A 288358-nucleotide genomic window follows, 5' to 3' on the forward strand; every position below is an offset into this window, starting at 1 on the left:
TAATCCCAGCACTCAGGAGGGAGGGCAGCCTAGGCTACATAGTGCCAGGCTAGCATGAGCTAGCTACAAAGTGAAGCCTTCCCCTGACCCCTGATCCCTGACCCCCAAAGAAACCTCTTTCATAAAATGACTTTTAACAGAGTGTGATAGGGTTTGGGGGGGGGGTTTATCTGGTTTGTTTGTTTAGATTTATAATATGTGTTTTGAAAGATGAATTTAAAACCAAATGTGCTGGTGTGTGTGCCTGTAATCACAGCTGCATAAGGCTGAAACAGTAGTACCCTTCAGCCCACAAACGAGCTCACAGTGCAGCTAGGTAGAGTGCCTGCCTAGCTGGAGAGAAGTCCTGGCATCAATTCCTAGCACGGAGAACTCTGACCTGGCCTGAAAGCCCAGGCTCAGGAGGCGGAGGCTGGAGGATCAGAAGCCCAGGGGACCTCTTGGGTCACTTAGAGATTTAGAGACGGGACTGCAAGGGACCACCCTGCCTCAGGGAAAGGAGAAAAGAACCATTGTATGATCCAGCATTGCCGTTTTCTGAGTAAGTACTTGAGAGGATGGAGAGCAGGGTTTCTAAAGGCCAGCACACCTTTAGAAACACAGCAGCAGGACTCACGACACCTAGAACGTGGAAGCAGCAGGGGTTTGGTTTTTGTTTTGTTTTTTAAAGATTTATTTATTTATTGTTGTATGTAAGTACAGTGTAGCCATCTTTAGACACACCAGAAGAAGGTATCAGATCTCATTGTGGATGGTTGTGAGGCACCATGTGGTTGTGGGATTTGAACTCAGGACCTTTGGAAGAGCAGTCAGTGCTCTTAACCGCTGAGCCATCTCTCCAGCCCCGTTTTGGTTTGGTTTGGTTTTGGTTATTTTATTTTATTTTATTTTTTGAGACTAGGTTTCTCTGTGTACCCTTGGCTGTTCTTGAACTCAGAGAGATCCACCTGCCTCTGCAGTGCTGGAGTGCAGGGATCAAAGGTGTGTGCCACCACCACTGGCATAAATATTTATTGATGGACAAATGGGTTTTAAAAAATTAGGTATCAGGGGTTTTTTGATACGTTGAGTGGAGTATTGTTCGGCTCTAAAAAGGAAAGAACTCTTAACAGATGCTGTTATGTGGGCTAATCTTTACTGCATTCTACAGTATTGACTAAGCCACAGATAGACAAATATTGTGGTCACAGCTATGTGGCACTGAGGTCCCAACCATAGAGACAGGGACTAGAAGGGTGATTGCCAGGGCTGGAGGTGGAGTTTCAGATTAATAAGTGAAAAGAACTAAGTAATCAGTGCCATCATTTTGTATGGATGTAATGAATACCACTAAACTAGCCTTAGATAGTTAAAGTGACTTATTTAAAAACAAAACAGTGGGGCATGTGGACAGCTCAGAGCTGTTGGAGGTCCCAGATTGCTAACAGGTTGATAGGTGCATTGTTCAGAGGGATGTGTGCATAGTCCATGCAGGTAAGAGTCTCGGGTGCCTAGTGCAGTGTTAGAGCCCAAACCAAGCGGAGTCCCAGGTCGAGGAGCTACTTCCTATGCTTTCCTGCCTCACTGGGAGACACTCAATATATGTGGGTGTGAGGGTGGGTATAGAGAAAGGAGAGAAGTCCTGGTTTTATATCTGTATCTATGTTTATATAGTAAGTAAATTTATGTAACAGATTATATATACCTCATTAGGACTAACTATCACATCAGAGATACTGGCCCAGCCCAAAGAAAACCAGCAGTGTCCCTATGCTGTGTCTGGCTGCAAATAACTGGAAAGCAGCTGGCTTCATCCCCCTATCTGGGGCAGCTCACATGAGGGCTACCTTATGGTCTTGGGGCAGCTCACATGAGGGCTACCTTATGGTCTTGGCACAGCAAAGCCATCTACCTCCATTTCTTTCCACTGTGTAGTACATCCAAAGAGCAGTGAAGGGTTAAGATGGAAGAGTTCAGTGTATAAAAATGTCCTGTATGTGTTAGAATAGCTGTAGGGATCCGTCTAGGCCAGTAATAAGTTAGTTTCTTCCTTCCTTCCTCCCTCCCTCCCTTCCTTCCTTTCTTTTGGTTTTTTTCCAGACAGGGTTTTCTCTGTGTAGCCCTGGCTGTCCTGGAACTCACTCTGTAGACCAGGCTGGCCTCGAACTCAGAAATCCGCCTGCCTCTGCCTCCCCAGTGCTGGCCCGGCCAGTAATAAGTTTCTAAACTGTGACGTTTAAGTGCTTTCTTTATTGTAATTTGTTTTGTTGTGTTTCATCTATCAGTTATAGAGGCAGGCGTGTCTTAGTCAGGGTTTCTATTCCTCCACAAACATCATGACCAAGAAGCAGTTGGGGAGGAAAGGGTTTATTCAGCTTACACTTCCACATTGCTGTTCATCACCAAAGGAAGTCAGGACTGGAACTCAAGCAGGTCAGGAAGCTGGAGCTGATGCAGAGGCCATGGAGGGGTGTTACTTACTGGCTTGCTTCCTCTGCCTTGCTCAGCTTGCTTTCTTATAGAACCCAAGACTACCAGCCCTGGGATGTTACCACCAACAATGATCACCAATTGAGAAAATGCCTTACAGCTGCATCTCACAGAGGCATTTCCTCAAGGGAGGCTCCTTTCTCTGTGATAACTCTAGCTTGTGTCAGGTTGACACATACAAAACCAGCCAGTATAAGGCGTCAAGACCTCCCCCATGGACAGACATGGTGCACTCCTGTCGTAGTAGAGGCTTTGATTGCGAACTTACAGAGCCCTAAGACAGAAGCAGTTCTTTCAGAGACAGGATTCCAGGATCTTTGAAGCCTAGATGTTAAGTACAGTACCTACTTGGATCTATAATTTAGCTATTCAGGAGACCCTGAGCAGAAGGATCATTTGAGTCTGTGAATTCCTGACTAACGTAGACAACTTGGTTAGACCTCCCACCATGTCTCCCACCCCCAAATCTAACAGAAAGCCTTAAGTAGTTAAGACTAGAGGGAAATGACTCCTAGTCAATTGGCCTGTGTAGCTCCCCCAAGTGCCTGTGGCTGCCACTTCCATTGCCTTTCCAATAGCCTGGGAGGCTGAGCTGAGACTGGCCAAGGTTACTGTGAGGCGGGTGTGGGAAGGACTCAAGGAAACAGGTGACTAAGTGCAGCCCGGGATGAACGTTGCTGCTCGGTTACCCAGGCAGTTACGGTTGCGATAATTCTCCAGTTCCTTCCTAAACATGAGCTGGGTATATGACACCATGGCCTGTGAGCTGGAGGCCGGTGACCTCTTACCATAGGTGGCTTTAGAGCAGTTGTCCTACATGAGCTAGGCCCCAAACAGCAGGCTTCCTAGTATCCCCATTAGGAACTGGAGGGACCTCAGGAATCGCCCGTATCTGCCTGACCCTGGAGCCCTGGGCAGCTCAGGTTCAGTTTGCAGTGGACACCAGCCCAGGAGTAACTGAAGCCCCCTGTCCTCTGGGAGAGGTGGAAACTGAAGCTCTTGGGGGTGCACCTGGGTATCCATGACAGGGACACTGCCTGAAGGAAGGCTGGCTAAGGAAGCAGCAAAGGGCACACCTGGGAGGCAGTGTGCAGACCTCAGGCCTAACTTACGTGATCATAACAAAATTCTAGATAGGGGAAAGGCATGGGTGTAACCTCAGCACTCGGGAGATGGAGACAAGAGGATTGTTGTGAGTTTGAACTCATCTGGGTCTACACAAGTGACAGGCCAGCTGGGGCCACTTAGCAAGACCTGGGTCAGAAAAGCACAACAGCTCTGAGAACTGGGAAGCCTAAGATGGAGAGGCTGCATCTGCTGTCTTGATGAATCAGCACATGGTAGAAGACAGACTACAGAGGAAGAGGGGGATCAGAAGTGGAGGGGACCCTTCCTTATGTAGAGTATGAATTCATCCTGGGCTATATGCAGCCTGTCTCAAAAAACGGATGGGTGGGTGGGTGGGTTGGGTGGGCGGGCAGGCAGGTGGATAGGAGGATAGCATAAGAGACTGGGTGACTAAAAGCCTTTCCATAACCAACATTAACCAATTCCTGGCCCAACGCCTCGTTTTGTTTGTTTTGAAATAGGGTCTTTCTGTGCAGCCCAGGCTGCCCTCAAACCCAGAGATTCTCCTGATTCTGCCTCCGGAGTGCTGAGGGAATAGGTTTGTATGCATCACCACATCTGGCCCAACCACCTTTTAACAGTGTTGCCTTGGGGGTTAACATCCAAGCACACAAACTTGGGGCACCACAGCATCGGCTTCTCATTGCCTCAGGCTTTTGGAAAGGCCACTTCGATTGCCTGACATGGCTCAGCTTCGGTCCCCTCCTGTGCCTAGACATACAGTCTTCATCATAACCTCCTCTGGGAGAGCTTCCCTATGCTTCCGTTCAGAAACACCATCGCCTGAAACTACTGAAGCTCCCCTGGAGAGGACGAAGCCTGAAGTGCTTGAAATGGCTGGCTTGTGAGTATAGAAAGAGCTCAGAGGATCAAATGCCTGGTATGCATTAAGGATAGCTATAAGGACCAGGGGTCAGTGCACCCTGTGGGCCAGTATGGAAGCTTCTAAACTGGAGTCCAAGTATTTTCCTTATTGTAATTTGTTTTGTTCTCCCTCATCTATCAAGTATAGTATAGATGTGTCAGAATCTCCTGCATCACTAGATGTGGTGCACATCTGTCATATTAGGAGTTAGGGGCCTGGAATAGAAGGATCAGCAAGCTGAGTCCAGCCTGGGCTACACTGTGGGACTCTGTCTCAACAAATAATGCTCCTCTTCTATAGCAATACCCAGCTGCCCGATTTCTCCTCATTTCCTTTTCTCCATTTTAACCTACCTTAAAGGTGTATGTCCTTTGCTTTCTGTTGCTGTGATACAAGCATCTTGGGAATAATAGGTTTATTTGGCTTACAGGTGTCAGTCCATCAAGGGAACTCAAGGTAGGAACTGAAGTGGACACCATGGAGCAACACTGGCTTTCCCACAGGAGCACTTCAGCTGACATTTCTTACACAGCCCAGGCTGCTACCCAGAGAAGGCGCTGCTCACAATGGGCTGGGCCTTCCCGCATCAATTAGCAGCCAAGACAATGCTCCCAAAACATATCCAAAGGCCAGTCTGATGGAGGCAGTTCTTGACCTGGGGTTTCTGCCTCCCTGGCATGTCCAGTTGGCAACCATAGCCATGCTCCCTCCCTGAATCTTGGTCAGTGAGCTCTGGGGTTCACCGCTCACTTCCTCCTCAGTGATGGGATGGGATCCTCAGTGTGCCCAGCTTTTTGGGGGTGGATTCTTTGGCCCTTGTGTCTGTGTGGCAAGCGCATTAGCGACAACTACCTCTGCACCCCTTATTTTTGTCAGCATCTTGTGTAGCCCAGGTTAGCAAACTCCAAGTCCTCCCATCTCAGCCTTCAAGTTTACAAGCATGACAGATGTGTGCCACCATGCTCAATTCATTTATAGATTTATAAAACTGGAATCTTCAGTTGTCTTCTGCTGAGTCATTTGTTCTTAAAATCTTGCAGTGTTTTTGACTTAGTGCCCCCCTGCGCCATCATCCAGGCAGCCCTTTCCCAGTCCTTGTGCTCCTGGCTGACTTTCCCTATATTTGTTAAATATCACCTGCTAGATTTACCCACACCCCCTCCTGATTGGTCTATCTCTCTCACCTCTGGTCCACAGTGCCTGACCAACGTAGACTTAGATTGTGCCTGACAATGTAGTGCCTGTCTGTAGCATCACTCGGGTCAGTGACCGAAACCATGAGACCAGGAATTTATTCAAAACATCTGGAAGGGGCTGGAGAGATGGCTCGACAGTAAAGAGCACTGGTTGCTCTTCCAGAGGACATGAGCACCCATGTGGCAGCTTACAACTGTCTGTAACTCCAGTTCCAGAAGATCTGACACCCTTATACCAACATACATGCTCATAAAACACCAATGCACATAAAATAGACAGACTAATAATAATAATAAACAGTTGGAAACCGCTCCGTGAGATCAAGTTCTCCACCAAGACATTGAATAATTACAAGACACTAGGCATTTGATGGGCATTGGTTCTTTTGATTGTGACAACCTCCTGCCCCCATATAGATAACTTTCTATTTTAGTATATAGAAATTAGAATTTAGAGTAAACCTCGGTCAGGCTGACTACCTCACTTATAGGCAGCCCCTGAACTCTAGCCCAGGCAAGGAACTCTGGTGGCTGTCCCATATGGCCAGCCCTGCACTCTAGGAATATGCCACTAGGTGGCAGCAAAGCTAACAGACCCAGGAGAAACCTCTGGTTGAAACTGGTTTTTGTTTGTTTTATAAAAGTAGCACGGACTTTTATTGATGTGACTAAAACTAGATTATTCAACAAAATAAACATTAACCAAGCAGGCACAGTCCATGTGGTAAAAGGGCAATAAAGTAAACAGACCTTTAAACTTGGACCCTTCTACCTACATTTTGGCAATGTAATTACTCAGAGGAGACTGTCTTCTGGGGACTCACCAGGCTTGGATGATGCCCGATTGTGATACCTCAGTGTCCTACGCAGTGAAGCCTTTTGAGGGGGAGTTGAGCTTGCCTGTCCTCTAAGGAGGGCTACTGATGTGCATGTCTGTCCTCTAAGGAGGGCTTCCAGGGAGAATCCAGACTCACCACGTTCCCAGCCACCCTTTGTGTGTGTGTGTGTTGAAGAATATATGGTGAATTTTGGTTTCTTTAAAAAAAAAAAAAAAAACCAGTTATGCTATGTGCATGTTTTTGTTTTAATCTCAGGTGTGGGATAGAGGTTCCTTTAGTTTGTCCACTGCTGCTAACTGTGATTTTTTTTCGTGTTCTAGGAGGGGTGTGATCTTTGTCAGCTAAAAAATTGTTTATATTTGGAATTCTGGCAACTCTTGAGAGGGTATAAATGCGAGAGCCCTGAGCACGCGTGTGGGGGCTGCTGCTGGTTCCTCCTGTGCCCTGCTGCACTTGCTATTGCTGGATTGCTGGTTGGAGATATCCTGAAGATAGAGATTGGACTTGCCTAGGAGCCCAATGCCCCTAATCAGCAGGAAGTCGTATAAAGAGGTCTATACCTTTCCCTTCTAACCCTCTTTTTTACCTAGTGTTGCGGTGGGAGGATGGAAGGCATTAAGGTGGAATAAGGAAGTGTGGTAGGTATAAGAACCCAATTAAATAACAACAACAAAAATATCCAAAACAAAACAAGACAAAAACACAAAGACATACCATACCATCTTTCTGATCTAAAAGTGTGAAAACTTCTCATCTCTTCATTCTCCCAAGTGGAGTGTGTATTTCTCTTTTTGAAATAATTTTTGGAGGCATACGGGTATATTCCCAGCCTGGACAACATGACAAGTCCCATTCTCAGAAGGATTGGGTTGGGATGTGTGGCTCAGTGGTAGAGCACCTGTCTAGCATATATAAAATGTGAAATATTGGGTTTCTTACCACATAATGCAGCACACGCATGCGTGCACACACACACACACACACACACACACAGTACATGAAGGACTTAAAAGGTTGTTTTTCTGCTTGCCTCTGCTGACAAAGCAGTTGGCTTGGAGCCAGACCATACCCACTCAAGCCTCGAGGACAGGGTACTTGGGACTGGCACACAGACATCTCTCTTCACATGCTCAGCCTACGAGCAGCCTGGCCCCACACTCAGTGTTTTGCAGACAGAGATCTTTGAACTCACGCTGGGTTGGTCACTGGCAGGTGCTGGTCACACTGTGCTTGTCTGTCTACTCCACAGCCAGAGGAGAAGCTTCAGGCCCCGGACATCACTGTGAAGCTGGAGGCTGCTCCTCCCCGCAGCTGTCAGCACTAGTCAAATATGACCTAGTGGTCCACAAGTGCCAGTCGCTCGGCTGGCATCAGCTCTCCCCTGAGCCATGGCCACCCCTGCTCTCTTCACATCCTAGTCCAGAACCTGACAGTCTGGGGATGGTGGCCCATGCCTCTGATACCAGCCCCTGGGAAGCTGAACAAGAGAGGCTATGTGACTTTGAGGCCATCCTGAACTACAGAGTACCAGGCTAACCCAGGCAACAACATCACAAGAGCCATGCATTTTCTGTGTTCCTAGCAGGGCCTCTCATTTCCTTGAGAAAGCAACCCCATTTCCCCGGGAGTTGTGAGAAAGCTTGAGGCCAGAGAGGGAAAGTGACTTCGCTATGTTTACACACAGGTCTTCCTCATATGATAACCGGTCCCTGTTAGAATGGGAGGAAGGGTTGGGGAAGGGCAAGCCAGTGAGGTCTGTGCCTGGAACTGGGCTCGGGCTGAGCCTGCTGGTGGTGAAGGCTAGAGAAGAGAGGAGCAGAAAACTGCGTTTTCATTTTTGATGGGCGCTTCCCTCATGAGCCGTGCAATTAGGCACTCAATGAATCTGAAACCTTGCCTTTTGGAGGATTCGAAGGAAATACCCCATCCTGGCTGCTTAGAAACGCAAACCAGAACCAGGAGGCTGGGGGCTGTTGGAGTCCATTGATTTGCATCGTGAGTTGACATTAATTTGTAGATTCCCCATTTGGGGCCCTAACTAGGCATAAAATGAAATTAACTAATTAGTACAAATGTCTGCAAGTGCTCACAGAACAATTACATGAGGAGGGAGTGGGGAGAGGGAAGGGGACTTGACGATTGAGTTCTTTTCCCAGTCAATGCTGAGCTGGAAAAAGCAGAAAACTAAGCTTGGCTACAAACAGCTTGGGGCCATCGTGCAGCCCTATGCATGCAGATGGGTCCACTCCTGGGTCATCCTGCTCATCCTGACCTTGGTAAAACTTGAAGTCTACCTGCTACAAAGCCCTAGGCCCGTCTCTTTGCTTTATTCCCTGAACCCTGGAGCAGCTTAGAACATCTGGCTTCAAGGTGCTGGGTACCCATGAGCCCTGGGGGCCTGAACTCAGGCTGGAGTGTCTCAAGATCACAGGTTGGGGAGGGGCACCATCTGGAAGCCCTTCATCATAGGCCAGCTAAGAAGCGGCTAGAGAGGAGAGTTGTGTTTGAGAGGTGAGCTCGTCCTTCCATTTTGCTATGTTTTGGATCTTTTAAAAAGAATTTATTTAACTGTGCAAGGTAGCACATGCCTTTAATTCCTGCACTTGGGAGGCAGAGGCAAGTGGATCTCTGTGAGATCAAGGATAGCCTGGTCTACATAGACAATTTGGGGTCAGCCAGTGCTACATAGTGAGACCATATCTTAAAAGAATATTTATCATCATCATCATTAGTGTGTATGTGCACACACACACACACACACCACCGCACACATTCAAAGATCAAAGGACCACTGAGAGTCAGTTTTCTTCTTCTACCATGTGGAGCCCAAGACAAGGATCCAACTTAGGTTGACAAGCTTGGTGGCAAGTGTCTATCCTCTGAGCCATCTTGTTAACCTATGCTTTGGTTTTAAGTACCCCCTAAAGACCCATGTGCCGAAGACTTAGTTGCCAGCCATGGCACTCACTATCGGGAGGTGGTTGAACCTTTAAGAGGTGGAGCCTAGCAGAAGGAAGTCAGGTGATGGATGTTCATCCTTAAAGGGAATGCTGGGACTTTAGCCCCCCCCCCCCTCCTTCCTGGCTGCCCGGAGGGAAACAGCCTTCCTCTGGTTCATACTCTCCCCTGTGCGGTACTGCGTGACCAACAGGCTCAAAGGGGTGGAGCCAAACCACAATGACCTGAATCCACGTATCAAAGCAAACCTTTTCTTCTGCTAAATTGCTTTCCCCAGGCGTTTAGTCACAGCCAAGTGGGGTCAGTGAAGGTAAAATATGGCAACTGGACCGGCAAAGTCAGCCCAGCTGGGATCTAGTTAGAGCAGCAGGCCCCCAGCCCCGCCTCCACCTGTGGGTCCAGCGCAGCTGGGGTGCTCCCAGCCCTGTGCTGTTCTGAGTGCCCAGGTGACTGAAGGTGTGCAGAGCTCTACATCAAGCCACCCAGAGCTATAGAGGTAAGTCTGCCGGCTCGGCACCCATCATACCTGCACCTTACTTCTGTCTTTGCCCCTGGCCATTTAGGGTGAGGCTGGGGGACACCTAGGGCTGGGGTGGGAAGGAGGCCATCCCTAGGAGGCAGCCTCCTCGACTTTGTACACTGGCTACCTAACCTGCTCACCCTCCACCCAGTCCTGGCCTGGCTCTGGTCTGTTCCGTTCCCTCCATGGTGATCTGCAGAGACCTGGAGGTGCAGAAGCAGGCTACACACCCCCCCCAAACCCCCTCAGCACAGGAAGGTCAATAAGTGTTGCTGTTGTCTAAACACACAAGAGAGAGGCAAGGAGAGAGGACAGACACCTGAAGACCACCCAGCGCAGCCTCCCAGGCACTGCGTGAGACAGACTCTGTTATCCTCTGTTTTGCACGTGAGGAAACTGAGGTTCAGAGAGGCTGGCAAGCACTCAGTCCCGGTCCTTGGGGTTGCACAGGTGGGGATTTGTGGAACTTGGGGCATTTTATCACTCCAGGGACCGCTGTGGGCGTCCGAAAGGGAGGTCACCACCATGTCTCCTGAACATACAGCAGAGCCTTCAAGTAGAATCTGGCCAGGACTTTCTTTAAAAAAAAGGAAAAAGAAAAAAAGGAGGAGGAGAAGAAAGAGGATGGGGGAGGAAAACAGGGGGAGAAAGGGGAAGCCAGGAGAGGGTGAGGAGGAGGAGGAGCAGAAAGAAGGAAGAGGAGGAGGACTGGGTGTAAGTGTGACACAAATGTATAATCCTAGCACTTGGAAGTTAGAGGTAGAAGGATAAGAAGTTCAAGGCCAACCTGGGGTTATATGAGATTCTGTCTAAAAAAAAAAAAAAAAAAAAGAAGTAGTAGAAAAAAAATCACAGCTCTGCATGATGGACCTGCATCCTGAAAGCTGGGCAATCCTCGACTCTCGCCACAGAAACTGAAAAGGAGGGAGGGTCTTTGGGTCCCCCTCTAACTGGAAAAACTAATTTTAATGCTATCTGGTGTATCAGTGATCATAGGCAGAATTCCTGTGTACATTGAATTGGAAAATGTAATTTTAGGGACTAGCAACGTAGCTTAGCAGGTTAAAGCATTTGCTGGCAAGCCTGATGGATGTCCTAAGTTCAATCCCAGGACTCGCTCACACAGCAGAGGGAGAAAACTAACTCCCACAGCTGTCTTGTGAACTCCATACATGCCCTGTTATGAATGCACACATGCAAGTGCACACACATACACACACATACACGAATGCATACTGTACTGGCTAGTTTTGTGTCAACTTGACATAGCTGGCGTTATCACAGAGAAAGGAGCTTCAGTTGAGGAAATGCCTCCATGAGATCCAACTGTAAGGCATTTTCTCAGTTAGTGATCAAGGCGGTACGTCCCCTTGTGGGTGGTGCTATCTCTGGGCTGGTAGTCTTGGTTCTATAAGAGAGCAGGCTGAGCAAGCCAGGGGAAGCAAGCCAGTAAAGAACATCCCTCCATGGCCTCTGCATCAGCTCCTGCTTCCTGACCTGCTTGAGTTCCAGTCCTGACTTCCTTGGTGATAAATAGCAGTATGGAATTGTAAACTGAATAAACCCTTTCCTCCCCAACTTGCTTCTTGGTCATGATGTTTGTGCAGGAATAGAAACCCTGACTAAGACACATACATAATAAGTAAGTGTTGTATAAATGGAGTTTCAGCGACTGGAGAGATGGCTCAGAGGCTTGGAGCACTGGCCGCTCTTCCAGAGGTCCTGAGTTCAATTCCCAGCAACCACACGGTGGCTCATAAGCATCTATAATGAGATCTGGTGCCTTCTTCTGGCCTGCAGGCAGAGCATTATATATACATTAAAAAAATTTGGTGGGGGGGAGGCAGAGGCAGGCGGATTTCTGAGTGAGGCCAGCCTGGTCTACAAAGTGAGTTCCAGGATTAGCCAGGGCTACACAGAGTAACCCTGTCTCGAAAAACCAAAAAAAAAAAAAAAAAAAAAAAAAACCCTTCTTTTCAGTGGATTTTTAGGAGTGGGGCAATACCTCAGTGGTGGAACACCTACCTATGGATTTGAAAGGCTCGTGGGTTTGAATGCGTGGCCCCGGTTGGTGGAACTGTTTGGGAAGGATTAGGAGGTGTTGAGTGAGGTGAGTCACTGTTGGTGGCCCTTGAAGTTTCAAAAGATTTTGTCATTCCTAGTTTCTCTTTCTGTCTCCTCCCTGGGCCACAACACCTGCCCTAATTTAAGTTTGAGATGTGAGCTCTCAGCAGTTTCAGCCCCCAAACTTTTGTTCCACCATCAGGGACTTTAACCCTCTGAAACCATAAGCTTAATTAAGTGCTGGTTTTTATAAGTTGCCTAGGTTGTGGTGTTTTGCTTTTTATTAACTGATTAATTAATTAATTAATTAACTAATTAATGTGTATGGGTATTTTGCCTGCATGTAAGTCTGTGTACCATGTGTATACCTAGTGCCTGTGAAGGCCAGAGGAGGGCATCAGATCCCCTGAGACTGGAGTTACAGACAATTATGAGCTGCCAGGTGTGGGTGCTAGGAATCAGATCTGGGTCCAATGGAAGAGCAGCCAATGCTCTTAACCGCTGAGCCATCTAATAGCCCCTGCCCTGGTATTTTATCACCACAGCAACCAAAATGTAACTAAAGCGCCTAGCACCATCCAGAAAGGAAAGGGAAAGTAGAAGAGGAAGAAGAGGAAAAGGGAGAAGAGGAAGAGGAAGAAGGGGAAGAGGAGGAGGAAGAGGGAGAGGAGGAGGAGAGGAAGAGACCTCTTGGGCTCTAGAGAAACGGCTCAGTGGTTTGGAGCACACATTGTTCTTGCACCCAGCACCCACATCAAGTGGCTCACAGCTACCTGTAACTCTAGCTCCAAGGAATCTGATCTCCCCTTCTGGCCTCCAGACACACATACATATAAACAGAAATAAAATGATCTTAAAAAGTCAGTGCTAAGCCGGGCATGGTGGCGCACGCCTTTAATCCCAGCACTTGGGAGGCAGAGGCAGATGGATTTCTGAGTTCGAGGCCAGCCTGGTCTACAAAGTGAGTTCCAGGACAGCCAGGGCTATACAGAGAAACCCTGTCTCAAAAAACAAAAAAAACAAAAACAAAAACAAAACAAAACAAAAAGTCAGTTCTATTTGTCTTGAACTCTCCAAGCAGGTGGAAGAAGACTGGGTTAGAGTTGGATACATTTGCAAAGACACTTTCTTGACAGATCTGTAGCCATCCTGAGCAGCCCATCCACTCTGAATGTGTAAAGAAGAGGTGCTGTTTGCCTGCCCGACCTTGTGGAAGGGTCTCATGGGGGACCTTAGTAACTGTACCAGTTACTAGTGACAGCAGAACCACTAGCAAGTTAGTACCTTAAAACACCATCACCACAGACTCGCTCAATGTCATTCCACAGGCTGAACTCTGTGGGGACAGCTCGCCAGTGTTCCTGGGCCATCGGTTTCAAAATGGCTCACTCACGTTTTGGCTTGAAGATTGTTGGCCGAGGGCCTGGAGCCTCCTCGGCCAAGCAGTTCACATCTTTAATACTAATGATTGGGAGGCTGAGTCAGGAGGATTGCTACAAGTCTAAGGCTAGCCACATCTACATGGCAAGTTTCAGGCCAGTTAGGACTACATAGTGAGGTCTAATCTCAAAACTGTCACCCACTCAAAAAAGAAAAAAAAAAAAAAGTGACCAGGTATAGGGACACACATCTTTAATCCTGGAATTAGAGCCGGCAGAGGCAGGTTGATGGGGGCTGCATAGTGAGACCCTGTCTTCAAACAAAACCAGGTCAAGCAAATAGCAAGTTCACAATGTTGCAACAGCATTAAGTTGAACAAAAAGATTGCAAGGACCCCTACAGCCTGGGGATGGGAGTCTCTGAGCGCTGCAAAGCATCCTAACAGAAGTCACCTGCCTGTTTGTCTTGTTTTGTTTAAGACAGGTCTGTTTATGTAGCCCTGGCTCTCCTAGAACTCAGAGATAGACCAGGCTATATAAACCATGCTGGCCTTGAACTCAGAGATCCATCTGTCTCTGCCTCCCGAGTGCCAAGATTAAAGGTATGTACCACTGTGCCCAACAGAAAGTCACCTCTAATTCTCTCCCAACATGCAAAGCCATACCAAATGACAACACCCTTCTCCCAGTGTATGACAGAAACAAGGCCATAAAGTAGATGTGGAAAGGGAGGTTGGCTGGTTAATTCGAAGCCAGTCCTACTTTCTCACACAAAGCAGCACCTATCACTAGGTGCCTTGTCCTGGTCTTCATGGTTCTGAAACCTGCCTGGGGCAATGCAGGTGGTAAGGACTGACAGATCCTGAGAAACAACCATCGCTTTCCGAAAGGCTGGGGACAAGTGGGTTGTGCTCACGCTGATGGACACGACCAGGAAACTCAGCAGGATTTCACCACATAGAGTACCTTGGTTCCTCTGCTGGTTACCATTTTGTCAAATTGGCACAGCTGAAGTCATTTGGGGAGTGGGAGCCTCAATTGAGAGAATGCTCCCACCAGATTGGCCTGTGGTGTTATCTATCTATCTATCTATCTATCTATCTATCTATCTATCTATCTATCTATCTTATCTATCTTATCTATCTTATCTATCTACCTATCTACCTATCTACCTATCTATCTATCTATCTATCTATCTATCTATCTATCTATCTCTATCTATCTATCTAATCTATCTATCTATCTTATCTATCTTATCTATCATCTATCTATCTATCTAATCTATCTTATCTATCATCTATCTATCTATCTATCTATCTATCTATCTATCTATCTATCTATCTTATCTATCTATGGATGGATGATGTCGGAGGGTTCAGCTCACTGTGGGCCAGCAAGTATCTGCTTCAGTTCCTGCCTCTAGACCCTGGCTTCCCTCAGTGATGAACTCTAACCTGGAAGTGTACAATGAAATACACTCTTCTTTCTCAAAGTAGCTTTGGTCACGGTCATGGAATTGTATCACAGCAATAGAAACTCTAAGATGGTCACAAACTATGTTTGTCTGTCATAGCGTAGGCGCTTCTGCAGTCCCCAGAGCCTAAAGGCCAAATGGGAAGCAACCATTGTACTAAGCCTTGGGCAGGCTATGACCAGTACTTGCTTAGGGTCAGGTGGGTCACTAGGAAGTACAGCCAGATCCCAAAGACGAAAAGAACTTTTGTTTTATTGCCTCAGAAACAGCAGATATATACTGTTTCCAGCCCTCCAAAATCTCCTACCCTAGCCTGGAGACCCCTTCCAGTGCTGTGGGTTCCTTGTCCAATGCCTGGGAATAACCACACATTCTTTGGGCATCTGCATGCCCAGGCTAAGATCTGCCTTCTGCTGTGTTGACCGCTGGAGTAGGGTGTGACAAGCAGACCTGTGGAGCTGATAGTGAGGAAATGCCAGCTATGTTAATGAAGTAGAACCCAGCATCTCTGTCTAGTCACGAGAGCAGACTCTCTTCATGGGGAAATGGTGGCTAGGCCGGGTGGCAGCTCTGGAGCTAGAGCCTTCTCCTCTCCTCTCCCCCTCCTTATCCTCTTCCCTCCCTCCATTCATCCCTCCATTCCCCCGTCACTGCTGCTCCTTGCTGCTCTGTCTGAAGGGCGACATGGAGAGTTGAGATAAGACTACCCCAGAGAAATCAGACATGCAGTACATCAAAGTGGGAGATGAATGCAATCATGGTATAAAGTGGGGAACTGGATCCAGGGCAGAGTTTACGGGGTGCCTCTCTGGAGGTCCCTATCTCTTCAGATTTACCAGTGGTACAGGTGGCTACAGGGGTACCACCTTAGCTGCACCCACCAAGTGAGTCCAAGGCTATGACAGCAGGGTCGACATGATATTTTCAGTGCCAGGGCTCAGAAGCACAGGGCTTCCTTCGGGAAGTCTGTTTCCTAGGAGAGGGACTTCCTCCTCCTATGGGATTAGCCCAGGTATGACATCATCTCAGGGAAATCCCAGGAAGTTGGAGCAGACAGAAAGGGGGTTGAGGAGTTTATTCACAGGACCAGGTAGGAAGATGTGGTTCAGGTTAGCAAAAACCAGCAAGTAACACCATCACCGGGTCATGAATCAGCACACGCAAGCCTGCAGGGGCAGGATGGAGTCACAGTCAGAACTTGCTGAGGATCCTAGGGACAGGAGAAGGCCACCCAGCAGGTCTGTGGCCACTTAGGTGCAAGAGAGATGTCTCGGTGGGTTAAAGTGCCTGCTGACAAGCCAGAGTTCCGTCCTCAGGACCCACATGGCAGAAGGAGAGAACTGACTCCTACAAGTGTCCTCTGGCCTCTAAGCACATGCTCTGGTGACCATTCTCCACTGCCACACAAATGTGCACAAAACAAGAATGGGATGGAAAAATACTTTTAAAGTATGGGTTTGAGAGATGGCTCAGTGGTTAAGAGCACTGCCTACTCTTCTGAAAGTCCTGAGTTCAGATCCCAGCAACCACATGGTGGCTCACAACCATCCGTAATGATATCTCATGCCCTCTTCTGGTGTGTCTGAAGACAGCTACAGTGTATTTACATGTAATAAATAAATAAATCTTTTTAAAAAGGAAAAGAAAGGAAGGAAGTCAGGAAGGAAGAAAGAAAACCGTGGCTCCTGCCAACCCTTAGCCATGCAAGGGATGGGGTGAGCATTTGCCCAGCCCCCATCTCCTCTGGTCTTTTAGTGGCACTTCCCACTGGGCAGCCATGTCGTCCTAGGTATTTGTTGGGCCAAGGTGTGAGTGACTCTTTAAACATGGTATGGCAGAGTTCAAGCCGATGCTTGCTGCTCTTCAGGGACGCAGTTCGCCGCTAGCTTACTTGTCCTGATGGCTGGCTAACAGTGAGTATTGCTTAAAATAGCTACACTGTTCTGGCCCTTTGGAGGCTCTTCTGGGGAAGATGTGTGCGGCGTCAGCTGTAGGCGTTTTTTGAGACCGTTTTCATTTTCATTAGGTGCACACTTTGCACTCTCAGAGTCTTATAAAGAGGTGGCAGAGAGCGCACCCTCACCTTGAGTCTAGGGTTTGTCCAGGGACAGACACTTGTAGACAGCCCAGGTCAGCTCTGAATCCAGTCAGAGAATCTGTATAATGTTTTTCCCTTTCGAGCTGTTTGAACCAATTCCCTCTCTTTAAGTTTTAAAAATATTTATTGCCGGGCTTGGTGGCACACACCTTTAATCCTAGCACTCGGGTGGCAGAGGCAGGTGGATTTCTGAGTTTGAGGCCAGCCTGATCTACAAAGTGAGTTCCAGGACAGCCAGGGCTACACAGAGAAACCCTGTCTCGAACCCCCCCCCCGAAATAATAAAATAAAATAAAAATATTTATTTTACTTTTATGTGTATGTGTGTATACCTGGGCACCATGTACATGCAGTGTTGTTAATAGGCCAGAAGAGGGCGTCATGTCCCTGAAACTAGAGTTATAGGCAGTCCTGCGTTGCCATGTAGGTACAGGGAACCATACCTGGGTCCTCTGCAAGAGCAGCTAGTGCTCTCAATAACTGAGCCATCTCCCCAAACCCACAGTTCTCTTTTTTAATACCCAAAAGTCCTGGATAGAAAAAGGGCCCCCAAGACAGGGGCTGAGTAGACAGGCTCAGTGGTCAGCACATAGGAGTTCTTAGCGTGTTTTATGCAGCACCTGTGCCAAATGGGTACCTTCAACCCTCTCATTCAGAGCCTTGTCATTTGAGTGAGGTCAGCCCTGCCCAATGCCACCCAGACATTCTCTCCAGGGGACATCAGGTAGGTAACAGTCGGCCGGAAACACCAGGGCTTGACAGATCCTTCTTGAATAATAAATACTGGTTTGTGCCTGTGTTACCACTCTGATGTTTGTACTGTGTGGGGCAACAACAGCTTGTTCTGCTGCCTGGAAAGTAAGTCTAACTCATAAGTGCGAGAGAGAGAGAGAGAGAGAGAGAGAGAGAGAGAGAGAGAGAGAGAAGCCAAAGCCTGTAGCCTCTCCCTCTAGATGTCCAGAGAATGTACAAGGTTCTGTTCCAAGACAATAAACAATGGAAAAGAAGCAGATTGGTGCTCTAGAGTCCTGATCTAGCATCAGATTACCATGATGTGTCTGTGGAGGTGGGGGATTGGGGAAGAAGGTCCAACATTGCTTGCCAAAGGATGCTCAAATTGGGTAACTACAGCCCAACCTCAGAGCACCCATTCTGGTCTAAGTTTTAAGGAAGAAAACACATTTTTTTTTTTTTTTGCTATAAACACATTATGAAACCAACTGTAAAACTCACATGGGTCTTTAAAATATAAATTGCAAATTTTCAAAGAAATTTTTAGCTTACAGCTGGCCTTTTTTTTGGGCTACAAGCCTCTTCTCGTCCTCTTCCAACTTGGTTGCATGGGAGGGTGCTTTCGTGGTAAAACTGAGGAAGCAGGCTCTGGGGAAGAGCCTTGGAGGTGGAGGGACTCTGAGGGTGAATCATGGCGTGCATACAATGCTTCCCCACAGAAACACTCGCCTCGCTCAGGAGCCGATACCTCACATCACTCAAAGCTACCCAGGTGGTTGAGTTTAAGAAGATTTCCTTGTGACTGTTAGAGATGGTCCAAGGTTACCTCAGGGCCCTCTCAGTGACGAGCCACGTTATAAATCCCCACTTGACACTGGACCTCTGCTGCCGCTGCCTCCACGCAATGGGTTAGAATTCTTTGTCTTAATCGGACAATGAAAATAACTTACTGTGTTTCTTTCTGCTTTCTTACCAGGCAGCTTTGAGGCAAACTCTCCTGTTTTGTAATACGTTCAACCCTGCGCCAGAAAATGCACAGCCCTGCCACCATCAGGCAGTTTGTCCGCTGTACACTAGATCTGGCTCTAGGTTGTAAACTGTTGGCAGAGTGTGGGTGGAGTGGGTGGGAGGGGGCATGCTTTTAGTGTAAATCTACTTCAGTGAACTTTTAAATAGAAATAATATATATATAATAGAAATTCAGCTATCACAGACTAGGAAAGAAGTCAAGCATCAGAGAGAAGCACCTGCTTGTCCCCTACCCTGACCCCACGTAGTCCTGTCTGCCCTTGATGTGAAGCCCCCGCTGACCTTGAACTCCTGATTCCCCTGCCATTAGCTCCAAAGCACTGAGCTTACAGCCTGTTTGCTCGGTTCATGTGCTCCTGCGGATAGAAGCCAGGGCTTTGTGCATGGCGGGCCAGCAAGCTGTCAGCTGAGCTACAACACTAGTCCCTGATTTTTTATTTTTTCAAAAGGAAAACTTGGGCAAATTTAAATAGTCTTTACTCTTGTAAAAAGTACTGCAATGAAGGCCAATGTGCAGACTTTCCTGATTAGTTCCTAGAGGTGTTTTTTTTTCAGAGGGGACGAACGCTGGGAAGATGGCTCTGCTTCTTCATCTGACAGGCCCCACATCAGAACCAACAACTACCTAACCCCAGCTCCTGGGGCTGGAGCCGTCTTCCAGCTTCTGATGCTGTGCAGGAAAACATGAATGCACATGAAATAAGAATGACAAATATGTCTGTCTGGTTGGTTGGTTGGTTGGTTGGTTGAGGTAGGGTTTCTCTGTGTAGCTCTGGCTGTCCTGGAACTCACTAGACCAGGCTAGCTTTGAACTCACAGAGATCCACCTGCCTCTGCCTCCCAAGTGCTGGGATTAAAGGCGTGCGCCACCACTGCCTGGCTAAGAGTGATAAATATTTTTAAGGTGTATGTATGTATGTATGTATGTATGTATGTATGTATGTATTTTATGTATATGGGTGTATGTATGCATGCATGCATGCATGTATGTATTTTATATAGATGGGTACTTTGCATGTACATGCTGCACATGGGAAAACAGCATCAGACCATTGTGAGCTGCCATGTGGTTGCTGGGAATTGAACTCAGGACCTGTAGAGGAGCAGTCTTTACCAACTGAGCCATCTCTCCAGGTCCCTAAGAATGATAAATATTTTAAAAACTCTTTAGAATTCATCCACTCCTGGACTAGGGGTATAGCTCTGTCAGTGTGGTGTTTTCCTGGCATTCATAACTGAGTGTGCACACTGGAACCTCAGCCCTGGTGAGGGAGACCAGATGTCATTAGTTCCACAGTTACATATTGAGTTTGAGGACAGCCTGGAGTACACAAGGGGACGCCTCAGGGCTGCAGTTGGCTCCGGAAATTCACCTTTTGCTCATCTGGTGTTAATATTTAAAAGAGATTTATTTATTTTGATTTTATGTGCATGTATGAATGCCTGCATGTATGTAGACATATTAAGTACATGTCTGGTGTCCCTGAAGAGGCCGAAAGAGGGCATTAGATGCCCTGGAGCTGTCCTCACAGGTGGTCGTGAGCCACCATGTAGGTGCTTGGAACTGAGCCCAGGTCATCTGCTAGAATGACCAGTGCTCTTAACCACTAAGCCATCTCTCCAGCCCTGGTGTTAATGTTTACAAGAGCAAATTAGTTTGCTGTATCTGTGAGGACCTTTGGGTCATAAGAGGCATATAGCACACCTGCATACAAGTCTATACCCACCCACATGTACACACACATACACACTGGGAGGGGCTGGGGGACAGACCAAGTGGCTGACAGACTCTGGCTGCTTCTCCTTCTGCCAACTAACCCTTTACCATGAAATCTGGTTGTATCTCAGCTACTTGCCACTGTACATTGTTCTCGACACAATAACTGAAGGTCACATAGTTGGTCATTTTTAGCCTTTGTCTTTTTTTTTTTTTTTTCCAAGGCAGGGTTTCTCTGTGTAACAGCCCTGGCTGTCCTGGAACTCTTTGTAGACAAGGCTGGCCTTGAACTCAGATCCAAATTGCCTCCTACTCCTGAGTGCTGGGATTAAAGGCGTGGGCCACCACTGCCTTTGTCTTTCTCAATCTCTTGGGAATAGTTAATTGAAATATTCTAGGAAGTGAGAGCAGGGTGTTCCAAGGCCTGCCTGTGGCTGAGGGTGGGGAGAACTGCAGATGAAATCCTGTGGGTACTCCCCGGGACTCACCCTGCTTGCCCATGCCTCCCGCTGGGTGTTCTCTGGGCATTCTCCAACCTTTCCGGTTACTCCCTCTAAGGTCTTTCCTTTGGCCGCCTCCTAACTTTGGCTTTCCTCAGGGTTTTGTGCTTAGTTTCTTCTCTCCTCCCTCCGTACGTTCTCTCTGAGAGATCTTTACTCATTCCCAGATTTCCGATGACAGCCCCATAAAGGTTAATACTGACTGTCAACTTGTCAGGGTTGGGAATTGCTCAGGAGACCCATCCCTGTGCATACCTGTGAGTCCCCTAAGTTGGGGTGATCAAGATGGGGAGCTGCACCCTAAATGTGGGTGGTGCCAGTCCACTGGCCTGGATCCTGTCCTGAACAAACAGAAATGAGCTGAGCACAGCCTCCATCTCTCTGCTTCCTCTCAGCCATGAGTAAAGTAAGGAATACAATCCTCTCCCTGGCAGTCGCCAGGCAGGTTCCCAGCTCAGACCCCCTGCAGAGCTGCACCCGCCCCCCCTTGCAACCCCTGTGCCTGCAGAGTCCCAGCTCCATATACCGAACGGAACGTTCCCAGCTGGGGATTTTGTAGGGTCTCGGGACATCACTCAGCTAATTCCTGCATCTTTGTCTTACGTGTGCTCTGTGGTGCCACTGGCTGCTCAGGTCAGAAAGGAGAGGACCAGCTTTGATCCCGGTCCCCTAAGCCCCACACAACATGAAATGGCACCCCCTAAACAGAAGCTGCACCTCACTGACGGCACCCTCTGCTAGTCCACTGGCCTTGCCTGAGCGGATGAACAGCTTCCTAAATGGTCTCTGTACTAATTGTGATGGGCTCCAATCCAACAAGCATTGAACTCTAGAGTTCTTCTTTTACATCACGGGTAAAAATAGTTTACCCCTTCTAGCCCTCAGAGGAGAAGTCTTTTGTGAGCGTCCACGAAGCTGCTTTGATCTTGGGGTGCCACGGCCAGGCCTTTGAACGTGATGTTTCCTCTTCCCCGTCCTTTCACCTGACTTAGCCTGACTCTTGATTTCCTGATCTCAAAGTTGATGTCACTTTTTCAGATTAGGCTTTCTGGCCACATGGTTCCTTATCAACATACACTCTTCTTAGCACAGAAACTGAAAATGTCATGGTCAGTTCTTGAATTGTACTGTTAGATCATAAGGTCCCTGAAGACAGAAGATGTATCGACTTTTTGGGGTTTGCTGTCATGAGCCGCAGCGCTGTGCAATTATCACCAGATGATAAATAGCCACAGAGTCAGGGACCAGGTGTATAAGGGTGTGCACACTTCGTGGTGTTTATAGGTGCAAAGAACTAATTCTAAATAAAGCACAGTTTTCTAGAAGAACTCTATAGAGTTCAATGCTTGTTGGATTGGAGCCCATCGCAATTACTACAGAGACCATTTAGGAAGCTGTTCATCCGCTCCGGCAAGGCCAGGGGACTGGCAGAGGGTGCTGTCAGTGAGGTGCAGCTTTATTTATAAAGACAAGTTTGTGTCTTTGCCTGTGTGTGTATGTGGATGCCTGTGGTTATTTGTGTATGTGTGCCTTGCCTGTGTGTATGTAAGTGCCTGTGTGTACTTGTGTATGCTTGTGCCTCTGTGTGTGTATGTGTGCCTTTGTATGTAAGTGTCTGCGTGTGTATCCAAGTGCATTTGTGTGTGTTTGTGCCTCTGTGTGTCCCTGTGTACGTATGTGTGCCTGTGGCTATTTATGTATGTGTGCACTTATGTATATTTGTGCCTTTGTGTGTGACTGTGTGTGTATATAATTATTATCTTTCTCTCTGTGTGTCTGTGTGTGTGTGTGTGTGTGTGTAGACAACATCCCATGTCTTACTCAACCTTGTTTTTGTGAGACAAGGTCTCTCAGTGAGCCTGGAGTTTGCTTATTCAGCTGGATGGCAGGGCAGCAAGCCCAGGGATCCTCCTGTCCCTGTTGCCCTCGCCCTAGAGCTGGGAGCACAGGTGCGCACTGCCTTGAGCAGCTTTTAACATGGCTTCTGGGGAAATGGGACTCAGGTTGTTTTATTTGAGTCAAAAGCACTTTTTTTTTTTTTTTTTTTTTTTTTTTTGGTTTTTCGGGACAGGGTTTCTCTGTGTAGCCCTGGCTGTCCTGGCACTCACTTTGTAGACCAGGCTGGCCTCGAACTCAGAAATCCGCCTGCCTCTGCCTCCCGAGTGCTGGGATTAAAGGCGTGCGCCACCACGCCCGGCCAAAAGCACTTTTTTGATAAAGCCATCTCCCGAGCCCCAAATAATGTATAATTTTCCACCAAAAGAGATTAAATTAAATGAAACTCCATATGTGCATATGCTGACTCGCCCATGCTGTCTGGCCATAGAAATATCATAGAAAAAAGTAGCTAATGACATACGGAAACACATTTCTTATGTCTTCTTAGGTGCAAACAACAGTATTTTCTTGGGAAGAGAGAGTCTGTATTTCCCATTCTAGTAGTTTGTTGGGTGTAGTGGGTGAGAGAGAAGCCATGTATTTAGAATTAGCCAGCTGGGCTGTTGAGATGACCCCCGTTTGTTGGCCACAGGCATTCATGGTCCCAGCTGAAAACCTATCGCTTTCCCCTGCTTTCTTTTCATTGTTTTTTATGAAAGACATCTTTTTTTCCTTTCTAGTGATGACACCAAATGATTCCCTAACAGTTTCTTCTTGTGTCTTGCAGTAATTTGATGTGTGTGTGTGTGTGTGTGTGTGTGTGTGTAGGAGTCTCGTCTTGTTCTTTAGAGATGAGAAGACTCGACCCTTCTTTTATTTGGTAGCATTTTCTCACAGGCTTCACCCTCCCAGGTTCTGCACACGTGGAACCAGTGAGACAGAATTGTCCAGCCTGGTCTGCCGCCGTCTGCTGAGGCATCCACCATTGCCTTCAGCTCAGTAGGTCAGTAGGAACAGGAGAGACTACGGTGACAGGTTCTCCGTCAGTTCTGATTTCTGTGGACAGCAGTGGAACTGCATCGCTAATTGATGTCTTTGGCATCTTCGACCAGCTTTCTAATTCTTATAATCTCATCTGCTACATAATTTCAATTCCTGTTTTGTTAGGGAAAGGAACTAGGACTTATAGGGGAAAGAGTGGTTCCAGTCTTCTTTCTTGTTTGTTTGTTTGCTTGCTTACTTGTTTTCCCAAATTGGGTCTCACTGTGTAGCCCTGGCTGTCCTGGAACTTGTTCTATAGCCCAGGTTGACCTCAAACTCAGAGATTCATCTGCCTCTCCTTCCCAAGTACTAGGATCAAAGGCACGTGCCTCCACTGCCTGGCTGTGAAGTCTTCTACCAGAGGCTGGAGAGATGGCTCAGTAGGTAAGAACACTGGCTGCTTCCATAGGACCTGAGTTCAATTCCTAGAAAATACATGGCAGCTTACAACTTCTTTAACTGCAGTTTCAGGGGATCTGACACCCTCACACAAACGTATTGCAGGCAAAATGCCAGTGTACATAAAAATAAATAAAATACCAATTCTCAAAAAGAAAGAAAGAAAAAGGAATAAACAAGTGCTTTTAACTGCTGAGCTATTTCTCCAGCCCCCTAAATAAAAATAAATCCAAAAGACAGACAGACAGAGAGGCTAGTTGCTATGTAATCCTTCTCCCCTTGTTTATTTTCTATCTTCTCTCCTGGATTGTGAACTCCGTAATCAGGTTACTTTGTTTTATCATCTTATTTCTCTATTCCTACTACCCAAAATGGTGCTTGTTTAGGGCCCCCGGATTGAACAGGGCCCAGAGCAAGTAGGGCAGGGAGCAAGCGGAGTCCAGAGCGAGCAAGCAGGGCCGGAGCAAGAGGGAGAAAGGGAAGGGGGAAGAGAAAGAAAAGTGCTTGATACTGGACAAGTCCAAGTCTAGTCATCGAGTAGATGAATCATTGAAGAAATCATAGAAAGAGATACAAATGCAATTGTGTAGTTCTACACCTTTAAGATATCCCTGGAATCGCAGCCCTGTGTTGGGGGTGGGGAGGGTGGGTGGGGCATTGCTGCTTATCCTTAAAGCTTCTATGGTGTGGTTTGACCTGCATTGTTAGAAACAGGGACCCTCAGCGCCACAGCCCTCGGGGAACTGAATCTTTTTTTTTTGCTTTTCGAGACAGGGTTTCTCTGTGTAGCCCTGGCTGTCCTGGAGCTCACTTTGTAGACCAGGCTGGCCTCGAACTCAGAAATCCGCCTGCCTCTGCCTCCCGAGTGCGCCACCACGCCCGGCGAGGAACTGAATCTTCAAGATCTGTCTTTAAGGGAGCTTTGGCATAACTGTGGCTTTTTGAGGAACCTGAAGCCAGCGCATCCAGAAAAGGTGCACCTGGATTCCAGTCCCACGGAGACTCAAGATGGTAAGAACTGTGTCGTTTTAAGACACTATATTTTGAGGTGGTTTCCTTTTTCTTTCATCCCTTCCTCCCCTTCCTCTCCTCGTCTTCCTCCTCCCCTTCTCTCCCTCTCTGTTTTCCCTCCCTCTCTTCTTCCTTCCTTCCTTCCTTCCTTCCTTCCTTCCTTCCTTCCTTCCTCCCTCCCTCCCTCTCTCCCTCCCTTCTTCCTTTCTTCTTCTCCTGAGACAAGATTGTCTGTGTAACTCTGGCTGTCCTAGAACACAACATGTAGACCAGGGTGGCCTTGAACTCACAGAGATCTGCCTGCCTCTGCCTCCTGAGTGCTGGGATTAACAATGTATACCACCATTGTTAATGGTGACGTTGTTAGACCTGCCAATTTGGGGCTTGCAATCTCTTACACAGCAACAGTTGAGTAAGACAGAGGTTGGGCAAGTGCCTGGTCTGTAGGTTTTTCAAAGGCAGTGACTGTTTACTGGGTACTTGCTGGATTCCCGAGCTTTCACTGTCTGAGCGACTTGAGAGGACTTTCCCTCTGTGAGTCTGTGCACATTTAGGGGGAAACTGGTAAAAGCTCTACCAGGAAGCTGCCAGCCAGCTGCCTCTGCTTGTATCCTAATCCTCCAAGGGGTTGAGATAACGTGACGAGGCTTGAGTCTCCTAAACACATGACGACTTTCCACAGCGGGCAGGGTGTGCACCTCAGAGTTCGTGACAAGCGGGGCTGGGGTAATTGGGATCTGGAACAATGGGCCCTTTGATTAGAAAGCTGTATGGTGTGTTTCCTGGAACACCAACCAACCTGCAGTTAGCAATCAGGGGCTATGGATGCAGGCCGACTGGATTTAATAGTTCCCCTCCTGGTCTGCACACCTCTGAAGATGTGGTGCAACTTAAACAGCCTTCCGTTTTAAAATGACACAGAGCAGGGACTTCTCCAGAGCCACTTCGAAGATGAGCACCCAGCCAGCAACAGCTAGTCCCTTGTTTTGAATCGCAGCCAGCGAGCATGATAAACATGGGATTTGGCATGTGCCCATTTGCATGTGCACCCTTGACGTGTGCCCATTTGCATGTACACATTAACCCTTATGTCCCCACTGAGCCTCACAGTGAAAACGTCTTCCGTGTGCCAGCCAAGGATGTTGGCGAAGCTGCCAAGTTCTCCGGTCAGAACCAGCTAAATCGAGAGACCGCACTGAGTCGAACACTCCCTCTCAGAAACAGGCCTCTTCCTTGAGAGTAATGTGAGAGCCACAAGGAAGGTGAGCAGGTCGGGAATATGCTCACTGAATGCCACATTCCGTATCCTAGGGAAGAATTTCTGCTCACTGTGAGGAATGTGTTAAGCCCTGGACGGAGGGAACGCAGCTGTGTGGCTTTTTTTCCCCCAAATAAATTTCCTGCTTCTCTGGTAGCAAAGTACTCACACTGCCAGGCTGGACATGACTCTCTCTTTCTCCTCCCCTCTCTTTCTCTTTCTCCTCCCCTCTCTCTTTCTCTTTCTCTTTCTCTTTCTCTTTCTCTTTCTCTTTCTCTTTCTCTTTCTCTCTCTCATTAGACTAAAATAACGAAATTCTTTTTTTTTTCCCCGAGACAGGGTTTCTCCATATAGTTCTGGCTGTCCTGGAACTCACTTTGTAGACAAGGCTGGCCTCGAACTCAGAAATCCGCCTGCCTCTGCTTCCCCAGGGCTGGGATTAAAGGCATGCACCAATTCTTGAGCAGCTTTCTTTGAGAACGCGAGAGACATCACATAGACAGACAGAGCAGGGGCTTATTGGTAAAACTGGCCTTGTGCCAACGTGGAGATCAGACTTAAGACCTGAGCAAAGTAAGCAGATTGGAGCGGGGCTTTCCACGGGAGGAAGGCAGTGGGGGAGGGGGAACACATCAGTCCTACTACTGCAGAGTGTGAGGGCCTGCAGACACACTCATTGGTTAGGAGTGGTTACCGTTCTTCTAGGGGATCTGGCGGTTCAGTTCCAAGCACCCACACAGCAGCTCACAACCAAATGTAACTCCAGTTCCAGAGGACCCAGTGCCCTCTTCCGTCCTCCTTGGGTACTACTCTGATGTAGTTCTCATCCGTACATGAAGGCACATACTCATATATACATGTAAGCCTTTAAAAATAGAGTGTAATAGTCAATCTTTTTTTTTTTTTTCCCCCAGATAGGGTTTCTCTGTGTAGCCCTGGCTGTCCTGGAACTCACTCTATAGACCAGACTGGACTTGAACTCAGAAATCCACCTGTCTCTGCCTCCCAAGTACTGGGATTAAAGGCATGCACCACCACTGCCCGGCATAGTCAATCTTTATTGTCATTTAAAATGGATTTTAAATCACGTAAGAGGCACAGAAGTGACCAGATATCTGAGGATACTTCCAGAGAGGTTTGACTCTGGCCTGAAAGAAGGTAGGGCCCTTCCATGGGCTGAGAATATCAACTTAATAAGAATGGGAAAAGGAAAAACACCACTCTCTCTCTCTCTCTCTCTCTCTCTCTCTCTCTCTCTCTCTCTCTCTCCCTCTCTCTCTTTCTCTTCCTGGCTTTGGATGAACAATAACCATCAACTGCCTACTCCTGTGACCATGACTCCCAGCCACCGTGGTTGTATCCCATCTTAGGTGTTTTTCTATTGCCAGGACCAAAGAAGTCCAGGAAGAGGGGTTCATTTGGGGCTTACAGTTCCTGAGGGATAGGAGTCCATCACTAGGGATGTGAGGCAGCAGGCAGGCTTGGCAAGTGGAGCTAGAAACTGATGGCTGGGGGCTCACATCTATTATTATTATTATTTTATTATTAAGGATTTATTTATTTAATGCATGTGAGTGCACTGTAGCTGTCTTCAGACACACCAGAAGAGGGCATTAGATCCCATAACAGATGATTGTGAGCCACCATGTGGTTGCTGGGAATTGAACTCAGGACCTCTGGAAGAACAGTCAGCACTCTTAACCATTGAGCCATCTCTCCAGCCAGGGGGCTCACATCTTAAGCCACAAACAGGAGGCAGAGAGAGCTAGCCTGAGATGGCATGAGTCTTTTATAAACTCTCAAGACAGGCCACCAGTGATTCACTTCCACTGCAAGGCCACACCTTCTAAGCTTCCCCAAACTGGGGACCAAGTATTCATATGTCAGGACCAATTTGAGGATATTCTCATTGAAACCACCTCAGTCAGGGGGACGGTAACTAATGCATCTGGAAATGCTGTCTCTGGGAAAGCATCTCTGGAGGGATCTTTACTGATGCTGAGACTAAAAGGGCCTGGGGCTATGGGAGTCCAGTGAGGACAGATTCTCTTGTGATTTAAATCTGAAATGTCCCCCATAGACTTGTGTTTTGGAAGCTTGTTCTGCTGCATTTAGAGGTCTGTGCAGCCACTGGGATGTATAAACTCTGAGACAGGGTCTTTGTGGAAAGTGAGTGTTACCCCAGTCAGGTCAATCCCACAGCCATGAAGGCCTTAGCAGGTCTCATCGTGTAGTCTTGGCTGGCATGGAAGTTAGTATATAAACGAGGCTGGCCTTTAACTCAAAGAAATGCCCGTCAGTGGTGGTGCATGCCTTTAATCCTAGCACTCAGGAGGTAGAGGCAGGCAGATTTCTAAGTTCAAGGCCAGCCTGGTCTACAGAGTGAGTTCCAGGACAGCCAGGGCTACACAGAGAAACCCTGTCTGGAAAAACCAAAACAGAAAAAGAAAAAAGAGATCCACCTGTGTCTGCCTCCAAGTGCTGATTAAAGATGCGTGCCCCTGAAGGTTTGGCTAGCCCTTAGTTCTAGCCTTGTTTTGCTTCCTAGTCCACCACAGTGCAGTGATTCCACCCACCATCACAGACAGAGGTGCTCGGTAGGGAGAATCACCTGTCAATAAAATTCTGATTGCCAATGAGTTGAGGCAGGAAATGGGAGGTGGGGGTTCTGGTAGGGAGAGAGAACTTGGGGATAGAATTAGGCACAGGAAGATATTTACCCCAAACTCAGGAAGACTGAAGAAACTGAGGAGAGGTAACTAGACTGATGGCAGGCTTACACAGGATTAAGTTGGGTAGCTAAGATCTAGCTGGGAACACACCCAAGCTTATGGCCTAGGCGTTTATTCATGTATAATTAAGTCTCAGAGTCTGGGTTCATGGTCCTGCTTCAGCAGGGGTCTATGTCAATGTCCATGTTCCATATTACCACCAAAGGCCATGTGGACATGGGTAGTCTGGGCTGCTGCTGAGGGCCCTGTTGATGGTGGAGGCCTGGGCAGAGCTGGCCCTGCCCTTCACTGGCTGCTGTACCTGAGAGAGCTGGCCCCACCCCTTGCCAACTGTGGCACTCAGGTGAGCTGGTCCTGCCCCGTGCCTGGACAGTGCTGGAGAGCTGGCCCCAGTGGCATGAGCGCAGAAGAGTTGGCCCTGCCTCTTACTGGTCTTGCTGTGACATGGATATGAAAGAGAAGGCCTCAAATTAGACCAATGACTCATTGAAAGTAAAGCTTTTTGGGCAAAAGGGTGGACTGTGGGACACATCATGGCACACCACTGCTTCCCTGGCAAGATTTAAAAATTTTTTTATTTTTTGTTGTTTTTAGAGGAGAGGTTGCAAGATGGAGGGTGAAGATGGAGGGACTTGGAGATGAGTGGGATTGGGGTACATGATACAAAATTCACAAAGAATCAATAAAAAATTAAAAATAAAAGACTCAGGCAGTAAGGGATGTACAAGCCTCAGGAAGTCCCTAAAACTTACCAGATTCACCCTCCCACAGGTTATACAAATAGTAAAGACTGTTGAGGGGAGAGAGAGCAGACTTTCTGACCAGCCTAACTGCCTGCAAGTCGTGCAGAGCACTCTAGCTTTTGTGACTTAGCATCCGGGATGGGGTAGGCTTGGAGTTGTCTATGGTCCTTTAAATAACTCCTCACTTAAACTCCTATAACTACAATATGTTAATGGATACATGAATTTGGACTCTAATAGTATTAATATTTTTTCTCTATCATTGGTTCAGGAACTGGGGTTGTGGGTGTTTATGTCTCTTGAGGAGTTAATATCACACAACATCCAGGAGTTAATATCATACAGCATCCAGGAGTTAATATCATACAGCGTCCAGTAGTTAATATCACACAGCATCCAGGAGTTAATATCATACAGTGTCCAGGAGTTAATGTCACACAGCATCCAGGAGTGGTATCACACAACATCTAGTAACAGTATCACACAGCATTCAGAAGTTAATATCACACAGCATCCAGGAGTTAATGTCACACAGCATCCAGGAGTTAATGTCACACAGCATCTAGGAGTTAATGTCACACAGCATCCAGGAGTTAATATCACACAGCATTCAGGAGTTAATATCACACAGCATCCAGGAGTTAATATCATACAGTGTCCAGGAGTTAATGTCACACAGCATCCAGGACTGATATCACACAGCATCTAGTAACAGTTATCACACAGTATTCAGGAGTTAATATCACACAGCATCCAGGAGTGATATCTCAGAGAGACTGAGAGCCCTGAAACCAGGAGCTCAAAAAATTCCCTTAAGTTGTTTCTCTCAAGGATTTTTGTCCACAGTGATTCAAAAATAACACAGTCTGGTTATTTAGTTAGCCATTTAAAATCATTGTCTGTTTATCTATCGTTTGTGTATGTGTATACTCACACATGTGTGCTTGCCTGGCATACATAGTAGAGGTCAGAGGACAACTTGCAGGAGTTAGTCCTCACTGCCACGGGGGTCTCGGGATTGAACAGTCTTACGACTGTTAAGCTTGGCAGAAGGTGTTTTTATTCTCTGAGACATCTCGCCCACCAATTTATTAATTTTTAGACAGGTCTCACTGTGTCTTACCATAGCCTGCAGCTGGCTGTGTAGCTCAGCCTGGCCTTGAACTCAGAACTCTCCTGTCTCAGCCTCTCAGATGCTACGACAGCAGAAGTGTATGCCTGGCTAGAGTGGTGCTTTAGGAGTGGTCCAACACTTCTCGAGGTGACTGGCCTTCGTTCTGGCCACTGTATTCCTTTCTTGGTTGGTGCCTGGAGATATTCAAAGGCTTTCTGCTGGTCTCTGCTCTTCTGTAAAGTTGTAGGGAAACCAGGAGGTAGAGGCAAATGTTTTGTTTTCCTTTTGATAGTATTTATAGCTCTATCTAGACCCTGATTATCGCTTGGCTCATTCATCTATTCATTGGTTCATTTACTGAACACATTTCTTAAGCACTCACCCTGTGTAACCTAGTTTTAAAAAGGAGGTGGGGGGGGGTTGGACTAGAGAGATGGCTCAGTGGTTAAGAGTACTTACTGCTCTTCCAGAGGTCCTGAGTTCAGTTCCCGGCAACTACATGATGCCCTCTTCTGGTGTGTCTGGAGGCAGCTACAGTGTGCTCATGCAAATAACATAAATAAATCCTAAAAAAAAAAAAAAAAAAAAAAAAAGGCTTCTTCCTGGTAGGATGGTGCACATCTTTAATCCAAGCAAGAGGCAAGAAGCAGAACACTGTGGGTTTGAGGCCAGTCTAGTCCATATAGAAAGTTCCAGGCTAGTCGAGGTGAAGAGTAAAAAAATAAAATAATGACTGTCCTGAGAACATGGGCCCCGGCCCCCGGCCAGATGGCCTAATTCCCCGGAACTTTTGGGAAAAACAACCACAAAATGTTTCAATGTCCAAGGTACCTTGAAGTAAATATACACCCCTAGACTTCCTCTATTTCCTCTCCGATCCTCTCGCTAGGTTCTGGTTTTTGCCTTTATAAGCCTGCTGGAAAATAGGGTTGGGGTCAGACTCCTCTACCCCTGCGTGGTGTATGGGTCTCGACCTCAGCATGCTGGTTTGTGTGCCATTAAAACCTCGTGTGTTTGCAGCAAGCTTGACTGTTGTGGCTTTCTGGGCTCGAGATCCCTGAGACTTGAGTGAGGGTCTCCCTTCGTGGGTCCTACAGAGGCTACATAGTGAGATCCTGTCTTTTTTTTATTAACTTTCTTTCTTTTTTTTTTTGAGACCCGATCAGATACATAGACTTTCCCTCAAGAATTAATCAGAAGCTGGGCACGGTGGCGCACGCCTTTAATCCCAGCACTCGGGAGGCAGAGACAGGCAGATTTCTGAGTTTGAGGCCAGCCTGGTCTACAGAATGAGTTCCAGGACATCCAGGGCTACACAGAGAAACCCTGTCTTGAAAAACAAACAAACAAACAGATTTAATCAGAGAAGAAACATGATTGTGAGTTCACCTCAGGACCCTGTCTTTAACAACCACATCCACTACCACAACAACGGTAACAACCACAACGATAACAACCACCATCATAGCAGCAGCAGCAGCGGCAGCAATAGCAGCAACACTAACCACAACCACGATGATAACAAGAACCACAACAACAGCAACAAGCAACCAGCACAACCACAACAGCAAAGTCACAACCTCTATGATAACAACCACCACCACCACAACTGCAACAACAGCAGCAGCAAGAACAACTACAACTCTAACAACAACCACAACAACAGCAGCAGCACCTTAACAAGCCTCCGTAGAGAGGTGTGCTCTCTTTAAAAAAAGACATGTGTTTAGTTTATGTTCTGTGTCTGTGTAAGTGCCTGACTGTATATACATGCAGCCTGTGGTTAGGAGCCCGCAGAGGTCCGAAGAGGGCACCAGATCCCCTGGACCTGGCTTTCCAAGCAGTTGTGAGCCACCATGTAGGTACTAGGGACTGATCGGAGGTCCTTGATAACAGCAAAAGGTACTCCTAATCACCGAGCCATCTCTCAGCCCTCGCTCCCTTTGTGGAACAGGGAAGGCTTATGAAGAGGTGTTTTATGCACGCAGGCAAAGCCCTCTTGTCAAGATTCATCACAGGGAAATGCAAAACCCCTGTAGGTATTTTAAAGTTGACTAAAAGATCTTCCTTCTGTCAGGAGAGATGTTAAAACAGCCCGAGCCTCCACTCCCTTTAGCCCACTGTCAGACTGGATGTCGTGGACTCCAGGCTTGGGTCCGTTGAAGATTAAAACAACAAATGGAAAGAAAAGGTCAGTAGCTGGGCATGGTGGCCACACCCACGATTATAAACGCGTGGGAGGCCGGGGCGAAAGTCTCGCCACAAGTCTGAAATTAGCATGAGCTCTGCAGTGAGTTAAAGGCCAGCCCTGAGACACAGACGAAATCTCTGTCTTAAACAGAAGACAACAGCAACAAAAATAATCCTCCTGTCCTGAGGCTGAGGGCATAATCCAACGGTAAAACGCTGCTTATTCACGACCAAGGTCCAGAGTTCCATCACAGCATGGAGAAAAAGAAGGCAGAGGGGGCAGAATCGGCAGAGGGAAGAAGAGGGCGCAGGCTGTGGCTCGGTTGGTACAGGGCTTCCCCAGCATGCACAAAGCCCTGAGTTCAGTCCTTGGCATCACAGAGAGCAGGTATGCTGGTAGATCCCGATGACTTCACCCCTCGGGAAGTAGATTACAAGTTCCAAGGCATCTGAACAAAAATCTGTCCTGAATAGTATTTTGAGATGAACACTATTAATATTCTAGAACCCAAGTGTGGTGGTTTGAATAAAAATGACCCCCATAGGCCCATAGGGAAGGGCACTGTTAGGAGGTGTGGCCTTGTTGGGATAGGCATGGCTTTGGAGGAAGTGCATCATTTCGGGTCTCAGAAGCTCAAACCAGGCCTACTGGCTGACAGTCCCTTTCTTGCCGCCTGTGGATCCAGGGGCAGAACTCTAGCTACCTCTCCTGCACTATCTGTATGCACGACGCCATGCTTCCCACCATGATGATAATGGACTAAATCTGCGAAACTGTAAGCCAGCCCAAATTAAACTTAAGTTTGCATTTATAAGAGTTGCTGTGGTCCTGGTGTCTCTTCACAGCAATGAAATCCCAGCTAAGACCCCAAGTAAACTGGCTGATCTGAAGCGACGTCTGAGAGGAAATAGGCCACAGGGTGACTCTCACCCCTCAGGAAGGGACTTCTCCTTCCTCGGCTGCAAATGAGAACGACTTGGGGAATTTAAAAAATGTCCGTGCCTGAGCCTAAGCCAGATCTCCTAAGTTGATAGCCAGGTAGCAGCTGTTGAGTGTGTACCTGTTCAGTCACCTTTTTTCTGAGATCTCTTGGAGATGTGGGATGGGCACCTCCGGCCTCCCCTGCTCTAGAACGCCCTAAGATGCGCTAGATGGGTCAGAGGCAGACCTCTTCTTCCAGAGCAAAGGCAAGTTCACAGGGATGCCTCCACATCCTGAAAGGATGGCCAAGGTAACCAGGAAGTTGGTGGACAAGGTATCAACTTCAAAAGCAAAGAGTTCAAGTCACTTTCCCTGTGGCTAGAAACCTTTAAGATGTTACAAAGCAAACCTTTATGCTCCAAAGCAGCTTTGAAGTTTAAAATGTAAAGCAAGCGGGGTGTCACCCTACGGAAGGGAACATTTGAAATTCCCAAAGAGCTTGTCAGGATTTCAAAGGAGAAGAATTACAGGTGAAAACTGACTGATGTCTAGAGGCAGCAAGGGCTAATGGGACCACAGTCCCCCCAAACCTCCAGGTCTCTCTGTTTAATGCACAGAAATGAGTTATAGGACTGCAAGGACAGCCTTCTGCCAGACAAGAGAACCGTCCAGAACCACTCCTCTGTAGGGCCAGATGAGACCTAGGAACAGTCTCAGCAAAAAGACCCTTAATGTCTTCTTAGAAAGGTCCATGCTACCTGTCGTGTGACACTATTCCCCAGGGAAATGTGAACAAATATGTACTCACCCCAAATAAGGAACCAAAGATTGACCAGAGATCAACTCAGAGAACCATTGAGTTATACTGCATAAAAGAATATGGCTGAGGGGTTACTTATAGGAGCAGAAATTACTCAGAGACAGCTGCATCACCAGAGCCTACCCAGCATGGGTGACGCCTCATGAATGCTATAGTGCACTGCGCAGCCTGCAGGCAGCTCAGCGGGATGAAGAATGTCCTTTCTAGTAGTTAAGTTGGTCTGAGCCTCTTCCAGGCTTCCCTGAGTGTCTTTCTGTTCTAACCGCTTGTGTTTGCCTAGGGATAGAGGGGCCTAGTGAATCTGATCAGTATTAGGAACTTCCTGAAGCTTACAGGTGTTCACTTCTTAGCTTAATGAGCTTCCGGGTGTTTCACTTTCTTGTAAACATCCTTTCTCACACAGAGCTTCCCTCCAGGAGGAAAGGTTTTAATCTTGGAAGAAACTGCCACACAACACCACTTAAATAGAACTGGGTGACTTAAACTGGGTCCTTTAGGATGCCCTCAAAGTAGCACCATGCTACTGCACCCATGCAGACACAAACCATAAGCCCTCTCTCTTAGCCAGGCGTGGTGGCACACGCCTTTAATCCCAGTACTCGGAGGCAGAGGTAGGCGGATTTCTGAGTTTGAGGCCAGCCTGGTCTACAAAGTGAGTTCCAGGACACCCAGGTCTATACAGAGAAACCCTGTCTCAAAAAACCAAAAAAACAAAACAAAACCAAAAAAACTCCTCTCTCTTCTGGTTGAGCATTTTCTCTCTCTCTCTCTCTCTCTCTCTCTCTCTCTCTCTCTCTCTCTCTCTCTCTCTCTCTCTCTCTCTCTCTCTCTCTCTTTCTTTTTGGTTTTTATTTCTCTGTGTAGCCCTGACTGTCCTGGAACTCACTTTGTAGACCAGTCTGGCCTCAAACTCAGAAATCCGCCTGCCTCTGCCTCCCAAGTGCTGGGATTAAAGGCATGTGCCACCACCACCCGGCTCTTTTTTTTTTTTTAAAGATTTTTTATTATTATTATTATATATAAGTACACTGTAGCTGTCTTCAGGCCCACCAGAAGAGGGTGTTAGATCTCATTACAGATGGTTGTGAGCCACCATGTGGTTTCTAGGATTTGAACTCAGGACCTTCAGAAGAGCAGTCAGTGCTCTTAACCGCTGAGCCATCTCTCCAGCCATGAGCCATCTCTCCAGCCCTGGGTGAGCATTTTGTTTTGTTTTGTTTTGTTTTGTTTTGCTTTGCTTTCTTCCCCTTCTTGGTATAAGATGGTTTCCAGAGTCCTCACTACCTGGTTGTTCTCTCCAATCTGTCAGTGTGCGTCTTAAAATCTGACACCCAGAACCAAACACTGGGTATGAAATATCAGATGCACTGGACATGGCGGGTGGGGTGGGGTGGGGTGGGGTGGTGTGCTTCTCTGTAATTAGAAAGGAAGCCAATCCCAGGCTGGGTCAGTCCTGGGACAGTGGCATGCGCTGAGGCAGACTGAGACAGTCTCACTCAGGGATAGGAAAACTATGTGGTCAGAGAAAAACAGCTAAGGGCTAGCACCAATTTGTAGCACCCAGAAATAGTTATGAATGCAGCTTTGCAATTTACTCCTTTAGTTTTCATTAGGAAATATCATGAAAATGTGTGTGGTCTACTCAGGTATAGTCTCTGGAAGATAAAAAAAATGAGGAAGGCGACAGGAGGGAGATGGTGGGGGGGGGCGGGGGGAGGAGGGAGGGGGAGAGGAAGAAAGGGTGTGGAGAAGGAAGGGAGGGAGGGAGGGATGGAGGAGACTGGCCCTGCTGTGATGTTGGCTGAAAACTCAGAGGCTTCAATGTCAAACTAGAAATGATATAGAATCACTAGCTGGTCCCTAGCCAGAAGCTGGTAGAATATTCTAGAAGGCAGGCAGGGACTAAGAGCAATAGTGGGTGTTGGCTTTGGTCTCCTGATCCCCTGCCTGGAACACTGGGAAGCAGGCTATGGGCCAAGGCGGGTGCCAAGGCGGTGCCTCCACAAATGTAAGTGGTGGTTCTCTTAGCTCCCTCGCTGCCTTGTTTTTGTCTTGCCCCAGAGAGACAGGGCTCTACAGAATGCTCTAGAGCAGTGGTTCTCAACCTGTGGGCTGTGACCCCCGTGGGGGTTGCATATCAGATATTTATACTGTGATTTATAACTAGCCAAATTACAAAGTAGCAATGAAATAATTTTATGGTTGGAGGGGGGGTCACTACAACATGAGGAACTGTATGAAAGGGTCACAGCATTAGGAAGGCTGAGAACTACTGGCCTAGAGAGTGTCCTGTCTACACAGCATGGTGTCGGACACCTGAAACCCCCAGCACTTGGTAGATGGAGCCAGAATGATCAGGGAGTTCAAAGTCAGCTACAAAGCAAGTTCTGGACCAGCCTGGGCCACATGAGACTCTGCCTTGAAAAAAACACACACACACACACACACACAACAAAAAGAAACAAAGAAGAGGAGGTTTGGTCTGGAAAGAAACAAGACAGGGATTCCCAAGGGTAGTGGGTCTGCAGCAGCTCTGACCTTCAACCAGAAGTGGCCAGTCAGTGCCAGTCCCACAGCAAGGACAAAAGTGAAGCTTCTGTGCCCTCCAGCAGGAGGCAGGCAGCCTCGCAAACCAACGGTGATGTCATCGTTTGGCTTGCTCATCATTTCTGCAGTTTGAAAGCTGAACCTGGCAACTCTCCCTCTACAGTGAAGATGTGCATACCTTTCCTACAGCACACCAGGCTCCAGAAGGAAGCTCAGGGGAGGGCCGCAGCCTCTGGAGGTCCCCAAGTAGGGACTGGCCCACAGGAGGGCGCCCCTGAGCCCACTAAACAACAACTACCAACTTGGTCTTTTGTTTGTTTATATTTGATCTCTAATATGTCACCATCTACAATGACTTTATAATACAAGATTTCCTGGTTTTGCGAGTGACTCGTGATCAATCAGGAAGCATTTGTTCTAATTTCCCTCCAGGATCACTGTCTCCTGGAAATACTCTCCTAAATTTAAAAAGCACAGACAAGAAAGGGGTGTGAACCGAAGGCAAGTGGTGGTGGTGGTGGTGGGGGGGGGGCACGTTGTTTTGTTTTGGTTTGATTATTTGTTTCTGAGCTACCTGAGTGTGCCGAGGTCATGAAACACTGTCTCAAAATCAGACGGAAGCAGGGTCTGTGGGAGGGCTCAGCCCACAAACACCACCCTCAAGCCTGATGACCTGAGTTCAACCCCTACCCCCAGAACCCACGGAAAGAACCGGTTCCTGCAAGTTGTCCTCTGACCTCTACACACATGACATTCACCAGTTCTTGCCCACAAACGCACATGCAAAATACAAAGTAGATATAACAGTACAAATTTTAAATCATGCCTGGTGTGGTTGCACATGCCTTTAATCCCAGCACTCAGGAGGCAGAAGCAGGCTGGTTTGAGTCCAGCCAGGTCTACAAAGCAAGTCCAGGACAGCCAGGGTTATTCCACAGAGAACCCATGCCTAGAAAAACAAAAACAACAAAAATTAAAATCACACAAACACAACAAAAGAAACCGCTATACAGGACGTCCATCAAGGGCCAGTCACCTTTTGGAGGGGGAAAATACCACAGCAAGCTCAACCTATTATTTAAATCTGCACCCCTGATGTTGGGACTTGAACCTGTGCCCTTCATAAGCACCCACCCACTGACCTACAGTCCTAGCCTATACCAGGGCTTTAAACATAGGAAGCTGGCATCTGGCCCAAGTGGATCCTTCCAATCTCTAATAACTCCAACACGTGGCCTAAATACTGCCTGCTAAAATCCATATTATCTCAGTAATACCAGGTTCACCTTTGAGAGAAGGAGGCAGGCTTGCAAACAGACTCTGAGATGAGCGTCGGCCCAGAGGAACAGTGGTGTTTGAGGAGGAATTTAAATGTGCTGAGCATGTGGGCCTGTCCAGAGTCACAGGAAGCAAAATGTGTTTGTTCATTCATTCATGCATGTGCTTGTTTAACAAGTATTTATTGAAGGCAACTCTGTGTCCACAGTATCTGTTTGGCTTTCAGGTCCCTCGCTCTGTTGAGGGAGGGACGGCATATTTATTTATATTCTGCAAGAGGCAGGGTAGGCCCGGTTAAGAAGGCACATTCCCTCTGAAGTTTCATAAGCTCTTAGCAGCCTCCAGGTGTACAAATGCAGGCAGGAAACGGTGCATGCATGGGTGTGACTAGATGACCTGAATACAGGCTTGCTCAGTGTTCCCACTCTATATTCAAGTGTCTCCATCTCTCTGTTTTTAAAAAGATTTAATTTATCTTTGCTTGTGTGTGTAGCTCACATGTGAGTACAATTGTCTTCAGAAACTAGGAGAGAGTGTTTGATCCCCCAGAGCTGAAGTTGCAGGCAGTGTGAGTTCCCAGCGTGGATGCTGGGAGGCAAAAGCTCGCATTTTGCAACAGTAGCAAGTGCTCTTAACCTTGGAGCCATCCCCGAGCCCTGGACCCATCTCTTGATGCATTGGCTACTCTTTCTCTCTCTCTTTTTTTGTTTTGGTTTTGTTTTGTTTTTGTTTTTTTTTTCGAGACAGAGTTTCTCTGTGTAGTCCTGGCTGTCCTGGAACTTACTCTGTAGACCAGGCTGACCTCAAACTCAGAAATCCTCCTGTCTCTGCCTCCCAAGTGCTGGGATTAAAGCCGTGCGCCACCACTGCCCAGCTACTACTCTTTCTCTTTTATCCCAAGAAAGACGTGTAGAATGCCAACCACTCCATGTGTCCTCAGGCCTTTTCCATTCTGATTAATTTGAGCCCCTTCTCAACCAACCAACCAACCAACCAACCAACCAACCAACCAACCAACCAACCAACCAACCGACTTCTTCCTTGCCAGCATCTGGACTCTCTTCTCTCTTCCATGCCCCTGACTTTGGTAAGTAGACCTAGTTCCCACCCCTCCCCCCTTTTCTTACACAAACAACCTTGCTATTCTGTTACTCTTCAAACTACCAAGCTTTTCTATTACCAGCCAGTCCGGCTTTCTCAGAGACTACTTTGTCTCAGTTCAGTCCATCCCCTCCCTGGAGACTACAGAGCGAGACCAGACCTGCAAAGGTGACTACTGGCTTTTCAAGAGAGAGCATTTTCCTTTTGGCTGTCATTCTCCTCTTCCTTTAAAGACAGACCCCTCCATTCCAGTTGTGTAACAGACTGTTTCCCAGGTTCCCTTGTGCTAGTTGCTGCCATCTTTGTCCTTCTGGGGTCATCTCCATAAAAGGAAAGTGGACATTGTCCGTGTTTGCTCTCTTTCATCTCCACAGAGACAGGGATGTGAAAGAACACCAGAATCAATCATTTTAGATCTGAGATTGGAGCATCAGGCTGCAGCTTGCAGGACAAGACAGAAGGAAGGAATATAAGGGTGGGGTGTGGGGAGCAGTAGCTCAACTACTGATAGAGAGCTTGCCTTACTTTTCTGACACCCGTGACTGTTAGATCAGATATGATAGTTTGTGCCCCTAATCTCAGCATTTGGGAGGTGGAGCCAGGAGAATTAGAATGCAAGGGCATCCTTGGCTTCATAGATTAAGCCAGCCTGAGATGTGTGAGACCCTGCATAAACAAATCAAATGGATAACTTTTAAAAGATGGAGTATGGAGGGAAAGGAGAGCATGGGCCAGGCATGGTGGTGGACAGGAGTCTGAGGCAGGGGAGCTCAATGAATTCAGTGTGAGCCTGGTTCATAACACAGCAAGTTCTATGCCAACCAAGAATAAATGGTGAGACCCTGACTTTAACAAGATGAAACCTGTCCCCTTTTAAATGTAAAATGTCCCCTATAGACTCATGGGTTTGACTTAGCTCCCAGCTAGTGGTGATGTTTGGGAGGTTTGGGGCCTGGCTTGTGTACGTAGGATGCTGAAGGTGGGCCTTTGAGGGTATAGCTTCCCTTTGCTGCTGGGCTAGCATTCTGCTTCCCGTTCTGCGCCTTTTGCAAGCCACCACTGTAAGAACCAGCCACTCTATGCTGATCCACTGTAGCCACCACACCTTTCCCACCATGATAGACTGAGCCCTTCATAGCTGAGAGCTAAGATCAGGCTCTCCCACCTGAAGTTTTGTCCCAGTGACAAGAAAGGTGGCTAATGAGCCCCTAACAACACTGCCCTGCTCCATATTGGCTGTGCTGTACTGTAGGCTGTGAAGAGACATACTCCTCAGTTATTAATATTTGGTTATTACAGTGAATATACCCATACTCTTGAACGATAGCTCAGATCTTTGGCAATTCCATACCTTGTCTGAGGCCTATCTCTCCCCTATTTCCCTGTAATTCTGTAGCCAACCTTCCCCTTCCTGATGCACAGTGATAACACAAGCCTTCCTGGTGGCTTTCCCTTCTTCCTCTCTTCCTTTATCTATAGCCATTCTCTGTTGACCCCTCCTCCACATACGTGCCCTTCTGTAGGAAGCTGATTCTGACTCTTGCTCGGACTATTCTGTAGACTTTACTAACATGGCCTTGTTCCCACTCCTGGACATCCACGCATACACATCGCAGTCTGGTCTGAAGGTTAGGATTTATTTGTGGTTAGTGACGTGGTTTAAGTAGAAATGACCCCCCATAGATTCCTGTTTGAGTGTTTAGCACATAAGGAAAGGCCATAAGGAAGTGTGGCCTTGAAGGAAGTGTGTCACTGTGACGGTGGGCTTTGAGGTGTCCTATGCTCAAGCTCTGCCCAGCATGGCATGGAGTCTCCTGGTTGCCTTTGGATCCAGGTATAGAACTCTTGGCTTCTCCTGCACCATTCTGCCTGCATGCCACCATGCTTCCCACCATGACAATAATGGACTGAACCTCTGAAACTGTAAGCCAGCCCCAAGTAAATGCTTTCCTGTATAAGAGTTGCCAGGATCACGGTGTCTGTCCTCAGCAATAGAACCTTAAATAAGACAGTTGGAGAGATTGGCTCAGCAGTTAAGAGCACTTACACTTTTCAAGAGTTCAGTCCCCAGCCTCCACAGTCAGAGGCTCGCAACCCTTTAGTTCTAACTCTGGGGGAAGCCAACACTCTCTGCTGGCCTCAGAGGGCATATGCATGTGGCGGGCACATAGATACAAATAGACCATTCTCAAAAAGATTCTTTCTTTCTTTTTTTTAAATGTATGTGAGCACACTATCACTGTCTTCAGACACACCAGAAGAGGGCATCGGATCCCATTACAGATGGTTGTGAGCCACCATGTGGTTGCTGCGAATTGAACTCAGGAGCCATCTCTCCAGCCCTTTAGAACGATTCTTAACTGAATTCATCTCTGCTGCTTATTCACTGTGGGGCCTGGATTATTTACCTCTTCTGCACTAATTTCCTCATTAACAAATAGGAGTATGAGAGTAATTCTCTCATATGGAATTGGGGGAGGTAGGGAGATTGGGTTAGATCTGGGGGACGGGAGGGTCAATAAGATGAATTGGGTAAGTATGACCAAAATACATTGTATATCATTCTCAAAGAATTAATAAAGATATTATACTCTTAAAAAGAATGATAATTTCTTTCTCTGCGGGTAAAAATGAGCCAAACCAAGCCAGATTAAAATATATATAAAGTCAGGTTTATTGGGAAATGGCTCTCGGGTAGGGGAGTTCACTGGCCCAAAGAATGTGCCATTCAGGGAAGTTGCCATAGGGAGGGAGGGAGCTGAGAAAGAGAGCATGCAGAGGAGGAGGAGAAAGGGGAGGGGGAGGGAGAGAGAGAGAGAGAGAGAGAGAGAGAGAGAGAGAGAGAGAGAACGAACAAAATGAATGATGTCTGGAAAATACATGTAAGAGCCTCTGGGGGAAGGACAACCCAGACCCTGGGCTGGGAAGGTTAAGGTAGAGGGTGTGGAATGCCAGGTAGGGACTGAGGGATGCTGGGAGACCCTGGAGGCCAGGTCTGCTTTGGTATATAAAGTATGCACCTCAGCCCGTGTCCATATCTGAGCCCCAACAAAGAGAATTCATCTCAAAGCACTGTTGTAAATAAATGAGTGAACGGATCTGCAGCTCTCAGAGCAGAGGTTGTTCAGGGAAAGTGTTTCTTTTTCTTTTTTTTTTTTCCAACATAATATTTTTATTGATTATTTGGGAATTCCATATAGTACACCTGGATCACACTCACTTCCTAGCCCCTACCCCTTTGCCTTCCCCAGGGGAAGTATTCCCTTTTGTTGTTTTTGGTGTTTGCACCTGAGGACACTGGTCCCGGTTTCTGGCCATGGCTGGCCCAGACATTACCTCAGTGTCCATTGGTGGCTAGAAGGATGCTTGGATTCCTCATCTCTCCCCTCCTTCAGCTTTGGGACATTACGGGGCAGCTGCATTGTCCCCTGTACCAGTTCTCTTTGGACACCCGCTCTATTCCTACCCTTTGCTCGAGGCCCGGATCTGCCTTTTGAACTGTCAGCCAGGGCACCCGTGCCCCCCTTTACTGTACTGTGTGACTGCCCTGCTGGGCTCTGGGGTTTGCTGGGCTCTGCCCTTGGACTGTGAGCTAGGTCCAGTACGATAGTTCCCAGATGCTGCTGAGCCATCTTCCCCTAAGTGTCTGTTTTCTTCTGGATGATCGAGAGGTGTGAAACCTCTATGGGTTAGCAAGGTGACCTCTGACCCCCGATGACCTCTGACCCCAGAATCAGACTGATCTGAACTCATATCCAAGCTGCCCAACTAGACAGATTCTTTAACTGTTCAAAGTCTCTTAACCAACAATTTACAGGTCTGTTAGGTTTGTGTGTGCACATGCGCATTCTGGGTATTAAACCTGCAGAGTCAAGTGCTCTACAATTGGGCTCCAGTACCCCAGCCTCAATTCAGATATTTGAAATAATAGAGGGAGCCAAGCTCCCAGGAGGTGTTCACTAAATACGTTGCTTGCTCTACTAACTTATACTCTACTTTTCTTTGCTATGAACTATGGGGAGAAGGGCTGAGGGCTCATTGTCGTACACCCTTACCTGTGAGGGAGCTACCTCAGCAGGGTTGCTAGCCGCTAGCCACTAGCCAGGGCAATGACTTAGAAGTATTAGACTTCAGCAATGAGTTTGTGTTGAGCGGCTCCCAGAAATGAATTGATGTGGTCTCGTGATAAAGATGAGCTCATTTCCTTCCCTGGCCATACCACGTGATCAGTCTTGCACCTGCCTCTCTGAGTAAGTTAACGTTTTTTGGTTTTCTATCATGCGTTCCTGAAAGGTAGACACTCTAAGGGGTCATTGCCCTTTATAGGCTGCTAAAGCCTCGTGGCAGACACAGCAGTAGTAGGTAGCTACCCTCTGTGTCCCTGAAAGCAAGCAAGCCTAGGTCCACAAGATGTCAGGTAGGCTCTTGTCTGCCCCCAAAGGAAAGGCTGAACTTTGTGAATAAAGAGAACCTGGCCCCCTGAGTGCTACTGTGGATGAAGTCATGCTCTGAATGAGATACTGCACTCAGATATTACACTGAGGTTGGGAATCTAGTTCTGTTGTGAAGTGTAAGATCAGCACCAGCACACACACAATAAATGCAAACGGAATGGGCATTCTGTATTGGGGTGGGGGGACCACCATAACCGGGAGGGGGAGGAATAGCAGTTGGTGGTGACAGATTCTATTCTAGACGAGGGGAAAGGGGACAGGATGGGCAGGGCCGGTGCCCACTTGTAAAACAAACCAGATTTTTGCACAGGGCCAGTTTTAGTAAGCGCAGCAGCTGGAGTCCGAGGCTGGGAGCCATCAAGGGCTGGGGATTGTCTCTCCGCTTCCCTGCTTTAGAGAATGCTCCTGACAGAGGCCTCTGCATCCCACTGTCCTCAGAGAATGGGACTCTGCACGCAGCCTGCATTCATTTGCCCTTTGAAGTGTCTTCTGAGGCATGGAGCACTGAGTGGCGAAGAAGACACAGACGTATCCACAGTGAAGTGCCTAAAGTATAACCCAATCTGGGCCAAATGTAGCCCACAGGATCCTAAAAATGAGACACGTGGGCACTTCCAGCCTCTAATTACATGGCGAGGATGACGCAGATTGGCTGCAGCCCTGGTTGAGAGCATACAAAGCCTGCCGCCTCTCTCCTTCTGGGAGGCAGGGATGCAGCTCCTCTGGAGAGGAGAGAACAGGGCAGAGGAAATGTCATTATTGTCAGCGTGAACATGTGTCTATCTGTCTACTTACTGAAATTGTTTGTTTGTTTGTTTGTTTGTTTGTTTCTCTGTAAGATTTTAAAGCACTCAAAATGGTCTGTGTTTTATAAAAGGAAACCAAAACAAAGTAGCTTCACATTTCTAGACATTAGGGAGAATGCAAATTAACAACATAATATGAGCGAGCTGGGCACACTCTGATCTTGTAGTCTCTGCAATAGGAAGGCTAAGATCACTTGGGCCAGAAGTTCAAGGCCAGTCAAGCTGATTACATGTCTCAAAACTGAGCCAGGCTCTGTGGCACATGCCTGTAATCCCAGCACTAGGGAAGTTAAAGGAATCAGGAATCCTGGGCTAAGTGAAGCAGTGTCTCAGGAAGGGGGCGGGGCTGAGGTGACAGACAGCTCAGTAAGCAGCATGAGACCTGAGTTAACACTCTTGTGAAGTCCAGGCACCACAGCCTGCAATCCCAGTCCTGGGGAAGTGGAGAGAAGATCTGTGGGGCTTTCTGGACAGCCAATCTACCTGATCCATTGATGTCCAGACTCAGCTGAGAGACCCTGTCTAAAAGGTAAGATGGAGCTGCTGAGACAGATCAGTGGGTAAACACGCCTGCCTGGAAGGCTGACAAGCCGAGTTCGATCCCTGGAACCCATATAAGGCAGACTCAGGCCTGTGCACAACACAGTCCCCACTAAAATGCCACAGTCAGTGGTGGTAACATGTGCCTTTAATCCAGGTACTCAGGAGGCAGAGGCAGGGGGCTGGAGAGGTTGCTCAGTGGTTAGGAGCACTGACTGCTCTCCTGAAGGTCCTGAGTTCAAATCCCAGCAACCACACAGTGGCTCACAACCATCCGTAATGAGATCTGACGCCCTCTTCTGCTGTGTCTGAAGACAGCTTCAGTGTACTTACATATAATAATAAATAAATCTTTTGCCTGGCAGTGGTGGCACACGCCTTTAATCCCAGCACTTAGGAGGCAGAGGCAGGCGTATTTCTGAGTTCAAGGCCAGCCTGGTCTACAGAGTGAGTTTCAGGACAGCCAGGGCTATACAGAGAAACCCTGCCTCGAATAACAAAAAACAGAGGCAGAAACAGGTGGATCTCTGTTGAGTCTGAGGACTGCCTGGTCTACAACTTGAGTTCCAGGTCAGCCAAGGCTACACAGAGAAATCCTGTCTTGAAGAGAAAAAAAATCATTCAATTTGCAGTCTAGAATTAAAATTGCTGTCTGATTTTAAAATAAAAAGTAACATTTGTTAAGTAAACTTCCCTTCCCAACAAATGGGGACCACTACAGAAAGCCACAACCCCAAATGCAGAGTTGTGGAGCTCAGTCCCAGTGGACAACACTCTAACACCTAAGGCTCAGAGAATGACAGAGCAGAAAGCTTGTGAGAGCCAGAAAACCAGGGAGCTTGCTGTGATATTGTGTCTCCTAAAAATGACAGAATCTCTACCCATAAAGTCTCACTAATATGACCACCTCGTCATGAGCTAGACAAGGAAGACACCAATAGACATTACAAAGTGAACGGGGGTGGGGAAGCCCACAAGGTCTTGACGCTCCACAAAGAAACAGACAACTAAGGAATGCTGACATCAGGAGAGAAAATGTTCCCTAGTAGAAAAGCACACCAGTGAATTACCCAGTACCAAAAGGCCAGCTCTGAAAAACGTGTGTCCTGGCTAGTTTCATGTCAACTTGACACAAGCCAGAGTCATCAGGGAGGAGGGAACCGCCAGGAGACAATGCCTCCATAAAAGCTGGAGGCAAGCCTTCACAGTGGGTTTTACATTAGTGGATGATAGGGGAGGGCCCAGCCCATTGTGGTGGGGCCAACCCTGGGCTGGTGGTCTAGGTTCTCTAGGAAAGCACCCGAGCAAGCCACAAAGAGCAAGCCAGTAAGCAGCACCCCTCATGTCTTCTGCATCAGCTCCGTCCTCCATATTCCTGCTCTGTTTCAGTTTCTGACTTCCTTTAATGATGTGGAAGTGTAAGCCATATAAACCCTTTCCTCCCCAACGTGTGTTTTGGTCATGGTGTTTGTCAAAGCAATAGAAAAGCCCTAAGACAACAGGCATACAAGAAATATTATATAAACTGACCAGGTCTTATTTAGATGTAGGTATGTTATGCACTCAATAACAATAAAGAGAGACTGAATTTGGAAGAGGGCAAGGAAGGATATCTGAGAGGGTTTGGAGAAAGGAAAGGGAAGGGAGAAGTGATATAATTATATTATGATCTCAAAAAAAAAAGAATTTTGAAAAAACATAAAGACAACATTCTGAATCCTTCATTGTCATCAGGGATGTGGATTGACAGAGCAAAGTGTAAGCCTGGGAATGTAAACTGTCTTCCTATCAAAGGGTTAAATAAGACAAAACTCCATTTAAAAAATGGAAAGAAGTCACTTGGCATCAATTCAAATCTATCCAGGGTCAGCACTTTTTGAAACCAAAATACGTGCTCAAGTTTCATTTCTCCCTGGAGACAGCACCAATCTGTGTTAGCCAATCCTATACGAATGTGCTGCCTAGGTTTCTCTCAGCTTGACGAGAGCTAGAGTCATCCGAGGGGAAGGAGCCTCCATAATGTCGGACTGTGCAGCACTTCTTAATTAGCGAGGCCATCCCTGGGCTGGTGGTCCCAGGTTCTCTATGAAAGGCTGAGCCATGAGGAGCACACCAGTAAGCAGCACCCTCCATGGCCTCTGCATCAATCCCCGCCTCTGCATCAGCCCCCGCCTCCAGGTTTCTGCCCTGCTTGAGGTCCTGTCCTGACTTCCTTCAGTGTTGAACAATGATGTGAAAGCGTAAGATAAGTGAATTCTTTCCTCCCTAAGTTGATTTTGGTCATGGTGTTTCTTCATAGCAAGGGCAACCCTAATTGTGTCTGCTTGCTTGATTTAGCGTGGCTCCACACCCTTCTGCAGAAGCAAAGCTTTTTGCCTTACTGAAATACTTTGAATACTTCTGGAGACCTCAGACCTGTTTCTTACAATAGTCACTTGGGAAACAATTTGGCAATTTTATTTTATTTTTTATAAAGCTGACCATCCCTTAATAAAGGACTTAGCAATCCTATTGCTATTGAGTAACCGAAGAGTTCACCAACTGTAAATCAATCCAGGAGCAAGTCAAATCATGAAATGCTATTCAGATATAAAAGAGCAGAGCTACTGCCACAAGCGAAGAAAGCCACGGAGGAGACTAAACGTGTAAGAGAAGTTGGATCCAAAGGGCTGCTCGCTTAGCTGGAGTGGTGGCAGGGCCTGTAATTGCAGAATTTGACCAAAGAAGGGTGAGTTCAAGTCCAACCTGGGCTACATAGGGAAACTACTGCAAAAACAAGAACCAACCAAAAAAAGCTTGTTCTAGGATCCTGCTCACATGCTGCCTTTCAAAACCCGCAGGGTCAGGAAGCCATCTCATGGCTACTGAGCTGGCAAGATGGCTCAGTGGAGAAAGACTCAGTGCCAAAGTTAGTGACCTAGGTTCAGTCCCCAGGCCCCACACGGCAGGAGGAGAGAGTACTATACCTATATGTTGGTCTCTGATCCACAAACACTGATATAGCATGCTCTTCCCACCCCCTGCACACAAACAAGCAAATAAAAGTGTAATTTTCAAGAGCTAAAGTTAGAGATTGGAAAGATGGCTCAGAAGAGATCCTGAGTTCTATTCCCAACACCCATAGTGTGGCACAGGAGCATTGCTAACCCAGTTTCTAGGGAGACTGATGCCCTCTTCTGGCCTCCCTAAACACTGGGCACACATACGGTGCACATGCACACATGCAGGCAAGATATGCACACTCAGAAAATGTAAAGCTAAAAAGAACGAAAATTCCTCTAAAGTCACATTCCCAATAGAATCCTGGTGTTATCCCCCACCTTGGCATGGGCTAATGTTTGTCATTTACCAACCGTGGTGCACACATTTGAAAGGTATGCTAGTGAATTTTATGCAAATAAATGCATAGCTATTAGAGTGAGCATTAGATTGACAAAAACAAACAAACAAACAAACAAACCCACCATAGCTTCCAGAGGCTAAATACTCCAGATCACAGAAATGGGAAGTGGTACAGCTGGGACTTGAACCCAGGTCGGTGTGAGCAGAGTCAGCTTACTCAGTCTCTCACCTGAGCTCCAGTGACACCTTGGGCTGGGGAGTTTTGGGGGTGTGTGTGGGGGTGAATTGTACCCTGTTAACTTGGCAGTGCCCTTCTCCTTCACCCACCAGAGGCCAGCAGCGCCTTCTCATGGTGCCCCTACATACTTCAGACATTCTTAGATGTACCCCGACCGAGGGCAAAGGCCTATTAAAATATTGAAAAAATTTGTATAGATGTAAAGACCCATATAGAATGGCCACGGAAATACTAAGATCAGAGCGAATTTATGGCCTGTTTGGGACGCTGTCATTGGAGCCTCTTGAAACCAGGTGAATCCCCCCAAGTGGATTCATTATGCACAAGGCCAAGGCTCTATGTGCACAGAGATGGAACATGAAACCATAGCATCCTGGGAACAAACCATGTTAAAGTGCTTTTTCCTCCCATGGTCTTCCTGGAATACTGTTGTCCGAGGGTTCCCACCACCTAGGACAGTGCTAGGTCACCTTCAGGAGCTGCCGGGTTTCCTGTTTTCCACAGGAAGCCAGTCTTCCTCTTTGAAACCATTATGAGTTACCCAAGGAAGATGAACAAGATGGGCGATCAAACTAGCTATGAAAAGAAGATATGACCATGAGAGAGGGAGATTGCTCTTTTCGAGTGGCCCATTCAATGATTAATGTAGGCTTGACAGTTCCTTTAAAGGGACTAGGTCATCGTAGCACCAGCTGCCAGCCATTAAGAGCTCACTATGTGCCTATAGTCAGCAATGTCACCTCATCAAATTGTGACAAGCAGTATGAAGCCTTATTGCCATTATAAAAATTAACCCAAAGTGATCAGCATTGAACTATAAAATTCTCATAAGAAAGCGGATGTGTGCTTTGTGGCTTTGGATGAGGCAATGGTGTGTCTTAGGTATAAACTCAAAACTTCAGCAATTAAAACTATAACTTGGATGTTATAGAAGTTTTTTAAAAATGTGCTTATACAGACAGTTTTCAAGAAAGATGGATGACAATCCACAGAATAGGAAAAGGGACAATTGTAAATCTGATAAAGGATTAATATTCAGAATATATTAAGAATTTTTGTTACTCAACAACAACAGCACAAGTAACCCAATTTTGTTTTGTTTGGTTTTTTGAGACAGGGTTTCTCTGTATAGCCTTAGCTGTCCTGGAACTCACTTTGTAGACCAGGCTGGCCTCGAACTCAGAAATCCCCCTGCCTCTGCCTCCTGAGTGCTGGGACTAAAGGTGTGTGCCACCACGCCCAGCACAAGTAACCCAATTTAAAAAAATAATAAAAAGCTGGGTAGTGGTGGCACACACCTTTAAGCTCAGCACTCGGGAGGCAGAGGCAGGTGGAGTTTGAAGCCAGCCTGGTCTACAGAGTGAATTCCAGGATAGCTAGGGCTACACAGAAAAATCCTGTCTTGACAAAACCAAAATAAATAAATTAATTAAAGTATTTGAGTAAGTGTGATGGTTTGAATAGGTTTGGCCTCCATAGACTTGTGTGTTTGAGTGCTTGGCTCACAGAAAGTGGCACTATTAGGAGGTGTGCCCTTGTTGGAGGAAGTGTGTCACTAGGTAGGTGGGCTTTGAGGTTCTATGCTCAAGCTCCAGCCAGTGTAGAAGAAAGCCTCTCCTGGCTACCTTTGGATCAAGATGTAGAACTCTCAGCTCCATCTCCAGCACCATATCTGCCCAGACGCTGTAAGGCTTCCCACCATGATGATAATAATGGACTGAACCTCTGAAACTGTAAGCCAGCCCTACTGAAATGGTTTTCTTTATAAGAGTTGCCTTGGTCATGGCGTCACAGAAATAGAACCCTAAGACAGTGTCTTAGTTAGGGTTTTATTGCTGTGAACAGACACCATGACCAAGGCAAGTCTTATAAAAAAAACAACATTTAATTGGGGCTAGCTTACAGGTTCAGAGGTTCAGTCCATTATCATCAAGGTGGGAGCATGGCAGCATCCAGGCTGTCATGGTGCAGGCAGAGCTAAGAGTTCTACATCTTCATCCAAAGGTGTCTAGTGGAAGACTGACTTCCAGGCAACTAGGGTGAGGATTTTAAGCCTACACCCACAGTGACACACCTACTCCAACCAGGTCACGCCTCAAAATGGTACCACTCCCTGGTTCAAGAATATACAAACCATTACAGACAGTAAGCTTCTCTTAAGATGAACAAGGAGGACACGGAACTCATCTTTCATCTTAGCCCTTGGGAGGCAGAGGCAGAAGGATATGTGTGAGCTTGAGGCCAGTATGGTCTGCATAATGAGTTTCAGGATAGATAGGACTACATAATGAGAACCTGTCTCAAACCAAACCAAAATAACAACAACAAAAGAACACTAAACCCTCACTGATAAGTGGATATTAGCCCAGAAATATAGAACACCCAAGATACAATTTGCAAAACACAAGAAAATCAAGAAGAGGGAAGACCAATGGGTGGATACTTCATTCCTCCTTAGACTAGGGAACAAAATACCCATAAAAGGAGTTACAGAGACAAAGTTTGGAGCTAAGACGAAAGGATGGACTATCCAGAGAATACCCCACCCAGGGATACATCCCATAATCAGCCACCAAACCCAGACACTACTGCATATGCCAGCAAGATTTTGCTGAAGGGGCCCTGTTATAGCTGTCTCGTATGAGGCTATGCCAGTGCCTGGCAAATACAGAAGTGGATGCTCACAGTCATCTATTGGATGGAACACAGGGCCCCTAAAGACGGAGCTAGAGAAAGCACCTGAGGAGCTGAAGGGGTCTGCAACTCTATAGGTGGAACAACAATATGAACTAACCAGTACCCCCAGAGCTCATATCTCTAGCTGCAAATGTAGCATAAGATGGCCTAGTCAGCCATCACTGGGAAGAGAGGCCCCTTGGTATTACAAACTTTATATGCCCCAGTACAGGGGAATGCTAGGGCCAAGAAGGGGGAGTGGGAGGGTAGGGGAGCTGGGCGGAGGGAGGGTATAGAGAACTTTCGGGATAGCATTTGAAATGTATATAAAGAAAATATCTAAAACAAAAAAACAAAAAAAAAACACTAAACCAAAACCAATCTAAAAGAAAACAATAACAACACCTTAAACAACAAAAAGAAGATATACAAGGAACCAATAAGAACATAAAAAGATATGTAGTCTCCTTTTAAAAATTACATTTATTTTATTATTACAATTTGTGTGTGTGTGTGTGTGCGCACGCGTGTGCGTGTATCATGACACAAGTGTGGTGGTCAGAGGACAACTTGTGGGAAGTGAGTTCTTTCTTTCTACCATGTGGGTCCTGGGATTGAATGTGGTCATCAGTTTTGGCAGCAAGTGCCTTTACCCTCTGTTCAACATCCTTAGCCATTGTGAACAAGCAAAATAAATAAATAAATAAATAAATAAATAATAATAATAATAATAATAATAAAGCCAACATCAACAATGAAAAGGGCTTAGTATTTGCATACATTAGTATTTGCATAAAATCCTCTAGGGTTTTTATACTGATAGAAAGTGCCATGCAAATTACCTTGTGGTGTTTATACAGTGGTGATTAGAAAAGATGTCTGTACATGCTCAGTACAGACATAAGTGTTCGACTTTTAAGTTAGTGTGTAAAGAACTGTTTTATTATGATGTTTATATATAAAACTATAAATTGGAAGTTATAGAAGTTTAAAAGAAATCTTCTAAAGACAGTTATCAAGAAAGTAGGAGGACAATCCACAGAATAATCTCAGAATAGGGTCCTCCTTTCCCCTCCCTGTCCTCCTCTCTTGCTTCTGCCAGCTGGACTCTTTCATCCTATCCCTCCCCCATGTGTATTCTATTGTCCCTTTCCACCCCCGAGACCCTTTTTCCCCTCTCCTGACCCTCCTGCTAGTTTCAGGGCTCCCCCAACCCCCACCCCGAAGGCATACAATTATATAAAACTTAAAATCTAGGAGCCACATATGAGAGATGTGGTATTTAGGAATCTGTATTATTTTGCTTCTTATAATTTTAATTTCACCGACAATCCTGCAAATGAAGACATGTTTTGTTTGTTTGTTTGTTTGTTTGTTTGTTTTTGAGACAACAGTCTCAGTAGCCCATGCTGACTTTGAACTCATTGCATGCCTATAATCCCAGCACTAGGGAGGCAGAGGCAGGTGGACTTCTGAGTTCAAGGCCAGCCTGGTCTACAGAGTAAGCTCCAGGACAGCCAGGGCTATACAGAGAAACCCTGTCTCAAAAAACAAACAAACAAACAAACAAACAAACAAACAAAGAGTTCAAGGTAATAGCTGCCTAGCAAGTTTGAGACTGTCTCAAAAATAAGTAAAAGATATATTTCAATTTATTCATTTCTTTGACTTCCACTTTTGGTGAAAACATATTCCTTTATATATATATTTTAATGAAGTTACATAATTTTATTTAGAGATTTATTTTTATGTGTGCGAATGCGTGCATGTGTACATGTGTGGATGCACATAGATACAGGTGCTCACAGAGGCATTAAACCCCCTAGAGTTGGAATTAAGGGTGGTTGGTAGCTGCCCAATTTGCATGCTGGGAACTAAACCCTGGTTCTCTGGAAGGACAGCAAGCACTCTAAACTGCTGAGCCATCTCTCTGTCCCTGTGTCACATCATTTTAATCTTTTAAGTAATTTTTGTCAATGGAATAGAAATTATATGAAAATCTTAATTTTAATTAAATTAAGGTTGGAGAGGTGGTTCCGTGGTTAAGAGCACTGGCTGCTCTTCCAGAGGACCAAGGTTCAATCCCAGCAACCACACAGCAGCTCATCCCTGTCTGTCACTCTAGTTCCTGAGGATTTGACACCTTCACACAGATATACATGCAAACAAAGCATCAGTGCACATAAAGTAAAAAAATAAGTTAAGCCAGGTGTGGTGGCGCACGCCTTTAATCCCAGCACTCAGAAGGCAGAGGCAGGCAGATTTCTGAGTTTGAGGCCAACCTGGTCTACAAAGTGAGTTCCAGGACAGTTAGTTGTTTTTAAAAAATAAAATACTGGGGCTGGTGAGATGGCTCAGTGGGTAAGAGCACCCGACTGGTCTTCCGAAGGTCCAGAGTTCAAATCCCAGCAACCACATGGTGGCTCACAACCATCCGTAACGAGATCTGGCGCCCTCTCCTGGAGTGTCTGAAGACAGCTACAGTGTACTTACATATAATAAATAAATAAATCTTTAAAAAAAACAAAAACAAAAAAAGAAGATTTAAAAAAATAAAATAAAATACTGAACATATTTTCTAAAGTGAAAACAATAACTTTAATAAAAGAAATATATAAAAATTCATGACCTATGTGAGCCTTATAAAACATGCCAAAATTGCTGACCCATTGACAAATTCCTAGCTTCTCTTTGACACTTTCCCAACTTCTATTCATATTAATAAAAAAAATTTCTTTAGACTTAATTAAAATTTTCATCATTATAAAAATACATTTAAGCCGGGCGTGGTGGCGCACGCCTTTACTCCCAGCACTCGGGAGGCAGAGGCAGGCGGATTTCTGAGTTCGAGGCCAGCCTGGTCTACAAAGTGAGTTCAAGGAGAAACCCTGTCTCGAAAAAACCAAAAAAAAAAAAAAAAAATTTTATTAAAAGAAAGAATACATTATATTTGATTTAGGAATAAGTTAGAGTTTGGGGGTATAGCTCAATGGCGGAGACACAAGGTCCTCAGTTATATCCCTAGTCCTGTAAAAAAATAAGTGTTGTATTAATTTGGTTTATAACTAATTTATAGGTGGTTAGTTCTGTTATGAAGGTTTTGGATTCTTGCCTCAGGCGCTCTACATGTTATGGACAGAACCCCTCTGTCAAGGCCTTTCCTTCACATATGTTTCCTATATTCATTTTTATAAAATTGAATGTGTGTATGTGTGTGTGTGTGTGTGTGTGCACATGTGGAGCTTAGAGAACACCTTTTGGGAGTTAATTTCTCATTCCATCACGACTTCCAGGGATGGACCTCAGCTTGTCTGTATGGCAAAGTGCTGTTTACCCACTGATCCATCTCAATAGCTCTATTCTTCCTATATTTTGATGAGTATTCACTTCTTTATGAATATATATATATTCACTTCTTTCTGAATATATATTCTCACTTCTTTATATGTTCATGTAGATGAATATATATACACACACTTCTTTAATAGTGCCGTTTATTTGCCTATAAGAACTTTAGAGTCATTTTCTAAGATGGACCTTCCTTCTCATCTTCTCATCTTCTGAAGACTTCGCCATCGTCCTGGTATCCATACCTAGGTGGTTCTAGTTTATCTGGTAGCTTTGAAAAAACACTGATCAAAATCAACTTGGGCAGAAAAGGGCTTATTTAGTTCACAGGCTATATAGTCCACCACTGAGGGAAGCCAGGGCAGGAACTCAAGGCAGGAGCCTGAAGGAAATCAGGAAATCAGAATTCTTCTTGCTTGTTCTTTTCCTCTGGCCTGTTTAGTTGAGTCCAGGCTCATCTGTCTAGGAATGACACCGCCCACAGTTGACTGTGTTCCTCAATATCAATTAGCAATTAAGAAGATGCTTCTCGCCGGGCGTGGTGGCGCACGCCTTTAATCCCAGCACTCGGGAGGCAGAGGCAGGCGGATTTCTGAGTTCGAGGCCAGCCTGGTCTACAAAGTGAGTGCCAGGACAGCCAGGGCTACACAGAGAAACCCTGTCTCGAAAAACCAAAAAAAAAAAAAAAAGAAGATGCTTCTCAGATGTGGTCAGAGGCCAATCTGAACTGAGCAATTTTTTTTTTCAGTTGAGGTTCCCTCTTCCCATATAACTTTTGTTTTTTGTCAAGCTGACAGCTGGAGCTAACTATGACATTCTTGTCAACTTTGACACATATCCTACTTAAGTTTCCTGTTGCTGTGACAAACACTGTAAGTAAAAGCAAATTGGAGAGGCAAGAATTTGTTGGGCCTTTACGTTATAGGCCATCTTTCAGGGACACCAACACAGGAATGCAATGCAAGGAGCCCAGAAGTAAGAACTGAAGCAGAGATTATGGAAAAAATGATAATTACTGGCTTGTTCTTCATAGCTTTCTCAGCTTGATTTCTATATGACTCAAGACTACATGGGTGGCAATACTCTCAGTAAACTGGGTCCTCCCATACCAATCATTAATATAGAAAATGCTCTCCAGATATGCCCACAAGACAATCAAATGGAGGTAATTTCAGATTTCAGATTCCTTCTTTCCAGATGACCCCAGTTTGTGTCAAGTTGATAAAGACTAACCAGCACAACACACAACGTGTCACTTTAAAACCATAACCTCTCATTTTCTTGTTTGTCCCCAAGATCTCATGTTATCACAATATCAAATACAATGCAACTTTAAAAATCTTATAGTTCTTGGCTTCATAGAGAAACCCTGTCTCAAAAAAACAAACAAACAAAAATCTTGTAGTTCTGTAAAAAACTCCAATGCTTGCTGGGTGGTGGTGGCCCATGCCTTTAACTCCAACACGTGGGAGGAAGAGGCAGGTGGATCTCTGTGAGTTGAAGGCCAGCCTGTTTTACAGATGGAGTTTCAAGATAGCCAAGATTTTACAGAGAGACACTGTCTTGGACAACCCCCACCCCCACCCCCTGGGGGGGGGGGAATTCAATGCTTTAAAAATTCAATATCACTTTAAAATATTCAGTCTCTTAACTGTGGGCTAAATAAAAATAAATAAATAAATAAATAAATAAATTCTTTTAATTTAAAAAGGAGAGCCAGGACACAGTTAGAGTCATATCAAAGCAAACCGAGATCCAGTAGATTAAATCACATCTTGCAGCTCGATGTTCAGTGCCTTGGACTTACCCATGTTCCTCCGGCCTTCAAAGGGCTTAGGAGATCCACTAGTCCTGCTCTGTCATCCACAGCACACAGCTAGTTTTCAGTCTGTAAGCGTCACTGTCCTTGGTCGTCATCCAACAGTCCTGGAATTCCCAATATCCTGGGGTCTCCACTGCAACTGAGGCTGTCTCTTTGCCACGGCCTCTCCTGGTCTCTCATAACACCAAGACTCACTGGCTCTCTGTGATCCTTTTATGCTCTCAAACCCAGGATGTGGGGGACTCACTCACTGCCAAGTTCAGCTCCCAGCCTGAGAGGCATACTTGCCATCCCCTGGACCACACCTTCCATGTGCTGACTTTGAACAAATTACTTTCCATCAACTGGGCTGGCTTCCTACCAACCAGTGGATGTTTTTTCGGCTCCAGTTAACCAGCATCTGGTGTCCCTGGGAAGGCAAGACTTTTCCACAGGTCTGTAATGGAGAACGTAACACAACTCACTCCCAAAGAGTCTTTGCTGCCCACTGAGAGATCACAAGCCAGGCCTCCGTGGTTTGCATCTCTCCCACCATTCCTGTCTTTAACAACTCGTTAAGCTCTGAGCACACAACACTTCTAGTCCCAAGTTCCAAATGCCTCCATAATCCTTCCCCAAACAGCATGGTGAGTGAGCTCTACCACAGTGGTACCCCAATTTCCTGGTGTCAGTGTCTTCCCTGGTTTGTTTTCTGTTGCTTCCATAAAACACTGGCCAAAAGCAAGGTGAGGGATGAAAAGGCTTATTTGATTTAGAGCTTATAGTCCGTTATTGAAAGAAGCTAAGACAGGAGGAACTCAAAGCTATTCCTGGACCCAGATATGGAAGCAGAGGCCATGGAGGAATGCTGCTTGCTGGCTAGTTTCCTCTGGCTTGGCTTGGCTATCTCCTGTAGGCAGCCTCAGGCCAGCACTGTCCACCCTAGTACATCAATTAACAATGAAGACAATGCCTCAGAGACCTGGTTCTCCAGCTGAGGGTCCCTCTTCGCAGGTGGCTCTAGATTGGTTGTCAAGTTGACAGCTGAAGTTAACTATGACATAGTCACCTTCCTGTAACTTTTAAGATCATTCTCTGATCTGTCCTTTGCTTTGATCTTTATCACAGCTGCACCAGCCTGGCTCTGGGAGGCGAAGTCACCTCTAGCTTTTGAGTGCTTCAGTGTCTGAAAGGCGCACTGACCTGCAGACTCTACCTGAACATCTGACGCAGCACTACTGAACAAGTCCACCAGAGTCTCTACCAGAGAATGGTTCCTTCGCTAACCTGCAGCTACACTCTGAGACTCCATGACCTAGAGGTGGATTTCAAATTTTACAGTTTTTAAAACTCGGTGGCCGGGCGGTAGTGGCACACACCTTTAATCCCAGCACTTGGGAGGCAGAGGCAGGTGGATTTCTGAATTCGAGGCCAGCTTGGTCTACAGAGTGAGTTCCAGGGCAGCCAGGGCTATAAAGAGAAACCCTGTCTCGAAAAACTAAAAAAAAAAAAAGAAAGAAAAGAAAAAAAAAAAAAAGAAAAAACTTACTCCCAACACTTAGGTGGCAGAGGCAGGCAAATTGCTGAGTTGTAGGCCAGTGTGGTCTATAAAGTGAGTTCCAGCACAGCCAGGGCTGCACAGAGAAACCCTGCCTCAAAACATACAAAAACAAAAACAAACTAAAAACAAACAAATAAATAATCAAATGTACCCATTTATCCTGAGTGAACTTGGGCATGTTCCTTAGTTCCTCTTGGCCTTCTTTCTCATCTTTATCTTGGTGGTAAAATACTATTTTTTTTTTTTTTTTGAGACAGGGTTTCTCTGTATAGCCCTGGCTGTCCTGGAACTAACTCTGTAGACCAGGCTGGCCTCGAACTCAGAAATCCGCCTGTCTCTGCCTCCCGAGTGCTGGGATTAAAGGCATGTGCCACCATGCCCGGCTGTAAAATACTATTTTTAAATGAGATTATACAGGTCAAACACCAGCGCTGTAAGCCTAGCCAAGTAAGGGCTTAAAGCCCTCATTATCTTTCTCCAGACTTATCACTGATCTTCCCTGCCCCTTATAAAGCCCGCATCCAAGTTATTACCTGTTTCTGAACACAATGTCTATGACTTTCAGCTTTGTGACATTTTCTTCCTTGTGCCTGGTCTAGTTATATTGAGGGTTTGGCTCTTGACTGTCTCCTGTATGCTACTTTCTCACTACCAGCTTAATGTCTAAGTTCTCTCCAGAGACTGCATGAGTGTTAAAGACCCTACTGGCTGCCTCACCTTGGCTGATGGGATAGACCATTACGATTGTGGAGGACTGGAATGTTGTAGGTTAAGAGCCATAGTTATTCTCTCTTGGCAGTCTTGAACTGTTTGTTGCTAACCATTTGCTTTTAACTTTTATATCTGGTTTAATTTTGCTGTAGCTGATGGATAAGTGTGGGCCTGTGTACTGGAGGCTTTCCACGGAGATCTTTGGCCTGGCAGGGTGCGAGGATTCAGGCAAAGGGGAGTCATCTCCGCTGCCTCCACTGCTCCACCTCAGTCTACCATTACCATCTCAGTTGCTCCATGTCGCCCTGACTCTGCGCTGAGTTGGATTGTGAGGCTCACTAGCCATCGAGGAGTATGGGGGCGGGGGGAGAGCTTCTGGTGGCGTTTCAGGAGAGCAGACCCTCTTCCCAAGCGGCAGTGTTACAGCTCTTATGACAGAAGCTCTCAGTAATTCTCACACACATTCTTATATACAGTTTTGGGGTAGGTTAGGGTCTGACAATAGGTACTTCCCATTGGTTTGTTCTGAGAGCTTGGGGATACTTTATCTGCATGTGGGAGGGCTTGGGGTGCTGGTCCTATGTGACTGATGGCCACAGACCTCTCTACAGGGGACTGTGTGTGTAGGGGGGATTGTAGCTATGTGACAGGAGCCAGGGGCCTAGGAGCATGTGGTAAAACACCTACTGTCCCCTGCAGGCTGCAGTCACCTTCTGGGTCATCGGGATTTTAAGCGGGAGCTTGACCAGGGACCAGACTGCCTATCACAGCTCACCACCCCACAGATAAGCTTTTGGGATGTATCATTAAGTTTGACTGGATTCTAGCCTCCACCACGACTTGTAATGCTAAGAACACTAGAAAGTACCATAGAGAAGAGAGCTTTCGCTCTGCTGTAGCTCACTTAGCTGATGCTCCACAACGCAGTTGACAAGTTCATTGAATTATGACTTCCTGCCATGAATTCTGTGACCATAAAAGCTTGTGTAACCTCTTGTATTACATGTCATTCAGGGGATGACTTATATGTGACTTGGGATAAGCTACTTTTTTTATTTAAACAGTCACTACTTGATTTTGTTATTTTCATTCTTTCCTTTTTTTTTTTTTTTTTTTTTTTTTTGGTTTTTCGAGACAGGGTTTCTCTGTGTAGTCCTGGCTGTCCTGGAACTCACTTTGTAGACCAGGCTGGCCTCGAACTCAGAAATCCACCTGCCTCTGCCTCCCAAGTGCTGGGATTAAAGGCATGTGCCACCACTGCCCGGCTTTTCATTCTTTCTTTATTGGAGATTCAGATCACCATTGCATCAACACTCACTAGCCCACAGTATCAGTCCCTCTTGCCAACATCATTGGTTGTCCTCCCTATAACTCTTGCTGAGCCCCCTTTTCCCATGAAACCTTGACCTTGATTCAATGTGACATCTCCGATACGAAACCTGAGAATCAGAGTGCAGCCAGAAAACCAATACACAGACAGACAGATAGACAGACAGACAGACACAGACAGCTCCAAACCACTGCCACCCAGGCCTTGAAGCTCCCATGAATTTCCTTCCTTTGTTTTGTGTGTGTGTGTGTGTGTGTGTGTGTGTGTGTGTGAGAGAGAGAGAGAGAGAGAGAGAGAGAGTCTCAAAGGATAGCCTTGAGTCTCATACTTGGGAATACCATCTACTGCTTTTGAGACAGTTAGGCCAAACTGGCTGGCCAACAAACCCCAGGCGTCTGCCCATCTTTACCTTCTCAACACTGGATTGCAAGCATGGCATATTTATGTGAGTTCCTGGGATCGAACACAGGTCTTCATGTTTGTAAAGCAAGCACTTTACCCACTGAGTCACCTTCCCAGACGCTGCTGTCTTGTTTGTGACTGTTTGTTTGACTCCACTTAGGTTACATCTTGTTCAAACTGCAGAAAATTCCTGCTGTATTATTTCCATTTCCCCTTGACAGGTGATCTCACCAGAGGTGAAACAGAAATTCCTGCCTGCTTGCCTGCTTCCTCCTCCTCCTCAAACTCCTGCGTTGATACCATGCCATATGGCCACACCATTACTTCATACTCTGTGGGAACTTGTACTTTATTTGTTTTCTTGAAGAACGTGTAGTTTAATTAATCAGTTGTTTAATTGATTGCAATACTGTGGATTGGACCTAGGGCCTTGGGCTTGCTAGATAAGCACTCTCCCCTGAGCTAACCCAGCCTTCCCCCTTTATTTATTTGTATGATACATAGTTGTCTGGTGTCTGAATGTATGGGTATGCATGTTTGCATGTAGCACACAAACATATGTGTGCACTTGTGTGTGTGTATAGGCCAAAGCTTGACACTGGGTGTCTTCCTCTATCATTAGCCATCTTGGTTATTTGTTTGTTTGTTTTTGTTTATTTGTTTGTTTGTTCTGAACAAGGTTTCTCTGGTGTAGACCAGGTTGGCCTTGAACTCACAAAGACCTGCCTGCCTCTGCCTCCCAAGTGCTAGGATTAAGTCACCTTGCTTTTTGAGGCAAGGTTTCTCACTGAACCAGGAGCTACCACTTGGCTAGGCAGGCTAGCCTGTGAGCTTTGATATCTGCCTGCCTTCACTCCTATACTGAGAGCTAGGGTTATATATGTGTACTACTGGGCTTCGGCATATACATAGGTGCTGGGGACCCAAACTTGAATTTGGATCCCATGCTTATGAACCAAGTACTTTACCAACAGGGCCATTGAAAGAAAATAAAAAAATTGAGATCTGTGATTCATGTAATGTATGTCAAATAGCCCAAAGAGTTGTTTGTGAGCTTTGAAACCTGGGGCTGAGAAAATAGCAGAACAGCCCGGGACATGCCTGGGGAAGGCCCATCGTTACATGTCCTGACTGGCCTGGTGCCTCCCTATCTCCCGCCCTTCTGACAGCCTGTTGATGTTTAAATGAACCAATCATGTGAAACCGCGCCAATTCCTCCCTGCTGATGTTTAAATGAACCAATCACATGAACCCGCGCCAATTCCTCCCTCAGCGCCACCCCTTCTCTTTAAAAACCCCTAGCTTCCAAGCCTCGTGGTCGAATCCACTGTCTCCTGCGTGAGATATGTTTCAGAGCTCCGCCATTAAACTACCTCATGTTCTTACATCAAGTTGGTCGTCTGTTCGTGATTCCTGGGTGCACGTCGAATTGGGAATTGAGTGGGGGTTTCCCCACTAGGTTCTTTCACCATCTCCTCTATCTCTATTTTTTTAAATAAAAAATATTCATTTTTATTATTTTTATTTATGTATGTATGTATGTACATATCTATATGTGGATTTGTATGTATCAGGTGCCAGCAGAGGCCAGCAGATGGCATTGACCCACTGGAGCTGTAGTTATTAATCATTGTGAACTGCCTAATAGGGGATGCTGGGAATTGTACCTGGACCCTTTGCAAGAGCTCTTACTGATGAGCCATCTCTCTAGCTCCCCATCCATTTGATGAGACAGGCTCTTGTTATGTAGCCTGTGATACTGGTCTTGAACTTGCTATGCATCATCCCAGGGTGACGTTGAACTCTCAGTCCTTCTGACTGAGACCCACTAAATGGTGGTTATACTTAGCTCTGTCTTATGTAGCCTATGCTGGTTTCAAACTCAGCATGTTGCCAAGGATGACCTTAAAGTCTTGATCTTCCTGTGTCCACTGCCCATGTGCTGAGATCACAGGCTTGGCTTTCTACTGCACCCTCCCCCGGTCTCTATCTACTCAATATTCTCCCAATACATTCAAATCTCTAAAGTTAAAATCCTCAGGCTGGCCTTGACTGGATTCTTTCTTCCTACCTTTGTCTTTTTCTTCACATTGAAAACACTCTGAAAATGTCTACGCTGTCTGTCTCTGCCCCTTTCGTTCTGACTCATTCTTCAGCCCATCCATCACAGTGTGCCCTTTGCCCCCAAACTCTCCCCCACCTCTCTCTAAAGCAGTGAGTGCTCTCCCCAGTGCCACATCTCTTGGCTGCTCTTAAAACATTTCAGACGCATCTTCCACTGAAGCTCTGTCAAAAGGGCTGCCTAATGCTCGCCTCCTATTCTCTCCCTTTTGTAATCTCTTTCCCCCGTGTTGGCTAAACCTAATAACTCCCTTCAAATAAATAGAGTAAGACAAAAGTGGGATGGGAAGGCATTGTTCTGTCGAGAGCAGGCTCTATTAGACTCTGTGCTGGTTTGAGAAACGTTCCCAGTAGGCTCCGGTATTTGAATATTTCGTCTCTGGTAGTGGTACTATGTGGGGATGTTCAGGAGGTACATCCTTGCTGTAGGAAGTATGTCACTGGGGAGAGGTTTTGAGACATGTGTGTACAGCCTCGCACATGTCTAGCTTGCTCTCTCTGCTTTGTACTTGCTTTTGAAACTATGAGCTCTGGGCTTCCAGCTCCGGCCTCCATGCCAGCCTTTTGACGAGATGCCTTCCCACCATGATGGGCTCTTATCCCTCTAGAATCTAAGCCCAAATAAACTCTCTCTTCCTTAAGCTGCCTGCAGTTGTGGTGTTTTGTCACAGCAGCAGAGCGTTGACTCATACAGACTTGCCTGGTCTCTATAGCCCTGCTGAGAGCGGGCTAGTTAGATGCTCTTGCTCTCTTTGTTTCATTCTTCTTGATTTTGCTTTGAGGAGGCCAACCTACCCCGTGAGTTATTCCATGAGAGGCCCACATGAGAAGGAACCCACGTCCTCAATCTGACACCCCTAGGAAGCAGAGTGCTGCCAACTGTTTGAAAAAGGGCCACTTCCAGTCAAGCCTCCAGATGACACCATGGGCGGGGCTGATTGATATTTTGACAGCTAATAAGAGACCTTGTAAGAGAGGATCCAGCTAAGCAATGCAGATTCCTCACCCGCACAACTGTGTGTGGAGGAATAAAGAAGTTTGGTTCTTGTCTAAGGTTCCGGCCATGGACATAAGCCACTGAGAGTCTCCTGAATAATGCATCTCCCAATCTCTTCTCTCTCCTCTCTCCCCTCTCCCCATCACCACCTTCTTTCCCCTCCCCTTATGTTTTGTCTGGTGCTGTAGAACTTGAGCTTGCTGGGCAAGCTATTAATGTAAATGATGATTTCAATTTGACAAAATCTACTGTGACCTGGGTGGGAGGTGGGCCTCTGAGCACAGCTGTGGGGGAATTAAGGCTTTCCCACTGTGGGCGGCGCCAACCCCTGCCCAGGTTCTAGACTGTATAACTGGAGAAAGGTAGCTGAGCACACGCAGGCCTTCATCTCCTGTTCTCTGCTTCTTTCCTGTGGCTGCAGTGGGACCAGTTTCCTCAAGCTCCTGCCTCTGTGACTCCTTCATGGAGATAAACTGTAACCTTGAACTGGGACCTTGAACTGTGAGCTGAAATCAGCCCATTCCCCCTAAAGTTACTTTTCTCAGAGTATTTTATCACAGCGACAGGAAAGACGCTAACAGAAGTGTTCTACCACTGACCCAGATCCCTCGCTCCTGAGTGACCAGCATGTCTCCTGTTCTTTAGAACGAGCCGTTTTTTTCACATTTATTTATTTATTTATTTTGTGTGTAAGTGCAATTGTGCCACAGTGTGAGTGCAGAGGAGAACTTGCAAGTGAGGATTTTTTTTTTCCCCTTCCACCAAGTGGATCCTGGGTATTGATCTCAAGCTGTCAGGCTTGGGTGCAAGAACCTTAACCCATCATGACATCTTATCAGCCCATATGAGCACCCCTCCCACTTTTAAATCACACCCAGAGAGTCCATATCCCTGAGCTAACTCATATCCACGTGGGGTTAGTCCCCCCCCCAAAAAAAACAAAGCAAAGCAAAACAAAACAAAACAAAACAAAACCCTTCTTTCAACCCCAAATAATGTAATATTTTGGATATGAAGTTATATTTAAAAAATCTTGAACTATTAGACTTGATGAATTTCTGGGTTGGTGTGCACAAACACATGCCAAGTGGGCGGCGTATCCTAACTCCAAAGAGGTGGAGTTTCCTACACTCCAGACTCTCCTAGGGCTCACCATGTGAGCCTCATCGCATGTCTGTCTGTCTGTCTGTCTGTCTGACCTGTATAATAATCTGGTAGGTGGGACAGAGAGCTGTGAGCTATTTAGTAAATTATCCTGGCTGAGGAGGGAGGCCCAGGAAATGGCAATCCAGGAAGATTAGACTCAAAATTGACATTCGACGTGGGGTGAAGGGGAATTCTGTGGTACTGAGCCCCTAGATTGTGAGCTCTGGCCTTGATGTGAGGTAAATAGGGTCAGAATTGATGTTTGGAATGCCTAGCTGGTGTCAGAGAATTGGCTGTTGGGGGAAAACCCTGTATAGTTGGTATTAGGAGTGTTCTGAGTGTAAGTGTACTGAAACAGGCTGTCTTATTAGACAATTAGGTGACAATTGTGTTTTATTTTAAGCTCTTTTTCTTGATTTTGTGGTTGCTGTTTTGTTTTTGAGATGGGATCTCTCTGTGGAGCCCTGGCTGTTCTGGAACTCACTATGCAAATCAGGCTGGCCTCGAACTCACAGAGCTCTGCCTGCCTCTGCCTCCCAGTGCTGGCTTTCATTCTAAAAGTACTTTCCATGGTCAGCTACAACTTCCTTTCCTTTTAACTCCCCTCTGCTTCTGCACTCTCTTACCTCCTGCTGTGTCTTAAGCTTCTCTTTGTTTCTTTGACTCTAAATTTTCTTTCCACTTATAAGCCAAGGACCCTACATTTATATCTCTGAATCTCTGGTTCACCAGATTTATACATTGAACGGCCACACTGATATTCCCACCCGTGTTCTCGTCTCACAGGACACCCAGACACAACTTGTCCAAACCTGAATTTGTACTTCCCTCCAATTCCCCATCCTCTAACACAGTCTCCACAAATGACTGTCTCTCAGTTGGGTTGTTCAAGGTAGAAAGCTGGGAGTTTCTTTTTGTTTATTCAGCGATGTTTACTGTAGGGTGTGGGGGGTGCATGCCCGAAATCCTAGCACGTGCGAAGTGGAAACAGTAGGATCACCACAAGTTAGCTTGCTGTACATCGTGAGACTTCATATCACACACACACACACACACACACACACACACACACACACACACACACGCACACACACACACACCACTGCAGGGGTTAAGGAGGGAGAGATAGCAAACTACAAGGTGCCAAGTAGCTCTCTAGGCTCAAGGGAAGTTCTATGGGGAGAGAGATAATTATACAAAGTTATGTAGCCTGTTAGAATCTATGTATCTCTCCATCCATCTCCCCAGAAGGGCTATGGAGGAAAACTGAGCAGGTAGCGGGATGGTGTGGACAGTTTGTTAAAGCATCAGGCAGATGGTGAAAATAGATCTCTTTAAAAACCAGAGGTCTTTAAAAGGCCAAGACTGTGCTCTATGAATATTTTGGATCAAAAGGACCAGTTAGGTCAGAGGCCTTGACCAGGACCCTGACTGGGAATTTGAGAGCAAGGAGGCCTGAGTAGCGGAACAGAGAGAAACAGGGGAGATTACAAGAGAGGAAACTAGTGAGTGCAGACCATGGACCACCTTAACTATTGCAAGGGTTTGGGGTTTTTACTCAGAGTACTACAGGGACCTGTGGGAGGGCTCTGCTCAGAGGAGTCACATGATCTCGCTGCCTACTATGTTTAGCCTGGGCTGGAGAGAAATTGTCCCTGTTCTGTTTTTATCTCTCAGCCCTCAGTCTATTTTTCTCACCTGTTTGTTTCACCTCTTAAATATGCAGCAAGCCATCTGCTTCTCCCAATTTCTGTTGTCGCTTCTCAAGTCAAACCGGCCACACCCCTGATTTTATTATTCATTCGGGTGACACCGAGGGACTGGCTGTGGTGTTCCAGGCTTGGGAGCTTTGGGCACAGCAATGACAAAACTGGCTTTGTGACACCTATGCTCTCCCTTGAATTTCTTACTGCTATGGTTGTTCCTATTGTTGTCGTTGTTTTCTTTTGAGGCGTGGGTCTCACTATGTAGCCTCTGACATCCTGGAAAACTTACTATGTAGACCAGGCTGGCCTCAAATTCACAGTAGCTTTCAGCCTGCTAGGTTCAGGCATGCGCGGCCACACTCAGCTTGAATTGGTTCTTGTTAAGAGCTCTGCCATCTTTTACACTGCACAAGGCTTCATTTGCTCACTTGCTCTCGGTAGTATCTTCTCAGCCAAGTGGAAGTTTGGGGGCTAGGGTGTAGCCCAGCCGGAGAGTGTGTGCTTCGCACATGTGAGATCTTAGTTCCCTAGCACCGGAAGAATCACAAACTCAGCCGGAGTACTAGTTGGCTCATTATCTTTAACCCCAGGGCCTTGAACACTGCTAGTTGAATGAATACATGAATGAAAAACTGCAAGAGTCTCCTGGATGATCTCACTGCAATAGCTTGAAACTTTCTCTGTGGGGCCAGAGAGGTGGCTCAGCAGTTACAGGCAGCTGTTGCCAAACTGAAGGACCGGTGTTCACTCCCTGGGACCTATATCACAGAAGAGGAGAACCTATTCCCACAAGTTGTTTTCTGACTTCCACATGTGCACCATGGTGTGCCACCCCCAATAGGTAAATAAAATGTAATGAAAAATGAATGTTCTTTGACCCTGTCCCAAGGTAAGAATAGTATGTTACAATGGGAGCAGAGGCTCGTATGCATGCATGTATGCCGGGGTGTGTATATTGTGATTTGGAGGTGTGTCCCTAAAGGCCCATGTGTCAGTGGTTTGGACCCTGATCTATGGCACTATTGAGAAATGGTGGATCCATTAAGAGTGGCAATCTAAGAGATGGTAAGAGCAAGTACTGCACTTGGAGAGGATCCGAGCTCTATTCCCAGTGCCCACGTTGGGTAGCGAACAACCACTTATTCCTATAAATGTCACTTTTTTTTTTTTTTTTTTTGAGACAGGGTTTCTCTGTATAGCCCTGGCTGTCCTGGAACTCACTTTGTAGACCAGGCTGGCCTCGAACTCAGAAATCTGCCTGCCTCTGCCTCCCAAGTGCTGGGATTCAAGGCGTGCACCACCACCACCCGGCTAAATGTCACTTTTATTTCCTCAGGTGATGGGTGAGATGAGAACTGTACCCAAGCCCGTGGCTTGTGCTGAGATCAGAGTGTTTCTTTCTCTGTTCTAACCATTCCCAGGCCTAGGCCTGGACACTTCTAGACTCTGTACAATCCAATCTTCCAAGCCGATTGCTTCAACCCAGCTTCTCTCTGCTTCTGACAGAATTGCTCTGCCTGGCCTCATACTAACTTTGACAATCTGTTCTCGTCTTCTGGCTCCTTCTCATTCTGTGGCCTTTTCTGTCTTCACTTGGGTCTGGCTTCTTCTCTCTGTAACCTGTCTCTGTAAACGTGTTCATGTAAACTGTCATACACACACATCACATACCACCACCCGTGTCTAGCCTGTTCTCTTTCGCTGCTCTAAGTCGCCTCCCTTTCCTGTGCTGTTCTTGTGAAGAGCTGGGCATAGCCTTTCTCTGACTCATTTTGTCAAATCTTTCTCTGATTTGTCGTTTTGTCTGCCCCTCTATTAGGGATCACTTTTAAACATGGCTGCCTCCTTCTACAAACTAACCTTACCTTTATTGTTAAGGATTAAAGGTGTGTGATAAAGGTGTGTCTGTATTCCAGCCAGATCATACTGTAATCCAGAGCTTGTCAGAATTCCAGCCCATCACATAGGCCTAGAAGGTCTTTGGATGTGACTCCTTGCCATAGCAGCCAGGCTGCTGGATTAAGATTCCTTTACATGTTCCAGGCAGTCCAACACCCTCTCTGGCCTTCAGAGGCATATGTGGCATACCCACACGTATACATTATACATGATTTAAAAATAAAACAAGCCTTTAAAAAGAAGAGTGGGAACCTGGTGGAGAAAAGGAAGTCGGTGCTTCAGCGTCCTTCTCTTTCTCTCTTTGATATACAGAGGTAGGCAGATCTGTAAGTTCAAGGCCAGCCTGGTGTATATTGAGAGTTCTAGGACAGCCAGGGATACACACTGAGACCTTGTCAGTTGTTTTAAATTAGTCTCAGGTACACTGGTACTTGTTGGTGTTCTCTGCTGACACAGAACACACATATCACACACATACATATAAAGTTAAAATTTTTATTATGTAGCAATAAAAATATTTTATTGTGTAACATACTAACGTCATAAATGTATTATATTTTATATTACTATATATTATACAATGAACAATTTTTTGTTCTAGTCTATAGTATTATATATAATTGGAAAGAATACAAAGTTATATATTTTATATGTGATAAAACTATATAATATACTGCTATAAAAGTATATAATAAAGTTATCTATTGTATATAGTGTTATGTATAGTAAATTCTTATTATGTATGTACATTTTCCCACTCCCTAAGGTTCTGAATAGTTTGTAGGCCCCTGAATACAATATAGTTTCTCTCAATAGGGCTGTATACAGGCCATTCTCTTTCCCTCCAGAGCTCTGCCTACCACTCCCTTTCAGGTCTCAGCTTCAATGTCACCTTGGGGAAGCTGTTCTGGCTCTGGGCTGGGCTGTATCCTCCTCCAGCATCCTGTGCTCATCCCTGGGTTAGCGTGTACTTCCTGGACTGAGTCACATGTTTTACTCCTCCAGCTGGACACTGCAGGTTCTTTCTGTGCTGGAAGGTGCTCTTATTTGTCAATGTATTTCTAGCATCAATTACCAGACACTCAATAGCATTGTTCTGTGAATCGAAGAACAAATGTCTAGAATTATCAGTGGAATGATTATTCTTAGCACCAGTCCATTCTCCGGCACATAGGGAGCACTCCTGAGTGGGGGACAGATGTGAGTCTTAATGCTCATCCATGGAGCCTTGGAAAAATGGAGGGTGGTCTCCAGTGCCAGTGTATTGTGCTGTGTGGCCTTATCCCTCCTTTCTGCTTGAACAGAGGTCAGGAATGGAGTAAAGTGTGGATCTGCAGCCTAGGAGGCTGTGAGTTTCTCCGTATGCAAGCCTGCCCTGGCAGAGAAGGGGAGGGCACAGCAGCTACGTGGACAGTCTCTGAAGTCTCTGCAGTCCTCTTGGGTGCATAGAAGCTATCAGGCAAATATCACACATTTGGTTTAATAGCAAACTCAATACTTCTTGTATATTTTCAGTACATTTAATGTTACCACATATATTTTTATATTGTATATAGTGTTATATACATATAATAAATATATAGCATATATAATATATACATAATACATTATGTATGTGTATATAAATCAGACTTTTATACCATTATTCCCTTCGGGGTGAGGTGACTTGTAGGACTGGTGACAATGTGCCATGGATAGATAATGAGAGAGAGGGACAGACCTGGCGCTTCTTTTCCGTGGTGGTCCTACAGCCCAGCATCGTGGGAAGTGCGGAGTCAGTGATTCCACAGAATGCTGCCCTTTACTTTTATAAACAGTAAAACATTTAAAAACTAAAGAGATGGAAACATTCCCAGTATACTGCCCTCCCACACTGACTTTCCAAAACAGAGTGTTCTAAATAGTGATTGTCCTTGCCGATAGGATGATCATTGTGTACGCTGGCTGTTTGTGTGTCATATCTACCTCTCCTGGAGAGGGCATGTGGGGTTAGACATATGCAAACAGATGATGTGTGGCCTGAGGCCAGGTGGGTGATAATTTTAAATTATTTATATGTGCTTTGTTCTGTTGCCTCCGTGCGCGTATGTCTGTTAGTATGAACATATGAGTTACAGACAATTGTGAGTGCCACGTGGGTGCTGGGAATTGAACTCAGGTCCTCTGGAAGAGCAGTCAATGCTCTTAATTTCTGAGCCATCTCTCCAGCTCCTGGTAATGATTTTAACAGTAATACTAAAACTTTTTTTTTTAGATTTATTTATTTTATATATGTGACTACAGTGTCGCTGTCTTCAGACACACCAGAAGAGGGCATGAGATCCTATTACAGATGGTTGTGAGCCACCATGTGGTTGCTGGGAATTGAACTCAGGACCTCTGGAAGAGCCATCAGTGCTCTTAACTGCTGAGCTACTCTCCAGCCCAAAACTTACCTTCTTGTTGTTAGAGCCAGACTCTCATTCTATACCCCAGGTTGTCCAAGAACTCATTTTGTCTGCCAGGCTGACCTTCAACCCTCAGGATTCTTCTGCCTCAGCCTTCAGAGTTCTGGGATTATAGGTGTGAGCCACCACACTTGCCTGAAAGTTATCTTTTCACAAACAGAGCACATCTCAAACCAGCTGGCTTTTGAACTTTTCTCTGAGCACTCTCTCCCTCTTGTAAGGGAAGAACAAAACGTATCGAGATGCATAATTTTCCAGAAAGAATAAAATGGCTGCCTCCAGGAAGCAGTATTTATTAAAAAGAAGTGAGTCACTTCACGGGGTGTGTGAAAGGGATTTGCCTGGGGGTTTAGACATTTTAAATCCTCTCTGTCTCCTGCAGCTGTCTGTGAGTTTAATCTAAGTCCTCTCTGAATCATTGCATTGGAGGCCTTTCTGGCCTTGGTTTTTAGGATTTGGGTGCTAGAGTTGAACCCAGGCAGAGCTTGCTCCAGTGCTGAGCTATGCTCCCAGCCTTGCCCTTCGGTTCCCTGTGGCCAAGGAGCTCTCCTTAGGAAGGTATGAGATGGTTGCTGCTGAGGATAACCAGCCAGTGAGTGAGAAGGTGAAATAGCCAGCATGGCTTCCTGTGCCCACGCCCTGCCTCTGCCCCCTCCCTGCCCTTTGCTCTTCTGGTGTCCTCCACACCACACTGTGGACCTCATAACCCAGTACCTCACTTAGCCCTTCTTAGAGTCTTTTCACTTTCATGTGGACGTCTAATACCTAGACTGAATACTGGCTTCTAATACCTAGACTGAATACTGGCTTCTAATACCTAGACTGAATACTGGCTTCTAATACCTAGACTGAATACTGGCTTCTAATACCTAGACTGAATACTGGCTTCTAATACCTAGACTGAATACTGGCTTCTAATAACCTAGACTGAATACTGGCTTCTAATAACCTAGACTGAATACTGGCTGGCCAGAAGTTTGGGTTTTTGTCTGTTTGTTTGTTTTGTTGTTTTCCAAACCATCCAGCCTCTGTGTTGATCTAAACCATTGTTTAGTAGCAGGGTAACTTTAATATGCTTTGATTCCTTTTTAAAATGAGATGGCTACCTGCCTGCTAAATGATTTGAGCTCTGGAGTCGAGAAGAGATCCTGTTGGTAAGAACATGATCCTTCTGGCCTCCACACATGTGCACAGGTAAACACACCCGGATGGAGTGCACGCCTGCACACAGAACCCATAGAGATGTTGTGTACATAGTCACACAATAGCAATAAACAATTGTGTGGAATATTTATTTATTTATTTTTACTGTTTTTTAATTGTCAGAAATCTTATTATGTAGACAGAATCTTTTGTAGTCCTGGCTAGCTTTGAATTCCATATGCAGCTAAAGGATACCCTTGAGTGCCGGATCTCCCTGCTGCCACCTCCTAAGGGCCGGGCTTACAGGCATGCACTGCTGTACCAGGCTTTGAAATGTTGTCTGTTGTTTTAAGAGAGGTTTGTATGGGTTTGAGAGACGGCTCGGTGGTCAAGAGCACTCTCAGCTATTCCAGAGGTCCTGACTTCAAGTCCCAGCAACCACATGGTGGCTCACAACCATCTGTAATGGGATCTGATGCCCTCTTCTGGTGTGTCTGAAGACAGCAACAGTGTACTCATATAAAATAAATAAATCTTTAAAAAAAAAAAAAGACTGGTTTGCTTATGCTAGCCTCAAAGTCCTAGACTCAATCAGTTCTTTTGCCTCAGCCTTTCTAGTGGCTTAAAGAAGCTTTGAATTGACACCACTTCTGCTTCACAGAAATCCACAGCTCTAATGTATAAAAGAGTAGTCAGTTTGTCTTTATTTGGTTAAGCTCTTGGCAGGAACCAGATTCGTTGGTCTCCCCTTTCTTCCTCCCTCCCTTCCTTCTTTCCTTCTTTTTTTTTTTTTTTTTTTTCCTGACAGGGTTTTACTATGTAGACAGGCTGGCCTCAAACTCCTACCTGCCTTTCCCTCCCAAGTGTTGGGAATAAAGGCATGCACATGTGTGTTGGCACAGCATAGAAGTAACTTCACAATGAGCCTCACTGAACTGGTCAGCCAGAGAACAAGCTCAGAAAGTTCTCTGAAAACTGTTCTTTTTTTTTTTTTTTTTTCTGCAGCTTCATTGTTTATTTTGCCCTCAGCTCCAAATATGACTTCCATGCTAAACATTCTGCATGTTTTCTCACCCAAAGCATATTTCTCATGTTCTTTTCATGGGGGTTGGGGAGACATCTGTATAGTTTTTGTCTTTTTCTCTCATCCCTATCTACTTGCAAGAACTTTTTTTTCCCTCCCGAATTTATAAGTTTTAGTTTTAGGAAATTTGTCCTGCTGTGTTCTTAATAATACCAACAATATATACGGCATACAACTATGTAACTAGCTATTATTAATACTTACATGTATTAATATTTAATACTCACTGCAGCTTTAAGAGAATACCGGCCTAGTTTTGTTGTCAGGGTACTTAACAGCACAGAGGAAGTAAGTGAGGCAGACTATACAGCCACTAAGTGGACAGTCGGGATTTCAACACAGGAGGCTCAGCGGGAGCCTGTGGATTTTACCCCTTGGTAACTGCTGGGCTCTAGAGGAGAGCATCTTTATTTTGTTGCTCCTCACATTTCATTTGGTTAATACCCAGCCTGGCCTAAGGCTTTTCTTTCTTTCTTTCTTTCTTTCTTTCTTTCTTTCTTTCTTTCTTTCTTTCTTTCTTTCTTTCTTTCTTTCTTTCTTCCTTCCTTCCTTCCTTCCTTCCTTCCTTCCTTCCTTTCTTTCTTTCTTTCTTTCTTTCTTTCTTTCTTTCATAACTTGACTTTTCACATGTATACTGACTGGTTTTATGTTAACTTGATACAAGCCACAGTAATGTTGGAAAACTTTTTCAATTGAGAAAATGGCCCCTATCAGATTATTCTATGGGCAAGCCTGTTCTCCATTCTTTTTTTTTTTTTTTTAAACATTTATTATATGTAAGTACACTGTAGCTGTCTTCAGACACCCCAGAAGAGGGCATCAGATCTCATGACAGGTGGTGTGAGCCACCATGTGGTTGCTGGGATTTGAACTCAGGACCTTCAGAAAAGCGGTCAGAGCTCTTAACTAACTGCTGAGCCATCTCTCCAGCACCTGTTCTCCATTCTTGATTGATGATTGATGTGGGAGGGCCCAGCTCACTGTGGTACCAACTCACTCTGTCACCCCTGGGCTGCTGGTCCTGGATGCTGTAAGAAAGCCAACTGAGCAAGCCATGGGGAACAAGCCAATAAGCAGCACTCCTCCATGGTCTCTCCATCAGGTTTCTACTTCTACTTGCCTGGATGGATTTCAAGCTGTAAGATGAAATCAATCCTTTTGTCACTAGGGGGCTTTTGTCATGGTGTGTCATCACAGCCACAGAAGCCCTAAGATAACTTCTACTTTCCCTCAGATTCTTTCAAATCAAGGTAATCCCATTGATACCTTTGGCGTCAATGTAAAAAACATTTTTTTTGTTGTTGTTAAATCAAACTTAACAAACAAGCCGGGCGTGGTGGTGCATGCCTTTGATCCCAGCACTTGGGAGGCAGAGGCAGGCAGATTTCTGAGTTCAAGGCCAGCCTGGTCTATAGAGTGAGTTCCAGGACAGCCAGGGATACACAGAGAAACCCTGTCTCGAAAAACCAAAAAAAAAAAAAAAAAAAAAGAAGTACATTGCTCTGGGAAAGAAGCCCAGAGCTGCTGTTTTCGGTGGGTTAGGCTGCATGGGGGTGGTGGTGGGGACACTGGTATCTGCAGGCTGAATCTAGCCCACAGACACATTTTGACTGATGAGTTTTTGTATTCTCCAGAAGTGAAAGTTGGGTATAGTAGTAAATGCCTAAAAGCAGGGCACTTGGAGGCTGGAGGCAAGGGGATCAAGAGTTCATGGCCATTTTGAGCTACACACACACACACACGCACACACACACTACAAATATGTTAGTGCAAACTGTGGAGGCAAGAGGATCAGAAGTTCCAGTCCGAGCCGGGCGTGGTGGCGCACGCCTTTAATCCCAGCACTCGGGAGGCAGAGGCAGGCGGATTTCTGAGTTCGAGGCCAGCCTGGGCTACAGAGTGAGTTCCAGGACAGCCACGACTACACAGAGAAACCCTGTCTCGAAAAACCAAAAAAAAAAAAAAAAAAAGAAGTTCCAGTCCTACTACATAGCAGCTTTGTAGCAAATTTTAAGCCAGCCTGGGCTACTTGAGACTTTAAAAAAAAAAAAAAAAAGGTGGAGGTAGGAGGAGGCGGGAGAGGTGGCTTAGACGACTCAGCTCTCAGAGATGGCCATTCCAGAGGACCTAGGTTCATTTCCCACTAACATGGCAGCTCACCACTGTCTGAAACTTCAGTTCCAGGAGATCCAATACCCTCACAGAGACATATGTGCAGGTAAAACACTAATGCACATAAAAATAAAAATAAAAAAATCACTAAAAATAGTTACTAGTGCACCCTCAGTTCGGATCCTCATGTGTCTTATTTCCTCATTTCCCTATTCCTCGCCTGGACACGGTCAGCTATGCTGAGTGGCTGTGGTTGTTAAGCTCGTTGGAGCACTCTCTTCTGTCCCTTTCGCTACCAGTTGTTTCTGTGTCTGCTTCATCTGCTTCGCTTGCTCGCCTTACCTGCGTGGCTTGTTGCAAGTGGGGCTTGCTACCTGTGTGGCTCCCGAACACCTTAGGTCTCCTCCCTCCCAACAGTCAGTGCTGGATTCGTTTACTAGAAAGATCCTGGAGCCATGGAATCCACATAAAGGTGGACAGGGGAAACTAACTCTAGGAAATCATCATCTGAGATCCGCAGGGTGACGCGGCATGAGCTGCACACACACAGACAGACAGAAACACACACAACACACATAGTCACACACACAGACACACACACCACCTCCATGCATACACCGGCATGAAAAAATAAAAAGTTAAAAGACACAAACTATACTATTTTAAGAGACTTCCTAACTCATCAGTGATACTCCTTTCCCTGTAAGGAAATCTTTCAACAAACGGTGTCTGTGTACTTTCACAAGCCCATTGATGAAAGTGGGAGTCGGGAGTGTGTGTGTCCCCCACTCAGCACTTAGCTTGGAGGAGAAGCCTTAAAGAGCTACACTGAAGTAATGCTAGCTTATGAGATGCTATAAAGTCAACTCTGCGCACTCGAGAATGCCTACAAGGACCGAACGGCTGGATTTCTCAAACGTTGTCATTGGGTTGGAAGGGACAGAAGCCTGAGATGCCTCAGTGGGGACAGGCACGATGGCACGAAGACCTGAACTCAATCTCTGGCACCCACATAGTAGAGGAAGAGAACTGACCTCAGCAAGTTGTCCTCTGACCTCCACACATTTGAAGTCACATGTACCCCCAACCCACACAAATAAATAAATATACACAGTAATTTTAAATGATAGAATCACTCAGAAATATACCATAGTGGTCTCTTTCTTTTCCTTCCTCTCTCTTCTCTTTCCTTCCCACCCTCTTCTTTCACAGGCTCTCACACATTCCAAAGTGGCCTTGGGCTCACTATGTGGCTGAGAATGCCCTTGAACTTGAGATCCTCCTGCCTCTCTCTGCTCAGTGCTGGGAGCATGGGATGTGCTACATCTCCAACTCAGAACAGGAGTTCCTAGAAAAGTATGCTGCTGAGCATGATGGCCTTTAATCCCAGCTCTCAGAAACCACAGGAGGGAAAGAGCTACGTGACTTCAAGGCCAGCCTGGTGTACATGTATGCATAGCAAGTTCCAGGAAAGCCAGGGCTACATAGTGAGACCCTGACTCTAAAAAACCAAACCAAACCAAAGCGAATGTCAGCATCATATGATACAGCAGTTATACTTCTGGGCATTTACCCCAGAGAAATAGAAACTTAAGTTTACACAGAAACCTATATACACAGACTGGGACTCTAGCATATTTCTAGCATGTATAAGGCTCCAGGGTTGGGCTGGAGACATGGATCAGCAGTTAAGAGCACTGACTGCTCTTCCAGAGGTCCTGAGTTCAAGTCCCAGCAACCACATGGTGTGGGAATTACACACAACCGTCTGTAATGGAACCCCATGCGCTCAGTGTACTCATATAAATAAAAAATAAATAAACCTTAAAAAAAAAGGCCTAGGGCTTAATCCCCAGCACTGGTAAAAACCCATAACTAAATAAAAACAAAATCTGTATAACAATGACCACAGCAGTTTGTGTAATAATAGCAAATAAGCTAGAAACAACTTATATGTACATGGGGAATGGATGAATATATTCTCTGGTATATTTGTGTACACAATAGAACACTACTCAGCAATAGAAACAAATGAACATATGACATGTGTGGCAAATTATATGACTCTCAAAGGCCTTGCATTTAGGTAAAGGCACCAATAGGAAAAAGTCCCATTAGGTATTTGCTATAGATCAGTGGTAGAGTGCATAAGGCCTTAGGTTCAGTCCCCAGTTTAAAAAATATGTATATATTACACACATATATACATATTATACACATAAATATATACATCACACATGTGTGCATTATATATGTGACATATGTGTGTGTGATATATTAAATGATTTATGCTTATCTAGCATTTTTAAAAGGACTGAAAACAACAACAAAAAAACCCAAATAGTAACAAAGAGAAGGAGAATAGCTACCTGATATAAGGGAGGAACGTTGATTTTGGCTTGTGCCAAAGAAATCTTGGACATGGTGAGGAAGAAGACCATGGCAAGTGGTAGAGCGAGCTGCTCAGCTCATGATGGCTAAGGAGAGAAGAGGGCTGTGTCCAGGGATAAAACACACCCTTCAAGGGCACACAGCCTGTTTTGTTCAACCAGGGTTTGCTTCCTACTCTATTTCTCAGTGATATGATAAACTATGATGCTTTAGCAATCCCTTGCTAGGGTTAGAGCCCCCAGGATCTAATCACCTCACAAAGGCCCCACCTCTGAACACCACTGCACATGGAGGATGCACATGGGGTCAAAGGTCACAGATACTGCCGGGTTCTGTGGACACTATGTAACAGGGTCCTGTCAATCTGCTGCTATTGATGGCTCTCCATAGTTTTATTTTATTTTTATTTTTTTTTGGTTTTTCAAGACAGGGTTTCTCTGTATAGCCCCAGCTGTCCTGGAACTCACTCTGTAGACCAGGCTGGCCTCGAACTCAGAAATCTGCCTGCCTCTGCCTCCAGAGTGCTGGGATTAAAGGCGTGTACCACCACGCCCGGCTTCTCCATAGTTTTATATCACACCATTGGGAGAAGCTGGGTGAAGAGATAAAGGAGTTGTTTTGCCCTGTATTTGTAACTTCGTATAAGTATACAGTCATTTTTAAAATTTATCATTAGGGGTGCCCCTGTGGATGTTAAGAGGACAACTTTGGGGCTGGAGAGATGGTTTAAGTGAACCAGTGGTTAAGAGAACCAACTGCTCTTCCGAAGGTCCTGAGTTCAAATCCCAGCAACCACATGGTGGCTCACAACCATCCGTAATGAGATCTGATGCCCTCTTCTGGTGCACCTGAAGACAGCTACAGTGAACTTAGATATAATAAATAAATCTTTAAAAAAAAAAAAGAGGACAACTTTGTGGAACTGGTTCTATCTACTTTTAGTGTGAGTTGAGCTGAGGTTGCTATCTTGTGAAGCAAGTGTGGTCACCTGCTGAACCCCCTTGCTGATCCTTTATTTGTTTTAAAGAGTTATTTTTATTCATGGTGTGTGCTTGTGCGTATTATCTGACATATGTGCGCAGGTGCTCTGGAAACTTGGGCCCTCTGAAAGAGCAGCAAGTGCTTTGAAATGCCGCGCCATCTCAGACAGGGTTTCTCTGTGTAGCCCTGACTGTCCTGGAACTTGCTCTATAGACCAGGATGGACTCAGAGATACCCCTGCCTCTGCCTCCTGAATGCTGGGATTAACGGCACTACCTTATGGCTGTCTCTCATTGTTTTATTTATTTATTTATGTTTTTTCAAGACAGGGTTTCTCTGTATAGCCCTGGCTGTCCTGGAACTCACTTTGTAGACCAGGCTGGCCTCGAACTCAGAAATTCGCCTGCCTCTGCCTCCAGAGTGCTGGGATTAAAGGCGTGCGCCACCACACCCGGCTCATTGTTTTAAAGCAGGTGAGTGGAAAAAGAAATTCAGATGGAAAGGAAGCAAGCTGCGTAGCTAGACTGGTATTGGAAGGTAAGCAGCAGCAGTCTGGATAAAAAAATGGACCAGCAAGTATTTCAAGAGCCTTCAATAACTCTTACTTTGAAGTCATGGTCAGTAGTCTTATTCACTCTGCCCATTTTAGATGGTTGTTTCTTCCTTGTCTCTTAATTATCTTCAGAAACAAAGAGATCTATTCCTAGTGGCAACCCTATTCATCTTAGTCCACTGGGTGTAACCCTAGGCTTTCAGCTCTTTCTAGTTATTAGCTTTACCACAACTTAAACCTGAAAGTTTGCTTCTTGGCTGCCAGAGGGTTTTTTTTTTTTTTCTTCCCTTTTTAAAAATACATCTGAATTTGATGTCATTGCAGTTGCTAGAAGTTGCCAGAAGGCTGTCCTCCAGATAACTGTCCCTTGCTCTAGCTTATATCACTGTTTTGTTACAATTAGCATTCAGAATATGCACTGTCATCTTATTAAAATTTATATTTTTTTAGTGGAGAAGGTTCAAGTAGAGTTTATTGTGAGGCTGTGGGCTCATCCCTGCTTTTCTTAGTTAACTGTGTTTGAATTCAGCTGAACTGAGCCTCAGCTACTTCAAACGGCATCGCGGTTTACTAAGGTTAACGCCTGAGGGAATATTAACCTTGCAGACAGTAATCTAATTCAGTGTCATCACAAGTGCATAATGCGGGAGTTTGGAGTTTGGCCAAAAAGCCTATTCAAATGAACATTCAAGGGGTGGGGAGGTGGGTGTGGACAAGGAGAGAATTCCAGAAATGGTTATGTAGATATTTTAGTGTCCTTTCCCTCTCACCTCAAAGGTTATGTTTAAGTATTGCAGAGAGGTGCTAAAATAAAGCCTTGAGATTGTGATATAGAAATCCTAACGAAGGTGCTCCATCTCTCAGGAGTTCCCAATAACCCGATCGACATTCACTGGGCACATTAGGTTAGCTGACCTTGTGTGAGCACAAAGGTCAGTAACTGTAAGCCCTCCCTTTGTATAGGCAACTAAGGGCCTTGGTGTTAAATGAGGGCGCTCCTAAGAAACCAGGATTTAGTGAAGGTCGTCGAAGGGCTGCCAAAAGATGGCTCAACTAAGCAATCTTAGGTATGCAGAGATTATAACCAAGTCTTTGCTGATATGCAGACCGTGGTTTGGGCCCAACGAAGTCCTGACTGGGATCTCATGCTTTTTCTCGGTGCCCACATCCTGCATCGCGGTTTGCAGACTCCAGCCAGGTTTTCTAGTTTCAAGGGTGCAGGGTAGCATCTTCCGGAAAAAGAGGAGAGGCTAGGTAAGAGAATAAAAGAAAGATCCAAGAAACCCTGGCTAAACCCTTCATCTACGTTCCCGCCCCTTCCACTTCCCAGGGCCTGGGCCGCAATTTAATTCCCATTTTTCACTTCTCGGGGTGCCAGGCTCGCACCCAGCCTCAAGGGGAGGACGTCCCTCTCAGTGGCTTTCTCAGCTCCGATCGATTTCAAAGCGTTTTCCTCTCAGGCCCATCAGGGGGACCCCCAGAGCGGGGCCCAGCTTCCCCGGCCACGCCGCACTGCTGACACGCAGGCGCCGGAATCAAAGCCACGCTTGGTCTCGCAGCCAGGTCTCCGCGCCAAGCGAGGGCGGGCGGCCCGGAGCGCTTCCTGTGTGCGATGCTTCCCACAATGCACCGCGCCGGCAGCGGCGGCGACCGCGGCGACGCTCTAGCCGCGCCATGTCTGCCTCTCGACTGCTCTGGGAGGAGGAAGAGAAGGAGGAAGAGGAGGAGGAGGAGGGGGAGGAAGAGGAGAAAGGCGCAGGGGTGGGAGCTGTCGCCGGAGCTGCCACAGCAAAAGTTCTCTCCCCTCCCCCTCGCCCTCCTCGTCAGGCCCGTGGGAAGGTCGGAGCCGCCGCCGCCTGCAGTCAGTGACCGCGCGCCTCGGCGCCAGCCCCGCGGTAAACGCTCGGCCTGGCAGGCCCGGGCCCGGGAGGGCGGGGGAGGGGAGGGGGCGGCGCGCGGTCGGGGGGGGGGGGGAGCGCGGCGACGACGGTGTGACCCGCAGGAGCGGCGGGCCGGCCGGCCGGGGGGCGGCCCGGGAGGCGGCGGGCGCAGGCCGCGGGGAGCGCGGGGCTGGGGGACGCGAGGATGGTGGGTCGGGGCTTGGAGAACGGAGAATGACGGGGGCGGCGGAGGCGAGCGAGCGGGCGGCCTCCGAGGCCTGCGGCCGGTGTCGGGTAGGAAGGTGGGATGCACGCGGGGAGGCCTCGGGGTGCCAGGCTGTGGGCGACGAGGCCGGCCAGACCCCGGGGTTCTCCGCCGTCTTGGTGCAGTGCTTTCTGCACCGCAGGCCTCGGTCGCCGCTGCTGCCTCGGTGTGCTCTTTGGCTGCAGGGAAGGGCAGGGGCTGGTGAAAAGGGGATTGCTTGCAGGAAGCCGAGTGGGAGTGCGAAAGGGGAGAAAGGGGCCTGAGGGGAAGATGCCGGATAGGTGGAGGAATGCCGGGGGTGGCTGTGGAGCAGTCTTGAGGATTCTGAGGGTGTTCATTGTGCAGATATGTTAGGTGTTTCATTATGGAAAGAACCGAAGCGTTTCCAAGGCAAGGGGAAGAAGGCTAGAGTAGTTTCTACGGATAGAAGGAAGAGTGTTTGAAGCCAGAGGAGTGCTAAATATTGGAGAAGAAGCAGAGAATGCATAATAGAATAGACAGATGTAGCATAATTATCAAATGCTGGCCCAAGGTCTAAAGAGTTATTCCAGATGGGCCAGAGTGGCCTAGTTCGGAACCTGTTTGGGCTCTTCAGTAGATGACATCCGGTAAGTGTGGGTCCCCGCTTGGTTGGGGGTCACTGAGAATTTAGTCACTTAGCCTGTAGATTGGTTTGAGATATTTTAGTGCCGCACTAGTGAACTGAAAAATCTTTGAAAGAGACCTTGAGAAACCGCCTGGCTTATGGGGATTCTTGAGGCCACGGAGTTGAGAATTTTAGCAGATTTGGAGTATTGTCTGTTACCGGAGGGTGGATGAACACCGTCCTACCAGACGGTGGAATAGGAATTAACTTGACCTGGCGGTGTTCTTCTTCACTGCCTAGCTTATATGGTACCACCAGAAGAACTGGTGCCGTATTTCAGCCTAGGTTGTAGGGCATAAGATTGTAATTGTCCGGGTCAAGAGTTGGTGCATTCTAGTCTGGTCTTTGGAGGTTCCATTTGTCTAGTTCTATACCTCGGGTTGGCGGGAGATCCTTTTCCATTCACAGTTCCGGGTGTACTCTTTCACGGAGGCATGATGTTATTAAAGAAAATAACATCTGCAAGCAAAATGTAGGCAGAGCATCTAGAATATCTGTTGATCTTAGCTTATAAGGAGGTCAGGAGTCGTTATGATGCCTAAGGAAATCTGAAGTGACAGGATGAGTCGAGGTCTCATGAGGAGGGACAGTTCCTATGTTAGGAAACCAAGTTCTTTCTGCTGCACTCCCTGAATGCACAGTAGACCACATTTTCCAAGAAGGAACACTGGGTGAGCACAGTGTCTTGTCCTTTTTGTTTTGTTTTGCTTTTTTTTTTTTTTTTTTGGAGACAGGGTTTCTCTGTAGTTCTGGCTGTTCTGGAACTTGCTGTTGTATACCAGGCTGGCCCGGAACTCAGAAATCCACCTTCCTGTGCCTCCTTAAAGGCACAGCCCGGCTAGAACAATGTGTTAAATTCTATTTGGATAGTATTCACCTTTTGTTATTAAGAGAAATTACATAATATGTTGTGATATCATTTCAACTGAAGAGAAGACGAGTATGTTAAATGTGTCATCTTTTTCATGGAAGTTGAAGGAAAAGAGAATAATGGGGAGGATGGGGTGACATTTGGGGGAGGGGAAGGAAACTCAGGTGCGTTCATTCCTTTTTCTTTCATTATAATTTTTCTCATAGAAATAACTGGAATTGTTTATTTAAAAAAAAACTTGGAAATTTTCCTGTTAGTGCATTTAGATTTGCTCACTTTTAAAAAGGTCTTTTTTTTTGTTTGTTTGTTTTTTGAGACAGGGTTTCTCTGTGTAGCCCTGGCTGTCCTGGAACTCACTCTGTAGAACAGGCTAGCCTCAAACTCAGAAATTCACCTGCCTCTGCCTCTCGAGTTCTGGGATTAATGGCATGCGCCACCACGCCCGGCTAAGATCTTATTTTTATTTATGCATATGTATTTGTCTATGTGAACATATGCCATGGATGTGAGGGTACCCAAGGAGGTTAGAAGAGAATGTTGGATCCTCTGGAGCTGGGATGACAAACATTTTTGAACTGACTGATGTGGGTGCTGGAAACTGAACTTGGGTCCTTTGGAAGAGCAGGATGCACTCTTATTATTAGCTGCTTCTTTGGCCATTTTTAAAAAGGGCTTACTTGACATGATGCACCCGTTTTTACTGTCATGGTATTCGTGGTTCAGTTTCCCTCTGCTGCACTGGTATTGTGTATTGTCATTTCTTTTAGTACTGAGCACCAAATACAGTATGTTGTGTTTCTTATGCAAATAATATGAATATGTATGTAATTTTAAAAAACTGTCCTAACAATGAAAAGCAATGAAACGGGTTCATTGCAGTTTTGCTTTCATAGGCTGCTGCCTGCTGTGCCCTGCAAGCCCCCCCACGCCCCCCACCCCAGACAGGGTCTCACTGTGTAGCTCTGACTGAGGAGGGAGGGACTGGCTTTGTAGACCAGGCTGGCCTCAAACTCAACAGAGATTCGCTTGCCTCTGCCTCCCAGGTGCTGGGATCACGGGCCCACATCACCGTGTCCAGTGAGCTTTTGTGTTGGTGTTCTGAGACAGGTTTCTGTCACCCAGGCTGGCCCCTTAAGTATGTAGGAAAGATCACCCTGACTGTCTGAACCTTTGCCGCTTTGATTTCTGGCATTACAGGTGTGAGTTCCACAACTAGTTTCTGCAGTGCTGGGAACTGAACTGGGGACCAAGTTTTTTTTTTTTTTTTTAAATAAATATATTTAATTATTTTATGTATATAAGTACACTGTAGCTGTCTTCAGACACACCAGAAGAGGGCGTCAGATCTCATTACAGATGCTTGTGAGCCACCATGTGGTTGCTGGGAATTATACTCAGGACCTCTGGAAGAACACTCAGTGTTCTTAACCACTGAGCCATCTCTCCAGCCCACTCCTTTTTTTAAAAAAACAAAACAAAACAAAACAGGGTTTTTCTGTGTAGCCCTGGCTGTCCTGGAACTCATTATGTAGATCAGGCCAGCCTGGAACAAGTGCTGGACTGAAAGGCCTCGTTGAACTCAAGACTTTTTTGCATGTTGGGTAAGCACTACAACTGAGCTACAACTGCAGCCCATAATTTTTTCTTAACCAGATTCTTACCTTCCACCTTAAGAGAATGAACACATAGCAGGAGGTGGAGTACACCTTTAAGCCTAGCATTTGGGAGGCAGAGGCAGGCAGACCTCTGTGAGTTGGAGGCCAGCCTGGTTTGCTGAGTTAGTTCCAGGACAGTCAAGGCTAAACCAGGGCTCAGTTACAGAGAGAAACCTTGTGTTATGAAAAAAAAAAAAAAACCCGTAAAATCACACTCATACAAAATAATGGGTTACTGCATGGCATTTTCATATGTGTATATAATCACTTTGATCACATTGATCTCTCTGCTGCCTTGTCTTATATTCTCCCCCACGTTTGTCCTCTACCACAGGCTGCCAGTTGTAAGCATTAATTTTTCTGTAGTTCATGCTTTTCTCTGGCTCTCCCAAGTGGTTGGTAGGTCTTTATCATCTCTGGTCTTTGGCTTATGGAAGAATGCCACCATGCTCTGCTCCATCATTCCTCTCTTCACCAAATGACATCATCGCTTTGGATCATGGCTACAGAAGTCAGCTCTCCCTGAGTGAAATGGATGAATGTCATTGATGTCTTTTATTCTTCATCCTCCATTCTGATCGTCAGTTATTTTTGTGTATTAGATATCTTATACTTTTAAATGATATACCTTGATATTAAAAATTTTATTTTTAAGTTGAGCTTTTATTTAAATTTTAGAAATTATTGCATGTGTGTGGGCACGTGTGCAGCAAGGTGAGTGTGTGCGGAGGTCAGAGGAGAACTTTAGGAGTTAGTTTTTCTCCTCAACCTTTATGTAGGTTCCAGGGATTGAACTCAGGTCGTCTGGCTCGCCAGCATCATTAAGCAGCAAAGCACATTTACCCACTGAACCATCTCGATGGCCCTATCTGTCTAAGCCTTGAGTTTTAGAGGCTGAAAAACTCAGTTTAGAGGTTTTAAACCAACTGCTTTAGCATGCATCTCTGGACTTCCCACTATATTAGAATAGGATTTAAACTTCTAACTTTAAAAAGGGAAAGAAGGTTTTGTTAAAGTAGCCAGAAGTATTGGGTGAAATGGGAAAGGGAGGCTTGGACTCAAACAAGATTTGTAGGAACCAGCATCTTTGCAACATTAGCTTTGCTGGCTAGAGATGAGGAGTTGCTTGAAAGTGTTGATTGCTTGTTCATCTTTGAACTACCTACCAGGTTGCAGTATCCTTAGACAGTCTTCTGGAGAGGGTTAGTTGATGAAATGTGGGAATGTGTTAAAATGACCCATTAATGTTCATTCTCTAGGTCTGTGCTGTTTACTCACTCATTTGAGATAGGACCTTGCTAAATAGTTCCAGACTGTCCTGGAACTTGCTAAATTGTCCAGGCTTACCTAGACTTGGAATCCCTCTGCCCCCCTGCTTCAGTCTTTTGGATTACAGGCACACATTGCATGCCTGGCTATAACTTTTTAAATTGGACTGATTTATTATGTGTGTGTACACGTGTGTGTGTGTGTGTCTTTGTGTGTACATGCACCATGGTCTAAGTGTGGAGGACAACCTGAGTGAGTCAGTTCTACCTTGTGGGTCTGTGGGATCAAACTTGGGTCACCTGGCTTTGCAGTGAACTCCGTCCCCCACTGAACCATGTCCCTGGCCCCTCACTCTAACTTTTACATTTTATTAATAGGGCTGGTAGAATTGCTCAGCTGGTAAAAGTGTTTGCTGTCAGGTCTGATAACCTGAGTTCAAGTCCTGATCCTGCATAGTAGAAGGGAGAGCTGACTCCTGCAAAGTGTCCTCTGACTTCTACATGCAAGTGACATGTACACACAGAATAATAAGTAGTAAAAAGAATGGAGTCAGTATTGCGGTTAGCACTATAGATATGGGGAATAAGAAGAGACTGTTCTATTTCTTTTAAGAAATCTTGTCTAAGTAATTGTACTCCTCTCACTATTAATGTCAAGATTTCTTTCACATGTAGTTGTAAATATTGAATATTTCTATTTTCTTCTGTTCATTACTCCCCCCCCCCTTTATTTTGTATTGTAGATTACATTCAGGGTTTTGTGCTTGGTAGGCAAAGATTCTGCCACTGGGCTAGCTGTATTCTCTTTGCACATTCATTTATATCAGTTCTCTCCCTTGCTTTCTCTTTGAAAATGTCAATTAGGTTGTAACCTGTTCTAGAACTCCAACTTTATTTAATCTTTGAGGAAACTGAACAGCTTACCTTTTAATAAATAACTGTTGAATGATTGCTAGAGGGCATTATTAGTCCCAGTACCCTGGAGGCAGAGGCAGGAGGCTCTCTCAGAGATTCAGGCCATTTGGGAAGCTCTAGGACAGCTAGGTCTACATAGCAAACCTTGTATCAAAGAACAAAGTGACACAATAGTGTTTCTGTGAGTTTGAGTTTGAGAGCATGGAGGACACAGGGTCTTTAGTTGAATACTCTGCGTTTATGGAAGAAGGTGGAGTAGGTTAGATTTGAGCTCTCACCCTACAGAAGCGTTGAAGGAGTAAGATCCAAGGGCCTCTTCTAATCAGAGGGTGGTTTAATCTGGTCTGGAGAAGGACACTTGTTTCAGTTTGTATTTCCTTATCTCTAGCTGTTTTAGGAATCTGATTTAAAGGGTAGGAGATGTCGCTGGGTAAGAACCCTTGCTGTGCAGGCATGAAGACCTGAGTTTAAGTCCTCAGACCCATAGAGAAGACTAGAGTGGTTTCACCTATGCCTGTAACCCCTGTCCTGTGTATAGGATAGTGGTGGGATTGGGGGTAGGCAGAGACTGAAAGCCTAAGCAGCTACAGATTCACTGAGACCTTGGGCTAAAAAAATAAGGCAGGGAGCAAGATACTTGATGTCCTCTTTCTCTGGCCTCCAAGCACATACCTGTACACACATGGGTACATACACCATGCACACAACCAATACACATTCATACATATTAAAACAGAGTAAAAAAAGAATCTTTAGCTAGCCATGCTGCCATCGGTCTGTAATTTCAGTGCTACAGGAGGAGCAGGGTGAGGCAGGAAGGTTTTGAATTCTGACTCAGCCACAGCTACAGCGTGAGACTGTTCCTTTTTACCCCAAATCCCAAATCTGATATAATTCATTTTGAGAAAAATTAAAAAATAATGAGGTTTTTCTCTTTCTTTTTATGAGAATAACAGTTTTTGTGAGAATAACAGTTGTGGAGCAGTTCAGGAGCTAGGATGTCAGTAATTGATTTTTTTTATTGTTTTTTTTTTTTTTTAAAGATTTATTTATTTATTATATGTAAGTACACTGTAGCTGTCACCAGACACACCAGAAGAGGGCATCAGATCCCATTACAGATGGTTGTGAGCCACCATGTAGTTGCTGGGATTTGAACTCAGGACCTCTGGAAGAGCCATCAGTGCTCTTAACTGCTGAGCCATCTCTCCAGCCCAGGAATTGATTTTTAAGTTTTAAAAAAATGACTTATTTTGATGTGTGCATGCCCACGCCACAGTACCTGAGGAGGTCATGGGACAACTTACAGGAATCTGTCCTCTCCAATCTTGTAGGTCTCAGTAATTGAAGTCAGATTGTGAGACATGGCATCGGGTGCCTTTATCTGCTGAGCTGTCTCACTAGCTTTAATAGGATCCTTTAACATATAAATATTTGGGCTGGAGAGATGGCTCAGCGGTTAAAAGCACAGACTGCTCTTCCAGAGGTCCTGAGTTCAATTCCTAGCATCCATCTGTAATGGGATCTGATGCCCTCTTCTAGTGTGTCTGAAGACAGCTACAGTGGACTCACATAAATAAATCTTTAAAAAAAATATTTTCAGATGAGAATTTTTAGTGTTTTGTAGTAGTAGTGTTAAGACCTTTTGTGGGACACCTTTTCAACTTCCTTTTAACCTAGCGCCACTTTATACAGGTGTTACTGAGTGTTCAAAGTGTTAATTAAGCAAATCAGATGATTGGATGGCTGGAGTGAATTTTAAAAAGTATGGGGTAGCTTTGTTTTGCATTTTGAGTTAGGCTTCATTGTGTAGCTATAACTCTGAATGTCCTGGAACTCTATGTAGACCAAGCTGGCCTGAAGTTACAGAGAGCCATCTGCTTGTGCCTCCTAAGCACTAGCATTAAAGGTGTGTACCAGCACGCCTGGCTGGACAAGGAGTTTTGAAGCCTGTCAGCAGCACCAGAGTTCAGGGTACTGGGATATTTGTTAATAGTATTGGGAACGGAGAGAAGAGGACAATGCTGAGATGTTTGTGAGACTCCTAAGGGATTTCAGAGAGGAATCACTGGGTTCCAGGTTTCTTGGGCAACCATAGGATGAGTCTACAGTGTGGATCTATGTGAATGCTTTTTGCCTTCTTTTATCTGTTCCTACTGAATTGTTTCTTTCTGAATTAGCTTATGTTGGGCAGATTTTTGAGCCCTCTGTAACAGCTGTGGGGACTTTTATATCTTTGTCTAGTGCAATTTTTAGTTTGTTACTTTCTGAGTCTACCTTGAAGATTTTTTGAGTAAAAACACGCATGAGTCAATTTAGCCTGTTATCCTGACATTTTCCTGTACTCTTCTCAGAGCTACTGTCTGAATTGCAGACGGGACAAATAGATCTGAGGGCATATGTGCAGTGGATGGACACATGCCTGTTGAACAAAAAAGAGAATGGGACACTGTATGAGGTAGGTAGTTCAGGAGAGCTGAATTATCTTTTCTGTTTTTGTTTCATTCATTTATTTATAATTTCCATTTTATACACATTTTTTTTTTCCGAGACAGGGTTTCTCTGTGTAGCCCTGGCTGTCCTGGAACTCACTTTGTAGACCAGGCTGGCCTCGAACTCAGAAATCTGCCTGCCTCTGCCTCCCAAGTGCTGGGATTAAAGGCGTGCACCACCACCACCCGGCTTATATACATTTTTATACAAACAAGAATTAAGAGGATTGATAAAAACGGTGTACTAGAAAGAAGTGAACTTAAGTTGAGGAGATGTAGTTGTAGAAAAATACCTTAAGTATAAAATTGGTCAGTATGGCTGGGGGCTCATGCCTGTAATCCTGGCACACAGAGCAGGAAGATTGCTGCAAGTTTGAGGGGCAGTTACCTCGTCTACATAGCAAGTTCCAGGCTAGCTAGAATTACGGAGTGAGAAGCTGTTTTGAAAGCTGTCCTCTCACCTCCTACCTCCAAAAGGAGGCAATTGATCGGTTTAGATGCTGGAGAATGAGAACTAAGGTAGAGGAGAATCAGATTGGGGAGAAAAGTGATTCTGAAAGGAAATGGTCATGGTGAGTAATGTCTAATGAGCAGTGGAGGAATGATGGGGGAGGTAAAGAGGATTGTTTGAAAGGGCTATTTTGAGGAAGAAGATGCTGAGACTACTTGAAGTATGAGAGTTAACAGAATTTAGTAGATAAGGCTTTCAGACAATTTGTTGCATGATTATTTTGTTTTGTTTTTTTGTTTTTTTGTTTTTCGAGCAGGGTTTCTCTGTGTAGCCCTGGCCGTCCTGGAACTCACTCTGTAGACCAGGCTGGCCTCAAACTCAGAAATCCGCCTGCCTCTGCCTCCCGAGTGCTGTGATTAAAGGCGTGCGCCACCACCGCCCAGCTATGATTTTCATTTAACATATATAAAAGCATTGTTAGAGGTCATCAAGAATGAACCCTTTGGGAGTTATGTTCTGAGGGAGCTAGACTTGTGCACAAATATACAGTGATCATAGGTATGCCACAAACAGCAAAATGTGGCATAAGAAAATGTCCACTGTTACTGAAGTTGTAAGAATATATTTGACTGCATTGCAGTGCTGCATAAGTGGAATTTGAAAGCCTGGTGCAATGGTGCCAATCTGTAACTCTAGTACTTAGAGACAGAGGCAGGAATATCCAGTTTTCTGGGCCAGTTTGGCTTACCAGAGTCAGTCTGAGATACATAATGAAATCTTGTCTCAAAAAAGAAGAGAAAAATAAATTAATAAAATAAAAAGAACATTTTAGTTGGAGAGATTGGAGATGAGATATTTAAGATCTATGGGGAATGGTATAATATTTACATGATGACCAATAGTAAGAAATACAAGGTATAATATCTCAGTGAATACATGTGTATATGAATATGTATATATGTAAAACAAAAAATCATAACCAAAACCATCTTTACCAAGGTGGGTGCTATTATAATATAGTATATACTGTTCTCTTTTTAGAAAATAGTTTATACTATTCTCTTTCATTGTGTGTATGGGTGTCCCTTTGTCTACATGTGTGTCTTGTACCCATGTTCATGCAGTACCCCTGGAGATCAGAAGAGAGCATTGGATCCCCTGGGATTGGAGTTAGAGACAGGTGGGAGCTGCTGGGTAGGTGCTGGGATTAAACCTAGGTTACCTGGAGGAACAGCCCATTCCCCTAACCTCTGAGCCATCCCTCTAGTGCCCACCTCCCTTTTTACATTTTTGGTTGTGAGCCTAACCTTTAATGGCTGAGCCATCTCTCCAGCCTTCATCGTCCTTTTTAGAAAGATGTAGTCTCACTGTGTATATCCCTGCCTCACTATGTAGACTAGGCCTTTAATTAAGAAGTTGACCTGCCTCTGCTTCCTGAGTACTTTGATGAAAGATATGAGCCACAATGCCCAGAAAAATACGACCTCTCCCCCAAAAAACCGGCTCAGGGGTTTTGTGTTAGGAGTATAATTATCATGTATGAAATGGGTTTCATGAATTGCTAAATAATCCTAACCTGTGTAGTTTAAGTACAGAGGGGTTAATTCCTGAGTAGAGCATATTATGTTTTAAAGTAGGAAGAGTTAGTTTGAATTGAGTAGAATATGGATGATAAGTAGTTTGTGTTTGGTGAGTTAGTGTTGTGCTTTGTAAGCAAACAAGTTGTTTTTTGTCTTAGCCCTTGTATTTACCCATCCTATGTAGAGAATTATTTCCTTTTCTGAATCTCCACTTTCTCATCAGGAGATTGATAATCATTGTACCTTTTTGACTAAGGTTGTTGTGGGGATTTGATGATGAAAGTATGTTAGCAATAATATTGAAGTATGTTAGTATATCATTAATGTGTAGCTATAGAATTTTGAGTAGAGAACTGTCAAGAACTATATATTAGACAGATTGACATTCTTTTCTTTTCCCTTATAGTCCTAGGCAAGTGCTCTACCAGTGAGTTATGTCCCTAGGCTTATTTATTTAATCTGATAATAGATATACCATATAGCATTGGCAGTATGGTAGGAGTTAAGAAGATCAGTTAGGAGGCTGAAAATGAAGTTCAGAAGGGCTTGAGTTAGTAGCAGCAGTAATATTAGAGATGAGAAGGTGGCATGGGGTGATTGCAATGGAGAGACTGGGTGACTAGATTCAGATGACAGCAGCTGAATTGGATTGAATTTTTGTGTAGAATAGTGGGGCACATTACAAGAGACAGTTTATTTCATGTAGTAAGAGTTTAATAATTTGTTGTATGATTAAATATGCAAACTGGGATGGGAGGGTTAGATTATAGGGTATTCTTGATGGACTTCCAGAATTTCCTTAGCAATCTTTGTATATTATACTGTACAAGGTTTTATGGTAGGCAACGAAAGGATACATCTATGTTTATGAACACATGATCCATTTTCTTCAGGAATTTATCTGGGGACAAAATATATGCATCCATCTATGACAGCTTTGGTTGGGCTTTGTGGAGGAATTGATGTGTAGTTTAGAACTTGAAGGATAGGCAAGACTATAGGTCAAATGATGAGAATATTGGAAGTGACAATTCTGGATGTGTTTAGGGGTTGGTGGTTTAAAGCATCTATAATTATGGTTCATGTTGTGGAATGGAAAGGAAGAAAGCTAGAAAATAGTATCAGGGAGAGCTCCAAATCCAGACCAAAGTGGGTTAAAACATTTTATTTATTGAAATACGCCCAGTAAAGTGCTTTAATCCTAAAGACACAGGATAATATGTTTTAAAACTTGTTTTAAGACTTATTTTATTTATTTACATGGCTACCTCCTAGCTTAATATATAGGAGGTTTCTAACATTTTTTCTATTCTCATAAGCTCCCCATATGTCACCTCCAAGCAGGAAGGTGGTTCTCCAAACCACAATTACTATTTTAATCTCTTTGTAACAGTGTAGTTCTGTATGACTTTGAACTTCTTATAACTGTAGTCTTAGCTCTGTACTTTTTCCTTAGGTCCTGGCTGTGAGATTTATTTCTGTTACACGTAGCAGTGATTTATTCCTTTTCATTCCCCCTCAGGTCTCCTATGTCACTGTTCTACAGTGTAGTTACCTATTTTACAATTGTTGCATAATTGAATAGTCTGTAATTTGAGGAACTCAAAGGAACTTTAACTTGACTTAAGATATAGTGGGGCACCATTGATGAAATTTTGTTTTCATTGATGAGTTTTGCTTGGGGAAGTAAGAAGAGGGTTTACCCAAGAATGGAATCTTAAGACATTCTCCTTGTGTGATAGAGACATAACTGGAAGGCATTTACAAGGCTGTGGCAGAGTGTGAAGTGTTGAGGATGTAAGTTGGCAGTAGTAGCAGGAATAAGGGGGCTGGTGAGATGGCTCAGCTCTTCCGGAGGTCCTGAGTTCAATTCCCAGCAACCACATGGTGACTCACAACCATCTGTAATAGAATCTGATACCCTCTTCTGGTGTGTCTAAAGACAGCAGTGTACTCACATAAAGTAAGTAATAAATAAATCTTAAAAAGAAAAAAAAAAAAGCCTGAGTGCTGCCGTGCTGTTAGCAGGAGGAAATGTCAGTCAGTTAGACTGTCTCAGTGGTCTGAGACATTGGGCAAGGTGTAGGGTTGTACCTGTAGTCCCAGCACTAGACTGGCTCAAGTAGGAAGATGCAATGAATTTGCTACTCACATAGCGAATTCAGGGATACCCTGGGCTACATAAGGAGATCCAGTCTCCAAACAAACAAAAACAAACTAAATAGGAATATCAAGGGTAGATTATTTAGCAAGAGTTAAAAGTACTGAATGAAGATCCAAGAGGTCCAATAGAGACTTGAGAATACATACGTGGGCTTGGTAGTTGACACTACTACTAGATTTGGTAGGACACTTACTGGTGGTTATGAAATAATTTGGACTGATAATTTAAGTGTTGATTAAGCAATATATGGGCTGGAGAGGTGGCTAAGTGGTTAAGAACCAGGTTCAAGTCCCAGCCCATGTGGTGGGTCATAACTGTTCATAACTCTAGTCTCAGGGGATCTGTCACTCTCTCTTCTCCATGGTACTGCATGCATGTGCACAGATATATATGAAGACAAATACCCATACATAGAAATGTGTTTGTTTTTGTTTTTGTTTTTGTTTGTTGTTTTTTGAGGCAGAGTCTTTCTACATAGTTAGACTGTATCAGTACTTAGGGCTGTAGTGCTATTAGCAGGAGGAAGTGTCAGTTAGACTGTTTCAGTGTTCTGGAACTCACCATGTAGACTTATTACTGGATCTGCCAGTAATGACACATAAACTTATTATTTATTATTTATGACTGGTTAGTCATAAATAATAAAGTTAGGCTTGTTTCCAACTATCTTGTATAACTTAATAATCCTGTCTATACTAGTCTGTGTTTGCCACATGGCCTGTTACCTCCAATTCAGTCATCATAGGTCTGATTTCATTCATGGCTAGGTGGCAAATCTACCTCCCCTTCTCCATTTCCCTCCCAGAATTCCTATCTTTGCTCTACTGCCTTTCCTCTCCTGTCCTGCTATTGGCCATTGAGCCTTTATTAAATCAATCAGAAGGTGATAGAGCAGAGTTTTTACAAAATACTCAGGACAGGTGATTATCCAGTAAAATAACAGTACCAAGGTCCAGCCTGTACTCAACTCTGTGCCAGTACAGAAATCAACATTTGAATAAAACAAAGACAACCTTTACACTGTGCATAAAGAGATTATTTCAACATCTCTGTATAACCCTGGCTGTGTTGGAACTCACTACATAGACTAGGCTGGCCTTGGATGCATAGAGATCCACCTGCCTCTTGCCTCCCAGTGTTCACGTTAAAGACATGAGCCACCCATACCTGGCTTTATAAATACATAAAATAAAAAAGAAATCACATGTTCAGATGCCTTAGGGATAGCAGGTTGAGGCAGAGAGTGACAAGCGAAAGCTCTTTCTGGGGAGCTGAGAAAGATATCCATCCATATGAAGGAAAGGATTGACGTAGTATAAGGTGGGAGAACATTTTAGAAAGTTCCAAGATAGAATTAGCATATTCAAATTTGGGTCAAGAGGAGTGGACTTCACACAAGCAGAGACCAGTTTAGAGTCATGAACCAAGAATCTAGTGTAGGAATGCCATGTAAAAATCATGCGTGTATAAACCAAGACAGGTTGGGCAGTGGTAGCACACGCCTTTAATCCCAGCACTTGGGAGGCAGAGGCAGGCGGATTTCTGAGTTTGAGGCCATCCTGGTCTACAGAGTGAGTTCCAGGACAGCCAGGGCTACACAGAGAAACCCTGTCTCAGGGGGATGGGGTGGGGACAAAACAAAACAAAAAACCAAGACAGGTCTTTAGATGTATGCCAAAGACTTGAGTGGAGGACCTGGTATATAGAACTTGTGTGGAGGGCCTGGTTTATAGAACCTGCCTTTTCTCTGGTCTTCAAGAAGACAAATCACCCGAATGCATGAAGTTTACTTAGTGGACTAAGATGGAAATAGTGGATGTAGGAGTTGTATTGAGTTAACTTTAGGAAGCATGGGTACTTTATTCTGAAACTGGAGGTAACAGATGGATGAAGGAAGATGCAGCATTTAGAATGTGTAAAGAGGATTACAGGTGCCAAAGGTATGATCTGAGACTTTTATGGAAGGACTTGAGTATTTGAGTGGGATTAAGCATTTAAGTATGGAAATGCTTTAGATTAGTTGATGGGATGAATAGTTATATTTAGAATAAATCATGGAAGCTTCAATGGCTTTCTGCTGCTGTTCTCAGTACCCAGTGTGTAAGTGTGGAGGAAGTAGGTGAGAGCATGCGCAATGAGGAGACAAACAGTGAGTTTGGTAGAGGACAGTGGCCTCCTGAGAGGGCAGCACAGAAGGATGGCTAGTCATCGTGGGCGGGGGTTTGTGACGCTAAGTGCCAGGGGAAAGGGGTAAAGCAAGGCACGATGGAACCAGTACTCAGTACATTGAGACAGGAAGACTGAGAGTTCAAAACCAGCCCAAGCTACATCGCAAGATCCTGTTTCAAAAAGATGAGAGGTGTGTGTGTATATACGTGTATGTCTGTGTGTACACACACCTAAATATGGTTGTGGTTAAGAAAAGAGAATCTTTGAAGTCATAAAGCACACTGAGTTGATGGGTTGTTTTCGTGTGTGTGTGTTTGTGTGTGTGTGTTTGTGTAGCTGATGTGGGGTATCTTTAGGAAATGAGGAAGGTACTGAAGAAAGTTTTTGAGCATATTGTTGAGTTCATTGAGAATGAAGGCTAATGGGGCTGGAGGGATGGCTCAGTGGTTAAAAGTACTGACTGCTCTTCCGAAGGTCCTGAGTTCAAATCCCAGCAACCACATGGTGGCCCCCAATCATCCCTAATGAGATCTGATGCCCTCTTCTGGGATGTCTGAGAGAGAGAGAGAGAGAGAGAGAGAGAGAGAGAGAGAGAGAGAGAGAGAGAGAGAGAGAGAGAATGAATATGAATGAGAATGAATGAATAATGGCTAATCTACAACAAAGCAGAATTGAAGTCATTGGAGGAACTATTCCAGAGATTGGTGAATGGTGCAGAGGGATGAAGTGCATAGTGGAAACTTCCCAGCAATCCTTTAGTGATGGAGTAGTAATAGGAGACGCAGAGAGACATTTTCTCAGACTGAAGGAGTAGGAGAATGGAGTTTTAGACATTAGAGAAGCAGTTTATGCAGGAAAGGGTGAGTTTAAGAAGAGGAAGTGAGGCTGGAGAGATGGCTCAGTGGTTAAGAGCACTGACTGCTCTTCTGAAGTCCAAAGGTCCTGAGTTCAAATCCAAGCAACCACATGGTGGCTAACAACCATCTGTAATGAGATCTGACGTCCTCTTTTGGTGCATCTGAAGATAGCTACAATGTACTTAGATTTATAATAATAAATAAATCTTAAAAAAAAAAAAAAGAAGAGGAAGTGAGCCTGGTGCTGAAGAAAGTTTTTGAGCATATTGTTGAGTTCATTGAGAATGAAGGCTTAATGGGGCTGGAGGGATGGCTCAGTGGTTAAAAGTACTGACTGCTCTTCCGAAGGTCTTTGATCCCAGCACTTGGGAGGCAGAGGCAGGAGGATTTCTGAGTTTGAGGCCAGCCTGGTCTACAAAGTGAGTTCCAGGACAGCCAGGGCTATACAGAGAAACCCTGTCTCGAAAAACAAAAACAAAAACAAAAAAACAAGAAGAGGAAATGGTCACTGGAGTCTGGTCAAGAGGTGAAAAGTCTCATTGTGTCTGAGGTATGGGGTTGAGAGAAACAGATTTTTTTATAGACACTAGTTCTTTGATTTTTCTGTACAAAGTAACATTTGTAGAATCTTAACCCTTCATATGTAATATTCAGATAAACTTATTTGAAAGATATGTAGATTAGAAAGGAAACATAAATGAAGTAGAAGTACATCAAAGATGAGAGGAAAGGCTTGTATTTGTTGACTGTACAGCATGGACCAGGGCTTCCCCCCGTTTTTTTGTTTTTGTTTTTGTTTTTTCTTCCTTGAGGGATGGGCAGTAATAGTCTAGGCTGTCCTTGAACTTGCTACTGATTCTCCTGCCTCTACCTCTCAAGTGCTAGGCCTACAGGTCTGTGTAGCACATGTGGTTTTATGTGGTACTTGGATCAAACCCAGGGTTTGGTACATGCTAGGGATGCACTTTAGCTACTGAGCCATACTCCCAGTCAGAATATAGACAAGTTGTTAGGTATGTCAGTAGAGGCTAGATAGCTCAGTGCTTCTCAGCCTGCGTGTCAGGGTTCTTCCCGCAAACTTCTACCTCCAAAAATAGTTATATTAGCAATTCATAACGGCAACAAAATTACAGTTATGAAGTAACAATGAAAATAAATGTTATGGTTGAGGGTCATCACAACATGAAGAGCTGTGTTAAAGAGTCACAACATTAGGGAGGCTGAGAACCACTGGGTTAAATGCATAGACAGGAAATGAACGAGGAGGTCAGAGAGGAGCGAGGAGGGGAAACAATGTAGAGAAGATGTGCTAACCGAGAAACACTACTGTATATAATGAGATCCAGGGTGGATGCAGCAGGAAAGGGACAGGCATCCTGCTGAGGAACTTAAAATGTCCCCTTGGTATGTCATGCCTTTTTTTTCTCACTTTCAATCTTTCTTTTTATTTTATTTTTTTAGCTTTTAAGTAAGACTCACAATCTTATTTTTCACTAAGCTGGCCCGAAACTGTGATTCTTGAGTCTCAGACCCGTCCTTCTCTCCTCAGTGGCTGGGGCTATGTGCATTCCATACTTATGCCATATACTTTCTATTTTAGATTTGTTTATTTTATATATATATGTGAATACACTGTTGCTGTCTTCAGACACAGCAGAGGAGGGCATCTGATCCCATTACAAGTGGTTGTGAGCCACCATGTGGTTGCTGGGAATTGAACTCAGGACCTCTAGAAGAGCAGTCAGTGCTCTTTACTGTTAGGCCATCTCTTCAGCCCTGCCAGACATATACTTTCTTAGTTTTGGGAATTTGCTTCCCATTTATTACCAATGTATAGATGCCTCACCAACACAATTCTAAATATGTTTTCTTGGCTTGTTTCTATTTCTTTAAAATTTTTTTCTTTTCTTTTTTTTTTTTTTTTTTTTTTTCCGAGGCAGGGTTTCTCTGTGTAGCCCTGGCTGTCCTGGAACTCACTCTGTAGACTAGGTTGCCTGGAACTCAGAAATCCTCCTGCCTCTGCCTCCCAAGTGCTGGGATCAAAGGTGTGTGCCACCACGCCCAGCTTTCTTTAAATTTTTGATAATTTTGTACACATATATTCTAGTCTTATCTGTGGAACATCTTTAAGGCATTGACTTACTAATCCTAAAGACAAAATATAGTTTAAATGGAAACTTTGCCACCAAAAAAGAAGTCCTTTATCTTCTATATACTTACCATAATTAATGATATTTAAGACTAACACCAGGCCTCTTATTTGCTTGGATATCTGCTTCCAAACTTAGCCTGCCTAGCCCTGTAATAGTACTCATTTTTCTCTGTGTAGCCCTGACTGTCCTGGAACTCACTTTGTAGACCAGGATGGCCTCAAACTCAGAAATCCGCCTGCCTCTGCCTCCCAAGTGCTGGGATTAAAGGCATTTGCCACCACTGCCCGGCTTTGTCACCTTTTCTTTTATACTATCAAGGATTTAATATTTTTAGAAAGTATTTATTAGCGTAAGTGTGTGTTGATATCGAGGTTAGAGGGTAACTGACCCCACATTGCTGTGGGTTTGGGGGATGAGTGATTCAGAGGACTTCTTAGAAGTTTTTGTCTGTGGAGCCTTGCACTCACAGAGATCCACTTGCCTCTGCTTCCCTAGTGCTGGGATTAAAAGTGCGTACCACTGTCACCAGCTTAGAAAGCATTTTTAAAGATTTATGTTCAGTTGTTGAGGGCAGGGTGGGAGATAAAGTGATTGGAGATACAACTCAACGGTGGAGTACTTGTCTCGCATTCCTGCTGGAGGTTGGAGTCTACCCCGGGTACTGTAAAAAGGAGAAACAAGGGCTGGGCCAGACCTAGGAATGGAGTTATAAAAAAGACTCCTGGAATAATTTCACAGAATGTGAAAGAATAACTTTGAGAGGATGATGGAACAACGTGGAGAGTCTATGATTATTTGGCAGGAGCTGGTACAAATTATAAAAGTTAAATTTGGTGAAATTTTGAATAGCTAAGTGGAGTGTTATGGAAGAGACTTGGGAAACTTGTTAGGTAAATTTCAAACAATTAAGTGGAAAGATGGGTTACAGAAAAATTCCTGGAGGAAAAATACAGTTCTTATGTTGAAACCAGAGGGAGGGAAGCCTGAAATGAGAAAATGAAGGGATAGAGAAGTGAGAGGAAGAGGGAGGAATGAAGTTATTGGAAGGTTTCTTCCTATTTAAGGCAGTGTTCTGCCACGTGCCTGGTACCTTCTGATGACAGCTCAGTTTGTAAGGGTGCAGGTTTTTACCAAAGTTCCTGAAGCCACACATTTTTCATTTTAGACACCCAGGAATAGGGAGTCCTAAAGTTTCTTGGGCTTTTGGAGCTCTGGACAGGTTGGGGAGCTTGGCCTAACGAGTCGAACGGCCAAGGCAAGCCGAGCTGAGCTGAGCCAAACAGAGCCAAGCCGAGCTTTGGGCCTGCGGGACCCACGCGCTTGCGGCCAAGGAAGGGAGCAAGAGAGCCGGGAGGCGGAGCCTTTTGTGTGCAGCGCGTGCGCCGGAGGCCTCCGCTGCTGCTTCCGGATCGGGGGTGCGCGCTGGCCCAGACTGCCAGTGTGCCCCGGTATAGTGTCTGTTCCAGTGGGGCCGCCGGGGCTGCTACTCCTCCTGTTCGCTGCCCTGTGCTTACAGCTTTATGGTTCGTGAGAAGGTCAGGCTAGAACTTGGTCTACAAGACAACTTTGTTTAAAACGTAGACTTATGCAGAGTGTGTGCCACAGTCCTTATGTTGGTTGTGCTGGTAAAACCTGCGAGGTTAGTGGTGAGAACTCTCCTGAGGGCTTTCCAGGGGTAGACCGTGAAGCAAACTTTGTTCTCCACACTGCAAATTACTTTTTTTACAGTGACAGAGAATGGCTGCATATATAGTAGACTCAAAATTAAAGTTAGGGAATACATATTGGAAGCCCTCCACTCCTGAGTTTGTCTTTTATGTAATGATTATGCCTTGTTCAATTTCTCATTTAGAACTTAAAAAAATCAGGCATGATTTTAGAAAGACTAATTTGTGGTGAACAATGGTAAAAGTACTACATAGATTTGAAATTTCAAGTGTGTTAAATGTTGTTTTAAATAAGTTATACAGGATTTTAGAACTCTAAAAATATGTTAGCAATTGCTTTTTGGATGTCCGAGGCAGACCTCAGTTTTTCTGAATTTCTGGATAGCATTATCAGCATGGTATGAGTGTAGAAACTCCCTGTGAGTGCATAGTGTTTTGAGATTACCAGTGTGTTCGCAGCTGGGAATAGACCGGGTCTCTTCTTCCCAGTCTGCTGACCTATCCAAGAATAGACTAATGAAACTGGCTATTTGTTTGGAGGGAAATATGGCCGAATTGGTTTTATAGTAAGCATTAAAAAGCTAAGAAAAATGAATGTGGCAATGTTTAGTTTATTGTTGAAATGTATAAACTTAAGAGTAATTTATTTGCATGGAATTTCTTTGGCCTTTGAAAAAACAACAAAGGCTTGAATATTCCTCAGTGTTGATTCCTTTTATGGGATTTGTGCTGCATTTAAATTTGATTAAATAGATCGATGGAGATACTTGGCATTTAACTGGGTGGATGTATTTTTCATGTGGATATTTTCAGTGGTTACAAGTAACTTGAAAGCTTAGCCTTTTCAGAAATGTCAGGGAAAAAAGGAATTGTGTTAATAGTAATCTCAGTAAAAACCTTCCTGCCTGGCCATTGCACAGGGCTGTGGTGCTAGAACTCAGGGGGCTTGAGGCAGTAGGATCACCACTTCTAGGTAAGTGTAGGTAAGATAGCCAGACTGTCTCAAAACAAGAAAAAAAGGAAAACCTTTGGACCTCCTTATGGGGGATGCTTAACAAGGCACAGAAGATAGAAATGTTTATGACTATCTCCCACAGCTTTGAAAAATATCCAAGTTTAAATTTTATATGTGTATGAGTGTTTTGCCTGCATGAATGTGTACCGGAGGCCAGAGGCCAGGGTGTCAGACACTCTAGAACTGGAGTTATAGCTGATTGTGAGCTGCCATGTGGGTGTTGGGAATTGAACCTGGGTCTTCTGGTAGAGCAGCAACTGTTCTTACCTGTGGAACCATGTCTCCACTCTCTCTCCAACAGCTTGATATGCTCTTACACTATTTGGTTAGTGGCCTTTTTGTTTTGTTTTGGAGACTGGGTTTCTTTGTAGCCTTGGCTGTTCTGGAACTTGCTGTGTAGACCAGGCTGACCTCAACTCTGCCTCCCTAGTGCTGGGGTTTAAGACCTGCGTCACCACTGCCCAGCTTTATTTTAATTTGCTTATTTTATTGGAATTTAGAAAAATTATTTTAGAATATTAGGAATGGAGTTGGATGTAACAAATTGGGTGTATACATATTATATTCATATATAATATATGTTATATATCTTGTATGTTATATATGTAGTATACATTGTATTATATATACATAATGTTATGCCTCATGTAATAAGTATATTATATGTACTAAAGGTATTATGCGGTTTAATATATATTATATGTATTAAATATTTAATATTATTATTTTAATTTTAATTTTTAAGGCAGGGTTTCTTTGTGTAGCCTTGACTGTCCTAGAACTAACTCAGTAGTCCAGATTGGCCTTGAACTCAGAGAGATCCTCTTGCCTCTATCTCCCAAGGGTGGATTAAAAGGTATGTGCCACCAATGTCTGGCTCATAAGTTGTATATTTAGTGAACTGTTTTCATATTATGTAAGCAGTGTATTGTTAGAGGAAGAAGTATCAATAGGCTTCTCTTTATGTTAAATCCTCTCCATGGTGATGCTTATTAAAAATACTCTCAACCAAACCAAACCAAGAACACACACATACACACACACACACACACACACACACACGGAGTAAAAGGGCAAAATACAAGTTATTAGCTAAGCCTGCTGAAAATCATTTTGTATTTATTTTTAAAGTTTAATTATTGTGTAAATGTACATGATGTGTGTGTGGGGTCAGAGGACACCTTTGTGGAGTCAGTCCTCTCCTGCCTGGTTAGAAGGGGTTGAGTTTAGGCTGTTGGGGTTTACAGGAAGTGCCTTTACCCACTGAGCCCAGAAATCATTCTATAGAATCACGTTGATCTTTCAGAATTGAAATGCATGTTAGCAAAGAAAAACAAGAGAAACTCTTGTTAATACTTTGGTTTATAGATGAAATGGCTTTCTTACATTTTTATTAATGTTGTAGACAAATTTAAATAGAGGAAAGAAAGCAAAGTCTTAGAAACTCTACAGTTAGCAGTTGTTGGCCATTCTTGTTTCATCTAGACTTCCACCTATTCTGTTTCCTGCATCTTCCTTATGTATTTCTTTAAGCTTTTCTTTACTTGTGTGCATATCTGCATCTTGGGGATATGTGCACATGCTTGTATATGAGTAGAGGCTGGAAGACTGTGTCAGACCCCTTAGAGCTGGAGGTGGCAGGCATTTGTGGTTATTACATAGATGCTGAGATCTGAACCCCAGTTCTCATGAGCTTTGTAGCAAACACTTAACTGCTGACTCATCTCCTTGCCTTTCCTCTCAGTATTTTGTTTATTTACTTGAAAGAGAAGGTGGGGGAGGGAAGAATGTATGTGTGTATATCTGTCTGTCTGTGTCCATGCGTGCATACACCCATTGCCCTGGCTTACCTGTTGAGGTCAAATGACAGCTTGTAGGAGTTCAATCTTGCCCTCTACCTACAATGTGGGTTCCAAGGAGCAAACTCTCAGGCCCCTAGGCTTGGCAGCAAGTGCATTTTACTTGCCAAACCTGCTGGCCCCACAACTCTTGCTATTTTTAGGATAACTTTATTTTGAAAAAATTATAGGAAGTGGCTATGCAACAGGGTGTGGTGGCTCACACCTGTAATTCCAGCCGGCAGGAGAAACAAACATATTTCTCTGACTTTGAGGGCAGCCTCGTTTATATAGTAATATCCAGGCCAGGTAGGGCTACAAAATCAGACTCTGTCTCAAAAATAAAACAAAACCAGGAGGACTGCTGTGCTTCCTTCATGATGTCAGATACCAAACCCAGAAATCGACAGTGGGACTTTCCCCTTAATAAGAATACTACATTTGTAGTTTTGTTTGTTTAAAAATTTTTTAGACGTACACTGCTTGTGTATGTATAATTTTGTGCTGTTTTTTTCTCATGTAGAAATGTATGTAGTCACTACAGTGAAGATATAAAACTTGAGTCACAACAAAGGCTACCCCTCTTGCCACACCCTGAGATTGTCCCTTCACAACGTGGCTCCCTGACTCCTGGCATCCTGCTCCCCTAGCTCTGTGGGTTCCATTTCCTTGGTATGTAGTGTAAGTTAAAGAAAGACACTTGGTGTCACCCCCCCCCCCCCCCCGTGAGAGCTTGTTTGTGGTGTATGTGTGTGTGTGTGTGTGTGTGTGTCTGTGCTGAGGCCAGAGGGAGGACTAGCATTCTTGTTGCTCTTTGTCCCATTTCAGTGAGACAGGGTCTCCTGCTGAACCTTGCAGCAAGGCTGGCCGCCTGCAGTTCTTTCTCCACCCCTCACAGGGCCTGGATTACAGGAATACCTGGCTTTTTATGTGAACTCTGGGGATTTGAACTCAGGTCTTTGTGTTTACAGAGCCAGTGCCCTTATCTGCTGAGCCATCCCTGAGCCCTGAGGGATGTTTAGTGTTTTCCATTGTAAACCAAGGGCTAGTGGAAATTTGTACAGGAAATATGAGGATTTAAAAAAAAAGATTTAATTAATTAATTAATTTATTATATGTAAGTACACTGTAGCTGTCTTCAGACACTCCAGAAGAGGGAGTCAGATCTCGTTAAGGATGGTTGTGAGCCACCATGTGGTTGCTGGGATTTGAACTCAGGACCTTTGGAAGAGCAGTCAGTGCTCTTAACCACTGAGCCATCTCCCTAGCCCCCAAAATATGAGGATTTTATGTAAATAAAAGCCCCCCCCTTTTCTGAAATAGGTGTTCAATGGTGACATGGCTGAGTCGGGTGCTAAGTGTGTATTTAGTTACTTGCTGTGATGGCTAATGGTTTTAATCATCTTTTTATGTTTTTATTCTCTTCAGATTTTTTTTTTTGTGTGTGTGTATGAAATGCTTGATATCTTTTGTTGAATCAGGATAATTTGCTTACTTACTATTGAGTTTTGAGAATTCTTTATAGAACAGTTTTTACTTAAGACCTTTTGTTTGTTTTGTTTTTGTTTTTGGAGACAGGGTTTCTCTATGTAGTTCTGGAACTTATAGAGCAAGCTGACCTTGAACTCTTAGAGACTCACCTGAATGCCTGGTTTAAAGGTGCAAGTCTCCACCTGTCTATTTAAGACTTTTGTTAGATTTGTTCTACAGATACTTTCTTTAAGTCTATAAGCAGAGTAGCCTGCTTTTAAAAAGGATTTTAGAAATGTCATCTTGACAAGGTCTTTAATTTTGGGATCAGATCTGATTTATTTTCATTCATGGAGGGTAGCACGCCTCTGGTGCCAAGGTCTGTAGTCCTTTGCTTCAGTTCTCAAGAAGTTCTTTGTATCATATTTAAATTCATGATTCCTTCTGACTTTGAGACATGGTTGTATGGCTTAGAGGTTGGTTTTGTTTGGCTTCTAGGTATCTAGTCACAACACCTTAGTTCCTCAGTTATCCTTTCTCAGTCGAACTGTTTTTGCCTCTTTGTCAAAATCTGTTGCAATGTGTGTGTTCATGTTGGAGCTCTGATCTGCTCAGTGATCTGTGTGTCCTCTGTCTTCAGGACCTTGCTTACCTGGACCTTGCTTACCGTGTGCTCCTGAAGGCAGGCAGGGCTCCTGGTACTTTGTTCTGGGTCAAGACTATTGCAGCTTCTCTGGCACTTTTGCCTTTTCATATAAAGTTTAGAATCTCATAATATGTGTGAAAAATACCTTGACAAGAGCTTGGTAGGAATTCATTAAGCTCAGTTTAGCATAGATTGCTTTATTATGTAGACTGTTTTTTTTTTTTTTTTTTTTTTTTTTTTTGGTTTTTCGAGACAGGGTTTCTCTGTGTAGCTCTGGCTGTCCTGGAACTCACTTTGTAGACCAGGCTGGCCTCGAACTCAGAAATCCGCCTGCCTCTGCCTCCCGAGTGCTGGGATTAAAGGCGTGCACCACCACGCCCGGCTTTATGTAGACTGTTAACCAGTGACCAGGAGCTTTATAGAAATTTTAATAAGTCTGTGGTTCAGTTTGGGATGACTTTACTTTTTTATGTAGACTTTCTTTTTTGTTTTTGTTTTGTTGTTGTTTGTTTTTGAGACAGGGTTTTTATATTTGGCCCTGGCTGGCCAGGAACTTAATCAGTAGATCTGCCTGCCTTTGCCTCTGGGGGGTGCTGGGATTAATGGGTTGCATCACCACTGCCCTAGCCTATTATGTAGAATTTCAATCAGTGGCTAACGATTCCTGTTTATTTAGATCGGTCATTTTTGAAACACATTCTAAGAACCATTGGGTTTTCCTTAAACATATTTGAAGGATTTTTAACATACCATTTAATTCATATACTATAAACAGAGTGATAAAGTTTTTAGAATAACACAGAGCTATGTGGCCATCACTGTAATCAAGTTTAGAATATGTAGCATATAAAATATTTAGAATATTTTCACTATCTTAAAAAGAAACTACCCTTATTTCTGCTTCCTTTTAGTGCCTGGAAATCTACTTCTAGGAGTTTGTCTGTTTTGAACATTATCTATCTATCTATCTATCTATCTATCTATCTATCTATCTATCTATCCATCCATCCATCCATCCATCTATCTATCTAGAAGTTGCTGTTAATCTTTATGCTTCTAGGGATTTGTCTGACTTGAACATTCTGTCTGTCTGTCTATCTCTCTCTCTCTCTAGTCCTGGCTGTCCTGGAACTCGCTCTGTATGCCAGGCAGCACTCAAATTAAGAGATCTTTCTGTCTCTGCCTCTCTAGTGCTGGGATTAAAGGCGTGTGCCACCACTGCCTGGTTGTTTTGAACATTTTAATGGAATCATAAAGTGAATGGATTTCTGTGCCCTGTTTATTATGTTCTTACACGATGTAGGATATATCATTAGTTGATTCTTTTTTTTTTTTTTTTACAATTTCATAACGGATTTATTTTGTACAGTTTTTTTGCAATGAGAAATTAAAATTTTATAACTGATGTATTAAAAAGAATATCAATGTATTTATTTTCTTTTTTTTAATTTATTTTTTTATTAGGTATTTTCCTCGTTTACATTTTCAATGCTATCCCAAAAGTCCCCCATACCCACCCCCCCAATCCCCTACCCACCCACTCCCCCTTTTTGGCCCTGGGGTTCCCCTGTACTGGGGCATATAAAGTTTGCAAGTCCAATGGGCCTCTCTTTGCAGTGATGGCCAGTTGATTCATTTTTAATGGGTTAGTAGTAACCTATATGAACATACATTTTGTCTATTATCTGATCAGCACTTGGGTTGCTTAGACTTAGGTATTATGAATAATTCTATTTTGAATATATATGCCTTTTTTTTTAGTCTATATTGTTTTTTTTTAAGTAATTTTTTTTCTTTTTGTGTATGCTGTGTGTGTATGTGCATATTTCATGCTAGTGGGCACATTTGTGGGCTTAGACTCAAGGTTAATATCTGGAATTTTTCTGATTATTCACCTACCGTAATATTTAAGCCAAGTTCTCTTAGTCAAATCCAGAGCTCACTAGTCTCATTAGCGAGCTTGCTCTGGGACCCTGTCTCCAGTTTTGGGTTTTGAGGCTGAATTACAAGTGAGCCACCACTCATTTACTCTTGTGGGTTCTGGGGATCTGAGCTCTTTAACTTTGACTACTGAGCTATGTTCCCCATTGTTACCTCTGTAATCCAGCCTAGACCTGAACTCAAGAGACTGAGGGATCCACCACCACACAATGCAGAAAAGTCTTTTTTTTTTTTTTTTTTAAATGGAGACTCTGTAGGTTCTCTACAAGTACATCCCTAACCCTTGTTTTTGGTGTGAGCTTTCGCTTTTAGTTCTCTCATGTGTATGTCTGACAGTATAACTGCTGAGTATAGCACGTCAACCGTGTTCATTCAGTTATCAAACTGCAGAGTTTTCCAAAGAGGCTTTACTATTTTAATTTTCCATCTGCAGTGTATGAGCTCTTCAGTTTTCCTGTATCTTACCAATATCACCTGAACTATACCCCCATCACCCATCCCTTGCTCCTTGCTGTATAGTTCAGATTGAATTCAGTTTAAGATCTTATTCCAGCTTCTCTAGTGCTGGGGTCACAGGGATTTACAGACTGGTGACAGCCATTTTTATTTTAGCATTCTTTGTGGGCCGTGAAGTTTAATGATGTGATATTGTAAAATGTGTGTTTGGTCTTTATCTATTTCCTGGCATGTGACTCCTGAAATGCTTGGAATCTCTAATGAGTTTCTTTTGTATTTATTGAGTGTAGTGAGGTTATAAACTCCTAGCTAGCTTGAGGGGGGGGACTGGTCATAGGAGAAATCTAGGTATGATTTGGGGGTTCCAAGGAAGGGAAGAACGAAGGTTGAAAAGATTTGTTCTTGGACAGTGGTATAGTTTATTCTTACTTAGTGAGACCTTGTTTTGAACCCCAGAGAATTGAGTTTGGGGAACTACGTGGAGGAAGACCCTAGTGCATATTGTGCTGGAGAGATCTCGGAAGCAAGGCCATTCTTTCTCACTTCCATGTGCATATGTGTCTCATCTGAGGTTTAATCACTGTCTTTTGAACGCCTTTTGTAGTAAGTCAATGATTCTGTTTTTCTGAGTTCTGTGAAAAGCTCCAGAAAATTAATTGAACCAGTGTGGGGTTCATGGGAACCCTGATTAACAGTAGGCTAGTCACTAGACAACAAACCTGGGGTCGCATAGATGACATGTAAGGCAAAGCCGCTCATCTCTAGATTTGAGCTGATTGAAAGGTCAGTTTCTTAGAGTTTCTGTTGCTGTGATGAAACACCACGACCAACATCAACTCGGGGAAGAAAGGACTCTAGCTTACACTCTCAACAGGGAAGTCAGGGCAGGAACTCAAGTCACGAACTGAAACGAGACTTCAGAGGAATGTTGCTTACCGCCTTGCTCCTCACAGCTTGCTCAGCCTGCTTTCTTATATCATCTTGGACCAACTGCCAAGAGGGGCACCCTCCCACATCAGTCATTAATCAAGATAGTACCCTCACAAACTTGTCCCACAGGCTAATCTTATGGAGGCATTTTCCTCAATTAATTAAGATTCCCTTTTCCTAGATATGTTTAGGTTTGTGTCAAGTTGACAAAAACCAACTAGCCCAGATGCCAGCTAGTATCTGTTGCAGAACTTAGAGAAATCCCTCCTGTGCTTCTGGTGACTGGGGTCAGAGTCTTTGTGTAGTCTGGATCTCATGCCACGGTTTGCACACAGTTCATCTGGACGGTTTTCTTCACTTTCTTGATGGCATCTTTGAAGTGCAGTGCTTAAGATTTAAAAAAATCCATAGTATAAGATCTATGCTCTCAAAATTACATTTAGAGTATGAAATTAACTAGAAGCAGTGTTGTAAAGCGGAGTCTAGAAGCTTTTCAGTTTTAAGCACTGAAATTTTAGATCTGTGCAGCATAGCTCCTTGTTTTTACTTCCTCGCCCCCTGTCACCCTGCGTGCACACTGCCTTTCTCCTGTGTTTGCTTTAGATCCCTCATATGGTGGAATCATACAATGTCTGACCATCTGTGACTGACTTATTTTACTTAGCATTTTGTTCTTAGTGTTTATTCCTCCTGAATCTTCCTTTTATAGTGTTGAATGTTTGGTTGTGTGTCTCTACAACTTCATTCATTCATTCATTCATTCATTCAGTGGGCACACACATGCTATACTCACACATAGAGGTCAGACACAACCTGTAGGAATGGCTCCTCTTTTTCTCTGTGGGCTCCAGGAATGGAGCTCAGCTTGTCAGGCTTGCTGGCTGCTGCCTTTACTTACCTGCTGTCCCATTTTGAGAACTGGCCCATATCATAAATATTTTCCTTATCCATTATTTGTTGGTGTTCATTTTGTTTGTGTCCATATTTTGGTTATTGTGAAGAATGTCGTAAATACCTGTTTGGGATCTAATTTCAGTTCTTTTGAATAAATAAGTCCCACCTACAGTCGGGTTACTGTCTTTGAAGAGTTCTATAAGCTTCCCTCAGTGGCTCTTACCATTTTGTATTCTCATTAGTAGGGCACAGTGTTTCCAATTTTTTGTATTCTCTCAACGTTTACATTACCCTTTTGATCATGGCCACCCTAATAGGTGTAAGGTAATAATAGTTGGCTGTGATTTTTTTTTTTTAAAGTTAAGTTTCTCTAGTGACTATAGTTTCCATGTTTTTTTTTTTAAAGGTTTATTTTTATTTTCTGTGTATGTCTGTACATATGCATGTGTATATACATGTGCATATGTGCACATACACCTAGGAGGACCAGAAGAGGGAGATGAATTCTGTGGGTCTGGAGTTACAGACAGTTGTGAGTTACCCAGTGTGGGTGCTGGGGGCCAAAGGAAGAGCAGGATACACTGTTGGTGTTGAGCCATCTCACCAGTGCAGTCCCTGTCCCCGTCCCCCGTCCTCCGTCACCCCCCGCCCCCAGCCCCTTTTGTTGTTTGTTGTTTTTTCAAGATAGGGTTTTTCCATGTAGCCTTGGCTGTCTGGAATTAGTCCTGGAATTAGCTCTGTAGACCTGCTGGTGGCCTGGTCACAGAGATGCACTTGCCTCTGCCCCCAGTGCTGTGATTAAAGGAGTGTACCACTACCTGGCCCCTTCATTTTTTTTAATGCATGTGTGTGTATGTTTGTATGTTTGCAGGTGCATGGGTAAACCAGAGGGCAGTCTGCAGTGTCATCCTCAGAAACACCATCTGTTTCCTTTTGGATAGGATCTCTCTTTCGGCTTGCAGCTCACCTCCTGGGTTAGAACCAGTGTCCTTCTGCCTTGCTTTCCCATGTTGGACTTAGAAGCACCTGAGTCTCCAGTATACTTACTGGATTCTGAAACTTGAAGTCAGGTCTTCATGCTTACAAGGCAAGTTCTTCTCTGACTAAGCTATCTTGTGGTACTCTTCCATATTTCTGTTGTCTTTTGGCTATTGCTTTTGGAGAACCATCTGTTTAGGACCTTAGTCCTTTCTTTAGATGCTGGAGGTTAAGCTGAGCTTAACTTGCACATACACACCATCCTTTTGATTTGCTACTAAGCCATACCCCTAGCTTGTCTACTTTTGTTTTGTTTTGTTTTAATCATGTATCTGTGGGAGTTTCTTCTGTAGCTTGAATGTTCCCCTTATCAGTTGTGGTTTGCATATCTTTTGCTGCTTTCAGCAAGGCACCTTTTCACTGGATTGTTTTCTTTGCTGGATTGTAGAATCCTTTCCGTGTGATGTAGTTTCACTTTTCTAGTTTTTGCTTTTGTTGCATGTGTACCTTTGGGGTCATGTCCAAGAAATTATTGGTGTGTCATGAAGGTTTCCTCATCCATTTTCCCCTAGGAGACTGGTGGTTTCCGATCTTCCATATTTAAGCCTCTAAGGGGTGGTGGTAGTGACAGCAGGCATGCTGGGGAGTAACTCTAAAGCCTCGCCACCAAGCTGCAGGGTTTTGTATATTAGTTGCATTGAATCTGTGGATGAATTTGGTCAAGTATTCATCTTAACAGTACTAAAGTTCCTGATCTACAAATGCCAGATATCTGTTTTGATCTTTCCTAATTTCTTTCAGTCAGGTTTTGTAATTTTAGGACCTATTTGTTAACTTTATAAAAGTAGGTAATTTCTATACTTTTTGATGGTACATTAGTGACTTTTCTAGAGCATGCCACCTGGAGCTGTATGCCTTTTACTTAATTTCTTGCTTAATCATTCTAAATTATTCTATAACATTGTTTCTAGAAGTAGCAAGCACAGACATGTTTGTCTTGTTTCTGATCTTCGAAGCACTTACTATTTCAGCATTAATTATAATGTTAACCCTGGCTTTCTGGTAGATGGTGTTTATTAGATGGCAGTAATTTGGTCACTCTGTTCTCTTTCTTGTGTGAAAGTGTGTGTGCATACGAAGGTTTTATTTTATTTAAAACATTTCCACATCTTTTGAGGTGATTGATTAAAAGTAATGATTTGACGTCTAGTTCTTCATTGTTTTGGTGTTGTATATGTCCAAGTTTTCTTTTGCTGTGATAAAACACTAAGATCAAAAGCAACTTTGGCCGGAAAGGGTTTATTTCATCTTACAACTCTCAGGTCACAGTCCGTCACTGAGGGACGTCAGGACAGGAGTCTAGGCAGGCCTCTGGTCACAGTCCGTCACTGAGGGACGTCAGGACAGGCAGTCTAGGCAGGCCTCTGGTCACAGTCCATCACGGAGGGACGTCAGGACAGGAGTCTAGGCAGGCCTCTGGAGGGAGAGACTGAAGCAGAAACCTTGGAGGAATGCTGCGCACTGTCTCTTGCTTTTTATGACTTGCTCACTTTGCTTTATTAAACAATTCAGAATCACCTGCCCAGGGTGCCCTTCTCCTGTGCACTGGGCCTGCACATTAATCATCATTTGAGAAAATGCCCCATAGACTTGTGCCTACAGGCAGTCTGGATGGAGGCATGTGGGGCTGTGGGTATAGGGGAAGAGGGGGGAGGGAGAGAGCCCATGTCCGGCCACAGTTCTTGTGCTTCAGACACAGGAGGACTGCCGGACGCTTTCTACATTTTTTTTTAAATTGAGGTTCTTCTCCCCAAATCTGTGTAGGTTTGTGTCTCAGGTTGCCAGACCCACCCAGCATGTTAGAGTGGTTTTCAGAGCTTGCGCCAGCCTGACATGTTTGAGATAGTTCCTTTTTGCCTGCGGTGCATGGTCCTTTTATGTGTCGGTGGGTTTTCTGGTCTCACATTTTGGTGACAGCTTTACCTATACCCATAAGTGATATGCCTTGTCTTTTCATGTGGGGTCTTTGTCTTGTCTCAATTTCAGTAGCACAAGACTCTGTTTGTTTGTTTGTTTGTTTGGATATTTTCACCAGGGACTCTCAATGTAGCCCTGGAGCTCCTGGAGCTCTATGTAGACAGGCTGGCCTCAGACTCACTGAGTCTTTCCCTCTTTGTTTTGCTAAAAATAAGTGAAAATTTGGTTTCAATTCCTTAGTTAACTATTAGGTAGAAGTAACTAGTGAATCCATTTTAGTTTGGCATTTCTTTGAGGAGAGGCTTCTCGTGAGTCCAATTTTCTTTAATGGTTGTATAATCACTTTCTTCTTGATTGAGTTTTGGTAGCATTCTTAGAGCCTAGGGTCAAATTTAAGAGCATAAAATTGTTTGCAATATTCCCTTATCTTTTAAATTCAGGGCCTGTATTGATAATGCCATTTTATTCTTGATATTGTTTGTAAACTCCCTTTCTGTTAGTTTTATAGAGTGGTGAGGGCTGTGTGTGTGTCCTTTCTGTTAGTTTTATAGAGTGGTGAGGACTGTGTGTGTGTGTGTGTGTGTGTCTTTCTGTCTGTCTGTATAAACAGGTTTAAAGGTAGCCAAGGCTAATCTTGAACTCTTTTGGGGCCTTAATCTGCCTTTAGGCCTTCAACTAGCTGAGGATGACAAACATCTGGCCCTCCTGCCTCCATCTCTGTGGTGTTGGGATTGTAGGTGTGTGCTCCCACATCTGGTTTCTGGGGTGCCGAGGATGGAACATTGGGCTTTGTGCATGCTAGGTAAGCCCTCTAGGGCTGTCTGGCTTATAAATAGATATTTTCTTTTCTTTTTCATTTATTTCTGCTCTACTTGTTTAAAGTTCATTTTACCTTTATGGTGGTGTGAGTGTGAGCGCACATATTTGTGTGTGTGCATGCGTGTACAGAACCAGAGGTCACCATTGGGTATCTTATTCTAATCTAAAATCTTTATTATTTTTGTTTTTTTCTAAGATTTAAAAAACATGTATGTATACATATATACCTGCATACCAGAAGAGAGCATCAGAACTCATTTTATATATGATTGTAAGCCACCATGTGGTTGGTTGCTGGGAATTGAACTCTGGAATACCAGCCAGTGCTCGTAGCTGCTGAGCCATCTTTGAAGCCCCTTCCCCCAAGATATATTTTGCCACTTTAAATTATATATATGCGTGTGTGTCTGTGTGAGAGTATGTCATACAAGTACAGATGCCTATGAAGGCCTAAGCATTTACAGTTGTGAGCCCCCTAAGGTGGGTGCTAGGAACTGAATTTGAATGCTCTGCAAGAGCAGTGTGTGCTCTTAACTGCTGAGCCAACACTTTAAGTTGTTATTTGTGTATTTATTTATGTATGTATATGTGTATCACTCACATTCAACACTACTAGGTTAAGAACAACTTTTAGGAGTCAGTTCTCTGCTTTGGCTATGTGGGTCTCAGGGATTACACTCAGATGCTCAGGCCACACTTGTGGCAAGCATCTTTACTAGCCAAGCCACCTCACTGTTCTGTCACTTCATTCATTCAGTGACAAGCACCTTTACCAGCCAAGCCATCTCACTGGTCTGTCACTTCATTCATTCACCCATTCATCTATTTATATATCAATCCATTTATTGTTATGGCTCTAAGATTTTTAGAATTTATTATTTTATGTATATGGGTGTTTTTGCCTGCATATTAGTTTGTGCACTGCTTGCTTGAGGTGAGCAGAAGAAGGCATCCAATCTCTCTGGAAGTGGACTTACAGATGGTTGTGAGCTGCTGTGTGAGTGCTGCGAGTTAAACCTTGCGTGGTCCTCTGCAAGAGCAACATATGCTCTTAATGTCTGAGCCATCTCTCCAGCCCTAAGGTTTATTTATCTATATGGTTTATTTTATTTGAATGAGTGTTTTGCCTGCATATGAGTACCATGTGAGTATACCTGGTATCTGCAGAAGTTGGTCTTGAATACCTTGGACTGGAGACATGAATGATTGTGGGCTACTATGCATGTGTTGGGAATTGATGCATGTGCGTGAACCTGAACACTGTGCAAGGCAGCAAGCATTTTACTTATTGAACTGTCTCTCCATCCCTCTAAGGTTTAATTTTGGTTATGTGTGTGGGTATATGCATGTGACTGTGGGCACAGGCTTCTGATCTCTAGAGTTGTAGTCATAGGTGGCTGTGAGCCATCTGATTTAGGTTCAAGGAACCGAGGTCTGGTCTGCATGTGCAGTACGTGCTCTTAACTATTGAGCCAGACAAGGTTGCTCAATAGAGCTGTAGGTCACTGATTTGGCTAGATTGGCCACTCAATGAAGTTCAGGGATCCTGCTGTCTTCATTTCCTAAGAGTAGGATTATACACACATACCACAGTGTCTGCCTTTTTATGTGTTCTGGGGACCCAAACTTCTTTTTTTTTTTTTTTTTAAAGATTTATTTATTTATTATATGTAAGTACACTGTAGCTGTCTTCAGACACACCAGAAGAGAAGAGGGAGTCAGATCTCATTACAAATGGTTGTGAGCCACCATGTGGTTGCTGGGATTTGAACTCTGGACCTTCGGAAGAGCAGTCGGGTGCTCTTACCCACTGAGCCATCTCACCAGCCCGGACCCAAGCTTCTTGTCCCTAGCACTTTGAAAACTGAGCCAGCTTTTTTTTTTTGTGGTAGAGACACTTCAAGCTTCACCTTCTCCCCTGTGTTTGGGAAACTTACTTCAACTAATCTTTTTAAAAATTTATTTTTTAAAAATTTTGTGTATGAGTATTTTGCTTTCACGAGTGTCTGTGTACCTCATGTGTTCTGGTGTCAGGCAAGGTTAGGAAAGGTTATCAGGTTCCCTAGAAGTTAGGGATGATTGTAAGATACTGTGTAGGTGCTGGGACCTTAACCCCTGTCCTGTAAGAACAGCAGCTGCTTTGAACGACTGAGCCATCTCTCTGTCCCTCTTCTTCAGTCAATCACGACGAGGAGGTTTTCTAGCAATGCATAATTTCAGTTTTTTATCTTTTGAGAGCTATTTATTTTTTATTTCTGAAGGATAGTTTTACTAAATATTATTCATTAGTATCTCCCTTGGAATTTGAAAAATACAATGCCACATTTACTTTTGGTCTCTGGTTTCAAGTGAGAAAAGAGTGTGTGTGTGTGTGGGGGGGGGCATGTAGTATGTGTGTGTGTAGTGTCTGCAGAGGCCAGAAAAAAAGATTCCATGTGGTCCTTGGCAGAGCATCGATCTTTCTGAACTGCTCAGCCATCTCTCTAGCTCCCAAGCCAGATTTTAAGTAAGCATTGCATATTAAGTGCACCAGTTTCCTTTCTGTTCACAGTTGCTTGGCTTTTTAGTCAGTCTTTTTATACAGTTAAAGCTCAACAGGACTCAAGTCTCCTATATCAGCCTCCCAAGCCTGGAGATGATGGTTTGTACCCCTGTCCGGGGCGTCCAAAGGATTTTTATGACTGTATAGCTTTTGTTCATAAAGAATTGACATGTTTGGATGTGAGGTACATGTGTAGATGCCAGGGATTTACATCAGATGTCTTTTATTGCTTTCCTTTTTATTTTTGAACCTTAAAAATGTACATCCTTATTTTATGTGTATGTATGCACAGAAGCATGACACGGCTCACATGTGCAAGTCAGAGAACAACTTATGGGTGTTGGCTTTCTCTTCTGGCCACATGGGTCCTAGGGATCAAACTCAGGTCACCAGACTTGATGTCAGGGTGGATCTCCATTCAGCTTTGTCTTTCCTTCTACATTAAAAAAAAAAAGGTTTATTTTACTTGTGTGTGTATGTACGTACACAAATGCCTATGGAGGCCCCTGTACCTGGAGTTAAACAAAAGGTAGTTGTAAGCTGCCCTGTGGGTACTGGGGATCAAACTTGGGTCCTGAGGAAAAGCAGTGAGCACTTAAAACTAGTAAGCCATATCTCCGGCTCTTTCACTTTATTTTTTGAGATAGGGTCTTTTATTAGGACCCAGTCATTAGTTCACTGACTGGCCAGGAAGCCTCTGGATCCTCTTGTTTCCCACATGGCTTTTCCATCCTCAGGGTTAAATAGTAACAGTTATGGGTGTGAACCACTGCAGTTACTCTGTTTTCTGTTTGAGATAGTTGATTTTTTTGATTGAAAAATATTATTTCTAGTAACAGCTCATTATTTAATTTGGTATACTGAAAATATATATCATAGACAATGTGCAGATATTCTGTGGAGTTACTTGTAACTGTAGAAGTTAATCTAATTTTCTTAGAGCGGAACAAGAAGCGTCTGGCATAAAAACAAAACAAACAAAAATCCCCCCAAACAAATAAGCCAGAATCCCCAAATCTTAAACTTCCCATCTACTGCCAAGTTCATGCACTTTCTAAAGTTTGGCTGAAAGCGAACTTTGTCAGTTTAAATTCATTAAAGACAGTCTCTGGGGCTCCAGGGTGTGTGTGTCTGTCTCAATAAAAAGGGAAACAAAGCCCTTCCTCTGGGTTGGTTTGACTGAGAGGAAGCCCAAGTTTGAACTCTCCACTTTTCTCCCTGTGTCTTCCATTTGTAGCTATGCTTTCTCTCTTGTCTGTAGTCTGTCTGTATCTGCCTTGCCTGCCTAGTGTTTGACTGTCTTATCCCTAACAAAGGGCATTGTTCTGTATTTGTTGAACAGCACAGAGAGCATAACGTGGGGAAGGAATGAGGGATATCTTTACGTAAGTCTTTAACAGAGTTTTACAAGGGATTAAGTCAGTCCACGTGTCCTAGATGATCCAGATAGTAAAGGTAGCTTCATCAAGCAATACCTGTTTCCAGCATTTATGAGTGATGTTTGTTGTATAAGATCGTTTTTCATATATTTGCTGTATTCAACAAATGATTATCATAACACACACACACACACACACACACACACACACACACACACGCACTGTTCTCTGGGTCAGTGGCATGGAAGGGTATATATTTTAAAGCGATGCATTAGCTTGGGTTGTCAAGCTGATTACATGGAAAATCCAAGGCAAGAAAGGTTGGTTGTTACATTGTCCTTTTAAAGGCAGGTTAAAGGAGGAGGCTGAGTACACAGTAGGACAGCAGTCTTGAATCCAAGTGACCTCAGTTCCTATTGTTAACTGGGCAGTGGGGCCTAGCAAAAGTTCCTGTCTCTTTGAATACAAGAGATATTTTCATCAAATATATCACCATAAACAAGAACTTCTGAAATTAGTTGCCATTCTTTTAAAGCATTGTAAAATAAGTTCTGTAGTACTAAATTATTCCTCACATCATGCTTTTAAAACAACTAAGCTAGATATGACTGAACTATTCTGTAAATAGCTAAGACTGATCATGCTGTATTTGTTAAGTGTTTCATAATTTTAAAGTAGACTCAGGCTTCCAGAATCTGTTGTGAAGACCAAAAGCCTTCTAAGGGAAATCTCCCAACACTTGAGCCCTGCCACTTACTGGTTGTTGCTGTTGTTTGTTGTTGTTTTGTTTTGTTTTTTTAAATGAACAAAACTTCAGTCTTCTTATTTGTAAAATGTGAGTAGTAAGTAATGAATAGTAACAGTAAGGAGTCTAAATGCCTTAGTTAAAATACCCAAGACCAGGAATGTTTTGGGTGGTGAGAGATCTCTCCCCTCCCCTCCCCTCCCCTCCCCTCCCCTCCCCTCCCCCTCCCCTCCCCTCCCCTCCCCCTCCCCTCCCCCTCACCTCTTCCCTCCCTTCCCCCCTCACCTCTTCCCTCCCTTCCCCCCTCACCTCTCCCCTCCCCTTTTCTGTGTGTGTGGAATAGTTTTATGGTACAGAATTTTTTATTTGCATCAAATTGACACTCAGAAAGTTTGGGATTTTAGAGCACTTTGAATTTCACATTAAGAGATACTCAGCCCCTGTATCCCCTGTATCAGATATTGGTTTCTTTGTTTGTTTTTTATTTTTGTTTGTTTCTTTGTTTGTTTTTCAAGAAGGGTTTCTCTGTGTAGCCCTGGCTGTCCTAGAACTCACTTTGTAGACCAGGCTGGCCTCAAACTCAGAAATTCACCTGCCTCTGCCTCCCAAGTGCTGGGATTAAAGGCGTGCACCACCACTGCTCTGCATAGGTTTATTTCTTGGATGCCTGTGAGTTCCTGTGAATATTACTCAGCAAAATCTAAATACTGTTCTCTGTATTCTTGTATGTGAGATGAACATTAATAGGTCACCCTTTTTTGGTTTCAGAAAGTTAGCAAAAGCAGATAAATTATTCTTATTTGATTTTCTTGTGATAAATTGCTTAAATTTCTGCTAAAGGACTTAGTATTTTATTATCCCAAATGAATACTGTCTATGAACTTAACATTGCAAAATTGCTAACACCTCTGACAGTGTCTTAGTCTTTTCCTGTTACTCTAATAAAGTATGAGGATGACAGCAATTTCGGGTTGTTTTCTGGCTCACAGTACAGGGTAGAGTCTTCTGTGGGAAGAGGTCAGGGAAGCAGGAGCTTGAAGCAGCGTTGGTGTGACATCACAGTCAGGGGACACAGGGGACAGATGCTCTGCACATTGCTGTTGAGTTCTCTTTCTCCGTTTCATACAGTTGATGATCCCAGCCCTGGGAAGGGTGCTACTCATCATGGGCAGATCTACCCCAGTGACCACCACCACCACTACCACCCCTTACCAGCAAACGTGCCCTCCCTCCCTCCCTCCTGCCCTCCACACACTTTCCCCCAACAATAATAAAAATAATAATTTGTGGTGGAAAGATAATGTAAAAAGTATTTATAATTTCAGGCTACTTTGTGTTGTGTGAAGCATGTTCTTCATTATTTTTTTTAAACAAAGCTAGTTATATTCTTTGATACATGACAGCCTTTATTTGGTACGTTCAGTAAAAGTTATATAAGAAAGTAAGTATGCTTTTTGAGAAAATGTTTATGGAAACTTAATATTTCAGAATCATTTCACTAGGCAATAACAGTTAACATATCTTGCAGTTATAATGTCTTGATTGTGGAGGAGGAATAACGAATCAACTTTTAAAAAGACTCAGAAAGGTGTGTTTATACATTTTTAAAATTTCATTTCTTGCACACCAGTGTTTTGTCTGTCTGATATATGTCACCAGGTGTGTGTCTGGTGCCTTGGAGCTCAGAGGAGGGGTCAGATCCCCTGGACTGGAGTGACGCTTCTCAGCTCTCATGTCTGGTCATGCAGCTGTCAGTAGTTGTGAGAGGTGAACACAGCAAGCGATGCGAGCTCGGTTAGCGGAGCAAAGAGCGGAGATGGGACAGAGTGCAGTGCACACTCAGGGTAGCTCCGACTCATGGCGCCTGCTTTCTCTTTTCTAATTGTAGAAATAGATACTTAAACTTGAGTGTGGAACAGTGTTTCTATAGTTGCAGATGTGTGGAGGCAGAAGTGGGAAGATTGCTTAAGCTCAGGTATTTGGGATCAGCCTGGAAAACATAGTAGGACTCTGTTAACAGTAATAAGAAGCACATATTGGGTCTTTTGAGTGCTTGACTTTGGAGCAGGCAATGGAATTGCTTACTAGAACCTTTTGTTGTTGTGCTGGGGACAGAGCTGTTTTGTGACACTTCTTTTCTGGGGAGATGCAGCGCATGCATGTACTGGCTCCAGCTGGGGATCCCACCACAGAGCCAAGTGCAGACACCGCCAAAGTCAACTCGGTGGACCAGCGAGCTCTCCTGGGAACGGGGGTGGGGGTGGGTGGGGGTGGTGGTGGTGGTGGTGGTCCCAGTCTTCTGTATCTTGGCTTGCCTGAGAATCTTTTTTTCAGCTTTTACTGCTTATTCTGTCAGGAAGGGGCCTAGGGAGTCTTGTCAGTTTCAGGGATTTCCTGGAATGTCGTCCATGCTGGAGTGGGCTTTGGCTTGTCTTGGAATCTCTGTCTGGGTGAATGTGTGTGTGTGTGTGTGTGTGTGTGTGTATGTATTGTATTTTCCTAGGAAGAGTCTTGTCACGAAAGAGCTCGGGGTGTTTAGCATGCTAGGCCTGTGTCTACCACTCAGCTACATCATTGTTCCATGAAATGGATTACGTTAAAGTACACTGAGAAAATAGTTATAACTGGAGCTACTCACTGGCTGTATGATGATAAATTATCACAAAGGTTACTCTTTGGAACCCCATGATAAAACTATTATCAACAGAATTTTTAATTGCTTACCTATTTCTTAGCTACTACATTGATGGCTTTTATTGATGTACAGGATTTATACCAAGGTTTAAGAATGTGTTAGGGGAGTTGGTGAGATGGTTCAGTAACTGAAGCACTGGGGAACTTGAGTTCAGGCACAGCTGCTGCCTGAGATCCCAGGATCTGGGAGGAGACAAGGAGTCTGGGGCAAACTAGCTAGCTAGACTGTTCAAATTGTGCAGGTCCAGGTTCATTCTGCAGACCCTGCCTCAGTAAATAGAGAAGAGAGTGAATGAGAAAGGCACTGCCATCGACTGTGGGCTCTCACATGCACACATGTGCCTCATGCACTGGTGCTACCGCAGAGTTAAGGCCGACACATGAGAAAAATAGTTTCTTCATTATAAACTTACTTTTGGCCTATTCTTTGTTTGAGAATTCAGCTTTTAGTTTTCATAACATTTGTTTCATAAACCTGGAAAAATATCCCAGTTAATATGAAAGAAGTGGATCTGTGTCCTGTATCATCATAATGCAAACTGAATGTTAATTTTCTTAGTTTTTTGCTAAGAGGTTGATTTACTATATGTAAATTAAAAATCATCTATAGATTGTTTTGACATTATTAAATCTTTTTTGCCTTACAATTAAAAAATATATTTTTTTATTTTCTTTTTTCTCTTTAAAGATTTATTTATTATATGTGAGTACACTGTAGCTGTCTTCAGACACTCCAGAAGTGTTCATAACCACTGAGCCATGTCTCCAGCCCCTATTTTTTACTTTTACAATCTACATTCAACTGTTTTGGGGATTAAGGGAAAGAGGATGTGAGTAACCAAAGTCTTATGTAGCTTGGGATGGCCTTGAACTTGTTATGCACTCAAAGATGATCTTGAATTCTGATCTCTTGCCACCTCCTCAAGTTTGGAGCTATAAACAGGCACCACCATACTATGCTTTTACAGCTCTGGGTATTGAACCCAGGGCCTCATGGATGTTAGGTCCATTCACAACTACCTGTCTTCTCCTTCCATCCCCAAGACAGGGGCTGGCTGTGCAGCTCTGGGTTACCTGCATTCATTTCACTATGTAGCCCAGGTTGGCCTTGATGGGCATCTTCCTCGCTCAACCTCTTGAATGCTAGAATTCAAGGAAGGGGCCAACATTTTTATTTAAAGTGTGTGTGTGTGTGTGTGTGTGTGTGTGTTCAGGTGCCTAGGGAGTCCAGAAGAGGGAATTGGATCCCTTAGACCTAGAGTCACAGGCTTCTCAATGTGAGTGCTGAGAATTGAACTTGGGCTCCTCCGCCTTTCCAGCTCCCAAACTACAGTGTTAATACATTCAGCCATTTCAGCAAGAGGCATTATTGCTCTGGGGTTTTATTAAGTAAGTAGTATCATGTGAGTGATCAATGCATGGAGTATGCTCGTTTTTATATTTTCATCTCTTTTGTAAGTATCCCAGGCAGTCCACAACTTGTTTCTGATCCTCCTGTGTCAGTCTCTTTATACCAGCAACACATTTGTGCTTTTTTTTCTTCCTTAATATGATTCAAAATTGTCCTAACTTTCAAGACATCTTAATCCTCCTTAACTAGAAGTTTAAAACATTGCAACTTACTGTCTTTGATAAACAGCTAGTATTGATGGGCCATTGGAGTTGAATTGTTAGTTGTGAATTATGTTTAATCCAAAAGTGTCTACTTAGGAAAAGAATTTTGTTAGATTTTTCACATTTAGTTACAACTATTTTGCCTAGCTGTAAGAATGTGTTTAATTCAGTTCTTTTGGGTTACTAACTTGTATTTTCATACTTTTACAGGATAGAAGAGAAGAATCAGTGGTTTGGAAATTTAGCCAAGTGATCTGGCGGGATGGGCTTCTACCTGACACATTTTATAGAGGTAAGTCATGATTGCTTTATCCAGGCTTTAGTTTTCACATTTAACTACTGTCCCCATGCTTATACAGATAATACTTTATTTCCTGAATAGTGCCTTTGTATTGCTTATGCATAACATCACCTTCAAAGAATACCATTGTAGTGCTGCATGGTTTGCACAGATACACTGAAGAGAATGGATGATGAGAGTTGTAGGTTGAAGGCCATTGTCTTTTCATTTAACTAGATATGGTTTGGTTTTGTTTTGTTGATCTCCCAGTTCTTTTATGCTAGGAGGACAGTCAATCCTTTTCTTTTTTGGCAGCCTTTCTTGGTGTTTGTATTAAACTCCTGCCTTTATCAAACAACATGAAGGAAAACAAAACAATTAACAGTTAAAGTATATTTATATAACAATATATATAACAATAACACACACTCATCTATCTATCATCTTCCTGTCTATCTTTTTTTTTTTAAGACAAGGTTTCTCTCTTTTTTTTTTTAATATATTTTATTACGTATTTTCCTCAATTACATTTCCAATGCTATCCCAAAAGTCCCCCATACCCTCCCCCCTCTCCCTCATTTCCCTACCCACCCATTCCCATTTTTTTTTTTTTTTTTTTGGCCCTGGAGTTCCTCTGTACTGGGGCATATAAAGTTTGTGTGTCCAATGGGCCTCTCTTTCCAGTGATGGCCAACTAGGCCATCTTTTGATACATATGCAGCTAGAGTCAAGAGCTCCGGGGTACTGGTTAGTTCATAATGTTGTACCACCTATAGGGTTGCAGGTCCCTTTAGCTCCTTGGGTACTTTCTCCAGCTCCTCCATTGGGAGCCCTGTGATCCATCCACTAGCTGACTGTGAGCATCCACTTCTGTGTTTGATAGGCCCCGGTATAGTCCCACAAGAGACAGCTATATCAGGGTGACAAGGTTTCTCTTTGTCACACTGGCTGTCCTAGAACTTGCTCTGTAGACCAGGCTGGCCTCCATACTACCATCCCCAACTCCCCACCCCACCTCCTTTGTTTCTCTTCAGAAAAAGGTAGGGTTCCCAGGCATATGAACCAAACATGGCATATCAAGTTGTAAGACTAGGTACCTCTCCTTGTATTAAGGAGAGGACTCCCACTATTAGGAGTCCCACAAGGAGACCAAGCCACATAACCATAGTATATATATGCAGAGGGCCTAGGTCAGACCATGTAGGCTCCCTGACTATTGGTTCAGTCTGTGAGCACCTGTGAGCCTAGGTTAGTAGATTCTGTGGGTTTCTTTGGTGTCCTTGGCCCCTTTTATTTCTACAGTCTCCTCCCACTCCCTTCCACAGAATCCCCTCAGTTGCCTAATGTTTGGCTGTGGTTCTCTGTGTCTGTTTCCATTCGTTGCTGGATGAAGCTTCCCTGATGGCGATTATGCTAGGCACATTAGCGATCAGTTCCTTGACTTTTTTTTTTTTCTTTAATAATTGCTGGTCCTGTTTGGTTCTATCCTGGGTCTCTGGGTTATCCAGCCTCTGGTTCTTATCTCTCTAGGTAGTATCTGGTGGTTTCCCTCAAGGTGGACCAGGCATTGCTTAGCCACTCCATAATTTCTATGCCACCTTTACCCCAAGATATCTTATAGACAGTGCAGATTGTAGGTCAGAGGTTTTGTGGTTGTGTTGTACATGTATTCTTATGTCAGTTATATAGATTATAAAGTTGAATTATAAATTTTTAGATTTGTTTTGAGAATTCTTTTAGAACGTGAAGATTGAAACGTTGCTAGTTTTGATGACCATATTTTAGGGATTTCTTTATTGGCCATATCTTTTGGCAAATGTGGAGCGTGCTACTCATAACCCCCTTTACTTAGGTTTCATTGTAAGCAGTGGAGAGTGTCACAGTGTTAAATAAAGCAAACAGGAAAATCTCTCCCATTCTTTGTTAATGGTATATATTCTCCCAGACATCTCTGAATACACAAGGGCCTAATTACTTTTCTGAGACGAGGACTCTGCATACTTTGTCTTGGTTTCATACTCCATTGTAGTGTGAGCTGGCCTTGAACTTTTGTTATAGTCCTCTGCAAGCTGGCTGCAAGCATGTGCCACCACAGATTTTATATAGATTGTATTTTAGAATAGCGTCTTTTTATTGTCAAATTATTTGTCAAATTGTCAAAAATATTGTCAATGTTAAAATGTTAACCTTTAAAAAATTGCATTATGATTGGTGGTTCGGATGAGTGTGCACCTCTCCAGGGCATGCCCAGCATCAGCATCAGCATCAGCGGTTACTTGAGTGAGCGAGCGCCTGGTTGCTCCTTGACAGCATGACATTGCTTCATGTCAGGTCTTTTTGTTTGTTTTGGGGGGGTCCTTTTATAATTTTTTTGTATATTTACATATTAGGGATAGGATCCTTGTTGTTATGTTAGGAAAATTACTTGTACTTAATTACTTTTACTTAACATTTGCTTTTTTTCTGATTGTGGTTTTATTTCAGTTCTACAGAAGTTAATTTTTTCTAAATTGTTAGATATTTCTTATCCTTTTTTTGTTTGTTTTTTGTTTTTTTGTGAGACAGGGTTTCTCTGTGTAGCCCTGGCTGTCCTGGAACTCACTCTGTAGACCAGGCTGGCCTCGAACTCAGAAATCCACCTGCCTCTGCCTCCCAAGTGCTGGGATTAAAGGCGTGCGCCACCACACCCTGCACTTCTTATCCTTCTTGGCTGTAGTAAATGTAGAGTGGAGATTTCTGCATGCTCTTGAAGACTATCACCCTTGAGCGTGTAACTATACTTTACCCTTTGCATGGTCATTTCTGTGAATGACCATGTTCCTAACTTGTCCCAATTTGACATTCTTTTTCTCTCTTGGTGATATAAAATAGTGAGTATTGTACTAGTAGTTGTAGATGTAGTAAACTGTGGTATGAACAAGTCAATGATAGTAGCTAGGAAATAGTAGCATGGAAATGTAGCAGATGGGCTCCACTCCATCCGTGGTGTGCACTTGTACTTTCAGCATGTGCGAGGAGGAGGCAGGAACAGGCGTTCAAGGCTTGTCTTGGACACATCACAAATTTGAGTCAGGCTGGGCTACTTGAGACCATGTTTCAAAAAAGGGAGAAAATTTAGTAAATGATAAGTTTTGTTTTAAAAAAATGTAGAAAAGAAAATAATAACCCGCAAGACCTCATTGGCCGATCCATTTGCATTTGTGGCTGTTGCTACAACTACTGCTGTGGCCGAAGCTAAAGGAGTAAGGACAGGAAAGGGATTTTGTCTCTTTGATCTCTCCAAAGCACCCAACTCAGCCAGCTTTAATTGAGAGACATGGGGAATAAGGCTCATTTCTTAAAAACCAACAAAGGAAACAAGCAACCTGGTAAACAAGTTAGGATAGTTGGCCTATCATCTGGAAAATGTAGTGCTAGAGCTCTGCATTTGTTGATTATATAAAAATTCTGGGTTTTAGTTTTGTTTGTTTTTTAGACGAGATCTTACTGTAAAGCCCTGGCTGGCCTGGAACTCACTCTGTAGACTAGGCTGGCCTTGAACGTAATAGAGCTCTGCTTGACTCTGCCTCCCAAGAGCTGGGATTAAAGGCGAGTGCTGCCATGCCCAGCTCATAAATGCAGAGTTTTAAGCAATTCAGGTTATAAAAAGTAATAGAACATTTATCTAACTTGAATTTATTATGGTTGGAGAACATATTTTGTAGGAGTTGAATCCTTTTAATTTTACTGTCATACTGCTTAGTTTAGTGTTTTATGCCTTAGTTTGCTAGTCTGCTGGCTATTGTTAAAACTTAGTTTGGTCTCTGCCAGAGAATGTACATTTAGAAGCAGTATCTTCTTTTTATTGTCCTTTCTTTCTTCTCCCTCCTTTCTGTGAGCCTATCCATCTTGTTATCTTGTAACATCTGTTGTCACTGGTTAGAAATTGGCCATTATTTCGACATTTGCATTAGTTACTGTTCAGTTACTGTGATAAAACACCATGACCACAGCAACTTGTAGAAGAAAGCATTTAATTGGACTTATGGTTTTAGAGGGTGAGAATCCATGATGGAGGCAGGAATAGCTGACAGCTCACATCTCCAACAGGAAGCAGGAGAAATCATCTTGAGAGTCTTGAAACCTCAAAGCCTGCCTTGAGTGTCACATGTCCATCAAGGCCACAAACCTCCTAATCCTTCACAAAAGTTCCACCAGCTGGCAACCAAGGCTTCACCCCTGAGCCTGTGAGCCGTCTCCTTCAGACTAGCACAGTGGTGTCCTGCGCACACTGGTGTCCTGAGCACACTGGTGTCCTGTGCATAGTGCCCTTTCCCTTCCTGCTGCCCAGATGGTCTTCTCTCCATGCTTGTTCTCAGCAGTTTTATTTGGACTCAGGAGTAGCACTTTTCATATCGATTGAAATGGAAGTTGATTGAGTTTCCTGGATTTGTAAGCTTATTTTTAAAAAATAGTCAAATATGAGGAATATTTGGCTTCTGTTTTATTAAATTTTACTTTTTTCTCTTTCTTATTAAGAAATATTGGTGAGCAGGATGTTGGTTCACATATCTCTGGAGCTCTGTTTTTTTCTTTCTGTATTTAATTGGGTAATTTTCTTGTTTCTTTATATTTTTAATAAAGATTAACTTATTATATTATTCTTGCATGTGCATATATGGAAGGCAGATGACAGTCTGCAGAAGTTAGCTTTCTTTCCCATACACTCAGGTCACCAGGTTTGGTAGCAAGAACTCCTACCCACTGAGCAGTTTGGTCAACCCTAATTGGGTAATTTCTATTGATTAACCATTAAGGCTACTGATTGTGTTTTGCAGTTGTAAATTTGGTTTTGAATACTTGGCATACGTTTTTGTATTTGAATAATCACATTCTGTTTCCAAATTCCTGTTGGTTTTTTGAAATAATTTCTTTGCTTTCTTGAGAATTTTACTTGGTAGATGATTGTTTTCACAGTTAGGGGTGAACATAAGTTGAGTTCATAACATAATAAATGTTTGAAATCTTTGTTTAAATGAACCCATGAAAACACTTAGAATCATCTTATATTGCCTAATTTTGATGAATATATATGCCTGTCTCCACCTCCACCCCTCTTTCTATATTGCTTATTTGAGTCTGTTTATGTAGCCCATGTTGTCTGGTACTGGATGTGCACACCAGGCTGGCTTTGAACTCGCAGAGATCTACCTGGTTCTGCCTTCTAAATGCCAGGGTTAAAGGTGTCAGCCCCCATAGTAGCTTGCGTTATCATTTTGAGGGCCATACTGAGGACTGAACCTAGGCCTCATGCAAATTATGCAAGCTCTCTACTCCCAACCCAGTAGCGTGAGGTACATTTTCTGGTATATTTAAATATCTTGTGATTGTTGAAATGGCTATTTTGCATATAATGCTGCACACATACAATATTGCAAGTCCAGATCATCATTCTTTCCCATTTCTCCTGTGCTGGTTTTATTTTTCATATTGTTTATGTGTGATAACAGTCTTGTTGAAAAAGAGAGCACATTTTATTTTATACATGTTTTTGCTAACAAAAACATAGAGCCGGGCGTGGTGGCGCGCGCCTTTAATCCCAGCACTTGGGAGGCAGAGGCAGGTGGATTTCTGAGTTCAAGGCCAGCCTGGTCTACAAAGTGAGTTCCAGGACAGCCAGGGCTACACAGAGAAACCCTGTCTCGAAAAACCAAAAACAAAAAAAACCAAAAAAACCCATAAAGATTGAGGAAGCTTTAGGAGTAGAATGCTGAGCATGGATAGGTTTGACTTTGAACTTTCAGATGCCTGCAGAAGCTTTAGCAGTTTATCCCTCGTTGTAACAGGGCCTCACCGTAGCCCTGGCTGGGCTGGGCTAGACTAGGCTGTCCTCAGACTCACAGAGATCACTGCCTCTGCGCCCCTAGTGCTGGGGGATTAGTACTGTTTGTGCTTTAAGTGGGCACTATTATCCTTGTTGTTTTGTGCCATTGTAAACATGTCAGATCTGTTCGTAAATCCAATGCAAACTGTGCGTGGACCTCATAGGGTAGAAAGTTTTATAACATCATTCATTTGTTTGATAACTTTGCTAATAAGAACTTGCTGTCAGAACATTTTCTTGTGTATAGCCTGTGCTCTTCAGGAGGGAGAGCTCAACTTGCAGTTCCCCACTGCCTCCATGTGGTTCCCAGGAATCAAACTCAAGTCATCAGGTTTAGCAGCATGTCTGTTGAGCCTCGTGTCTTACCTGGAACTGTTGGGTTTTCTCAGTCAGTGCCCTCTCTCTCCCGAAGGCACACCCCCTAGTTTGCACGCAACACAGTGTCCCTGCATGTTCTCCCTCAGGGAGTGGGACAGGTCTCACTTATCCTCTCTGTGTTCTCTTGTAGGCATTGGATGGCACAAGTGACTGAGAGGATCCCAAGAGTTTCTGGGGCCTGTGAAAGGTAGAAACTCAACCATGATTTCTTTCTCAACTCAACAGCATTCCCTTCCTTGAAGTCTTCGTTTTTACTTCAGCCTCAGGTAACTTTATGTCTCATAATGTTGAAATAGTACATTTTACTTATTTAATTTTAGGCCGTATTTTAATTGAGTCATGAATAAAAACAGCACACATTTGAGGTAGCCATTTAGCTGTGAAGGTCACTGATGACTGTATAGTGTTGAATTAGGAAAGTGATTTCAGTGGCTTCAACTATGCTGAAGTTAATTTTTTCCTATATTAAACTTTTTTTTTGTTGGATGAAAGGTTTCATTATTGGGTTTATATCATAGTTTCAGTTTGGATTTTTATATGTGGAGGAAATATGTATTTATTTATTTAATTGTTTGTTTGTTTGCTTGTTTAGTTTTTTTTCCGTGTAGTCTTGGCTGTCCTGGAACTTACCCTGAAGACCATGCTGGCCTCGAACTTAGAAATCTGCATGCCCCTGCCTCCTTCCTGAATGCTGGGATTAAAGTTTTATGTTACTATGCTTAGCTTCTTAAGAGGTTTTTGAGATGAATGGTTAATATATTGTGTAATAATAAGTAGTAGGTTTTCTCTTCATTAATTTCCTTAACCATGACTTACTTTTACACCCCCCCCCCCAACACCACCCCAACATTATATTTCCCAGGATGTCTGGAGACATTTTTTATTCCAAGGAAAAATGTGAGACTTTTTTTTTTTAAGTATAGAATAGAGTTTATTCAGGGCATGGGGAAGGGAGCTAAGAGGGTAGTAGAGACAGAGAAAGGTAGAGAGAGAGAGTAGAGAAGTAAAGAGGCTGGCCATGAGCCCGTGGAGGGCGGGGAGTGGGGGGGGGGTTGCAGGGGAGGCAGAGAAAGAGCAAGAGACCAAGAGCTAGACTATTAATATAATTGTATCTTCCATATATTTTAAAATATTCTAAAAATATTGGTTAGAAATGTAAGTGATGGTTAATGTTGCAAGCTAGTTAGGATCTAAAATTGTCTCGAAGCTAAGCTTACAGGTTTACCAGTAATGGATTATCTAGGTTAAGGTTAAGGTTAGTCTCTGAGACTCTCTGTGAGGGATTAATTGATGTGGGGAGACTCATCACGATTGTAGATGAGATCATACCATGAACAGGGAATCCGGGACTGTATAAAATGTAGCAGTGAGACTGAGCGCTAGTGTGCTTCCTTCATTGTTCACTGTCTGACTGCTGATGCAGCGAGCCTCCTGTATCCAAGTGCCTGCCGCCTCTACTTCCCTACTTTGAACTGTGAGCCAGAATAAGCCCCAGTTTGTCTTGAGAGTTGCTTTTGTCTGAGTATTTTATCACAACAAAAGGAAAAGAATCTAAGATAACACTGCTCTAAATGTGAACGTGTTGTATGCTTGCCTTTAGTAACGTGAGCAAGCAGTCTGGTGTATTACCATGTAGAATTGGGCACTGTGATAATCATAGAAATATGTTTTTATCTACCAGAAAGCTTATTGTAAGCTATCTCATGGTGCATGGAACTTCCGTAATTGTGATGCTCTGGGGAGTGGGGTAGGTTCAGGTTGTTGAGGACGATTGAGCTTAGAGCAGTGCTCATTCTAAGTGTATTATACTCTGTCACTGACTTGTACTCTGAGCCTGTCAGTGGAGAGAAGAAAACAAAAGAATACTTTGCATTTTTGTGGGCAATTTATTATTTTATTTTACGTATATGGATGTTTTGCCTGCATGTATATCTGTCCAGGTCGTCTGCAAGAGCAGCAAGTGTTTTTAACCACTGAGCTGCCTTGCCTCTCTCCAATCCCAACACATTACTTATTAGATAGAAGACAGTAGATTTTGGGTGTGGGTATTGGGTAACCAGCTGTCTCTCACACTAGAGTTTGTGTTAGATTTAATCTTATAAACAGTTACACAATTATAATGATTTAAACAGTTAACAAATCTTTTCTGTTCTTAAGACAAATCTTGGCCAGTGATCTGCACATTAAACAGTATCAGGCACTAAACATTTGTTCATTGTAGCTAGGGAAGTTTAAGAAGTGTTTCTTATATCTGTGCTACATAAAATGATGGAATTCAGTTTTCTAATGGAATGAATAGTTTGAATTTGTGCTAGTACCAAATGTAAGCTACAGTATAACTGGGACCACTGTGTACAGCCCCAACTCCATCCTTCTCATCTGATAAAGGTAAATTATACCTGTTTCGTAAATAGTTTGAGTTCGCAAAAATGCAATGTTTTAGATTCTCAGTGCCACTATTTTCTGGTTGTCATTTTAGAAGACATTTTGATAAATAGTTGGAATATATTTATGTGCTTAGATACTAGGTTTTTGAATGGTTTTCCTGTTAAGTCAGAATGTCTGTTAACTTTTCTTAAATATTTATAGATTATTTTTCTATGGTTAAAAATGGTCACTTTTGCCGGGCATGGTGTGGTGCACGCCTTTAATCCCAGCACTCGGGAGGCAGATGCAGGTGGATTTCTGAGTTCGAGGCCAGCCTGGTCTACAGAGTGAGTTCCAGGTCAGCCAGGGCTACACAGAGAAACCTTGTCTCAAAAAACTGGAAAAAAAAAAAAAGGTCACTTTTATCTAAGTTGTCATATTTACAAAATGGAGAACTTTATCATAATTAATAATTTTATTACTATCTGTTAAATGATGTTTATCACTTCAGTGTCTTCTGTTGCTGCTGGCACTGAACACGGCTCTCACTAGGCTGTTTTGAAATACTAACACTTAAAAATAGTTTTCAAGAAAGACTTTCTAATATGCTAAACGATGTCTATACAAAGATGTATCTGAGAGCTGGGCATGGTATCATGCCTATAATTCCAATGCTTAGAAGGATGAGGCAGGAGGATTGCTGTGAGTTCAGGGCCAAACTGGTTCCTTGTCTCCAATTAAAAAAAAAAAAACAATATTAAAAAACAAAAAACAAAGACGTATTTGAGATGTGTCCAAATACAGACTATTCCTAGAGAAGAAATACTTTGTTTTTCAATGTGGTAAACAATTTTGAGTAAATCAAAGGTCTGTTTTGAAGAGTGTAAGAGTATAGCAAACTTCTTAGGAATGAAGTAGAAACTGGGTAAAGGGCCATTCTAATATTGATAGGGTTTCTTCATTTTTTTATCCACTGTGGTATTGTGAGGCTTATATGTATGTGTGCCCATCACACACTCACCCCAAGGATATCGGCACGTACATATTTTGTTTGTTTGTTTGTTTGCAGAGGTAGCATCTTGTTGTATTGACCTGGCTAGCACTAAGCTTGCAGTGGTCCTCTTGCCTTGATCCCATGTGCTCCAATTAGAGTCATGCAGCACTACAACCAGCTGGCTGGGTGACATTTGGATTTTTCAAGCTAATATTTTTATGATGGGATTTCTCTCTGATTTGCATATAGAGTAGAACTATGATTATCTAGATTAATGTAACTGAAATCCTCAAAATAAACAGGGATTTGGTGAAAATGTTTTAGTTCAGAAGTAATTTGTGAGTTCTAGGGATGTAGCTCAGTGGTGAATGCATACCTCACATTCTATGCCTCTGGGTTCTGTCCGTACTTAGTGTCTTGGTGATGGGCTAGAGAAAGAATTGATTTTCAGAATAAGTACCTTTGAGTGTCTGTCTAAAGAGAAGTTTCTTTTTAGTTTGAATGGGTTCTGGCGTATTGTTGACCCTTGGACAGTAATTAATAATCTAAGTTGGGAATTATTCTTTTCAGAGAAAATAAAATGATACTCAGATTTATAAGCTTGCCCATCATATTTTATTTTGACTCATAGTGTACATTTGAAGTTCCATAATATTCAGTGATAGAGGACAGGAAGAAGTGCTACCATCAGTCTCAACAACGAGACAGGGAAGCAGACTCTTGAAATGAGAAGTTCCCTCCCCTCCCCTCCCCTCCCCTCCCCTCCCCTCCCCTCCCCTCCCCTCCCCTCCCCTCCCCTCCCCTCCCCTCCCCTCCCCTCCCCTCCCCTCCCCTCCCCTCCCCTCCCCTCCCCTCCCCTCCCCTCCCCTCCCCTCCCCTCCCCTCCCCTCCCCTCCCCTCCCCTCTTCTTTCTCTTTGTTAAATGCTTGAGTGCAGGTTAATTAAAGGTAGTTTGTGGCTGGTGGAGACATTCTATTTATATTTTGAAAGGGAGCTTAAAACTTCTTTCAAGAAGTTTAGAGGATTTAGCAAATGCTTTCAAATCTGTTTTCGTGTTAAAACTCACAGCCATCTTTTCTTTGACATAGGTATACTTTTAATATTGCTCTTTATCAGCAATGTATTGTATTTTAAAAGTTCCAATTGGATGTAGAAAAATTCAGGAGAGATTGTCTTCATTATGGATTGACGAGAAAGGAGGAAATAAGGTAGTTTAAGAGGATAAATATGGAAAAAATGAATATTTTTTCATGATAAATAAAAGCAAGTGTACTCACATATATAAAATAAATACATCTTTTAGAAGGATGTATTTATTTATTATATATAAGTACAATGTAGCTGTCTTCAGACACCCTAGAATTGAGCTTCAGATCTCATTACAGATGGTTGTGAGCCACCATGTGGTTGCTGGGATTTGAATTCAGGACCTTTGGAAGAGCAGTCAGTGCTCTTAACCACTGAGCCATCTCTCCAGCTCAATAAATACATCTTTAACAAAAAAAATTTTTATAAAAACTTAAATCTTAGACAGGCGCATGTCCCAGCCCCAGCACAGGAGGCAGAGGGCAGAGGCAGGCAGGTCTCTTGAGTTCCAGGACAGCCCGGTCTACAGTGTGAGTTCCAGGACAGCCAGGGCTACACAGAAAAACCAAATCAAACCAAACAAAAAATCCTTACATTTTAATTCTTTATAAAAGCTCCAACTCAAAGCTTTTTTTACTGTATGTTTACTTGTAAATCTGTAGAATTTCTAAGCACTTGTTCAGAGTCCTTCAGACATTAAGTTAGAAGACAACAGTAAGCTTATCTCTTCCTGAAAGCAACAGGAAGAGGTGGCTGCTAGTTGACATGCTCTTCCCTCTAGCCTTGAATGATTATGAAATTCCCCAGACTGTTACAGTGGAGATGAGTTCTACACAGATGAGCTGAACAGTTGTCACTGAGAATGGTGGTGGCTATGACAGAGAGGAGCACACACCACACAGTTGGAGACAGAGAGCAAGTGGTCTAGCTGTGCAAGTCTGTGGGGGAGAGAACAGGACAGGCTGAGGAAACAGGGTCTCAGACAGACTCTCACCTGCCACTCAGTTCCAAAACCTAACTGCAGCAGGGCTCTGCTGTACTCCCCAGCACTGACGCAGAACTCCAGACAAAACTGGTGCATGCTCTGAGAGAGAAGGTTCATGACTCGCCTTTTTCCTATGGAATCTTTGTTAGTCTGTTTTCTAAAACAAATTTCCATGGTAACAGTTTAAAAGTGCATGGGAAGACTCTTACTATCTGTGAAGTTCTTAACTTTCATTGTTTTCCCCTATAGAACCACTATAGACAGCTCATTTCATTCCCTTTAATGGTATAGACATTCTGTTGCGTGATGGGTATGTTCAAGTAAGTCTCTCCTTTTCCCATTAAAAGGCTGCAGCAAGCATCGCCCAGTGTAGATGTTAGATAGGTTTCTGTGAATAGAAACACAGGCTTGCATATCTCCCTTCTCCCTAGCAGTCAGCTGGCCACTTAAATCAGATACCCGACAAAAGGACTTAAAAGGTAGAAAAAAAACATGGTCTTGGGCAGAAGGAGCCAGGAGTGGGTGAGTGGAAGAGCGTGAGTAGAGAAGGACAGGGTATGCTCCACAGCCCCAGCCCCACGGGCCTGTTTCCTTCAGCTCCGTCTAACTTCCCACTGCCGTGAAGTTCTAGAACCTCCCTGAATACTACCCCCACTGAAGTGCCAACTTTTAATAAATGATCCTCTTGGGGTTGGGGAAGCAATTCATAGTCAAACCAAATCTAGGTCAAGAGCACAACATTTTTCTTTTGATAGATATTTTCAAGGTTTATTTGAAAGTCTAAGCACGGGCTGGTGAGATGGCTCAGTGGGTAAGAGCACCCGACTATTCTTCCAAAGGTCCAGAGTTCAAATCCCAGCAACCACATGGTGGCTCACAACCATCCGCAACGAGATCTGGCGCCCTCTTCTGGAGTGTCTGAAGACAGCTACAGTGTACTTGCATATAATAAATAAATACATCTTTAAAAAAAAAAAAAGAAAGTCTAAGCAGTGATCATTGATAGAAAAGTATTTTCTGATATTGCAGGAAAGCTGTGTTCACAGTTTGTAGTTATTCAATTGGAGTCTTGAGTTTCTGGCTCAGTTCAGAAGTGTAGGAGAAAGAAAGCATGGGTGAGGAAGGGGACTTCATCTCAGCAAGGGTTTGGAGAGCCAGGCTTGCCTGTGTTCTGCTTGGACTGTTTCTCCGTATTTTTAATACCTTCTCTGTTTGAAACACGTTATTTCCTGTTCTAAGACCCCGACTGAAGTCCTTGGTGCTCCCCCTACCCCAAACAGTCTTGTTGAAAGTGCACTTTTGATTCTTACTGTTTAACTTGATGCTAAACTGTTATTCCCCCCTCCCTACCCCCAGTTGATAGAAGTGCAAGAATGTGATCTTTCAGTTGTTGATCAGAATTGTGGCCGTTCAGATCCTCTATAGTAGGGGACTTAGTCTTCTCTGGAATAGCGGGTTTCAGCTGGATGCTGTGCTGTTGATAAAGCGCAATACTAAAAACTGAGTTTTCCCTAAGCCACTTACTTAGGCTGGTCTTTTATTTTAAATTTTTTTTCACATCTTTCATACTCTCTAAAACAGACAGGTTTTTGTTTTTCCCAAACACAGTTTCACTTTGTAGCCCTGGCTGTCCTGGAACTCAATCTGTAGACTAGGCAGGCCTTGAACTCAGAGATCTGCCTCTGGAGTGCTAGGATTAAAAGTGTGTACCACCACCCAGATTTTTTTTTTTTTAAAGTAATGGTATATGTGACAGCAGTTGATGCAGTATATGTAAGTTGGGAGTTTTTCACATCTTTTGAGAAAACAGTAGGTCGTCTAGAAACAGCATAGTTTGCCAGAATTTCTAAAGAATTGGCCAGAATAATCAACTTACAGTCCTTTAAACAACATTTACTTAGTTATAGAAAACTTGTTTTATAAGAAATGTGTAAAGCAGAATGTGAAGATAGCAGCTACTTGGTAAGATGTTCAAAACGATTGACCTTTAAGAGTTTGTTTGCTCTGTGAAGATTTTGAAAAGTAAAAATCAAATGCTGCTCATTGGTCATATGTTTTCCAGACTGATAACATCTGGTAGGTACCAGGAAGGCAAGAAAAGCAAGTCTGAATTAGTCTTTGTTTACTCTGCTATTCATAAAGGTCTGTGAAGTGTTCATTTAAGAAAAGATCATTCCCTTGATGATAGCCTTCATAAATTCAAGGATATTTTGATTTTAGTAGGGATTGGAATCTAATGTACATTTTGGTCTTACATTATGAAGCCGAAGGTGATATTCAACACTGCCTAAGACACCAAAGCACAGTGCTCTCTTACTTGTGAGCTTCCACTTGGGGACTGAGGGTTATAGTTGTTCTGCGTGATTTTTAAGTTCTTTGAGCACACTCTGCCTGTTTGAGTGCTGCTGTGGTTTGCTGAACCGAGGGCTTCTTGTGTATGGTAGCCAAGCGCTGTTGTAACCGAGCAGCTGTATCACAGCCTTTCTTAGGGTTTATGAGGGTCTTTGTTTGCATCGGGGGTTTGCCTGGGAGTATTCTCTGTCCGTTATGTTTTACTGGTTCATCCTTTTACATTTTATGACACTGTAATATGTTCAGATTTGAAAGTTCTTGAACTAAAGTTATAAATACGTCCTTTAATCTGTTTTGTGTAAAGTTCACTTTCAGTAATGAAAAATATTGGGATTATGCCTTAATTTCAAAATGAAAACTTGTTTTGCTTTTCTAGCCTCTGGAAGTCAATCTTGGTAATTATATGGATTAGATGAGTAAAGATTTTCTATTTGAATGTATAAATTTTATAATTTGAAATAAAAATCTACCAAACAGGACATATAAACTAATTTTTTTATGCTTTGTTGCCAAACTTGGTCTTTCTAGGCAGTTATACTTAAGCATGAACATTGACGACAAACTGGAAGGATTGTTTCTTAAATGTGGCGGCATAGACGAAATGCAGTCTTCCAGGGCAATGGTTGTAATGGGTGGAGTGTCTGGCCAGTCTGCCGTGTCTGGAGAACTGCAGGAGTCAGTACTTCAAGATCGAAGTTTGCCTCACCAGGAGATCCTTGCTGCAGACGAAGTGTTACAAGAGAGTGAAATGAGACAACAGGATATGATATCCCATGATGAACTCATGGTCCACGAAGAGACAGTGAAAAATGACGAAGAGCAGATGGACACCCACGAGCGGCTTCCCCAAGGACTGCAGTATGCACTTAATGTCCCTGTAAGTACTAAACTAGAAATGGTCCACAGTCCCGGGAGTCACCAAAAAATTACAATAGTCAAAGGCTAATCAGTTTTTGTTGTTGTTATTGTTTTGATTGTTTATGTTTTAATTGAGTGACCAAGCTGTGGACAGCTATCATATTCGAAAGGCAGAATTAAGTTTTTACATGTTATTGTTTTTGAACTCTATTTTCGAACATTTATTTGGTCATGGTTATGTGTGTACTGGATGTTAAGCGCTTGCTTTGGAAAGACACCATGTTTAGCATTTCTTTTTGATTTTTGGAGGTGGTTTCTCTGTGTAGTTCTTGCTGTCTTGGAACTTGATCTATTTGTGGCAGGCTGTCAGTATATAGCCCAAGTTGGCCTAGAATTTGCTACGTGCGCCAGGTCATCCTTTGTTGCGGGAAATATTAAAATCAAACCAGCACGTTGCTGTGCTTATGCCTGCTCCTCTCTCAGCTCTGGGGGTCTGGCCGGCCTGTTCTTATCGTGTGGAGACTCTGGCCTGGAGCTCCCGAAACTACCCCACCCAGCTCACTAAGTTCCCACTGGCGAGTCGCTACCAAGCAAACCCCGTGCTTCAGATCCCCCACGGCCTTTGTGGTGCACCTCAGGCAAAACACACACCTTGCCACCATACCTTTCTCTCTTGAACCCAGATGAGCGCCCTGTGAAGGAAAATGCAACACAAATTTAGCTCAGAAATGAGGATAACTCAGATGCTGGGCGCGGCAACTAAAATCCTAACTTGCAAGCCTTATTAAATCTAAATCCTCTGGTGGCGAATCCTGACGGATCCGCCATTGAACCTGGGAGACACTCTTGTCCTCATCATGTCCTCACACTATCCCTGTCCAAAAAGACCTAACTCTCTTCCTCAGTCCAACCCAGAAGTCCCGCCTACTTGCCTAGTGATTGCTGGCATCCTCCTGCCTCTTCGCAGCTGGGATTACTCAGCTCCAAGAAACTTTTTTAGGCATTTATGTCTTCTCTTCTTCCATCTTTATTTATTTTGCTTGTCTTGACAAAGAATCTTGTTGTACAGCCCATGCTGCCCTGCGTCCTTACCATGTAGCCCAGGCTAGCTTCAAACTCCTTGGCAGTCTTCTTGCTTCAGTTTCCCACTGCCCCTGGTACTGGTGTTTATAGGCTTGCTGGCACCACACCCAATTGTCTGTTTTCACTCTGATGAATAAAACCAGAACCATATTTTGAGTCTTAGGTCTTCCACCACTGGTACTAGACCCAGAGGCTTTTTTCTCCCTTTATCTATAATGCAGCACTTTTTCTTTGCTTGAGGAGTATCACGTATCTGCCTAAATATGTACTTCAGCCATAACTCAATGCTGTTTTCTGCATAGGTAGTGCAACTTCATCACTGTCCTACCGCTCACAGGGACTCTAGTTGAGCCCTAAGATAGAGACTTGTGCTGACTTACCTAGTGTCCATATCTCTTGATAGATTGTGGGTTCTAAAAGGCAGCAGTGTTGTTTATGTTCTGCTGTATACCACCATAGTGTGACTAATGGATAACCATTTACAGTTGTGCATATGTGCACCAATTTGTACCTAGCCCATTGCAGAAGCCTGTTTATAATGGATTACATGAACTGCTGTTTGAGTGTTGAACCAGCTTTTCATGCCTTCAGTAAATCCCAGTATGATTGTTTTTATACATTGTTAGTGTTATACTTTGTTAGTGTTATACATTGTTAGTGTTATACTTTATTTTTTACAACTTAGGAGAGAGACCGGTATGTAATTTTCTTTCCCTGTAATGTTGTTGCTTAGTTTTGGTGTTTCATATTTCTTGCCTTGAGTTAATCCCTGTTCTTGTCTTCTGGAAAAGATAGGAGAGAATTGATAAATTTCCCTCTTAAATGTTTGCTTGAATTCACCGGAACCTGGTGCTCTCTATTTTGGAAGACTTAGAAAATCTTGGGCCAATTTTCTTATAGATGTGGGCCTATTCAGATCATCTATTTCTTCTATGACTCAGCAAGGCTCTTTGTTGTAAAAGAACGGTCAATTCTGTCAAAGTTTTCAGTTATTGTACACAAATCTGTTACCAGTTTTCCCTTCTTTCCTTTCTTTCTTCCTCCCTTCCTTTTTCTTTTTCTTTTTCTCCTCTTCCTCCCCTTTTTTTCTATCCTTTAAATGCTTTCGAGTTTGATGTTAATAGTCTATTTGTTTCTGCCTAGCTATAGGTATGTGTTTATGGTTTTGTTACTGTCTTTACCATTCTTTTTTAAAATTAATTAATTAATTTAATATGAGTATACTGTAGCTGTCTTCAGACACCGCAGAAGAGGGCACCAGATCCCATTGCAGATGGTTGTCGAGATTTGAACTCAGGACCTTCAGAAGAGCAGTCAGTGCTCTTAACCCCTGAACCATCTCACCAGCCCCCATCTTTACCATTCTTAAGTTTATAATTGAGTAGTGTTAAGTTGTATCTGCAGTGTTGTATAGCAGGTCTCTAGAGCTTCCTTGACCTAAAAAACTGACACTTTGTGTTGAATGCTTGCTCTGTTCCTTCTCCAGAAGTGACTGATTTTATTGATATCTTAAGAATACTTTTTTTCCTATTGATTCCTGTTTGTTTGTTTATTTAATTTGGTTTTTTGAGACAGGGTTTCTCTGTGTAGCCCTGGCTATCCTGGAGCTCACTCTGTAGACCAGGTTGGCCTCCAACTCAGAAATCTCCTCTGCCTCCTATGTGCTAAGATCTTAAAGGCCTACGCCACCAGTGCTTGGCTGATTTGCGCACGTGCGCGCGCGCACACACAACACACACACACACACACACACACACACACACACACACACACACACACGGGAGGTATGTGCATGTGAGCGTGGAGCAGTACAGAGACCAGAGGAGGGCCTCTGATCTGCTGGAGCTAAAAGAGTAGGTGATGGTGAGTCACCTAATGAGGGTACTGGGAATTGAACTCAGATCCTCTAGAAGAAGAGTAAGTGCCTTAAACCACTGAGCCATCTCTCCTGCCCATGACTTACTGTTTCCAGTTCATTGATTTGGAGTGTGTGTGTGTGTGTGTGTGTGTGTGTGTGTGTGTGTGTGTGTATGTGTGTGTGTGTGAGAGAGAGAGAGAGAGAGAGAGAGAGAGAGAGAGAGAGAGAGAGAGAGAGAGAGAGAGAGATGCTATCTTCTAGCCCTAGCTGGCCTTGAACTCTAGCTGAAGAGGATCACTTGTGCTCCAATGGAGGTCAGGGGCAGCCTGCAGGAATTCATGTGACCTTTCCCGATGTGGGCCTGGGGATCAGGTCACCACACTCAGGTCATCCACCTGACATGGCAAGCAGGCAGCAGAGCCGGCTCACTGGCACTGCTCTTCCTTGTGTTGACTTTGAGTGTCATTAGGCTGTTATTTCAGGCCTTTTCTCCTGCCATGCACCAGGACTGTGAGTTTCCTCTAAGCCACTGCTTCAGATGTGTTACTAGTTGAGTGTTTAATTACATTCTCTTTCCTTATATCTTTGATTTCTTTGAACTATGGATTATTTGGAAGTGCATAGTTTAATTTCCAAATATTTGATAGAAGAATATTTTCTACCTTGTTTTTGCTGTTACTTGATTTCTAGTTTCAACTATTGTCCGAGTAAATACTATTTGATTACTGCACTAAGGTGACTTTTATGACCAGATTGTGAGACACTTGAGAAGTATATACATTCTACTGTTGGCTTTATCCAGTAGTCTAGACTTCACAGTAACTTTATTAGACATGCTGTAGCCTGAACCTTTTGTTTTTTTAGTTTCTGTAGTGATCTTTTCAAATGTGATGTAACTTCTTGCTCCTTTTATAAAACGACTTCACTGATTCCTCATTGTCAGACAGCTAAAATGTACTTACTAGTTTGGATGGAGATAGCCATTGTGTCAGGTCTCTGAGGTAACTTCTTTCATAGCTGGTTACTAAAGTCTCTCATACTTCATTTTAAGCATATCAGACTACCTTAGTTCACCAGATCCACAGTGACTTTCTCGTTTCTTTTGCACATGGTGTGTTTATGCCTGAAATATTCTTGTTGACATCTCAGCTTGTGAAAACTTCCTTGTTGATTTTTATTATGGCCAACTTACTTTGTATTTCTTTGCTTGTAAAGCTGTATTATTATCCTTTAAGGTTTATTTTGTAGGTCTGGCCTTTAAATTTTATCTTAGTACTTGGGCTATAGGAGGCAACCCAGATGTGTAAGTAAAGATGCATTTTTTAAAAAGATTTATTTATTATTAAATATAAGTACACTGTAGCTGACTTCAGATGTGCCAGAAGAGGGTGCCAGATCTCATTACAGGTGGTTGTGATCCACCACGTGGTTGCTGGAATTTGAACTCAGGACCAAGAGCAATCAGTGCTCTTACCCACTGAGCTATCTCTCCAGCCCGCATTTTGTTTTTAATTGGAGAGTTAAGTGGAAAAGCTTGTATCTTCAGTTCAGTTCAGACAGCTGCATACATTTTAGTAATACACAACCCCTCAGGATATAGAACATTTTCAGTATCTAGAAAGTTGCTTTGTGATTCTTCCCAGTCATTTGTCTCATAATTATTAGGATTGTTTTTCATTATAATTTGTTGTAGTCTCAGAAATTTTATGTCATGAAATTAAATGTAGTTCTCATGTTTGTGTGTTTTCGTGAAGCACATTATTAGTTTATCTGTGTTGATTGTTTATTAATACTTCATTGTTTTTCCTTATTGATTAGTGTTGTTTTGTTTTACTATCTAAACATTTACTATCTTTTTTCCTTGTGTGCACTTCCTTATTTGTATTATTAGAAATAAGGCTATTAGTAACTGTACTTTCTGCATGTTTATATGCCTTCTCTTGAGTTGTGTTTCTGTTTGACTGATTTAGTTTATCTCTCAGTCAGAAACACTTTTTGACTTTATCCTCCATAGTTAAGTTTGAGATCAGATAGAATAATACCTCAGTTTTGTTCTTTGCAAGACTCTTAGGACAGTTTATGTCCTTGTATTTCATGTAGAGTCAGTCTTAGTTTAGAGCCAGCTGGACTTTTATTTAAGATCACATAGATTCTAGGTAATGATTTGCTTACAACCAACATTTAAACAATGGTGGTTTTAATTCATCAGATGGCATACCTCTAGTTTTTTAGGTTTTCTTTAATTTACCCCAGCCTTTTCTGTCGTTTTTAGTGTTTAATTAGACAACGTTTGTTTGAGTGCTGTAGCAAATAGTACTCGGATAACAAGCTTCCGTTGCTTTTCCTATGCACTCTGTGACACTGTTGCTGTCACCTGTCAGTTTTCAGAGTTACACTGTACATTCTTTTTTTGCCAACCAGCACTTGCCAGAGTTTCCCTTTTTTGTGAAGAGTCCTCTTATCATGACTGGATATGACATCTATGACATCTTGAAAGACATCTTTTAAGAAGTTTATTTGCGGGGCTGGTGAGATGGCTCAATGGGTAAGAGCACCCGACTGCTCTTCCAAAGGTCTGGAGTTCAAATCCCAGCAACCACATGGTGGCTCACAACCATCCGTAACGAGATCTGGCTCCCTCTTCTGGAGTGTCTGAAGACAGCTACAGTGTACTTACATATAATAAATAAATAAATCTTTAAAAAAAAAAAAAGAAGTTTATTTGATTGCTAGCTAGCGAGTGTATGCCTGATCTTAAGCCAGCTAGTTAAATACTACCCTGCATCTACAGATCCTGAGCCCTGCTTTAGCATCTTGTATTAGATGGGCTTCCCATGTAATTCCCAGCTTACAACTTGAGGACTGCAAGGCTCATGATAGGGAAGAGCAGAAAGGGGAAGAGACAAGAGCTAACCCTTTATAATCAATCCCCACTGCCCTCTGAACCCTCTGTCTACCCCAGATCCGGTTCCTACTCTGTAATTGAGTTACTTTGAGGATGTTTTTATTGATGAAATCAACAGTATGTGACTTTGAGATTGACATAAATGAATCAGAGCTGTCATATCTGTAGTCCATTTCTCTTGTGAGGCCTCAGGTGAGCATACTCTTGTTGAAAGGCCATTGGGGGTTGTTTCCAGCTTTTAGCTAGTACAGATAAAGCTGCTGTGGATATATTAGTTCATGGGTTCTACAGAGCCTGAGATCTCTAGAACATGTCCTTCCGTTTTCATAGCCTATCGCCATAAATGATCTGTTTATGTGCTTTTCATTGGCATGTCACTTACAGGATTGTGAGGGGTTCCTTTCTTATCAGCACAGTAGAACTTTTCTCAACTCCTTATTCTTTTTTTTGTTGTTGTTGTTTTTTGAGACAGGGTTTCTCTGTATAGCCCTGGCTGTCCTGGAACTCAAACTGTAGACCAGGCTGGCCTTGAACTCAGAAATCCGCCTGCCTCTGCCTCCCAAGTGCCGGGATTAAAGGTGTGCACCACCACGCCTGGCTATGACTCCTTATTCTTTTAACCTGTCAGTTTGACACTCCATTTGTATGAGTGCTCAGTTGAGTTGTCGTCCTCAAAGATAAGTGAATCTGAAAAATTGGTCATGCCGGTTAACAGATGGTCAGAATTTGGGATTTATGTAACATTGTTTTATAATGAGACATAAATAGATATGAGGAATTATTCCCCTTCTTAGTCATATGTTGCTGTTGGTGGTAAGGGCCGTGTATTGGTTTTCATTGAAAAGGGCATTTTACCCAGAACAGTATAATTTTGTTTCTCAATGTGAACAAACTTACGAGTAACAGGCCCCATTTTCAACATTCTCTTTAGTAAGTATTTTTAAAATGATATTGAACATGGTGATGGTTTTCTTCCTCTGTTAGTTCATTCACTTGGAAATCACAAAAAGCTCCTTTTCATATTACCCCTTGTTAGTAGAGAATTAGCACTTGAGTTTTCACAAATGTTAATGACTTTAGGTTCTGTACTCTTAGTAAATTAAGTTAACAATTAAAAGTTGTTATTTGTGGCAACTTAGCTCTCAGGATTTATTTTGATTTTCTACTCTTAAGTCAGTAGAGGTCAACTTTTTGGTGTATGGTTTACTCATTGGATGTTTGTTCTCTAATCCATTACATTTAAATTAACACTTGAGGCCTTTAAGCTCACTGGGCTTCTGCAGATGCTTATCAGTCACATGGTGTCTATGTTGGGCAGTGTCCATGCAGGCTGTTTCATCACAGCCTGTCTCACTAGACAGTGCTGTGGCAGCTTTGCAACATCTCAGAAAATAAAGAAAAGATATCACCTATCTTCTCATTCTTACAAAGTTCATCAAAGAAGATTTGAGAACTCTTAAACTTCTATGCTCTTTTCTTTTCCAGTTGATGACAAGCATGTTAAGAGGAAAGGCTCCCAGTCTGTATTTACAAATTGGAGTAGATTATAATTGATGATAATACATTTGTCTTCTGATAAACTGTTGGGCTGTATAACATGAATGAAAATATTTTATAAACTGGGAGCTATCTAAAAGTTCATGTTCTTGTCATACAATGATATATAGAAAAGATTTTAGGAATATCTAACTCCTGAAAGATTTACTTCAGAATTTATGTGACATTCTTTTAAACATCTTTTAAAAACTTACATGTGAAGGTCAGAAAGACAACCTGCACGGATCAGTTTTCCCTTGCACCATGGAGGTCCCAGTGACCAGATTTCAGGAGTCAGCTGTGCAGACAGGGGCTTTTTACCAGCTGAAGCTTCTCCGTGGCTTTGTGTGACATTTTTAGATCATAAATTTATAAAGCATCACGATAGAATTACAGCTATACTTTAAGGTGCTTTATATGTTTGAATACAGTTGGATTTTTTTGTTTGTTTGTTTTTTGTTTTTTCGAGACAGGGTTTCTCTGTGTATCTCTGGCTGTCCTGGAACTCACTTTGTAGACCAGGCTGGCCTTGAACTCAGAAATCTGCCTGCCTCTGCCTCCCAAGTGCTGGGATTAAAGGCGTGTGCCACCACTGCCCTGCTTTGAATACGTTTTTTAATGGGCCTGAAAACTCAAAATGTATTTGGCCATTGGAGTCAGACTTCTGTTTTCCTTTTCAGTTTCTAAAATCCTTTCATTAAGGAAGACAACACAGGCAATTATAATTATATTGTATGCTTTTTCAGAGTCATTTGTAAGTTACAGTCTGTTCCTAATTACTGTTGCATATTTTTAGAGTCATTGAGGGATTCAGTAGTAATTTGTTGTTTGTGGGCTGTTGGTTCTTGCTTTGGTTCGGGCTGTGTTCCAGGAGGTTAGAGCAGTTTGTCAGGTGTAGGATTCTCATGATACTTTACTGATAAGATAGAGGGCGGTTTCTGAGCAGAGAGAGCATGGCTGAGCACTGACCTTCATGAACCAGGCTTTAATGGGAATTAAGTTATTGTTTAGAATTGCTGATTTCAATTTTTTATTAGTTAACTGATTTATGTATTGAGACAGGTTTATATGTAGTCCTGGCTAGCCCAGAACTCACTATATATATTCCTAGACTCATATATAGGCACATCATAATTCAGGTTGTGCAAATGGATGAATGAGAGTAATACTTTTGCAGGTTGAGATACTTTATCTATAATGCTTGTGCCTACAAGTATTTTAACATTTTTTTTTTTTAATTTTGGGATTTTTTTGTTTGTTTGTTTTGTTTTGTTTTCTGAGACAGGGTTTCTCTGTGTAGCCCTGGCTGTCCTGGAACTCACTTTGTAGACCAGGCTGGCCTCGAACTCAGAAATCCACCTGCCTCTGCCTTCCCAAGTGCTGGGATTAAAGGCGTGCGCCACCACTGCCCGGCTAAATTTTGGGATATTGACATATGAATAACAAGATTTTGGTGATAAGATTTTAGTTAAAATAGGATGGTCATTTTTTGTTTACTTATGACATGAAGCCTGGAGATAATTTTATTCAGTATTTTTAGTGTGTCTGGGTAGATGGGTGGGGATTCCTTTTTCCTATCTTTTGACTCTTCTGATCCCAAAGATATTACTAGTACTGATATTCTAGAAAATTTTAATTTGTAAACAACATTGGTATATTTATTTCTACATAGTATGCTTTAAAGATATATCATCTAAATGATAATCATATCACTTTGGAAATTGTATTTAATGATACTTTGTATTGATTTTCATGTCACCACATATAAAACTGCATTGTTTATTTTAGTAATTAAGTGGCATGCTGTTATTTACTTGACATTTATATTGTTGCTAGGTCTGTTTGTTTGAATGAAATAATGATAAAAATAGTGCTTGTGCATGTATCTGTACACACATATAGGCTCTTTCTGTACATATATGTGTAGTTATTAGATCAGAACATTCATAAAGAAAATTGGATAATTGCTAAGTTCATAAATTTAAGTGTCATAAATGTAGTCAAAAGTAACTTCGGTGTGCCTAAATCATGGCGTAGAGCATCAGTAGAGACCCAGAGACACGCCTCCCCCGGTCAGTCCTTAGTGCCTTGGTGCTTATCATGGTCTGTAGCTTGAGTTTGATTTTGATATAAATAGAACCATACTGTGTGCTATGCTTTTGTTTGTTGCTTATGAAATCAGTTATCTCTTGCATTTAGTAGGTTATTCTCAGTCCCGAATATAGTGTTCCTTCTGTCATTGCAGACTGTTACTAGAGTGGGCTGTATGTGTGCTCCGTGCAGATTGTTTGCCCAGCCAAGTGGAAAGGACTAGTTTTAATCCCCAACACATCTTCCTTTCTCTCCAACAAAAGATTGTTTCTAGATATTGACCATTCTGAGAAGTGCTTCTTTGAGTATTCTTGGATGTGCCTTTTTGTGCATATTTTTACTCATTGCTGTTGCCTGTTTCCTCAGGATGCAGTTTTGTAGTTTGGTAAGTGTCCTGCTCCACCAGAAGTCTGTGATTGGCTTGGCAAGTCGTAAAGATTGTTCCATATCCTTGGTATCTGGTCTTGTCATGTACTACATTTTCACTGTAACCATTTTAGTTGTATAATGTAATGAAGTGTGGTTTTAGTTTTCCTTTCACTGGTAACTAGTGAAGTTTGGTAACTTGTCCTGTTTAGCCACACTTCCTCTATGTACTGTTGTTTGAATTGAGTTTTTGCAGGTGATATGAGAACCAAATCAAACCAAACCAAAACTTTTTTTCCCCCCTGATTGCTGTTTAGTTTTGTAAACTAACCAAGAGATGCCTTCTTTCGACTTCCCATTGGTATCAGTCTGGGTATAGCAGTGTATAATGAATGTGTAGTAGAAGGGTTTTTTTCTTCCTTCATGCCTTTGGCACCGTCTCTCTTCTCTTCCTTTCCATTTAGTCGTGTGTGTCCTCCCTCCCACCCCCTTCTCTTCTCTCTTACGTATTTATTCTGTCAATATGTCCAGGGTATCATATAGGTTGGCCTACTCACTGTGTAGCTAAGATGACCTTGCAGCCTTGCTTCTCTTGCCTCCACTTCCCAGGTATGAGGCCTGCAGTCATGTGTGGTACCATTCCTCCGAAAGCTTTGCTTTTAACAATAAGGACTTGTACTAGATATGTCTTGGTGCCGTTTTAGGATGATAAGGTAATACACACTGAGAAGATACTGAAGGGTCTAAACCATAAGGAACTAAAATGTCTGCAACTTCTGTACTCTAGAATAACCTCTCTTAATGCTTTTTTGATAGCATTGTAGTATTTCTTTTGTTGTTACTTTCCTGTGTAGGTGTTTGTGTGTTTGGACAAAACATATGTGTATATTTGCATAAAGTTTTCAAATATCTTTTCATATTTATTCCTATTTCCCACTTAACCTTCACCATGAATGTTTCTCTTTCTTTTATGTTAATCAAATGTGATATTACTAATAACTGTAATCATAGTTTATTATTGAGTAGTAGACTTTCTAGTTTTTATTATCATAAATAATACTACAATGCTGCATGGACATTGTTACGGTTTTTTATTTCTTTGGTATGGGTTTCTTTAGGCTTTGGAAATATATTGACTAAATTATAATTCACGCACACACAAAAACCCCCCACAAATGTACTTGTAGGCTAGAGAAGAAAAGTAAAAGTGAACGAGAAAGCAAAATAAACAAACACATACACACATACATACATACATACATACATATGTGTGTGTATATATGTATGTATGTATGTATGTATTTGGATGGGTATGTGTGCCATGGCACAATTTTGTGCTACCAGTTCTCTCCTTTGTCTGTGGTTCTGTGATCAAGCTCAGTTTGCCATGCTTGTGCAGCAGTGTTTCACTGCTGAGATGCCTTGCCAGCCCTGGATACGGGCAAGATACTGAGAGGAAGGCAGAGACTTGGAAGGATAGTCTTTCCCTTTTATTTTAATGTACATGTGCCTTGCCTTGTCCCTACAAAGTCAGAGAGGGTTTCAGAAACCCCTTCATTCTCCCAGAACTGGAGTTGCAGACAGTCCTGAACTGCTGTGTGGTGCTGGGTATTGAACTCGGGTTCTCTGGAAGAGAGAGCATGGGCCATCTCTCTAGCCCTGGAGGGAAGATTTTATATGAAAGATTAATGAGCTTTTGGCTGTGTTAAACTTTAGAAAGCACGCTGTATAAGTGAGGGAGCATGGGAGGCCTGATGGTGCAGGCAGAGTGGGATTTCTGACTGCACTGGCGGTCTTGGTTCTAATCCTCGTTTTGAAACTGTAAAGCATGGGGGTGAGAGGCTTCACTGAACTTGCTGGTGGCAGCATGGGTCTAAGAAATAATTCACAGAACATAGGAGTTCACTTTGTGTCCCTGGATATAGAAGACTTGGATTTAAAATTTTATACTCTTTTAATCAGTACAGTTTTTTGGGGTTGTTTGTTTGTTTGTTTGTTTTGTGTTTTTTTTGGGTTTTTTTTTGTTTTTTGTTTTTTTTTTTTTCCTGAGACAAGGTTTCTCTGTACAGCCCTGGCTGTCCTGGAACTCACTTTATAGACCAGGCTGGCCTCAAACTTCAGAAATTCACCTGCCTCTGCCTCCTGAGTGCTGGAACTAAAGGCGTGCGCCACCATGCCTGGCTTAATCAGTACAGTTTTAAGCATTAAGTTTAATCTCTTTTGGGGGGCTTAGTTTTGTTTTCCGATGAGGTTAAATTTTAACCTTACTGTATAAATACAGTTCTAGAACAGTCTAGAAACTCTGTATCCCCTCCCCACCATTCCAGTTCATTCATTCCCTTAGTGCTCTGATAGTACCTGGTGCTCTGCATTTCTGGCAGTGCCATAGATGTGATCTTGTATTGCCCTCCTCCAAGGTCATCCTACAGGGGACATATGTGGCCTGTAACTTCATTTAAGATGGTGTTTGCCAGGCTTCCCCCTTGTAAAGGTAATTTTTTTGTTGTAATTGTTAAATATCTTTGATGAGATTCTTGATTTATCATCTCAATATGGATATTTTTTCCATAGAATTAAAATCCAGCACATAAAATAAGCAAATTGCTTATTTGCTTACTCATTGTTCCAGTTTGGGTCTTTAGGAACTCTTTCGTTTGGTTCCTTTTGACATATTTCTGATCCCTCTTTAAGAACTTGAATTTCTGGCACTACAGTTTTTAGCTTTCACCACACGCTGGTTTTTCCTGTCCTGGATGTGGAATCAGCTAAGTAGTTATTGGTCTATTGTATATTGATTAATGGAAACTAATTTCTGGGTGCTGGATGTAGTGAGTGCCATTCCTTCTTGGGGTCCCAACCAGTGGAACTAGGAAGTGCAGGTATGTCTGCTCACGCACATGTGTGCACAGCCTTTACACATGTGCCTTTATCTTGATGGCGACAAGCATTTCTACAAAAAGAGATTGGATGAAGGAAGAGGAAGAAAAGATTGCAGTTTGTCTAAATCAGTTGTCATTCTGTTGTTGGAACTCTTCACACTCAAAAAAAATGAAGACTTGCGGGAGCTTTTGCTGTTGATTGCATTATTATTTATCAGAAGAAACTAAAGTGTAGTAATTTAAAGTTTCATCTTAACGTATGACAAAAGTATTTTAAGTAGTAACATGTTTATAAAAAAACTTTTAAAAATGTTTAGGTGTATTTTATGCTTTTGAGGTTTTCTTACATGGCATGTATGCCTTTGTGTCGTGTGTGCACCTCGTCCCCATAGAGGCCAGAGAGTTGGAACTGGACTTACAGTCAGTTGCAGCCACTGTGTGAATGTTGGTCCTCTGCAAGGGCGGAATGTACTTCCTGCCACCGAACCATTTTTCAGTTCCAACCTTTTGTTGTTATTTTGGTTTTGGTTTGGTTTTTTGAGACAGGTTTTTCTATATAGCCTTGGTTGGCCTAGAACTTGTTCTGTAGACCAGGCTGTCTTTGAACTCAAAGAGATCCACCTGCCCCTGCTTCCCAAGTTCTGGAATCAAAGACACCACCATGCCTAGCCTTGTTTTGTTTTAAAGATCTATTATTTTTATTTATATGTGTATGTGTGCATATAGGTGCCTCGGGAAGCCAGAGAACATCTGATCCTCAAACTGCAGGTGGTTGTGGGCCACCTGACCTAGGTGCTGGGCACCAATCCCAGGTCCTTTTCAAGAGAAGTAAGCTCTCATATTTTTTTCCCCTTCGAAACAGGGTTTCTCTGGTTTCTAGGATAGATTTCTAGGACAGCTTTGGCTAGCCTCAAACTCAGAGTTCGATGCTACTGCCCATCAGGGACTAAGTACTCTTAATTTCTCTATGCCCTGAAAAATAACTTTCGTAAAACACAAAAGTTAATGAGAAGTGAGTTGTACATTTTTATAGCTCTCTTCATTGTCTAGATCAGTATTATAAAATGTTTAGATTCTCAAACTTACTATTACATCCAGTCTCTGATAATATCACTTGTTAAGCAACCATAAGGTGTTGTGAAGGCTGTTTGATCAAGAAACATCACATGGAGAGGGTGTCGGGGCCCTTCCGGGGACTCCCACACTGGGGAGTCATTGATGTAACACATACCGGAAGTTTATTATTGAACCAGTTCAAAGCGGTTGCCACAAGGCAAAGGAGAGAACTTAAGGTGGTGTGATGCCATGCAAGTTAGAAGAGTAGAATTCCAAGAGGAAAGAATCAGCATTACTTCGTTAGGATAATTTGACACACTCACTTTATTCATTTTATCTGTGGTTAACTATAAAATGTTGATATTGCAACATCATTAAATTAATAACTATACTTGGGAAGTAGGCCAGAATGTGAGCTGGGGATTCCTCAGCCTCCTCACATCAAAATGGCTGTTCACATCTTTACCTGACAGAGACAGTTCCTTGTAAGAGTTTGCATGTGATCATGGGTCAGGAAGTGAGAGGGTGCAGCTCATAATCCAGACACCTGTCGTCGGCTTCTCCTCCCACACTCTGCTGTAGCTTGGGAGCTTAGATTTTGAAATCTTCCTGTTAGCTGGTTATATCTAGTTCTGTCAAAAATGCCCAGAGTTAATCACCACAGTTTTCCTTCCCTTCCTCCCTCCTTGAGTCTCCTGCCTTAGATTTTTCCTTTCTTGTATTCCATAAATATCCCAAGTAGTGCTGGCATTCTTTCTTTAGTATATTAGCACTATAGGTAATTGTGTTGATATTTTTCTTTTCACACTTAACTCTTGTTATACTTGTGATCATCTTGATTCAGCTTGTTCCTCAGACAATGTTTTGGGACAGATTCCTTCTAGACAGTATGTACGTAGTATAGACGGTATATGCATAGTGTAGACCAGACCATATGCATATAGTGTAGATGGTATGTGCATAGTATAGCTTGTACCGCTTTGACTCACAGTATAACTTTTTAAAATTTGGAGTCAGTATATTCCAACTATGTAATATTTTAAATATTTAAAAATCTTTGGCTTTAAAAAGGATATTGGGCTGGGCGGTGGTGGCTCACACCTTTAATCCCAGCACTTGGGAGGCAGAGGCAGGCGGATTTCTGAGGCCAGCCTGGTCTACAAAGTGAGTTCCAAAGGACAGCCAGGACTATACAGAGAAACCCTGTCTCGAGGGGGGGGGGGGCGGCGATATTGGGGCTGGTGAGATGGCTCAGCACTTTGGAAGATCACTGACTGCTCTTCCAAAGGTCCTAAGTTCAAATCCCAGCAGCCACATGGTGGCTTACAACCACCCATAATGAGATATGATACCCTCTTCTGGTGTGTCAGAAGACAGCTACAGTGTACTTACATAGAATAATAAATAAATAATTTTTTTAAAGAAGGATATTAATTAGAAAAATTTGGGTCCACAAGAATTTTTAGTAGACACAGTATTGTGTTTTTAAGAGGAGGGAAAGGAGCTGATAGATCCAGGCTTGGTATTGTAGGGAGATGGTGAGGCAGCAGAACCTTGGTGATGGATGGGGAGGAGTCATTAGCAGAGTTAGAGGGAGGTCAGGAGGTTCTTTTCTTTTCTTTTCTTTTCTTTTCTTTTCTTTTCTTTTCTTTTCTTTTCTTTTCTTTTCTTTTCTTTTCTTTTCTCTTCTTTTCTTTTCTTTTTTTTAATAAGGAAGAGTGCTCTCATTTTTTTAAAAATATTTATTTATTTATTTATTTATTTATTTATTTATTTATTTATTATATGTAAGTACACTGCAGCTGTCTTCAGACACACCAGTCAGATCTCCTTACGGATGGTTGTGAGCCACCATGTGGTTGCTGGGATTTGAACTCAGGACCTTCAGAGGAGCAGTCGGGTGCTCTTACCCGCTGAGCCATCTCACCAGCCCCAGGAGGTTGTTTTCTTAGTCACTGAGACAGTGAATGAGAATTCAGAAATTGAAATTGAGTATTGACAAGGATATATCTCTCCAGAAGTGGAGAGATGAGTAAGCCCAGATGTATTTCCTATAAGATCACATAAAATCATGAAAGCTGAGTTAGGAGCTAGTTATCGATTCACTAGTAACAGGGCAGCGTTACCCTGTTTCTCATTAGAGAAACAGTTCATATTAATGTATTTGTAGAAGGCTCATAATGAGATGGTGTCCTAAGTTAGCAGAGTTGTCAGTGTAGCTAGATTAGCATGTGGAGTGTTGGGATGATAAAGACAGGGCCAAAATGCTGTCAAGGAGTTGGCCGTCTTCCTTCTGGAGAAAGGGAGAGGAGAATAAGTGAAAATGTGTAATCCTCATTAAAATGTCAGGTGATATTTATGTGTATTACATTAATAACATTATTTGGTCTGGGAAAGGAAAGCTGGGGAGGGAGACAAGTTTGGAAGGAAAAATTAAAAGGAATATATAATGATAGACTTGAAAATCTAATTAAGTCTCTTGTTTCATCCATGAAACCTGACAGGTTGTCATCTTTTTCTGATTCTGCCTTTGCTGTTTTCCTCTGTACTATTCATTCATTTAGTTAGGAATGGCATGTGGTATATTTTCCCTGGGATTCAGAACTATGCCATTTATACATTTAAAGACACAGGAAAAAGAGACCTCATATTTAAAATGTGTTCTTTGCATCTAGAGTGGTACTTGCACATAAGATTTCAGTAGGAGTTTGTTTATTCTTTTAGCTTTACTGAATTTAGTACCAAACAGGTACTTAGTAGCTGCGAGATGAGTACAGAATATAGTGAATTATAACCAAGACTGTTTTCTGTATATATGGAATCTTTAAAGTCATTCTGGACTTTGGGCTTGATTTAGATTTCAGGCTGAAGAATGAAGGGAAGATCTTTTAAAGTTTACTTACTAAGGCTCTTTATGCTCTTTATATTCCAGTATGCAAGAATAAAAGAAGCAAATGTCAGAGCAAGGAGTGAACTGGCATAGTGCTCTTTGTCGGGCTAGGGACCAGGGCAAGAGCAGGGGTTTAGAGTTTTAGCTGGAGAAATACCTGAGTTTGGTTAATGGGTTTGGAAGTTACACTGCTATTTCTAGATAGAAGCTGCATTGAAATTCAGGCTCTTAGGTTACCAGGAGGGTGCTGTGAGGGACTGGGTGGTATGGTTAATGTCACATAACAGGGGACACCTGGGATTTTTATTTTGCTTTTTGTTTTTGTATTTTTTTCTTTAATTTGGTATATTAAGCTGGGTAGTGGTGGTGTATGCTTTTGATCCCAGGAGGCAGAAGTAGCAGTTCCAGGACAGCCGAGGTTACACAGAGAAACTCTGTCTTGAATAAAAACAAAACAAAACAACTGCCACAACAAAAAGTTGATGTATCTTGCAGACTTTTTTAGATTCTATTATGGTTTTCAAAAATCTGGCTACCTCATCTCTTCAGATGTTTAACCATTTCTCGACACCTGCTTTTATTAATATTATAGTTTAGTTTTTGTAAAAATCAACACCATGAAAGTGATTTCTTTTCAACAAGAGTTCTTTTTTTTTTTTTTTTTTTTGGTTTTTCGAGACAGGGTTTCTCTGTATATTCCTGGCTGTCCTGGAACTCACTTTGTAGACCAGGCTGGCCTCGAACTCAGAAATCCGCCTGCCTCTGCCTCCCAAGTGCTGGGATTAAAGGCGTGCGCCACCACGCCCGGCTCAACAAGAGTTCTTAAGCTGAGGAGTCAGCTCAGTTGATAGAGTGCTTCCTAGCATGTGGAGTGCCCATCGCCAGCATCACATGTGTCAGACATGGTGCCACAGCCTGCAGAGGGTAGACGTAGGAGCGTGAAAATCAAAGTTCCTGGAGCCGGAGAGACGGACGGCTCAGCAGTTACAAGTCCTTGCTCTGTCGGGACCAGCCCTCAGCTCCCAGCACCTACCTTGGGTGCTCCTATAACTTGAGCTCCAGAGGTCCCTACTTCTAGCCTCATCATGTATCCACACATGCAGACACACATATGTTCACAAAAATAAAATAAAATTTAACTTTAAAAAATGTTGAGATCACCTTCCAGTTCATGAGATCTTGTATATAAGTTTCTTAAAAAATCAAAACCTCTGTCAGGCAGTGGCGAGTCATGCCTTTAGTCCCAGCACTCAAGAGCCAGAGGCAGGCAGATCTCTGGGTTTGAAGTCAGCTTGATCTACACAGTGAGTTCCAGAATAGCCAGGGCTACACAGAGAACCTCACCGCAAAAAAAAAAAAAACAAAAAACAAAAAACAAAAACAAACAAACAAAAAAAACAGAAAAGAGGGGGACCTCTCAAGGAAAGGGTAGGATGACTTAATATCTTTGTGACATTTACATTGTTTTCTTGTTTTTATAGATTATTGTTGTAGTCATGCTTGGACTTGGGAAGGCTGTGAAACTCTTTCATGCTGTCTATCATGCATTGTTTCACTTCACACTTTTCGCTCTTTGAATTTGCCAGCGTCTTTGAAAAAATTTATTTTTATTATTATCTCTCAGTGTATATGATGTATGTATGTGGGCAGAGATCAGAGACAACTTTGTGAAGTTGGTTCTCTCCTTCACCTTTCTTTGCATTCCAGGGTTTGAACCCACGTCTCCAGGTTTGTTCAGCTGTGACTTTATCCCACTAAACCATCTCTTTGCCCCACTCCAGTTCTTTTTGTAAAAAACCTTTTTGTACAAGGTTGCAGTGATTGGGGGACGGGGGGCATAGCTGAGCTTATTAGTTTGTGTTTAGATGAACTGTGTACTTGAAACTTGAGCATAATTAGATTGTTTCATTATAGTAGCAAATGTTTTGGACCATTCTAAAACTATGATTTACTGTCTACCTGGGTTTGTACCCCGCTTATGTTACATGTGTGCCTCATATTTAAAAGATCGTATAAATATGATCAATTTCCATGTATGTGTAAGAAAAACTGTATTTTTTAAAAAATTGTGTGCTCATGAAGAACTGTTGCCTGTAGAACTTACTTATGAGTCAGCTTTAACTGTGTATTAAAGAGTTCCTGTGTTTCCTGTTTTGGGATTTTTTTTGAGACATGATCTCTGTTCAGTCCTGGTGCTCTAGAACTCACAGAGATCCTCCTGCCTCTGCTCCTCCAAAACTGGGATATGGTTGCATGTGTGTGTGTATGTGTGTGTGTTTCACCCCCATTATAAACAACATGACAACAAAGTGTCAGAATTGCGTTTTGGAGCCTCTGTGAAATTGAGCAATTCCACAGCTGCCTTATCTCTCTTCCCTCTATTTGCTGTGTGCCCAGCCTCAGTGCCCAGCCGCAGCCTGATACAGTTATTAGTCAAGCAGTGCTGTGCTTGTTGTCACCTGACATCCAGCCGCATCTCTGAGATGCTATGGATCTTTGGTACCATATTTTTTGTAGTGTTTTGAAAATGTAGTCACACTAACTGTTATTTTGGGGGCACAAGCCTTAGCTTTAGTGTCCCTAACAAATGAGACCCAGTCTCCGTTCACAGTACCACCTGACAGAGCAATAATGGGGAGCACAGAAAGGGAAGCTGGGCTGAGAAGAGGACTGGAGTCCACGGTTAGGGTTCTGACGTGAGATAAAGGTTTAAACACAGAGCAAGAGTAACTTCCGTAGCTAGCAACCCTGGTCAGCGCATACCACCCCCCCCCACCCCCACCCCCGACTGGCATTTGACTGTCTTTGTCTGGGCTTTAGTCTATCCTGAGTGGCCTGTTAATTTGTTGAAATCTGTGTGAAATCCCTTCCCAGGAGACAGTTCCTTCCTTGGCTGGCACTTTGGGCTTTGGCCATCCCCTCCCTAGGGAAACAGCAATTCCTTGGGGCCCAGTGTCTGCTTGGTAGGCAGTTAGAGGCACTTTGTTCTTGTCAGGGCGCTTAAATCATTAGCACTCTGTGTCTCCTTAGATGCTTTTCAGGGGGTTCTGGTGTATTTTTAACAAAATTACAGAATTTTTTGTATTCATTTTAATGATAAGTTTAAAAGGTTGCAGTGAGGAGGTTGACTGGTTATCCTCAGTCCGATGATAATTAACTGTATCATTAGTGTCCTTAGAACCTTGGTGTTTTAAAGATAAGCAGCTCTGGAACCCAGATTTGAAGATGGGATAACAGTGTTGTTGACATTGAATGCATCCTGGACTCTGTTTCTCTAATTATTGTATAGTAAGCATTATGTCTTAAGTAAAACCTTATACGACTTTATAATTATACCTTTGGTAGTGATTTGTTGAAAAGGCTAGGAAATGTGAGCATAGAAAAAAAGGAAAATATATTGAACATAAATGAAAAACATTGTTTCCATTATTTGATTGAATTTTCTCTTGATATGATCAGTTTTTAGAATTTTGTGGTTTTCTTGATCTTAAAAAAAAAAAAGGACATCAAAATGTCTAAATATAGTTCCCAATACTGTATTGACTTTTGCTGGAACCTAGCCTTTCATGTGCCTATAACCTTAGTATTAGACCCTTAATTGCTTGTGGCAAGGGAACTGGTGTTGCTTACCTCACTGTTCGCTCTTAGGTCTTACCCCTTTCCAAGACACCATTAATCATTTTTTTTTCTCTACTTCAACACAGTTTCTCAGTTTCATATACTCCGTTTTTGTTTTTCGACTGCTTATTGATTACTTTCTAGCACTTTGTGTACGTGGTGTATGTGTACATCCAGTCACTCTGAAAACATTATGTAGGTTCAGCCAAAGCGAAGAGTATACTTTTGAGGTGGGTGGCTACAAAAGACTTTGTCCCATGTGTGAAGCAGAAAGCAGGGGAGGTTTATTCCGTGTGAGCACACACAGAAGAGAACCACACAGGTCCAGTAAGCTGAGCCTTGCTTTTAGAGCACTGACGAGAGGTTTAGGTTTACATGAATTGGGGTGTTTGCAGGGTGGGGGCAGCAGCAAGAGGTAATTACCAGCCCTGAGTGTGCAGTCCTGTCACGTGGGTGGTGGATGTTGTCTTAGCTCTGGTTGATCTTGCAGAAGTCTCTTGCTTACCAGGATGGGTGTTTATCAGAATAGGATTGCTTCTGCTCCAGGGAACTCTGCCTTGTGAGGATATGCTGTACTGGGTATCCAAGGTGATGCCAGAGGAAAGGCCAAGGACGATGATTTACCTATGCCATCAACCATTCAGGAGATGAGATAGATTATACAGACACTCCTGGAGAGGGAAGAAGGCGACCCAAGGTAAAGGAGACAGACATATAACCAAAGTAGTAAAGCCAGGCTTTTATCCTGAATTTAGTTACCTTGAAGCCCAAGGAAACAGTCAGCTCGTTTGTTTGTTTGTTTATTTGTTTTTAAACAAAAACAGTTTCTAAGTGCCTGTTACAATTCTCCCCTGTATATGAATATTCTCAACCTTGAGAAAACTAGAGGATCACTAATCTATCCTTATAGATTTCCTGACTAGTCAGAGGCATATACAACAGAGCAGGATGTTTATACCTAAGAGTGAAGTGCCCCTATAGAGCAGAGTCAAAGAACATGGAGGAAATTCTCTTGGGAGTCGTACTTGTCACAAGCATCATGTGGGTGAAATCTAGTGAAAGGAAATTAGTGTCAGGTAACCATGTGTAAGATTCATTTCCTCCTAACTTCCTGGCTATAGTTACTCTTGGAAGGGCATACACAAGTATCTTCGTTTTTGTTACTGACTTTAAGACAAGGTTTTGGTATGCAGTCTGGATTGGCTTCAACCTCATGATCCCCTCCCCCACCTTTTGCCTCCCAGTGTTGCAGATACAGGGATATGTTACCATGTCATTTCAATTCTGACACCTACCCCCACCCCCCATACACACCGTTTGTCTCTGAACAGTTCTCTCGACATCTGGCTCACTGTCCTGTGCTTTGATTTTATTCATCCCTCATCACCACAATGGAATTTATCCTGGTTGGTTTGATCTGGTTTCCATGTTTAGGGAGAAAGAACAGATGTCAAGGATTTAACTACCAGTCAAAGCTTTTGGCTAATTTCAAACAATTAAAGCAGTATAGAATGACTATACAGAACTTTCTTGGAGTCCATCCTCAGGCTTAATTCTGTCTGTCCTGTGGGCGATGTCCGAGCATCCCCAAAGCACTCTGAGGTTATCTTGTTAGTTGTGCTTCTGCAGAGTACACATTGGACTTGATGCATTTCTAAAACCAGCTTTGTTTTTTTTAAACAGATAAGTGTAAAGCAGGAAATTACTTTTACTGATGTATCTGAGCAACTGATGAGAGACAAAAAACAAGTCAGAGAGCCAGTAGACTTACAGAAAAAGAAGAAGCGGAAACAACGCTCTCCTGCAAAAGTAAGAGACTGTGCTAAGGGGTGGTCGCTAACCTTTCATTTTAACTGTTGGGTTATCTATCCTGTGGGCAGAACCCCTTTCAACCTTAATCCAGATGTAGAGATCTTAATGTGGATCAGTAGTTGGTGTGCTGTGCCTGCTTCTGTAGGAGGAAGTAGAGAAGAGAGATGCATACCTGTGTGGATGTGGTGGGCCATGGCTTACAATCTCTCTCTCTTCCCCACCCCTCTCTCTCCTCCCCCCCCCACCTCATCTGTATTACCCCTTCCTTTTTTCCCCTAAAAATGAATTTTCGTCTTTCCATGTCTCCCTTATATATACAAACTAACAAGATATATATGATCCTTGCTTATTCATATTTTAATACAAGTGTTGATGTTTCATGAAAGTTCACGGTGCTCATCAGAGACACCTTTAATAGACTGTACGCTCCCTGAGGGCAGAGGCCTCATCTTATCACAGCTGTATCAAGAGCCTGAAGTGGGAGACTGAATGGACACTTGATTGGTGCTGTTTGAGGCTGTCCTCTTTTGTGTTTTCCCTTGCAGTGGCAGTGTCGTGCTGTTGTGTAGTATGAAGCAGTGGGAATTCATCTTCATAGTTATTTCCCCCATGTTTTACCTTGTGTAGTAAAGACGCCATCCTTTCCCTCATCCTTTACTAGCAAGGTCTCAGCCGAAACTCGTCTTGAACTTAAGGTGTAGCCAAGGATGACTTTGTGCTTTTCTCCAGCCTCTGTGTCTTAAGTAGGATTACACCGGACTATGCCACCATGCATAGTTTATACAGGACTGGAGACTGGATAAAGGGTTTTATGCATGTTAGACACGTGCTTTGCATTCTGAGCCGCGTCTTCAGTTCCCCCTTAAAATATATATGCCTCCCTCCCCCTTTGTGACAAGTTCTTGCTATGATCTAGGTTAGGCTGACCTTGAACTTGAAGCCTTCTACCTCCATCTCCTGATTGCTGGGATTATAGGCATGCACTACCCTGCTAATTAAGTAACAGGGTCTTTTTGGTGGCTACTTAATTGTAGTTTTTATTTAAAATCATAATCATTATCTATCTTGTACACTTGATAGTGTAGTGGCAAGAGCAGTTAGTAGTACTGGCTTGCAAGAGCAGACTGCTAACGTTTCAGCAGACTAGGAAATCCTCCTGTTCCTCTCATTCCCCATTGTTAGACACCCCTTGCTACTGTCTAAGGGATACAGAACATATGCCTACGGTATTCTATTATATAAAATAAGTGAGTTATATTTTTGATTCTCTGCCATATATATTCCCTTTCTGTCTACAAAATTTAGTAGATTTGTATAAATGTAATTTCCTGATTTTTCAACTTGTAGAGTATACTTAACCCATTTTTGTACTTAAAGTTAACAATAGTTTTGTTTTTATAGTGCTAGAGATCACTCACACACACACACACACACACACTCACACATACACATGCACACACACATGCACATACACACAAGCCCTTACTCATTCTAGACAAGCATTATATCATTGAGCCATATCCCTAACTCTGAAAAGTGTTTAAGCATTTTTATTAACCGAGTAATAAATTACCTTGGCAAGATCATGTTATAATTAATAATCGGTTTGCTGGACATTGCTGTGTTGTTGTATTCTTTTCATTTCCTTTTAAAGTCGATGCTGTATGTGTATCGGTGCCGTCTGTTTCTGGAATCAGGAGTGTACTCTTGATTTCCAGAGCTGTTGTGCAGGTTATGTTTTTGAGTGAGTGCCTGTGACTGGGCTGCTGCACTCCTGAGAGCCCAGAGGTCACGCACAAGAGCCACACTGGAGCTGGAATGCACGTGGGGCCATACTAAATTCATCTTTCTCATTTGTCTCACATTTTGTGTTTCACATTTTATGGAATATTCCTGCTCCCCCCCCCCCACACACACACATACATTTTGTTTGTTTGTTTGTTTATTTATTATGTGTACATTGTAGCTGTCTTCAGACACTCCAGAAGAGGGCATCAGATTTTTGTTACGGATGGTTGTGAGCCACCATATGGTTGCTGGGATTTGAACTCAGGACCTTTGGAAGAGCAGTCGGTACTCTTAACCGCTGAGCCAAGATTAACTTCCTAAATAAGTGATGGTTGATTGTGCTACTTTGTGCTCCCTGTTTACATGTGAGAAATCTGTTTTAAGATTTTAGGTTTTATTTACTTATTTATTTTTATTGTATGTGGATTTTGTCTATGGGTATATACCATGTTCATGCCTAGTGTCTGTCTCCACCAGAAGACACTTTAGATCCCTTGGAACAGTAGTGGCAGGTGGCTGTGACCACTCACAACTGAACCCAGGTGCTCTGGAAGAGCAGCAAATGCTCCTAGCCTGAGCCAGCTCTGCAGACTCTGCTCAAAACATGTACTGCTATTATTTCGCTAGATATTTTATTGCCCTGTTTTACTGGTGCTATTCTGTAAGTTATTATTTTTTTTTTAAAGGTTGATTTACTTTGTGTATGTATGTGAATCAAGTGCAAGCCTGGTGTCTGAGGAAGTCAGAAGAGGGCACTGGCTCACCTGAAACTGTGAGCCAGCCTGTGCTGCTGAGAACCAGACTCTGGTCCTTGAGTGCTGAGCCATCTTTTCAGCACCTGTTTTTACTATTTTTAAATTATGTGTGTGTTTGCATATGAATGCTGGTGCTCTTGGAGGACATTAAAGGGCATTGGATTCCCTGCTGCTAGAGTTCCATGGTGGTGAGCTGCCTGACTTGGGTACTGGGAGTCAGACCCGGGCCCTCTGCAAGAACAGTGCATGCTTCTAACCACTTAACTCACCAGCCCGCCTCTGAAATCTCACTGAAGTCTAGATAATTAGTGTCCTGTAGAAGATGACTGCAGTCTTGTCTAAGTCAGTTTTTTGAGGATGTCTAATTTAAAAGCATCACTACAATAATTTGTCCCAATTATTGTAGCGGCTGGATGAGAGACAACCTGTTCTAAGTGTAATATACATAAGAAAGCATTCCAGGCAGTCCTTCCAGGGAATTCTTAGAACAGTAAAGTACAGAGCAGACACAAATGAAAATAACAAAAATAGTTACTTTAAAAATTGTTAAAATTGTTCCCAGCAGGGTATGGTGATGTATTCCTCTAATCTCAGCACTTGGGAGGCAGAGACAGGTAGATCTCTTGTTTGTCAAAGCCAACCTGGTGTACATAGTGAGTTCTAGAACAACCAGAGTTATACAGAGAGACCCTGGATTTTTTGTTGTTGTTGTTTTGTTTTGTTTTGTTTTTAAGATTTATTTTATTTACATGAATATACTTAGCTTTCTTCAGACACACCAGAAGAGGGCATCAGATTCCATTACAGATGGCTGTGAGCCACCATGCGGTTGCTGGAAATCGAACTCAGGACCTCTGGAAGAGCAGTTAATGCTCTTAACGCTCTATCCCTGAGAGACCCAGTCTTAAAAACAGAACAAGAAAGCCGGGCGTGGTGGCGCACGCCTTTGATCCCAGCACTTGGGAGGCAGAGGCAGGTGAATTTCTGAGTTCGAGGACAGCCAGGGCTATACAGAGAAACCCTGTCTCGAAAAACAAAAAACAAAAACAAAAACCAGCCAACCAAACAAAAGAACAAGAACAGCAACAAAAACCTATACAAATTGTTCTTGCATGTTACAGAGTGGACAGAGAAAAGTGTGACTAGTTTTAACATTGGTCTTCAGTTCCCCAGGTGAGTGGTTTCTTATGTCTGAAATGTTAGGACTTTACGCATAAGCTGGGTTCTGTTACACCTCCTCAGATATGTGTTAGTGCCATATTCAGATATTTCATTGAAGTAACTTACTCTGCCATTTTCATCGAAGATAAGTTTATCTTGGGTTTATAGTTTATAAATCAATGTGTCGATTGAGGGTTTTCTTTTTCAGTTTTAAGTTTCTCAGAATTCTAGGTGTAATATATGTTATGACAGTGTATAAGACTTTGGGGAAAGTTGTCAGAGAGTGGAAGGTTTAGGAATAATACGTAGTAGATGAGTGTGAGAACTAGAATTCAATATCTTTGGAAGGCTACTCTTTGCAAAGACATTTTTCAAACCTCAGTCTTTGCCCACTATCCGTGTCTTTCCTCTATGCTGCTGTGTCAGATGAGATCTGTATAGGAAATGCAGCTGACGTACTGTGATGGAACTCTGTTGAGCACATCAGAGCTCATGTCATGCTAACCAGGTCACCGTCACAGTGGGGAGGGCCACATTGTTAGCCATGGTAGTGAGGAGTACCACATTGCTCTGCCAGCATCAGCTGCTGACAGACACTAAGCAGTGGTTATGTTCAGAATCTTTGTCATCTTAAAGTAGGCAAGGATGCTTTGTCACTGAGTTGGGGGGTATTATCTAGGTTAAGGTATTTTCTCTATTGTGAAAGAATCTACTTATGAAAATAGAGGAAAATTATAGACACTTGTTTCTTTCAAATGCCAAATTTCTCCTTTGGGTGAGGGAGGAAACCCTAGAGCTTCATGCATGCAAGAAAAACACTGTACTGTTAAACTCTATACCCCCAGCCCAAAGATTATTTCATTTTAATCAAAGTAGTCCATTTAGCCATAAATCACCTTTTGCTGTCTTTGTGCTGACGTTATAAACCCTTTAAAGTCATATGTCTTGTAAAACAGCCCCATGAGAAGACTGTTCTTTCCCCTCACTGTGGTGACGACAGCATAGACTTGGAAGCGTTCTCTCAACTGCTGGTGATTGCTTCACTGTCTCATTCCTTAAGGACAGGCCACTCACTCTTACATCACTGTGTCTGTGAACTACTCAGCATCACTGTTTTGCCTCTTTAAATCTGTCTTTGTTCTGTATTACAGATAGCTAAAGTTGTTAGAAGCTGTGATGTCTGTGTGAATGTATTTATGTGTCTCAGTGTATTTATGTCAGTGGTTGTACCCCTACCCCCATGCCCTGTGTTAGTTGTAATCACATAGTATAAACCGTTTCTAGGTTTTTCGTGCCATTTAGTGCTCCACTGAGAAAGAGCAGTGTGGTTTTAGTTACTTCTATTCTGCAGTATGGAATTTAACAAAGTTTGTTATTTAACAAAGAACTTGAGTGCCTGATCTCTTGACTAGAGCTAAAGAAAGGACGTGGATTATTATTAGAGCCCTTTAGGAGATGTGAATACGGGCTAGTTGTTCAGAATGTGCTGGGCTCTTGAAGAATGAGCATATTCCACACAGCAATTATGAACTCCATGGTTGCCTCCCAGCAGTTAGCATGCATCATTGGCCGTAGAAAGCAGCTGAGATTAAGACGGGATGATTGTTAAATGAGGAAGAAACATTTCTGAAACAGCAGCAAGTGGATGTCATACTCTCTTCTCCATGCTGCCTTGGCTTGTGGAAGAACTACCTTTGAAGATGAAAATAGGAAATCAAACATGCTAATGAGAACATGAGGGAAGAAAGTGGAACATTAGAAAAAGAGTATACTAGTAATTCACTAATCTGGATTTACCAGAATATGGCTGTATTATGGGGAAATTGTTTTCTATAGAACTGAACCTTTAAAAAGATTCTGATGCTGAGAAAAATCATCTTTTAGAAACTATCACCACATCTTTAAATTCAGGAAGCAAGCAAGGACCTTTCTAAAGCTAACAGTCACAGGCTAATGAGATGGCTCAGTGGATAAAGGCACTTGCCGCCAAGTCTGACTGTCTTGAGTTTGATTCAGGACACACATGATAGGAGGGAACTGCCACCTGCAAGTTGTTCTCTGTGTGTCTGCAAGGGTCACACTCAAATAAGGCCAGTGTGCTGAATATGGGTTGTGTTCCATTCTTTTGACACAGTGAGTTTCATATTCTGCCACTGTTAAAAGCTTGCCACTTAAGCATGAGAGACTGAAGAAACTGTGAATATGAGGGACTGGTTCTGCGTAGTGTGGTCACATGACTCTTAACTCTGCATGGCCTTGCTATACCTTCGGGGTTGGTTCCTTTAGAGAAGGAAGAAAATCTCATAACTGACTAGAGAGGTTTTAAATCAGTACCTCTTAACCTTCCTAATGCCGTGACCTTTAATACAGTTCCTCGTGTGTAGTGACCCCCGTACCATAAAATTATTTCATAACTGTAATTTTGCTACTGTTGTGAATTATAATGCAGATATCTGATATGCAGGATATCTGCTACATTATTTACCCTGTGAAGGATTGTTTGACCCCGGAAGAGGTAATGACCCACAGGTTGAAAAACACTGTTCTAAATCATTTCCTCTAAATTCTCCAGTTTGAGTGGCTTAAATGTTGATAAACGTTTATGTTAAGTTAAGGTATTACAATACTCGTAGTCTGTTAGATTAAAATATCATGGATAATCTTAGTAGTATAAGATTTGGGAAGAACCTTTTCTAATGGAGGAGTGTTAGTGATCCTGGAGGGAGTTCTTTCAATTGAAGAAGCAGAATTTAGGCCTTTACTTAACAAAAAGACATGTGTTATGAGGGCCATCCTCATTCCTGACATCTCTCCCGCTATCTCCTTGAGTTGCGTGCGTGCAAAACTCTACATGTGACACTAGCTAGGAACAAATTTATCTCAAACAAAAAAACACATAATGAACTAAAAGATTAGGGATATAGAATCGCTAGGGTATTCCACTTGGTACCAGTTTTTCTTTCTGTAAATTTAGTTTAACACGATTAATCAAATATAAAATGAGTTGGATATTTAAATTATTGCTAATTTGTTCACTTGGTAATAGGAGAGCCTGACTGTTGGGTCTTTAAAATGTCCTGTTTCTGCTGAAGTAGCAGGGCAAGAAGAAACTAAAGCTCCCAGAGCTGCTTGGCTCTCCTAGAGCTGGGCTTGGAGGAGCACACCTGTAATTCCAGTTTTGGGGACCATGACTCCGGCCTGCAGGGTCAGAGTCTTTCTTCAAAACAAAATCCCCAACCAAAATAAAAGAGTGCTGTCTCCCACGTCCTAAACACGAACCTGCAGCCCACTGTGCTGTGACGGGGATCATATGTTGAGTAGGAGGAAAGCAAAGCAAAAAATAGTTTTTGGTACTAATAGCAAGTAAGGCTGCTAATCTTCAGAGCAAATGTCTCAAACCACTGGATCATAATTTGAGAAGATCCTAAAGGATATAAACAAGAATAGGCCAAGTGCCGAAGAAGACAGTTTGGCCAGAATTAATATGCTGCAGCTGCCATGCCTGAGCTTTGTCTTAGAATGCTCTGTGGTAGCTGGTCCACGGGGGATATGAAGGCCAAAAGATGGAGAAATACATTTTTAGCAAAGCCTTTTTGTTTAAGTGGTAAGTTGTGGGGGCTATTTGGTATGGATAGCAGGCAGCTATCTCAAGAGATAGTTACAAAATCCCCACTGTGCCCTAGACTCCAAGCCTGGACATTGGAGTTAGAGCAGTGGATGACACAGACAAGTTCAAGTGAGTGCATTGCAAACAGATTGCAAACTGGAAAAGCCACTGATGTCTGCTTGTACAAGATGGCTTTTACTTTGTCCGTAAACAAAAATATTGTTATACTGGCCTAACAGGAAAAGAAAATTAAATTTAAAATTTCTAAGAACTTGGTATTTCTGCTTGAACTTATAAATATGCTGGATCTTATGTTTGCCCATAAGATGAGTAGTATCCATCTCATCCACATAATTCTACCTTTTATGAAGACCTGTCCATGAAGGGCTTTGTACAGTCAGGATTACATCCGTGTTACAGTTATGCCTGACAAAACCTTTCCTTGCAGTTGCTGTGCTGCAGGAAGCCAGTGAACTGCCATAGCTTTTGGCACTCATTTTTATCAAAGTATGTGAAAAGAGGAAAGCCTGGTATTATTGTCTTACTTATGATATATAATACTTAGTTAGCATCGTTCTGTTTTGCATATTTTGAATTCTATTTTAAGAGGGTTTGTGTATTTTCTTTTGTACAGTGTTAACTTGCATTATTATTAAGTGACTTGGAGGAAGTGAAAAAAATTTTAAACTTGACTGGCCAGAAATCAAACTTTCATTCTCACTGACTGTTCAGGAAACTGTGACACCCACTTCCATTCTCCTGCCAAATGTGTCCCTTCTATGTCTTGGGTGCATAGTCTTGAAGCATTGTTGACCATGTTGGCAATTTGCCCAGAACCCAGAAACCCTGTATAATTTGCATACTAATTATCATTGATTTGCATTCAGTATAGGGTGAACTGTCTTCCTGAATTTAAAGTAAAAAGATACACTAAAGATTAAAGCTGTTTATCCTTCCCTACTTGTCTCTTCTAGGTTGAAGAAGCTATGCTTTATAGGCCCGAGTCACTTCCCATGGTCTTCTGTAGATCTTATGTTGGTCAGTCTCTTGGCTTTCTTTCGTTCTCTTTCTTTTTTTGTTTTGTGTGTGTGAAGAGAAGTGTTAAGATAGGGTCTCCATCGCCCTGGCTGTCCTGGAACTCCCAGTGTAAACCAGGCTAGCCTTGGCGGCACAGAGATCTACCTGCCTCTACTTCTCACGTGCTAGGTTAGTGTACCACCATTCTCAGCTTGCTTTCTATGTGCTTTTTGCCTCCAAAGTTGTTTCCCACTTCCTGGCTAGATGCCTCCTGACCTGATCCTGCTTTCTTCCCTCTCCTTGCCTTCAAGTTCTTGCTGTGTAGCCCAGGCTGCCCTGGGACTCTCTATCCTCCTGCTCCAGACTCCTGTTCTCCACTACACCTGACATCCTCTTAGAATTTTCTATGCTTCTTCACATCAGGTTTTGTCATCTTTTTCTTTCTTCGGTAATGTTAAAAGGGATCGTGTGTCTGACAGACAGGAGATGGTTAAATGCTGCATGCTGAGTAAGTTGTTGGTAAGTTAGAATTCATGAGGCTGAAGGTGAGCTTACACTGCTAACTGTCCAGACCTGACTCACAACATTCTTAATTGCAAGACCCTCGAGATAGATCTAAGGTGCTGTCTTTTCTCCCGTCTTCCTTCCCCATTCTTACGATAGTTGCACAGTATCCATCTTTACAGACCCTAGACTGAGACAGTGTCCAGGTTCTGTTACATTACTGGAGAGCTTCATTTTCTCTTTTTTAAAATATAAGAAAATAACAGCAGTAAACTCTTATCTGACTAAGAAAAATTTTCAGTCTGTAAAATGTATACACACCTTTTATTTGCTCAGCTCCTCATCCATCACAGCCAAGGTATGAATCCTTTTGAAGTAGTTATTAAACATACAGATACAAGTATACTTATACCTATGTGGATATATATGTGATGTGTATACACACACACAAAAGGATACTATATATCCAGATAGACACTGTCTGTCTGTCCGTCTGTCCGTCTATCTATCAATCATCTCTCTCTCTCTCTCTCTCTCTCTCTCTCTCTCTCTCTCTCTCTCTCTCTCTCTCTCTCTCTCTCGATGTATAGTGTCCTTTTCAATTGAAAAAATATATACTGGGTTCTGAACCTTTTTGAGTTGAACAAATCCTGATGTTTTTTTCCATTTAAGTAGATAGAATTTCTCAATTCATTAACAGTCGCATAAAATTAAGTTAAATTAGTTTTCTGTGCTTTAGCAGATTGATTGATACCGGACTTTTCTCCCTGCATATATGAGAATTTGAAATTGAAGATTAAACTGTACTTCTAGCAGTCCTTTATAGGAACATGTAGGGACTCTGGTAGTAGGGATGCCATTACACAGGAGGTGGAAGAGAGCTTCCAAGGTTTTTACTATGGACTTTACCCAGTCTAAGTCAGATTGTACTTTCCTACTTTAAAGGTACCACTTTCCTAATAGCCTTTTCCAGATTATTTCTGAAAGAAATTTTTTTTACAACCTCTAGTGATTATTGCTTATGTTGTCCTTTTAAAATGTAGTATTTACATTTTAAAAACTTTGTTTTTTGCCTTTATTTTTTTTTAAACTAGATCCTTACAATAAATGAGGATGGATCACTTGGTTTGAAAACCCCTAAATCTCATGTTTGTGAGCACTGCAATGCTGCCTTTAGAACGAACTATCACTTACAGAGGCATGTCTTCATTCATACAGGTATTGAATTAAAATGGACTTGTGGCCATTAAAATTATTATCATTGTTGTTTTTACCTTCGTATAAATGTCATCTAATCTTAAGACCATAGCTTACTTGGCATTGTCAGTCAAAATCTGTAGCCAGGCCATCAGGAGGAAACCGAGAAAGACTTTAAATGGGAGGACAATTAATTAATTCAGGTATATCCATCTAATAGTGTTAATTGGGTATTCACTTGCCTTAAAGTTCTCTTTTTCAATGAGAGAAAATGCTTACGGATGTAGTAAGAGCCTGTTGGATTCATTTTTCTGTGTATGAGCATCTAGGTGTATGAACAGCACAGGCAGTGTTTGGAAATCAGATATTAGAAATGGTAGCTAACAAAAGTAGAAGTTAAAAATCGTGAAATTGTTGAAAATAGAGCTAAAGGCTGATCACACACCTTTAGAACAGCAAGCTAGAAATATAAATGACTTGGTGGGTAAAGGAGATGTGTTGAAGTAGAAAATGCAGTGATAGCCAGAAGCCGACAGAGAAAGGATTTAAAGAGACCTCAGGGTAGAGAGACCGTGGCTGTAGTCTGTGGAACAGAGGTGAGGACTCCTGTAAGCTTCAAGCCCAGTGGATGAGGAAGCACTTCAGACTTGAGACTGCCCTTGTAAGGTGTGGTGGGAGGAAGGAGGAAGATACCGACCAGCAGTGCAGCATGGAAGCATGGCTTCCCCTGGGCAGACCACAGCACTGGGGATTGAATGCGGTCTCCAGCAGAGACAGACTGCTTTCAAGGACAGGGGTAAGGGGTAGAGAGGGATGGTTAGCCACTGAGAACAGGATGCGCATGCCTTCAGATAGGGAACACCAGGACTCTGGACAGTGCTTCCTTAGCTTGTATCTTTTAAGTTTTGTTTTCTTTTTTATTAAAATGATATAAATGAAATTTTATTTTTTGTGTGATTGTGAAAATGTGAAACTTTAAATCCTGAGGGAAATTTTTGAGGGAAAGTATAACTGTTAATGAAAAATGTTTTTTAAAATCATGTGGTGTTTTAGAATTTCCCCAAATTTGGACTTCTAAGACATATATCCTCAGAAGTAATGACTTAAAGTGTTGTCTTATTCATTAACTAATATATGGATGTCAAATTATTTTAAGGCGAAAAACCGTTTCAATGTAGTCAATGTGACATGCGTTTCATACAGAAGTACCTGCTTCAGAGACACGAGAAGATCCATACTGGTGAGTGCTGCGTCCTGCCTAAGCTCATTGTCATCACCACAGGTGGAGGGAGGGAGGCAGGGAGGGAGGGAGTCTAAAAAGGCACACTGCTTAAGACTATCAGTCTCTTAATTGTAGTTAAATCCAGGTTTTAATGAATTACAACAAACTATTTTGACATAGTTCCATAATAATATAAATTACATATTTTGAGTAACAGAGAAGGAAACTTTCCTGAAATAGCTGTGTAAGCTAAGTAAAATTATCATTCACACTTATAAGCTTGTGGAGTGTTGACTTGTTGAGAATACTAGAGCATAGCATCCTTCATGTCTCTTTGTTACATGGCGTACTGTATCAAGAAAGACACTGCCTATGTCTCCATCCTGGGTTAATGATTTTAAGCAAGTATTTTGGAAGCTCACTAAAGTGATCTATATGTTAAATTTTTCAGTCTCATTTTAAAGCAAATGTCTCAAATTTTCTAAGTGACTTTGATTTAATAGACTATTGACTTTTCTTCTTTGATATTTCTAAGCATTGTAAGAAGATGTTTCTTTGAAATTAATTTACAGTGTTCAGGAGGTGAGGTGTGTGTGTGTGTGTAACTTGGGTTTTAGATTTTGTTGGAATTAAGAATGGTGATAAATGCTAACAGTGAAAATGCCAGGCCTGCGAGTTATTAGGGCCTTGTTATGTCCCTGTCCCAGAGTTATTTTGATGTGGTCTTATGGTATGTGCAGGATCTGTGGAACGGGATCCTTGGACACACTAATAGATAGAAGCAGCCTTTTTTAATCAAAAGCTTTCCTGTGTCATGTTTGGTTTTATTTTGAGACAGGTCTTAACTCTAGCTAAGATGGCCTGGAACTCTGTCTTTATGCCTCAGTCTGCTGAGTGCTGCTGTCATCGGCATGAGCCGCTATGCCGGGCTGAATGGTCTGCTCTTTAACATACTGTTTTGTATATCATTAGGTAAACATTTATCACTCATTTATCACTGGTGGAAGAAAAAAATCATGTGACTTTTATGTGAATTGATAGTTAACTTGAAATTTCAGTGCAATAATAAAAATGTCAGGTACAAGGTGAAAAGAGTTGAATATTTTCATGTGTATTAGATTTTGATGATTTGTTCATTTAACAAAAACTTAGTGGCTGATCTTTCAATGGTTTTCAGTTGCTAGGAGTACACAGAGACTATTTGGAGATAAGAGACTTATGAATAAGCATCATATAATTAAGTGTTGTAGATTTCTTGAGAATTACCCAGAGAAAGCCTCTGCAAAGCAGCCTGAGGCAAAGTTACAAGTCTGTGTGTGACTGGATGGGTGAGCGTGATCTGAGAAAGTGAGACATAATGCTTGTCCTTTTGTCACTCTGACATTGCACTGTGGTGAACTCTGAATGCCCTGGCCACAGTCTTGTAATAGTTCTATCCTGGTTTCCTTCCTGACAAAACAACACGGGACATGCATTTGTTCTAGCTCTCAGTTCCAGGCTGCAGCCTGTCACAGACAAGTCAAGGCTCATACATGCATGCATGCTGGTTCAGTGCACTCTCCTCCAGGCTCAAACCACGTGCTTCTCACTTCTAGGCTGTGTCTTATCACAGCTATGAATGCAACTAAGAAAATCACCATAGACCCGCTCACAGACCCACCTGATCTAGACAGTGTCTCACTGGGACTCCCAGTGATGCTCAAATGTTCCGGTGGCTCTTAAAGCAGACTCACACTTTCTGATTGGGCGAAGGGAAGTGTAATGAGTAGATTATTGAGAATTTACTAAAGAAATACCAGGTGCTGCTGTTTAGTCCTCACATTAGTTTTGAAAGGCAGGAGGTATTACTGTCCTCAGGATATATTAGGCAACAGAGAGAAGATGAGAATTTCTTTAACTTCTACAATGTAGTAAATGAAGTTGCCCAGACTCCAGTTCAAGGCTCTGTCACTCTAGAGACCAAGATACAGCCACTGAGCAAAATGAGACAAGAAATAGCTATATAACTTTTGGCTCTTTGAATTTTTCTTCCTGTCACTAAGCCAGTCAATTTTGGCTTAGCTTCTCTGTGTGTTAGTAACATCTGCAATGAGTAGAAAGCAGAGGCCAGCATTCTCATGTTACAGAAAACAGCCTAGAAGACATACTGACTCCAGAGGAGTCATAACAAGGCAAAGACACTCTCAGAGTCAGTCTCTCCCTCCCCCTCCCCCTCTCCCTCTCCTTCTCCCCCCCCCCTCATGTATACATGTTGGGGAGGGGGAATTTTAATAACAGTTTAATCCAAAGGAATTGAAATTTAAATGTTATAAGGCCAGTAATTTTCAAACTCCCACCCATCCTGTGCTAGCAAGCTTACTGTTTTGAAACTAATTTTTAAATAAAATCCAGCACTGAGGGTTACCAGACATCAAGGCCTGACCTTGGTCCCCAGTACTAACAATAAAAAAAGCAAAAGATGCCAGGGCGAGATGGCACACACCTTTAATCCCAACACTCAGGAGGCAGAGGCAGGCAGATCTTTGAGTTTCAGGACAGCCAAGGCTATACAGAGAAACTGTTTCTAAACAGACAAACAAACAAATGAACAAACCTTAAAAAAAAAACAAAAACAAAATATCAGAGAAAATCCTAAGGCCAATACCTAGCAAATTTACTTCAGTGGCAGCTGTTGAGTCCCAAAGTACAGCTTTAACCACTGCCACACTGTTATATGGGAGAAGACTCACCACCTCGCATCTGGCTGTTCATCCATATCCTCTACAGCAACGTTGTAAATACAGTAAAGGGCTTTTCTGAGCTGTGAATCGTAAGACTGAGAACCCTCAGCTTACAACTGGTCAGAAGTACAGATGAGAGGACTTGAAGCAGCGTCTGAGGAGAGGAGAGTCTTGCGCAGGCCCTTGTGGGGTTGGATTCCAGCTCAAGTTATGTTAGCTTCTGGGCAAAGGAGATGTCTGTGTTTCTGAATCCACTTAAATGATTAACTTCACCCAATCTTTTATATTGTCAATTAGTAGTATATAATGTAAAAGTATTAAAAGTCCAGAGAGCAGGAATTTATTACAATTTTACAAATTCCTTTCAGTTTTCATGGGTTGATATCAGTACTTTGTGGTAAGCTTCCATAAAGATGGAAAATATAAAAATCACATTAGTGTTTTGTTGTTGTTTGTTTTTATTACTTTAAAAAAATTTTTATTAGATATTTTCTTCATTTACACTTTAAATGCTATCCCCTTTCCCTGCTCACCAACCTACCCACTCCCACTTCCTGGCCCTGGCATTCCTCTACACTGGGGCATAGAGCCTTCACAGGCCCAAGGGCCCCTCCTCCCATTGATGACTGACTAGGCCATCTTCTGCTGCATATGTAGCTAGAGCCATGAGTTACACCATGCGTTTTCTTTGATTGGTGGTTTAGTCTCTGGGAGCTGGGGGGGGGGGGGGTACTGGTTAGTTCAAATTGTTGTTCCTCCTATGGAACTGCAAACCCCTTCAGCTCCTTGGGTCCTTTCTCTAGCTCCTTCATTGGGGACCCTGTGCTCTGTCCAATGGATGACTGTGAATATCCACCTTTGTATTTGTGAGGCACTGGCAGAGCCTCTCAGGAGACAGCTATATCAGCAAGCTCTTGTTGGCATCCGCAATAGTGTCTGGGTTTGGTGGTTGTATATGGGATGGATTCCCCAGGTGGGGCAGTCTCTGGATGGTCATTCCTTCAGTCTCTGCTCCACATGTTGTCTCTGTAACTCCTTCCATGGGTATTTTGTTCCCCCTTCTAAGAAGGATTGAAGTGTCCACACTTTGGTCTTCCTTCTTCTTGAGTTTCATGTGTTTGGTGAATTGTATCTTGGGTGTTCCTAGTTACTTTCTCATATATGGTTTCTCTGTGTAGACCAGGCTATCCTCAAACTCAACCATCTGCCTGCTTCAGCCTCCCAAGTGCTGGGATTAAAGTCATATGCTACTTCTACCACTATGCAGCTAAAAACTGCACTGATTATTAGCATTGTCATTTAAAATAGCCTTTAAGGAAGCACTCTTCAGCGCTAACTTATCATTGAGTTTTGTTTTTTTATTACTTCCCACTATAAAAAGAGAATCCCAGTCTTATTATGGTTTGAACTTTATTAATAAAAACTTTGTAGAAGTTTATCTTTTTATATTTGTATCATTCAGCAACTTTGATTACTTCTTGGAACACTAAGTCTAATATATTTACTGTCTAATATATTTTATAGGATATGCTGTCTTAGTTCTCCTCTTACTCTCTCAGTTCTTAGGCCTCTATTTTGTTGACATTCCTGTCATTCATTCATTCATTCATTCATTTTATTAAGATAGTGTCTCACTATATACCCCAAGCTGGCCTGAAACTGTGTAGACTGGGCTGGCTTTGAACTCAAAGAGGTCCACCTGCTCTGTCTTATAAATGTTGGCGTATCAAAGGTGTATGCCTTTACAACTGGGCTCTCTCATTTATTCAATTGAAGGCATGGTCCCTCCTTACAGGGATGGTTACTAGACCCCAGTGTCTGTGATTTCTATTTCGTTGCTGTAAGACCCGCCATGCTTGCTCACACTGTTAGGACCTGGATTTTAAGATTCCCTTTTCTTTACAAGGACCCAGAATTCAGTCATTCTACCTCTTCTCTAAATTACTTTTTGTTGCTGTGATTAAACACTAACCAAAGCAGCTTATGTGAGAAGAGGGGCTTATTTCGGTATTTAGATTACAGTCCACTATCAAGGGAAGCCAAAGCAGGAACTCAAGGCAGAAACTGAAGTAGAGCCCGTGGAGGAAGAACGTTGCTTACTGGCTTGCTTGCTTTGACTTCCTCATTTATCTCTCTTATACAGCTTGTGCCTACCTGTCCAGTTGTGACACCATCCACAGTGGACTGAGATTTCTGCATAAATTAGCAGTTAATAAGATGCTCCACAGACAGGACCACAAGCCTGTCTGATAGAAAATGTCTCAGTGCATGTTCCCTGGTCTCATGCTGAGACAAGTTTCCTTGTCAGGTTGAGAAATTAAGTTAACTGTGACGTTCCATTTTGTCAATTTTGGCACACAAACCTCTTCTTAAAACTATAACCTTTCCTTTCTTGTTTTCAAAATCTCCTATTAATATCTTAATATAAGATACTTTTTAAAAGTCCCAGTCTTTAAAGAATTTCATATGCAGCTAGAGATACAAGCTCCGGGGGCACTGGTTAATTCATATTGTTGTTCCACCTATAGGGTTGCAGACCCCTTCAGCTCCTTGGGTACTTTCTCTAGCCCTGTGTTCCATCCTATAGATGACTGTGAGCATCCACTTCTGTATTTGCCAGGCACTGGCATAGCCTCACACAAGACAGCTATATCAGGGTCCTTTCAGCAAAATCTTGCTGGCATGTGCAATAGTGTCTACGTTTGGTGGCTAATTATGGGATGGATCCCCAGGTGGGGTAGTCTCTGGATGGTCCATCCTTTTGTCTTAGCTCTAAATTTTGTCTCTGTAACTCCTTCCATGGGTATTTTGTTCCCCATTCTAAGGAGGAATGAAGTATCCACACATTGGACTTCCTTCTTCATGATTTTCTTGCGTTTTGCAAATTGTATCTTGGGTATTCTAAGTTTCTGGGCTAATATCCACCTATCAGTGAGTGCATACCAATGGTTATACCAGCCTGTTAGAAGGGGCAAAGGTTATCAGGCCATTTATGTCAGATTTTGAATAAAAAACCTGGTTTCTTCCAGGCAGTGGTAGAACATGCCTTTAACCCTAGCATTTGGGAGGCAGAGGCAGGCATATCTTTGTTAAGTTCAAGGCCAGACTGACCTACAGAATGAGAGGATACTCACTTTTGTGATTGGGTTACCTCACTCAGGATGATATCCTCCAGATACATCCATTTGCCCATGAATTTCATAAATTCATTCTTTTTAATAGCTGAGTAGTACTCCGTTGTGTAAATGTACCACATTTTCTGTATCCCTCTGTTGAGGGACATCTGGGTTCTTTCCAGCTTCTGGCTATTATAAATAAGGCTGCTATGAACATAGTGGAGCATGTGTCCTTCTTACCAGTTGCAACATCTTCTGGGTATATGCCCAGGAGAGGAATTGCTGAATCTTCCGGTAGTACTGTGTCCAATTTTCCAAGGAACCAGTGATATATTTTCTTATTCTAGGAGAGAAGAACTGGATCACAGTTAAATTCAGATCAAAGCAAAACTAAAACTGAACTGTGTAAATGGTTAATGCTTGACATCTGGGACTCACTCATGATCATCTGGATCCCAAAGGGCTTGAGTATTCCACCTCTCCAGCTTTGCTGTCCTTGGCACGCTAGCTTCTTAGGTAGGCTCGGCCTTGCTCCACTCCATACATGCTGCTCTTCCAGTCAGTTATCCCGTGGTTCTACATCTTCAGTCTGCAGGGATCTCTTTCTGGACTCTTTCACCAGTGACTTCTCTTGGCATTTCTTCTGGCCATGCCACATGATGGCAGTCGTCAGCTTTTCCATGATCCCTTCAGGACTGTAGCTTTCAGGCAGCCAGAACCAGTTCTGTATGTGATACTCTGCTCTAGTCCCATATGGACCACAGCTTCTCTATTTGACCTCAAGGAACACTTCCCAGAAGAGTTTGCTTCAACGAGGCTGGTCTCTTAGTAATCACAGCTGACTCTTCAGCTCCACCTACAGCATCCATTGTCCCAGGGAAGAACAGGTTTCAATGTTGATGATGAGACTGGATTACTGGATGCTGGTCTCTTCTGATTCTTCAGTCCTATTAACCAAAAACCAGATTCTTTGGGTTTTTTTTTTCCCCCTTTTCTTTTCTTTTCCTTTTTGGTTTTTCAAGGCAGGGTTTCTCTGTGTATCCTCTCACTCAGTCTGGCCTTGAACTTAACAAAGATATGCCTGCCTCTGCCTCCCAAATGCTAGGGTTAAAGGCATGTTCTACCACTACCTGGAAGAAACCAGGTTTTTTATTCAAAATCTGACATAAATGGCCTGATAACCTTTGCCCCTTCTAACAGTTTAAAAGCCATGCCTTCTTTGTCTGCCTCTCAAGCCTTCTTTAGCTCACACAGAACATCCCATAGAGCTCTGAGCTCCCGTTGGCTTTTCCATATCAAGAGTTCTCAGAAGCCAGGCGTGGTGGCACACACCTTTAATCCCAGCACTCGGGAGGCAGAGGCAGGCGGATTTCTGAGTTCGAGGCCAGCCTGTTCTACAAAGTGAGTTCCAGGCAGCCAGGGCCATACAGAGAAACCCTGTCTCAAAAAAAAAAAAAGAGTTCTCAGAGCTCACAGCCATCCTGTGAAACATGGCCAGGCCCTCCCTTCACTGTACTCTGCTGTCCAGGTCTAAGCTGTTGCAGTGTGCATTTCTGTTTCTGGGATTAACACTGACCACAGGCAACTTGAGGAGAGAAGGGTTTGTTTGTCTTATAGGTCACTGAGGGGAAGCTCCTGGCAGCAGGAAATGAAGCAGAGACCAGGGAGGTAAGCTGCTTCCTGCTTACAGAGCCCACCTACCTAGGCGTAGCCCCATCCACAGTGGACTAGGTTTTTCTATATTAACTAGCAATTTTAAAAATGCACCACAGGCCAAGCTGACTGAAGCAGATTTCCAGGTGTCAGGTTCACAGCTGAAGCTGACTGTGACAGCCCCATTTCATCATTTCTACAAATCTTTGGTCTACTTCATCTAAATTCTGTCAGTTATAGCTACTCCCTTGCTTATATCATGTCCCTTGCCCTTTACAAATTATTTTGTATGTATATTAGTGTTTTACCTATGTCTTTTTACCACTTGCATGCATGGTGAATGAGGAGGCCAGAAGAGAGCATCAGGTTCCCTGGAACTGGACTTATAGATGGTGTGAGCCTATATGTAGATGCTATGGATTGAATCCAGGTCCTGTGGAAGAACAGCCAGTGTTCTTAACTGCTGAGCCCTCTGTCCAGCCCCAACCACTGTCTCGTCTTTATCAGACTTGCTTTTTTGTAGCTAGAGTACCAGGGATTGAACTGAACGCCCTGTGTCCTAGGCAAGTTCTACTGAGGGCTACATTCTTAGTCTTTTCCTGGCAACCTCACCCTCATACTACTTATCTGACTGTACTTTATTTTATTTAAGTATAATTGTATATTTCTGCTCCTTTGGCTATTGGAATAAAAAAAGCTATGCCAAATTAGAGTCAACTTACTGGTATTTTGTTTATATTTTTATTTCTTTTGTAAGAGGGCAAGAGTCATATGTGCATGCTGTTGTTCATGTGAAAGTCAGAAGACAACTTGTATGAGTTGTATTCTTTCATCATGAGGGTGAAATTCAGGTTGTCAGACTTGACAGTAAATACCTTTGCCCACTAAGCCATCTTTCTGGCCCCATGAATTAGGATCATTTAACAATAGGTTCCGAGTATCTACTGTGAATGGCTTCTTTAGTTTATTCATCTGGAATGGGTCTGTAGTTTTATAACACATTGAAACTCGTGTGTGTGTGTGTGTGTGTGTGTGTGTGTGTGTGTGTGTGTGTGTATTTGAGACAGGGTCTTACTGTCTAGTTCTGGCTGTTATTAGAAGTCACTGTGTTACCAGGCCAAACTCAAACTCAACAGAGATTTGCCTGCCTCTGCCTCTCAGGTGCTGAGGTCAATTTGTGGACCACCAAGCCTGGCTGTATGTGGTTCTTTTACAGGAAAGACTTATTGCCTTTTTTACCCAAACAAGTTTTCAGTCTTTGTCCTTTCTATAAAACACCAGCAATTCAGCCACCCTTGTCACTTGTGGTTGCTTGCCTACTTGCTGTGTATGGCCAAGGTTAGATTACTCAGACATTGAGATTTTAAATTCTTAGCACTGGGAGTATCATCCATGTGTTAGAAGTCCTTTGGTGGAAGGTGAGATAGTCACCTTCCTTTGAATGACAGTTGAGAGGTAAAAGTAGTAAAGGTTTGCACACTAAGGGTCATGAACGCAGCTAGAGTCCCTGGGTCACAGGCTGACCTCTTCTAAGCAGTGCTTGGGGAGACTTACTGTACTTTACAAAACCTCTGGAGATTGTCAGTGATTTGTATAGACGTGGAGAGAAAAAGCTTTTTATCATTCATTCATTCATTTGGGGTTTTTTTGAGACAGGGTTTCTCTGTATAGCCATGGCTGTCCTGGAACTCCCTCTGTAGACCAGGCTAGCCTTGAATTCAGAGATTACCCTGCCTCTGCCTCCTGAGCACTAGGATTAAAAGTGTGCACCACGAGGCCCAGCTAGCAGAGAGCTTTTTCTTTTAATAGTGTTAGTCGTCCCTTTTTGAAAAACACATACATCTTTGTAGCCACATTCTTTTTTTTTTTTTAGGTTTTTCGAGACAGGGTTTCTCTGTGTAGCCCTGGCTGTCCTGGCACTCACTTTTTAGACCAGGCTGGCCTCGAACTCAGAAATCCGCCTGCCTCTGCCTCCCGAGTGCTGGGATTAAAGGCGTGCGCCACCACGCCCGGCTGTAGCCACATTCTTGTTTGTTGATAGAGAAGGTCTGTTCAAAAATTTTCTGTCCCGTTTAATAGGCAGAGCTATATTTTCTGTCTTGTTTTGCTTCTTCCAGAATATTATTTAAGTGAAAATATGTGATGTGTAGTCCTAAATCTGAATTCCCTCGTCAGCAAATTTGAGTCTTTTGTGTTTTTGATGAATCAGTAATTTGTTCCTTTTTGTTGCTTTCCATTTTATGGATATAAGCACTTGTAGAAGCATGTTTAGGGTTGTTCAATGGTAGAGATTGTACACAGGTGCTAGTGAGAGATAGCTCAGTGGCTAGGAGCACTTGTTGGAGGACCCAGGTTCAGTTCTCAGGACCCACATCACCACTCACAACCATCTTTAACTCCAGTTTCAGGAAATCTGATACCCTCTGACTTCCACAGGCACCAGACGGCACATGGTACATAGATAAACAAGTAGACAGATATTCTTGCATATAAAATAAAATTAGTATTTTTTTAAAGTTGCATACAGCTTTTTGGTCAACATGTGTCTCACTTTTGAAAATATCTTAGGATGGAATATCTAGTTTATGCTGCAAATGGATATTTGGTTTTATAGGAAACCAGTAAATTACTCTAAAATGATTGTGCCATTTTACATTTTTATAGTAACTGATGAACTTTCAATTTGTTCTGTAGCGTGTAGATTTTGCTATCCTGCTTTAAAATCTGGGAGTGGGCCTGGCTACAAGCCCTCACCCAGAGAATATTAGATCCGTGAGTGAAGAACACAGACCCATGTTTTTCAGTTTCAACCTGCCTTATTGGCTCAATTACTGGGCACTACTATGGCTAGCCTGCCCTTCCCAATACTCTTAGCTCAGCACCACTTAACTTGCTCTCAGCTTCAGTTGTTCAGTTACCTTTAGTCCCTGCTCAATACTCTAACCTCCTGCCTGGAGAAGCAGCCTATGACCACTCCACCTGGTTGGTTGGCTTTTCTTCCTCTGAAGCATGGCCCAAACTCCTTTCCTCTCTCTCTCTTTCTCCTGTATCTGCTACCTTTCCTGCAAGGACCAGGAAGTCCTGCCTAGTCCACCCAGCTAATTGGCTGCTAGCATCTTTATTGATAGCTCAAGAACTAATTGGGGAACAGGACCTTAGCATCAGACCCACCCCCTACATTGTTCTGCTTTGTTGAGACAGGCTCTTACTGTATAGTCCAGGCTGGTTCGGGAGCGTAGTCTTGCTGAGTGCTGGGGTTGCAGGCATGTAACACCATGCTCCACTTGATCTGCATTCTTGACCTTGTCATATTTACTTTGACCATTCTAACGAGCTTTACTTTGCATTTATTATGGTATTTTAATTTTACATGTATGGGTGTTTTGTTTAACAAGCATGTTCATGCACACCTAGTACCCATGGAGGCCAGAAGAGAGCATTGGATACCTTGCGATTGGAGTTACAGATAGTTGTGAGGTATCATGTGGGTGCTGGGAAGCAAGCCCAGGTTCTATATGAGAGTAGCCAGTGTTCTGTATTCATTTACACTTTTGTTGTTGTTGTTTTCTTACTCGCACTGATGGAGTGATTGATTCCCTCACTCATTAAAGAACATTGGATTGTTTTCTTACTTTTGAATTTTGAGATTATCAGATACATAATTAGTGCCTTTTCTGCTGTAGATTGATGGAAAAGACGTCAATCTTTTCCTGGATCATGCAACAGTTAACATTATTTACCATATGACAGTCTCCCTCTCTCTCTCTCTCTCTCTCTCTCTCTCTCTCTCTCTCTCTCTGTTTTTTTTTTTTTTTTATTTTTGAGACAGGGTTTCTCTGTGTAGCCCTGGCTGTCCTAGAACTCACTCTGTAGACCAGGCTGGCCCCGAATCATATAACTATTTCTTGTTGTGATATAAAAAATAAAAGGGTACTACATTTACATTAATATATTCTGAAATATGTAGAAATGTAAGTCTAAAACTTTGGCAGATACTACATTTAGATTTTTTTTTTCCCTATTACAATTGGAACATGTAAGAAAAGGCCTGGAGTCCAAGTTTTATTATTTACTTCAAAAAATCAACAATTTAGGTAAATGGGCTTTGGTTTAGTGCTTCTATCTCCACCACCCATTTTATACTAAGGCCTTTGAAGGGTCACCAGCTAGTGTGCTAGCCCTACAGTATGGCAGCTAACTTGTCCACTGGCTCACTTGTGGCCACTAATGGCCAGTACCAGTACTGCCTCTGTGTCTGTTAAGTGCTGGGTCTCACTGCCTAGTCTCTCTGCAAGGTGCTGCCCTGGCTGATAATAGAGGGTCCTTCTTCTTGGGGAAGTTCATGTCACAGTCATGGCCTTAGCGTTGAATTCCCTTGTGCACTTGGCATAATATTCCAAGACATCTAGCAGTCAGTCAGCCAGCCCAAAGCCAAGTTGTGCCAGCCCTTGTCATAACATGGCAAAACTGCTGGCCTGGGCTTTCATTTTAATAGGCCAGAGCCATGCTGGAATCCTGACCCTGTAAACCAGGCAGGGTACAGTATGCAGTGGAGGCTGGCAGGAGTGGTAGGGGGGCCCTTCTTCATTGACTGTACTGTTTCAGCCCTTTAGCTGCCTTGCACAAGCATGGAATAAAGTCCAAATGCATCTGCCCTGCAAAACAAACAAAAGCTCATTATATTATCTTGTATATCATACAAACTTACATAGCACATATTTTCCTAGACGGCTGGTTAATCTTTTTTTTTTTTTTAATGCAACTAAAGCACCAAAAAGAAATGAACTTGAGCAGGCCTGGTGGCACATTTCTGAAATCTCAGCATTTAGAGGGCAGGAGAATTACTGTAAATTTGAGTTTGCATTGCCTACATATTGTATTTCAGACACAGATACTGGGTACAACTTCAATCAATCAATCAATCAATCAATAAATAAATAAATAACAGGAAAAAGCCCACAATCATATTGAATATTGTCATTGGTGGCACATTTCTGAAATCTCAGCATTTAGAGGGCAGGAGAATTACTGTAAATTTGAGTTTGCATTGCCTACATATTGTATTTCAGACACAGATACTGGGTACAACTTCATCTAATAAATAAATAAATAAATAAATAAATAAATAAATAATAGGAAAAAGCCCACAATCATATTGAATATTGTCATTGGAAAATATTTTAAGTATGTGACTATCTTATACTTAAAATTGTTTAGAAAGATTCATGCTTTACTTAAACTAAAATGCAGTTAGTACATTATATGTGAAATTTCATTGTAATTTCAGTTCAAGACCTGTGTTCATTTCTAATCATGTTTAATCCAAAAGTCAGTTAAAAAACATCCCACGAGCACTCCCTCCTGTCAGCAACAGCTGTATAAAGTTTCAGGTGTGCTGTTTTAACATTGCTGAGCTTGTTTCCGAATACTCTGGCATAACTCTCGAAGGCCCTTCTCAGACTTCCCAGGATAACACTGAAGGTGCGGTCCTCTGCCTCATGTGCTGGGCTAACAGGCATGCGCCCCATACCTGGTCCGTGCTTCTCAGCCAGAGACTAGAGCAGCCAAATGATAAGAGGAAATAACAGCCCAGAAATAGAGCTGTTCTTTGTAGGATTATCAGAAGGAGACTTTAAAATGTAAACTGTCACTTATGTAGTATAGAAAATGGATGAAAAATAAATTTTACCAGAGAATTGCATCATATGAAAAGCGCTCTTGAAAGTTCTAGAATTGAACAGTATAGTAAGTGATAGAGGCTACAAAAGAGAAGATTAGTAGATTGGAAGTCATTGGAAGAAAAATAGCATGGAAAACACCCAGATTTATAGTATAAACATTTCTTCACTTCTCTCAGGAATAGTCAGTCTGTAATGCTCTACACCAGATGGGTGAGAGAATCTGCACGTGGTGGAACTAGATTTCAGGTTATAGCAGAGGTAATACCTTTGTCATTAGAATTCTAAAAATGAACCGGAACTAACAGCATTAGCAGAGAGTGACCATGCTTCTAAATATTTAGAATAGACACTAAATTAAACTCAAAAGTTCTCTTAACACCAAACAGCACAGGAGGGAAGCATACAGGCAAGCTACAGGTGTTGGTGTATGCCTGCAGCCCCAGCACTCTGGAGAAGGGCAGAAAGGCTATATACACAGTGTAAACCAAGGGCTGAGGGCATAACTTGGTGTTGCAGTGCTTGCCCAGCATGTGCCAGGCTCTTCTTCCTCTCCAGCACAGCAAAAGGGGGTAGGGGCCTTTCATTTCAAAATAACTGAACCTGTAAAGGCTGAATACTTTAAAGTTATGTGTGCACAGGTATGTGCCAGAGTACATACATGGAGATCAGGGCCAGCTTCAAGGAGGTGGTTCCCTTCTTCCACCATGGGTCTGGGTGTCAAACAGGTGTTGGATTTGTGTGGCAGGTGCTTTTACAAGTTCCTGCCCCCCAAGAAACTTCACAGTAACAGGACCTAACTTCCTTGTTAGTGTACTTGTTCATAATTTCATGGTTCCATACTTTGAGCACTGCCTCTCCTATCACCAGCCTTTCACCACTCCTCCTCCCATTGATCTTCCACTTCTCATCTTCTTCTTTCTCTCTCTGGGGACCACTGCATTTTAATTAGGACTGCCTGCATGAGCACTGCTGCACGTCATGTACTTGAGTAGGGGCAACTTGCCAGTGAGAAGGGGACTCACTCCACATGTAACCAGTAAGGGCCTATAGTCCTCAGAGAGTGGTGGGGCCTTATGGAGATCTCCCCATCCATGATTGAGTGCTTTCATAGGTACAGTTTCGTGGAAGTCTGGAGCAGGTAGCATTGATGCTGTGAATAAATGGGTACAATAGCCATATGGTTCCAGGAAGGTACAGCATAGCATTGATGCCTGTGTCCCCTGGACTCTGGAGGGGTGATATAGGCATCCTATTTAGGAGTAAGGACTCCAGTTTCTGGGTCTTTACATTAACTCTTGTAGCTGCAAACAGAGGGTCTGTGACCAGGGCTGAGAGCAGCTCTCACCTATGGCTGTGAACATCCATTTTTGTTTTAGATGGGCTTTTGTGTATCCTTCCCTGGCTTTGAATTCTCCTTGTGGTTGAGAATAACAGAATTTCTGGTCTTGCTGTATACCTCCCCAGTGCTGAGACTACAAGTATACACCACCACACTTCATTCATATAATATTGGGGATCAAACCCACTGCCTTCTGTGTGCTAGCTAGGCAAACACTCTACTAGCTGAGCTATATCCCAGGCCCTAGCTCATTTTTTTTCCAGTAAAGATAATAAAGTCATCAGATATTGCATCTTTATAGATCCATTTTTAAATCAGTATAGAGTTCTGTACCCAGGAAACTATCCATCCAAAGTGTGGATGAGTAAACTGCACTCAGATGGACAGAATCCAAGAGCATTTATTATCAGCGGCCCCACCATTTAAGAACTATAAACATTCCTTACATGGAAGAAAAATGATCCCATATGAAAACAAGGAAGTGGGACCAGCAACGTGGCTCAGCAGTAAAAGTTCCAGTCATGCAACCCTAACGGCCCGAGTTCTACCTCTAGAACTGTGAAATAGCCACACGTGGTGGTGTGCATCGATAATCCCAGCATTTTTTACAGGAGGTAGAGATAGGAGATGTGTGTGAAGTTCATGGGCTTGCTAGCCTGGAGTACAGAGCACAGCAATAGAAACGAGAAAGACTCTGCCTTAACACAGTGGGGAGAGAGAAACAACTCCTTCAAGTTTCCTTTGGCCTCCATGTGTACACCTTCTACATATACATCACACACACAGTGAAGAAGGGAAAAGAAAAACATGGAGAGGCAGAGGAAGACAGAAGAGTGGCAGAGACATCAAATATGTGGCTAAGGCAGATCTGTGTGAGTTCAAGGCCAGCTACAGAGCAAGTTATAGGACAGCAAGAACTACATGGACCAAAACAAAATGGGAAGAAGAGGAGGAGAATTGTAAAGCAAGTCACAGTCATATAATCAAACACACAGGAAAAGAAACTGCTAAGAGATGCACTTTGAGTGTCTTTTACCCTAAATGCATGAGACCCAAAGTGTTTAAAATTGAAATGGTTTAGATTTCGTAATAATTGCTTTTTCATAAGATACCTTAGGGTTGGATCCAAGTGTAACAGGAACTTTATTGCTGTGGTGGCACATACACCCTAAAAGGTAATGTGATAAGACTTACTACGGCTGGCTGCACTGTGGTGTAGTATCCATACCATGAGAGGTTGCATGTGGAACTGCTTCCTGTCTCGCTTTGGCACTCAGAAAGTTTTGGATTTTTGGAGCATTTCAGATTTTTTTTTTTTTTTTTTTTTTTTTTTTTTTTTTGGTTTTTCGAGACAGGGTTTCTCTATATAGCCCTGGCTGTCCTGGAACTCACTTTGTAGACCAGGCTGGCCTCGAACTCAGAAATCCGCCTGCCTCTGCCTCCCGAGTGCTGGGATTAAAGGCGTGCGCCACCACGCCCGGCTGCATTTCAGATTTCGAAATTCTGGGCTAGAGGTGCTCAGCCTGTACCTGATTAACCCCAAACCAAACGATGCAATAGCGGACGAGTGGTATATGATTGTGTTTAATCCAAAAGTCCTAATGTAAATACTCCAGAATAGAGTCAGACTATACCAAGTCAAAGACCAAGAGACATATTTTATATGTAAGGATCAGCAAGAGGAAACACAAAAACATTAGAAAAGCATACACTGTAGACAGTTATGGCTACAGTAAACACAGCCAAAGAAGAGTTTTCAAGCAGCAAACAGAAAAGATGGAAAACATGTCACCAAGGTTTGGGAACATCAGAAGACTGGATGTTTTTAACTGTGTATGTAAGACAAGCCAACACTGAAAGGAAAGGTATAAGCAACTTGTCCATCAGATTATTTTTTAAATCAGCTGGTAAAGAACTGGAATCATGACCCCGGGGACCTGGTCTGCTCAGCCCATTGACATTGAGATATGTAATGTGTCATGTACAAATGTGCTAGGCCACATTCATAACAATTCATGGATGTGTACACATCTGGACTGTGCTTTGGACATGTTAGAGCTCATTCATCCAAAACTTACTGTACCACATTCTTTTCAAGTATGTGGTAATCATTTGTCAAAAAAGTCATAGCCTGTCATAAGCCAAGGCTCTGCACACTATCAGTATTAATCCGTAGCCAAGGGTGCAAATTTGTATATGATTTAACACAAGCATTAAAAAACAGGAAAACATTACAGCTTTGTTTTAAAAACCTGAAAATGTAGGCAGGAGATGGCTCAGAAGGTAAAGGCGCTTGTCGCCAAGCCTGCTTTCCTGAGTTAGATCCCTGAGACTCACAAAATGGAAAGAGAGAACTGGCTTCTACAAGGTGTTAACACACTGCATGTGTGGAGGTCAGAAATCAACTTGAGAGAGCCAGTTTCTGCCTTTCACATGTGGGTCCCAGGAATTAATCAGGTTCCCTTACATACCAGGCTTGTGCAGCAAACACCTTTACCACTTAGCCATCTTTCCATTGTAGTTTTGTAGTTTTAAGATTTAAAAAACAAGCAATCGAGGCCAGCCTGGTCTACAAAGTGAGTTCCAGGACAGCCAGCTACACAGAGAAACCCTGTCTCGAAAAAACAACAACAACAAAAAAAGCAAAAAACAAACAAACAGTGTATGTGTAGGAAGGAGGTGACCTCATGGCCATAGAACCTGTAGTGCTTGGGTTGGGGGAGGTTTGCTTTGTTTTGTTTTAGCTATTTGACAGCCCAATACAGAGAAGAGATAGATGGCTTAAGAATGGCTGATTCTGCATCAGAGTATGTGGATTCTGTATAATAGCAGTGTTCATCCTCTATGGTCAACATAAAGCATTCAAACCGTATTTCTCAAATGCAGTGTGTGTGCCTTGATTAGGAAGACACCAAACGAACTTCAACATAGTAAGCACTATGTTGTAGACTATAGCCAGCATTATAGTAAATGAGAGGGAGCTGAGCATTTTCTCTAAACTCTGGAATGAGATGAGGGTGGCCACTCTCTCCATTCTTACTCAATATATCACACTTTTAACTAAATAGAGCACAATTTACAGCAGCTAAATTATGAAACCAAAAAGAAGAATAAAGATATGTGGTAAATATACACAGTGGACTTTTTTCAAAGTGTTTCACCTGTGGGTAAATGGGTGCAGCTGGAGATAGTCACACTAAGTGAATCTAGGCAATGCCAAAGTATCTTTTCTTTAATCTGCACTGCCTAGATTTTACATGCAAATATGTGTATACTTAAGAATCTTTATCTTGGCTGCTCTATTCTGACAGAGTCCCCCCAGGTTGTATTGATTTAAGGTTTATTTGTGATTGGTACACATTAAGAGTATATATTTTTATGGGGGACAGAACGGTGCTTCAGCGCCTGTGTACAGTGTACAGAGATGGGATCAGGGCAGTGGGCACATTCATTCCCTGATGCGGTTATCTTTTCTTTGTGGGAGGAACAGTTGGAATCCTCTTTGGTAGGAATTGACAATAAATTGATTTGAACCACAGTTCTCTCCTGCTGTGCTATTGTCAGCCGTCATCTTCCCGTCCCTGCCTCTTGAACACTTCTCAAGCCTTACTGTTTATCATATGTTATTTACTACTCTAAAATAAACACTTTTTTGGGTGTATGTAAAAAAAACCAAAAACAAAACCAAAAGCATAAAAACAGTGTATGTGAAATGTAGTGCAGAGTACAGTTAATAGGAGGTGGCAGGTCTTTTTATTATAGCAAAATAATAAGGCATTAGGTGCAGGGAGTCATCAGAGAGCCTAAGGCCTCTAATTAAGGCCCTGATTAGGAAACACATTTAGTGATAAAGTTTGCTTTTGAGGATTGGTTTTTATCCCTTGATACTTTAATTAATTAGGAGATTATATTTAGTATATATTTATATATTATGTTTAGTATAACTAATAATTCACCGAGAAGGCTGAGATGCCTACATACAGTGTTGTATGAAGAGGAGGAAAACAGTCTGGTGAGGAGGAATTTTTTCTTGTTAGGAATTGGGGGGTGGGGCGTCAGCTGACGTGTGTGCTGAGTGCTGTCTTCATTGTTGGTCTGTTACTTTAAAGCATGTACTGTCAGTGCTGGCTGCAACGTTCAGAAACAGGCTGACTTCAGATACTATAAATCAGGACAGTATTTACTTATGCATTTTAAAATCTGTTTCTATGTTTTGGAATTACAAAATCATTTCTTTTTGCACATAGTAATAATAGAAAACCCGCTCATTTTACTAATTCCTAGTAATGTCACATTTAGATGACATTTGCCATTAATTAATATTATGCCTAAAGTTAGATCTGCTAGATGCCTTTGGGATGTTAATTACTTAGTATTAATAGGCCAAGGTGCTTTGTACCCATGTGTACTCCAACTGTACAGCTGGGCTGATTTTAAAAATGGAATGTTAGCTTGTTTGGTGGTGCAAACTTATAATCCCAATACTCTGGAGGCTGACAGTGTGAGGCCAGACTGCGCAGTGTATCCAGGCTCCATTCAAGAGAGACAGAGCACCAGGTGACAGTGGCCATGCTCATGTTGCTCAGCAGGCTGCTCTGTTCCAGTTTTCATACCTCGTTCTAGACAAGGGGTTCCCAACCTGAGGGTTATGACCACATGTAAGGGCCACATACCAGATATTTACCATTCATAAAAGCAAAATGACAGTCATGAAGTAGCAACAAAATAATGTTATGGTTGAGGTCACCACAACATGAGGAACTGTGTTTGTAGCAGCATCAGGAAGGGTGAGAGCTACTGCCCTAGACCAACTCTAAGCTACTTGAAGTTATGGTTAGGGTTTTCTTGGGATTTTTCTCTTACTTTCTTTTTTTTGTTTTGTTTTTTGTTTTTGTTTTTTTTTATACACTCTTTCTTTTTTTTTTTTTTTTTGGTTTTTCGAGACAGGGTTTCTCTGTGTAGCCCAGCTGTCCTGGAACTCACTCTGTAGACCAGGCTGGCCTCGAACTCAGAGATCCGCCTGCCTCTGCCTCCCAAGTGCTGGGATTAAAGGCGTGCGCCACCACGCCCGGCGTTTTTGTTTTTTTGAGACAGGGTTTCTCTGTGTAGCTCTGGCTGTCCTGGAACTCACTCTGTAGATCAGGCTGGCCTCGAACTCAGAAATCCGCCTGCCTCTGCCTCCTGAGTGCTGGGATAAAAGGCGTGCACCACCACGCCCGGCGATTTTTCTCTTACTTAAGGGAATTAGTTTCCTAGTGTGTTGGGTAAACAAAGAAGTCTAAACATGAATACTAGAAGCTGGGAAGCAGGTCCCAGGTTAGCTGCTTTATTCTCAGGAGTCTGGGACTAGACCACATATACAGTCTTATAAGTAGATCTTTTCACAGCTTTGTGAGAGAAACTCATTCATGAGTAGACCATATCTTTCTCTGTAGCCTGTGTGTGCCTTGAACTTAGTTCTCTAGCCTCAGCCTCCTGAGTGTCCTGTCTCTTACCATGCCTGGACTAGCCTACAATGAATGAATGAGGCAAACATATACAGTGTTTTCAGAGTTTTAATTCTTACAACTTTTCATTTTAGGCAAAGAAAAAGCATTCTATCTCAGAAAGATAGGTTTTGAAAATTGCTTCCCATTGAAGTTGACTAAAGTTACTTTTTTTTCCTTCCTACTTCTTTTACCTCTCTCTCTCTCTCTCTCTCTCTCTCTCTCTCTTTAAGATTTATTTTTATTTATATGGTACACTGTCGCTGCCTTCAGACACACCAGAAGAGGGCATCAGATTCCATTACAGATGGTTGTGAACCACCATGTGATTGCTGGGAATTGAACTCAGGACCCCTGAAAGAGTAGTCAGTGCTTTTAGCCGCCGAGCCAGCTCTCCAGCCCCACTTTTCGTTTTCTGAGACAGGTTTTCTCTCTGTAGGCCCGTCTGCCCTGGAACTCATTCAGCCAGACTGGCTTCAAACTCACAAGAGATCATCCTGCCTCCCTTCCCAAGTGCTGGCATTAAAGGTGTTGATTACCGCCACCTGGCTACAGTCACTTCTTCATTAAGGATCTTTAGGCCACAGTTCTTTTGCCAGTTGGGTTGAACCTGAAATTGACATGTTCTCATGATACTGTCCGGGTTTTTTTTAATAAGCGGATTTCCCCTTCTAGGTTGTGCTTGGTCTCAGATGCCCTTCTATAGAATGTAGTTTTCCTGGCGGGTGCACAGCTCCCAGCCTGATGACTGCTCGTTCCTAACCTCCTGAGTGTACTAGAAATCAGTCTTCGTGCTCCCAACACTTAGGAGCAAACTTCCTGGGAGTGTGGTTACTAGCCTATGTGTTGAGCTCAATAATTCTGATATCAGTTTTGCCCAGGTTCAGTTTAAGAAGGCTTTCATTTGGCTTGTATGGCCTAGTTGTTGAATTATAACTATAATTAGTTGGTAGGTGTAATAACACTAATGTTATTACGATCAGTGTCTCCTACTGTGCTGTGGAGTTAGAAGAGGAAAATGTGTCCTGGCAGGATGACTGCTGTTAGGGTTTTGAAATGTTTTTAGAAGGCTTGGCCCTTAGCTGATGGACCCCAGTCACAACACAAGTGGTTTACCCTTTGATGGATTCATATAATGATGACATTATTGGGAAAGAGTTAAAAATTAAAGTAGGGCCTGGTTGTGGGAACAGGATCACCGGGGTTTGTAGTTCCCTGGGGGCTACAACTTTCCCTTCTTTCCTGTTTTTCACTGCTTCCTAGCCATCATGAGATGACCAATTCTGTTTTAGCAGTCCTTAAAAGTAGTTAATTTATCATGTGTGTGTCAGAGAGAGACATGGATTTGGGCATGCATGTGCTATGCACACACATAGAGGTCAGAAGTCAAAACCTAGAGTCATTTCTCTGGTTTCACTCCAGGTTCTAGGGATTGAGGTCCATTTGTCAGGTTTCTGTAGCAACTGAAGGAGGAAAGGGTTTTACTGGTTACAACCCATCATTTAGGAAACCAGGATAGAAGCCAAAACCATGGGAGAGCACTGCTCCTTGCTCAGTGTTCCAGCTTGGCTTGCTTTCTTACAACTGTCTAGGCCCACATATATAGAAATGGTACACCCACAATAGGCTGGGCCCTCCCACGTCAATTGACAGTTAAGACAATCACTCATAGACATGCCCACAAGCCAACTGATGGAGGCAGTTCTTCGTTATGGTTATCTAGGTATATCAAAGTGATAAAAACTTGTGGGAACACATGGCATGCACTTTTACCACTAAGCCTTTTGATGGCTGCCACCACTGCCTTAGACCGGTTTTCTACCTTATCACATATACAAAGCCAATGGAGCCAGCCGCACTAAAACCTGTGAAAGTGTGAGCGAAGTGAATCTGTCTTTTAAATTATCTAGTTCAGATATTAGTTGCAACAAGAGAAAGGTGGCCAACACAGCTAGTTAGAAGGACATTACCTCCCCCTCCAGCCTGGGAAATTCTTTTGAACTAATGATGACAGTGGGAAATTTAGAGGAATCAGTAGGACTTGTTAATTGGAAAAATAGGAAGAGACACGGAAGGTTGTACAGGCCTCTGGCTCAGACAGCTAAGTGAATAGTAGCAACATTTTAATCTGCGCCGTGGTTAACAATCTTCAGTTTACTGTGAGATGCTATGTATTTGAGATCCTAAGTATCAGAATGTCAGGAGTGGCGAGATGATCCAGTGGTTAAAAAGCACTGGCTCCCCTTGCAGAGGACCCAGATTCAATTCCCAGCATATATACACTGTGGCTCCCAACCACCTGTAACTTTAGTTCCAGGAGATCTGACACATACTTCTGGCCTCATCCAGCATTAGGCTCGCATGTGATAAGCATGTATACATACAAGCAGATATTCATACACATAAAATAAATAAGTCTAAAATGAAAAAGAAAGAGATATGTTGAGTAGACAAAGCATGTGGGTCTGGGGATCAAATTTGAGCATAATTAAAGCCATGGCCTTCCCTCTTGCCAAAGAAAATAACATAAAAGGAGAAAGGCAGCAGGCTCAGGGACTACTGTCCTAAATGGAGGCATTTGCATTCACAAGGAAGTACCGTGCCTTGCCAAGTGACAATAGGAGTATCTTCGAGGAGAAAATTAAAGAGAGAGTTGTTTGAATGATTCACAAGAACCGTCCTGACCCTGGTATGGTCATACCTACCATGATCCTTGCACTTGGAAGGTTGAGGCAGAAGGATGGTGAATTTAAGACCAGTGGGGAGGCAAAAAAAAAAAAAAAAAAAAAGCAAGCTTCCAGCCAGCCTGGCATACATATCAAGACCCTGTCTCAAACAACAAAACTGTGTAGCAGAAAAGAACCATTTTGATAGAGTGGTGGTTAAATCTGATTTACAATAAAGTTTAAACAAGAAGAATTAGTTCAGATTGTCAAAAATCAAATTATGTCAAGCTGTAGAGCAGTAGATTATGCATAAAGCGTAGGTCCTTGCTATACTTATATGTACTTTATAGAGAAAGCAAGTTCTGTTAGCTCACCACTTGAAGGCTAAAAGTGAAGATGATATAGCTCTATGAACTTGACCTCTGGTCAGGGCCCCTGCCTACCACGTTATCAGGTAGCAGACAGAATTGGAGAGATCTGAAGGTAAAATGGGGATTCAGAGCATCCATTTAGTTTCCTTGCAAGAAGCAAATCATAGATGCTATAAACAGGAAGTTTGTTCCTTTTGAGAGTATTGTCCTTGATGATGTAATCATCTTATGCTAGGCTCCATTTCCTAAAGATCCCCTGCCTCCCAGTGTCATAATATTGAGGACCAAGCTTCCAACACAGCAGCTTTTGTGGAATACACTCAAACTGTAGCATGTGGCCATCTGTTAGAGGATTCCTGCATCCTGACTCATAGGCTGCTATGGTCTGCAGTATCCAGTGACCAGGGCGAAGTATCACAGTCAGGACTAAGAAACTCCAGAGCCCTTGGGCTCTAGAAACCCAGTATTGTGGAACATACTGACATTATTTTTTTTCTCACGTGTTATGCTTTCCTGAATGACTTTTTAAAAAAATCACAAACTTATTACTCTTCATTTAAATTTTTATGCCAGTCTTAAAATTATTTAAATAGTTTATATAAAATAGGCTTCTTTTTCCAAGAGAGGCTCTCATACCCTCCAAGGGAAAAACATTAAAAAGTTTTTCTCCAAAAGAAATTTTATTAAATTGTTTTAATTTTCACAGAAAAGATGTATCAGTCATTTTATTTCCACTTCCGTTCAGCAGTAGAAACACCAAAGTTCCCAAATCAGGGACATCAGCTGTACTGCTTTCTAAGACGACACGGGGAAATAGCTAACAAGAGTAAATCAGAAAGACGCAGGCGCACAGCTATGTAGTGAGCCCTTACCTCAAGAAGAAAATGCAAGAGTCAGCTAAAAAAACTTCACAAATAAATGATTTCATTCAAATTGTAGAAAGATACACCTTGTACACACATGTTTGGGAGGATACTGGGAAGAAGAACATTTTCTAACAGTTTTCAGTAACACACTCTTACTGTATGGTGGGGAAAGCATTCAACATGACTCTGGCTCTGCTGTTCACAGACATCTCCTTTTATCAGGACAAGCTATTTGAACTCAAAGTAATGTTCCCCATAGTTAAGAAATCTCTAGGGAGTCAAAGGATGAGAGCAGTCATGTGTCCGGTTGATGGCACACTGGTACAATTCTTTCCACAGGTGACAGGAGAGACTTGGCTTTGAGCTTAGAGAAGAAGTAATCTGACTTTGCTTTGCAGTTCTAGGTATGACTCTCACGCAGGAGCACACACACCGCAAATGATTTCCCAACCTCAAACCTTCCTTAGGAAACTCTGTCCCAGTACTTTGTGTTAGTGAATTCTCTCTTAAGAGATACTTAGGATCTAGAGTTCACTTACTCCCAAGTGCGCTTAAAGGAACTAAGAGCCGTACCCATCCTGATGATTTGAATTCAACACCTACACCCACAGGGTGGAACGAGAAAACTGATTCCCTCAGATTGTCCTCTCACCTCTGCACATTCAGTGACACACACACATGTCTACCACCAATACATAGAAAAGTAGAAGTCATTTAGAATTAAAAAGAGAAAAAACCCAAAGACCTAAGAATACAGTCACCATGCCCAGACTAGCAAGCTAGCTGAATCCATTTAGGTGTTTGATGTCAAGACCTAGAGTGTGAACCTCTGTGGTAGGAGAGAGCCAAGTCCTACAAGTTGTCTTTTGACGGCTGTATGTGTGTTGTGATGTGCACCACATGTGATGAAGAAATAATTGAAATCTCCAGGTGATCGTTATTTTTAAAAACCTGTATCCAAGGATTGTGTTAGATTGCATCAGTGCACCAATGACTCTTTCAGCCTTTAGTATATGGCAGACTTTTGGTTTATGTTAAGAATTTCTTTTGGCAAAACAGTCCATGATTTTACAATGTTTTGTTTTAAATTTTTTAAATCATGTACTAGGTGAAAAACCATTTCGCTGTGATGAATGTGGTATGAGATTCATACAGAAATATCACATGGAAAGGCACAAAAGAACTCACAGTGGAGAGAAGCCTTATCAGTGTGAATACTGCTTACAGGTAAGTCAGACAGTCTGAACTCTCCTACCTTAACTGCAGTGCAAAATCACTAACAAGTTAGGCACCATTTAGTACTAGTATCATTTGAGATTTTTAGGCTCTGATTAGATTTATAATAGAAACTTGATCAGTGAATTGGTTTAGAATTATTTATATTGTTATTAATTATCTTGTTTCTTTTCTTCTCTTCCTTGTTGACCAAAAAAAAAAAAAAAACACCAAATAAACATAAAAACAACAACAAAATACCACTTCCAACCTCTGATTTCAACAGTATTTTTCCAGAACAGATCGTGTATTGAAACATAAACGTATGTGCCATGAAAATCACGACAAAAAACTAAACAGATGTGCCATCAAAGGTGGCCTTCTGACATCAGAGGAAGATTCTGGCTTTTCTACATCACCAAAAGATAATTCACTGCCAAAAAAGAAAAGGCAAAAAACTGAGAAGAAATCGTCTGGGATGGACAAGGAGAGTGTGTTGGACAAATCTGACCTGAAGAAAGACAAGAACGATTACCTGCCTCTCTACTCATCGAGCACTAAAGTAAAGGATGAGTACATGGTGGCAGAGTACGCTGTTGAGATGCCACACTCGTCAGTGGGAGGCTCTCACCTAGAAGATGCATCTGGAGAAATACACCCACCCAAGTTGGTTCTCAAAAAAATCAATAGTAAGAGAAGTCTGAAGCAGCCCTTGGAGCAAAGTCAAACCATTTCACCCCTATCCAGCTATGAAGACAGCAAAGTTTCCAAGTATGCCTTTGAGCTTGTGGATAAGCAGGCATTACTGGACTCAGAAGGCAGTGCTGACATCGATCAAGTGGATAACTTGCAGGAGGGCCCCAGCAAACCTGTGCACAGCAGTACTAATTACGACGATGCCATGCAGTTTCTGAAGAAGAAGCGGTATCTTCAAGCTGCAAGTAACAACAGCAGGGAGTACGCACTGAATGTGGGCACCATAGCCTCTCAGCCTTCTGTGACACAAGCCGCCGTGGCCAGCGTCATTGATGAAAGCACCACAGCATCCATACTGGATTCCCAGGCACTGAATGTGGAGATTAAGAGCAATCATGACAAAAATGTTATCCCAGATGAGGTCCTGCAGACTCTGCTGGATCATTATTCCCACAAACCTAATGGACAGCATGAGATTTCCTTCAGCGTTGCAGATACCGAAGTGACTTCTAGCATATCAATCAATTCTTCCGATGTACCTGAAGTCACCCAGTCAGAGAATGTTGGATCAAGCTCCCAAGCATCCTCATCAGATAAAGCTAACATGTTGCAGGAATATTCCAAGTTTCTGCAGCAGGCTTTGGACAGAACTAGCCAAAACGATGCCTATTTGAATAGCCCGAGCCTTAACTTTGTGACTGACAACCAGACCCTTCCAAATCCGCCAGCATTCTCTTCCATAGACAAGCAAGTCTATGCAGCCATGCCCATCAATAGCTTTCGATCAGGAATGAATTCTCCACTAAGAACAACTCCAGATAAGTCCCACTTTGGACTGATAGTCGGTGACTCACAGCACCCATTTCCCTTTTCAGGTGACGAGACAAACCACGCCTCTGCCACGTCAACAGCAGACTTTTTGGATCAAGTCACTTCTCAGAAGAAAGCTGAGGCACAGCCTGTCCACCAGGCTTACCAAATGAGCTCCTTTGAGCAGCCCTTCCGTGCTCCATATCATGGATCCAGAGCTGGAATAGCAACTCAGTTTAGCACTGCCAATGGACAGGTGAACCTTCGGGGACCAGGGACAAGTGCTGAATTTTCAGAATTTCCCTTGGTGAATGTAAATGATAATAGAGCTGGGATGACATCTTCACCAGATGCCACAACTGGCCAGACTTTTGGCTAAAAAAAAAAAAATGTGTAAATAATACTGGCACTTTAGAACAGATTACTCAAGAGTGGGGTTGCTCTGTAAAATGGAGTGCTGTACAGTTCTAAGAGCAGTGCGTTCATAGCAAGCTGATAAGAATAGCAAGATAATCCAATAACTGCATTTTGTTTGGTTAGTAAGCATTCCTTGAACTGCCTTATGTGTCGTCACCGTTAGAGAAGCAAATGCATTACCTGTTTTAGATCAGAACCTTGCTATTCACCCACACCAAGATAAAAGAAAAAAAGACTTTCGCACAATTGTTTCCTAACTGATAACATTGTACATTCTTAGGAGCGTAGTGATTGTGTGAAACTTCCCCATACTGTCTCTGAGTTCTTCAGCACAGTATTGCACTTCAGCAGGGAATCCGAGGATACGTCACAGACAGTGAACTTAAAGTTTCAATGTCAAGAGATTATGGCTTAAATCCATAGTTTGTCCTATAGGGGGGAATAAAAAGAAACCACCTTTAAAAATGATATGCCATATACCCTTGGTTTTCATTTTGCATTATATTGACATGTTTTTTTTTTTTTTTGAAGAAAAAGTAATAAAAATCTGATAGTCTAAGACTCCACTATTTAAAAGCCTAATTACTTTTAAGTATGCATACTTTCAAACCTTTTACCAAAACACACAACTGCTGAGGCACTCACTTCTCTATGGAAGTATGCATATCGGTGTCAGTTTCTTTGTACAGGTAAACTTAGATATTTTTTATGATTTTTCATGTGCAAGTATCAAGGTTTGAAGTTTTAGTAAAAAAAAAATATTCTGTAGATTACATTCCCAAGAAAATAATGCTTACACAAAATGTATATTCCACGTTTTAAAGCTGAAATGTATTTTATTTTACACACTTCAGTTGACATAGAGCACTTAGAATTAATCTGGTATTTTTTTGATTTCTCAAAGTTAAAATCATAGATTTTTTTAGGTTTGATATGGTTGTGTCATAATCATCTCATAATTGACAATTTTGCTTTTTGGCAATAAAAAGAAGTTGGGATATCTTTGAACTGTAAAACCTGGTTTAATTCTTCTCTTTCTGGACTCTTGATAGATTGGATAATTAAACAGTATCCCAAGAAACTAAAGAAATGGGCATTTTAGTTGCTTACTTACGTTACACTTAAGTGAATACTGCTCACGACAGTTTTACAAAGCGGAAGTGCTTACTGATTCCAGTAACTGCAATTTCTTTTTCAGCTAGATGAGTGATGGGAAATTTTTTGTTGCATTTCAAAATCTAAATAAACTACAGACTTTATCCTTATACCACGAATGTTTTTTTATATATGTATACTTTGTCTTAAAATAATACAGCATGATACAATAAATAGTGCTTTTATATATATATATATATACACTTTTATGAAGAATGATGGTTTGAGTTACACATTGAACAGTTTTAATTTTTGGAGACTAACATCGGCTCTACATCTCTTTCATTTGGTCCACTTTTTTGGGTTTTGTACTTTCCATTTCCGCCATCTTTATCACAGTGCCCCAGTGGTGATGTGAAACCAGTGCCCTTGGGAGGTGTCGCTTTGTTAGCTTCCATTTTGACTTTGCTGTTGACCCTGTAGATCTGCGTGCTTTGTTTCAGTGTTGAGTATTTTATCCATTTAAATTATTTTTCTTTTATTTAATGTTATCCCAAGACTGTTCTCATAAAGAAGGGAACAAAGAAATATCCTCCCCCAGTGTCCTTCACTTACACTCATTTATTTTTTAAAATGTTGGTATTTTTATGACAAGGAATATAAGTTATGTTTATGTGGTTTCCTCTACACTTTGTTATGAAACTTTGCTTGAAATCATAGTTTTCCCATTTGACAGCTTTGCTGTCAGATCTTCAAGAACTTTAGACTTCTTTGAAGTGAATATTTTAAGTTCTGCCACTATTGATCTGAAGACTGATGTGTGTCTGTGGCGCATCGCATAACCGCAGGAACGCTTCATCAGATGAGGTGTGATGGGACCGTGTGCACCCTAGATGGGTGCTTGTATTTTTCTCATAGTACTTTTGACAAGAGCAGACATTTATCTCCTAAGTTGAGCCTGATTAAAAACACAGTGTGGTTCCACTGAGCACTTGATGCATTTCTTGTACAGTGTAAGGGTCTGTTTTTAACATCACCAGCACAGTTTTAAGAATGTGACGGTTGCTGAGCGGTTCAGGTCAGCTTAGGAAGAAAAAGCCTTTGAAAATGGAAGTTCTGTAAACAGAATTTCAGGTGTTGCATTCCTGTCTTAAACACATTTCTTTAAATCCACACAACGGCAGACTTTTCTACCAGGTTCTAAGCATTCGAGATAACTGATAGCCAGCATAACTTACTGACTTACCAGTTAAGTATAGTCATCACTTACTGTGAAATTCCTGATGCCTGCCAGGCTCAGCTTGTATCTTCATCTTTCGAGAAGCATCTCAACAGGCTGGGTTTCCCTGTGTTGGTTTAGAAAGCTTTTCTGCCTGGGCATTAGAGAAAGAAAATGGCCTTGTGTACTGCTCTGGACAGATCCCTGGATGATATGAGCTACCCTGTCAGTTCACACTTCTCATTTCTTCTCCAAGTATAGCTCTAGCAGCCTTCAGCTTCTGCTCACCGTTAGCCTGTCAGTCTGGGCCCACTAGACAAGGCAGGAGCTCTCCAGCATCCGAAAGCATTGCTGCTGTTTGCGCTTCACTTCTTACTGCACATGTATCTCATTGGCTTTGAAATAGCTGAGTAGCTCCTGTGGTTTTTATTTTTGTGGATCTACAGTGTACATGTGCTACCTAGTGAGGTAGGAGTCCACCATCTTAGCTCTGACTCAGGGTGCCAGCAATGGGTCATTTCTATCTCTTAGGAGGTAGAAGAGGCCTTGTGCTCCGGGCAAGCTTTCATTCCCACAGGTGAGGGACACTTGCAAAGTGCCAGCAAGGCTAGATGTTTTGCCACTTCTTTGATTTTTATTAATTTGGGCTTTTAAAGGGCTGTTTAAAATAAATAAATAAATAAATAAATAAATAAATAAATAAATAAATAAATAAATAAATAAATAAATAAATAGCGGCCGGGAACCTCTGAGTAGGTGTGCTGCGTCCGGAGCTCCCTGGAACCTAAGCTGGAGGTCATCTTTTGCAGTGTACTTACTTGAAGAAACTCTATTCTAATCAATGAGAATCTATTTGAGTCTGCAATTTAAGTTAAAACCTTTTCCGTTTCAAATTGCTTTATTTCAGGGAAATAATTTTCCAGTCGTTTTTGCTATCTTCTGCAAATAAAAAGTGTGTGTTTCCTTTTTCCGCCTAAACTTTGGTAGGAAACAGACTAAAGCAGACAAACATTTCTTGTTGTGTTTGTTGCTTTCTTTAATCCAATGGATAAAAAAAAAGTAAAACCCTGTAAACATTATTTTATTTTTTTATGCAATACCATGCTGTAAATAGGGTTCATCGAGTAAGGATGCACCTACCTATGACTGAACCTTTGATTCTGCACAGTTAGAGTTTATATATAAACGTGTCTCGACAATCAAGGACTTGATGTGAGTCTTCCTTTATGATGTTTATTAATGTTATGCATTCCATTTGTTTGAAGTGAGTACCAATGTGCTAATTTGTATTGTCTGAAAGTATGTAATGTTTTTACAGCTTGTTTTTAAGACTCTGTAAATATGTACAAACCAGTCACAGTACCGCTTTATGTTAGAAGGCGTGTGATGTTGTACTGTATGTAAGCAATAATACATAGCAGTGCTAACTTGACAAGTAGCATCAGGAACGTTCTAGAGAAACATTTCAGAGTTATCCTTATTAGTTATCGTTATTTCACTTAATAATGATTACCTTTAATCAGTTTTTATAAGCAAATTCCATTGTTCCTCCTGTTGGAACGTAACACTGTTTACACAGCATAATTGACCTTGCAGGGGGACAGGCTAGATGTGGCTTCGTCTGTGCTCACTCTCACTAAGCATTGAATGGCCTTACCACTCCTGTGCAAAGATGGAGGAAGACCGCTGAACTTAGTGCCCATCACACTGAAGGAAGGGATGTGTTTTGTTTTGTTTTGTTTTCCTGTTTCTGTACTGCTACCTAACTCTGGTTTGCTTTGGGTTTTAATGTGTTTTTGTTCTATATTCAGCCCGTAAGTGTTGAGGTAACTTTTCAGTTGTGAAGTAGATAGATTTCTTCATATTTCATAGCTACATTTCAATGATTCTAAACTTTCTACTTTGATTTTTAGATACTTATTTTTCAAGCTTGATTTCTCAGCTGACCAGATGAATTTACTCAACTTCAATACAAAGAAAGACAAACTTATAGCTTGAAGTGAGTAGATATTATACTGTACAGAGCAGCTCTCTGAACACCCATCACTGCTTTAGAAACGAAGCCGCCAATTTATAAATGATTATGACCTACATTTTATAGGGAAAATGTTTTTAATGCTAGTCATTTATATAATGTGCTTTGAAGGGTTTGCTAGGCCACTCCTGTCACTTTTTAGCACACTGGTACCTTTTCTATGTAATGTATGCTTTTTATTATTGTAGCAAAGCATTTCAGTAGAAAGAATTTTGCAACAATATGGGGGAAATTTTTCATTGTCGGGTTTGAATTATACTGGATTTTATCTGTCTAGTCTTACTTGTCTTTATTTTAATGCTGTCTGGAAGGGACCTTGGTACCCAAATAAAGCAGGTTAACCTCATTGCTTCAAGGGCATACTGTGTAGTGCTGAGTTTCACCTGGAAATCTGATGACTTTGAAAAGAAAAACACATTTATAAAATTGTACAGAAGAAATTAAATGTGTGATGGAAATCCTGATGGTGGAGCACATTGGATTTTCTGAGACATAGTGTTATTTTCCTGGAATCCCTTATGCCTTCTTTGTATTCCAGCCAATAAAGAAAACCTTGTTGTTGAAAGTGGTAGGCTGCTAGGATATTCTGATCATACAGTATTGCTTTTCCTGTCCTGGCCCCTCTCAATCGCTGTAAACTTTTATTTTCTACTTCCTATTGCTAATTAAACATGTATATAATGTAGAGGCTGTTGTATAGAACTGAATGAATTGGGATGCTATGCTTGAATGGGTAGCTACGTGGAAATATTGGATGGATACTGAAAGTTCCTAAGATGCCAGAGTAAATTTACGTGGGAAAGGGGATTGTCTTTTCTTGGGAAGGCCACAGCAGGTGGTTCCTGCACCCCTAGGGGTCAGTGGGAGAATCAGCTGCAAACTCAGTATCAGACAGAGTGGAGCCTCCCTTCCCTTCCCTTAAAATATGAGCACTAAATTTCAAAAATCTACTCAGGTGAAATTGCTTTGCAGTGAAACTTAACCACATTGAAATTTTCACTGTTAAATACTATATTTGTGATATTTTTAAATACAAACTTTTACACTGCAGTCAGCAGCCTAATGATTGAAATTTAGCCAAGATATTTTAAAAGTAATAGTTATCCTCCATGTATAATTGTTTTTAAACAATTGGGAGGATTTTTCTGTTGAAAGATTTTTTTTATATATATAATCATCATTGTTTAAAAAAAGAAACAAACCATCTTGCTTGAGCCCCCATTTTATACCGTAAGTGAGTCACTGAGCCATTCAAGTGCAGTGGCGGCTTGTTTCATCCCTGGCCACGGGACATGAACTGACATTACAAGGTTTAATGAGTTCATAGCTTTCGGCACAGTCGTCACAGTTCACCTCGCCTCTTGGAGTTTATAATACTGTTTTGTGTATTGTGATACTAAAAGGAAGTTGTTTTACATTATTTTAAATTGAATTATTAGATTAACTTATATTTGCAAATTCTGCATTTTAAATGTGGACACTTGGCTGTTTGAAAATAAAATACAGAATACAAGTTTTATGAATAATTTTCTAGCTGAATTTTTCACAGTACTTCGAACCAAATAACTACTGGTAAATATGCAAAAAATGTGGTACATAGTTACTCTAGAGGAAGGGATGTCCATGTGGAATTACTAGTTCCATAGGTTGAGTAAATATCAGGGCCTTTACTGTAGTTTGCCGTGATAATGTTACTAGTTCTAAGATCCAGTCAGCTGTTAATCGTCATTAACTATTTCAGACTTGAACCATGTTGAAGCATAGGGCTAAGAATATATATGGCTTTTCCTTTACAGATAAGATTCCATTAACCTTTCTTTCATCAGTAGCATACATAGTGTGTTGGGTTTTTTCCCCCCTCCATTAGTGTAGATAGACCTGTTTTCAGCCACCAGCCACCTTGCCAGGACTTCGTCTTCTGACAGTGGGATGCATTGTAAAAAAGCAGTTTGCAGTTAAAGAGTGCTGCCTCCATTCTTGGGACAAATGTCAATTAGTTGGCCCTTGCAAAAGTCAGTGCTCAGACCCTGGCTTATTGGCACGGTGCTGTAACCAACTGTACGTAATGGTACCACTGATGGTCTACTATTCATTTCCTAGATCCCGGCTCTTGAGTGATTTGGCTTGGTGGGAAGAGGGATGGGGAGATTTCTACCTGACACTTCTCCCACCTTCTGAAGATTCTATGAAAAAATAAAATTGAAGTCACTTGAATTAATGTGTTGTCACTGAGTCTTACTTGACAATTTATCACTCACAAAATGTTTTTCCTGATCAGTGTCTGGATAGATTACACTTCCCAGCTGTTCAGTCCCCTGATTGCTGAATCTGATGAATATTAGGATAAGCTACATCCACTTCCTGGATCAAGAGACACTGGAGGCCAAAGTGAAGTGAAAATGGGAGTCTCCCACACCCGACCCCGGTCATTTTAAGATAGAATGGGCAATCAGGACAAAACCTTTTATCCATAGACTTAGGCAGATATATACACATGCCTATGTAAGGAATGGAATGGGGGGGGGGGGGAAATGACACTAAGAATGGCATTTTCAAGTGCCATGGGAAAAGGCGGGTTAAAACTTGTAAAATTTGAACCTTTGGACCTTTGCCTGTTTACTCATACAGATGAGCTTTTAAAGTTGTAACCTTACTGTTTGTAACTTCTCATGTCCTTAAAGCTGAAACAGCTGTTCCTTGTGGGGAAGGGATCCTAGGGAGACCGTTCCCTGGGATAGGACTTGGCGTTTCCTGGTGACTTGGATCTTCATTGGCTGGGCTCAGAACCTTCACCCTACATTCAGCACTCATCACTACTTACCAGACACCATGCTAAGTGCAGACAGTAGATGGCTGAAGCTACCAGTATCTTTTTTTTTTTTTAAAAGGAAGACTAATGTGTCTTGCCTGCATATGTGTCTGTGTACCATGTGAGTGAGAGCTGGGCAAGCACTGAAGAGGGCATCCAATCCTCTGCAGCTGCCAGTACAGGGGCTTGTGTGGCAGGAATCAAACCCGGATCCTCTGGAAGAGCAGCCAGGGCTATTTAGCCATTGAGCCAGCTTGGCTGCTAGCATCTTAATCTGAAAGCATTGTGGTATCAGCAACAGATTCCATGTCACAGTGTTGTACTTGGTATGGTTAAGGCAAACACTGAGTGTAAGGATGTGTTGGTACTGTGCTGCACACTTGAGGTTGAATTCCTCAATAAGTAGGTAAGTGGCAAAGCATGGCTATATTCTCTGCTTCAGCATGGGTTCCTAAGACAGGTGCAATTTAATACACCAGCTCCAGAAAATAGAAGTATGTGAAGACCATTACAGAGGAAATAGAGAACATTGTCAAAAGCTACCCCCAACGGAAGCGATCAGACTTACGGGTAGTATTCAAGGCCTGGAGTGTGTGACTGGGGAAGTCTGCTGGAGGTACTGGCCTGTCAGGCCTGGGTAGTCCATGCTCTGTGGATTTACACACAGGGGTGAAGCTAACCCGTAGGATCACCTCTTAATGCTAGGACAATGGAAGCTGGTGATGGAAATGTTTTCCCCGCAGGAGCTACAGAGGCAAGGCTGGTTGGGCACATCCTCCACGGATAAGTGTTAGCATGTTGACTGTTGTGATCTCACACACTGATGCAGATTTCCTTCCAGACTACAGCTGTGCCCTGCAGCACCCCCAAACCTCTGGTGTAACCTCCCTTTGTCTGTGGGAGGTGTAACACCATCACATAAGCAGCTTCTGCCAGTGACAGAATGAGACTTGGGACAATTGCTGGAGCACAGAACAAAAATGGCAGGTCGAGATCACAACAGTGAAGAGGGAGGGCAATTCCGGGCCTCTCACATGTCAGGGAGAACTGAATTTACTCAGCTGGCCCACTTGGTTTTAGAGCAGGTGTTGGTGGTGCTCAAAGCATGAAGGAAATACAGAGTTGGTAACTAAAAAGTGTAGTCTTTAGGAAAGACTTCCAAACGGCAAGAACAGTGATGGTGAGTGATGGCTTTAAATGAGCCAGCCTCATTCTCACTGAGGACTGTACTGAGACTTGACATACAAACACATCACTATTAAGCCTCAACCCTTTCTTATTCATCCCCAAGATCTAAATAACTTTAAAAGTCCCACAGTCTTTGCAAATTCTTAAAATTTCAATCCCTTTACAATATCCAATCTCTTTTAAAATTCAAAGTCTTTACAATTAAGAGTCTCTTGACTGTGGGCTCCACTAAAAAACCTTCCTCCGAGAGGGGAAAATATCAGGGCACAGTCACAATCAAAAGCAAAATCAAACTCCATCTGTCCAATATCTGGGATCCACTCACGACTTTCTGGGCTCTTCCAAGGGCTTGGGTCACTTCTCCAGCTCTGCCCTTTGTAGCACACACCTTGTCTTCTAGGCTCCAGATGCCTGTACTCCATTGCTGCTGCTGTCCTTGGTGGTCATTCATGGTACTGGCATCTCCAAAACGCTGCCATCTTCCGCTGTAACTAGGCTTCACCAATAACCTCTCATAGGCTCTCTTCATGTTGCCAAGCCTCAAATCCTTTGCATGACCCTTTCAGTCCTGCAGGATCCTCTGCAACTGAGGCTGCACCTTCACCATCGGCCTTCCATGGCCTCTCACAGTGCCAAGCCTCAGCTGCTCTTCATGACCACTTCATGCCTTCAAAACCAGTACCACCTAGGTGACTCTTATACATTACCAAGTCCTGCTGCAACACAAGGTACAACCTTGGCTATCTCTGGAACATAGCCTCTTTGAGCTCTCAAAAAACACTTCCCAGAAGATTTCACCTCAGTGATGCTGGTCTCTTCTTAATCACTGTTAATTTCTTATCTCCAGCTAACCAGCATCAATAGTCCCAGCAAAGTTTTTGCTTTAGTAGTTCTGGTATCTTGTTAATCACAGCTGATTCTTCAGCCCCACCTAACCAACACTACAGAATCTTCACAATCAAAACAGCAATGGCCCTGGTAAGAGTCTTCAGTCTTCCCTCTGAAACTTCACAAGCCAAGCCTCCATCTTCTGCACTGTTCTCAACATTATCTTCCAAGCTCCTACACAACATCCCACAGAGCTCTTAACATTCCCAATGGCTCTTCTACCTCAAAGTTCCAAAGTCCTTCTACCGTCCTCCCCAAAACATAGGTTGTCATAGGAATATCCCACTATCCTGTTACCTATTTGTCTTAGTCAGGGTTTCTATTCCTGCACAAAACATCATGACCAAGAAGCAAGCCAGTAACACCCCTCCATGCCCTCTGCATCAGCTCCTGCTTCCTGACTTGATTTCCAGTCCTGACTTCCTTTGGTGATGAACAGCAGTGTGGAAGTGTAAGCTGAGTAAACCCTTTCCTCCCCAACTTGCTTCTTGTAGCAACATAGAAGAAACAAGCAGAAAGACTATAAAAGTAGGGGAATAAGTAAATAGGAGTGGACATCTGAAATTTCTCACATACATCTGTTTGGAAGTGGATTTTTTTTTTCCTTTTTCTAATTTTTAAGTTGATTCATCATTTAACTCCCACCCCACCCTTGCTACTCCTTTGTTTTCATCTTGTGACTCTGCCATACTCTGTGATGTCCCAGGAACATGCTAAGAGCTGAGGTAAGCTATAGGATGCCCTGCCTCATTAAGGTTATCTGTGTGTTTTTAAGTAATGGTAGTTCAAAAAAAAAAAAGCACCTATTAACCTCTCCCTGAGCGAAGATCAGGGACCCATTGGTTAATTTGTAAGCTTCTCAGAGGTGTTTAGTTCATAGCCTCACTCAAGCTGCCTCCCATAAACACCGGTGCGTAAGTGGTGAGTACACATTTTGCATGGTAGAGAAGGTATTAAAGGTGCTGTTTGAATTCATCCAAAGTGGCATTTGGATCATTTCGATGAGGCCATGATTAGGTAGGAAAAAAAAAATGCTATAATTCAGCACGTGATGCAAGCTTCTAAACAGGATTTCCCAAAGGACATGCTAGAGTCAGCTAGATGTGGAATATACCTGTAATCCCAGCATTCTTGAGGCTGCTGCTGCTGCTAGCGATTTTGAGTTCAAGGCCAGCCTGAACTTCACAGAGAGAAAACAAAGATTCAGAGGTTAGTGGGAAATTAAGGATCTTCTTAAAACATGTTGGGCCTGTTTCCCAAACCTTGGTGTGAAAAGGGACAGAGTGGCAGGCCAGGACAAACCATGCTCAGCTGAGCAGAACATCATTAGAATAGAGAGAAGTGAGAGCAGGAGGACCAGGCCTCCGTCTATGGCCCATTGGCCCCGGCCCTTTCCCAGATGCAAGGGGACAAAGGAAGAAGCAAAACCCCTGGCTCCTCGGTAGAAACAACTTTGCTCCATGCTGGATTTGGTTCAATGTGCTTTATATCCTATAGTCAGTCAGAATGTCAGCTCACAGTGGGGCAGGCTTGTGAATGCTACTTTAATTCTTTGAAATCCTTCTTCCCTTTACCACAACCATAGCCCAGGCCAACCCAGGTTCCTGTGAGTTTCTGCACACCCACACTTGTCAACTCTAGTCCTTGCTCTAGATGTGTCATGTGGAAGCCTTTCTGAAGTTTCTCAGCTGAGTCCGGACCAGCTGTGCCCCTTACCTTGGTCCTACAGTTGTCTGCTGCCTGGTACCACCCTCCCCGAGGAAGGCCTGTTGAGGCTAGCCCTGGAGCTAATTATATTTGGTGTTAATTCCATTCTCATGTGAGAGGCTGCAGACAAGGGATGAGTCAGCACTCAGGTGATTTCCTGTAAACCTGCTTTCCACCTTAATTTGTAAAATAAATAAGAGATGATGATTGGGCAGAGAAAAGGGAAAAGGAAAGGAGAGGAGAGGGGGAAAGGGAAAGTGAGAGAGGAAAGAAGGAGAAAATGGAAGAGGGAGAGGACACAGAGGAGGTGGAAGAAGAAAAGTGGAGCAGAAGCACATGGCCTGGAGAAACTGCAGTTTTAAGGGGTCTCATAGATGTGGAAGATGATAGTGTAGTGGTAGATCTGCCCAATCTAGGTGCACAGCATGTATTCATATTAATTGTGTTGTTTTTCCATTGCTGGGGCATATTTGGGATGGAGAGTTTTACTGCAACAAAATGGCACCCAACATATTGATTTGAATTCAACTAACCTGAGATAAATAGGGAATATTAGTTACTGACTCCAAGTAGAGAGAGCAGTGATAATGGCCTGCTATGAACAGGTATTAATTAGTAGATGTCTGTGGCTCCAGGTAGAGAGCATGACAGACAGGATGGCTGCTCCAGGCAGAGAGTTTATTAATTATAAGCTATCTGCTTCCTATAGGCAGTTATTAGTGGAAGTTTGAATTAATTGCTTTAAAGATGGTATAAAGATATACTGCTCTAATAATTCTTACAGTATCTCATATTCTGTCTAATGTGGGCTCCATGTGAATTTTGGGTTTAAATCCTGGTTTGTCAAGCTGCCTCTTAGAAGCAGGTATGGAAAGGAAAGGAAAGGGAAGAGGAAAAAAAGGGGGGGGGAGGAAAGGAAAAAGGGAAAGGGAAAAGGAGAGGAGAGGGGAAAAGGAAAGGAGAGGAGAGGGGGAAAGGAAAGGAGAGGAAAATAGAAGTGTGAATCAATTGTTTTAAAGATGGTATAATAAAGTCTGCAGGAGACTCATATTCTGTCTAACATGGGCTCCACAGGAATTTTGGGGTAGTATCCTGACATGACAAATTAGAAAGGCCTAAATAGGCTAAAGTGTGTGTGATTTTGAGTATTGTGGTGGTTTTATTGTTCCTCTGGGACAGAGGGCAAGCTACAGGTTTTCCTGGTTACGGCTGAAGGATTTGCTGATTTGGGAAAAGGTTTTGTCTTTGTGTTTTTGTAAAGGTGATTAAGGTATTTACACCTTCCAGAGTTCTATGGATCAGATTTGATAGCGGGAGACCCCCTGAAGAACTAGATTCCAGAGAATCAAACAAAAAGGTTATTTTGATGATGCTAAAATTTTGTTTTCAGATTTATATATTATAAAATATACAATACAGCCTTGGTGAATTTCATCATCAGACATGCCAAGCTGACCTGCCTGAGCTCCTGATGTCTTGGTTTTTCATCTAGATCCAGTCAGGACACAGACATCAGAGACTAATACAATCATTGGTGTGGCCTTCTTTAGGCCAACCAAATTCCCCATTTCCCTACCCTTCCCCCTCCCTTCAAATTATCTCAACGCCCATATTCAGCTTGAAGAAGTTAGAAGAGCTGTCGTCCCAGTTCCCTAAGCTTTGGGACTGGGAGTGGTTATTATAGGTTGTTTTTGATACTAAAATTTTTGAAGTACAGGGCTTGGATCCAGTCCTTCTATTGCTGTTATTATAAACAGATCCGAGATGTTTAAGCCTGTGAGTTAAGGGCCAAATGGGAAATTCATGGCTCTGAGTTTATTGTTAGGGTGTTCTCAGTTATTTTAATTAGAAATGGCTGAGAGTGGTTAACAGAGAACAGTCTAGATTACTTTACATAGTGTTTTTCAAAAATGTCAGAAGTCCACAGAATGTGACATTTAATGTTATTTAGTCACTTGTTGTTGTGACTAGTCTGCTCCTGACAGCTTTGTCTTGGATTCAAAGAAGAAGCTGAACATCTTTGAGTTACTCCAGTTGTGTTGAAACAGCCACTAGGCAAGAATTGCCTCATTCATCTACAGACATAATACTGTCCAGAGAAAGGACACAATTACAGGTTAGGACAGCTTGATTCTGCAGAGACAGAATAGGCTAGTCCTTAATATTCCTGTTTCTTTAAGTCTGTTAGATGACCCTGGCCAGTAGGCTGAAGACCGATGCTCTAACGTGTTGAAGTAAGGGACTGTCCAAGTGACCAGTGGTCTCTATAAATTGGCTAAATTTTGGAAGGTGTGTTAGGCTTCCTATATATTTTCAGTTAATACCAGTCGTTCTTGGATTTCTGATGGAGTTGAAAAACTACATGGTCTCCTAGCCAACCCAAGCTTTTCACTTGGAGAGGAACAGATTTGAGAGGATGGTTTTCAGATGTCATTTAATCTAAAGCCAAGACATAGCCAGGTGCAGAACTATAGTCCTTTATCTTAGGATAGATGTCAGAGGTTCTATTTAATTAACAAAGATGATGGACTGGGTGTTAGGTCTCTTGTACTTTATAAATTACAAAATAATAATAGTTATGTTCAGTTATATCTGAGATAAAATAGTCTTTTAATTGGACAGAAAGGGGGAAATGTTATGGCTAGCCCTGGGGCTAATTATATTTGGTGTTAATTCCATTCTCTGCGCGTGGCTGTGGACAAGGAATGAGTCAACACTCTGGTGATTTCCTGTAAACCTGCTTCCTACCTAATTTGTAAAATAAAGGAGAGCTGATGATTGGGCAGATAAAAGGGAAGGTGAAGCAAAAGGTGGGAGAGGGGGAGGACACAGAGGAGGTGGAAGAAGAAAATCGGAGCAGAAGCACATGGCCTAGAGAAACCGCAAGTTTTAAGGGGTCTAATAGATGTGGAAGATGGTAGTGTAGTGGTAGTGAAAGACCTCTGCGGGGAGGGAGTCCCTCCTCGGGAAAGCGCGCGCACCCAGTAGGAGCTGAGACCGAACTCGCTGTAACTACACGAGGCTTTAATGGCACACAAACACACAAACAACAAAGGAGCGCTCAAGCCAGCATGCTGGGGTCGAAACTCATGCACCTTGCAGGGGCAGAGGAGTTCGACCCCTGCCCAAACTTCTTACAGGCTTATAAAGGCAAAAAACCACAAACCAAAAGGGAGGGAGCCGAAAGAATTTGCGCGGTTACACATGATTGGCTTATCTAAATGTCGGAGGGGTGATTACAAATTATCAGGGCAGTACCTGCCGGCTAAGGTGTAGGGAGGCACAAGGGCTTGGGACTTCTCGAGGTCAGCAGGACACCTGGTCAATGTATGATTTATGGTGGGCTATAGGGAGGCACCGCCCAGGAGGCACCATCCTTCCAGATGGACATTTGGTCCGTCCTGATAGCCCTGGCTAGTTCCTGCACTCTCTTTTTTATCTTTTATGGCCGGACATTCTTAGCTACAGGGTGAGTCAGGCTGTGCCTGGACTTGCTTGGGTCTATTCTTCAGCCCTGAATTTCTTGAACTTAGATACCACAATGCTATAAGACCCAAAATTATAAGTTTTTGCTCTTCAGTAGATCTACCCAATCTAGGCGCACAGCATGTATTCATATTAATCGTGTTGTGTTTTCATTGCTGGGGCATATTTGGGATGGAGAGTTTTACCTCAACAAAGGTCTCCCACCGTCTGCTTTCCTGATGATTTCCAGTGCTTGGTCATGGCTGTTCATGCTACGAAACACTGTTTTCTCTCTACAATGTTAAGATTCCCCTCTCCACCCTGTCCTTCCGATCCTCGATTTAATTGATGAGACCATGTCAATAGCAATGATTTCTCATCAGCATGCATGTTTTCCTAGCCTGGTTAGCTATCTCCTGGAGTGGTGAATAGTTAGTCCACATTGGCTCCCAGTAGGTTGTGTGCGCACTGCATCCGCTGCCCAAGAACTTTGGATTCACGATGAAAGACACACACACATAATTTTCAATATGCCTAACTAGCTCAATAGTTGGGCACTTCTAAACCTTCCCAGGACTAGCGCACACTCCCCTCTCATATTCCTGAGTTAAGATTTTCTAGATCTACCATTGCATACACTAGCACGATTGTGCTGATAGGACCCAGATATGGCTGTCTCTTGTGAGACTATGCTGGGGCCTAGCAAACACAGAAGTGGATGCTCACAGTCAGCTATTGGATGGATCACAGCGCCCCCAATGGAGGAGCTAGAGAAAATACCCAAGGAGCCAAAGGGATCTGCAACCCTATAGGTGGAACAACATTATGAACTAACCAGTACCCCGGAGCTCTTGACTCTAGCTGCATTTGTATCAAAAGATGGCCTAGTCGGCCATCACTGGAAAGAGAGGCCCATTGGACACACAAACTTTATATGCTCCAGTACAGGGGAACACCAGGGCCAAAAAGTGGGAGTGGGTGGGTAGCGGGGTGGGGGAGAGGGTATGGGGGACTTTTGGGATAGCATTGGAAATGTAAATGAGGAAAATACCTAATAAAAAATTAAAAAAAAAAAGATTTTCTAGATCTAATTTATCTTTGGTTTCCCAGATCCAAGCAGGGGAGTGAGTGGCCCCAGGGGCTGCTTCCCCTGATTCCTAAGTCAGCTGGCCTTTAATTCTGATCTCTCTGCTCCCCTGTCAGGGCAACTCTGTCTGTTGTTCTTACCCCTCCATCCTTTGCCAATGCAATCCAAAAGTCCGGCCTCCATCTCCCCGCCCAGCCATTGGCTGTATGACCATTCTTTATTACCAATCAAAGCAGGGGCCCTCAACATTTGGAAGTGCTTTTGGGAGCTAAATTAAGAAAAAAGCATTAGAATCAATCTCCCAACAGTCTACAGTGCTGTACTTAGTAGGAGAATCTGAGGCATCCCTTCCTCACCTGTTCAGAGTGGTCTTGCTCCTGTGTTGAGCCCACTTGTTGATGATGTACAGGGATTTGGTGGGTTTGCCTAAGAGGGTGGGGTCCAAGCACTAGAGTTAATGTGAGGGTGCAAAATGATTCCCTCCAAGTTGCAGGGCCAGGAGTTTGGAGTTCTGGGATGACAGCATTAGATAGTGTGGTTTCCAAAAGAAAGGAGGCAGAGTAAGGTCTGAAAACATAACAGGCCATTGATCTGGATTTCAGTCCCCAGCAAAATGGTCCATAACTCTCACAGGTAGGCTTAGCAGTCTTAATGTGAACTCCTTGTAGGAAACTAGTAGATAGATCCTTGAATACATCAAAGGCCTGGGGCATGGGCATAGGAAAAAAGAGCCAGGGCTTTGGGCCAGACTTCACTCTGCTCATCTACATTCTTAAAGGGCTGCCATTGGGGCTTCTGTGTGTGACATTTAAGGAGATAAAGAATGCCAAGCAGTGCTGTTGCCATCCGGAAAGGCAGCCACTGTCGTCATAAAATAAACAGGACATCCGCGTCACATGCTTTCTCGGGCTTCCAGGTCCTGGCCTGTGGCAGGTGGCAGGTGGCGGGTGCTAGGAGAATGACTTTCTCTTGTTACAAGGCAAACCCCCAGAGTCAACAAATGCCTTAGCTCCTGGATGAGAAACCTGCTAGACAGGAGCTGGGGATACGGGAGAGGAGGGCCCTGCCCTCTGTACTCAGTACTACCCAGGAAGCCAAGCAGGGCTGTGTTCTTCCTCTGGGACCCAGGAGCTTCTCCACCCCTCTTCCAGGCACTCCCAGCAGTGATTCTAACTGATGTCCCAACCCCTGTCTACCTAGGTCTTTGATGTGCAATCCAAAATCTAGAAAGGAACCAAGATGAGCAGTGCACACCTGCAATCCTCAACCGAGGCAGGAGAATTGCTGAGAGTTTTGAGGCCAGCCTAGGCTACATACACATTGAGTTCTAGGTCAGCCTGAACTATACAGAGTGAGACCCTGTTTCAAAAAACAAATGTGGGGCTGGAGAGATGGCTCAGCATTTAAGAGCATAATACCACTGCTGTGGAGAACCTGAGTTTGGCTACCAGCACCTATGTGGGGTAGCCCCCAACCACCTGTAACTCTAGGACATCCAGCACCCTCTGGCCTTCAAGGGTACTTGTGTGAGCATGCATGCTCACACACATGCACACACATACATAAATGTAAAAGAGCAAATATAAAACAAACCTTTTAACTTTAGAATAGGCATGACCTTGGAAAATATATTTCAATGATTAGCTAAATATTTACATGTAGCATACTATCTATTTTAGAGACAATATTTACACTCCTTCTTGCTATTAAAATTTTAATTAGAGGACTGGAGAGATGGCTCATTGGTTAGGAGCATTTATTGTTCTTCCAAAGGACCTGAGTCCCATTCCCATCAGATACTTTGCAACTCAGTACCTCTAGCGCCAGGGCATCCTACACCTCTGGCCTCTGTGGGCCTTTACCCACCTGCACATATGTGCATGCAGACACAGAGCTATGCCAAGTTAAAGATAATAAATCTTTTACATTTTAATTAGAGGAAGACAGCACTGTAAAGTAATATTTTGGATAAAGACAAAAACTGTAGGACCAGAAATTCCATAATTACCATAGATGGCTGTCCATTGGCAATGGAGGGCCTTAAAGAAAATGCCATTTGTGTCTAGACCCACCTCAGACCAGTCAAAGTAATGAGGTCAGAATCCTTGGGGCAGGTTCCCCGGGTGGGGGTGTTTTCTGATCCCACACCTAGATAACTCTGGATGGAGTACAGACGGGTTGTGAAGCCCATGCCAGTCCAGCTGACCCCTCCTTGCAGCACCCGGCCTTTGGTGCTAGAGTCCAGGCTGTGCACATACATGCTGACCTTATTGTTTAATATTTTCAGTCTGCTTTCGGCTTTCTCTTCTGCTTTACTCTGTCCAAGCTCTGATCCTGTCCCCGGCTTCAGACTTCCTGACGAAAGAGGTCATTTTCTAAGACCTTAAGTTCTCAACCTTCCTAATGCTGTGACCCTTTAATGCAGTTCCTCATGTCGTGGTGACCCCCAACCATAACTACTTCATAACTGTAATTTTGCTGCTGTTATAAGCATAATGTAAATATCTGTGTTTTCTAGTGGTCTTAGATCACCCCCGTGGAAGCATCAACCCACTGGTTGAGAACCTCTGTTCTAAAGCATGGTTTCTTTGCCAGCCTTCACACAGAGGGCAACTCTCTCTGCACCGTGGTCTGGAGGGAAGGACGTGAATGAGCTTCTGTGTGCTATGTGCCTTGCAGCCTGGCGAGGTGCACAGAGCAACAGCCTCGCCACGGGCTTCAGCACTGGAGCCTGAGCTCATACTCAGGCTGAAGAGAGATAGGTTAATAGCTAAATTATATTCTCACATAACTGTGGGCTGTAATAACGGTGCAACCAAACCACATAATGGATATGGAATATTTGGAGGTGGGGGGAGGAGCCGCTTTTATCACGGTTGGATTCTTCATGTATTTGGTTATCTATCACTCTGTCACAAACTACTCTCAAACTGATTCGTCTAAAGCAGCCACCGTCTTTAATCCACTCTGTGAGTCAGGGACTCAGAGCTTGCCCAGCAAAAACAGCTTGCTCTAGAATGCCCAGGACCCCTCTGCTGTGGGCGGGAGTCAATTAAAGACCTGTTTCACTCAATTAGTTAATACTGGCTGTTGCCTGGAGCATTCACGTATACTCCACCAAACAGTGTCTGAATCTGGAGTCTAACAGCCAGAACACCTATCGCCTTTATTAGTTAGCTTGTGAAGCCAAGCAGTGTTATTTCTTCCGTCAGCCGAGGCACTCGCAAAAGCCCACACTGGTCAATGAGAACAAGGTCCCACCTCCCGAGGGAATCTCATTTCCTATTTTACGAAAAGCAGACTCAGTAGAATGTATTAGTGCAGCCATCTTGGGGAAATACCATCGGCCCCACTTTATCTGTCTTTTTAGCTCTTACTCATTTTCCTCCGTCAGATTCTAAACCAACGTGTACTTGTAAGAAAAACAAGTCAGTAAAACTCTAGATGTATCCACCAAAGTGGGTTTCCACTCCTATTTTACAATCCTGCTTCCTCCCTCTAGAGAGAAACCCAATAGATTGAGGGTGTTTCGCGTGCACACGATACATCTATAGACATATGGGTTTCAGCACGTCCCTCACGGTGTCTTGCAACTTGCTGTTTGTATTCATTATGTGATGGGCGAGATTCCTGTCAGTACACGGGAAACCACCTGATTTAAAGCACTGGCTGTCCTAAATTAATCCATCTTCTGCCAATGGACTTTAGGTTCTCGTGCTTTCAAGTATTAGAGGTAAATGAGGCAATGGACACCCTTCTCTTAGGCCACAGAGGACCGCAGCTTAGAAATGGAGATGTTCCATTCTAAGAATATGGAAGATACTATTTTTTTGGCACAAGCATTTTGGGTCTTTTGTTTGTTTGTTTGGTGTTTTGTTTTATTTTGTTTGGTATAGTTTGGTTGGTTGGTTTTTCGAGACAAGGTTTCTCTGTCCTGGTTGTCCTGTAACTCACTTTTTTGTTTTGTTTTGTTTTGTTTTTCGAGACAGGGTTTCTCTGTGTAGCCCTGGCTGTCCTGGAACTCACTTTGTAGACCAGGCTAGCCTTGAACTCAGAAATCCACCTGCCTCTGCCTTCCAAATGCTGGGATTAAAGGCGTGCATGCATGCGTGTGTGCGTGCGCCACCACGCCCAGCTTTGTAACTCACTTTTTAAATCAGGCTATCCTCAACTCAAGAAGATCCATCTGCCTCTGCCTCCCTAGTGCTAAGATTAAAGATGTGCAACACCACTCCTATTTTTTTTTTGTTAGTTTTTGTTGTCGTATTTTCAGGTTATAAGTTAAGTTGGCATAAAGCAGGACATACTTTTTCTTTACAAAAACTGACTTTCTCTATTTAACCATAAAATGAAAAAAAAAAAAAGATATGGACACATTTATCCTAAGGTTTAGAAGACAGGCTTTCAAAGAAACTCTTTTTTCATTTATTTAGGAAAGAGTTTATTGCAGGAAGCAATGGTAACAAAGAGGGGCGAGTCTCCTTCTCTCCTGCCTGGATTTCTCAAAGTTCTGGCTGATACTTAGCAGTAGGCTCCCCAGATGTTGACAGCAATCAGGAACCTAGTTAAAGGCAAAGTAAAAGAGTGTCCTATAACCACCTAAAAAGTGACGAAGAAAGAAGGCTTTCCCAGCCGGCTGTGCAGGTGATGAGATGCCCATGTCATGAGTCTTAGCAATGTGCCACCCTTCTGTCTGTCCATCCTCTTCTCAAAGACAGGTAATCTGTGATTCATTCTGGTGGAAATGGGGGTTTTGCTTTTTGCAGAGATGGGCTATTAACGCTCCTCTACCAGCTGGGGATATAACTAGGTGGGAGAGCAGTCCCAAAAACAAACCGACAAAACAAAACCCCACAAAGGGATGAAAACCCAACCTGCTTGTATGCTGATGCATACAACATAGAAAGGACTTTGGGGGCGTGGTGCTCAGGTGTGACAAGCCAGGCACAAAACGATAATAGATATTGTACTATTTCCATTTAGAGGCCAGTTATATCCAGACTAGACAGAAAGACAGACAGTGCATGGGGACACCATGGGTGGGGGGCGGCAGAGTGTGCGTTTTCTGTATGGGGTGATGAAAAAAACGTCTTGAGTGTAGTGATGATGGATCTTTGAGCACCAAACACCGGGAACGAGATTACCCACACTGTTAAAATGGCCCAGACAGCAAACTTTACATAAGGCACCTTCACAGGAACAACTTCCCTGGAGCAGCAAAGAGAGGATAGGGCGCCACCAGTGTTCCCAGGCTTTGCCTTCCCTTTTGTTTTAAAAGAACAGCCTCTATTTTTAGGGATTCCACACAAAGGCTTGTGGGCGTGGGAAGTACTCCCAGCTGCCCTCCTGTTTCTCAGAAACCCACATGGAAGCCTGGCAAGTTATTTAAGGTTTAGGAACTATGCCAGATTGAAAATGGAGTCCTTTTAATCTCTCTGTATGTTAATTCCCACCCCTAGTCCTGCAACCCGAGGTGGCTCGGTGGTCCTGCTGAAGTGGTGAGGGTCAGCCCCCCACCCCCGCCTCTCAGAGTGCCCGAGCCGCTTTCTTGTCTCTGAAAGCTCCATTTCCTGCCAGTTCGGTGTCACCTGGCTGAACCACCGCCTTGCAGGACAGGGGGTGCCTCAGGGCCTGGGTCTCTAGTCCAGATGCTCGGGTCCGGACGCTGGGGCGGGGTCGCCCGAGACGCAGGGCAGATGGCCCGGAGCCCGCGCGGCCACGTGGCGGGGAGGGGTGGGGCGGGCGTGGCCTCCAGAGCCTGAGTAGGAGCAGGTGAGGGTGCGGGCACTGCTCCGCGGAGGGGAAGAGTGGCTGGGGTCGCAAGGACCTGACTCTGGTGCTCAGAGCCTCATCCCGCAGCCCTCAGATCTTTTTAGGGTGATCCGTCCCAAAGGAATCTTGCCCTATTCCTCTCCCTACGTTCGCTCGAGTCTCCTGCAGGATGGGGAGCACGGCCAGTTGCCTCAGCCCTTTTCCCTCCCTCCCTTTTTTTCTTTCAAATGTCATGGGGCAAGGTGCCTGGCCTCAGGAAAGCCAGATCAACTCCTCTGGTGGGCCAGAACTGTACTTTTCTGACGTCTTTTTCTTACCTGCCCTATTCTGGCCAGGGTCCAGGGGCCTTTCAAGACAGCCGCCAGCCCTTTGGCTCTGCCTCCAGTACACTCTGCCTGCACTCACCACCAGACACGGGTTCCAGCAAGACCCCAAATGTCCTTGCTCTGAACAAAGGGTTCCCAAGGCACTGGGGAAAAGGGTGTAGGACTATGTCTTTAAGGGCTAGGCAACTGAGCAGTCAGCCTAGACCATTCCCCAATATTCAGGAGTTCAGGGAGTAGGGGTTCCTGTGACCCCAGGACAACTGAAATAATCAGGCGGGCTCTGAACCATGAATGAGGTTCTGAAGAGGCCAGTGGGGAGGAGTCCCCAGATGCTAGGCAACTGAGCAGTCAGCCTAGACCATTCCCCAATATTCAGGAGTTCAGGGAGTAGGGGTTCCTGTGACCCCAGGACAACTGAAATAATCAGGCGGGCTCTGAACCATGAATGAGGTTCTGAAGAGGCCAGTGGGGAGGAGTCCCCAGATGGGGCCAACAAGGTTTCTACTTCACCCACGACCTTTCTCAGTGCAGAGGAAGCTGGACAGGCAAGAGGCAGCAAGGGAGGGAGGGAGGGCCTGGCCTGACAAACAGTGATGTTTGCTTTCCAGAGTGGTCTCCCATCTAGATAAGAGTATCAGAACCTCACTTCCTGGAGAATGGCTCAGAGGTCTCCGCAGGAACTCTTCCACGAGGCAGCCCAGCAGGTAAGTCAGGTTACAGGGGTGGTGGTGGAGCTGGCAGAGGCCATCAGACAGACAGGTGCGAGCAGAGGGGGTCTGTGGCAGTGCAGTATTTTCAAAGCAGTTATCTCAGGTTTACTTAGGCGTTGAGGGAATACCCTGGACAGCGGTTAACCGTGCAGAAAGTCTCCTTTGGCATTAGCTGTAATGTACTCGGCTCTCTGCCCTCCACCCCATCATGGGAAGAATGCCACGAGTGGAGGCTGAGACTCAAATGATATGAGCTCCCTTTAATAACAAATCAGATCAAAGTCAGAAGGTAAGTTTATTTCTAGAAAAGCTAATCTACTGAAATCAGGGGGTTTCTGGACTCCCTGATGTCTGCTGGGTTTGTTTTTATTAAGTCCTTCTTGTTGGTTATTAGTGTGTGTGTATGTAGTGTAGTGTAAAATATTCCATTTGTGGTCGATGGTTGATATAGAATTGAAGGATTAATCCTTTAAATGAGAGCCCACACCTTGGTGCTTATGGGGTCTCTGCCATCCGTGTTCAGTCACCTTGGTGTTTCATTGCCCCCTGGGTTTCATTTATGCTTTGTAGTGAGAGGCAGAGAGGTGTTCCTGCACTGTGAGAGAGGGGAGCAAGCCCTTCAGCAGGAGAAAGAATATATATTTCAGGAACAAGGTCTAGAGCTGAAAGTCCGGAGGTGGTAGGGGCATCCAAGCCACATGTTAACCCTTTTTACCTGTGCACAGATGCCCTTGAAGGATGCCCTGCTGGCTGGCAGGCAGTAAATGCCCCAAAAGCCACGCCGCTCTCTCTCCCTCACCAGGTGTAGAATTTCTTTCTCTCACCTTGGCACTTACTATAAATCCTTACACTTAGCCCTAGGAGTGGCCAAGCTATGTAGAGATGAGTGACTAGGAACTTAGAATCTCTCCTCAAAGGTACTTACTTCATCACAGGCTGGGGTGTACCCCAGGGGTGCAGCACTCGCTCTGTGTAATGTCCTGGCTTCCATCCATCACACTGCCAACAACAAACAACAACAACAAGACGAAATAGAAAAGGATGGTTACTCTTAGCTAGAGCTATCGATTCTTGGGCAAAAAAAAGCTTGGGGCCATGTTCTTGCTGTGGGATCCTAAGACTTGGAGACCCTAAGAGAGTTTCTTTCTTTTTTAAAAAGTGGACAGTCTAGGCCGGGTGTGGTGGTGCACGCCTTTAACCCCAGCGGACAGTCAGTGAGTGTCAGGTGACTGACCTAATGAACAAATACCAGGTAACTGTAGTGCAGAGTCAGTCACTTTAAGTTCCTCAAGAGAATGTCCACTTTTAAAATGTGTACCAAGGTCTATGCTTCTGTGTTGCATTCTCTCCCCAATCATTGACGGGCTGTGCCGTGCCCAGCATCAGTGCCTTTCATAATCACATTATAGAAACACTGAAATCCATCACTTTTTAAAAAAGCTTATTTTTAAAAATTATGTGTATGTATTTGTGTCTGTGTTTGCATCTGTGCACATGTGTGTGGTGCTGATAGAGGCCAGTAGGGGGCATTATTCCCAGGAGCTGGAGTTTCACATCCTATGAGTTGCTAGTGGGTACAGGAACCAAACTCCTCTGCAAGAGCAACATAAGCTCTTACCTCTTCCATCTTCTCAGCTCCCCATCCCCACTTCTCCCTCTCCCCTGCATTGTCTAGGGTACCATTTCTTGCCTGGGCTGTTCCTACCCTCCTAACATTTTTCTCCTTTGTTGTGACGTAGTTCTTTCTATAGCACTGCCTGTATTGGTTTTCCAGCAACTCTTGACTTCTAGTTCCTTGTCTTCTCAGTTCCACCTAAATGAATTTGACCAGTCATAGGAAGAAAGTCAAATTTGAGCACAGTGATGAATCAGAAAGAAGCACTAGTAACTTAGGTAAGAACGAGTTTGTTTCGCTTATATTTCTGTTTCACAGTTCATCATCTAAAGCAGTCAGAGCAGGAACTCATTCAGAGCAGGAACCTGGAGGCAGGAGCTGATGCAGAAGCCATGGAGGGATGCTGCTTACTGGCTTGCTCCTCATGGCTGGCTCAGCCTGCTTTCTTAGAGAACCCAGGACAACTAGCCAGGACAGCCCCACCCACAGTGGGCTGGGCTTTCCCTCATCAATTACTGATGATGCCTGAAGCATGTCTACTGCCTGATCTTATGGCGATTAGATCATTGTCTCACCTGCGATTTCCTCCTCTCAGATGACTGCAGCTTGTGTCAAGTTGACATAAAAACTAGCCAGTCCAAGAGGCAAATCAACCCAAACTTATCAGGAGAGGAGAGTCCCCAGAGATTCTATGACCCGGCCCCTTGCTTAACATGTCAGGAAACAAGGCCTGAGATGTCAACTTTCTTTCCCCCAAAACATATGACAAGGAGTGGCAGAACTAGGCTGAAGCCAGTTAATGACTTTGTAATGCAGTTGGGGATGATCTAGTCTCCAAGAAACAGTATTATATGTACCACACATTGGTGCTAGACTGTGTCATTAAAAACAAAATTAAAAACAAAACAAAATGAAACAAAAAAAACTTTGCTCTCATTTCTGAGTCCTCAAAAATTCTGTGCCAGACCACAGGGGATGCACCTGGTTTAGTCAGGTGACCAAAGCCAGGAGTGGAAGGAGTCTAAGACCAAGGCTTTTGCTGGGCATTATTGCAGGAATGGGAAGGCAGGGTAGAGTGAACAGTTTGGGGTGTGCCACTCTGAAGAATTTTTCTGGACTCTGGATTAAGTGTTGGTCTCTAGTTTCCTCGTAACTGACCCTGTTAGGAGTTAGTGGTCGCAGCTATAGACTGAGAATTGGTGGGTTGGCTTATGAAAGACATAGTCCCGTCTAAGCTTTTGCTCTCTAAGACAGCCAGTAGGATTTGATCTTTGCCTGCTTGTGAGTGGATGGCTTGTATGACTTCAAACATTTACATTGCACTCTGCTACATTTCATCCATGGCCAGAAGCAGAGAAGAAAATTGCTGCCTTTGATAGATCGGCGTTTGCAAGGAGATGTCTAGATGTTAAGGATGCTGAGGCACGAATTTTGTGCTCTAAGTGAGGTGCCCACCGGGTGGTACCTAGAGCATGGTCTGACTTCCTAAGGAGAGGCTATGTGACTTTTAGCTTCATTTTGTACTTTTCCTCACAAAATATATCTTTTCATAAACGGAAAAAAAAAAAAAAAGAACTAAGAGGAGGAGGACATGACTCAGACCCTGGGAAGCACTTCCTCCAGGGTGTCATTCTGGATGTGACATTCCTGCCTTTGTCCTTCTTTTGCTGACCTTGCTGTGCTAAATCGCGTGTGCATTTGCCAGCTGGTCCTTCTGATCATGTATACGGCCGCCCCGTGGGCTAAATGTGGCCTCCCTACCTTTACAGACGTTTACTGAATGCTTACTATGAACCAAGTCCTGTATTATCATAGCATTTTCAAGAATTGTCTCCTTAATTTTTCTTACTCCTCTAGAGTAAGCTTAGTCATTATAGCCATTTCATAGGTGAGGAAATAGAGGATTGGTGAAGAGACTCACTCAAACTCACAAAGTGCAGAGTCAGCACTTAAGCCCAGTCTGTACGTGTAACCTTGACTACCAGACTGTAACACTTAGATCTACAACCCCTTGTCAGGGAGTTCATTTTAGACACACACACACATACACACACACACACACACACACACACACACACACACACACACACACCTAATTCCCATTTGAAACTAAAATGCCTACAGCCAACCCAAGAATCTAGCCATCCATTTCTCTATAACTCACAACCACAGGCTGCTTCCTCCCCGTGGTGCTCAAGAGACAGGTTAAGGCTGAAGGGTTTTATACAACACTCTATAGCCTGTCTTTCTACTGGACTCTGCCTACTTAATCCCATGTTATACATGTGCCAAAGCTCTTCACAGAATTTCTTGCCACCACGGCTGGGGTAAAGGTTACAAAAAGGTTCACGGATTGTCACTGCAGACTAGTCACTACAGCTTCAAAAATAATAGCTACCTCACTGCTCTCTGGCTCCCATGGAGATCCTTGATTTACTGTCTGTTCCCCTCTGGCTCCTGAAGAGGCCCTTGATTTACCATCTGGATGGATTATGCATTTTGCATAAATTTGGAGCAGAAGGCATATACCAGAAAAGAGGAAATTTCTGCACTCAAAGAACTCCAGTCCTTTTCAGTCGCCCCAAAGTAACTGTATCCATCCCAGAATGTAAAGATAACGAATGTTAAGTGTTTAGAACAAAACAGTGCTCACTACCTGGTGGCTACTGTGATTTTTCCATCTATCTGGGATGTGTTTCCCGAATTTACCACATACTCTATTTCTACCAACACTTCAAGACCCAAGGCAAATGGCTGTTTATCCAATCCCAGACATACAACCAGCATGGCTGAGCATCGCCCATACTCCAAGCATGCTATCAAGACTTGAGAATGCTTCTGAACTGCCCCACCCCCCACCCCAAGGAAAGAAGACAGAAATGGTCACATTATAGGGCAAGTGGAAAGACCCAGGTACAACGGGAACTGTAGGTTGGTCATATCTCAGTAGGTCCGAAGGCCAAGATAGAAAATTTAAACTGGAAAGTGACTAAGAGAATCTACTTAAAGGCTCTCGGCCAAGATGTCAAATGCACAGGTCAGTGCTATAGAAAGAACTACGTCACAACAAAGGAGAAAGATGTTAGGAGGGTAGGAACAGCCCAGGCAAGAAATGGTACCCTAGACAAATGGTACCCCTAGAGAAGAGGGGATGGGGAGCTGAGAAGATGGAAGAAGTAAGAACTTGTATTGCTCTTTCAGAGGTGTTTAGTTCCTGTACCCACTAGCAACTCATAGGATGTGAAACTCCAGCTCCTGGGAGTATCTTCATTTGCTCATCAATAATTTGTCAAGTATATTAAATCTATTACAAATCAATTTTAAGAAATTTTTTCGTCTCGAGCTTTAACGCCTTATTCGGACGGTGCGCTGTGGTAGTGATGGTGGTATAGGATCGTTTTATACAAACAGTCTTTAGAGCAGCCTACAATGCACTTCTGAGGGACAGTGACTTACTGTTACCATCTCTCGGGAGAAAGATCCTGTGTTAGTCAGCGGCATGTTGCTACAAGGAAATAGCTGAGCCAAGTAACTTATAAAGGGAGCGGGTTTATTTAATAGATTCAAAGCCCATATCAGCTTAGTCCTGCTAAAAGGCGTGGATTACAGTGGTGGTGGTGGGGATCATGTAAAGTAGAGAGAGCAAGAAGGGTCAGGGGAGGGCGAGAAAGGGGGAAGAGAGGGCGGCAGAGGGAGAGACAAGTGTGTGTGTGGGTAGGCAAGATTCTTTGGAGTAACATCTTGACTGGATACACTGCAGGTGAGCATTTATAGAACTGGCTTACATGGTGCAGGCTGGGTAGTCCAGCATGAGAGTCTGAGAACCTGGGAGCTGCTACCTGTCTCTGGGGGTAAAAGCCTAGAGCAGTGGTTCCCAACCTTGCTAATGCTTCAACCCTTCAATACAGTTCTTCATGTCGTGCTGACCCCCAACCATAAAATAATTCCGTTGCTACTTCATAACTGTAATTTTGCTACTTATGAATCATAATGTAAATATCTGATATGCGGGATATCTGATATGCATCCCCAAAAGGGTTTCAACCCCTAATGAACCGCTGGCCTAAGGCTTTCTGGAGAGCCATTGATCTTCAGTCCACATTGTTCTGATGACAGCTAAGCATGCTGGGAGTAACAACATGCTAGGTAGACTCGCCAGCAAGAAGCAGTGGCAGGAAAACAAACATGCCCCGTGTCTTCCTCAGACCTCTTCGCCCAGGCTGACAGTGGAAGGTGCTCCCTCCACTGGGGGAGGGTCCTCCTCCCTCAGTTAATCTGTCCTGGAAATACCCTCCAGTAGAGGGTGTGCTCCTCCCTAATGTTACCTCCGGGTAGCACTCACTACTTAAGGGTCCATGTCATTCCAGGATGTGGGAACCAAAAGTTTGAACGTGGAACATGGGGTGGGGGTTGGGCATCCCAATCATAGCAGGTCTTATATGTATTTTCTTTATATTGGGGAGTGCTTTTCATCCCCACAAGGGGGGGGGAGAAGGATGGGGAAATAGTGGAATTTAAACCCTCTCATTTCTGTGGAACATCACTGTACAGCTTCTGGGTGCTTACTGAATGACCAAGAGCCATGGAGGCCTAGCACCTTCCGTAAACCGGAAAGAATTCTGTCCTTGCTCTAACACGAATTCCCCTATTTACCAACTTCTTAACTAAAAGAAAACAACGTCCTGGCTCATTTGAGATATTTTCATTTTATGTGGTTATTGGTTAATAAAGAATAGAAAACAATAGCAAATTACAATTCATTTTTAAAGGCGCCGAAATCACGGGAGCAGGCAGTCACTTTACAAAGGACCTCATGCAATGCATTTAAAATGCGATTCAGAAGGAGGACATTGCTTTGTGACTCCATCCACTGAATATGATAAACGGATTTCTCACATCAGCTTAGCAAAATCACACCGAAAAGCCCTCGTTCGTTTAAAATGTTATTTTCAGTTTTATTAGTAATTTTATTTTTAAATGTTTTTAATATGTAGTAATTTTTTTCTTTAAATAAAAGGAGTGTTTTTGTCATTGAAACACTTCACGTGTGCAGGAAGACGTCCTGAAGTGTGCACCAGGCTACCCAGACAAAATCTCCCTGTAACCCTGCCCGTCCCAGGTGCCAGACACCGCGGATACTTTCTGGTTTCTATTTCCTCTGCTGGTTATCATTATCACTGTAAATAAAATACTGATATCTTGGTTTCTGGGTTATTAATTTACTATCAGCTTACTTGTTGCTTCCTGATACCAAAAAAATAAGACCTTGGCACACCTGCCTGCCTGCCGGCCGCCCTGCTTTCCTGCCAGCTGGTGGACACCGCTGAGGAGGACAACAGTCCTGTAACTGTAAGGAGCACTATCTTCTTCAACATAGTTTGGCTCTGAAAGTTTTAAATGGTGAACAGTGTTTATGTGGTGCAGTTGTGCGCATGTGCTCAACTGAAAAGCCAAGCGGTGCCACGGGCTCACCTAGAGGAAAACAGTGCCAGCCTGGTGCCTTTGCTGCCTCAAGTCTTAATTTCCTTTGTTTTCCTTCACTCTGTGTGGACACAGCTATCTCAGTTTCTTAGATCCTTCGTCTCCTTTCTCTGGGGCTTCTCTTGTCGGTTCAGTGGTCCAGGTTTTCCACCCATGGGTCAGATGTAACAAATTACTCTTTCCTTTTCTGACCTAACAGCGGTAGGTTTGGTTGTTGTTTCTTCTCTTGTAATTCAAAAAATGACATCATTTTACAGCAGGTTGAATCCAAGGTGTGTGTGTGTGTATGTGTGTGTGTGTGTATGTGTGTGTGTGTGTCAGGTTTGCTCTCAGGCTAGATATTAAGATTTGTAAAATGAAGTCTTTCTTTTCACAACAGAAAATAATAATTTGTGTTGCAGAATAATTCTTTCACTAAAGCCATTTGTCTAACTAAGAAACAACTTTGTGGTTACATTAAAATAAATAAATACTTAAACATCTTAAGTTCTTTTTTGTTGTTGTTGTTGTTGGTTTTTCAAGACAGGGTTTTTCTGTGTATCCCTGGCTGTCCTGGAACTCAGGATGTAGACCAGACTGACCCTGAACTCAGAAATTCGCCTGCCTCTGCCTCCCAAGTGCTGGGATTAAAGGCGTGCGCCACCACGCCTGGCTTCTCAAGTTCTTGATATGGTAAATACTGGTACATATAAGCAAATGCTTTATTTATTTATTTATTTATTTATTTATTTATTTATTTATTTATTTATGTTTATATCTAAGTACACTGTAGCTCTCTGGGCATCGGATTTCATTATGGATGGCTGTGAGCCACCATATAGTTGCTGGGATTTGAACTCAGGACCTTCAGAAGAGCAGTCAGTACTCTTAACTGCTGAGCCATCTCTCCAGCCCAAGCAAATATTCTTGACTCTTTGTGGTCTTCAGTAAATTGTGTGTGTGCGTGTGTGTGTGTGTGTGTGTGTGTATGTGCACAGAGGCCAGAGGTCAGTGTCAGGTGTTTCTAATTTTTGTTCTTCATCTTATTTTTTGAGACAATTTCTCACTGAGCCTGGAGCTCACCAGTTCAGTTAGACTCGATGGGCAGCAAAGCTTGGGGTTTCCCTGTAAATGCTAGAGTTATGGATGCATGCTACCATGCCTAGCTTTTAGGTGGTTGCCTGGATCTGAACTAGGGTCTCTGCCTAGTGTCCTGGTTTAGTTTTCTATTGCTATGTAAAACACTATGACCAAAATGAACTTGGGATAGAAAGAGCTTACAGGGTACAGTTCATCATCAGGGGAAGCTAGGGCAGGAGTTCAAGGCAGAAACTTGAAATCAGTCAAGGAACTTGGTGATCAAGAAGAGATCAGCATCATTGAGGTGACATCTTCTGGGAAGTGTTTTCTGAGAGCACAAAGAGGCTTTGTTCCAGGGATAGCTAAGGTTGTACCTTGTGCTGTGGCTGGACTTGGTAATGTGTAAGAGTCACTCAGGTGGTACTGGTTTTGAAGACATGAAGGGGTCATGAAGAGCAGCTGAGGCTCGGCACTGTGAGAGGCCAGGGAAGGCCATTGGTGTAGGTACAGCCTCAGTTGCAATAGATGTTCCAGGACTGAAGGGGTCATGCAAAGGAGTTGAGGATTGGCACCAGGAAGAGAGCCTATGAGAGGCTATTGGTGAAGCCTAGTTACAGCAGGAGACAGCAGTGTTTTGGAGATGCTAGTACCATGAGATGACCACCAAGAACAGCAGCAGCAGTGGAGTACAGGCATCTGGAGCCTAGAAGACAAGGTTTGTGCTACAAAGGGCATGGCTGGAGAAGTGACCCAAGACCTTGGAGGAGCCCAGAAGTTCCTGAGTGGATCCCAGACATTGGACCATTAGAGTTTGATTTTGCTTTTGATTGTAACTGTGCCCTGATATTTTTTCCCTCTTGAAGTAAGAAAGTATTTTAGTGGAGCCCACAGTTAAGAGTCTTTGAATTGTAAAAAGACTTTGAATTTTAAAAGAGATTGGATATCTTTTTGTGCTGTTTTTTAATTGTGTTTTCAATGGAGAAATACATCATCCGTTTACAAAATAGCTCTTGAAAAAACGCAAGGAGTAGAGATACCATAAAACAAAGCAAACTCCAGTCATGAGAAAACAACATCATGCGAAAGCAACAGTCGGATCTCTAGGTTACAGAAACTAGAAGTAAAACATCACTACACAGAAAAGATCCACATCTCCAGCCTGGTGAAAACTGCATGCAGTTACATGGAACGTTTATTAAACTGAAATTTTCCCCAATGTGTAAACAAACGACAGGACTAAATCTGTGCCAGGTGATGCCAATCGAACTCTGAAGCTACACACACAGACGTCGGTACATGTCACCTGTTAGCGGACCATCTTCTTTACTCAAGTGGTGGGGGGAAGGGCAAGGTGACTGCAGAGCAAGAGGTGGAGAGTGAAACAATGTAAGTGGTAAAGAACGCCTTAATTAATGCATAGCTTAAGGGGAAAGACTACACTTCAACTTTGGGAATTAATTTAGAACAGGGGAGAGTTTTAAGTAACTGTAGTGTAACATGAAAATGCACAAATGTGTGATAGATAGAATGCAGGGAGATCTGCCGCTACAGGTCTGCTTTATCCAGATTAACAAGAGATTGAATATTTTCAGGGATTGAAATTTTAATATGTAAGAATTTGTAAAAAAACAAAACAAAACTGTGAGACTTTTAAAATTATTTAGATCTTGGGGATGAATAAGAAAGTAAGGGTTGAGGCTTAATAGTGATGTGTTTGTGTGTCTAGTTGACAAGGGGTCAATTGTACTGGCTGGTCTTGTGTCAATTTGAAACAAGCTGGAGTGATCATAGAGAAAGGAGCCTCCCTTGAGGAAATGCCTCCATGAGATCCAACTGTAAGGCATTTTCTCAATTAGTGAGCAAGGGTGGAGGCCTCCTTGTGGGTGGTGCCTTCCCTGGAATGGTAGTCCTGGGTTCTATAAGAGAGCAGGCTGAGCAAGCTAGGGGAGGCAAGCCAGCAAGTACCATCCCTCCATGGCCTCTGCATCAGCTCCTGCTTCCTGACCTGCTTGAGTTCCAGTCCTGACTTCCTTTGGTGATGAACAGCAATGTGGAAGTGTAAGCTGAATAAACCCTTTCCTCCCCAACTTGCTTCTTGGTCATGATGTTTGTGCAGGAATACAAACCATGACTAAGACACTTACGGAGCCCTAGATCCAAATTTTCATTTTTCTGCTGTTCTTCTATTTAATTACTAGTATTTTTCATATTTGATAATGACGCCATGTCACACATGGCTAGTGGGAGTCCCCTCAATCTAGCTCCTGTGTCCTCTGACATTCCCTCCTCTCTCTTCACCCCAACTCCCATTCTTTCTTTCTTAAGCATTTCCTTACTTTCTTTACCTTTTTTTTTTTCCTTCGAAGAACCTAAGTTCCTGAAGAATGGTATCTAGAAGTGAAGACCTGAATCCTAGGCACGGTCTTTGCTACTGGGATGTCTTTGCTTTTTAGAGAGAGAGAAGGAAGATGAGTTTGTAAGCATATACACGTGTACCTGTGTCCAAACACACACACACACACACACACACACACCCTAAAAATCAATAAATTCAAACTTTTAGTTCTAGTTCCAGATTCCAGTTCTTCACAGAATTCATTTTTCTCTTCTTTTTTCTTAGTTGGAACCTGAGATGCTTGTTTGTTTAGGGAAGGAGGGAGGGAGGGAGAGAGAGAGAGAGAGAATATGTGTGTGAATGTATATATGTGTGAGTATGTATATACAATGGGGAGGTCAGAGCAATCAGGTCGTAGGTCACCATGTGTTCTTATCTAGTGAACCATCTTATTAGCCCTAAAATGCTTAATTTGACTATGAATTTGACTGCATTGAGAAATGTCTAGGTTAGTAAAGTCTGCCTCTGGGCTTGTCTCTGAAGATGTTTCCTGAAACAATCGCAAGTATTTTTAACTATTCAAATATAAGATATAAAAACACTTTTATAGACCCATAGTATAATGGCAATACTGAGAGGTTGTGAAAGGTAGGGGGTGGAGCCTGTGAGGAAGTAGTTCACTGGGGATGTGCAGGACTGTATCTCCTACACTGATCTTTTCCTGTATTTCCTGTTTCACTGGTCAGCCATGATGTGGGCAACTTCCTTTCACCATGCATACCAGCTACTACGAAGCTCTGTACAAGCACAGGGGCCCAGCAAACTTGAGCTGAGCCCACTGAAACCATGAGCCAACATAAATCCCTCTTCCCTCAAATTGTTTTTGTCAAGTATTCTTGTCCTGATTCAGAAAGATCAGACTTTGTTCCGGTCGGATTCTCGGTCCTCTCCTGCAGGTTGGGTTGCATTTTTACCCTCAGTGGGGTTGCAGAAACCCTTACCCATGACTAGGCCACCCGTGTTGAACGTCACTTCTGCAAAGCTTTCACAATGGTTACCTCAGAGAGTTGAACTTTGCACAGTCCCCTGGTGCAACCATGTACTTCCTGTAGGTACCCAGGTGGGTTCTGACCCCTAAATCCTTGGTCACATATCCTGGTGCCCCGCTGTCTGTCACAGCTGTGATCTAGCCATGATGCATTCAGCTCCAGGGTAAAAGAATTAAGTCCTCCAAGCAGCCCATTGCATCATGGGTCAGCAGCAGCTTAGGCATATTCTCTGATGGCCAATTAAATAGTCAGCTCTTGGAAAACGGGAACCTGCAAAAAAAAAAAAAAAAAAAAAAGTCCAGCAGGTTCTTGTGCACAAGATGTAACCGGAAGAGATCCACTCTGTGTCTATAGGAAGGCTCTGGGGAGATGGTAAGAGGTGTACCCTGCTTCAATCCACCTCTGACCTTTATCTTTTTCTCCAGTTGTCAGAAGAGACAAGGGTTAGCTCATGGTTCAGGTGTGATTGTTAAGGCTTATCAGGTAGTGTAGTGCCAAGAAGTGTTAGCGATCACTACAAAACAGACAGTTGCTGATCTGATGCAACTCACAGCAGGGACTTTATTTTATTGGATCTAGCTCAGGCCCTCTAGCGCAGGATGGTTTTGGTGGAGGTGGGGGGGTAGCTTCTTTAACTGGGGCAAGGCTTTATAGTAAGCAGCAAGGGGGGTGGTGTAAGTGTGTAAGCGTCTAATTGGAAAGATGCTGTGGCCTTTAACATAATTGGCCGGTGCTGGGAGTCATATCATAAGCTTAACTTCTGCTCCCCTCTGCATTGGTGGTTGTTAGGCCTGGGGTTGCAGATCTGTTGGGGTAATAACCTGGAGATGGTGGTCTTGTTGGGGATTAGCCTAGAGACTGGAGCTAGGCTTGGGTTTTGTTGGGGAGCAACTTGGAAACTCATGCTAGGTACCAGCCCGTTAGTTTACTTGAGTTCAAACTTAAAAGTCAGGTTCTCTAAAATGGAGTCTGAACTTAAAAGATTTGGCCTCTGGGTAGCGGTAGGAGCGAAAGGGTCTTGGGCCTGCATTCTTGTGGCTGCCTCTGGCAGAATTGTTGTCTTACTCAGCTCAGTGATGCAGGAAGGAGAGTACTTCCATGCTTATGTGGGGACAGTCTGTTTCACAGAGAAGAACTGACCTCTCAGAACTGAAAACCGTGGTTATCTCAGCATTGGGTACAGAACAGAGTCACCTGGGAAGAGGGGTCTTCAAGTGAAAAATCACCCAAATCACACAGGCCTGTGCCTGTGCCTGTAAGGCAGCATTTTCTTAATTCCTAATTGGTGTAGGAGGGCCCAGCTCACTGTGTGTGCTGTCATCTCTAGGCAGTTGGGTCTGGGCTGTAAATGAAAGGTAGTTGAATAAGCCAGAGAAAACAAGCCAGAAAGCAATGTCCCTCTGTGACCTTTGCTTCAGTTCCTGCCTGATGATGGATTGTAAGCTATAAGCTGAGACACACCCTTTCTTCCCCAAGCTGCTTTTAGTCGGGGTCATCGACAGCAACAGAAAGACAAACTGGAAGGGCTGAACTTGCTCCTCACTGGGTTCCTTCAGCTCAGCCGGCATCTCTGCTTCCCAGTGGACCCTGCACGAGGACCCCATCCTTGGCCACTTCCCCTTCCTCAGCCTGCGCGTCTGTGTGAACCACTGAGTGAAATTCTATTTCTGGACTTGACGGTCCTAAGCTGAGGACAAGTATGTTCTAAAGGCAGTTACCAACAGCTGGGATCAGAGCACCCCCTGACACTTTGAAAACAGCCCGGAACTGGTTTAACATGGGCCCTTCTCATCCTAGCCTCCTTTCTCATCTTTTCCCTCCCCCTCCAGGCAAGGGGAGGAATCACTAGAGAGTTGAGAGCTGACATTGCGCTCCCCTCCACCCCCCTGCTGTGGGCCTGCTTCTGTTTCAGATGGCTGCTTTGCCCCTTATAATACCGAAGCAGGCAGCTGCTGTGCTGGTTGAGGGGTCTGGACCACACCCTCCTGAACAATGGCACTGTGTGTGTGTGTGTGTGAGGCTGGACTAGGTGCAGATGCTGGTGTTTCTGTGGGGTACCTGGGACACCATGTATCACTTCCACAGAGTCTGGAAAGTCACCTGGGGGATTTGTGGTACTTACAGGCATTTTATGCTAAGGGTCTCTATTCTACCATCTGTCTCTTTTGCTGTTTGTCTGTCTATCTTTGCTTTCACAAGGTTTTAAGAGGTCTTTCTCTCTAAGAACACTGGAATTGCAACGGTGGTCAAATCCAGGTAGTTCCTACCCACTCTTTGGTGAATAAACTTTAGTGATAGTCTTTGTTTAAAAACAAACAAACAAAAACCCAGCAATACCCTGGAAGGTTCCTCACACCAACATCCTGAAACATACAGTCCTGGCTGGGTCACCCAGACATTTTATAGCTGTTCTGCTTCCTTTCTCAGGGTAAAAAGTGACCTACAATAGACATAAAGTACTCTTCAGGCCGATGTGCTAGAGTGTGAGGTCAGGAGGCTTCCCACAGCCCTCAGACTTGAATCACAATCACACGCATTCACAGGGTAGACCAGATGGACACAGTGAGACCCAGAGCATTAGGATCTAAATTTAGGGAAGGAGAGAACACATTGCCTTTAAGCAAGTATGGTATATAGTAAAGTACACATCCCACAGTCTGGGTACCCATTGGTGCCCCAGCTGGAAGACTTAGGGCAGCCAAGCATTTTCTTAGCTTTAGGCAGCACCATCCGGCCTGTCTCCTAAGGCAATGTCTCCCAGGGCTGTGAGGAATGAAGCAGAGCTATTAACTCTTCCCACTGCTGAGGGCTACTGCTATTACTGACTCAATAATAATAATAATAATAATAATAATAATAACAGACCCATGACAGGCCCTGACAGGCGGCTCACACAAGCAGAGACAGGAAGTTGGGCTGTGTCCTGCATTTTGAGAGACTGGGATCCTAGTCAACAATCTTGGGGTCACCTGACCCTGGGTAATGTAGGTCAAGGACAGTCTCGGGTGGCAGAGTCCTTGCTCTGAGCTCCGTCAGTCACTGGCTTTGAGGCCCTTCTGCGTTTGTGGTTTGTGAAAGACGGAAGAATCAGTAATGACTAAAGAGACATCAGCAGCGCGGAGAAGCAGTAGTCAGAGCTGACCAGGGTCTCACAGGGCCTTCTGCATCGCCAGTCTAATTGAGTCCCTAGTTATTTCTTGAGGCCTTCTCCTCCTCCCTTCCCTCCCACGCCCCCTTCTCCCCCTCCTTCTCCTTACCTTTCTCATTCCTTTCTCCCCCTCTTCCTTTTCCCTTCCCTTCTCTCCTATAACTTTCAAATTTAAATTTTATTATATTTGTGCATGTGTGAGAAAGACAGATGGACAGAGACAGAGAGATAGACAGAGAGAAGGGGGAGGCACATGCCATGGTACGCATGAAGGTCAAAAGACAACTTACAGGAAACAAGTTTCTCCTTACATTGTGGATCCAGGCATCAAACCCAGGCCATCAGGTTTGTGCAGCAAACACTGTTAACTGCTGGCCCCAAATTTTTAAAATCTTTAACATAAAACATGTACATATATGTGAGGTACAGTGCAATACTATATAAATACACGATGGATGATCATATAGAGGTGGTTAGCACATCCATGTCAAACACAAGTTATTCTTTGTGCTGGAAACTTTAAGCTCCTCTCTCTGAGCATCTCTGAGCATGTGTAACAAATCTTTGCAGACCATAGTCACTCCTGGTGCTATGAAACACTCCAGCTAGTTCCTCCTCCCTGACCTCCCACTATCCAAACTCCATCCCTTCCTGCCTGTCCTCCCTCCATCCCTCCCCTGTCCTGTGCTTCCTCCCTCCATTCCTTTTCTGTCACTTCCTCTCCCTCCCCTTCCCTGTCCTTCCTGCCTCCATCTCTCCCCTGTCCTTCACTGCCTCTAGTGAGCAGGACTCACTTGAAGGCCCTTGCATGGTCTATTAGTGTGGGGTAGGGAGAAGGAACAACCTTTGGGCTCTTTTGTTGTGTTGTCTAGCTTCGCCTGCGGTCACTGGTGTGTCTTTTCGGTCATCACAGAAACAGGCCCTGTACCTCTGGGTCTTAGATTTTTCTCTTGCTTCTTGCTTTTTTTTTCTGCCTTCTCTTTGCATTTATAAATAATAAACCTAGAGTTTGGTGGGAGGGGGGGGGTTGCAAAAGTTCAGGTTCCAGCAATCTCCGGTTAAAGAGACAACGGTGAGAAGCAGAAGTTATTTAGTCAGTCGGATACATTTGAGAGACAAGGATCTCAGGGTCTAATGACTCCAAGGCCATCTTTGAGAACAGTGATCTGACTTTTAGGTTTAAACAGAGAAAGAAAATCCTCATTGCTGTTGCTGGCTGAGGGGAGCAGTCTGGCTCTAAGATAATCAGTTACACTCCAGGGTGTATCCTCAGCCCCGTGGGTAATCCCCTTCATCTGAAGCCCTGTGGAGAGCTACTGTTGCTTGAATTCAAGGTGGTTAGAGATTTAGGATAATTAGTCACTTCTGTGCCTTCATCCTTGGGAGAGCATGGGTTAGACACTCCTTGAGTGATTAACACACCTGCGAGGGGGAGCAAGTGACCCCTCAGTAAGAAAGTCAGACTCAGGGGAAGGCAGAAGTGCCAGGTGCTATCACCTTCTGGTTCCCAGTGAAGACTCAACACAGTTGATCAAATGCAGCTTCTAGAGCCTGCTCCGGCCACGTGTGCTCGCCTGCTGCAGACACTGCACAGGATTGCACCTTCCTCTCTCCTGTTCTGCAGAGGGTCCTTAATCTTTGCCACATGGTTTTAGGGTACCAGGGACTTTACTGATGCCCAAACTTAGATTAATTACTCAGCCCGTGCAAAAGCAAGTCCTAGTATGAGTGGCTACCGACTTTATTATGTTATTCTAGTATTGCACAAGCTTTTGGTCATTTTAGTAATAGGTTTCCATTTGAGGGTTTGTCTTAGGTTTCTGTCACTGTGATAAAACACCATGACTGAAGAATTGGGGGAGGTGTTAACAGTTCATCTCATCTCACAGCTCCACATTACAGTATGTCTTAGTTAGGGTTTTACTGCTCTGAAGAGACACCATGACCACAGCAACTCTTACAAAGTTGAGGCTGGGGCTGGATTACAGGTTCAGAGGTCCAGTTCATTATCACCATGGTGGGAAGCATGGCAGCATCCAGGCAGACATGATGCTGGAGAAGGAGTTGAGAGTTCTACATATTGATCTTTGGGCAGCAGAAGGGAACAACTGGGTGTCACACTGGGCAGAGCTTGAGCATAGGTGACCTCCAAACCCACCCCACAGTGACACACTTCCTCCACATCTCCTAACCGTGTTACTCCCTATGGGCCAAGCATTCAAACACACGGGTCTATGGGGCAGGGGGCATTTCTATTCACACCACCCACAGGTTGTCACAGAGGGAAGTCAGGGCAGGAACTGAGGCAGAAGAGGCATGTAGCTCCCTTATTTGCTCCTAAGGGCTTGCTCAGCCTGCTTTCTTATAGCACCTGGGCTGCCTGCCTACAAGGGTTTGGACCCTTCCACATCAATCATCACTCAAGAAAACACCCCACAGGCTTGCCTATATCCTATAGGCTAATCTGGTGGGTGAATTTTCTCAGTGGAGGTTCCTTCTTCCAAAATGGCTTGATCTCATGTCAAATTGACATAGAAACTAGCTAGCATGGGGTTCAGAGATAATATTATTATTTTTAAATTAGAAAAACTATCAGAAACCCCCAGTGGTGTATCTTCGATTCTGAGATAAGCAGTAGAGGCATGCTTGCAGACCCTAGGATCTTGGAAAGAAAGGAGGTGTAGAGTCACCATGGCAGGCAGGGTTCAGGCAGAGAAACAAATGACTCAGGTCAGAAGAATCTTGTGACAGAGGTATGGGAAAGGTCAATGAAGTGAAAAGTGTCCAGTCATCATCAGAAGGAGTGAATGCTAGGCGCTGCCCTCATCTGGAAGAGTGAAATGAGTGTGCATTGCTGGGAGCCAGTGATACTGTCTGAGCTGCTGGGGCCCCAGCCTACCAAGGCAAAACCTGCTCTTGCTTCTAACTACCTCTCTCCTGGTCACATATAGATGCAGCAACTCCTGCTACTAAGAGAAAATCGGGATCCCTTTATAGAGTCATTCCTCACCTCTAGGTATGTGTGTGCGGGGTGGGGAGAGCACGCACTGGAGACAGTCTCTCTGAGCTGAAACTGTCCTGGCTATGCTAGCTAGTCAATGAGTTCCCAGCATCTCCCTGTCTCAGCCCCACGAGGCTGGGGTTTCAGCATGGGCAGCCACACACAGCTTTCCCTGAGCACTGGGGATTTGATCTCAAGTCCTCATGACTGCATAGCAAAGACTCTTACCAGCTGAACCATCTTCCCAGTCCCAAGGTGGAAGGTTTTATCCTTGTCTTTCTGCTTGTTTGTTTTGATTTCTAAGTTCAGTTTCTTCTCTTTTCCTGCTCCTCTTCCCTCCTCCTGTTGGCTGCACATCTGACTTCATGATGTTCTTTGCAGGGCATCCTGGCCCAGCCCCAGCCCTGGTGGAAGATCCAGCTGTTCATGTGGGAGCCGGTGCTGTTTGGGACCTGGGATGGCGTGTTCACATCCTGCATGATCAACATTTTTGGCGTTGTCCTTTTCTTGAGGACCGGCTGGCTGGTGGTGAGTGAGCTGGTGACCCTGGAGCTTCTGGTGGGCCTGTGACAGGGTGAAGCTTCTTAGGATACTACAGTTTAGGGAACAGATTCCCGAAGCACAGGCTCTGACACAAAGCAGGAAGTACAGGGCAGAGCTGGCACTGCTTTTAGAATGGGAAATCGGGGAGCCTGGGCTTCAAAGGTTCCCAGTGTGAGCCTCGGGTCGGGTCGGGATGGATCTGACTGTATGGGGGTCAGGGCTCATCGTGGGTGGGACTAGAATTAGGTCAAGGATCAGACAGATGGGGACTTTTACTCTAGTTTGTGACCCTTCTGGACTTCCTAGTGTGTCACCTCACTCTGTGGCCCTCTGAAGTACCAGCTCCCCATATACATGGTTGCTCTCTCACACACTGTTCCTGGCCTTGTTTGTAGGGCTGCATGGTTGGAGATACAAGCTCCTGCTTCCCAGGATTCATTGCCCAGGGCAGACTCTCTTGTACTAGATCCTGATGGATAGTTCATTCGTTCATCTTTAGCACAGGGAACAAAGGGAATGGGAAGACCACCCAATTAAGAATTAAACACTAGCACACGCCTATTGTGTGCAGATGCTAATGCTGCCAAAGGGATTGTAAAACATCAGCCTTTGTCCCTCTGCTGGTGCCAGTCTCACACTGAGAGATCTCAGGAGCCTTATGGTCCCCAGGAGTGGAGCCCTGCAGTGGATGCAATGTGTTTGGGAAAGCTGCGTGCATGAGGTGTTTGCAAGAGGCTTGAAGGCTGGGTTGGGTTGGCTAGGTGAAGGAAGAGAGCCGTTCAGGGGGAATATTGTCCTTGAATAGCCAATGCTGTGGGAAGCACGCACATCGGATGCATCGCCAGGTAAGACTTGAGTGAAGTGGAGACACTAGCAGGCATTTCTGTTGCAGTCTGGAAGCAGAATGTCCCCCTTGGGAAGCCTCAGGCTTTGATCTTATTGTTGTTTTATTCTGGTTATCAATGTTAGTCCTGGCTCTCTGGGCTTAGCTGCATGCAGGGCTGGTTAAGGAAGAGTAGAAGGGAAGAATATATAGCTCCACGTTAATTCTTGTCTCGAAAAAAACAAAAAAAAAAGTATTTGATTTTTAAGAAATGGCAGGCTATCTAGCCAGTGGTGGCGGCACACACCTTTGATCCCAGCACTTGGGAGGTAGAGGCAGCTGGATCTCTGAGTTCAAGGCCAGCCTGGTCTACAGAGTGAGTTCCAGGACAGCCAGGACTTCACAGAAAAACTCTTGTCTTGAAAAACCAAAGCAAGCAAGCAAGCAACCTCCACCTCCACCAAAACCAAGAAAGCGTTATCTAAAATTAGTTCCCTCCCCAGAATGAAGGTATGAGTTGTATTCACTGTCTATTGTTGTGTGACAGATTGCCCCAACTCTAACAGCTTACAGCAGTTGCATGTGTGCTCTGTGGTCCTGAGGCCTGTGTGCTCAAGGTCCCTTGAAGCTGCAGCTGTCGGTCAGGCCTCCAGGCACATGGGAGGATCCGCTGATCACCCAAGTACCACTTGGCAGGCCTTGGCCACACCACGTGGTTTCCCATGGGATTGTCTCCTTCTGAGGCTGCAGAATTTCACTAAGACCACAGATAGAATAAGAGAGAGCACCTCTCCTCGGTAGCCATTACTTCTTCACCGTCCTAGTCTCTGAAATGATGTCTCAGCACTTCTGTGGTACATTCAAAGCGGCTCAGTACATGATAAAACACAGTCTAAACAGAAGCTCTGTGCATGTCTAATCAAAAACTGCTATGTAAATCCCAGCTAATGTGATAACTTGGACTGACATAAAATGTTTTTACCTACTTTAAAAAACAAAGTGAAGCCAGGCATGGTGGCGCACGCCTTTAATCCCAGCACTCGGGAGGCAGAGGCAGGAGGATTTCTGAGTTCGAGGTCAGCCTGGTCTACAAAGTGAGTTCCAGGACAGCCAGGGCTATACAGAGAAACCCTGTCTTGAAAAACAAAAAAACAAAACAACAACAACAACAAAAACCAAAGTGAGTCACTTCACAGAGCCAGAGACCACGCAGGTGTCGAGGGCCATCTTGAGCTTGTCTGTCCTTTTGCCCTAAAATAACCTCTGCCTTCTATCTTTGCCATTGGAATCACCTGAATATTTGATCATGGAGAGAAAAAGACAAATATGAAATGCCAGAAATGAGCCAAAACACCCAGGGAGTTGTATGAAATTGAAATCAATCTAAGCATCTTTTGAGTAGAAAATATTAACTCTAAAACAGCTTGGAGTCAAAGTTTATAAACTGTTAAAGGAACAGTTCCCCTCTGAAGACCCAAGGCTGCTCTTGGAACCAGATATTTATATTCACATGCAGACAGCTTTCAAGTACGAACTAAAGAAGAATGTATTCTGTAGGATTTCACTGAAAGTGTAGTATTAGCAAAGTTAGAATGCTCAGATGTCATGCTCAAGGGGTGAGTCCTGGAGATGCCAGCATCCTGGGGAGCAAGGGCTTTGTCATGGGTGAGTGGAAGGAGCCATATGGGCACTCTGGTTAGTCTCGCAGCCCTCTCTTGTTCTCACCACTACCATCTAGCACGTCACCACGCCCAGGACTTCAGCAGCGTCCTTTGCCATCTGGCAGTAGCTGGGCTTTGCACGTATGTATCCCTGTGTGGCCACGTGGCTGTTGGCATTCTCTCTCCAAAGGGATCTCACAGCTGTCCTTATGAACCCGGCTAGGCTTTGAGTGGATTCAGAGGGCGCGGTCTTTATGAGCTGTGTAATAATAAGTAATAATAATAATAGTGTAACATTTATCGCAAAATAGCACATAACAAGTAAGCACTACGTGACAGGTGGCGTTCAAGGTGCAGTGAATGTGTTTAATTCTCTAAAATTTAGTATTTCCTGACAGCTGTGAGGCACATATCATCTCTGTTTTATAGATGAGGAGACAGAGCTGTGAAGGAGTGGAAGGCATGGCTGAGGAGACGCTTCGTGTCTGCTCACACTGATCACACAGTTGGCATGCAGAGCCCTTTGCAGACAGATGTCCCCTAAGGGACCCTACTCTCACTCCAGTCCCCACACTAGGTCGGATGTGCAGAGGCCCCTCTTTTTTGGCACAGATTTGTGAGGCTGGCAGTGGCTACTGCTGCACCGTCTCATCTGTTTGGTATGCCTTGCTTTGCCTTGCTGCAGTCCTGTGCCCCCTATGGATTTTGTTTTGTTTTCTTTCTTTGTTGGACTTGAACCCAGGCTTTGTACTAGACAAGGGATGCATGGGTAAGCTACATCCTCAGGCCTACGTTTCATTCCTGTTCTGTTTTATCCCCCCAAGGAGCTCACCAGAGTTAACAAAGATACCTGTAGTACTCTGAAATAAAAACCTGGGGAGACGGAGTCCTTGGAGGGCCTATGTGTACTGCCTGAGCACTTCTAGCTGGCCAGGTCTCACTTACAGGTCACTCTAATATCAGTTGCACAGTGTGTCTCTGGGCTGACTCTCCCAGTGACCTCAGAGGGGACAGGGGATAGAGGGTCTTTCTTTTGAGCCTACTATGTGGCAGTGTTATAACGGAAGAGGGAGTTTGCAGGGAAGAGAAAAGCTAGAATTGGTCCATTTGAGATCTACAGCTAATAAAAGAGCAATAATACAAACATCCTCATGGGTGTCTATAAGAACTCACAGAGCCGGGCGTGGTGGCGCACGCCTTTAATCCCAGCACTCGGGAGGCAGAGGCAGGCGGATTTCTGAGTTCGAGGCCAGCCTGGTCTACAGAGTGAGTGCCAGGACAGCCAGGGCTACACAGAGAAACCCTGTCTCGAAAAAACAAAAAAAAACAAAAAAAAAAAAAAAAAAAGAACTCACAGAGATTAGTAAGAACAACATAGTAAAACGCTGGGGCTGGGAGCCGGGAGAACACCATCTTCTTGCGATCTTGCTCCCATCCCAGACCAGCAATGCAGCTCGAGCACCCATCACTTGCAGGGCACCCTCCAGTTCCATTTAAGCCGCCTCTGCCCTCTCATTGCTCTCTCTGCAACACTTAGCACATCTCTGGGGATCCTCCCTTCAGGAATCTCCGTTGCCCTCACTCTTACAAAGCTTGCAGGGAGCGAGTGTTGTGGGTGGCTTATACTGTGTCCTTTCCCCCTTCATTTTAGTCAGGGTTTCTATTCCTGCACAAACATCATGACCAAGAAGCCGGTTGGGGAGGAAAGGGTTTATTCAGCTTACACTTCCACATTGCTGTTGATCACCGAAGGAAGTCAGGACTGGAACTCAAGCAGGTCAGAAAGCAGGAGCTGATGCTGAGACCATGGAGGGATGTTCCTTACTGGCTTGCTTCTCCTGGCTTACTCAACCTGCTCTCTTATAGAACCAGGACTTCCAGCCCAAGGATGGCACCCCCCACAATGGGCTGGGCCCTTCCACCCTTGATCACTAATTGAGAAAATGCCTTCCATCTGGATCTCATGGAGGCATTTCCTTAAGGGAGGCTCCTTTCTTTGTGATAACTCCAGCTTGTGTCAAGTTGACACACAAAACCAGCCAGTACAGCCTCCTTTCTCTTTTCACACTGATATGTGTGTACACATTGACGTACACTTCCAGGAATATGTACTTATTTGGCCAGCAAGTATTTAGTGAGGACTAAGTCCAGTGGGGTGCTAAGCCCAGTGAGCATGAAGGGGAGTGGAAAACGAGCCCCCTCTCACAGCTCACACGCAGGGATCAGGGCTGACCTGGGATGAGACTCTGTAAATAGATACTTAGCTGGAGACTGGGGCTGACCTTGGCAAGTATGGACATAGATACGCACTAGGCTGCAAGTACAGTAGAGCTCAGAGGAAGGGTGCCAGTGCCAACCACCAGAGAAACAAATCCTGAAGACGGAGTCGTCTTCAAGGCCACTTTGGAGTTAGCCTGGCAAGCCATAGAATAAGTAGAAAGGCTTTCTAGGCTTTCTACACCTAGACTGGTGTAGGTAAGAGGACGAGAGAGAGAGAGAGAGAGAGAGAGAGAGAGAGAGAGAGAGAGAGAGAGAGAGAACATATCCTTTCATGCTAGGCCAAGGTTACCTATATGGTGGATTTGCAAGCTCCTGGTGACTCTCTCTCTCTCTCTCTCTCTCAAGATTTATTTATTTATTATATGTGATTACACTGTAGCTGTTTTCAGACACTCCAGAAGAGGCGTCAGATCTCGTTACGGGTGGTTGTGAGCCACCATGTGGTTGCTGGGATTTGAACTCAGGACCTTCGGAAGAGCAGTCGGTGCTCTTACCCGCTGAGCCACCTCACCAGTCTCCACTCTCTCTTTTTTAATTTTACTTTTGTGTGTAGGAGTGTCTGACTACATAAATGGGTACCACTTGTATGCCTGGTGCCTGAGAGGTCAGGAAAGGGCATCAAATCTCCTGGAACTGGAATTAGAGATGGTTGTGAGCCACCACGTGGTCGCTGAGAACTGTACCCTGATCTTCTGCAAGAGCAACTGTGCTCTTAACTGTGGAGCCAGCTCATCTCTTGGTCCTGCTGGTGACTCTCTTGAGTTGCCTTCACTTTATCGACATGTGGTATGAAGTTGTAAGAGTTTGAAGGGTGGGCTTTCCACCTGAAACCTTGTGTGGGCCTCAGCTCTCCCAGTACTGTCTGCTTCTTTTCTCATCACCCCTCGTAGTGCCCCTCTGCCCTGTGGATCACCTAGTGGATGGAGGTGCCCAGGGCTTCCATCGGGAACAGCTCTAAGAGAGATGGTTTTCCTAACTCTGATACTCCCTCCCTTTCTGCCCCAGGGAAACACAGGTGTGCTCCTGGGCTTGTTCCTGGTGTCCTTCGTCGTCCTCGTGGCCCTCATCACTGTGCTGTCCGGCATTGGCGTCGCAGAGCATGGCGGGATCAGCAGTGGTGGCGTCTACTCCATGATCTCCTCGGTGCTTGGTGGGCAGATGGGAGGCACTGTGGGGCTGCTCTATGTATTTGGACAGGTGAGATATCTTACCTGTTCATTTGCCAGTGTCTCTCTTCACTTCCTCATTTGTCTGGGAGAGGAATGGGGGAGGACGGCACATGGGTGAAAACAAGGGCTCCGCTTGACAGAGGACCACACTGGGCTCTGAGCCGGAGCTTGCACCACCAATCCTGAACTCCAGAGCTCCTGTCTCCTCCCATCTCTGCCTCTGACTTCCTAGGGTGACCAGGGCCAGAGTCTAACAGCTTTTCTTGGAGAGGTGTGCATGGCAGGCAACTTTGCACTGTGGGTGGGCATCGCACGTCTGCCAGAGGGGTCTCCTGTGGCAGAGAGGCTCTGGCAGGTCCGATGGCTTGGGTGGCCTTAAGCAGGCCACAGTCCCCCATTTGGATACTTAGACTGAGCTGCAATCCAATGAGGAGCCCACACTGCAGTGGACAAAGCCAGATAGAAAACCAGCAGGCGAGGGGGAACTTCCAAAGCTCAACTAGAGTTCATTTAGCTGAAACATGGGGATGAGATTTGATGCTGCGAAGACAACATGGGAACGTTAGGAAGTAGCTTTTATAACTATGGCTTGGACCAAAGAGGGTTTTATGGAGAAACAAAGGGTAGTGAGTGGTTGAAAAACAATTAAAAAAGAAAAAAGGGGGGTGGGGTGGGCCCTTGTTACGTTCCATTGTAGGCAGGCAGCAGAGACACAGGATCAGCCTAAATACATCGTACTCTCTAACAGCACAGAGCTGAGGGCATGAGTGTGTGGTGAATGTGTGAGTGTGTGTGTGTGTGTGTGTGTGTGTGTGTGTGTGGGTATGCATGAGTGTGTGAGGGTGGGTGAGTGTGTATGCATGTGTGAGGGTGTGCATGAGTATCTGAACGTGTGTGTGTGTGTGTGTGTGTGTGTGTGTGCATATGTGAGAGTATGTGTGAGTGTGTGAGTATGGGTATGTGTGCATATGTGAGGGTGTGCATGCTGTGAGTAGGACAGGTGCATGGGAGGCACTTCATTACTTGCTTGGAAAAGACAGTTGCTTTTTGGTTTTGTGTTATTTTTTCGAGACAGGGTTTGTCTATAGCCCTTGCTGTCCTTAAACTCACTTTGCAGACCAGGCTGGCCTTGAGCTCAGAGATCTGCCTGCCTCTTGCCTCCCAAGTGCTAGGACTAAAGGTGTGTGCGACCACTGCCTGGCAAGGCAGTTGTTTTTATTGGAGAAAGATTTGGAAGTATGATAATTTTAAAACTCAAAATCCATAATGCTCCAAAAATCCAAAACCTTTTGAGCATTGATCACATTGAGCATTGCTTACAATTTTCATATTTTGAAGCTGGACGTGGTGACCTATGCTTATAATCCTAGCATCTGGGAGGTTAAAGCAGGAGGGTTGTGACCATCAGGTCAGCCAGGCAAAATAGTAAGATACTGTCTCTAAAAAAGAAAACCATACCAAACAAACAAACAAAAAAAAAAAAAAAAAAAAAAAAAGGGAAAACCCCTACCAAACCCAACCCAGCCCAACCCAACCCAACCCAATCCAGCCCAGCCCAAACAAAACAAACCAACCCAGCTCAGCTCAGCCCAACCTAACCCAACCAAACTCAATCCAGCCCAACACAACACAACCAATTCAACCCAACTCAACCTAGCCCAACCAAACCAAACCCAACCAAAGGAAACCTCTCTCTCACACAACAGAAAAAACAGCAGCCAGGCAGTGGTAGCGTATATCTTTAATCCCAGCACTTGGGAGGCAGAAGCAGGCAGATTTCTGAGTTCAAGGCCAGCCTGGTCTACAGAGTGAGTTCCAGGACAGCCAGGGCTACACAGAGAAACCCTGTCACAAAACAAAACAAAACAAAACAAAACAAAACAAAACAAAACAAAACAAAACAAAACAAAACAGGAAAAACAGCAAACAAACAACAAACCCCACCAAATTTCAGATTTTGAAGCCTTTTTGAAGCTGGATTTTCACATGAGGAAAAACGTTTAATCAATGCAAAATTTACAAGATCCAAAAGAGTTTGATACATACATTGCCCCGTGACTGGCATTTTCAGATGGCTTACAGTCATCACCAGCCTGCCTCGCCACCCTATGGGTTATAGGGAGGAAGATGCTTTCCTGCTCTGTCCTGTAGCCACAGTGGCTGCAGGCTGGTCATGTGGACAGCCTCACTTTCTACACTCTCTGGGCAGACAAATGAAGACAGGAGCTGAGCATCCTAAGTGAGGAGAGGCTGCGGGGTCTCTCTGCTATGGTTAGCTGGACTGGCTAGCAGGAAGCATCTTCACAAGGTTTGCCCAGCACAGGTGGCCATGGCTGAGAAGTTTCAGGGCCTGGGCCTCTGTCGGTAGTCCCTGTAGTCGGTGCTGATGGGTCCTTGGCTGTCTGAGCTCCTTTGGGTGGAGTCTCTTGCCAGGGGCCTTACCCTGTGTTTCTTATATTGGTTTCTGTTCCATCTGCTCCAACTTTGCTGAGAGGATGTTGGCACACACTTCCCAGGGATGCTGGCCTGCAGCTTCCGTGAGATGCCTCTGTCTGGTTTTGGTGTGGCATTAACACTGCTATGAGGACTTACTTGGCGGGGGTGGGGGTTCCCCTCTCTTCTAGTCTTTGGAAGAGTGTATAAACGGTTAGCATTAACTCTATAAATGCGAAGTAGAACACATCAGTGCCACCATCTGGTCCTGGGTTTCTTGGTTGTACTTGTTTACATTTTCTGATTATTTGCATATTCTCTCCCTGCACAGGAGTGTCCTGATTTCCTGTTTTGTGTAATGTTGGTAGGCTGTGTCCTTCTCCATAATTATCCACTTGATCCTGACTCTCTGAAGTACGGATATATTAACTGTTCCCCTGTTCTCCTCTTTATTTCTTTAAGTCTGGCAGTAGTAACACTTTTTTCATTCCTTACTTCAATCACTTGAATCCACCTCTTGGTCAATCAAGATAGATTGATCCACAACTTTTATTTAATCTTTATAGAGAAATATTATTAGGGTTTCTTCTTTTTTAAATATATAATTTATTTTTATTTTATGTTCGCTGGTGTTTCTCCTGCATGTGTGCCTTTTTCAGATGTCTGAAGCCCTGGAACTGGAGTTACAGTCAGGCTTGAGTTGGCATGTGGATGGTGGGAGTTGAATGCAGGTCCTCTGGAAGAACAGCCAGTGCTCTTAGCTGTAGAGCCATCCCTCCAGCCCTGTATGCTTTTCCACATGAGATTTGTTTTTATCAGCTCTTCCACTCCTCCACCTCCCTGCCTCCTTCCTGTGGCCTTCCACCTCCATCGTCGTCCTTCTCAGTTCATGTCACATATCAAACACCCAATGTTTTTTGGAGACAGGGTCTCACTATGTAGCCCTGGTTGGCTTAGAACTCACTGTGTAGACCATGCTGGTCTTGAACTCACAGAGATGTGTCTGTCTCCACCTCCTGAGTCCTGGAATTAAAGGTGTGGGCCAATGCCTGGGTATTGTTTTATGTTTAATCATGTCCATGTGATGATTTTGGTGAGGGATTGAGCACATGAGAGCAGGGCCCATGGAGGCCAGTAGAGGGCGTTGGATTCCTGGAGCTGGAGTTAATACATTGTTGGAGTCCTCTGTAATGTGCAATATATACTATTAACCACTGAGCTATCTACAGCCTCCATATTTTAAAACTACTATTATTAGTTCTTTGGGAATTTCATCCAGTGTGTTTTGATCATATTCAGACACACCCCAACTCTTCCCAGATTCACCCCTGTTCCTTACCCATTCAACTTTGTGTCTTTTTTTCTCTGTAGCTTATGCTGACCTTGAACTCATGGTGAGCCTCCTGCCTCAGCCTCTCAAGTGCTAGAATTACAGGCCTAAAATCTCTAATGTCTGATTAGAATCAGGACTTTAAAATCTTGCCATGTAGGCTCAGCAGTTAAGAAAGAACATCGAGTGCTTTCCCAAAAGACCTAGATTTGATTCCTAGCACCCACAGGGTGGTCAGGGGATCTGACTCCCTCACTCTTTTGGCCTGCATGGGCACCAGTTGCCCAAGCGGTACATAGACATACACACAAGCAAAGTACCCATTCTTTAAAATTACAATTAATAAAATTGATAAAAAGTTCCACATGAAACAACAAAAACTTAAAAAAAAAAACCTTGCTATGTCCTATACACACCATACACACCATACACACACACACACACACACACACACACACACACACACACACACACACCTTTATACAAACCTCACTGCCTCAATTTTGAGGCCTGCCTAGTCACTTACCCTATGGGACCAGACTATGGCCAAGGCCAGCTAGAAACCCTCCTATGTCCCTGTTCCACTCATCCGTGTCCATCTGAGGGGCCTCTTTGGGCTCCTCACTTGGATGTGGCAGTGTGATGTAAAACATTTTTCATGGCTAATGTGCTCTGTGCTGGATTCCCTACACCAACAGAAAGTTTCTCAAGACCAGACAGAGGCCTAGAGCTCTCACTGTGGGAGTGAGCAAAATTCATACTGGCTGCCTACTACAGCCGAGATTAGGATTTGAGCCTGACAGAGGGTGTGGAGGGGAGGAACACCCAGCTTCCGATCAGGTCTCCTGAGCATCTGATTCATTCAAAACAAACACCCTAGGCTGGATGTTCTGTCCTGGGAAAACAGCCTCTTCACTCTATAATGGTGGCCACCCCACCTTATGTGGCAGGGAGTGTCAGAGGTTTCCATGTTGAGAACGGTTAAAAAAAAGAGAAAAAGCCCCTTGTTATAAATGTCAGAAGGTAATGAAAACACTTTGCAATCCTAATGAGCTCTGGGAATGTTTACAGAAACTCAGTAATGCTTTCCAAGGAAGAGCAACTTCTTAGCCTGGATGCCTTAGGACAGCTGGCTTGCTCCGGGAAGGCCTGGGGCTCAGACCCGCCCCGTGTCAGCTGTCCCAAGCCGGATGTAGCTGGAAGGGAATATACTTCTTGCCTATGGGGGCTCATGTACAGGTTGCACTTTTCACTGAGATGGGCTCACTTGGCAAAAGGGTGCAAGGTACTTTTTTGATGGTACACCCCTAGGCATTCTGGTTCCGAGGAGATGGGTGTGTCTACCTGTTGGAAATATAAAGGCAATACCATAATCTCTGATGGTGTGTGTGGGCTCTTCCCTCTCTGCACTCAGGACCTCACTGTATCGTCTAGTCTATCTGAATGTTGCCAAGTCATCCAAGCTACCCTTGAATTCACGACCCTCCTGTCTCTACCTTCTTAGTGCTGGGCTTTTAGACAAGTGCCCTCATCCCTAACTTGATAGTTAACCTTACCTATCAAGTTGGTTAGGTACAGAGGGAGTAAAGCCCACTTCTTGCTGTGTCTATGAGGGGGACATGAGGGGGACCAACAGCTGTGGATGTGGGTGCCACAGTCTGGTAGGCCGAGGATGAGATTTCAGAGGAAGTCCGAGGGCATGATGATGTCTTCCTCAGCAGGTGCATGAGTGCTACAGCACCGCCCATGAACAGCAGACGCCAGCTTTGGCAGCCTTTCAGTGCAGACCCACTCCAGTGACCTCTAGGGAGCTGCCAGACCCTTGGCTTTAGATTGGTGCTGCATCTTTGTCCCTCATCAGCTTAGACTTAGCTGCCATGCCTTTGTCTGGTTTTCCAGCTTGTAAATGACCATCACAGGACTACCTAGCCTCTGACTGTGCAAGCCAACCCAGGACATCCACTTTGTAATTGCACACACATCCACTGCTTCTGTTCCTCTACAGAACCCTGGCTCGGGGGTGGGGTGGGAGTCCCTATGCTTCTCTGTGTTCACAGGGATTCAGACTTCCTCCTTCCTAACTAAGCAGCAAGAGGTTGATAATGTGTCCTCTTGTCGGGGCTGCTCAGCCAGCTTTATCTGAGTTAGAGTGAGAGATACGATACAGTAGTAATGTAGGCCACAGACATTGACATTGAAAGTCGGCGTATCACACACTATTCACCAAGTGTGTGCATCATGCGTTGCAAATGGAAGAAGATATTGAAGACATGACACAAACATTAAAATTTTTAGCATGTATTTGTGATTCGTGTACCTGTGTGATTACGTGTTCCCCTGTGTATAGGTGCGTGTGTGTATGCATGTATGTAAAGGCCTGAGTTTGACACTGGTTTTTCCTTCCATTACTCTTTATTTATTGAGGCAGGGAGCTTCTTGCTGAATTCAGCCTTCACTAATTCCAGCTAGGAATTCCTGGAGCTCCCCTCTGGTCTGTGTGCCTCCTTTTTTTTGGGGGGGGGTTGGTTTTTTTTTTTTTTTGTTTGTTTGTTTTTGTTTTTTTGAGACAGGGTTTCTCTGTATAGCCCTGGCTATCCTGGAACTCACTTTGTAGATCAGGCTGGCCTCGAACTCAGAAATCCACCTGCCTCTGTCTCCAGAGTGCTGGGATTAAAGGTGTGCGTCACCACTCTGTGTGCCTCCTAAAGGAGTGCTAGGATTACCATCGAGCACTACACCCGGCCAGCTTTTTCCCTTGGGTTCTGAACATTATTAGCCTTCTCACTTGGGCCTCCTTGTGCTCTATCCACTGAGCCGGCTTTCCACCCCAAATATTTTGTCTTTAAAGGGTATTTGAATTCTTGCTGCAGGAGACAAATTTATAACCATGAAACAATAATAGAATCTGGACCCCGATAATCATATAGCACTTCGGGTAAGTGGAACGCTTACTGAGAGACTGGGGTGGGGGGAGGGGTAAGAACGAGCTCATGGAAAAGAAAGAAGTTGAATAAACTTGAACTGTATTTGTCCCTGCGATAATGGCAAGGGCAGGCCTGCACTGACCAGCAGAGCCTGGGGCTCAGGGAGGTGGCCAAGCTGAGGACAGGTGACTGATGATGATTGTGCAAAGTTTTGCTCCTGCCATTGGAATTCTATAACGTTTGTTTATTGTGCATTTGTGTGTGCATGAATGTGTGGAGTGTGTGTGTATGCATGTATAGGTGTGTGGGTGTGTGTATGCATTTATTATCAGTGAGGATGTGCATATATGTATGCATGTATTGTATGTGCATGTGTGCATATGTATATTGTGGGTATACATGTGTGTATGCACGTATGTGTGTGGGTATGTATGTATATATGCATGTACATGTGTGCGCGTGCATATGTGTATGCATGTATATGTGAGGATGCTCATGTGTGTATGCATGTATGTGTGTGGGTGTGCATGTGGAAACCAAAGGACAACTTGCAGGACTCAACTCTCTCCTTCAACCCTGTGAGTCCTGGAACTCACACTCAGGTCATTAGACTCCATGACAAGTGCCTTGGTCATCAGGCTTGGTGATAAGTGCTTTGGTCATTAGGTTTGGTGGCAAGTGTCTTTACCTGATGAGCCATCTTGTTGGCCCCACATGATACTTTAAAAAATTTTTTTTTTAAAGACAGAGTCTCACTGTGTGGCTCTGTCGGCCATGTTGACCTTGAACTCACAGAGATCCACTTGCCTTTACCTCCTAAGTGCTGGCATTACAGTGTGCACCACCAGGCCCAGTTCATGTCACTCTTCACTATTTGTTTGGGCCTGCCTTTCAAATATTTCTAAAAAATGCAAAATTATGACCCTAGGCAATTATAAGATAATCACGTAGCAAGCACACAGTGTATGAATGAGTGTAGCCATTAAGGTGTTCCAGCGCGCTGAGTGAGGCCAGAGGGATACTCACAGTTGGGCACTTTAATGAGCCAAGGGAAGGACGGGTTAGCTGGGTTAGACATCAGACTAGCTACTGTCTTATAGGACTGGGAATTCTAGTCCTTTGGGCTGTCTGCTCACTGGGCAGTAGTTATTTCTGTATCTGCTATATAGCTGGAAGAAATCAGTCTAAGTTAGCATGTAACTTTACTCAGTGTGGGATATTTACTGCCAATTCGACCAGTAGAGAATGATGGATGAGGCTCTGATGCCACCTGGGTAGCCTGTGGTCACCTTTGTCACACATCACATTGAAAAGGTGTGCCTCTCACTCTTTCTTATTTTAGTTCTAAATTTTATATTATGTATGTGTTTGAGACAGGCTCATGCTATATATCGCTGGGTGGCCTATGTAGATTAGGCTGGCCTTGGCTTTCAGATAGCCTCCTGCTTCTGCCTCCTGAGTACGGGGATTAGAGGTGTGTGCCATCGGATAACATAAGTGTTGGCAGCTAACTAATTAAAAAATACTGCCAAGAATTGTGGTTCATGTATATAATTCCAGCAATCAGAAGGCTGAGGCAGGAGGATTACTGTGAGTTTGAAGCTAATTTGGGATATATAGTGAGATCTGGGTCAGCCTGGGCTACAGTGTTAGACTCTGTCTTAAAGAACCAAAAGCAAATGATACAAACCAAACCAAATCACCAGATTTACAGGCTGGGAAGACAGTTTACTCAGTAAAGTGTTTGCTCTGCAAGACTGGGGACATGAGTTTGATCCCCAGACCCAGTGCCAACAAGGGATGGTGGCATATGCTAGAGAGGCCAAGGTGAGAGGATCCATGGGGCTACTACAAGTTAGTCAGCCTAGCATTCTAGGCCACTGAGAGACCCTGTTTCAAGAAAGAGGTAGCCATGCACACACACCCTCACACCCTCATTCATACACACATACTCACACACACACTCACATACACACACATACTCAACACACATATACTCACATACCAATAGTCATTAACACACACTCACATATATACACACATGTACACATGTACACACACTCACACACACATACATATACATACCACAGTCATTAACACACATACACACACTCACACACTCATTCACACACACATACACACACTCTTACATACATACACACACTCAACACACACATACACATACTCACATATCCATAGTCATTAACACACACTCACACACATATATACACTCACACTCACTCACACACATACACATACTCACATACCCACAGTCATTTATGCATAGTCATATACACACATCCATCCATTCACACACACATCCACAGACACTCATTCACACACATATATACACAAACACATACACTCACACATTTATACTCATTCACACACATATACACAAATACACACTCACATACATATACTTATTCACACATATACATGCACTCACACACTCGTTCACACATATACATACTCACACATACACACTCGAATACACCCATGCTCACATATACACACACTCATTCCCACATACGCTTATACATGCACTCTTGTTAAAAGTATTGGCGTTTAAATGTTTTTGGGAGTGTGCTTCGGTGGCTCTGAGGACAGAGCCCTGTGTGCACTGGTTTCTTGTAGACATTTAGTTCTTGAATAGTGCAAGCAGAGAAGGCCAAATCCTGACCCAACATCCCATAATCTTTATGCCCTGTTTACCACTGACAGCTCTCAACCCAGGGCTCATTCCTCTCTTGTTCAAGATGTGGATGTGAAATAGGGCCTAAGTCAGGTCCCCCGGTGGAAGAGCAGGTTTGACCGATGCTTCCTCCAAGACAGTGGAGGTGTCACCTGCTCACTTCTCCCACAGTGCTGGTGCATGTGTGTGTGTTTGTGTGTGTGTCCGTGAGCAGGTGGGTCTGCTGCTGATGCCTCTCTGTTGCTGGCTCTCCCCATCGGGGATTGCCCGGCAGTGTGTTGCAGGTGCTATGTACATCACCGGCTTTGCGGAGTCCATCTCAGATCTGCTGGGACTTGGGGACATCTGGGCAGTGCGAGGAATTTCAGTTGCTGTGCTTCTGGCTTTGCTGGGCATCAACCTGGCAGGTGTCAAGTGGATTATCCGCCTGCAGCTGCTGCTGCTGCTCCTGCTGGCTGTCTCGACCCTGGACTTTGTGGTGGGCTCTTTCACCCACCTGGACCCAGGTAAGCCCCTGGAGTGTAGTGCTTTGTAGCTATGGATAGGTGTGATTTCAGGGCAACCTCCCTCTCCTGCAGGCTGTACCTCTGACTAGGGTGGGCTGGTCCTAATCATGTGAGCAAGTCCATCAGGGTGCAGCTCCCTGGGACCAGAAGCCCCTCCATTCACACAAGCACCCCTGAACACACAATGTCCCCCCACAGACAACCCTCACATTCACACACAAACACAAAAGTACATACAGAGACATATACACTCACACAGACACATACAGACACATAACACACACACACTTTTATTTCATGTTTTTCCCACGATTCTGTTTCATTTTTTTTCTATTAAAATAAATGTAGATAGCACAACTTCGGCCAATCAAAAGTACAAGCAGATGAACAGAGACCAACTCCATAGCACTGACTGGGACCCTGAGCAAGAAAGAAATGCAGGGACAGAGAGGAAAACAGACTTCGATGTTATCTTCCAGGTTATTTTAAGAACTTGATGTAAATGTATGTTTCTGGACATGGTGCCACCTGCCTGTAAATATTTGTGAGGCTGAGGCAGGAAGGTTGTGAACACAATACTGAGACCTTATCTTGTAAAACAGAGCAAACTATGACAAATATTGACAGTTGTCATTTCACAGAGATGGCTACTGAAACGTTCGATTATCTGTTGCTCGATATGCTAAATTATTTTTCAAAATAAAAATGTGTGATCCTTATCTAAGCATAGAAAATGATCAAGTGCCCAGGTACAGGTTTTCATTCTTTGGGATAAAGTAAACGGTATATCCTTTTCTATTCTATTCTATTCTATTCTATTCTATTCTATTCTATTCTATTCTATTCATTCTATTCTATTCTATTCTATTCTATTCTATTCTATTCTATTCTATTCTATTCTATTCTATTCTACTCTACTCTATTCTACTCTATTCTATTCTATTCTACTGTATTGAGACAGGGTTTCGTTCACTATGTGGCTCTCGCTGTCCCAGAACTTAGTATGTAGATCAAGCTGACCTCAAACTCAAAGAGAGCCACCTGCCTCTGTCTCTCAAGCACTGGGACCAAAGGTGTGCATCACTATGTTCAGAGGTGCTGCAACCATTCAGTGAACCCATCACTGGCTATTCCAGTGGTTCTCAACCTGTGGGTTGTGTCTTCTTTGGGGGTTGAACGACCCTTTCCCAGGGGTCACCTAGGGCCATCAGAAAACACAGTTATTTACATTATAATTTATAACAGTAGCAAAATTACAGTTAAGAAGTAGCAACAAGGGGCTGGTGAGATGGCTCAGTGGGTAAGAGCACCCGACTGCTCTTCCAAAGGTCCAGAGTTCTAATCCCAGTTCTAATGCCCTCTTCTGGAGTGTCTGAAGACAGCTACAGTGTACTTACATGTAATAAATAAATAAATCAAAAAAAAAAAAAAAAGAAGAAGTAGCAACAAAAATGATTTTATGGTTGGGGGTCACTGCAGCATGAGGAGATATATCAAATGGTCACAGCGTTGGGGAGGTGGAGAACCACTGGTCTAATCTAATGCAGGGTTTCCTGAGCTTCATGGAAGCCTTGCAGCGTGAACCCAACATCCCGTGTCTCTAAGTGACATGGAGGTCTGTAACTTTGCCACCTTCTGATTTGTGTTGTTTGTCCTCAGCATACATAGCTGTCACCAGGATGCTGTAGAAAACACCCAATACTGTGCACTCCAGGAACTCTGTGTTTAATAGAGACTAGTCTTTAAAGAGAGGGGGACCGGACCAACACGTGTGTTTAGAATAATCTTCAGCCCAGGGAGAGACCCATGATGCTGGTGGGGGTGATAGTCACTGTGCCCAAGTCCCTGACAAGCTGGGCTCTGTGCTGAGTATTTGCCACAGTTTATCTTACATAGCTCCTGCCAGACCTTTTGAGATGGGAACACTGATGCCCATTTTACAGACAGAGAAAGGAGCTATGTTTGTGCTACTGCATGGCAGGGTTGGGGTTTGAAACCAGATACCATGCTGTAGCCAAGCTCTTCCTGGAGTAGGAGGAGGCCTGTTTCATACAGCATGCTTGTCTGCTCTCTGATTTCTCTGTCTGGGGTCACCTCTGCACTGTGTCCTTCCTGGTCTTGCCTTTATAAACAAACTAACAAGCTATGCACACCATTATAATTTTATTTTTTAATATGCCTTAAAATTTATTTTTATTTATGAGAATGTATGTGCACCTGTTTGTGTATATGTCACAGGTGTACAGCTGTCTGCTGGTATCAGATTCCTTGGATCTGGAGTTACAAGCGGTTGTGAACTGCTTGACATGGGTGCGGGGAATCGAACCCAGGTCCTCTGGAAGAACAGCAAGTGCTCTTAACTACTGAGCCATCTCTGCAGCATCCCCAGTCTTGCCTTTTAAATGCTGTTGGCTGTAGGCTGGTCAGAGTCGAGTTGACACATGCTGCTATTTCTTCAAATATCATAGTTCCAATGCCAGAAATGGCACATGCTCTGATGTTCCCCACTGACACCCAGACGGGCCGACTCTGATACAGAAGGGGGCCTCAGGACTCATCCTAGTGCCAAGGACCTGGTGACTACCCTGGTCCACCTGAAGTGCTGCAGCGTGCTCTCTGGGGCGTCTCTGCTGGAGGGAAAGTGTGCTTTTTCCTGGCCTCGCACCATCCTGCAGTCATGACTCTCACACTGAGGGAGACAGACAGGCCTTTGGCTGCTGAGCTGTCTATGAAGGGAGAAACAATCTACTCAATCCCTGACTCCCAGATGCCCACCCCACTCCACTGACACAATTGCTAAGAGACCACAGTTGACTGACAGGGCAGTGCTGTTGGCCACCTCAAACTTCACTAGACTCATGTGTTTTCCTTCTCCATTGGAGACTTTCTTGGCTGCTCCAAATGCCTCTCCTTCTTTCTGGTCGATACATTAGCAGGGTGTGGTTTGAGCTGAAATTTATTTTCAAGAATTCCCATAGCAACGGACATCGTTGGTTTTTATCAAGCAGACTGTTTTCTCTGTAGTTAAAAACCCCAAACTGAAGCCAGACCATAAACTTTTACAATGGATTTAACAGGGGCATAACTTCAACTATTCGAGGGGGAAAAAGACACTTGAAAGAGGACTGGAAGGAACTATGCCTGGCGGTTAACAGTGATTGTTGAGTTGTGTGTAGCTTTATTACTTCAGTTCTACATTTCCTTTAGTTGGCTGGGGTTACTATATTTTTTAAGATTTATTTATTTATTCATCCATCCATCCATCCACCCATCTATCTATTCGTGTGTGTGTGTGTGTGTGTGTGTTGCCTGCATATATGTATATGTACTGTGTTCATGCCTGGTACCTGAGGACACCAAAAGAGGGAATGAGTCAGATCCCCTGGAACTGGAGTTAAAGACGGTTTGGAACTGCCGTGTGGGCACTGAACCTGGATCCTCTATGGAAGAGCAGTCAGTGCTCATAGCCACTGAGCCATCTCTCCAGGCTAGTATTACTTAAAAAATACATACATACATACATACATACATGGGGCTGAAGAATTGGCTACTCTCATGTCTTCTGGCCTCTATGGGCATCAGGCACACTAGGACACACATTCAGACATACATTCAGTTGAAACATTTAACAGTTGAAACAATTAACATTTGAAAAAAAATTTTTTTAAAAGACAAAAAAATTTAGATCTAACATATACTATGGCTCCCCTTTATCTGTATTCTAAAGGTGTAAAACATGCCTATAGTCTCAGGAAGCTGAGAACGGGGATTGGCATGAGTTCAAGGTCAGCCTGGGCTGTAGGGCTACAGCCCTGTCTCTGAAAAGGAAGGAAGGAGTGGAGGGTCGGGAGAGAATAAAGCAGGGGAAGAAAGCTCTGTTGTCTTTTGAACGTCCCTGACGCCTAAGAAGAAGAGTATACCTGCCCCTCCCTTGCTTCACTCTCTCACTCCTGTGGCCCAGGAGGAGGTGGGGCACATGTGCATGCGTGCTCATGATGAACACACACACATGGCTGCTCTTTGTGGAGACGCAGGTAAATTCTCCCTGACCTAGCTATGGTCCCCGCTCTGCTCTGAAGCACCTCGGGGACACCCTTCTGTCACTCAGGTTTTTTTGAGATGATGATATCATGTCCCCTTTTCCCTCTTCTCCCTCCAAAGCCTTCCTCTCTGTAGAATACGTGGTCTCTTCTTTCATTGATTGCTGTTACATGTGCATATGCATGGACATGCATCCCAGCCCCTGTTACTGATTAGAAAGCCCCGTTACTGTGCTCCAGATTTCCCCAGTTCTGGACCTTTACAGATGTGGCTGATGTGAACAGCTTGCTGAGATGTCGCGTGAGGGGGTCTGTTTCTTCAGGAGAGACTCACAAAGGGAATTCACAGGAGGAAGGTCAAGTGCACTTTAAGTTCTGCTGGGTTCTGTCACACTGCCTTCAGATTAGATTGTTCTGAACTCACACTAGTGGGAGATACAAGTCACCGATTCTCTATCTCTTGGAGAATGTTAGGTAGGCATAATCTTTTATATTTCTGCCGTGTTATAAAGTGTGTATTCCTTTTCTTTCTGTTTTTTTTTTTTTTTTTGTAAACCATTGAGGATCATTTGTTCCTGTTTTTTATTGCTTCAGCTATTTCTCTTCCCTTGGAGTGTCCATAACCTTCCCTTGTCTTTCTGACTTGCTTCTCTCATTCCCTGACAGTTCCTAAAGCTCGTCTACCTTAGCAGTGAGCCAGGCACAGAGCACGGTCAGCTTAGTTTTTCATTCATGCTGGACACTTGCTACAGATATTGAGGCTTTCCCCTGATATCATCTGTCCTTTAAATATATATATATATAAAGGAGTAATACATCCATAAAACACCCATTTTGATCCAAACTATATACTCTCTTTCTTTGTATATTTTCCTGAAATTAAATATACTGCAAGTGCTAGGTCCTCAGGCTTCCTTAACCAACTGATATAACCACAGAGATAACAGAAATTTATCCTCATGTAGTTCTGAAGGCCAGACATCTGGAATCAAAAGTGTCTTGGGGTCACTGTCCCAATAAGTCCCTAGAAGAGACTCCTTCCTAACCCTCTTCCAGCTTCCAGGAGCACAGTTGTCCCTTAGGTGTGCCTGGTCACTCTAGTTTCCGCCTCTCTCTCTCACACATGGCCCTGTTGTCTTTTTACTGTGTAGTCAGTATTTTAACAAAATAACCTCATCTCTACAAATAGAGCCAGCCTGATAATTCAGGCTGACCTCCTGTGGAGATCCTTAGGTATGTCTGTAAAACCCCTTTTCCCACCTGAGATCACATTTGTAGGTTCTTAGATCTAGGGTAAGAACATATCTTTTTGGGGGTACCGCTCACCCCAACACAGCATCACCTTTGATTTGCTTTATTTTCTGTGGCCAGTTCCTATGTAGAAAACACTCTGCAGAGCTTCCAGATGCTGCTGGTGCTGTCCCAGGGCTCCCCTCATGGGAGCCTCTCTCTTCAGCCTTGCTTTTCCTTGAGAGGTGATCTCTGCTGGGTCCCAGCTGGTATGCTGGACTCTATCTCTTTGTCTAGGTCCTGGACCCCATCCTGTAAGTCCCAGAAAATGTAGGTCCCCTTCAGCAGTAATTGACATTGGATCAAAAATCCTAAGTTGACCAGCACTCGGGAGGCAGAGGCAGGCGGATTTCTGAGTTCGAGGCCAGCCTGGTCTACAAAGTGAGTTCCAGGACAGCCAGAGCTACACAGAGAAACCCTGTCTCGAAAAACCACAAAAAAAAAAAAAAAAAAAAAATCCTAAGTTGAAAATACTTTGGAATAGAATTTGTGAAAACATTTTGCTTCTCTGCCTCGCATCCCATAGTCTCAGGTATTTGTGCTGTTCCTGATTCCCGTGCTTAGTGGAGAACCTGTTCTTCTCCAAGTGTTAAACATCTCCCCTCTACCATGATGCTCTATAATTCCATAACAAAAAATTGTTAGATCAAGGAAATTGTAAATTATGCTTATGCGTGTATCTGCGAACATGTACGTGGGTGCCCATAGAATACCGGAAAGGGCGACAGATTCCCCCAGAGCTGGAGTTACAGATAGTTGTGAGCCACCATTTGGGTTCTGAAAACTGAACTCAGGTTCTCTGGGAGAGCAGCCAGTACTCTTAACCACTGAGTCGGCTCTCCAGCCCCTAAAACAACAACAACAGCAACAATAACAACAACAACAAAAATCTATCAGCTTGTCACCTTCAATTTGGGGATTATTGCTATTTCTTTTATAGTCTCTTCCTCCCACCCACATTTTTTTCCTATTTTGTATGTGTCTAATTCAAACTTTTATCAGGCTAACCTTGAGCTCATGATCCTCCTGCCTCAACTCCTGAGAGCTGGAGTTACAGGTATGTACCCCACAGCCACCCAGCTTCCTTTGTTTGTTTGTTTGCTTGTTTGTTTTTCGAGACAGGGTTTCTCTGTGTTGTCCTGGCTGTCCTGGAACTCACTCTGTAGACCAGGCTGGCCTCAAACTCAGAAATCAGCCTGCCACTGCCTCCCAAGTGCTGGGATCAAATGTGTGCACCACCACTGCCCAGCTTGTAGCAACCCTTCTTTAAAAACAATTTTAATTTTTGCAGTTTAGGTTACCACCAAAAAATATTAAATGGAAAACTGGAGAACTAACTGATCAACATTCACAAACAGTTCATAAGTTTCCCAATTATTCAGTTTCGCTGTTGTTAGTCTTTTTCTGGGCCTACCTTATAAATTAAACTTCATCATAGGTGTGTGTGGGAAAGAGCAGGATTTAGTGGGATTTGAAGGTTTGGGCATCCCAGGGATCTGGGGATCATTTGCCAATTATCCCCAGGAATAATTGATAACTACAAGAGTCGGATAGTAGGTTTGAATGTTTGTCATTTAATTTTTTTAAATTTTAAACTGTGTGTATGTGTGTGTGTGTGTGTATGTGTGTGTGTGTGTGAGATGTTTGTGTGCCATATCCCTCTGTCTCAGGATGTCTCTCTGTGTCATATTCTCTTTGTCCTGACTTTCCTCACCACCTCTGTCCCTGGCCACCAGGTTATTTGCCGTGTAGGCTGGCAGCAAGGGTCCCTTTTTCTTTCCCCACCTCCCATCCTGTCTTTCCCTAGCACACACCTCCGCCTAAGACACAGTGTGGGACTGTACAAAGATGAACATCATGACAGTATAGACATGACACTCTCAAACATTTGTCTCAAAGCCCCTAAAATGCCTGGGGGGGGGGGCACTCATATTTTCATGTATATAAGACGAGTCTCATGCCAAAATGATCGTAATGCCATGAAAGTCAGGCAAATAGAGAGAAAATATATTTTAGAAGGTGAAGTGACACGAGGTACATTTTAATGCTAGTTTCTACATTTTTAAAATGAAACTGTGAGCCTCCAAACATAATCCCTTGGTTATCCAGGCAGGCATTTGCCAAGCTTCTGTGACAAACCCTGCATTTCATAGCCCACATGGCGCACTGCTCCGTGTGGTGTCTGAGTCAGTCAGCGGGACCTGGGATAGGCTCGTCTCGTCTCGTGCTGAATCCAGCAGGCAGAAGCTGCTCTGTGAGGCTGGGGTCTTGTATTTGGCCGGTGAAGGGCAGAGTCACAGCGTGGGAGCTAGGAAAGGCTCCAGCGATCTTGCCTGCCTCTGCTCTCAGCTGAGATGGCTCTACCTGAGCTTCCATTGAGCTCTTGGTTGCCCCAGGACCTTTGCTCAACTCTGATTCCTGTTCTCTAGTTTGTTCATTTTGGGTTTTGGTTTTTGCAGCGTCTCACTGTAGTCCAGGCAGAACTAGAACTCACTCTATAGCCAAGGATCCTCAGGAACTTCTGATCCTCCTGTCTCCACCACCCAGCTGCTGGTCTTAAAGACAGATCTTGTCATGCCTGGTTTTATCTGTGACCCATTTTGCACATTGGTCATGTACCTCTTTGAAATAGCCATTTTTCCTTGATTCTGTGAAATAAGTCCTTTGCTCTCTTCTTGGTCTTCCTAGTCCTCATATGGTCAGGGGAGCGTGGAACTCAGTTCCCTGCTGTCAGTGATCAGGGGAGCACGAAGCTCAGTCCTCTGCTGTCAGTGAGTACTCTGGGATTTTTTTCATCATCACCATTGCCCTGTTTCATCTGCCTCCCTAGAGTTCCCCAACCCAGCTTCCATATTGCCAATTCCCATGGTCTACACACTACCTCAAATTAAAGTCAAACTCCCTCCGGCCCTCCATTCATTATCTCCATATTTTTACTTTTAAAAAAGTTAGGATTAATCTAATTATCTCTTAAAAGTAGAATTGTCGTTTCTTCACTGATAATTTCTTATGTGTGAGTAATATATCTTGGTCATTTCCACCCCCAACACCCCTCTAACATCCCTGAGACATCCCCGACACATCTTCCTCCCACCCTCACATCAGCTCTGGCTTCTGTATTGCTTTGGCAGCCCACTGAAGCCAGTTGTTACTTTCTGTTGAGTGGTGACTCCTGACTGTGTTGGCCTGGTCTTCTGCTGGTGGCCATAGCTGCTGTAGGTTCCAGAGTGTATTGATCGTGGCATGTTCAGAGGACAGTGCCCACAGGGCTCCTCCCCACTCACAGTGCTCCTCCCCACTCACAGTGCTCCTCCCCACCCACAGTGCTCCTCCCCACTCACAGTGCTCCTCCCCACCCACAGTGCTCTTCCCCACACCTGGGGCCTTCAATTCTTTCTGCCTCATCTGAGATGGTGTCTCAGCCTTGAGGGTGGGATGGAGGTCACATAGCTGTCCCATTTAGAACTGAGGACTCACTCAGTCGTCAGTTCAGTCTCTTTGACCAGTTACGCATCTCTGACCAAGATTACAGGGAGCACTGGTCTATATGTATCACTATTTAGAAAGAAGCCTGACAATATGTCCACTTAGCAAAACCACACTGTGACAGATGCTGGGTAGGGTTGCTTCCCACCTCAGAGACGCAGAAGCAGCAGTCTGGAGAGAGGAGTAATTTCTAGGAACCCAGGCTTCTGCGGTCATCCCCTTGCTGGTCCAGCAGAGAGGCACAAAATCTGGGAGTTAATAGACTTAGGTTCCTGTGTAAGGCCTATGCCCTAAGGCATGGACTTTTGCCTAGGTTTATAGTATGTTCGTGAGCTCTGTCCTGTGGAGCAGGGTGAACACGAACATTCTGGCTGCTCCTCTGAGTTTGTAGTCAGCCCACATGGTGGCTAAGAAGGGCAAGGCTTGGATCTTTCAGAATTGCTCAGCACTGGCTTACAGAGACAGGCAGTACATATTTGCATGGAGAGAGCTCACGAGGAAAGGTAGCCAGACTGTGTGGCCTTTTTTGTCCCTGCAGGAGCAGTCGGCTAGTCTATAGCCGCCATAAGGGAGGCCTCCATGCCCTTACTGTGAGACCCCTGTCTTGTATCCCGTCTCTAGCACCCTGCTTCAGTCCTGGAATGGGAGCAGGGGCCAGGTTACCACTGTGGCATTACCTTCCCAACCAGCTCCTGCCCCTTGTGGTGGACACCAATGCTGCAGGCTTTGTCTCCAAGTGGTTTCCAGGCTGTGGGGCAAGGCCTGCCTGGAGGGCCGGCCTTGCAGTGCCCTCCGTGGCCTCTGTGTGGAGTTGCAGTCTGTGTTCTCTCGGGGCCTCTGGGCAGCTCACTCAGCCCTTCTCCCTTCCACAGTCCTAGGAGAAAACACCCACTCCTGTGTGTGGATTGCTTCTCCAGAGCTGGTGTTTATGTTTTTGTTCACCAAGGACTGTCATACACACACTCTCAAGTGACATTGGACAGGGCTGGGCAAGGTTACTTTAGAGATGCCGAAATAGCAGCCGGGAGAGGGTACGTTGGTTCTGAGAACGCCGTGCAGCTAGCTCCTGGCTGGTCCAGCAGAGAGAGGCAAAGTCTGGGAGTAGGCAGAGAACTCTTTCAATGAGGGCCCGACTTTCATTCCAGCCTTGGTCCCAATGGCCCTGCCTGCCCCCAGCAGTGCTGGCAGAGCCCGAGGGGAGCAGGGAACACCCTAAGCCCTGGTTCAGTGCTAGACCTCTGATCGTCTGTATTTTCAAACTGTGTGGGGTTGGGGATCCCTGCCCGGTGTCCTCTGCTCCTACAGGCTTCCGCATGGCCTTCTTCAGAGATGGGCAGTGGAGGTGTAGTGTGGGACAAAGACTATGGGTCCCAGTGCTCGGCTCCCAGAAACCTGGGGATAGAAAGTCCCCTAACCCATTGGTCTGGAGTGTGCTGAGAGCATGGCGCCCATCTTTGTTCCAAACCTCTCACTTGTCTGGTGCTCAGCCAAGGCTTGAACTCACAGATCTTTACTGTGTGTGTACATATGTACGTATTTGAGGAACCGGGGAGAGGGACACTCTATCTGTATTACCCTAGTCACCCTTGAAACACCTAGTGGGGGGGCTGTGAGATAACAATGCCCACTTTATAGACAAGGGAGTGGAGACTCCAAAGAGCTGGTCCAATTTTCCTAGATTGTGTAGTAAGTGGCTTGGCTAGTATGACCTCAGAGGCGCCATGTGCCATCGGGTCGAGGTGGGGTCTCTATACTGCTTCCATTCTTTCAGGTCAAGAGGGTTTGAGAGCCTGAGTTCTCAGCCAGTCTTCTCTTGCGCGGTCAGACGGTCAGAGCCAAGCCCCTAGAGGGGTGAACAAGAGATGAAATAGAGGCCTGTGAACAACACCAGGCAGGGCGGTGACAAAGACGTGCTCTCCCAGTGCCACCAGGAACCGAGATCTCGGACAAGCTCAGGTCCAAAGTTGGGCAGGGTTAGTATCAGGCCACCGAGGTCACTCCCATGTAGCCTGCCTCTCACCCCTGGGTTCTCCAGCAGCTGCCTTCTTCCTGGAAGGCGGGGTGTTACAGCAGGTGGCTCCACACTGGTCCTCTGCATTGAGACCGAGGTCAGCCCCACCTCAGCGTGGGTGAGCATTTCTGCCATTCCTTAGCATAGTTCCCTGACAAAGATGCCAGCTGAGAGTGGGCAAGGAGCACAGCTGGGTCAGGGAAGCAAGCCTGTGGGATCTGAGGCCACGGTGGAAGGGGCATGATGAATAGCCTTTATTTTTGAGACAGCATCTCATTGTGTAACTCTAGCTGGGTCTGGATTAACACTATGTAGATCAGGCTAGCTTTGTACTCAGAGATCTACCTGCCTCTGCTTCTGCCTCTGAGTTCTGGGATTAAAGGTGTACCACCAAGATGTTTTTCTTTTAGTTATTATTATTGTTATTTTCCTATCTTCTGTTTCTCTTCTATCTCTCCCCATACCTGACTTGCCTCCCTTTCTGGTTTCCTTCCCTTCTCTCTTTCCTTCTATCTCCATGATTGGATCCTTGAAATGAACCAGTATATGGGAGTTTTTGGCCTAGCCCAGATCATTCATTCCTATTGCTGTCCTAAATCCTCTTGGTATACTAAACCTTTTACCACTAAATATATATGTTGGTGTGTTTAGCCAAAGATGTGACCCCTGTGACCCCTGTGGACAAAGGTAATGAGCAGCATTTGGGTGACTTGGAAGCAGGCATCACAGATGATTTAGACTTGAGGAGTGTGGTCATTCATTTATATTGGATTTCAGTGGATGCCATTCACCACGGAGGGCTAGTGTGACAAGTTCTTGTTATAGACACTGGGACAGAATCTGGAAGCTCATGGGTGCTCGGGGAGAGATGAAGTTGGGCCTGCCTGGATGCCCTTACCTGGTCCCTCTCTTCAGAACCCTCATTTGCTTTGACAGTGATCTGAGGCACACAGCTGGGATGTCATAGTGGGATTGAGGCTTCAGAAGAGTCCCACTTGCTGGAATTGTCCCTTAGGTGGCTTGTCACCACAACATGAATGCTCTGGGGGATAGGGATAGATACTGTCACGTCTCTGTCACCCAGCACTGAGCTAAGGCCTAGGGCAGAGTTTGAGACTCTGTTAATTGGGCAAATGAAGGAATCAGAATGTGGAGAGAGGGAAAGGTCCTGGCCACCCTTGGCCCCTTGTCTGCAGACCTGGGTGGCTGATCCTCCACAGGCTCCCCCCAGAGAGGCGCCAACCTTCCTGTTTTGGCAGTGGCTCTCAGGTATTCTGTCTGCACAGGCTCAGCTGGCAAGGGATTTCACAATGCCTTCACAGAAGGCCCGGCCCTGGGTGGAGACCGGTTACAAGTTCAGTCAGACCTTCTTGGGCAGAAGGAAGGAAGAAGGGTTACAGCTGAGAGAAGCCGTGGCTTTGAACGTCTTCCTCCTGGATTTTCTTGTATGTAAGGAGGCGCTGCATATTTGATGAAAGAGTGGAGAGGGGGAATGGGTCACTGGGAAATCAGACTATATATCCTACCTATCCCAGGTCAGGACTGTATCTGTGTACTGTCACAGCCTTGGATAACAATGCTATCTCCCCCTCCTCCCTCCCTTCTTCCGTTCCTTCTCCCCCCCCCCCCATGTGTCATAATACCCATATCCGTATGTAAATGAATCAAACCAGAATCTAGACAACGGGGACAGGGAGTCTCCTGGCTTACTCTTTCCAACTGTGTAGGTCTGAGAGGAAGGCGAGGGATCTGGGGATGCTGAGAGGAAGTCAAGGGACTGGGGATGTTGGCCAGACACTCCCATAGATCAGCTGGAGTCTGGCTGGGGATCTGTGGATGTATGTTATGAATAGGCAGTCCAGCATCAACCCGAGGGGCCAAAGAACAAAACTTGTCTGACTTAAACAGACCCTCCTTTGCTCAGAACCAGACACCAGGCGAGGCAGATGAAGGATTGTGGGAAGGGAATGTCAAATGCTGCAAGCCAGTTGTTTCTCATCACACTCCTCCAGTTATAGCACATAGGATCGCAGTGATCTCACTTTTGACCAATGGCCAATGCATTCAGCTGTCTGGAGAAATAATCTATTAACTGGGTACCTGCCAATTGTCTGGAATAGGAACGAGGTTGGGCATATGTTTTAAAAAGTGATAACATTGTTACAGGTCCTGCCTAGGCAAGGAGATGGGAAACACAAGCCGGCCAGCACTAGCCCCAGAGTTAGACTTGGACGAGGCGCTGTGTTCTGAGTAACTCGGCACCCCCTGGCTGACCTCTTTTCCTCTGAGGAGTTCTATGGCAGTGGTTCTCAACCTGTGGGTCATGACCCCTTGGGTGGGGTGGGGGTGGGGCTTGAAAGACCTGGGATCACCTAAGACCATTTTCACAGGGGTCACCTAAGACATTAGAAAGCACAGATATTTACATTACGATTCATAACAGTAGCAAAATTACAGTTATAAAGTAGCAACAAGAATAATTTTATGGTTGGGGTCACCACAACATGAGGAACTATATTAAAGGGGTGCAGCATTAGGAAGGTGGAGAGCCACTGGGCTTTGGGTCTAAGGGCACACCACCATGGACCCCCAGCATCTGAGCCTTGAGTGAAGAGCTGGGGGACACTTGCTGGGTCACACGGTTGCCATTGGGACACTTCTCCCACATCCTCGTCTTGTGTCCATCTTGTGTGTTTTGGGGGAGTGATGGCTCATGTCTGTGTGTTCCTCCCTCTTCTTCTCAAGACCCCTTATGATGCTGGCTGGTGAGGAAGGCAGCAGGACTGGTCCCCAGCCTACCACCAAGCTCAGCCTATGACTGTTAGGGACCCATGCCTTAGTCCTGGTTGTGAAAGACATAGACACGTTGTCACAGATGACTCTGGCTTCATCCAAACCCTTCAGCTAGCTAGACAGTATAGGAAAGGGTCTGACATATTCTGCAGGCAGACTGAGCACAGCCAGGCCCTTTGGATGGAAAAAACTTTCAGAAAAAAAATGGCTCTTGTGTGGTCCTTACATATCTGAAGTGTGAGCATGACAACAGCCATCTTTTATCAAGCACCACATAGGCTTTATTTGTTTGTTTGTTTGTTTGTTTATTACTTTACTTGTACCTGTTTACTTAATTATTATGCACTAAGTGTGCCTCGTGATTATTCCCATTTTGTAGATGGGAAAGTTGAGGCAGTGATCCATAAACACTTTACCGTTTGAGAGAACAGAGGACACTCAAATAACCTAAGTAAGCTCTTTCCCACAACACCTTGCTATGGGGCCTGGGTGAGTTCTACTTTATATAGTAAATAGACCTTCCCTCAGAGAGCAGCCTCCAAACTTGTAGTTCTGTTGGGTTGTACCAATTGCCTGGTGACAGCAGCATTTTCTCCAGGTCTTTTTGCCTATGACCTGTTATCTCTCAGACATCCATCAGAGTCTGTCGCAGTGCGTCAGATGCAAGGTCCTCCATGGTGTGGTGGGTGGATTGTGTTGGGCCTCAGCGTCACCGGTGGCTGGCTGGCCCTTCAGTTAGTACCAGCTCTCACATGTCTGCTTTTTTTTTTTAAGATTTATTTTTTATTATACATAAGTACACTGTAGCCGTCTTCAGACACCAGAAGAGGATGTCAGATCTCATTACGGGTGGTTGTGAGCCACCATGTGGTTGCTGGGATTTGAACTCAAGGACCTTTGGAAGAACAGTCAGTGTTCTTACCTGCTGAGCCATCTCACCAGCCCCCACTGACCATATTTTAAAAATACTTCTTTTCATTTACTTGCCTTCATAAAGTATGGGGGGGCGGTGCATATTGGTTCGGCTTTCTGAAAAGTGTGCTTTCTTTTTAGTGATCCCCAAAGTCTTGTGTTTGGGACAATCACCATCATGTGGGCTATGCCCACATTTGGGGGGCAGCATCTGTGAAAACCCAAATAAAACTATAAATAAAGCTTTCAGAACCTTCTCAAAGTCTTTGGGGATAGCACTGTAGAAGAATTGGCTGCTGGTGTGGGATTTCTGACAGTGCCAAAATAAACAGTCGAGAACCCTCACTGTCCTTAGAGAGGTGACTTTCTGGGTTGGTCCTCAGTCACAGCATTCAGAAGGTGTGAATTGGCTTTGTGAACAACTTCCAAAGTGTGAGTGTGAAAGTGTGAGAGCCCAGGTCAAACACACCGTGGAATGTGTGTAGGCTATGGAGAAATAAGTGTCAGGCATTGCTCTGGGAAGAACAGTGACTTCACGGTCCCAGTGCCTGGAAATGGTATCAAGCAAGAAGCTCATGTTGTCCAGGGAGCATCCCGCAATCATTGTGCTATACTCCCAGTTCCAGTCAGGGCAAGCTGGGGCTGAAAACAGGCAGAGAAGTGGTGTCCTTGATAGTGAAAACCTAGGACCAGGTGTGGCAGTAGTGTCTGTAGTCCCAGCACCTAGGGGTTCTGTGGAAGATCAGAGTTAGGATTAGCCCAGGCTATCCCTTGAAACCCTTTCTCAAATATCCCAGCTATTCCCTTCAAAGCAAAGGAAATGAGAATTTAGACTTAAATAGGAAAATGCATTTATTTTTCTCCCTGAAAATATTTGTCATGATGCATTTTTCAGGCTTGTCTAACTGACATTCCTTCCTGGTTCCTTTATTTCTTCTTGTCCTTCCTTGGTCCCATTTATCTCTGTCTTCAGTGTCCTCTGAAGCCTGCCTCTGTTTCTTTCTCCTCCACTGGCTCCGTTGACCAAAACACTTTTGCCTGAGTTTCACTATGTGCAAATGAAATGCTCAACATTTAAGATACACAAAGGATAAGGCCCCGTCTCTCTTAACTGGACCATGTCACATCCTGGGTAAGGACCATAAAGGAAAGTCTCCATGTTCCGGGAGCATTGCGCAATGATCTTGAGCTGAGGCTATGATGTTGATCTAAGAGAAAGTGTGCCACCCGACAGTGAGCTTCAGAGAGTGATCCTAGAGCAAGGGAACGGTGTGGGTGAAGAGCCAGGAGTGAGAAAGTGCATGGAAAATTCCCAAAGAGCGGGAAGTTAGATATGTGGTGCTTAGGCTCTGGTGTAGGATGAGGAGTGACAGAGGTCTCGAAGGAAGTGAGGGTGTCGCCAGCTCATGAAGAGTCACACTGTCTCCTGATAGTGGCTTCCCTTGACTAGACAGGGCAGCTAAGTAGGCCCTGTGGCTTTCCAGGGTTCCAGAATGTTTGTAGTTTGTATCATAGACCTTAGAAAGAGTATTTCTCTCTCTCTCTCTCTCTCTCTCTCTCTCTCTCTCTCTCTCTCTCTCTCCCCTCTCCCCCTCTCCCCTCTCCCCTCTGTGTGTGTGTTGTGTGTTGTGTTGTGTGATGGGGCGCTAACTCTTCTTTTCAGAGAACGCCCTATGTTCTCTGGCAAACTCCAAAGTCTCATATTCAGGACAGTCACCACCATGTGGGATATGCCCTGATTCTAGGGGCCATTTGTAGAAATCTTAATAAAACTCTGTAAATAAATGGTTTCAGAGGCCTCTAGATGCCATTCAGGATAACAGTGTAGAAAACATGAGAGAGTGTTTTCTCTCGGTAGGCTGCTGGAGAAGAACCAATGTGAATCATAAAAGGTTAGCGGCTGCCTCTCGGCTCACAGCCATGGCTGATACCTGCTGTCCTTTAGTGCCTCAGCTAAGGACTCCCTCCCCTTACTCCCAAAGTGGGATCCATCAGGACAGGGCCCCATGGGAACTCTCTTATTCAGTGGGCTCCCTTGGGACCAGGCTCCGCGTGCCCCACTCTGTTGGGAGACTGTGTCCAGGGGAGTGAGCAATAGGGCATAGGGAGATGTTGAAGCAGAAACAAATTCTCATGGCCTTTGTCCTCAAGAGACATTCCAAGCGTGGAGAGCATCAAAGATCTCCTTGATCATGTGGGACAGAACAGACAGGTCAGGGGTCAGCCAGTCCAGGCAAAACTAACTAGCCAACTTGAAAAAAAAAAAAGAAACAAAGTTTTTTTGTTTTTTTTTTTTTTCTCAAAGCAACACATATTCCCCTTATAGAGCCTGAGAGATGAAAGCAGGAGAAATGGAAAAATCAACCCAAAATCTTGCTACTTGGAGAAATAAAGAGAATTAGTCTCGTTAGGCCCACGTGTTCTGTTTTTTTTTTAATTTCATGTTTGTATTCATTAAATACTGAACATAAACTACAATTTTATATTCTGAACGGTGCACACTTGTTTTATTTAAATTGGTTTTATATTTATTTATGTAGGTGGCTTGTGTGGATGGGTGTGTACCACAGTACACATGTGGAGGTCAGAGGTCAACCCCGTGGGGAGTTGGTTCTCTCCTTCCACCCTGTACATTCCAGGGATTAAGGTCATCAGGCTTAGTGGCTAATGCCTTTACCCCTGAGCCACCTCACATGCTCCATTTAAAATATGAGGTAGAAAAGGCTCTTCCATCATAGCCACCGCCTCTTGGAAATGTAATTGACTTCATCTTAGTGCGTGTTACGTTCAAGATTAAAGTCAACCGGCAGTATATAGTGGTCTCAGTCAGTCTGTAACACAGTAGAGGGGCCCTGTGGAGTCTCTGGGAATTTCTGGGTTTTTCTGGCTAGGGGGAAAAAAAGGGGAACAAAAATAAATCATAAAAGCTAAGCAGAAAGTCAGTAGGTTTCCTTTTAAGTGGGGAAGTGGTTAAATTGGGAGTTGCTCTTTAGAAACCTTGCATGGGCAGGCTGGGGTGGAATAAAACTCAGGAACTGTCCCGAGGCAGGTCGGACAAGTCACAGCCGGGACTGTGGGGCTGCATGGGAACAGGCCAGGAGAGGTTTAGAAATCATGTGTGTGTGTGTGTGTGTGTGGTGTGTGTGTGTGTGTGTGTGTGTGTGTGCTTGTGTGTGTATGGGGGGGGGAGATCTTTCTCTTAGTTCTAAATACCTATTTAGTTTCTCCATCTCTTCCCTCCCCATCCTATTTCCCAGGTTGGTTGGTTGGTTCTCCAGACAGGGTCTCCCAACACCCCAGCTGTCCTAGAACTTGCTCTGTAGACCAGGCTGGCCTTGAACTCAGAGATCTGCCTGCCTCTGCACCCCTTCCAAGTACTGGAATTCAAGGTGTGTGTCTCTATGCCCAGCTCTATTTCCCAGTGTGCCCATTACCACCATCAGGGGCATATATACCTGCAAGCACCGTGACAAAGTTTATTTTAACCTGGAGACCTTAAATGACGTTTCTCTTGTTAGTTTATGATTCAAAATGATAACTTTTGTTTGTTTGTTTGTTTGTTTGTTTGTTTTTGGTTTTTCGAGACAGGGTTTCTCTGTGTAGCCCTGGCTGTCCTGTAACTCACTTTGTAGACCAGGCTGGCCTCGAACTCAGAAATCCGCCTGCCTCTGCCTCCCGAGTGCTGGGATTAAAGGCATGTGCTACCACGCCCGGCTCAAAATGATAACTTTTAAAAGGTTCCAAGATCCTGCTATGAATATTTGGTTTTTCCAATGTGACTTGCTTGTGGGTAGGCACACATGCAATTCCCAACCAGAAACCTGTCTAGTCACAAGCACATGTGGCCTGCCCCGCTTGGACACTGTAGAGAAGGAAAGCAGCCAGAACAGAGTCAGAAAGTGAACTGGAGTGTTTCTCTTCCCCAGCAAATTATAGCCAGCTCCGCCATGCCTGCTCACTCTTAGAGGAATTCATTGACAAGCTTTCCAAGGTGCTGAGCCTACACATAGGCAACTTCTCCCATCATACATCCTGCAGGCTCCCTAGTTTCTGGGCTGCAGTACAGTCACAGGCTAGACCAGCAGCACAAATAGACAGCTGGGGACTCTGCCTGGCCTGGGAGCCTTCATTATTCTTGTATGCGGCCAGGCTTTGCATGAGAAAATAATGTCTGTCTCCCAAATCTTCAGCCCAAATGGCAGTCTCCTCCAGAGTCTAGAGATGTGAAGGGAAATTGCCCATGTCTCTGACAAATTCTATCACTTAAATATTTGGTGTGGATAGTATGCATATGTGAGTGTACTGTTGCCTGATGAATGTTTTCAAATCTGTCAGACGTCTGCATCATCTGGCACATCAGAATCTCACAGAACCATTGTCAGACATTCCAAGCAGCCCAGCTTTAAAAAAAAAAAAATGAAACAGTAATTATTGCATCTTTCTGCTTATAAGGAACGGCTGTGGGAGCGACTGTTGAAAACGGGATCTTGGAAGGGAGGAAGAGGAAGAGATAAGATGGAACCTATAGGAGAGAACCACACAGTCCTGGGAGCCATAACTATTGGGCATTTCTTAGCTAGTTTATTAAATAATAATTAGGGTACATCTGCCCCATCTAGGTGTGTACATTGTGATTATATCAATTGAGTTTTGAGTTCGTTGTGCGGGCGTTTTGTGGGCCGAGAATTTACTAATATAAATCTGATTTATAAATTACAAGCCCCCAGAGCTTCGATTTTACTGGGGTTGGGAATGTGAGCAGAGTCTGCAGCAATAGAACCTCAAGGGCAGTCGCTGCATGGGGCTAGCCACAGAGGCAGCGAGGTTGCCGGGGCCAGAGAGTAGCTGGCGCTAGTGGGGATGGTGCCCTTTTCCATGTTTCCTGCAACAGAATGTGGCTCCTTTATGCCCTTGTCTGAAGAGTTTGCCTGAGGCTAAGGTAAAGAGACTTATCATAATTGCATTGATAAAGGAAGTCTCAAAAAAAAAAAAAAAAAACAAAAACTCAGCAGAGACTTTATTCTCTGGTTAAGTCTCAGGAAGAGCATTTTGAACAAGCATAGCAAGCTGAGAAAGGAAAAATATAAAATACATGGTTCAAGTATTAAAGGGGCACCAGGAAGTGAAATGGAGCTAAATCCTATGTTCTAGGAGATAGCAGATTAAAAGAGTGGGACACTGGGGCAAGATCTTACCCAGCTAAATTTAGTTCCAGGCATGGTGGTACACACCTTTAATCCCAGGAGATAAAGTCAAGCAGATGTCTGAGTTCAAGGCCAGCCTGGGGCAGAGCAAGTTCTAGGTGAAGAGAAGCTTAAGTCCAGGAATGGTGATACATACCTTTAATCCCAGAAGACATGCAGATCTCTTGAGTTCAAGGTCAATCTACAGAGCTAGATCCAGGACAGCCAAGCTAAGGCAGTGAAGGAGTTGGAAAACAGAAAGCTGGTAATTGTGTAATAGAACAAGAGGCAGAACTCAGCAGCTTTGGTCATTTGGCTCTGCCTTTATATCAAGAGGAGAAAAGGATGACTGGGACAATTGATGCTGGTCAGTTGGAGCTATGAAATTAGCAGTGATCAGGAAGAGACCAGCATCACTTTGGCGAAATCTTCTGGGAAGTGTTTTCTGAGAGCACAAAGAAGCTGTGTTCTAGAGGCAGCCACTGTTGTACCTCATGCTGTAGCTGTACTTGGTAATGTGTAAGAGTCACCCAGGTGGTACTGGTTTTGAAGGTATGAAGAGGTCATGAAGAACAGTTGAGGCTTAGCACTGTGAGAGGCCATGGAAGGCCATTGGTGAAGGTGCAGCCTCAGTTGCAGTTGACAACCCAGGACTGAGCAAAGGATTTGAGGCTTGGCACCATGAAGAGAGCCTATGAGAGGCTATTGGTGAAGCCTAGTTGCAGTGGAAGACCCAAGTGTATTGGAGATGTCCAGTACCATGGGATGATCACCAGGAACAGCAGTGGAGTGGATCAACCTGAGCTTAGAGTGCTACAGAGGGCAGAGCTGGAGAAGTAATGCCAGCCCTTTGGAGGAGACCAGAGATCATGTGTGGATCCCAGACATTGAAACAAAAAGCTGTAACATTGAAGTTGTCTTGGAGACTCCAAGATGTTGGAGATGTCAGAGCCGTAGGTTATCTGCTGAGGAAAGCTGCTAACAGGGAGTGGAAGCAGCCCAGGAGAAAGAAGTTTGTTGCAGTCAACAAAGATGAAAAAGGAGTTGGAGATCTGAGACTGCCTGACATCAGCCATGGAGATGCAGAGTTTAAAGTTTGCCCAGTTGGTTTCCTGTCTTGCTTTGGGGATTACAGTTAAGTGATTGGATGGATCTCAGAAGAGACTAGAACTTTGGACTTTTAACATTGGAAACATTATTGAGACTATGGGGACTCTGGAAGTTGGACTAAATAAATGTATTTTGTATTATGCTATGGTCCCCATAGGCTCATATGTTTGAACAAGTCTATGGGAGCCAGGGAGTGGAATGTGATGATTTATATATGCTTGGTGCAGGGAATGGCCCTATTAGGAGAGGTGGCCTTGTTGGAGTAGGTGTGTCACTGTGGGCATAGGCTTAAGACCCTTACCCTAGATGCCTGGAAGTCAGTCTTTCACTCGCAGCCTTCAGATCAAGATGTAGAGCTCTCAGCTCCTCCTGTATCATGTCTGCCTGAAAGCTGCCATGCTCCCACCATGATGGTAATGGACTGAACCTCTGAACTTGTAAACCATCCCCAATTAAATGTTGTCTTTTTTGTTTTGTTTTGTTTTTGTTTTTCGAGACAGGGTTTCTCTGTATAGCCCGGGCTGTCCTGGAACTCACTTTGTAGACCAGGCTGGCCTCGAACTTAGAAATCCGCCTGCCTCTGCCTCCCCAGTGCTGGGATTAAAGGCATGCGCCACCACGCCCGGCTAAATGTTGTCTTTTATAAGAAAGAAAAGAAAAAGAAAACGCGATCTTATTATTTAGCCCAGGCTGGCCCCAATTTTCTGTTCTTTCCTTGCTTTTTTTTTTTCTTTTTTTTTTGGTTTTTCGAGACAGGGTTTCTCTGTGTAGCCCTGGCTGTCCTGGAACTCACTCTGTAGACCAGGCTGGCCTCGAACTCAGAAATCCGCCTGCCTCTGCCTCCCGAGTGCTGGGATTGCCCTGCTGCTTTTGTTTTTCTTATTTGTGTGTTTTTAGTTTTTTGTGTTTGTTTTGCTTTGTTTTATGTTTGGTTGGTTTGTTTCCGTAGCCCCTGCTGACCTGAAACTCACTGTAGACTGGTGTCAAACTCGCTGAGATCCACTATTTCTGAGTTCTGGAGTTAAAGGCATGTGCCACCATTGCCAACTGGCTCCAAACTCTTGATCCTCCTGCTTCTCCCTCCCTCCAGCGCTGAGATAAGGGCAGGTCTTGAATTTCAGATTGTGAGGATAAGCTGTGGAGTCAGATTTTTTTTTTTTCCTTTGAAAGCTAGGGATGAGTTTAGGACCCCCCACTAAGCACTCTACCCTGAGCTATAACCCTAGCCTGGTCCCTCTTCTGCTTAAGCAACAAATTCACTTTGTTCCTAGCTGAGCAACACCTCCTTCCTGTGCTATTACTGACAGAACTATAAAATAACTAATAGAATATTGTATTGCAAATGCCTTTTCAGGGCTGGGGGATGGCTCCAAAGAGCTTTCCTTGCAAGCTTGAGGATATTTGTTCAAGCTCCAGATTTGGGGACTTTTAAAAGCTGGGCGGGGTGGCGTATATCTTTAATCCCAGCACTCAGGAGGCAGAGGCAGGCGGATTTCTGAGTTCGAGGCCAGCCTGGTCTACAAAGTGAGTTCCAGGACAGCCAGGACTACACAGAAAAACCCTGTCTCGAAAAACCAAAAAAAAAAAAAAAAAAAGATGGCTGTGGGGGTACCTGCTTGTGACCCCCGTGCTAGGGAGGTGAAGCCAAGCAGAGTCCAACTTCTCTTTGGCTAGCCAGCCTTCATTATTTAGCTTTTATGATTTCAATGAGAAATTCTTCAGTTAATTTCTTTCTTTAAGAAAAAAGTGAAGCAAGGAGCTAGATATGGTGGGATATTACTTCCTAAAGTAATGAGGAGATACTAGTTATAACCAAAACCACCAGCATCCAGAAAAACCCACCATGTATCCCCCTCCCCCCCAGTTCCTTCTTGAAACCAGAGGGAAGCTGCAGAGATGCAGAGTGGAAGTGATGTCACAGAGCAGACGTCCCACAGTCTACGAGCAAATCTGCCCACACTGCATCAGGGAGGAAGCCATGGGACCCAGACTTTGTCCCAGCTCTGCCATTTCCTCACTCTGTGACCTTGGGGAAATCACCTGTCTGCACAGCAGCTTCCGTGTCTGGGAAACAGAAATTGAGAGTCCCTGCCTCCCGGAGCACTCAGAGATCAATGGATGCGATAGACTTTATTTCCTCAAGTCTAGACCGCTGTCAGTTTTACTACGTTCAAATTTTTTCTGGTGGAAAAAATACCTATCATTACAAAGTGTGTTCATTGTAAAACATTCACTCACGTTTCAGTGAATCAGAATGTTAACGATACTCATACCTGGCCAGGCATGTAGCTCAGAGGCAGGGCACTTGCTTAGGACAAGGAAGGGACAGTGAGATAAGAGGCCTCACAGTCTCAGTGACCCTTACAGTCTCAGTCCTCAGTCTCTTCAGAGAAAAGAAAGAAGACACTGCAGAAGTATAGCTTAGGGGCAGAACGTGTCCTAGTGGGAGACCGAGGCTTTCAACCTCACAGTCAGCAGACAAGACACTCTAGCAATGTCCGCTGAGTTTTGTTGAATTCCGAGAACATTTTGAATTTCTCAAGGCATCCTTAGAATAAACCTGATATCTTGATCAAATGCCATTGGGCATGGGGATATCATAACAGTATAAGGCTCTTCCCACCCCCATATCCTGCTTTTTTGATACTAGGTCTTACTTTGTAGCCTAGGCTGGTCTTCTACTTGTTATACAGTCTAGGCTATCCTCAAATTTGAAGCTATAACTCAGCCTTCCAAGTGCTGGGTTTCTAGGTGTGAGCCACCAAGCTCTGCAAGTCCTAAAACCTGCCTCAGTGCCAGAATCAATAGTCAAATGTGTGTGTGCACGCATATGTGTGTGTGTGTGTGTGTTTGTTTGTGCATGTTCATGTCTGTATGTGTTTGTGTAGATTCCCTAAGAGCCTTTGACCTAGAAATTTGGATTATGAGAAATATTCCTGGTGACTCTTTGTTGTTGCTGTTTTTAAAATTTCCCATGAGCATACAAAGTAGCAGGTTCCTTATGCCATTTTCACGCCTATATCGTTGTGCTTTGTGTACAACCAGATCTGAGAAGTGTCGCCTTAAAGGTCCCTGTGGCACTCCACCTTTTTCCCTGCAAGGAACCTTCTAGATGCAGGAGCCAAAGCTAGTCTTATGTTACCATGGCACACATGCCTAGTCCTGCCCCATCAGGGGCAGCAGGAATCTGCTAACTGGCCCAGCCTCCCAAGGTTTATTCTGAATTTCTGCAAGGACAGTGCGTCTCAGTTGGGTCTGCAGACTGCCTGCATCCAACCACCCGAAGACTCACTGGAATAGACTCAAAATTTGAGTTGAAATCTGCATTTTACACAAACATACTGGTGATTCTTAAGTACAGTTAGATTTTGGAACTATTGTTATTTAACAATTCCATGAGCCTGTAAAGAGTGAATTCCGAGTCCGAACAGGTGGATAGTGCTGCCTGTGTCAAAGGCGGGCCTTTTACTGCATAATAACCATCCGTGCACATGAGTGGCCCTGGGTCTTGCTTCTAGTTTGCCTGGTAAGGTCTTCCCTAGGGAGAAGTGCTTGGGCCCCAAATACTCTCAAGTGCAGCCAGTGTTCTCCCTAAAGCCACATCCCATCCCCCCTTTCAGAAGGTAGGGAACAGAGATATGACCTTACTATCCTGAGATTTGCTCTGTAGACCAGACCAGCTTTGAACTTGTAGAGATCCCCCTACCCCAGCCTCGCAAGCACTGACATTCCAGCATGCACCACCACATCACCTCTCCCACCCTTAGTTTAATCTAATTTAGTTTCATTTAAACACTTTCATTGGGGCTCTTATGAGTTTCCCTGATGACAGTGGTGATCCTAGCTCCGAGCATTCCAGTCCAAGAGCTCCTGAAATTTTGAGAAGTGGATAAGTGTGTTTTTCTGGGAGGGAGTCCAGGACTGCCGCCAGATTCCCAGAAGCATCCTTGGCCCTAAAGGGAGAAAGATTGTGGATCAGAACATAGGAATTTTTTTAGAAGATTAAACAGTGGAAAGCGATAAGACGAGGGTCTGGGTGGAGATTTTGGAACTACAGCAAAGCCAGATTACCACAGCCCTCGGAGTCACCTCCCTCACTCCTGGCTCCCTCCTGACTCTCTGTGTCTTCCTTTATTTCTCCCTTTCTTTCTGTTCTTTTTCTTTGCCCTCAGTTCCTCCCACGTCCTATCTTCCTGGATAATTCCAGCCAGAGGCAAGTTTGTTCCACCTATGGGATACCATTGTATGTGGGAGATTCTTGTTTTTAAGAGTGTGTTGGACTTTTAGTGTGTCTCTGCTGAGGTGGAAAGGGCTTTAGGTGCCTGGAAGTCCTGCTTTATGGGTCTGGCTCCTGTTACGTTTTCTATGGGCAGAATGGCGGCCAGGAGTGCTAGGAGGATTACTCAGTCTCACTCCTTTCTTTCTTCCTGAGTTTGGTTCTGATAGAGTGACTGGCCGGAATGTTAGCTCCCTGGCCCCAAACCCCACCCTACAACTGAGATGGGTCCACGGGATTGTTTTCATCTTGCTGCCATTCGCACTAAAGGGCAGAGAATGGAACCACAGGCTGAAGAGGCCGTGGAGCCCGATCAATGGTACGGAGCAAGTGAGAGTCAGTGTTGCCCAGTTTCTGCCCTTGTGTGGGATCCAGCTCTGTCGGCAGGCGGCCTCCCTGGCCAGAGTTCTGGGGACGAATGCCTGGTGTATGAAATCACTGGCTTGGGAGGTTCTTTAACATCACTGAGCAAGGATGGAGCCCTGAGGTGAGCAAGTTCTGCCTGCGACCCTCCACGCTCCCGCTCAGCCAGCCTTGTGTGCCTCTCGCTCTAGGGGCCGAGGTCAGTGGCCCCGTGGCATTGAGTACTCTGCAGAGCGCTCCGCTGTTGGTGGGAGAGCAAATCACGACACTTAGAAGCTAAAGCACTTTGGGAGCACTGACTGTGTGCGTGTGGAGGCATCACGATGGAGGGTGGGGCTGCCAGGCATGCCTCGTATCCTGCACATCAGGGAATGGGCAGTCACAGCGAGTCGCTGAGGCAGAGCTAAGGTTGACTGGAGATCCAGGAGCCTGTGGAGGATGGCCTGGTGGAGCTGGCTGAGCCGGGCTTCCTCCTAGGGTTGTCGTCATAAATTTGCAAGTTATACAGTAATGTGGGGATTGACCTGGTGCACCCCAGTTTTCTTCCCTGTGTCCTCACTCTGGGGTCCAGTGCTGAGATTTCTGAACTCATAATGAAGCAGTCCCCAGGCCTGCTCACTGTTCCAACTCCCAATCCACGCTATTCCTGGACCCCCATGTACTCTGCAGGCGTCCATGCACGCTCCTCTTTGTGGACAAGTTCTGAGAAGATACTGAGGCTGCTTCTGGCTTAGCAGCAGCAGGCCAGGCCTAGGAAGCCTCTGGAACACCTCCCTGGGGAACACAGGTGAAGTTTTAGGCCCTACAGGGGCTTGGCAAGAGGTTGTCGTTGCTGGCCTGGTGCTAAAGGTTACAGCACAATTACTGTCCTGAGCCCTGCTTTTAGAGTTAGGCCCCTCATAGCAAATCCCAGCTTGGCTGCAACTTGCTGCACAGATCCTACCAACCTCTTTTCCCTCATATCTGAAAACAAGTGGTAATGGCTGCCCTGCTGGACTGTCAAAGAATGAAGTAAGATACTTACTGTCTGTGTGAGACCCGGTGTGGACCCTGGCATGAAGCAGGCGCTCTGCAGAGAGTTATTGTAACCATCACTGCTTATCTTAAAAGGAGAAGCCCCTGGAAGCCACTGGGTTGTGTGCTAAGACAGTGTTTTTCAGGTCTCAGGATCTAGGGCCCGTGTGAAAATGAAAATTCTTGTGTGCTTGGTCAGGGATGAGGAAGGAGTGGACCCACGAGCATACTTTGAACAGTGCTTAGGCCCTGCTGCTCCTGGGACTAGGCTCTGCACTGTGAGGTAGGCACGGGGACACTTTAATCCAAGCCATCTGGATGAGACCTTACTCCTCTGTTTCTTTGTGTCGGTGGCTGTCATTACAACACTTTCTACCCCATTAACAAAGCTTCCAGGTACTGCATCTCGATGATGGCATCCAGTCTGAACTGAGGAATTGATGCAGAAGGAAAAGGGACCCTGAGGTGTCTCCTGTTAGGAGATGCCCCAGACAGCCCCTCACTCTGCATGAGCCCTCGAAAGCAAAGGTGCAGGAGGGCTTGTAAAGGAAATGAGTGCAGTCAGGCGCACCCCTGCCTGCTTCCTCTTAGCATCTGAAGGCTATGGTGCCTGAGCAGTGAGCTCTGCCAGCCTCTGAGGGGACATGGGAACAGATTAGAGCAGTAGAGCCAGCATGCTGCCACTGTCACAGGGCCACCTAGGTTGATAGCATATTACCCCAAGGCTATTTCTGGCTTGTGGGGACCACAGTTAAATGTTCCCAGTCCTCAAGTCCTGGTGACCAGAAGAGTCTTGGAAGTGGGAACATGTGGGCCAAGTATGACTTGAGAACACCTGACACTGAGACACCCAAACTTCTGCTTCTTGATGGCCTCCTTGCCTGCCTCTCACCTCCACTGCTGACACACCAAGGCTCCCCGGGTGTCAGCAAAGGGAGCCCAGGCTTCCACCTAAACTCAAGAACACACAGGGCTCTGTCCGTATCTGCACCGGACAGATAGATAACAGCAAGCCTAGCACTGATCTATCCCTCCTGGGCTCTAGCCAGCCCTGTTCCGGGAATAGCCATGTCTGGGAGATTATTGCTTCATAGCTGATTTCCCACTGGCCTCAACCAAGAAGTGCTTTTGTTCCCTATTTCTATGTGTGTAAAGCAGGCGGGAGCTGGGTCTAAATCAAGGCTGTGGGCTGTGATCTCTGAGGGGGCATGCGCAAAGAAATGGGTTCTTTTGGGTTTTTTTATTGTGATAAAATATCTCTAAGGTGTGAGTTCATGTTTAAACCATATTTAGGTAAGCGATTCAGTGGGGTTAGTCACAGTCAGCACTATATACAGCAGTCACCACCATCGGCTCCCGAAGGGTTCCTCACCTCACATAGAAAACGAGTCCCTGGGCCCCGAGGAACTGTTCTGCCGTGTCTGGCTCTGAGTTTGTCAGGCTGGATGCTACACAGGAATGGACTCCTAGGGCGCTTGTCCTTTCACTTGGAGTGATGTTTTTAAAGACCACCTAAGTTGTAGTATGTCCAGTGTTTCATCCCTTTGTGTATGGTGTGAGTGAGTGTGTGTGTATCTGTCTGTCTGTCTGTCTGTCTGTCTGTGTCCATCCATGCATGAGTCCGTGTATGCAGAGGCCAGAGGACAATCTTAGCTGCTGTTCCTCAGGTGTTGTCCACCGCGCTTTCGAGACAGGGTTTCTCACTGGCCTGGAACTCCCCAAGTAGGTAAGACTGACTGGCCAGGGAGCCCCAGGGATCTGTTTGCTCATCTCTGTTTCCCCAGTGGCAGGATTATAAGCGTGTGTCACCACACCCCACTTTTAAGCATATGTGATTAGTGGGGCTGAGGGATGACTCGGTGGTTAGAAGCACTGGCCACTCTTGTGTTGGACCTGGGTTTGGTTCCCAGCACTCAGGAGCATCTGTAGCTCCAGATGCAGATCTGATGCCCTCTCTTGGCCTCTGCTGGCACCAGAACTTATATTTTCTCAGCTAGGCTGGAAGCCAGCAAGCCTCTATAACCCTCCTGTCTCCCCACCCTCATTGCTGAGGTTCTAGGCATCTATCTGCAGGGAAACCCATCTTGTGACAGGGATGCCGGAGGAATCTTGTCCTCATGACTGTAGGACAAGTTTTCCTGCCCTCTGAGTCAATTCTTTGGCTCTCCGCCTATTAAAATCTGGATTCTGGAGTGTTGAACTCAGGTCCCCTTGTTTGCCACGCAAGTAGGTTACCAGCTACGCTTTCTTTCTAGCCACCACTTCATCCCTTTTCATGGCTGAATGATATTCCATTCCCCAAGTACACTACATTTTGTTTATGCCTTTTCCGGTTGTGGACACTTGGCTTGATCCCAAATGTTATTCTTAAAAATATTTTATGTTTTTGCATGTATCATGTGGTAAGACAGTATAGCCATACCAGGAAAATAGCTACCTGGTGCATAGTCTAATGGAAAAATAGTCAAATAGCCCCATAATAACAATACATATGATTGCTGCTACGGGGCCTGTGAGGACACATTGTTGAGTGGAGGCTTAGATTCCCTGGGTCCTGCCCTTACCCGACCAGCTGCCAATCTTGTGGTATAGGACTCACTTTTCCTGGGCCTCAGAATTTCCATCTATAAAATGGGTGTCAGGGCAGAGTCCCTGGACCGTTCTAAGATTCTGTGATACTGAGCTGTCATCCATGAGATTCTCTCTGCCACTGTTGTCTGTTTTCTGTGTTGCTGGGAATTGAACCCAGGGCCTTGTTCATGTTGAACACATGCTTTACCACTGATGTGCATCCCCAGCTCCATGCCATGGGATTCTAGGGAGGCTTTCTGATTTGTTTCCTGGTTGGGATTGGCTTGGAGACTTGCGAGGCAGGAGCTGTGTGTTTCAGTGTGTCAGCCTGCTGCACAGCAGGAATGTATCTCTGAGATGGTCCTGTGCACTACAAGGCCACTTGGCATCCTCAGCCATCTGCCTGGGGAGCATAGCCACATAGAAGTGGGGCAGGGGATGGACTTCTGGGTCAGAATTCCCCAGTGGCATGGAGCTATGAGTGGGTAGCTAATTGGAGGAGGCTTGCGGGTGGAGGGGGGTAAAATGGCTTAGAATTCTGTTGGGGAGGTCAGGTCAGAAGTTTAAGCATGGGAAGTGGATGCCAGAGGCAGGGACAGCCAGAAGGAGCAAGTGGTGACTGGGAGGAACCCATAGCTAGGGTGGAGACTTCCTGTCCAGCAGCCCCTTGTCCTGGCAGGAGAGCGCATTCCTTTACCCCAGGAGATAAGAGGCCAGCTTTTCCTTTCTCAGGGGATCCTTCAGGCTGAGAGTTACACAGGCCAGGCCTGGTGGGGGGGGGGGATCTGGGGCCACAGTGGGTGGGACCTCTCTAGTCCCCAAAGCAGGGCCCTAGTTGCCCCTGGAGCTCCTGGCTCCCTGCCAGGTCTCCCTGCATCCTTGGGATAGTTGTGAGGCCAGCACAGTGTTCAAATCTGCCCTGGGCCCCTCTCTCTGGGATTCCTACCTCACTGAGAACGTGTGCCAGGCTGTTGACAGCTTAAATGTCCAGCTGGGACAGCACTCCACATGGGGTCTGGCACAAGCTTGTCTGCCCCAGTAGCTATTGCTTTCCTCTCCTTAAGGTGATGCTTTCTTCTTAGAGCCCAAGTCAGGCTTGGTCCTCATTCCTGGCATTTTTTTTTTAAAAAAGATTTATTTATTTATTTATTTTATGTATACGAATGCAGTGTAGCTGTACAGATGGTTGTGAGCCTTCATGTGGTTGTTGGGAATTGTATTTTTAGGACCTCTGCTGGCTCCAATCAACCCTGCTCACTCTGGCCCAAAGGGTTATTTATTATTATACATAAATATACTGTAGCTGTCTTCAGACACATCAGAAGAGGGCATCGGATGCCAATACAGATGACTGTGAGCCACCATGTGGTTGCTGGGAATTGAACTCAGGACCTCTGGAAGAGCAGTCAGTGCTCTTAACCACTGAGCCATCTCTCCAGCCCCCAAGTACTTTTAAAAAACAGAGGCCATTGGTCATAGAAGGCACAATTTGGCTGTTAGAAGCCATCTTGCAATAGGAGATGTTCAGCTTCCCTTCCACAAGGAAGAACGCTCAGCTCAGAGGAACCAGGCTGCTCTTTCAGAGTGTAGAGGTGGCAAGGGTTCAGTTGCTGGACACTTAGTCACTCCCCCGTCAGAGCAGAGCATCTACCCCTCCGTCCTCTGGCCCTTCATCCCCTTGGATGCCAGAATGTGTGTATGTGTGTGTGGGGGTTGGGGGGGTGTTACTGCTTCCTGGCAGCCTGTCCCGCTCAGGGTGGAGGCCTTCCCCAGGGACAGAGGAGGCTCCAGGCTGCTTTCCCTGGGCAATCTGGGTGGACCCTGCAGGCCCAGCCCCATTTCACGTTTCCCTTCTGGCCCCTGCTGAATGTCCAGCCCTCTCTTCATGTTTTCTCTCTGGGTGGAGTCTCAGACTTGGAGACCTCGTTCACTCCTCTCCGCAACCCCTCCTTGAACGACCAAAGTTACCAGGGATGAGGCCAGAGTGCAGGTTGAGGGCTGCTCCCAGCTCACTGCCCAGAGTTCCCTGGGGCCTCTTTCAAACCTGTCCTATCTCCTCTTTCTTCTCTGCAGGCCCATTAGCTGTACACACTGGATATGGTCTATCCTTTTTAGGATTTTCTTTGAGGCCACCTCTTGCTCTGAAGCCAGCCTCGAACTCTTCAAGCACCTGCCTCAGTTTGAGGTCACCGGCAAGCCCCACCACATCCAGCTTTGGTTCCAGTTCAAAACACTTTTCTGGACACCTCTAATTGTGCTGGGCAGGGGGAATCCATCATATATGGCTTGGGCAGTATCTGGGGTTTCTCTTCGTTTGACTCTTGCATCTTCTAAATATTCTGCTTCCGTCCTGCACACTAGTGTCTTTCGTGGTTAAAGTGGCTCGGTCTCTGTAAGTTTACGTGTGCATGCATCCTGTGGGGTCTGAAAAAATGATGTTTCTCTGGAGTCTTCACCACCTCTGGCTCGTACAATCTGCCCACATCCTCTTCTTCATAGAACTTCGAACTTTGGACGGAAGAGTTTGATAAAGATATCCCATTTAGGACACAGTGTTCCAGAGTCTCTCACTCTCTGGACAGTGTCCAGTTGTGGGTCTCCTTGTCGTTAGCTCTCATCTACTGTAGGAGGAGGCTTCTCTGATTGGATGGAGCAATGCTCTGATCTGTGGATATAGCAAGGTGTCACTTTATTGCTATGTTGTTGTTATTGTTTAGCAGAATAATAGTGTTCTGTTTTCGCTAGGGACCATGACCGAGGAAGCCTCAGGTTCTTGAGTATGGTAGCAGTGTCACACACGGGAATGTACCCAACCCCACTCCTAACCAGGAGCTGTTTGTAATTGATTACTTTCTGGGAAAGAAACAACAACAACAACAACCAGTTTTCTCCAATGGTGTATCACTAGGAATATCAGCCACATTCGAGGTAGGCCCAGGAATTATTGGACAACATAGAAGTCTCTGTGGTCTTGGTTTGTGTGTGTGTACTTTTTGTTTTATTATGGTATTTTTTGTCTTACTGATTTTTTTTTCTTTATTTTTGTCTGTTTTGATTTTGTGGTTTTGTTTGTTTTCCTTATTTTGTTATTGTGTTTGAGAGAGAGAGAGAGAGAGAGAGAGAGAGAGAGAGAGAGAGAGAACACAAAGTTGGTTGTGGGGAAGAATTAAGAGAGAGAAAAGAATATGATTAAAATATATTGTATGAGAATTAAAAAAAAAATACAAATTTTAAAAATGGCCCAGTCAAGCAGACCATACCCCTGCCCTTCTTCCCTCTTTTCATCTCTCATTATCTGCACTCAGGAAAACCACAAATCACTGTTGACTTAAAACTGTGGAAGATAAAACCATTCAAGGCCCGAGTCCCAGACAGGTTGTAGCTGTGTTGGTGATGCTGGTTGTCATCTGCTGGTTCCCAGTGGCAGGGCAGGAGCTTCGGGGCAGTCTTATACCTGGTCTAGATCTCACACCCAATGCCCAGGCAAGAGGAACCCAGCTGGGACATGTCCCCACGCCATGCCTCCCTGTGATCAGGATCCCAGAGGGGTAGATGATAATGCTAAAGCCCAGGCTGACAGGGTTCCTGCTGCTAAGCGCCTCTTGCCCCTTGTTGCCGCTGTGAGATGGGCACTCTTTGAACACTCCTTTTCCTCACCCCTCTGTCAGGCTATTTTAGATGTGCCTGAGTCTCTGTCCCCAGAGGATGACAGGTAGTTCGACACTGGGCTCTCATGGATGTCAGTCCAACTCCACAGCTGAGGGGGTTAGGGCGGGGGCTTAGGACCGGCCACACGCTGCTGGAGGCTCGAGTAGTACTTCCGGCAGTGACTGTACTGTATTTCCTTCTTCTTTGAGGATCTCAGCGTGCTGAACCCTGGTGGCCTTCCCTTCCCCTGCCAGTGTCCCTCGCGCCCCTCCCTTCGGGGCTGTTTTGGTGCCTGTGTTTTCCCAGAACCTCGGCCTCTCCTTTCCTTTTCCTTGCATAGTGACTCTTCCTGTGATCTCTCAGGCCCCACCCTCCCTCAGTCTGGGGGGCGCCGCTGCCTCCCTTCCTCTCTCCAAGCCCTTCCTCCACTCTTTCTATTCCTGGTTGGACCAGACTCTCTCATTGTCCCTTCCCAGGAAAGGCTTGTCTGGCTGGTCCCTGGTCCCTGGTCACCGGTTACTGATTGCAGGGTGGGGGACCTGAGCCCAGAAGAAAGCGGATGATGCGGGAAGCTCCGCCCGCAGCCCACAGCCCACAACCCACAACCCACAGCAGCAACACCAGCAACGTTTTTAGAAGCCTCATTTTCTAAGTTAGTCCACAGTCACAACGGGACTCCGTCACCAAGGTCTCAACTGCCCGTACTCAGTTCACCAGGGTTTGTGTGTGTAGTGGGCTGGGTGAGTACTTACACTACAGATGCCACAGGGTGTTTCCCAGCAGCCATTGCGCCCCGTGTGGCTAGGTCTGTGAGCCTGGGCAACTGGTACCCAAACCCAGATCAGCGATTCTTACATCACCGCTAAAGGCATTTACCACGGGAAGGGGAGAGCTTCCGTCTGCACCCCCTTGAGGAGGTAACACTAAGCCCCCAAGAACTACAGCCTACTGACAGCTTCAGGGGAGTGACCGGAATCTGGGGAGAAGTTAGGTCTTCCTACA

At 44.0% G+C, this 288358-nt stretch overlaps 2 protein-coding genes across 8 annotated transcripts in view; both read left to right on the forward strand.

The window, feature by feature from the left end:
• The first annotated feature begins 81464 nt into the window (after positions 1-81464).
• Znf148 (zinc finger protein 148) lies at positions 81465-204869 on the forward strand. 7 transcript variants are annotated; one of them, XM_085832243.1, is made up of 10 exons: positions 81465-81686; positions 110886-111101; positions 122973-123054; positions 129414-129549; positions 137596-137944; positions 159891-160016; positions 169946-170069; positions 171205-171288; positions 196277-196395; positions 196670-204869. In XM_085832243.1, exons 5-10 carry the CDS (start codon positions 137612-137614, stop codon positions 198266-198268), a joined length of 2385 nt encoding a protein of 794 aa, XP_085688369.1. In that variant the 5' UTR covers positions 81465-81686; positions 110886-111101; positions 122973-123054; positions 129414-129549; positions 137596-137611; the 3' UTR covers positions 198269-204869. The 7 variants fall into 7 exon arrangements, with proteins under 7 accessions (XP_085688369.1, XP_029326569.1, XP_021040526.1 ...); XM_021184867.3 differs by lacking the exon at positions 110886-111101 and having other exon boundaries at positions 81466-81686; XM_085832244.1 differs by lacking the exons at positions 81465-81686; positions 110886-111101 and adding an exon at positions 82252-82544.
• A 15666-nt stretch (positions 204870-220535) lies between these two features.
• Positions 220536-288358, forward strand: part of Slc12a8 (solute carrier family 12 member 8) — a 154845-nt gene continuing 87022 nt past the window's right edge. The window contains exons 1-4 of the mRNA XM_029470724.2: positions 220536-220601; positions 238677-238823; positions 244608-244799; positions 254428-254659. Of these exons, the coding sequence (XP_029326584.2) occupies positions 220554-220601; positions 238677-238823; positions 244608-244799; positions 254428-254659 (619 nt within the window). The 5' untranslated portion in view covers positions 220536-220553. The remainder of the gene's footprint in view (positions 220602-238676; positions 238824-244607; positions 244800-254427; positions 254660-288358) is intronic.

This window comes from Mus caroli, unplaced genomic scaffold (assembly GCF_978045245.1).
Source record: "Mus caroli unplaced genomic scaffold, Mus_caroli_1 scaffold_17, whole genome shotgun sequence".
In the NCBI taxonomy this organism is placed as follows: domain Eukaryota; kingdom Metazoa; phylum Chordata; class Mammalia; order Rodentia; family Muridae; genus Mus; species Mus caroli.

Bases quoted from the DNA above. Each gene is read 5' to 3' on its own strand.
- Znf148 (XM_085832243.1), top strand. From the start codon at position 137,612: ATGAACATTGACGACAAACTGGAAGGATTGTTTCTTAAATGTGGCGGC. The intron at 170,070-171,204 runs GTATTGAATTAA...AATTATTTTAAG, and splicing joins GCATGTCTTCATTCATACAG to GCGAAAAACCGTTTCAATGT. The intron at 171,289-196,276 runs GTGAGTGCTGCG...ATCATGTACTAG, and splicing joins ACACGAGAAGATCCATACTG to GTGAAAAACCATTTCGCTGT.